The sequence below is a fragment of the Cibotium barometz genome, chromosome 27, assembly GCF_041138505.1.
Source record: "Cibotium barometz isolate CiBa-2024 chromosome 27, ASM4113850v1, whole genome shotgun sequence".
In the NCBI taxonomy this organism is placed as follows: domain Eukaryota; kingdom Viridiplantae; phylum Streptophyta; class Polypodiopsida; order Cyatheales; family Cibotiaceae; genus Cibotium; species Cibotium barometz.
In genome coordinates, this window is record NC_141072.1 from 26,153,424 (window position 1) to 26,441,781 (window position 288,358).

General features: G+C 41.2%; 4 protein-coding genes and 1 pseudogene across 6 annotated transcripts; 4 read left to right on the plus strand and 1 right to left on the minus strand.

Moving 5' to 3' along the window:
- The first annotated feature begins 11,384 nt into the window (after window positions 1–11,384).
- LOC147623224 (uncharacterized) lies at window positions 11,385–11,911 on the plus strand (annotated as a pseudogene).
- Window positions 11,912–18,746: 6,835 nt separating this feature from the next.
- LOC147623225 (uncharacterized) lies at window positions 18,747–21,184 on the plus strand. The gene is made up of 5 exons (XM_086821301.1): window positions 18,747–19,432; window positions 19,876–19,957; window positions 20,051–20,127; window positions 20,209–20,268; window positions 20,597–21,184. The coding sequence occupies exons 1-5, from the start codon at window positions 19,325–19,327 to the stop codon at window positions 20,945–20,947; spliced, it is 678 nt and encodes a 225-aa protein (XP_086677427.1). The 5' UTR covers window positions 18,747–19,324; the 3' UTR covers window positions 20,948–21,184.
- Window positions 21,185–23,477: 2,293 nt separating this feature from the next.
- Window positions 23,478–148,864, plus strand: LOC147623226 (uncharacterized). Of its 3 annotated transcripts, XM_086821304.1 has the most exons (5): window positions 146,352–147,149; window positions 147,223–147,299; window positions 147,477–147,591; window positions 147,805–147,855; window positions 148,324–148,857. In XM_086821304.1, the coding sequence occupies exons 1-5, from the start codon at window positions 147,099–147,101 to the stop codon at window positions 148,369–148,371; spliced, it is 342 nt and encodes a 113-aa protein (XP_086677430.1). In that variant the 5' UTR covers window positions 146,352–147,098; the 3' UTR covers window positions 148,372–148,857. The 3 variants fall into 3 exon arrangements, 2 of the variants coding, with proteins under 2 accessions (XP_086677430.1, XP_086677428.1); XM_086821302.1 differs by having other exon boundaries at window positions 146,352–147,299; window positions 147,805–148,815; XR_015269347.1 differs by lacking the exons at window positions 146,352–147,149; window positions 147,223–147,299; window positions 147,477–147,591 and adding an exon at window positions 23,478–23,773 and having other exon boundaries at window positions 147,805–148,864.
- Window positions 148,865–150,549: 1,685 nt separating this feature from the next.
- On the minus strand, window positions 150,550–206,807 carry LOC147623227 (Glycosyl hydrolase superfamily protein). Its single transcript, XM_086821305.1, has 8 exons — window positions 206,416–206,807; window positions 196,747–196,820; window positions 196,560–196,640; window positions 196,120–196,201; window positions 195,718–195,818; window positions 195,463–195,550; window positions 151,175–151,547; window positions 150,550–150,882 (listed from the first exon to the last, which is right to left on the minus strand). Exons 1-8 carry the CDS (start codon window positions 206,701–206,703, stop codon window positions 150,641–150,643), a joined length of 1,329 nt encoding a protein of 442 aa, XP_086677431.1. The 5' UTR covers window positions 206,704–206,807; the 3' UTR covers window positions 150,550–150,640.
- Window positions 206,808–249,147: 42,340 nt separating this feature from the next.
- LOC147623228 (uncharacterized) lies at window positions 249,148–251,013 on the plus strand. The gene is made up of 2 exons (XM_086821306.1): window positions 249,148–249,746; window positions 250,680–251,013. Exon 1 carries the CDS (start codon window positions 249,314–249,316, stop codon window positions 249,743–249,745), a length of 432 nt encoding a protein of 143 aa, XP_086677432.1. The 5' UTR covers window positions 249,148–249,313; the 3' UTR covers window position 249,746; window positions 250,680–251,013.
- The last annotated feature ends 37,345 nt before the right edge of the window (window positions 251,014–288,358 follow it).

The following is a 288,358-nucleotide window of genomic DNA, read 5'->3' on the forward strand; positions in this document are numbered from 1 at the left end:
AAATATAGAACCTTGTTCCATGTAATATTATAATTCATTTTCATTATCTTAACATATGCGTAAACATCCTTATCTTAACTGCATTTGTATGTTCTTCTTCACCAAAAAATGTATTTTCAATTCATGGTATCAAGTTAAAGACTTGAACCTTGGAGAAAAACTTAATGTGGAGTTTGATATTATTCATGACATGTACGTATTTAGTTTTTACAATATTTATTGAGTCACCAGAGTTACTCCTAAAGATTGGGTCAAAGGAAAGGGCTCTACTTGGAGAGGTGGTTGCCAAAGAGGCCATAAGTTATGCAAGTATATTATTTCTTTATTCAACATGACCGAGGATACTGTTGTGGATTTGTTCTCTAAAACTGGGACACTTGGTCTGTAGCAACATAAATGGATTGTAATGTGATATTGCTAGAGAAGGATGAGCATATTTATGAGCACTTATTGGCACCCTACTCTGCCACCAATGGCATAACTACTTCCAAGTATAAAACTTGATTATTCCTAATTATGTTCATTGAGATATATTTTCCTTTAACTAATATATATATATATATATATATCACTATGTAACATATGCTAGAGTCTACATCTATAGATGGCCACCATGTTGACTTCACTTGAAAAATTTACACAATAGTAGGATAGGGTTACAACACAAGGTGGGAGCCATGCCCTTTCTACAAGAGGTGCTCAAAGATTCCTTCATGGGAAGTATCTTTGTTTTCTTTCTTGTCATCTTTAATCATCAAATTTTTAACCTCAACTCTCTTCTTATGGTAGCAGTCTTTAGCCATCTGCCCCACTTTCCCATAATGATGGCATCTAAGCCATATGCCCCACTTTCCCATAATGATGGCATCTAAGCATTATCTTTGGTCCTTTATGGAACAAGGCTTTCTCCTCATCTGATGTAGTTGTTGTAGCCTTGCTTCTGATTCGTTGATTCTCTTCCATGAGTGCCCCCTCTATACCTGTAAATGTTGGTTTCAAAAAGTTATTGAGTGTAGTGGTCCAAACTCTTCTATGGACATGCTCTTTAGTATGATGGCTATGGTATCCTCCTCTTCTACCAGTGCTCCAACACATGCCAATTGTTTGCATTACGGTTTTCATTTAGTTCACATGTGTGGGAAATGACATTTATCTTTCATTTCAAACCAAAAAAATGGATTTTGAGACTAATTTTTGAGTTCTTTCCCTTGGCCTCAAAAAGCTTCTCTAGCTCCATCCCAAGCCTCTTTTGGTGTACCTTTGTCAACATTGTGATGAATGAAAACATTTCCCAAACCTAATGCAAGAATAGCTAATTTATTTTCATCTCTACTAAACCACAATTCTTCCCATCATGTTCAGGGACACTTCTCCCTTCCACTTACAATCCCCCATAAATCCTTCATCAGATTTTCACATGACGTGTGTGAAAATCTTCTCCATTAAGCTTCTCAATGGGGAATGAAGTAGACATGCTAATTCAATGAAAGGGAGTCTTAACAGTTGATTATTCTCAAGGCCGGTGTTACAACAAGATTTGATGCATGACCTTAAATAATCACTCAAACTCAACAACCCCAAAAAATGAGTTGTACGTTGGATGGACTTGCTTTGAGCCTCCTTAGATCCACATTTGTAACATGGTATCAGAGCTTAGGTTGTTTGTTTAGAAGATAATTAGAGCCACTACTACAACAGGTCCCTAACTCTAGTAGTTAGAATAGTGATTAAGCCATCATCGAGTTGTAGAGCAAGGTCATGAATAGAGGCTATAGAACCAAGACCTAGTTCAAGAAGGCACTATGAAGGCTTAGAGAGGAGAGCTCATTGTTGCCATCATTTCTTGTAAAAGCCACCACACACAACAACAACAGAAGGCGGCGCTCATATCCAAGCAACAAAGTCTACCTAAGGGTAGCCACTTGAAGGCGCTGGAGAAGGCACAAGCAACAGCACGGCACCAGCTCAACAGAGGTCTGCATTGAACAAGTCCAGGTCCTGTGCGTAGGCGGCAGCTATCAAAGCCCAAAAGAAGCAAATCGCGGAGCTGCAGTTATATCAAGAACTACAAGAGAGAAGAGGTCGTGGGCGAGAAGAGGTCATGGGCATTGAAAGAAGACATAATCAGAGCTACAAAGAGAAGTTAACGAGGATCCATCGTGTGCTATTGGCTGCTCTCGATGAAAAGATAAGAAACCGTTCGTTTTTGTGTGGCTCTTTAAAAAATGAGGGAAAATTTTGGCTTTTTTTTTTAGTGAAAAATGACTTTCCTAAGACCTTGTTCACATGCATTTCAAACGGACAGTTCATATGGCCGTGATGTTGAGTATTACATTAAAAACTCATGTTGTTATACATATAGCATTTACTCTCACACACACACATATATATATAAGAGGCGTCAAACATATGTGTGGTGTAACAATAATGATCTCACTTTTTTGTAATCTCTACAATATTATTCTCACTATTCTTGCCCTTGCTACAGTATTCACCCACGTGTCACTATGTGACCATCTCATTTTACCACGTGTAAGAAGAGAGACTTAAAGAGTGAAAGACAAGCTTTATTCAAATTCAATTTTTAGTGTAAAGAGGGGGACAATGTAGGGAGGTCACTTATCTTATGAAAACATATCTCCTTTTCTCTCTATCATTGTTTAAAAATAGAACACCCCATCATTATATGTAAGGTGCATCTATTTAAGGGGACATCGTTATAGGGAGGTCACTTATATGATGAAAACATCTCTTTTTCTCTCTATCATTGTTTAAAAATAGAGCACCCCATCATTATATGTGAGGTGCATCTATTTGAGGATATAATAAGAATAAGTGAGCACACCTCACCACACATCTCCACCAAGAAAAAAAAAGTAAAAGCAATAACCATTTTTATTTTTGAAAAATATTTTTTCTTAATAACAAAAATTCTACATATATGTACACATACACATACACACGTGTACCCGCACACACAAACCCTGATGCACACACACTCTCATGCACGCACGCACGCACGCACGTGCACACACACACTCACTCATGCACACTCACATACACACACATGCATAGACATGCAAGCATACACACACAGTCATACGATTGCATGCGCACATGCACGCACACACACGACTATGCATACACACAAAGTGTCACACACTCACATGCATGCACACAGAATCAACACACACCCAATCACTCGCACATACACATGCATACACACACACCCACACACATGTACATGATACACATTCACATACTTGCACGTTTGTACACACAGACACACAGATGTACACACACTTGGCACGTACATGCACGCACACACACTCGCACAAACTCATATATGTTGAAATTTGAGCATTGTGATGAGCTACGGTGGATCAAACACTAGAATCAACATCATTAACAAAGTGATTAATAAATAATTAAGACGTAATTAGTGGGTAATTAGCAAATAGATTAATGTAAGCATGGATACTCAAAAACCAGCAAATTCTCATTAGGGCTATGCCTCAATTTATAGAGTTTACATCAAGCATCAAATCCCACTGATTTCTCCATAATTCACTCCATCTCTTTTCCTTGATTCTCTCCACCTCTTCACTTTTCCCAGAATATCTCCACACTTCCCAGAATATCTCCACACTTCCTAAATCTTCTCATGCTACCCTTTATTCTCTCCCAGTAGATTCTTCTCACCTTTTCATAGGTTCTTTCACATTTACTCATTCTCTTTTACAGCCTCTAACCAAGGGCTTGTTCCCGCACACACCCTATTCACTTGTATTTTCAACACCTCCCCTCAAGTGAATACTCCTAGTACACCTAGACCCTATACCAAGTTTGCCTCCCCTTACTTGATAGCCCGCAACTAGTGTCTATTCCTCCCCTCAAGTTATCTTAGCACACCTGGACCCTGTATCAAGTTTCTCTCTTACTTGACAGTCTGCGACCAGTGCCTCAAGTCCCTAAACTCCGTAGTCCTTGACACTCTCTCTCTCTATGTGACCAAGGCTACTATAAGTGCCCGCGACCTTGACTAAAGTGCTCACACATACATCTATCTACCACGTGGCCTACATCATCGGTGGCTCAGAGGTGGTTTTACTTTGTTGGGGCAGGTTACATTGGGTTGTGGGGTCTCTCTCTCTCTCTCTCTCTCTCTCTCTCTCTCTCTCTCTCTCTCTCTCTCAGAGATTTTCACATGGCTCCTCACTCTTTGGAGTCTCACATCTTCTCTTGTCTTCAGTCTTCTTGTCGTGGCAGCTTCTCTCCATGCGTCCGTCTCTTCTTTCAGTCTTCTTGGGGCAGCTTCTCTTCTCTTGGCAGCTTCTCTTCTCGTGTCCATGTCTTCCTTCAATTCTTCCTTTAGATCTTCTTGGTGTGGATCCTGTTCTTGGAAAGAGATATTCTTCTTCTTTCATGGCTGGGGCCATGAGCTTGTCCGTCAGGTCTTTTTGCTCCATGTAAGCAACATGTTTCAATATTTTGCTGACAGTTCCTTTGGGTTTTTGATGTTTATCTTGTGTCATTATGCAATGCAAACCGAAATTTATACGAGAGGTCTTACCTCTTGCCTTATTCTGGACAAGGGCAGTGTCTGATCCCATATTTACACTGATGCAATGTGCCCAATACATAATGCGTATAGCATTCATTCTCATGCACATTCCAAATGCAACTCTGGCTGTGAATAATCTTTGGGGAGTCCAGATCTGGTGCCTTACACTTCAAATGAGCTCAAATGCTTTCAAAGGCATCAATAGCAATGAGTCTAGTAGAGGATTAAGCCAAGAAACACAAGATTTGACCAAATATTGAAAGCTTAATCTTTGTTTTACCAAAGTCACCTGCAGATTTGATGAAGAGCTTGGATCTCACTGTAGACTTGATGAAATTGAATTCTGTCTTCACCAGCTTGTAGAGCATGCTTGAATACACCTTGGGCTAAGAGGAATTAGAGGCATAAGAAGAAATCTCCAATCTCCTTCAGAAAAACGGCACCCCTTAATCTACAAAAATCTGCGCTTCTACGTGGCGGTTTGCTGCGTTTTTTGCATAGGCTGGAGGAGCATAGGGTTGGCTAGCTTGTGTTAGAAGGGCTTGACCTAATTGTGAGTGTGCAAGGTGAATGAGATCCTCCACTGGCTGGGGGTGAAGGGGTGAAGTGAAAAATAACTAAAATTTTGATTATTTTCTAATTATCTACTAATCCTAATTAATTAGATAATGGGCTCATAAATCTGATAGATTCTAGGCATGGCTCTGATACCATGTTGAAATTTGAGCATTGTGATGAGCTACGGTGGATCAAACACTAGAATCAACATCATTAACAAAGTGATTAGCAAATAATTAAGCCGTAATTAGTGGGTAATTAGCAAATAATTAAGACATAATTAGTGGGTAATTAGCAAATAGATTAATGTAGGCATGGATACTCAAAAACCAGCAAATTCTCATTAGGGCTATGCCTCAATTTATAGAGTTTACATCAAGCATCAAATCCCACTGATTTCTCCATGATTCACTCCACCTCTTTTCCCTGATTCTCTCCATCTCTTCACTTTTCCCAGAATATCTCCCAGAATATCTCCACACTTCCCAAAATATCTCCACACTTCCTAAATCTTCTCATGCTACCCTTTATTCTCTCTCCCAGTAGATTCTTCTCACCTTTTCATAGGTTCTTTCACATTTACTCATTCTCTTTTACAGCCTCTAACCAAGGGTTTGTTCCCGCACACACCCTATTCACTTGTATTTTCAACAATATACACATACATGCATACACATGCAATCATGCACGCACATAGTCGTACACTTGCACATAACTATGCATGCACACAAAGTCACACACACTCACATATGTGCACACAAAATCGACACATACCCAATCACCCACATACACGTGCATGCACACACACCCACACATGTGCACATGATGCACACAAAGTCACACACACACATATGTGCACACAGAATCGACACATACCCAATCACCCACATACACGTGCATGCACACACACCCACACATGTGCACATGATGCACACACACACACTTGCACCCTCGCGCACACACTTGCACCCACACTTGCACACTTGCATACACACTTACACACACACGCATAACACACACACATACATGCACATACAAATACATGCGCACAACACACACACACATACATGCACATACAAATACACGTGCATGTACATACACACATACTCACATGCACACATAAGCACACGTGTACACACATGTATACATGCACGTACATACATGCATGCATCTACACACACAGGAAAATAGATATGCATGTGTACACACACGTACACATGCACACACACATGTACATACATACACATATGCATCCTCACGCACAAGCACATAGATGCGCACACACACTCTCTTACGTGCATGCACACAGAGACACATAGTACATTCACACACTCTCTTGCGTACGTGCACATAGAGACACATATACTTGCATATACATAAGTGCGTGTACACACAAGCACACATGGTGCATGTGCATATACGATTGTCGGCACACACAATCATACACACATAGTCAACATGCATAGTCTCAACGGGAGGGTAACATTGTTATGCATTTGGTAGAGTAGCACAATGCCTCTATATAGCTTAACCCAGTACCATGCTCACATCACCAACACCCACAACACTAGTAGCAAACAAAGCACCACTGATACAATTTTTCAAGAAAACCTCGGGCACCAAATACAACATCCAACAAGATAACACCATAAGACCAAACTATGGTATTAAGTGAAATAAAGGGGTCACTCTTATTAAAATAGTGTATTGTGATTAGATTATTACAGTGATAAAGATTTAGAAAATAGCCTCCTCCTCACACAATTCTATATGGTAAACTTCTTCAAGCAATGTGATTGATTTGCAGTGAGTCAAGAACTTGCAGTATGATGAACCATTCATAATCAGTTTGAAAACATAGAATCATGGAACAAGGGAATCCAAGCACTCCACTTGAGTTATCTCAATACCCAATACCAATGATAAAATCATGGTCAAATAGAAACTGTGACACAAATGCTTCCAAAGAGAAACTCTCAGCTTATATAAAAGAGAGTCTCCAGTTCTTCTAACAACACAACCAACAAAACCAAAACATGGCCAACTTCTTCAACACCCACTGGGTGGTGTCAAAACACACTCAAAAAAAGTTCTTTGTTGCATACCCTTCTCTTCTACATACTCTTTGCTGCAAAGTAATCCCTCAGCTTGTTTTGCTCACAAAAAAGATGCCAAAATTAGAAGCAAACCACCCTCCTAGTAGTCCATCCCCACATGCTAGGTAGCCTTCACTACTAGCCATTGGGTGCACAGCGACGCCGGTAGCGACTCTTTTTCGTCGCTTACGCGACGCTATTTAGAGTCGCTACTACTGGCGTCACTGCGGTACGTCGTTTATACGACGCTGTTAGTGAATATTGTAGCAACTCTTTACGTCGCATAAGCATCAATTTTAAAAAAAATTTCTAAGCCGTCGCATAAGCAACGAAAAGGTCGCATAAACGACGACGATTCATCACATAAGCGATGCGTCGCTTATGCGACACCCGCGCAACGGGAAAAAACAGATTTATACCGATGGGAATATATATATACATACTCTTATAAGCGCCTCTCTCTCTCTTTCTCTAGCTCTATCTAGTATTGCTCTCTCTCTTTGCCGCTTGCTTCCTTGCAATTGTGATTGTACTCGATGCTATCATTGTTTTTGCAGAGATTAGACAGACCGGGCATAAACGAACATGAATTATGGTAAATAGCGCTATCTAGCTCTCTTTTATTGTTAATTTTTGAAATTGAAACTTGAAATTAAATGAAAATTAGACTCTATATACCTGTCACTCACACTCTCTCCCCGACACACATATGGACATATTTTATATATATATATATATATATCATACACACATGCACAGTGCACACTCTCTCTCTTCGTTATTAGGAGCTCGTGAGGGGAGGGACCCCCTTGGAAATTTTGAAGGTAGCCTACCATGAACTCCAGAGTCTGTTGCCTATTCAAATAGCCTCTAGTTCTCATGAAGCCCTTCTAGACTCAAGCAGTACTATTTCCTGTTAGAGTTACAGTCCTGGGCACTGCCCATTGTACCACATACGCACACACTTTTTCCCTATCACATTTTTCCTCTCCACACGACTGTCTGGCTGGTCGGCCTGCATGCATGCTTTGCTGTATATAAGGAGGGCCATTAAACTCCATAGCTATAGCTGCTAGGTGATAGCCGGTAGGTACAACTTGAAGCCCGTGGGTATCAACAAGGAGAGAGGGTTAGATTTGGTACTTAGTACTTGGTACTTGGTACTTGATTTGGTATCATGTTGAAACCTCGTACTTGCAATTGGTACATGGTACATGGTACATGGTACATGGTACATAAATTGGTACACGGTACATGGTATTGTAATCGTAATAGCTTATGTTGAGCTTGATACTTTGAAATCACGTGCTTTGAAACTTCATAGTTCGGATCTTTAAGCTTGAAAGTTAGCTTGAGTTGATACGTAGCGTAGAATCTGGGACCTGTGTAAAAATTATGAAAATCAAAAGCTTGTTAATATTAGAGCCTAACATAGAAAAACAGTTCTCACTGGAACTGCGATAAAGATTCTGATTTGTCTCTATCTAGCTTTCCAAGTGCTTTTGAGAAATTGTTGATGCTTGCCAATCTTTTGCTACTTTTGATGTGTTACAACGTGGCCTCGCCTCTTTCTTGTTTAGGGTTTGTTTTTTTTTAAACGTAAAGATAAATAAATAACGTTCTCGCAAATACTTAGGCTAATTAACTTACCGACAAATAATTAATTGTTTGACAATAGACAAATTCAGTGATGCAACGAACATACATCAATATATATCATCAACAAATATATGTACATGTGTCTAGAGTGTGTGGTGATCAATCCTCACATATACAAAACAGATCCCTAAGTATGATCACTACATGAGCCATCACTATACGAGTCGCTAGTATCGGACTCGTGATCACCATCACCACTGCCACCACCCATGTCCCCACCCGCAACACCACCATCACTAGTGCCACCACCCGTGCCCCCACCCGCGATCACGCCGCCGCTCCTCTCAGCCTCTTGGCGTCACCCCTCGGCCTCCTGTTGAGCCACCTCTGTCATGTCGTCCTCGCCATATTGCTCCTGCATTAGTTAGTGAAATCAAATAAGAACATATTACAGTTAACATGAAAATAAACTACAAAACAAAACAGTGATACCCACGAGTGGATTTGGCCTGTCAGCAAGTGTCACCTGCAAAGCGTGGTAGCCGTAGTATGGTGGCGTACTCCATCTCCTGCGTCGTAGGTGCACGACCATAGTCTTTGGTCTGCATTAAGACAGAACCAAAGACTTATTGATTTCTTCATTTAATAATATTACCTTTGAAAGTTAAAATTTGAATGGTCTATACTCACAAATGTGGCCACAAATCCATCTCGTCCCATCCGGCCTAGTCTATAGATGTGTGACCAGCTTGCAGTCTCTTTCGTGCTGTCGTCTATGTAAATTTGATTAAACAAAATAACATAGATTAGAGAATAGTTAGAATCAATCTAGCAAAGTTCATATTAATTCTAATATACGTTAGCAAAGGCACACACCTTCTGCTGAGGAAAAGTGTGCTCTAGCTCAAAGTCCTTCGATATGGTATACTTTGGAATATTGGAAGGATTTGAGGATATGTCATCTTCTTAATCCTATGCACATATTCAAGAACCTACGAGCCTACCCCATGGGTGCTCAAGACAGAAGAGCTGGAGACTATCAACAAGAAGATTCAGTCGATTTGGAGCATCTTGTCGAAACATGTTCACTCTAGATGACAAGAGCTTGTCTGGTTTAAAAACACATGATTGGCACAATTTTGTGAAGGTAAATCTATCCAGATCTTTGTAAGTATTTATTTTCTTGCATGTTTTGTTGATCGGATTAATCATGTATTTATTTTCTTGCATGTTTTGTAAGTATTTATTTTCTTGCATGTTTTGTTGATCGGATTAATCATGTATACATCATGTTCTACCCCTTGTTATTGATGGATGTACTACAAGAGGAGTCCGAGATGTAATATATCGCCTTGGATCGCTTGCAAGGTATTTGTCGGTTTTTAATTTTTAGTATAAAATTTTATTTGATATCTTCTTAATTCACAAAAAATATCTCTAATATCTTCTTTCTTTTACTGATAGATGGATTACATCTAAAGAGATTGCCAAAGGGTCAATTCCACAAAAGAAGCGTGAATGTATAGAGATTCTTTGTTTAATGGAAAAGGAATTTCCAACCTCCTTTTTTGATATCCAGGTTCATCTTCTAATCCATCTAGTGAACGAGATAGAGCTCGCTGGTGTTGTGAGCACTCGATGGATGTTTTGGGTCGAGAGATTTATGGGAGTATTGAAAGGTTATGTACGTCAAAAAGCAAGACCAGAGGGTTCTATTGCGGAGGGATGGATGCTTGAAGAATGCATGTATTACGTTTGTGAATACCTTGAGAAAACCGATTCTGAAGCTCCACGTGTATGGACAAATGAGTCGTCTTCTACCATGTTAGACGAGGTATTGTCTGGTAAGGGGGTCCCTTTTCGACTTAAGGTCCAAGATAAATTAGATATTTCTACTTTCATTGTCTATAATAGCGAATGCATGCAACAATTCGTTGATGAGGTACGAGAAGGAACTTCGAAGCAAACGAGTTGGCAGACGTAAAAAGAGGAGATCCAGATGTCAAACCAATGTAAATAATGACAGGGATGTACCTACTTTCATGAATTGGTTATACACCCGTATGTAACGGGCGGTTAGTGATCATGAGCCAATCTCAACGGAACAAAGAGAGTTTATGATCGGGTGTGAGAAAGACATGTAACTTGTTGGGTTTTGAAAACTCTGAACTAAACAAATGAATCTCATTTTTTTAATAATTTATTTATTGGTCTAGGCTTGAATGTATACCAACATGTGGGCTTATGGACAACATCTTCGGATAAAATCTATTGACGACTTACGTCTAACTCAAGATTCTTGCGTTGTTGCCTCTTTCAAGCAATTATCACGTGCAAGTTCAAGAGACATAAATCTTATCGACAGTGAACTTGGTTACGTGGGAACCACGGCATTTATGAAGTATCGTATCGTATCTTCAAGCAGGTAAATGACATCTCTCTTCATGCAACAATGACGTAGATTTCTTGAAGCTATACATAATTCTAAAGTTTTGATTCGTGTATTTTGATAGGTGGTTTTGAAGGTGGATTGGTTTCGTGCCGAGTATAAAGGCAATAATGCCACAATGAAAAGAGAACCGTCTGGATTTTGGTCCATTAGCTCCTCGAAGTTATTGCGTGCAACAAAAGAGCCTTACATTCTGCCAACTCATGTTGAGCAAGTGTTCTTTTACAAGAATACAGATGCTCATCCATGGTGGCAAGTTGTGCATGTCCAACCTAGAGGTCGACACTTGTTTGATAGCGTTGACTCTGAGAAAGCGGATCAGGATGAATTGATTACGTCCTCGAATCTAGACACATCGACGTCAGAGAGGTGTAGAATTCTTCTTTCCGATCATGATGACATTGTAGATGATGAGAACGACAACGATCCAGACTCTGACACTACAGACATTGAAGAGGAAGAAACAATGGATGTCGAGCCTACGGAGGAAATGAACGTCAACACAGATTTAACGATGGAGGAGTTCGAAGAAGTCAACAAGGATAATGAAGATGAAATTTTAATGACGGTTAATCTCAGAGATGACGATGAGGACTATGTCTTACGTGTCAACTCACGGATCAACCTATGTTCGGTAAGATTTAAGCTCAAAATAATTCATTGTGAAGTCATGATTTTTATTCTTTTGAAAACTTACTAACAAGGGTGGGTGGTGGGGAGTCTCGTGTGGTGATAGCCTCATATGGCTAGTGTCAGGGTTCGATTCCCCTCAGATTCGATTTTCTTGCTCTAGCTGTGTACAAGAGCTGTGTACGGGTAATTTCAGCTTCAAGTTCACTAAAAGAAAGTTCGTATCGGGATTCGATTCCCCTCCTCTATCAAGGCTTCTATCTCGTGTTTCAACCCCAGTATCAGCATCTCAACCTTCAGTACACCCGCAATTAAGCATTGTTCCCTGGATCGACTTGGCCTAGCAGTAGACCATCGAGGACAGCCCTACGAGGACAGCCCTAAGGCAAGAATAAGGCCATTTTCAGGAGGTTACAGCCTTCATAGGGCTGTAGGGCAAGTATGGGGCAGCCCATATAGGCTGCCCAGCCCATGGATTGTGGGCAAAGACTATGCCCCGCCTTCTAGAAGCAAGCGCCAGCCTCCCCAGCTTGCTAGGGAATTTACGCAGCATTTATTAGGATTTTTGGAGCATTTTATGTTGATTTTGCTTAGTCGTGGGAATATGCTGCTGGCCGCCTGCTCTTATGCTGGCCGACTCCCCCTGAAGGGTAGTATAAATAGTAGAGGTCTACAATCCCATCATTCATCTCATTTTTCACCAAGTGCTCAAGGAAACCAAGGGGCCAAGACAGCCAAGGGCTTGCTAACGCAAAGGGGTGAAGGATTCAGGTCAAGGGCAGGATTTTCCAACCAAGAAAGGTCAAGTTTTCTGTATTTGTTTTCAGATTTACATCATTCTAATAAAGCAAATACACCATCCGTGGTGGGGGCCCTACAGAGGGTAATTGGGACCCACCAATACTGTGTCCTCTCTATCTCCCCCTTCTCTCTCTATTTTCTGCACATCTCCTTTCAGTTTGTGCGTTAATTTCCGTCGCGAAGATTTCTGAGTTTTGAAGTACCTTCTTCGAAGCTTCCGCATACTACAGTGGTATCAGAGCCTAATTCAAGGACAAAGATTCAGCAAAGAAAACCAGAAAATTTTTCTCGCTCGTGTGGTTGGTTTTTAGACGCCGGTGGACTACCCCTTTCGGAGTGACTCCTGTCCCTCAAAGGACGGTTGGTTTTTAGCCTCCGGAAGTCTCCCACACAGATAGTGGATGGTCAGATTGAGTTCCGAAAAGGAATTGCATTTTCCTGCTATGGCGAGCTTCGGTGACGAGAGAGAACCAGAACCATGGGACCAGAGTGCACCAGGCAGTCCAGCTAGGGCACCCGGCTTGAGTGTCACAGACATGTTCCAGCAGATGATGCAAGCACTCGCAGAACAGACAGCCAAGTTGGATGAGCAGAAGGTGCGGATCTTGGCTCTCGAGGAGCGTTCCCGCTCTCCAGTGTCGCGTTTTCCACCCACAGACAGATGGCCAGACAGAGATATACAACCAGTTGGCCTTTGATGTGCTGAAGTGTTATGTCCACGATCAGCAAGGTAAGTGGGAATCGTTTTTGCCTTTAGTTCAAGCTGTTTTGAATGACTCTTTTTCTTCAGCTATTGGCAAGACTCCATATGAGGCAACGTTTGGAAGACCTTTCCAGTCGTTGTGAACCAGGACTTCGTCTTCAGTACCAGAGACGAACAGAGTGACAGAGTCTTACTAGGAGATCCTAGAGTCAGTAAAAGACAGATTGGCTAAAGCACAAGAGGCCTACACTCGACAGGCCAATAAAGACCGAAGGGATATGACATTTTCAGAAGGAGATTGGGTGTATCTTCGGATTATGAAGCAAAGATTGAAGCAGGTGGGCAAGCGATGCCCAAAGTTGTCTTTCAGGAGCTTCAGACCATTTCCCATCCGGAAAAAGATTAATGAGGTGTCTATGCAGTTAAAGCTACCTCCGGACTATGCACGATGTATTTCATGTCAGTTGGTTAAAGCCATGTGCAGGTCCACCCCCTTCAGAGGTCAAAGACGAAGCGGAACCAGACATTGTGGATGAAGCAGAAGTAATGGTTCCAGAACAGATCCTTCTGCACTGTTTCAAGCATGGCTCAGGCCGAAGACTACGCCAATTCCTCATCACGAAGTTTCAGGACCGAGGAACCCATGAAGCAGTATGTCTTGACATAGAATTTTTTGAAGACTATCCGGCGTTATTGACGGATTATCTGGAGGCTATGCAGCTCCCGTCAAGTTAAGTAGAAGGGGATGTCACGTGCATCCCACACTTGGATTCCACGTAGACATTTCTGTATAGAAGGTGCAGGACCTGGGATGGTGAACAACCCAGTCCGGGACGAGTCAGACATGGATCCATCTCAGCCGTCCGAGGTCAGGTGTGCATTGTCCTGCACATGAGTCCAAGGTCAGATGTGCACTGTCCTGCACATGAAACAGTGCCAGTCCGCGCTGTGAGTCTCCCTCTAGAATGATGTCAGTGGTTCTGTGTATCAGGTATGGTACCGGATGCCAGATCACTGATTAGAGTATGGTTAGGACAAGGGGCCAGTCCATAGGGCTACCTCGGAGCTTAGTATGGGCATGGGAATGGTGTGAAACCATCCCCATGTGGGCCAGTAAGGCCTAGGCTGGGACCCACCAGCCATGGAAGGGCTGTGGGACAGCCCTAAGGCAAGAATAAGGCCATTTTCAGGAGGTTACAGCCTTCATAGGGCTGTAGGGCAAGTATAAGGCAGCCCATACAGGCTGCCCAGCCTTCTAGAAGCAAGCGCCAACCTCCCCAGCTTGCTAGGGAATTTACACAGCATTTATTAGGATTTTTGGAGCATTTTATGCTGATTTTGCTCAGTCGTGGGAATATGCTGCTGGCCGCCTGCTCTTATGCTGGCCAACTCCCCCTGAAGGGTAGTATAAATAGTAGAGGTCCACAATCCCATCATTCATCTCATTTTTCACCAAGTGCTCAAGCAAACCAAGGGGCCAAGACAACCAAGGGCTTGCTAACGCAAAGGGGTGAAGGATTCAAGTCAAGGGCAGATTAAAGCCCTCTTTCGAGGGGATGTTGTCAAGCTAGAAGATACACCTCGAACCTATGACCTCTTGGTTAGGGTGGGTCATTATGAGCTGAGCCACTCTTTGAGTGAAATGTACATCAAATTTTATAAACCTTCAAACAATGAATAAGGAGAGTATAACCTTAAGCATATAGAAAGTGACAATCAAACTTAAAGATACTCAGCAAACTATTTTAAAACCTACAAGAGTATTACAATATACGAAATCCTTAAATATGTCTAGATTGTACGTGCTCCAAAATGCAGAAAATGAAGGAGAGATCAACCGAACACAACCTTTGAATCGACACCCTAGACTCATATGATGTAGAGAAAAAATGTCTTGCAAATATATGTAGCTCCTAAGTTATTTAAGACTTCAATTGACCAAGATGGAATGAAAATGATGTCCAAACAAAACACAAATTGTAACCTTGTCAAGTCTACCTGCCTTGTAGTAGCTGCCTTGTTAGTCCAAGAGACCTCTGTCTGCGTGCACTGTGAAAATAAACAAATCTCTATCCCGCGGCTGGGTCGGGGATATAAATTTTTTAGCCGTCGTTTAAGCGACGCATATCAGTATGCAAACGTCGCTAAAACAGTCGTTTTAGATATTCGCTTAAACGACGGCCCCAAAAAACGTCGTATTAGCGATGGATTTTTTTTTAAATTTTTAGACATCGCGTAAGCGACAATACGTCGCTTAAGCGACGTATTCGACATCGTTTAAGCGATGCTAGATAATTTAAACCCCCTCGCTAGACCCCCCAATGGCTTGTAGTGCTTCAACAAGAACAACAATACAACAAAAAACTCGGAGATGGCCGTTCTTTTGCAGAGAACCGGCTTACCAATCATAAGCTAATTAGCCATTAACAAAACACCAAAAGAACCCAGAATCGGTATCTTCTATGTGGAGTTGGCTTCAATGCAGAGATTATCAAGCTCTTACAGAGATCAACTGGGAGTAGTTGGCCCTTGATATTGACAACTTCAAAGTTTAACAAGCCAATCACCAACTGGAAAAAAAATGAACTAGAAAACTGGTCGCCCTTCTTACTCGATCGGCTCTCACGGAGCCTGGGTAGCCATCAATAATACGTTCAGCGCTAGAATGCTAGGACACTCAGCATCAACCAAACAAAACAAGAACCGCCCTTGAATACTCACTGGAATACTCTGCCGTCTTCTCTGTTTACGTAGGCTTTTATATCATCTTTGTCCTGCAGCGCTCATCTTCCACCACACCTTTCCTCATTCATTGCATCACCACGCAATTGTGGTTACTTTCCTTTTTCTTCGTGCTTTCCTAGGATAGGCAATTGTAGCTGGTGAGTGGCTAGGCCACCACTTCTTTTTCCCAACTATACCATGCGACCTATTCTTTTAATTGATGGCAGCCAGTTACACCTCTCCTCCACCATCCTTTTCCATGTTCTCACAATCATGCTTTTAGCAACAACTGGCTACAGTTCATGGTCGCCAGCTTCTTCTTTCTAGTCTGTATCATGCGATCAAAATAGCCTCTCCTTTGAGTTGATGGTGGTCATTGCCTTTTCTTCCCCATCGTCCTTTTTCTCTTTAATGCACAGCCATACCTTCAATCGTTGGATGCGCTAAAAATTGGTGCGCCAAAATTACTTTGCTTTACCATTTAAAAAATCTTTTTCCCTTTTGTTTTTTTAAAGGTTAAAACTTCCAAGCTTCAAAACCCTTGAAATTCATAAGTATTCACACCATATTTTTCCATGCTTTCAATAGGTTTAGAAGGAAATGAACCACCATCCTTCTTAACATACCACCATGGTATTGCCATCGAATTATTATACTTTAACCTTCCCCACACATGGGTCAAGAGCAATATCACTTTGTACCCTTATTCCTCTAAACAATGGAGTCACAAGATGCTATATTTACAAGAATGATGAGCACATAACTAAAAATATGCATCCCAACTACACCCCCCTAGCCAGCTGAGTTTCTCTATACAAAAACCTGGTGTTTTCTTTATTTTATGACTTCCTACATTCAACCCTAGCATTAGTTTGTGCATTGGTAGAGTTCATAAAAACTGCTTGACAACGTGAGCCACCTTCATTAAGGCTTTAATAGATGGGGGTGCACTCACACAAACATGTGCGCATACACACTATTGACACATAAAGGCACACACATTAGCACACACGTGTGCACACACAGAGTTACCGCACACACACGTGCACACATATACACACATACACTTCCACTCATGTGCACGCACATAAACACACATGCACACATATACACACATAAACTTCCACTCGTGTGTGCACACACATAAACACATAGAATCAACACATACATGCACACACCCACACACGTGTGTACACACATGCACATGATGCACAAACACATAAAGGCATGCACACATCTACACACACTCTTGCATGCTTGCATGCACACACTTGCACACACACACACACACACACACACACAACACACATGCACACACACACACACACACACACACATGCACACACACACACACACAACACACACACACACAACACACACATACATACACATGCACACACACGTGCATGCACACTCGAGCGTGCACATATACACACACGTGCACGTATGCACACATGCACTTGCACACACAAGCACACGTGCATACGTACACATGTACACACGTACACACACACATGCACGTACATACACACACACTCGAGTGTGCACACACACACACACACACACACACACACACACACTTGAACACACATGCACAACACACAGACATACACATGCACATGCACATGATGCACACACTCGAGTGTGCAAACACACACACGTGTGTATGCACACACACATGCACATACACGTGTATGCACACACGCGAGCGTGCAAACACACACACTCAAGCACATAGATGCACACCCACACACACGCACGCAGAGACATATACATGCATACACATTGGCGAATGCACACATACACACACATGGGGCGACACACACAATCGCACGCATATGTGCACATGGTTGACACACACAGTCACACACATAGTCGACACACACACAGTCTAAGCGTGAGGGTAGCATGAGCCACCTTCATTAAGGCTTTACTACATGATAGTGCACTCACACAAACATGTGTGTGCACACACTATCGACACATAAAGGTACACACTCGTATGCACATACACACACAAAGTTGGTGAGCGCACAGTTGACACACACACACACATGTACACTGTCTAAGCACAAGGTTTTATTCCTATGAGGATGCACGTACGGGTGCGTTGTGTGTGTGTGTGTGAGAGAGAGAGAGAGAGAGAGAGAGAGAGAGAGAGAGGGAGGAGCGTGAGTGTGTATGTGGAGAGAGAGGTGAACCTACACACATGAAGAGAGAGAGAGAGAGAGAGAGAGAGAGAGATGTGGGCAGGAGTGTAGTACCAAGAGTGGCGCAGCAAAGTACTAGTAGAAATTGAAAAAGTTGAATTCGATTGGGGAATTGATTAATTAATTCAGAAATTGATCTCTCCACGTGATTGACGTGGCAGCCCAGGTATGACGCCGGACTTCCCGGACGCCGTGGGAAATCTTGGTAGGTCCCACATACTTCGGCCTTCTGGAAGCGTCCAGCCGGTAGCATCCGCGTACGCGACCGGCTGTCGGCGGTGGCGCCTCAAACTCGAAATTATCTAAACATCGAACAGTTGAAATTGGCCACGTGGACGGCGTTGCCGTGCTAACGTACCAATCATAATACGTTTAAGAAGGCTAAATTGTGATTGGTGTTAATCGAAAGCGTAATTTTGATGGGATTAGTTGCTAATAAGGAGCGAGATTCCAGAAAGCAGAGGGAATTCTAATTGCGGGGAAGCTAAAAAATAGAAAGACTGGTCCTCGCCTACTTCGAATCCGTGTTTTTCTGCGTGAGGACACAGAGAGTCCTCACCTCATCGCCAAAGCCATTGCCGAAGAACCCGATTTTCCCTCTCTCATCAGCTACATCTCTGCTTTCTGCGATATTCTTTTGCTCAATTTGTCGACAATCTCGATACTTCTTCCCAATTTAGTTGCAGAGGCGTCTCTGCCTTAAATCTCATCAAGATTTCCCTGTTTCTCTGCACGGGCTTCTCACCAAGAAGCCCTAACCCTAAAATTCCCTGTACATGTGTGTCGATTTTCATTGCCTCAACAATCGCAGAGCATAAATTTTCCCTGTACCTCTTTCAGGTTTTGTCGTCCAGGCTAATCGCAGGAGAGGAACACTGACCTTTGCATTCCCTGCATCGATCGGAGATACGTAGCGGAGATGAGTCGAAGCTCCTGCCCCGGCAACGGTCGCTAAAGGTTTAAGCTTCCTAGAAGCTTCTTTTCCCCGCCATGTCTTCGGGTGAAGAGCAGCTGCTGAAGCGCTACTACTCTGTTTTAGGGCTGAGCAACAACGCCTCAGCCTGTGAAATTCGCAGCGCCTACAGGAAACTTGCCATGGTATGCCCTTAATTTCATGTGAATTTTGCTAAATCGTGATCTAGAGCAGGATTAATGTCAACAATGTGGTGCTGTAGGGCTGGGGTAAACCTGTGATTTAAACAGGCGAGTTAGGTTTAATGTATGGTTTGGTTGGGCAAACTAGGGTGCTTTAAGTGGGCGAATTAGAGTAATGCTGTGCTGTGATTGGGTGAATCAGGGTAAACCTGTACTTTTATTGGGCTCTGGGACTGTGTTTAGAGGTAATTAAGTGAGGTGATTAGGGGAGCACGTGGTGCCGTTTGCTCTCTAGTCAGGAAGCTAGTATTAGAGGGTCACGCTAGGTAAACATGTGCTTAATTGGATATGGAGCCCAGAAGCTTGCAGGAGGTACTGTCAGGCTTGATATGTACATCCATCATGTTGTCAATCACTCACATCCTTCATGTTACCAATCATCACAGAAATGGCACCCCGACAAATGCAGTGGCCAGGACCAGGCAGAAGCCAAGGTGAAATTTCAAGAAATTCAGGAAGCCTATGCAGGTTTGGGTTCTGTATCATGCCAGCAGGCCTTGCAGTTTGGGTCTTTTTTTATATTTCATAGCTGGCTTGCTGATTGTAGAGAATCTATTGCAGTGTTATCTGATGAGAGAAAGAAAATGCTGTACGACAATGGGCTTTACAATGTAGATGATGATGACGACGACATAGAGGTATGGGTCAATGCATAGCCATATATGTACACAGCTTGCATAGCATAAAGTACCTTTCCCTTATGGACACATGCATTGCAGGGCTTGAGCGACTTCATCAATGAGATGTCTGGTATGATGACTGACGTGCAGGCATCAGAGGTGAGACTCTGTTTGTGTGTTGTGTATGGTGTCTCAATATATTAGCATTTACAAACATATCTCCCACCCATTTGACGGTAGGGGATATCCCTCACCCAGTTGAGGATCAGGCAAGAGTCATGTCCACTGAGGACCCTCAGCATACGGCTACATTTAGCTTTTTTGGGTCCTTGGATCATGGTAGATTAAAGTTTTAATCTGCCATTAATTAATCTCTGGTCACTGTGTGAACACATCATTTATGAGCTTAATTTTTGCTATAAATCTTGTGTTGTTGGGAATTCCATGGGCTGCTGTCATGATGTGCTGTTTCTCTATGGACTAACAGGAAGCCGGGAAGGGGAGCAGCTTTGAGGAACTGCAGCAGCTGTTTGTAAGCATGTTCAGTGCTGACTTAGCTGCCTTCAACAATCCCAGCCCTCCCTCTCCAACCTCCATCAACTTTGACCAGAAGCAAGGTTGGGGAGGAGGTTTGTACGACGTATCCCCCTTCTTCGAGTCATGCTTTGTGGAGAACAGCTTCTCTTCACCCCAAACTCACTTCTTCTTCAACGATTCCTTCCACCATGGCAGCAGTGTACATCCAAGTGCCTCCAAGAGGACAAAGAGCTCACTGCACGGGAATCCGGTAACCAGTGGGTCATGTGCAAAGCAGTGTGATCATGGGTTTAATAATTGAGCACAAGGCATTTAGCTGTAGGATAGGACTGGATATTCATACATTCTGAAGCACTTGTGTGGCTCTGGGCTGCCCTCTGTCAAAGTCCTCAATTGTTGAGGATGATGATGCTCTTTTGCATTGTTTTATTATCAAGGGATCATTGTAGTGGCAAATTGATTAGTGTTCACGTATGTTGTGAACTTACCAAACACTATTTATATTGCTTTCTTTCTTGCAAAGGTGTGGATTGTTTTTGAATGACTGGTGTGGGTGTTCTTTCACCCAGTTAGCCAATATAAATGTGCAACTCTGAATGATGTTTAGGGCAGTTACTATGGACCTTCACAGATGCGCCCCTTAATGTAAAATGCGGGCTGTGGGGTTGCAAGGAAAGGGGACGGGGGGGAGCTGCCTTGGAGTCTCAGACACCTTCCCCTCAAGGGGAAAGTCAATGAAAAGTCTGTTCGATGAAGATGATCCCTGTACTAGCCAGTTTATTTATATCTTGTGAGGTTAGCCAGCCACACACAGTCTGCAAGGGGTGGTTGGCCATAGTAGTACAGATTAGTGTCGGAGGGTGACTGGTTACAAGAGTACAGAGGACCGTGGGGAATGGCCTGTTAGCCCTAAAGTGGGGCAGCATATCCACTTTAGGGGAAAGCCATCTTGATCTGTTTTACACTCTTTTCACAGTTAAGAAAAAAATAGAGTGAAGAAAAGCAAATCACCAAAGAGAGCATTTATTCTTCCCAGAATCATGTTCTCAAATTTGTCTAAGTATCCTTCCACTAGACTGGATGGCTATCCACACCTCATAGTTGCAAAAGAATATGTACTTTTTCCCATGGTGATTCAACTTCTAGTGCTCTACTCCATAAGTCCAAGTTGCATGGTACTTTACATAACAATATGTACTTTTCCTTGTGGTAGTTCGACTCCTAATGCTGTACTCCATCAAGTCCAAGGGTTCACTAACTTGGCTCAAACGGTACACCAAAATGTAGAGTTGTTGAACTGTTATGGCCACTAATGCTCTACTCCAGCAAGTCCAAGGGTTCACTAACTTCAAACGGTACCCCAAAATGTAGAGTTGTTGAACTATTATGGCCACTAGACTTGTGTAGGCCCTTCTTTTGGGGTAGTAGTAACATGGTGCACCTTACCTCCCACAAACATTAATAGTTAATCTTGTCCCTAGTAACATGAACATTTTGGGTCAAGCACTATGTAGGGGACATGCTCCTCAAAAGAAGATGATCCACATGGTTGCCTATGAGTATGAGATAGTAAGATAGCACTTTATGTGAAACATCCACCACCTTGAGAGGTTGTGGTAGCTGTTGGTATCAACCTTGCCATCCTTTTTGCTGCTTACCACTCATTTGTGGAAAAGGTCACCCCACTTGCCTCCATGCGCGTGAGGCATCCCATGCACATCTAAATCTTTGTAATATCCTCATTCTCTCTCATGAGTGTAATGCCATTTCCCTACTCATGTAGATACTCTTCTTTTCAAGGTAGGCTACAAGCAATGAATCCCTTCTCTTGATTGTAGTCTTTCCCTTTGCACTCCTCACCTCTCAATGGTGACCCACTCTTCAAGGGAGCAAGAAGGGATTTCTAAGGCCAAGACGATTTGATGGCACTTTTGGAAGATTGCACAAGGCAACTATCCTTATAAGAGGGTGTGTCTAGGATGAAGCAGCTCTCTAGGGTCCTCCCATGGAGTTGAAGCACCCTACATTGAATGCCATGTAATACTGCAAAAACCCATAAGAGGAGAATCCCTAGTCCACGTGGCACTAGCTCAGACTAGCTTTGTCTACAATCTAGCCTAGGAGAACTAGTGTAGCTTTCGAAAGAGGCATTTCATCTCCAAGATGAAGAGCTTGTTGATTAGCATTGGTTGGATGGATGTGAAGGCTTTGAAAGCAACATGAAAATCTTATGGAGCTTACAGAGGTATGACAACACTTTACAGAGAAGGTGAAGAGTAAGAAGGTCCTACAGTCATCTTCGGAGGAGCATAGATATCGAGCCCTAGCTCGGTCATATGCTTTTGCACCAAGGTCGTTTTTTGCAATTGAAAGCGAAAGAGACCTTGCTGGGTCGTTGCAGTTGAAGGTGAAATAGGCTATAGTGCCAAGGAGGACTTGTTGTGTACTTGCTTCTAGGCCATTTTTGCACGCAGAGCTTCCATGTTTATGTTTGTCATTAGCTATGGAGTCTTGTTGAGTTGCTCGCTTGCATGTGTGAGTGCCTAAGTGTGTGTGTGTGTGTGGGGGCTTGAGGTAAGTTAGCTTGATTTTTTCTTGTGAGTAGACGTTTAGCAATGGAGAGAGAGAGAGAGAGAGAGAGAGAGAGAGATGGAGTGAGAAGAAAGGAAGCTTGCTAGCTTCTCTCTCATGAGTGATTAGATTTTACCATTGGATTGATAGAGCTTGAGGGTTTGACACCCCTTGAGGCTTCTGTTCCCGAAATCAATGCGCATTTACGCTCTAGACGAGTTGTACTCCTTGGTGTAGACAATGCTTGTTGTGAATCCTAAACAAGAGGCGTCATTGCGTGGCCGGGGAATAGAACTAGCGTAGGGTGGAATAGAAGTATTCGATCAATCCATTGTTTGTTTTAGTTTGCACATAAGTTGCAAAACGTGTGGTCGTAGATTGATTGAGTATTGAGTTGGAGTGTTTAGTGTGTTGGAAGCGTGATTAGAGTAGGAGTTTTGTGTGGTTTTTGCTAGCTTTAACCAGCTTCTTTTCTTTTGTTCTCTTGATCAATGGATGATGGAAGAAGGAAGGACAACCTCCAAGTGCTTAGGTTGAATTACCACGACCTTCCTAGGTACCAATTTTATCATCAATTGCTTCAATTTTATCCAATTTTCATTTAATTATGCTAATTAGAAACTTTCAATTCTTGCAAAAATTCTTGATTTTTTGGTGTTTGATGCTTATTGATGGCATTGTGCTATCAAGTAGAGCTTTAATCCATTCTATAAGTGGTCTAGGCGATAAATTAGGCCCAAAAGGAAGGATAGAGGCAAGACTTTGTAGGAAAAAAAATGAAAAAATTGCGTTATGGAAAGTCCAATTGTCGGCATGTCATTGGGCCCAGGGTCTAATCGCCAAGGTCCAATCACTTAGGATTGAGCAAGCATGGACTGAAAAGTCCAATCGCTGGTAATTTATGGTCTACATAACTATAAATGATAAAAGAATCAACTAAATGGGAAGCTATGCGAGTTATTGACTGAATCTGACAGAGAATAGTGAGGGGATGTGTTGAAAACATGAAAATCTAGAAAATCTGTTAGATTGGCAGTCGGTGGAAAATAATAAGGTGACATATCCATTGAATGATTGAAAGATGATTTCTAAATAGTGGTTTGAAAGAAGATAAGTTGAATAAAGCCACAATGAGGATGAATGGGGAGAATCCCAGTGATGATGTTAGTAACTGGATGAGAATGGATGAAGGATGATGGGAATACATATGACTGGATATGGAATACATAGACTGGATGTGGAATAAGCAATGTGAATTGATGTAGAAGAATGTGAAATAACGAGAAATGATGTGGAACAATGTGGAAAGAAGAGAGTTTGTTAGAAACTGTATTTATGAAACTTATTTTTAGATGACTGTTTTATGTCAAGAATGCTGGGGAAGCATTTTGACCATCTTGTGATCCTAAGTGATAAAGCTGACGAAGAGTCCGGTACGTTGGATGAGGGACCAAGAAACGGCCTATGAGTGAAGCGTTAGGTGACCTGTGAAGGAGCCTAGACGGTGCTGACCATACGGTGCTTAGGCTCTCGGTCACACCGAAGATACCCACACGTGCGTCGGGGAAGAAAATGGAACAAGGAGTTAGAGTTGTTTTCTGAACTCGGGCATGGATCTAGTTGATTGGCCTTGCTGGTCCTCAACGGATGAGTCCATGGCTCTTTTATATGGAACTGTTGGTGGTTGATCTTGCTGATCTTCAATGGAGAGTCCATCTGGATTTTTCTTATGTGATTATATTTTCGGGTACTATGAGCTAGGAGCTATTGAAAAGGCCCCTAAGTGAACAAGTGGTGAGCGTTCTAGTTGCCAATGATGCCATACGTACACCGATGAAGGAATGATTGGAAATCAGAATTAAATCTAGATATTTTGGAGGATTATGATCAGTGATACTATGGTTTCATTAAAAGATTGTTTTAAAGATAGCTGAATCTGTGAAACAAGCAATTTCATATTGGGTGTGTAAGTGTTGTGACTATCTTGAAGTTTTCTTGAAGCACTGGCTAGGGGGCCTGGGAACTCTTTTCCTTTGGTACCCGGTGCAAAACATAACCAAATTCTAAATGGATCCTATTAAAATAGTGGTTGGGTGGTTGGTTAACCCATGCGATTGGATGGGGTTAGGCTGGACTAATGGATCCCTAAAATAAGACTTCGTTCTGATATGTTACGATAGTTGAAGTAAAATCACGGATAATGCTTGTTCTATGGAAAAGATTCAACAGCTGTCCCTCTTGATGAGGAAAAAAGCGTTGGTCTCTATGATCCAAGTGCAAGTTCCTCCCTTGTCCCGGCCATCTGTGGGTTTGGTCGGAATGTCAATGGGTAAATTTAAGGCTCTTGATTACATTAGAATAAATTTTCCTGGAGGAATCACCCGTGCTTTCTAGACGAGGGAAGTTTTTTTCGGGTTCGGTTTTGGAGGAATCAATGGATTAGTCTCTCGTCCGGATATTTGTGGGCGAGGCCCCGAGTGAGAGGCTCTACCTTGCGCAAGAGGTGCTACTTTCGCTGTTGCTAGCACCCCTGAATTCGATGCGCGGTGGGGGCAGGGATTGTTCAGCTGGTATCAGAGCGAATTGGCTAAAGTTGATCAACTGAGAAGTAAGAAATGTCAAAAATTTATGAGTCCCCAGTAAAAGATTGTAAAAGATTGTAATTGTGTGATGAAATTTATACAAATTGATATTAAGAATGAAGATTCATAAATTGGAAATTGGATCTTCAAAAGGAAGTACCGCAATTGTGTGGAATCATTGACTTGCTTGAGGCCTAGATATGATGGTATTTACCTTATAGTTCCAACAAGGATTGTGATTACCCGTATATACTGTGGGCATAACTGCAGCTCTTTACTGGCAATATATACGAGTAAATCTAAGACCTTGAAATTATAAGCAAAAATGCTATCCAGATGATGAATTCGAATCCTGGTTGATATGATTTTAGAATTCTGGTTAAGAATTAATGAATTGATCTTTATCCCAGGATTCTGTGGGGGGACTGACCAAACTATAAAGAACCCCAGAATCAGTTGGATCTAAAGTCAGACTTGAAATATAAATAAAGTGGTCTTTTCACCTAAACGTCTTGGTTAATTTGGAAAAAAGGGACTTAACAAGAATTTTTATATTGATAGGATCATGGATCGAGGTTGTCGTGGTGGGAATGTTATTCCCCAACTCGATGAGGAAGAGATCGGCCCGGATGTTCGTAAAACTCTTCATAGATCGCAGCCTAGACCTTTCAAGGGTGAAGGGAAAAACTTGGGTGAGACTGTGGAGAAGTGAATCGAAGCAATGGAAGAATACTTCGATGTCACTGGGTACAACGAGAAGAGTAAAATGGCTCTTGCAAGGCTGAAGATAGTAGAAACAGCTAGAGTGGCATGGAGAAACCACTGCGAGACAAACCGTCTAGATAAGAACACCCAGACATGGAATGATCTCAAGATTTACCTAAGGAAGAGATTATGTCCTCCCGGATTTTTGGAAACCAAGATGAATGAATTCTTAAAGTTAACCCAAGGGAGCATAACTATTGAAGTGTATCACCAAGCATTCACTCTCCTCCTCAAGTACTCGGCCACCGCTGAATCAAGAACAGCTGATGGCCAAGTTCATTTGGGGGAATGAACGAACCCTTGAATACCCTGGTGAAGAATGCGAAGCCAGTTTCTATGGCTGAAGTCGTACGTATGACGAAGGATTTCACCAAGGCCTTTGTTGTCAAGGTCCCGCCGAAGCTAGTCCCATCATTTTTCAAAATATTTCTAGCTCCAGAAGGTGATTCCACCTTTCCACCGCCTAAGAGACAACAAGGTCAATCTTAGGATATGGGAAGTTCCAGAATGGAAGAAAGGTCTTTTTCCCGGAACTTGATCCCCTGGAATTCAACTTCAGAAGATCTACCCATGAACAAAGAAGTTAAATGCTATAACTGCCATAAGGATTTGGACATCGCAGTATGGATTGCCCAACTCCTTTTTGGATCAAGGTTTTCGGGGGGGCAGGGAAGTCAGGGACCAAGATTCCAGACTCCAGCTCCTTCCTTCCAGAGAAATCAGGTTCCTTTTCGTCAAAATCACGGAAATCCCAGAGGAAGACTCGCTAACCAACCCTCAGCTTCAATGCAAAGGAATGCAAGACCTCTGTCTCATAATAGGGGAAGTCAAAGAGAGATGTTCCTAGATCGGCAGTCCACTTCCAAGGCAGTAACGCTGGAAGTGATTGAAGAAGAAGAAGAAGAAGAAGAAGAAGAAGAAGAAAGAGATTATCCTCCAGTTATTACGAGATGAGGACATCTCGCGTTTTTTCAGTGGGGTAGAATGTAAGATTCCTCTCTTGTGCTTTTGAGATGTAAAGGTGTAAGAACCTTCCCTTCTATTCTTGTAATCATCCCCTCTTTGAAATAGAAGAAAGATATTGTTTTACCTTGTTTTGGCCTAGAGAGAGATAATTCAAAATTGAGATATCTTTGGATACAAAAATTCTCCTAGTGTCTAAAATGGATTCCCACGAAACAGAAGTTCAAAATGAACTTTCCAATGTGCATTAGGAATTAATTCAAAATGGTAGAAGGGACCTTAGCCTAAGGGTCTACATTTTTAGAAATTTTTAGATTATGGTCCAATTCAGGTTCCAATGGGCCAATTGGATTAATCCAAGTGTTGGGATGAGATAAATCCAAAGAATAAAAGAAAATACCTAAAAATGAGTAAATGCTCACATAAGATGAAGAGTTGACTGAGTACAAGATTTATTAGTTAAAAATTAAGAGATATTACTAGAAAAAATTGAGATATTTTGGAGAAATGATGCATTTTTGACACCTTGGTGGAGAGGGTCCTATCAGTATTATCGAGAGTAGAGAAACTGTACTAAAAGTGGATGTGATAAGATGTGATGTAGATCCGAATAGATGTAGATGGATGTGATGTGGATCTGAATGAATGTAAATGGATGTGATGGAATGTAAATGGATGCGATGTGATGAGATGAGATGTGAATATGATGTGATAAGAGGTGAATGTGATGTGGATCTGAATGAATGTAAATGGATGCGATGTGATGTAAATGGATGCGATGTGATGAGATGAGATGTGAATATGATGTGATAAGAGGTGAATGTGATGTGATGAGATGTGAGTGGATGTGATGAGATGCGGATGAGATGTGATGTGATGTGATAGATGTGAATGTGAATGAATGGATGGATGTGGATGAATGTGATGGATTATGGATGTGATGTGATATAGATAGATGTGGATGTGATGTAATGTGGATGGAATGAAGGTGATGTGATGTGGATAGATGTGGATGTGATGTGATGTAATGTGGATGGAATGAATGTGATGTGATGTGGATGGAATGAATGTGATGTGATGTGGATGGATGTGAACGAGATGTGATAAGATGAGGATGGATGTGATGAGATGTGAATGAATGTGATGTGATGTAAATGGATGTGGATGTGAATGTGATGAGATGTGATGATATGTCAATGGATGTGATGTGATGTAAATGGATGAGAATGAGATGTGATGATATCTAAATGGATGTGGTGAGATGTGAATGTGATGTGATGAGATGTGATGTGGATCTGGTTAGATATGAATGGATGAGATATGATGTGGATAGATGAGATGTGATGTGATGTGGATCTGGGTAGATGTGAATGGATGTGAAGTGATGATGTAAATAGATGTGAACGTGATGTGATGATATGTGGATCTGAATGAATGTAGATTGAGTGATGTGATATGAATGGATGAGATGTGATGTGGATGGATGAGATGTGATGTGGATCTGGATAGATGTGAATGGATGAGATGTGATGTGGATGGATGTGACGTGATGTGATGTGGATGGATGTGACGTGATGTGATGAGGATAGATGTGGATAGATATGATGAGATGTAATATGATGTGATTGGATGAGAATGGATGAAGGTAGGACGATGGGAATACATATGACTGCATGTGGAATAAGCAATGTGAATTGATGTAGAAGAATGTGGAATAACGAGAAATGACATGGAACAATGTGGAAAGATGAGAGTTTGTTAGAAACTGTATTTATGAAACCTGTTTTTAAATGACTGTTTTATGTCAAGAATGATGGGGAATCATTTTGACCATCTTGTGGTGAAGGAAGTCGTGGAGACCTAAAGTATAAAGTTGCAACAGCTGACGGAGAGTCAATGGAGGACATCTCGAGTAGCAAGGTCGACCGAGGTCTTGACCAGCCTCGGTTCGATTTAAATGGTGAGCTTTCGGTACGATGGATGAGGGACCAAGAAGTGGCCTATGAGTGAAGCGCTAGGTTACCTGCTGCGAACGAAGGAGCCTAGAGGGTGTGCTGACCATACGGTGCTCGGGCTTTGGGTCGAAGATACCCACGCGTGCGTCGGGGAAGAAAATGGAACAAGGAGTTAGAGTTGTTTTCTGAACTCAGGCATGGATCTAGTTGATTGGCCTTGCTGGTCCTCAATAGATGAGTCCATGGCTCTTTTATATGGAACTGTTGGTTGATCTTGCTGATCTTCACGGAGAGTCCATCTGGAATCTTCTTATGTGATTATATTTTCCGGTACTATGAGGTAGGAACTATTGAGAAGGCCCCTAAGTGAACAAGTGGAGAGCGTTCTGGTTGCCAATGATGCCATAGGTACACCGATAAAGGAATGATTAGAAATTAGAATTCAAGCTAGATATTTTGGAGAATTATGATCAGTGAAACTATGGTTTCATTAAAAGATTGTTTTAAAGACAACTGAATCTGTGAAACAAGCAATTTCATATTGGGTGTGTAGTGGTGTGACTATCTTGAAGTTTGCTTGAAGCGCCGGCTAGGGGGCCTGGAAACTCTTTTCCCTAGTACCCGAGGAAAAACATAACCAAATTTCTAAATGGATCCTATCGAAACAGTGGTTGGGTGGTTGGCTAACCCATGGGATTGGATGGGGTTAGGCTGGACTGGTGGATCCCTAAAATAAGACTCTGTTCTGTTATGTTACGATAGTTGAAGTAAAATCACGGATAATCCTTGTTCTATGGAAAAGAATCAACAGCTGTGCCTCTTGATGAGGAAAAAAGCGTTGGTCTCTATGATCCAAGTGCAAGTTCCTCCCTTGTCCTGGCCATGTGACCTGTGGGTTTGGTCGGAATGTCAATGGGTAAATTTAAGGGTCTTGACTACGTTCGAATAAATTTTCCTAGAGAAATCGCCCGTGCTTCTGGGCGAGGGAAGTTTTTTCCAGGTTCGATTTTGGAGGAACCGAGGGATTAGTCTCTTGTTCGGATATCTGTGGGGGCGAGGCCCCGAGTGAGAGGCTCTACCGTGCGCAAGAAGTGCTACTTTCGCTACTGCTAGCACCCCTTAATTCGATGCGTGGTGGGGAAAGGGATCGTTTAGCTGGTATCAGAGCAAATTGGCTAAAGTTGATCAATCGAGAAGCAAAAAATGTCAAAAATTTATGAGTCACCAGTAAAAGATTGTAATTGTGTGATGAAATTCATACAAATTGATATTCAGAATGAAGATTCATAAATTGGAAATTGGATCTTCAAAAGGAAGTACCGCAATCGTGTGGAATCCTTGACTTGCTTGAGGCCTAGATATGATGGTATTCACCTTATAGTTCCAAGGACCGTGATTACCCGTATATACCATGGATATAACTACAGCTCTTTACTAGCAATATATACGAGTAAATCTAAGACCTTGAAATTATAAGCAAAAATGCTATCCAGATGATGAATTCACATGCTCGTTGATATGATTTTAGAATTTTGGTTAAGAATTAATGAATTGATTTGGATTCCGATTGAAAGATGATGATTTCTGAATACTAGTTGAAAGAAGATAAGTTGAATAAAGCCACAATGAGGATGAATGGGGAGAATCCCAGTGATGATGTTGGTAACTGGAAGACGATTATGACTTTCAGCAGATCACTATGAGATTAGTGGATTGTGCTGAGACAGATTGTTGCTGTTTGACCTTTGACCCAGTGGATCTAGTGAAGGAATGACAAATTGAGAACCTGCATAATTGAAATTCCCGTGGGGAATGTTTAGATGGAATTTCCAGGCTGATGGACCATTATTGTGTTAAGAATATGAATGAATTATTCTCTCGTAATGAGTTCTGTATGTTCTTCTTATAGAAGGGATCTTTATCCCAGGATTCTGTGGGGGGACTGACCAAATTATAAAGAACCCCAGAATCAGTTGGATCTAAAGTCAGACTTGAATTATAAATAAAGTGGTATTTTCACCTGAGCGTCTTGGTTAATTTGGAAAAAAGGGACTTAACAAGAATTTTCATATGGATAGGATCATGGATCGAGGTCATGGTGGTGGGAATGTTAACCCCCAACTCGATGAGGAAGAGCTCGACCCGGATAATTGTAAAACTCTTTCATAGATCGCAGCTTAGACCTTTCAAGGGTGAAGGGGAAAACTTGGGTGAGGCTGTGGAGAAGTGGATCGAAGCAATGGAAGAATACTTCGATGTCACTGGGTACAACGACAAGAGTAAAATGGCTCTTGCACGGCTGAACATAGTAGAAACAGCTAGAGTGGCATGGAGAAACCACTGCGAGACAAACCGTCTAGATCGCAACACCCAGACATGGAATGATCTCAAGATTTACCTAAGGAAGAGATTCTGTCCTCCGCTTTTTGGAAACCAAGATGAATGAATTCTTAGATATAACCCAAGGGAGCATAACTATTAAAGTATATCACCAAGCGTTCACTCTCCTCCTCAAGTACTCACCACCGCTGAATGAAGAACAGCTGATGGCCAGGATCATTCGGGGGAATGACTGAACCCTTGAATACCCTGTGAAGAATGCCAAGCCAGTTTCTATGGCTGAAGCTGTACGTATGATGAAGGACTTCGCCAAGGCCTTTGTTTTCAAGGTCCCTCAGTCCCATCATCTTTCAAAAGATTTCTAGCTCCGGAAGGTGATTCCAACTTTCCACCGCCTAAGAGACAACAAGGTCAATCTCAGGATATGGGAAGTTCCAAAATGGAAGAAAGGTCTTTTCCCGAAACTCGATCCCCTGGAATTCAACTTCAAAAGTTCTACTCATGAACAAAGAAGTTAAACGCTATAACTATCACGGATTTGGACATCATAGTATGGATTGCCCAAACACCTTTTGGATTAAGGTTTTCGGGGGGATAGGGAAGTCAAGGACCAAGATTCCACTCCAGCTCCTTCCTTCCAGAGTAATTAGGTTCCTTTCCATTAAAATCAGGGAAATCCCAGAGGAAGACCCGCTAACCAACCCTCAGCTTCAATGCAAAGTAATGCAAGACCTCCGCCTCAGAAAAGGGGAAGTCAAAGAGAGATGTTCCTAGATCGGCCGTCTACTTCCAAGGCAGTAACGCTGGAAGTGATTGAAGAAGAAGAAGAAGAAAGAGATTATCCTCCAGCGAGATGAGGACATCTCGCATTTTTTAAGTGGGATAGAATGTAAGATTCCTCCCTCCAACTTTTGAGTTGTAAAGGTGTAAGAACCTCCCCTTCTGTTCTTGTAATCATCCCCTCTTTGAAATAGAAGAAAGATCTTGTTTTACCTTGTTTAAGCCTAGACTTTCGAGAGAAAATGTCTAGAGAGAGGTAATTCAAAATTGAGATATCTTTGGATACAAAAATTCTCCTACTGTCTAAAATGGATTCCCTTGAAACATAAGTTCAAAATACACTTAACAATGTGCATTAGGAATTAATTGAAAATGGTATAAGGGACCTTAGCATAAGGGTCTTTATGTTCAAAAAAATTTGGATTATGGTCCAATTAAGGTTCCAATGGGCCAATTGGATTAATCCAAGTGTTGGGATGCGATAAATCCAAAGAATAAAAGAAAATACCCAAAAATGAGTAAATGCTCACATAAGATGAAGAGTTGACTGAGTACAAGGTTTATTAGTTAAAAATTAAGAGATATTACTTTAAAAAAAGAGATATTTTGGAGAAATGATGCATTTTTGACACCTTGGTAAGGAGAAGGAGACCTTTGAGGTAGGTGCCTTTTTCACATGTATGGTTGGGTTTTTTATTTCAAAAAAATGAGATATTCTTATCTCTCCTCTCTCCTAGATCAAACTAAATCAAAAAGGGAGCCAAACCAGTCCAAATCTTGTCCAAATTGAGTCAAACTGAAAGTGGAAAATTCTAGAACCCAGTTGGACTTGGTTAGTGACCTCCCTTACTTATGAATAGACCCTCATTCCTTTGTATTTTCATATTGGAACTATACCATGCCAGTATTATCTTAAAATAATCATATTTCTATATCCCTTAAATTTTCCTCTCTTGGGAGCTTGGAGCTTCTCTCTCTCTATCTCTCTCTCCAATAACTCTTGAAAGTTCTCTTCTCCTCTTGGTGGACCAATTGATTGGCTTCACTAAAGAATCAAGCCAAACTTGGAGGTAAATTTGATTTATATGGTTTTTTCAAATTATCTCAATGACCTTCTTCTTCTCAACCCCTCTCAAGCTTGAGAAGCTTTCAAAATGCTAGTTTTTATTCAAATCAAGCTTTCCCTAAGTTTCTTAATGCTTAATTAGCATTAAGTTAATCTTTATGCTTAATTGTAATGCTTTCTTAATTGTAATGCTTTCTTTATGCTTAATTGTAATGCTTTCTTTAAGTAAATCTCTCTCTCTCTAAAAGAGTAGCCATCTTTATGGCTAAATCTCTTGGAAAAGGATGCTTCTAAATGATGGTCTCTTAATTCAAATCTAAAATCTAGGCTCGATGAGCTAGAGGATAAGAATTAACATTTTCATGATTTTGGATTAGTGAAAATAATGGTTAGTCATTTTTAGATATATTATAGTAAATAAAGATTAATTTAATTCATTCTAAATGAGAAAAGGATTATCCTAGTAAATTGGGAAAAGAGGAATGTCTAAATTAACTTAATCTAGTGGAATAATCAATAATTATGTTTATAGTTATGGTTAAAATTATGATTTGAATACATAGTTTGATTTTAAGAATAAAAGAAGAACTTTTATCATATTTTCATTACAAGCTTTTATTCTTTTAGGAAAATTTGAGAATAATCAGTAATAGCACAACGAATCTATGGTAAATTTTTGAGAAAATAATACATATCTTATTTTTATGCATAATGCTAAAAGGGGACTTCCAACCATATGCTAGGATTAGACATCCTATGCAAAAAGAATTATTTTCATCATATTCATGGAAAATAAACTTTTTTAATATTTATGCATAAATATTTATATAAGAGAAAAGGAGAATTTTTGGTAAATTTATCTTTATGCAAAAAGAGGAATTCCCATGATATTCGAGATCCAACTAATTAAATGTTAAAAGATGAATTTTTGGTAAATTCATTTTTATGCAAAAAGAGGAATTCCCATGATATTCGAGATCCAAATAATTAAATGTTAAAAGAGGAATTTTTGGTAAATTCATTTTTATGCAAAAAGAGGAATTCCCATGATATTTGAGATCCAAACAATTAAATGTTAAAAGAAAAATTTTTGGTAAATTTATTTTTATGCAAAAAGAGGAATTCCCATGATATTCGAGATCCAAACAAGTAAATGTTAAAAGAGAAATTTTTGGTATGATTCAAATTATGAGTATTTATCAAAAGTGGAATTTTGAGCATTATTATTTTTATTGAGAAATATGGGTAGAATTGATTTTTGTAAATCCCATGAATCTTTTATTCAAAAAGAATAATATTGAATATATCTTAATTGAGAAATTTGGGAAAGAATGTGAAAATATCCATCGAGAAAACTTGGATAATTCTTATTCAAAAAAGGGAATCTGGAATCCCTGGGAGGATCGAGGATCCAATGAGTAAATGGAAGTTAAGAATTAGTTCTCATTAATGAAGCTTAAGGAATGAAAATACAATACGTAAATCCTCTTTTTGAGTTTTTACTATTCAATTCTGATAAGGTTTATTTTCTCTTTTTAGACCTTCAACAACACTCTGATACTTAGATTTAATGGGATCGAGAAAAAGTACCTTTAACTAGGTCAAGCAATTGGCAGAAACTTAGAAAAGTCCTATCAGTATCGAGAGTAGAGAAACTGTACTAAAAGTGGATGTGATAAGATGTGATGTGGATCTGAATAGATGTAGATGGTGGATGTGATGGGGTGGATGTAAATGGATGCGATGTGATAAGATGAGATGTGATAAGATGTGAATGTGATGTGATGAGATGTGAGTGGATGTGATGATATGTGATGAGATGTGAGTGGATGTGATGATATGTGGATGAGATGTGATAAGATGTGAATGTGATGTGATGAGATGTGATAGATGTGAATGTGAATGAATGGATGGATGTGGATGAATGTGATGAGATGTGAATGGATGTGATGTGATATGGATAGATGTGGATGTGATGTAATGTGGATGGAATGAATGTGATGTGATGTGGATAGATGTGGATGTGATGTGATGTAATGTGGATGCAATGAATGTGATGGGATGTGGATGGAATGAATGTGATGTGATGTGGATGGATGTGAACGAGATGTGATAAGGTGAGGATGGATGTGACGAGATGTGAATGAATGTGATGTGATGTAAATGGATGTGGATGTGAATGTGATGAGATTTGATGATATGTGAATGGGTGTGATGAGATGTAAATGAGATGTGATAATATGTGAATGGATGTGATGTGATGTAAATGGATGAGAATGAGATGTGATGATATCTAAAAGGATGTGGTGAGATGTGGCGAGATGTGAATGTGATGTGATGAGATGTGAATGGATGAGATGTGATGTGGATCTGGTTAGATATGAATGGATGAGATATGATGTGGATAGATGAGATGTGATGTGATGTGGATCTGGAAAAATGTGAATGGATGTGAAGTGATGTAAATAGATGTGAACGTGATGTGATGATATTTGGATGCTGCGATGTGGATCTGAATGTATGTAGATTGAGTGATGTGATATGAATGGATGAGATGTGATGTGGAATGTTGTGAGGTGGATAGATGTGATGTGGACCTGGATAGATGTGAATGGATGAGATGTGATGTGGATGGATGTGACGTGATGTGATGAGGATAGATGTGGATAGATGTGATGAGATGTAATATGATGTGATTGGATGAGAATGGATGAAGGACGATGGGAATACATATGACTGGATGTGGAATAAGCAATGTGAATTGATGTAGAAGAATGTGGAATAGCAAGAAATGATGTGGAACAATGTGGAAAGATGAGAGTTTGTTAGAAACTGTATTTATGAAACCTGTTTTTAAATGACTGTTTTATGTCAAGAATGCTGGGGAAGCATTTTGACCATCTTGTGAATGAGGTCGTGGGTGGAGACCTAAGTGATAAAGTTGCAACAGCTGACGGAGAGTCAATGGAGGACATCTCGCATAGCAAGGTCGGCCGAGGTCTTGACCAACCTCGGTTCGATTTAAATGGTGAGCTTCCAGTACGGTGGATGAGGGACCAAGAAGCGGCCTATGAGTGAGGTGCTAGAGGTGACTTGCGAAGGAGCCTAGAGGGTGCTGACCATACGGTGCTCGGGATCTGGGTCGAAGATACCCACACGTGCATCAGGGAAGAAAATGGAACAAGGAGTTAGAGTTTTTTTCTGAACTCAGGCATGGATCTGGTTGATTAGCCTGCTGGTCCTCAACGGATGAGTCCATGGCTCTTTTATATGGAACTGTTGAAAGGAGAGATTACAAGCAATGGGGGCAGTATCCTTAGATTTCACTGCTGGGATCCCTTCACCTAGCTCAATTATGTATGTTGCATGCTTATACCTGAGTGCAAGATCTGGCACACTAGAGAACCAGTAGACAAAGCAAGCTTTAAATAAGATAGGTATGCTACCATCATTGGGGCATGGACCTACAATGTTGCAACGCCATCACCACCTACAACCAAAAAGCAAAATGTGTGGCAATCACCTCTTTTGGGAATGAAGCACAAAAGCACATTATTAAGATCACACTAGACTTAATCCAGCAAGCTCTTAATCTGCCAACATTAAATAGGACTGGGATAAAAAGATCAGCACTCTGGATGAAAAGAGTGAGTGCTTCAAGACCACTCAATAGAAGCCCTACTGGAGTGAGATCTATGGATATTTGTCATTCTGCAAACCATACAGAACAACTCAAGATGATGTGAGCATATTGACTACATTTAACAAAGCTATGAAATGCCAGAATCTTGATCAGGCAAGGAAAACTTTGCAGGGTTCATTCATCTATGAGATGGTGAATTGAAGAACCCCAAAGAGCTATATGTTGGAATTGCATCTTTGTTAACCAGAATTCTCTATCACAACATGAAGACTACAAAGATATTTCCCCCTCCCCATTGCAAAGGCTAACCACCTCAACTTGAAAGGAAGAACAAAAGCTATGAAATGCCAGAATCTTGATCAGCCAAAGGAAAACTTTGCAAGGTTCTTTCACCTATGAGATGGTGAGCTGAAGAACCCCAAAGAGCCATATCTTGGAATTGCACCTTTGTTAACCAGAATTCTCTATCACAGCATGAAGACCATAAAGATATTTCCCCCTCCCCATTGCAAAGGCTAACCGCCTCAACTCTAAAGGAACAACAAAATCCTCTGCATCTCCCATTGATGAGTAGAAGCTTAGCCAAAGGGAAAACATGAAGGCTAGCAAAAAAGAGAGGAGAAAATTGTTTGTCACTATCTATGAACATGGCCAAGTGTTAGAACAATGGAGCTTAGAGATAGACTCAAACACAAAAGAGCCCAAAGCAGACAAGAAGGGGGAGGACACAAAGAAAGAGGAAGCTAAACTGTAATCCTCAGATAAACCAAATACCCAAGAGGCTTAGGCGCAGAAGTAAGAAGATGCCCAAGAAGCGGATAGGGCTATAATCCCTTCTCAATGATTCGGCCAATTTAAAAAGCTTTCCAAAGAGGCAAAGAAATTCCTTTGATAAACCACATACCCAAGAGGTCAAGGAGCAGAAGCAAAAAGATGCCCAAGCAGTGGACAGGGATATAATCCCATCTCAATGGTCAAGCCAACTTAAGAGGCTCTCCAAAGAGGCAAATAAAGTCTTAACAGAGGAGGCAGAGGAAGCCACAAAGCCCCCTCCAATTCAAAGCCAAAAGTTGCCAAGGCTTATGCAAAATTAATAATCTTTAGCACTCTCAACTTGTTGTGCCCACACCTCCAAAGCTGAGCAGTATATAAGGTAAAGCCCAAGGCTACAATAAGTAAGCTACAAATGGATAATCAACAAATTCAAGGCTCGAAGGACTTTCTAGAGGCAAAATATGAACATCTGTTGAACTCTTACACCCAACAATAGTCCAAAACACACAAAGCGACACCTTATAGAGCCACCTAGACAAATAAAAGGAGGAGACCAATCAAAAGCTTAACATAGAGCTGAATAAGTCGAAGGGTGCCATGGCAAGGCTAAACATTTAATTGGAAATTGTGCAAAAGGCTCTTGAGACAACACAAATGTGAGTATGAAGGCTAATTTAGATGCAAAGGATGAATGAATTAGAAGGCTAGAGGCGAAGGTGGTGGCGGTTGAAAGCATGGTGGCGGTTGAAAGCATAGAGAAGTAGGAAGCCCCCCAACACCCTCCTCTCCATCCTCAGAGTAAGATGACGATAAAGAGATAGTTTTAAGACAAATTTCCACAGAGCTCTGAGAGCTCATTTACCAAAAGTAGTGCCCAACAAAATAGCCATAGAGCTCCCAGAGCTCATTCACCAAAACCACTACCCAGCAAAATATCTAAAGCTAGTAAGGTGTGGCCCTAAAGTTGGTAAGGCATACACTTGGCCTCAATGGCCCTATATCATAATAAATCACTGGAAGTGCCTCTTGCATTGCTCAGCTTGGTAATCATGAACAAGAAAGTGTGTCGATGTTGATGAATAGTTATATCACAATGCTGGTGTTTCAAGGGTCCATTTCACTTACATAAGATCCCATGGACATCTACACCTTTAACCAACACCTAATCATAACTGCCTACGTAGTTTGGCTTTGTCTTTTTGATAATGCAATCAAAGAGAAGCTAGATCAAGAGTAGAGAATAGAGCTAGAATCAGAGGTCTATAGATAAAGGGCACTCTTCCAAGCATAACAATGCAATAAAGACATTGCTGGTGTTTCAAGGGTCCATTTCACTTACATAAGATCCCATGGACATCTACACCTTTAACCAACACCCGATCATAACTGCCTACGTAGTTTGGCTTTGTCTTTTTGATAATGCAATCAAAGAGAAGCTAGATCAAGAGTAGAGAATAGAGCTAGAATCAGAGGTCTATAGATAAAGGGCACTCTTCCAAGCATAACAATGCAATAAAGACATTGAATGGCTGGCAGACAGGGGGAAAAAGGATGACAATCATAGGTTATCAAAAGCTAAATATACTTAAGTACCTAACCTACTCCCCTGAAGTGTTCCTCGCATTGTATCTAAGTATTTGAAAGCAAATGGAAATGCAGAGGAAACAAAATTCTTACTTATTTGACACAAAACACATTGCCTACCTAGACTATCTACAGCTTGATGTGAGCATAATGATCTTGATGACCTACTACGGAAATTGAAAACGTGCCAACGCCAAAGAAGGATAAGGATTTAGAGGGGTGTGATAAGAAGAAGAGCTCGGAGAAGCCAAAGCAAGAAGTACAAAGAGTACAACTCAAAGAAAGATGACCTTTCTAGAACTACATGCTGATACCTCTTTGCCGCCAAACCCATCGGGCATTGGATCCAAACTATAGATAGCTAAACCCAATGAGGACCCATGGCGGTTGGAGCTAACACATTAGAACCTCCCTCCCACTGAATGGAATCAAAGTGATGATCTGAGGAGGATGTTTATGATCTCCCACTAAATGATGTCAATTTACTAAGGCAGAACATCACCAAATATAACAAGTTAATATATGCAATAGATGTCCACCACAAGCTAGCAAAGGCAACCCCATATATATATCGCATGCACTTGTCCATATTGAAATCTTATATGAAGGCCCGATGGAAAGATTGGCAAGAGAATCATACAAAAAACTTGAGAGGTAGATTCACATGATCCATTAAGGATAACTTTTGCACTTAGGGCACGATATAGAATCAACCAAGGTGGCGGCTTGCATGGTTATCGAGATATAAACAGACATGGCCCACTACACAAATAATAGATCCTCAGTACATGCCAATTCCAAGGATCTACAGTTGGAATATGTACTCAAAAAAGCTACAGTACAATGAATACCATCAACCAACTTCTAGAACTATCTTTAAGGTCTCTAGGTCAGTTCCCTAATTGGGATCATTGTTGTTCCTTGGAAAAGAAATGGAATGGCTTCAATAAAGGTCAATTGACATGTATAAATGGTTTGGGGAAGTTGAAAAGTCCAATTGAAATAGCGATACCCAAAAAAGGAGAATTATGAAGGTTTTTCCCTTGTTGAAAGATCCCTACCCCCTCCACACAACGAAATCTGGGGTGCTAGCAGCGGAAGTAGCACTTATTACGCAGGGCAGATATTTTATTCTAACATAGTCAAGGTCATCACTAACCAAACTGATCCGTCCAAACCCGTAAGTCTCATGGTCAGATCAAGAAAGAGACTTGCACTTGGATCATAGAGTCCACCAACGCTTTTTTCCTCATCAAGAGGCACAGCCGTTGATTCTTTTCCATCCTATGGCATCATTGGTAACCAGAACGCTCACCACCTATTCACTCAGGGGACTTTTCAATAGTTCCTAGCTCATAGTACCTGGAAATATAATCACATAAGAAAAATCCGGAACCGTTGAAGATCAGCAAGATCAACCAACAGATCCATATAAAAGAACCATGGACTCATCCGTTTGAGGACCAGCAAGGCCAATAAACAAATCCACACCCGAGTTCAGAAAACAACTCTAACTCCTTATTCCATTTTCTTCCCCGATGCACGCGTGGGTATCTTCGACGACCCAGAGCCCAAGCATCGTATGGTCAGCACTCTCTAGGCTCCTTTGGAGGTCACCTAGCGCTTCACTCATAGGCCGCTTCCTTGGTCCCTCATCCATTGTACCGGAAGCTCACCATTGAAATCCAACGGAGGCTGGTCAAGACCTCAGTCGACCTTGCTACGCGAGACATCCTCGTTGACTCTCCGTCAGCTGTTGCAACTTTATCACTTAGGTCTCCACCACGACCTCATTCACAAGATGGTCAAAATGCTTCTCCAGCATTCTTGACATAAAACAGTCATTTAAAAACAGGTCATAAATACAGTTTCTAATGAACTCTCATCTTTCCACATTGTTCCACATCGTTTCTCGTTATTCCACATTCTCTTAAATCAATTCACTTTGCTTATTCGACATCCAGTTATATCTATTCCCATCATCCTTCATCCATTCTCATCACATCATATTACATCTCATCACATCTATCCACATCACATCACATTCATCCACATCACATCTCATCACATCCATTTACATCACATCCATTTACATCTATCCAGATCCTCATCACATCTCATCACATCCATTTACATCTATCCAGATCCTCATCACATCACGTCACATCCATCCTCATCTCATCACATCCATTCACATCTATCCAGATCCTCATCACATCACGTCACATCCATCCTCATCACATCACATCCATTCACATCTACCATATCCACATCACATCACATCCATTCACATCACATCTCATCCATTCACATCTACCCGGATCCACATCACATCACATCACATCCATTCACATCACATCTCATCCATTCACATCTACCTAGATCCACATCACATCACATCACATCCATTCACATCACATCTCATCACATCACATCTATCCACATCACATCTCATCCATTCACATCTATCCAGGTCCACATCTCATCACATTCATCCACCTTACATCTCATCCATCCATTCACATTACATCGCATCCATTTATATTCATTCAGATCCATATCTCATCACATCACATTCATCCACGTCACATCACCTCCATTCACATCTTATCACATCACATTCACATCCATTTACATCTCATCATATCACATTCACATCACATCACATCCATTCACATCTACCCAGATTCACATCACATCCATTCACATCACATCACATCCATTTTCATCTCATTACGTCACATTCACATCTCACCGCATCTCACCACATCTCACCACATCCATTCAGATATCATCACATCACATTCACATCCATTCACATCTCATCACATCCATTCACATCTCATCACATCCACTCACATCTCATCACATCCATTTCATATCTCATCACACCCATTCACATCCATCACATCCATTCACATCCATCATATTCATTGCATCCACATCACATCACATACATTCTCTCCAAATCTATCCATATCACATCACATTCATTCCATCCACATGACATTCATCCACATCTACCCATTCATTCACATTCATATGTATCCACATCCATCCATTCATTCACATACACAACTATCACTTCACAACTCATTCTCATCCATTTACATCACATCACTCCCATTCACATATCATAACATCTCTTCACTTTCACATCGACATCACATCACTCCCATTCACATATCATAACATCTCTTCACTTTCACATCGACATCTATTTACATCCACTCACATCTTATTCACATCCACTCACATCCTTTCACATTGCCTTCACATCTATCCAATTACATTCATTTACATTCATTCAGGTCCACATCACATCTTATCACATCCACTTTTTGTACCATTTTCTACTTTCGATACCGATAGGACTTTTCTAAGTTTCTGCCAATTGCTTAGCCTAGTTAAAGGTACTTTTTCTCGATCCCATCCATTGAATCTACGTATCAGAGTGTTGTTGAAGGTTTAAAAAGGGAAAATAAATCTTATCAGAATTGAATAGTAAAAACTTAGAAAGAGCATTTAAGTATTGTATTTTCATTCCTTAAGCTTCATTAATGAGAATTAATTCTAAACTTCTCTTTACTCAATGGAGCCTTGATTCTCCTAGGGATTCTAGATTCTCTTTTCTGAATAAGAATTATCCAAGTTTTCTTGATGGATATTTTTATATTCTTTCCCAAATTTCTAGTAAAATATATTCAATATTCTTCTTTTCGAGTAAAAGATTCACGGGATTTACAAAAATCGATTCTACCCATATTTCCCAATAAAATTAATAATGCTCAAAATTTTATTTTTGATAAATACTCATAATTTGAATTATGCCAAAAATTCATCTTTTACCATTTAATTACTTGGATCTCAAATATCATGGGAATTCCTCTTTTTGCATAAAAATAAATTTACCAAAAATTACTCTTTTCTCATAATCAATTAGTCATGCATAATTACAAAAAAAATATTTCTCATGAATATGATGAAAATCAGTCTTTTTGCATAGGATGTCCAGTCCCAGAATATGGTAGGAAGTCCTCTTTTAGCATTATGCATAAAAATAAGATATGTATTATTTTCTAAAAATTTTACCATAGTTTTGCTGCTATTACTGATAATTCTTAATTTTTTTTTCTAAAAGAATAAAAGCTTGTAATGAAAATATGATAGTAGTTCAAACTATGAATTTAAAACATAATTTTAACCATAAAATTAAATATAACTATGATTATCCCACTAGATTAAGCTAATTTCATCATTCCTCTTTTCCTAAATTGTTAGGATAATCCATTTCTCATTGAGAATGAATTAGAGTAGTTTTTAACTACTCATAAATAATCTAAAAGAATTTATCATTATTTTAATAGCACAAAATCATGAAAATATCATTTTCTTAATCTCTAGCTCATCAAGCCTAGAGTTTAGCTTTGAATTAAGAGACTATCATTGAGAAGCATCCTTTTTCAAGGGATTTAGCCATAAAGATGGCTATTCTTTTAGAGAGAGAGAGATTTACTTAAAGAAAGCATTACAAATAAGCATAAAGATTAACTTTCTCTTAATTAAACATTAAGACTTTAAGAGAAAGCTTGATTTGAATTAAAACAATCATTTAGAAAGCTTCTCAAGCTTGAGAAGGTTTGAGAAGAAGAAAGTTATTGAGAAAATTGGAAAAAACCATAAAATTTGATTTTACCTCCAAGTTTGGCTTGATTCTCTAATTGCAGTGAAGCCCCCGCGACCAATCAATTGGTCCACCAAGAGGAGAAGAGGAACTCCAAGAGTTGTTAAAGAGAGAGAGAGCTCCAAGCTCCCAAGAGAGGAAAATTTAAGGGATAATAGAAAATATGATTATTTTAATATAATACTAGCTTGGTATAGCTCCAATATGTAATTACAAATGAATGAGGGTCTATTTATAGGTGAGGGACGCCACTAACCAATTCCAACTGGGTTCTAGAATTTTCTAGATTCAGTTCGACTCAATTTGGATAAGATTTGGACCAGTTTGGCTCACTTTTTTATTTGGTTTGATCCAGGAGAGAGGAGAGATAAAAATATCACAACATTTTTGAATTAAAAACCCTTCCACACATGTGAAAAAGGTGCCTATCTCAAGAGTCCCCCTTTCCTTACCAAGGTGTCAAAAATGCATCATTATTTCAAAATATCTCATTTGTTTACTAATATCTCTTAATGTTTAACTAATAAACCTTGTACTTAGTCAACTCTTCATCTTATGTGAGCATTTACTCATTTTTGGATATTTTCTTTTTATCATTTTGGATTTATCTCATCCCAACACTTGGATTAATCCAATTGGCCCATTGGAACCTTAATTGGACCATAAAATGTAGACCCTTAGGCTAAGGTCCCTTATACCATTTTCAATTAATTCCTAATGCACATTGGAAAGTTCATTTTGAGCTTCTGTTTCAGGGGAATCCATTTTAGACACTAGGAGGACTTTTATATCTAAAGATATCTCAATTTTGGATTATCTCTCTCTAGATATTTTCTCTCTCTCTAGGCCAAAACAGGGTAAAACAAGATTTTTCTTCTATTTCAAAGAGGGAAATATTTATAAGAACAAAAGGGGAGGTTCTTATACCTTTACTCCTCAAAAGATGGAGGGAGGAATCTTACATCCTACCCCACTTAAAAAACGCGAGATGTCCTCATCTTGCAGCTGGAGGATAAACTCTTTCACCTTAAGATCCAACTGATTCTGGAGTTCCTTATAGTCTGGTCAACCCACACAGAATCCTAGGATAAAGATCCCTTCTACAAGAAGAACATATAGAACATTCATATCCTTAACACAATAATGGTCCATCAGACCGAAAATTCCATTTGAACATTCCCCACGGAATTTCACTTATGCAAGTTCTCAATTTATCATTCCTTAATTAGATCCACTGGATCAAAGGTCAGACAACATCACAAAACAGTATCACTCTGGACTCTCCATTGAGACCAGCGAGTCAACAACGAGATCATGTGATAGATTACAATAACATTGGTCTGTCATACAATATCTTCCTCGACATACGCATGGGTGTCCTCGGCACTGCGAGCCCGTACATCGCCTGGTCAGAACCCTCCAGGATCCTCCTTAGGTGTCCTGGCACTTCACTCAGGGACCGCTTCGTCGGCCCTCGCCCATCGTACCGGAAGCGCACCATTTTAACCGTACCGAGGCTAGTCAAGACCTCGGCAGGCTTTGCCACGTGAGCTGTCCCTCGAACACTCCACCCCAGTTGTTGCAACCGAACTTCCCTTAGATACATACTTCAATGCATGAAAATCAAATATGATAAAAGTAACACTTTTATATTAAAAAATAATCTTTTATGCATACTTCTATGCATGAAATTCAAATATGATAAAAGTAACACTTTTATAATAAAAAATAATCTTTTATGCATACTTCTATGCATGAAAATCAAATATGATAAAAGTAACACTTTTATAATAAAAAATAATCTTTTATGCATACTTCTACGCATGAAATTCAAATATGATAAAAGTAATAATTTTATAATAAAAAATAATCTTTTATGCATACTTCTATGCATGAAAATCAAATATGATAGAAGTAACACTTTTATAATAAAAAATAATCTTTTATGCATACTTCTATGCATGAAATTCAAATATGATAAAAGTAACACTTTTATAATAAAAAAATAATCTTTTATGCATACTTCTATGCATGAAATTCAAATATGATAAAAGTAACACTTTTATAATAAAAAATAATCTTTTATGCATACTTCTATGCATGAAATTCAAATATGATAAAAGTAACACTTTTATAATTTAAAAAAAATCTTTATGCATACTTCTATGCATGAAAATCAAATATGATAAAAGTAACACTTTTATAATAAAAAATAATCTTTTATGCATACTTCTATGCATGAAATTCAAATATGATAAAAGTAACACTTTTATAATAAAAAATAATCTTTTATGCATACTTTTATGCATAAAAATTAAATATGATAAAATTACCACTTTTATAATAAAAAATAATCTTTTATGCATACTTTATGCATAAAAATCAAATATGATAGAAATAATCTTTTATGCCTAAAAATCTATTTTGATGAAAGTAACACTTTCATAATAAAAGAAAATTATTCCTTTATGCATGAAAATCTATTTTGATGAAAGTAACACTTTCATAATAAAAGAAAATTATTCCTTTATACATGAAAATCTATTTTGATGAAAGTAACACTTTCATAATAAAAGAAAATTATTTCTTTATGCATAAAAATAAAAATAATAATCAATATGCATCTTCTATGCAAGAAAATGACACTTTTAGAGTATATAATTGATAGGAATTACTCTTTTAGCATAATAAAAGATAATTCTTATTTCCAAAAATTTTGCCATAACCTCCTTTGTATGGCTGACCATTTTTCAAATTTTCCTACTTAATTTTGTCTTAAAAATTAACTCTAATTGATTTAAAGTAATCTATACTAATCAAATTTCACTTATAAAAGAGAAAACATTATAAAAAGTTTAATTCCAACAATTTTCACTTAACTAGGATAAAGAAGGGTTGATTCTAAGAAGAGAGAGGGAAAAAGCCTTTCGATCAAGGCATAACATCCATTTATCACTTCAAACAATCATAAACATTAAAAAAACATAGAATCAATAAAGAAAATTACAAGAATCTCTACTTACATAATTTCTTGGAGCTTTCCTTTGGCTTGATGGTTTGAGGGTTCAACTCTTGTTTGTAACAAGAGTGGCCACCAATCTTTGGAAGAGGGAAATGTCAAAAACTAGTGAATTATTAATAAATTCACAGTTCTTGACTTGGGAGGAGCAGAGTAACAGTGCATAAAACACTATTAAGTTTCAACAAAGGGGAGGGCTTCTATTTATAGAAAAAAGTGAGCCTCTAACCAAGCAAACTGATTCTAGAATTTTCCAGATCAGTTTGGTCAATTTTTGACCATTTTTAGGTCAGTTTTGTTCACTTTTTGGATCTAGTTGAAACAGGATAGAGGAGAGATAAAAATATCTCATTATTTGGGAGTTTAAAACTCATTCAAGCATGTGAAATAGGCGCCCTCTTCATGAGGGGAATTCCCCCATGCAGAGGTGTCAAAAATGCATCATTACTTCTAAATATCTCCCTTTTTTAACTATTAACCTTGTCCTTAGTCAACTCTTCATCTTATGTGAGTATTTACTCATTTTTGGGGGATTTTTCTTTTATTTCTTCATTTATCTCCTCCCTACATTTGGATGAATCTTATCGGTCCATAGGAACCTTAATTTAAAATTTCGAAAAAATCTTCACCCCCAAGATAATGCCTTAATTTCTAATGCACCTTTTGAAAATCTTTTTGAACTTCTGTTTCAGGAGAACTTATTTTAATAAGATGAGGTATTTTTCTATCCAAAAATATTTAAAATCTGAATAACCACTCTCTAGAAGATTTTCTCTCTCTAGGTCAAAACTGATAGAAACAAGATCTTTTATATTTCTGAAGAGGAAATTGATTACAGGGGAAGATACTGGACATCATGAGGTCCTGGTGGAGGAATCTTACATTCTACCCCACTTAAAAAATGGGAGATGTCCTCATCTCACAGGTGGAGTATGATTTGTTTCATCTTCTTATTCTTCTTCAATAACTTCCAGTGTTACTGCCTTGGAAGTGGACGGCTGATTTGGGAACAACTCTCTTTGACTTCCCCTATTCTGAGGTGGAGGTCTTGCATTACTTTGGATTGAAACTGCAGGTTGGAGATAGAGGGTCTACCTCTGGGATTTCCCTGATTTTGTGGCGGATAGAACCCTGATTACTCTGGAGGGAAGGGGCCGGAGTCTGGAAGGAAGGGGCTGGAGTCTGGAATCTTGACCCTTGAATTCCTTGCCCTGAAAACCTTGATCCAAAAGGAGTTGGGCAATCCATACTGCGATGTCTAAATCCTTGGTAGTTATAACATTTCACTCTCTTGTTCAAGGGTGGAACTTTTGAAGTTGAAATCCAGGGAATTGAGTCTCGGGAAAAGGACATTTCTTCCATTCTGGAACTTCCCATATCCTGGGTTTGACCCTGATATCTCTTAGGTGGAGGAAGATTGGAATCACCTTCTGGGAATAAAAACCTTTTGAAAGGTGATGGTGCTGGCTTTGGCGGGACTTTGACATCAAAGGCTTTGGCGAAATCCTTCGCCATCCGAACTGCTTCGGCCATTGAGATAGGTTTTGCATTCTTGACTAAAGTATCCAATGGCTCATTCATTCCTCGAATGAACCTGGCCATCAGCTGCTCTTCATCCAATTGAGGGGAATATTTAAGGAGAAGGGCAAAAGCCTGATGGTACTCTTTAATTGTCCAGTTTTCCTGCTTTAGTTCCAGGAACTCATTCATCTTAGTTTCAAGAAAGCCTAGGGGACAAAACCTCTTTCTGAGGTCAGCCTTGAGATCCGTCCAGGTTTGGGTATTTCGGTCGAGACGGTTTGTCTTGCAGTGATTCCTCCACGCAACCCTGGCCGTTTCCACAATCTTTAACCTGGCCGTTTCCACAATCTTTAACCTGGCGAGAGCCATTTTACTTCTCTCATTGTAGCCAGTTACATCAAAATATTCCTCCATGGCTTTAATCCACTTTTCTACAATTTCACCTAATTGTTCCCCTTCACCCTTGAAGGGACCAGGCTGTGAACTATGAAGAGTTTTACGAACATCCAGGTCGAGCTCTTCTTCATCGAGTTGGGGGTTAACATTTCTACCACAACGACCTCGATCCATGTTCCTATCATCAATATGAAAATTCTTGTTAAGTCTCTTTATTTATGATTCAATTCGATTTTTGATTCAACTGATTCTGGGGTTCCCTAAATAGGTCGTCTCCCCACAGAATCAAGGGATAAAGATACTCATATAGAACGCATTATCAGTTAACAATTCATTCAGAATATCTCATTCATATCTTTAACACAATAATGATCCATCAGACTGAATTTTTCTATCTGAACAGTTCTCCATGGGGATTTCAATTTTTCAGATTTTTAATTTATCAACCTTTAACTTGATCCACTGGACAAAAGTTAATAGTAGCAACCTGCCTGCACAATCCACTAATCTCATAGTGAGTGGCTGAAGTCATTAACATCATTCCAGTTAAGAACATCATCACAGGGACTCGTCCCATTCATCCTCATTGTGGTTTCGCTCAGCTTATTATATTTCAACCAAATTTCAGGGATCATCATTTTTCAATCAGAATCCAAATCAACTCATCAGTTCTCAACCAGAATTTAAAAATCATATCAATCACATTCGAATTCATCAATTGGATAGCATTAATGCTTATAATTTCAAGTCTTAGATTTACTCGTATATACTGCCAGTAAACAGCTACAGTTATACCCTCGGTATATACGGGTAGTCATGGTTCTTGGAACTATAAGGTAAATACCATCATGTCTAGGCCTCAAGCAAGTCAGGGATTCCATATAATTGTGGTACTTCTATCTGAAGACCCAATTACCAATTTACGAATTTCAGTTTGAATATCAAATTGTATGAATTTTTATCACACAATTACAACATTTTAGTGCTTCTTGATAAAATTTTGACATTTTTGGCTTCTCGGTTGATCCTCATTAACCAAATTGCTATGATACCAACTGTAAGATCCCTGTCCCCACCGCGCAACGGATTCGGGGTGCTAGCAGTGGAAGTAGCACATCTTGCGTAGGGCAGGGGTCCCACACTCGGGGCCTCGCCCACGGATATCCGGACAGGTGACTAATTCCTCGATTCTTCCAAACCGAACTCGGAAAACTTCTCTTGCCCGGAAAGCACAGGCAATTCCACCAGGATAACTTTTCCCTAACGTAGTCAAAAGCCTTACTTAACTGAACTGATCTGACCGAACTCGTAAGTTCCATAGTCAGACCAAGGGACAGATTGCACTTGGATCATAGAGACCAACGCTTTTTTCCTCATTGAGAGGCACAGCCGTTGATCCTTTTTCCATAGAACAATTTTTGTCCGGGATTTACTTCATCTATCGAACTAAACAGAAATTAAGTCTCGATTTACGGATCCATCAGTCTAGCCTAACCCCATCCACCCAGTCCCATGGGTTAGCCAACCGCCCAACCACTGTAGTGATGGGATCCAATGGTACCAGCAGGGAAAAGAGTTCCCAGGTCCCCTAGCCGGAATTTCAAGCAAATTTAACGCCAGTCACACCACTTACACGCCCAATATGAAATTGCCTTTTTCTCAGCATCAGCTATCTTTAAAACAATTCTTTAATGAAACCATTGTGTCACTGATCATAATCCTCAAAATCTGTGGTTGAATCCTTATTTCCAATCATTCCTTCATCATCGACGTACTTATGGCATCATTGGCAACTAGAATGCTCACCACCTGTTCACTCAGGGGTCTTTTCAATAGTTCCTAGCTCATAGTACCCGGTAATATGATCACTTATAAAAGTCAAGATAGAATCTTCGTTGAAGATCTGCAAGATCAACCAATAGATCCATATAAAAGAGCCATGGACTCATCCGTTGGACCAGCAAGGTCAATCAACCAGATCCATGCCCGGTTTAAGAAAACAACTCTTACTCCTTGACCCAGATCCCGAGCACCGTATGGTCAGCACCCTCTAGGATCCTTCACAGGTCACTTAGCGCTTCACTCATAGGCCGCTTCCTTGGTCCCTCATCCATTGTACCGGAAGCTCACCATTTAAATCGAACCGAGGCTGGTCAAGACCTCGGCCGACCTTGCTACGTGAGACGTCCTCCGTTGACTCTGGCACCAGATTAAACACTAAACTTAAAACACTAGGCAAAAAGCCTGCACCTTTTCTCTTTTCTTTACATAGTCCTTCCATAGTCCGCAGCTTTATCAGGTAGGTCTCCACGACCACATACTTAAGACAGTCAAAATGCTTCCCCAGCATCTTTGACATAAAACAGTCATTTGCAAACAGTTCACAAATACAGTTTCAATAATGAATTCACATCTTTCCAGATTGTTCCACATCAATCCATATTACTTAATCCAAATCCAAATCATATGTGTATCCATTCTTGACCAGATACATCATTTTCCATCCCATCACATCAGATTCATTCACTTCGCATAACATCCATTCCTATCTTTCTTAATTTACATTACGTCTCATCACTTCCATTTCTCATTACATCTCATTCGTTCAGATCTTATATTATTCATTCACATTCTGATTCACATGACATCTCATCTCATCCATTCTCTCATATCGACTTCATATCCATTCACATTCATATTTGCATTCATTATTCCACATACACATCCACATTCGTACATCTACATCCATACATCCATTTTCACATCCACATTCATACATCCACATCCACATCCACATCCACATCCACATTCATACATCCACATCCACATCTACATTCATACATCCACATTCACATTCACATCCATACATCCATATCCACATTCCACATTCATACAACTATATCCACATTCCACATTCATACATCCATATCCACATTCCATATCTACATCCATATCCACATTCACACATCCACATTCACATTCACATATATCTATATCCACATCCATATCCACATTCACACATCCACATTCACGTTCATACATCCACATCCACATTCCATATCTACATCCATATCCACATTCACACATCCACATTCACATTCACATACATCCACATCCACATCCACATACATCAACATCCACATTCCATATCTACATCCATACATCCATATCCACATACATCTTTCCTTTCTCATACATCCTTCACATACATACATCTACATCATTTCTTTCACATACATATAACTACGTCCATTCTTTCACATACATACATCTCCATCTATTCCTCGTTCATTTTCATCTATCTGATTCGTTTCACATCCTCGTATCTATTTATAGAATACAAGAGAATTCTTATTTTTGATATAAGGTTTCTTTACGCATCTATTTATGCATAAATTTTATTTTAAGGAGAATAACACTTTCGAAATAAAAATCAATCTTTTATGCATCTTCCTATGCATAAATTCATTTTAAATAAGAATGACACTTTTGGATTAAAATAAATTCTTTATGCATCTTTCCATGCATAAATCCAATTTAGTAGGAATTACACTTTTGGAATAAAAGAATTTCTCTTATGCATTTAATTTATGCATTAAATCCATTTATGATGAAAATCACACTTTTAATATAAAAAATATCTTTTATGCATATGTTTATGCATACAATCATTTATGATGAAAATCACTCTTTTAATATAAAAGAATTTCTTTTATGCATCTAATTTATGCATAAAATTATTTATGATAAAAGTAACACTTTTATAAATAAAAAATAATCTTTAATGCATACTTCTATGCATGAAAATCAAATATGATAAAAGTAACACTTTTATAATAAAAAAATAATCTTTTATGCATACTTCTATGCATGAAATTCAAATATGTTAAAAGTAACACTTTTATAATAAAAAATAATCTTTTATGCATACTTCTATGCATGAAAATCAAATATGATAAAAGTAACACTTTTATAATAAAAAAATAATCTTTTATGCATACTTCTATGCATGAAATTCAAATATGATAAAAGTAACACTTTTATAATAAAAAATAATCTTTTATGCATACTTCTATGCATGAAAATCAAATATGATAAAAGTAACACTTTTATAATAAAAAATAATCTTTTATGCATACTTCTATGCATGAAATTCAAATATGATAAAAGTAACACTTTTATAATAAAAAAATAATCTTTTATGCATACTTCTATGCATAAAAATCAAATATGATAAAAGTAACACTTTTATAATAAAAAATAATCTTTTATGCATACTTCTATGCATGAAATTCAAATATGATAAAAGTAACACTTTTATAATAAAAAAATAATCTTTTATGCATAAAAATCAAATATGATAAAAGTAACACTTTTATAATAAAAAATAATCTTTTATGCATACTTTTATGCATAAAAATCAAATATGATAGAAATAATCTTTTATGCCTAAAAATCTATTTTGATGAAAGTAACACTTTCATAATAAAAGAAAATTATTCCTTTATGCATGAAAATCTATTTTGATGAAAGTAACACTTTCATAATAAAAGAAAATTATTCCTTTATACATGAAAATTTATTTTGATGAAAGTAACACTTTCATAATAAAAGAAAATTATTCCTTTATGCATAAAAATAAAAATAATCAATATGCATCTTCTGTGTAGGAAAATGACACTTTTAGAGTATAGAATTGATAGGAATTACTCTTTTAGCATAATAAAAGATAATTCTTATTTTCAAAAATTTTGCCATAACCTCCTTTGTATGGCTGACCATTTTTCAAATTTTTCTACTTAATTTTGTCTTAAAAATTAACTCTAATTGATTTAAAGTAATCTATACTAATCAAATTTCACTTATAAAGAGAAAACATTATAAAAAGTTTAATTCCAACAATTTTCACTTAACTTGGATAAAGAAGGGTTGATTTTAAGAAGAGAGAGGGGAAAAGCCTTTCGATCAAGGCATAACATCCATTTATCACTTCAAACAATCATAAATATTAGAAAAACATAGAATCAATAAAGAAAATTACAAGAATCTCTACTTACATAATTTCTTGGATCTTTCCTTTGGCTTGATGGTTTGAGGGTTCAACTCTTGTTTGTAACAAGAGTGGCCACCAATCTTTGGAAGAGGAAAATGTCAAAAACTAGTGAATTATTAATAAATTCATAGTTCTTGACTTGGGAGGAGCATAGTAACAGTGCATACAACACTATTAAGTTTCAACAAAAGGGAGGGCTTCTATTTATAGGAAAAAGTGAGCCTCTAACCAAGCAAACTGATTCTAGAATTTTCCAGATCAGTTTGGTCAATTTTTGACCATTTTTAGGTCAGTTTTGTTCACTTTTTGGATCTAGTTGAAACAGGAGAGAGGAGAGATAAAAATATCTCATTATTTGGGAGTTTAAAACTCATTCAAGCATGTGAAATAGATGCCCTCTTCATGAGGGAAATTTCCCCATGCAGAGGTGTCAAAAATGCATCATTACTTCTAAATATCTCCCTTTTTTAACTATTAACCTTGTCCTTAGTCAACTCTTCATCTTATGTGAGTATTTACTCATTTTTGGAAGATTTTTCTTTTATTTCTTCATTTATCTCCTCCCTACATTTGGATGAATCTTATTGGTCCATAGGAACCTTAATTTAAAATTTCAAAAAAATCTTCACCTCCAGGATAATGCCTCTGAACAGATTATACTTAATTTCTAATGCACCTTCTGAAAATCTTTTTGAACTTCTGTTTCAGGGGAACTTATTTTAATAAGATGAGGTATTTTTCTATCAAAAAATATTTAAAATTTGAATAACCACTCTCTAGAAGATTTTCTCTCTCTAGGCCAAAACTGATAGAAACAAGATCTTTTATATTTCTGAAGAGGAAATTGATTACAGGGGAAGATACTGGACATCATGAGGGCCTGGGGGAGGAATCTTACAGTCTTTGGTTCAGGCCAATCTATGACTGCTTGGATTTTTGTTGCGGAATCTGGAGAAATTCTATCTTTGGATACCAGAAAGCCCAAGTATTCAACATGGTCGGCAGAGAAAGTGCATTTTCTCTTTTTTGCAAAGAGTTGGTGCTTCCTTAGAATCTCAAGAACTTTTCTGACATGAGTCTCATGGTCAGCTGCATTCTTTGAGTAAATCAGAATGTCATCAAAGAAAACTAGAACAAAATCATCCAACTATTCTCTGAGGATGTCCTGCATTAGGCGATTGAATGTAGCTGGGGCATTTGTCAATCCAAACGGCATGACAGTAAATTCATAATGCCCATAGCGAGTAGTGATGGCTGTTTTTGGTATATCTTGATCATTGATCCTGATCTAGTAATACCCGGATTTGAGATCTATCTTTGTGAAGATCTGGGCTCCATTTAGCCTGTCCAGAAGCTCATCAATTCTTGGGATAGGATACTTATTCATAACTGTCAGCTGATTCAGACCTCTGTAGTCCACACAGAGTCTAAGCGTTCCATCTTTCTTTTTCTGAAAGAGAACTGGCGCACCCCAAGGTGAAACACTGGGTCTTACAAACCCTTGTTCTAACAGCTGTCTAAGCTGTTCCTTGAGTTTGATGGTTTCAGGAACTGGCATTTTGTACGTGCGTAGGTCTACTGGCTGAGCTCCGGGGGTTAATTCTATCACATGATCTACTTCTCGAATTGGAGGCATCTCTGTTAGCTCTGCTGGGAGTAGATCATCAAATTCACTTAACCATTCTGGTTCTTTAGCCTTAAGTTTTGAGTCTACTGGGTTCATTTTGACAACATAAATTTGCTGCTTCTTTCTAAGTCCTTTCAGCAACCTGGAAGCTTTTACTAACTGAAGGTCTGGGGATCCGGAAACTCCAGTTCCTTGAACTTTGTTCCCGTGAAGGTCATGGAAGGAAATGGTTCCATTGTGACAATGTATGTCAGCTTGATTTTTGTGGAGCCAATCCATTCCAAGGATCTCGTCAAAAACTCCCAGAGGTAAGACTTTAAACTGACAGTCGGTTACATTACCATCTAGATTGAACTGACAGTCGGTTACATTACCATCTAGATTGAACTGACAGTCGGTTACATTATCATCTAGATTGAATTGGATAAGATCTGTCTCAGGTGAGTGAAAAGAGTCTTCCCACTGGCCAATTCCACTTGCATAGGTTTCCCTGATTTCTGTTCTAAGACTAGCCTACGCAAGCATCCAGGGGAAATGAATGAATGAGAACTGCCTGAATCAATCAAAAGTTTAAAAGGCTTACCCTGATACTCTGTTGGAGTATGGATGACTGAGGACTGATGGTTAGGCCCTTGATTTTCAATTGCAGCATAGATCTGCCCTCTTTCCTCTTCTACTACATCTGAAATTGTGACTGCTCTAGCTACTGCAATTTGAGGTGGAACTCTTTCTTTTTGGTTTCCCCAGTTCTGGGAAGGAGTTCTGAGGTTGCTCTGGACAAAGGCAGATGGGTGGGCTGGAGTTCTTCTAGGGTTTCCTTGGCTTGGGCGAGACGGACCTTGATTAGACTGATATGAAGGAGTTGGTGTCTAAACTCGGGGTCCTTGACTTCCCTGTCCCCTTGACATGGCAGGAGTCGGACAGTCTTTTAGTTGGTGACCAAAACCCTGGCATCCAAAACATCAGTTTTCAGTTCTGAGCTCATCCCTCTGATTTCTTGAAAGAGGTGGGGCTCCTGAGAAAGTATTCTGGGGGGAAGGGTCTTCCTTCACTTCGGAATCTTCTTGCATCCTGATTCTGATTCGGGCCTTGCTACCTCTTTGGGGCTGGAAAGTTTGAAAAGTACTTCCCTGGGCTTGGAATCTTTTAAAGTTAGAGGGTGCAGGAGACCTTTACTACAAAGGCTTTGGCAAAATCTTTTGCCATTCTTACTGCTTGAGCCATGGACACTGGCTTGGCATTTTTGACCAGTGTGTCCAAGGGTTCGTTCATTCCCCGAATGAACCTGGCCATGAGTTGCTCTCAAGAGGTGGTGAATATTTGACTAAAAGAGCAAAGGCCTGGTGATATTCCTCTATGGTTTTGCTCTCCTGCTTTAGTTCTAAAAATTCGTTCATTTTGGTTTCCAAAAATCCAGGGGGACAAAATCTCTTTCTTAGATAGGTTTTTAGGTCGTTCCAGGACTGAGTATTTCTGTCCAGACGGTTGGTGTCACAGTGGTTCCTCCATGCTACCCTGGCTGTTTCCACTATTTTCAGCCGGGCAAGAGCCATTTTGCTCCGTTCATTGTAGCCTGTGACGTCAAAATATTCTTCCATGGCTTCCACCCATTTCTCCACAGCCTCGCCCAGGTTCTCCCCTTCTCCTTTGAAGGGTCCTCGCTGAGTCCTATGAAGAGCCTTGCGAACATCAGGGTCAAGCTCATCGTCTTCAGAGAGAGGGTCTGGCTGACGGCCACGGTTTCCTCGTCTCATAATTCTGCCAAAAATTGATATATTATTAAATTTTTATTTTGATATCATCCACGAGATCCTAAGACTTAAGAGGTTCGGAAAACAATTTCTTAAACAAGACAATGATCTTATTGGAGATCTATGACATATGTCCGATAATAGATTTTTCTTTATAATCACTTATACAACAGGGATTTTTTTTCTCCAGAAAACATTTCTATAAAAGTTGCAATATGTACATAGAGCAGCTCGGCTCCATAATCACCGCCTCAGTCGTAATCGCATAAAGAAGCGAAACTAAGAAGAAGACATACCATGGTACACACGATTCATTACACAAAGAGGTGCTGTAATTCTATTCCTAGGGATAAAGCGGCTAAGAAGTCTAAAAAATTGGCATGAAGTTCTGAAGTTCTTGGATGAATGATCAAAGAGTTGAACATGCTGAACAAGCCCTAGTCTTATCAGAATCATGGCCAAGGAAATATTTTGCCTGAGCCTCCGACGCTGATTGGTACTGACATTAATGCACCGTCTCTGAACCACATATACCGATGTCACTCAAGAGGATCAGGAAAGTAAAGACTCTCAAAATGGCGAGCAAGTCTCACTCTGCTCATTCAGTTTATAGCAGAGTTTGTGAGGTGATCAAACGAAAAAGCTATCATATCCTCACTCTGAGAGAGTCCAAGAATTCCAGATAGGTTTGGGGTGTCCATCTATAAATTTCCAATTCAATTTATAAGTTTTCAATTTTTGAAGTTCATACAGATAGTATTAACAAGTGAAAAACATTTCTGTCCCAGTTTTCTATTAAAAAAAATTTAGGCAATTTCTGCTCTGATACCAACTGTGAGATCCCTCTGCCCCCTCCGTGCACCGGCGGACTACAAGCGGAAGCAGCCCCCTCATACACGGGGCAGGGTCTCTCACTCGGGGCCTCGCCCACGAATGTCCAGGCACGAGACTAGGCTGGTGGTCACTCCGAAAACCGAAACCGAGAAAATTTCCCATGCCCAGAAAGCGGGGACGATTCCACCTTTTTGATTTTTCTTAACGAATTTTTCTAACGAGATCAATTCTAAACTATCCTTCACCTGAATAAATCAAATAGAAGGAAACTATCAATGATATAATTTGATCATTCTGAGTGATTTCAATGCTTTTTTCCTAATCAAGATCAGGCACAGCCGTTGATCCACTCAATTGAGAAATTTATCAGGGAATTAACTGGCTACTCGAATCCTAGCCTAATTCTAATATTTTTCAGTTTGATTATTAAAACTCCACTGATTCCAGCCTAACCCCATATGGCCCATGGGTTAGCCACCACCCTGCCCCACTGGAATCGGTAGATCTAAACAAGTACTCACCCACCCATAATTGAAATGCCTTTCTTAACTTTAGCTTTAGAAAACAGATACGCACACACTCCTCTTTAAAACTTTAATATATATAAAAAAATCCATTGACAAACAATTTATTGGTTACACATGTCATACTTCAAAATTTCCATTGAGTCTTTGTTTCTCACAAAACAATATCACTTTGGACTCTCCGTTGAGACCAGCGAGTCAACAACGAGATCCAGTGATAGATTACAATAACATTGGTCTGTCATACAATATCTTCCTCGACATACGCATGGGTGTCCTCGGCACTGCAAGCCCGTGCATCGCCTGGTCAGGACCCTCCAGGATCCTCCTTAGGTGTCTTGGCACTTCTCTCAGGGACCGCTTTGTCGGCCCTCACCCATCGTACCGGAAGCGCACCATTTTAACCATACCGAGGCTGGTCAAGACCTCGGCAGGCTTTGTCGCGTGAGCTGTCCCTCGAACACTCCCCGCTAGCTGTTGTTTGCAACCGAACTTCCCTTAGATAAACATATATGCCCAATGCTCCTTCCAGCATTCTGGCGTAAGACAGTCCTTTAAGAAAACATGGTTTCTATGCAAGTTTACAGTTTTGATTTTTGTTTGAAAACCATGAATAATCTTAAATCCATATCTCAATACTTCTAGATCTAGGTCTGAATTCTAAACAGAATTCCTCGAATTCTGTTAGCTTGATCTTCAGATCAAAATCAAAAGTCTTAACTTAGTTTCAGATTCGGTGGGTGTTTTCAGTGTATTTTTCCTGAACTGAGCACATCGTCATTGACGAAGGAATTAGGTCTTGGTTAGTAGTCAGAATCAGAGTTTGGGTATGGAAAGGTTCTTCCTAAACTATCTTTCTCTCGAAAGGTACTATTTCAATTTCTCTTTTTCTAAATTTCATTCGACAAATATTTGCTTACAGATTTCTAAAACATGAATTTCTTATGAGGAATAAAATAATCATTTATCTCAATCTCCGACTTCGATAGTTTAATTGAATTTTCTCATTACCATCTTAGTGAATATGAAACGGTAGCATTTCTTCTCACAGATTATCTACTTATTCATTTTTCTAATTTTTACTTAAATAGAAGATTAAAGAGAACCCTTATTTAATTTATAAAGATTCTATATGCATCTAATTATGCATAAAATCTAATTTTGATGAAAGTCACACTTTTATCATCATAAAAATCATTTATGATGGAAATCACTCTTTTAACATGAAAGAATTTCTTTTATGCGTATATTTATGCATACAAATCATTTATGATGAAAATCACACTTTTAATATAAAAAAAAATCTTCTATGCATATGTTTATGCATAAAAATCTTTTATGATGAAAATCACACTTTTAATATAAAAAAATATCTTCTATGCATATGTTTATGCATAAAAATCTTTTATGATGAAAATCACACTTTTAATAAAAAAAATATCTTCTATGCATATGTTTATGCATAAAAATCTTTTATGATGAAAATCACACTTTTAATATTAAAAAAATCTTCTATGCATATGTTTATGCATAAAAATCTTTTATGATGAAAATCACACTTTTAATATTTAAAAAAATATCTTCTATGCATATGTTTATGCATAAAAATCTTTTATGATGAAAATCACATTTTTAATAAAAAAATATCTTCTATGCATATGTTTATGCATAAAAATCTTTTATGATGAAAATCACACTTTTAATATAAAAAAATATCTTCTCTACATATGTTTATGCATAAAAATCTTTTATGATGAAAATCACACTTTTAATATAAAAATTTATCTTTTATGCATCCATTTATGCATAAAAATCATTTATGATAAAAGTAACACTTTTATAATAAAAAAATAATTTTTTATGCATACTTTTATGCATGAAAATCAAATATGATTAAAAACACTTTTATAATTAAAAATAATAATCTTTTATGCATAAAAATCAATATGATAAAAGTAACACTTTTACAATTAAAAAAAAATCTTTTATGCATACTTTTATGCATAAAAATATACATCCATTTCCACATCCACATCCATACATCCATTTCCACATCCACATTCATACATTCACATCCACATTCACATTCATACATCCACATCTACATCCACATTCATACATTCACATCCCCATTCACATTCATACATCTACATCCATATCCATACATCCATTTCCACATCCACATCCATACATCTAATTCCACATCCACATTCATACATTCACATCCACATTCATACATTCACATCCATTTCCACATTCACATTCATACATTCACATCCATTTCCACATTCACATTCATACATCCACATCTACATCCACATTCATACATTCACATCCCCATTCACATTCATACATCTACATCCACATCCATACATACATTTTTCCTTTCACACACATCCTTCACATACATATAACTACATGTAACCGACTGTCAGTTCAATCTAGATGGTAATGTAACCGACTGTCAGTTCAATCTAGATGGTAATGTAACCGACTGTTTGTTAAAAGTCTTACCTCTGGGAGTTTTTGACGGGATCCTTGGAATGGATTGGCTCCACAAAAATCAAGCTGACATACATTGTCACAATGGAACCATTTCCTTCCATGACCTTCACACGGGAACAAAGTTCAAGGAACTGGAGTTTCCGGATCCCCAGACCTTCGGTTATTAAAAGCTTCCAGGTTGCTGAAAGGACTTAGAAAGAAGCAGCAAATTTATGTTGTCAAAATGAACCTAGTAGACTCAAAACTTAAGGCTAAAGAACCAGAATGGTTAAGTGAATTTGATGATCTATTCCCAGTAGAGCTAACAGAGATGCCTCCAATTCGGGAAGTAGATCATGTGATAAAATTAACCCTCGGAGCTCAGCCAGTAGCCCTACGCACGTACAAAATGCCAGTTCCTGAAGCCATCGAACTCAAGGAACAGCTTAGACAGCTGTTAGAACAAGGGTTTGTAAGACCCAGTGTTTCACCTTGGGGTGCGCCAGTTCTCTTTCAGAAAAAGAAAGATGGAACGCTTAGACTCTGTGTGGACTACAGAGGTCTGAATCAGCTGACAGTTAAGAATAAGTATCCTATCCCAAGAATTGATGAGCTTCTTGACAGTCTAAATGGAGCCCAGATCTTCACAAAGATAGATCTCAAATCCGGGTATTACTAGATCAGGATCAATGATCAAGATATACCAAAAACAGCCATCAATACTCGCTATGGGCATTATGAATTTACTGTCATGCCGTTTTGATTGACAAATGTCCCAGCTACATTCAATCGCCTAATGAAGGACATCCTCAGAGAATACTTGGATGATTTTGTTCTAGTTTTCTTTGATGACATTCTGATTTACTCAAAGAATGCAGCTGACCATGAGACTCATGTCAGAAAAGTTCTTGAGATTCTAAGGAAGCACCAACTCTTTGCAAAAAAGAGAAAATGCACTTTCTCTACCGACCATGTTGAATACTTGGGCTTTCTGGTATCCAAAGATAGAATTTCTCCAGATTCTGCAAAAATCCAAGCAGTCATAGATTGGCCTGAACCAAAGACTGTAAGATTCCTCCCCCAGGCCCTCATGATGTCCAGTATCTTCCCCTGTAGTCAATTTCCTCTTCAGAAATATAAAAGATCTTGTTTCTATCAGTTTTGGCCTAGAGAGAGAAAATCTTCTAGAGAGTGGTTATTCAGATTTTAAATATTTTTTGATAGAAAAATACCTCATCTTATTAAAATAAGTTCTCCTAAAATAGAAGTTCAAAAAGATTTTCAGAAGGTGCATTAGAAATTAAGTATAATCTGTTCAAGAGGAATTATCCTGGGGGTGAAGATTTTTTCGAAATTTTAAATTAAGGTTCCTATGGACCAATAAGATTCATCCAAATGTAGGGAGGAGATAAATGAAGAAATAAAAGAAAAATCTCCCAAAAATGAGTAAATACTCACATAAGATGAAGAGTTGACTAAGGACAAGGTTAATAGTTAAAAAAGAGAGATATTTAGGTGAAATAATGCATTTTTGACACCTCTGCATGGGGGAATTCTCCTCATGAAGGAGGCGCCTATTTCACATGCTTGAATGAGTTTTAAACTCCCAAATAATGAGATATTTTATCTCTCCTCTCTCCTGTTTCAACTAGATCCAAAAAGTGAGCAAAACTGACCTAAAAATGGTCAAAAATTGACCAAACTGATCTAGAAATTTCTAGAATCCGTTGGCTTGGTTAGAAGCTCACTTTCTCCTATAAATAGAAGCCTTCCCCTTTGTTGAAACTCAATAGTGTTTTGCACTGTTACCCTGTCTCTCCCAAGTGCCAAAAAGAGTGAATTTTACTCATAATTCATTAGTTTTTGACCTTCCCTCTTCCAAAAGATTGGTGGCCACTTTTATCTCAAACAAGAGTTGAACCCTCAAACCATCAAGCCAAAGGAAAGCTCTCAAATTATCTATGTAAGTTGGAGATTCTTCTCTTTTCAATGTATTTTATGGTTTTTATGGTTTTTTATGCTTTTTGTCTTCTCAAAAATTGCAAATGATGTTATGCCTCATTGCAAAAAGGCATTCCCCTCTCTTCTCTAGTAAATCCAACCATTCTTTATCCTAGGTGAATGATTAATGAATAAAATCAAGTTTTTCATAATGTTTCTCTTAAATAAGTAGAAAAATGTTACTTTAGAATGATTTAAATACTCTTGATGCATTTCTAATTAATTTGAGAGACTTAAAATTGAAAAATGGTCAGCCATACAAAGGAGGTTATGGCAAAAATTTTCAAAAATTTGGAAATAAGTATTATCTTTCATTATTCTAAAAGAGTAATCCTTATGATTTCTACATTCTAAAGTGTCATTTTCATGCATAGAAGATGCAGTTTGATTATTTGTATAAAAGAAATTTAGTTTTATTATAAAAGTATTACTTTCATTATTATTGATTTTTATGCATAAAAGTATACAAAAAAGAATATTTTTTTATTATAAAAGTGTTACTTTTATCATATTTGATTTTCATGCATAAAAGTATGTATAAAAGATTATTTTTTTATTATAAAAGTGTTACTTTTATCATATTTGATTTTTATGCATCAAAGTATGCATAAAAGATTATTTTTTAATTATAAAAGTGTTACTTTGGGGTGTCCATCTATAAATTTCCAATTCAATTTATAAGTTTTCAATTTTTGAAGTTCATACATATAGTATTAACAAGTGAAAAACATTTCTTTCCCAGTTTTCTATTAAAAAAAATTTAGGCAATTTTTGCTTTGATACCAACTGTGAGATCCCTCTGCCCCCTCCGCGCACCGCGGACTCCCGGTTAGCTGACAGCGGAAGCAGCCCCCTCATACACGGGGTAGGGTCTCTCACTCGGGGCCTCGCCCACGAATGTCCAGGCACGAGACTAGGCTGGTTGGTCACTCCGAAAACCGAAACCGAGAAAATTTCCCATGCCCAGAAAGCGGGGACAATTCCACCTTTTTTATTTTTCTTAACGAAATTTTCTAACGAGATCAATTCTAAACTATCCTTCACCTGAATAAATCAGATAGAAGGAAACTATCAATGATATAATTTGATCATTCTGAGTGATTTCAATGCTTTTTTCCTAATCAAGATCAGGCACAGCCGTTGTTCCACTCAATTGAGAAATTTATCAAGGAATTAACTGGCTACTCGAATCCTAGCCTAATTCTAAGATTTTTCAGTTTGATTATTAAAACTCCACTGATTCTAGCCTAACCCCATCCGGCCCATGGGTTAGACACCACCCTGCCACTACTGGAATCGGTAGATCCAAACAAGTACTCACCCACCCATAATTGAAATGCCTTTCTTAACTTTAGCTCTAGAAAACAGATACGCACACACTCCTCTTTAAAACTTTAATATATATAAAAAAATCCATTGACAAACAATTTATTGGTTACACATGTCATACTTCAAAATTTTCATTGAGTATCACTCTGGACTCTCTGTTGAGACCAGCGAGTTAACAACGAGATTCACTGATAGATTACAATAACATTGGTCTGTCATACAATATCTTCCTCGACATACGCATGGGTGTCCTCGGCACCGCGAGCCCGTGCATCGCCTAGTCAGAACCCTCCAGGATCCTCCTTAGGTGTCCTGGCACTTCACTCAGGGACCGCTTCGTCGGCCCTCGCCCATTGTAAGATTCCTCCCCAGCCTCTCAAAATGTCCAGCATATTCCCCTGTAATCAATTTCCTCTTCAGAAATATAAGAGATCTTGTCTCTGCCTGTTTTGGCATAGAGAGAGAGAAAATATTCTAGAGAGAGAATATTCAGATTTTGAATATTTTTGGATAGAAAAATATCTCATCTTATTAAAATGAATTCCCCTGAAACAGAAATTCAGAAAGAATTTTTCAATGTGCAATTGGAATTAATTGGAAATGGGATTTCGTGAAAGAAGATTGCGTAATACGCTTATCACGGAATACAAGATAAAAGAAGATACCCAAAAATGAGTAAATGCTCACATAAGATGAAGAGTTGACTATGTACAAGGTTTATTAGTAAGAAACTATGAGTAATATCAAAAATATGAGATATTTTGGGTATCCAAAAATGAGTAAATGCTCACATAAGATGAAGAGTTGAAAATGTACAAGGTTTATTAGTAAAAAACTATGAGCAATATAAAAAATATGAGATATTTTGGGTATCCAAAAATGAGTAAATGCTCACATAAGATGAAGAGTTGAAAATGTACAAGGTTTATTAGTAAAAAACTATGAGCAATATTAAAAATATGAGATATTTTGGGTATAATAATTCCATTTTGACACATATGTAAGGAAGGGGAGTCCATTAAAGGAGGTGCATATTTCACATGCTTGAATGAGTTTTAAACTCAAAATTAATGTGATATTTTTATCTCTGCTCTCTCTTGAATCAAACCAAATCAAAATGGAACCAAACCGAATCAAAAAGGAACCAAACTAGATCCAAATCTAGTCCAAATTCAACCAAACTGAATTTGGAAAATTCTAGAATTCAGTTAGCTTTGGTTAGAGCTTCCCTCTCTTATAAATAGAACATGAGTCCTTTGAAAAAAATAGAAGAATTTTACTATACTAAAGTTATGCTGAAATAATGTTAATTTTTACTATTCTCTAAAATTCTCTCCAAATTGAAGAAATTGGAGCTTCCCTCTTTCTTCAATCCCCATTGGTGGCTCCATCAACATACTTAACCAATTGATTGGTTGGGGGCCTCTACCGTGAACAAAGAATCAAGCAATTTGTAAGGTAATTAGTGAATTTTGATCATTTTCTATAATTTCTCAATGTTTCTCTCTTCTCAACCCCTCTCAAGCTTGAGAAGCTTAATTGGAATGGTTTTTGAATGCTATTAAAGTTAATTGATGAATGGTAGTGAAGAGTTACATAATTTGATGAATTCTATTGAAGTTAATTGATTAATGATAGTTAAGAATTACATAAATTTCCATTTATGCTTAATTCTAATGGTTTTTATGTAATTTCTCTCTCTCACTCAAGAAATGGTCATATTCATGACCCATTCTCAATCCAAATGAAGCTTTTCGTAAAGCTTTTCCTTAATCCAAGATTAATCTATGCTTGAGGTCAAATTAATGGCTTTTTTCTATGCTTTTAGTTTATGTATTTCATGAATATTGATGATTCAACCCATTATTGGGTTAATGATCCAATTAGGGATCATTCTAATCATTTTCTTAATGATAAGCTTTATCCTTCAAAATAAATTGAGATTTATCAATCATAGTAGCGGAGCTATGGCAAATTTTTTATAAAAATTACACATAAAATAATTTTATTCAAAGCATGAAAAGAGAACTTCCTACCATATTCTAGAAATTATCATCCTAGATTAATTGAAAGAATTTTATTGTAATCATGGAGAAATTATTTTTTATGTTATGCATAATTGATGATTATTTTATTATAAAAGTGTTACTTTTATCATAATTGGATTTCATGCATAGAGGTATGCATAAAAGTTGATTATTTTATTATAAAAGTGTGACTTTTATCATATTGGATTTCATGCATAGAGGTATGCATAAAAGTTGATTATTAATTATAAAAGTGTGACTTTTATCATATTTGGATTTCATGCATAGAGGTATGCATAAAAGTTGATTATTTTATTATAAAAGTGTGACTTTTATCATATTGGATTTCATGCATAGAGGTATGCATAAAAGTTGATTATTTTATTATAAAAGTGTGACTTTTATCATATTTGGATTTCATGCATAGAGGTATGCATAAAAGTTGATTATTTTATTCTAAAAGTGTGACTTTTATCATATTTGGATTTCATGCATAGAGGTATGCATAAAAGTTGATTATTTTATTCTAAAAGTGTGACTTTTATCATATTTAGATTTCATGCATAGAGGTATGCATAAAAGTTGATTATTTTATTATAAAAGTGTGACTTTTATCATATTTGGATTTCATGCATAGAGGTATGCATAAAAGTTGATTATTTTATTCTAAAAGTGTGACTTTTATCATATTTGGATTTCATGCATAGAGGTATGCATAAAAGTTGATTATTTTATGCTAAAAGTATGACTTTTATCATATTTGGATTTCATGCATAGAGGTATGCATAAAAGTTGATTATTTTATTGTAAAAGTGTGACTTTTATCATATTGGATTTCATGTATAGAGGTATGTATAAAAGATATTCTTTTTATACTAAAAGTGTGATTTTTATCATAAATGGATTTTATGCATAACTTAGATGCATAAGAGAAATTCTTTTATTCTAAAAGTGTAATTCCTACCAAATTGAATTTATGCATAAGAAGATGCATAAAAGATTGATTTTTAAATTCAAAGTGTCATTCTCATCTAAATTGAATTTATGCATAGGAAGATGCATAAAAGAATGATATTTCAATTCAAAAGTGTTATTCTCATCCAAATTGAATTTATGCATAGGAAGATACATAAGAGATGAATTTTTAATTCAAAAGTGTCAATTCTCATCTAAATTGAGTTTATGCATAGGAAGATGCATAAGAGATGGAATTTTAATTCAAAAGTGTCATTTTTATTTAAAATGAATTTATGCATAGGAAGATGCATAAATGATTGATTTTTAAATGAGATGTGATAAGATGTGATAAGATGCATATGGGAAGTGATAGGATGTGATAAGAGGTGTATGAGATGTGAAAAGATGTGATAAGATGCGTATGGGAAGTGATAGGATGTGATAAGAGGTGTATGAGATGTGATAAGATGTGTATGAGATGTGATAGGATATGATAAGAGGTGTATGAGATGTGATAGAATGTGTTAAGATGAGTTAGGATGTGTTAAGATGTGTATGGGATGAGGTAGAGAGTGTATCTGATGGGATAAGATGTATATGAGATGTGTTAGGACGAGAATGGATGTAGTATGGATGTATGGATGTAGATACGGATGTATGTATGTATGTGGATGTGGATGTATGTAGATGTGGATGTATGGATGTGAATGTGAATGAAGATGTGGATGTGGATGTATGGATGTAGATTCGGATGTAGATGTATGTATGTGAATGTGGATGTATGAATGAGGATGTGAAAATAGATGTATGCATGTAGATGCGTATGTATGAATGTGAAATTGGATGTATGTATAATGTGGATGTATGAATGAGGATGTGAAAATAGATGTATGCATGTAGATGTGTATGTATGAATGTGAAATTGGATGTATGTTGTGGACATACGAACATGGATATGTATGTAGAATAATGAATGTGAATGTGTATGTGAAATAATGTGTAGTCTATATGAGTGAATGGATGAGAATGAGTACATATTGAATGGAATAGGGAATAAGTAATGTGGTCCGAGAGTGGATAATGTGGAAAGACGAGAGTTCGTTATAGAAACTGTATTTTGTGACTGTTTGTAAATGACTGTTTTATGTCAAGAATGCTGGGGAAGCATTTTGACCGTCTTGAGGATTAAGGTCATGAAGACCGAACTGATAAAGTTGCAACTGCTGACGGAGAGTCAATGGAGGACGTCTCGCGTAGCAAGGTCGATCGAGGTCTTGACCAGCCTCGGTTCGATTTAAATGGTGAGCTTCCGGTACGGTGGATGAGGGACCAAGGAAGCGGCCTATGAGTGAAGCGCTAGGTCACCTGCGAAGGATCCTAGAGGGTGCTGACCATACGGTGCTCGGGCTCTGGGTCGCCGAAGATACCCACACGTGCGTCGTGGAAGATATTGGAACAAGGAGTAAGAGTTGTTTTCTGAAACCGGGCATGGATCTGGTTGATTGACCTTGCTGGTCCTCAACGGATGAGTCCATGGCTCTTTTATATGGATCTGTGGGTTGATCTTGCTGATCTTCCACGGGGATTCCATTCTATTATATGAATATATTGCCGGTTACTATGAGCTAGGAACTATGGAAAAGGCCCCTGAGTGAACAGGTGGTGAGCGTTCTGGTTGCCAATGATGCCATAAGTACACCGATGAATGAATGACGGGAAATAAGGATTCAACCAGAGACTTTGAGGATTGTCATCAGTGACATAATGGTTTCATTAAAGGATTGTTTGAAAGTTAATTGATGCTGAGAAAAAGGCAATTTCATATTGGGTGTGTAAGTGGTGTGACTAGTTTTATGTTTGTATGAACTTCCGACTAGGGGGCCTAGGAACTCTTTTCCATGGTACCCGGGACAAAACCTAACCAAATTCCTAATTGGATCCCATCACTACAGTGGTTGGGAGGTTGGCTAACCCATGGGACTGGATGGGGTTAGGCTGGACTGATGGATCCGTAAATCAAGACTCAATTTCTGTTATTACGATAGATGAAGTAAATCCCGGATAGTAATTGTTCTATGGATAGGAATCAACGGCTGTGCCTCTTGATGGGGAAAAAAGCGTTGATCCCAATGATCCAAGTGCAAGTTTCGTCCTTGATTGACCAAGTACCTTTAAAGGTGCAGTCGGATCAGTTTGATCAGTAATGGTCTTGACTACGTTAGAGTAAAAAGTTATCCTGGTGGAATCGCCCGTGCTTTCCGGATAAAGGAAGTTTTTTCGGGTTCGGTTTTGAAAAAACCGACGGATTAGTCTTTTGTCCGGATATCCGTGGGTGGACGAGGCCCCGAGTGTGGGACCCTGGCCCGTGCAAGAAAGGCTACTTCCGCTGCTAGCACCCCGAATCCATTGCGCGGTCGAAATTGGGATCTCACAGTTGGTATTAGAGCGAATTGGCTAATAAAGATCAACTGAAAAGCCAAATATGTCAACAATTTATCAAGTAGCACAAAAAGGTTATAATTGTGTGATATAATTCATACAAATTGATATTCAAACTAATTTCGTAAATTAGTAATTGGGTCTTCAAATAAAAGTACCGCAATTATATGGAACCCTGACTTGCTTGAGGCTTAGACATGATAGTATTTACCTTATAATTCCAAGTATCATGACTAACCGTATATACCGAGGGTATAACTGCAGCTCTTTACCGACAGTATATACGAGTAAATCTAAGACTTGAAATTATAAACATTAATGCTATCTAGTTGATGAATTCGAATGTGGTTGATATGATTTTTAATTCTGTTTGGGAACTGATGAATTGATTTGGATTCTGATTGAAAAATGATGATCCCTGAAAATGGGTTGAAATGTAATAAGCTGAGCGAAACCACAATGTGGATGATTGGGACAAGTCCCTGTAATGATAAATGATGAAAATGATTTCAGCAAATCACTATGAGATTAGTGGATTGTGCTGTCAAATTGCTACTGTTAATACTTGAGACGGTAGATCAAGTTAAGGGATGACAACTTGAGAACTTGCTTAACTAAAATTCCCGTGGAGGAATGTTTAGGAGAAAATTTTTCGGTCTAATGGACCATTATCGTGTTAAAGATATAAATGATATGATCTGAATGAATTGTTATTTAATGATGAGTTCTATATAAGGGATATTTATCCCCATATTCTGTTGGGTTGACCGGAATATAAGAAACTCCAGAATAAATTGGATCTTAAGCAAAAGAGTTGTCCTCTACTTGCGAGATGAGGACATCTTGCACTTTTTAAGTGGGGTAGAATGTAAGATTCCTTCCCCAGCCTTAGAGGTATACAGGAGTAAGAATCTCCTTTTCTGATCTAATAATTATTCCTTCTCTAAATAAAAGAAAAATTCTGTTTAAAAAGGGAAGACACTTTCCCAGAATACCTTCTCAGGAGCCCACCTGTTTTAAGGATTCAGAACGATGAGTTCAGAAGTGAGAACCGGTATTTTGGATGCCAAGGTTTTGGTCATCAGTTAAAAGACTGCCCGACTCCTACCATGATAAGGGCACAGGGAAGTCTAGAACCCAAATTCAGAGACCAATTCCTGACTTTCACGTCTTAGACTCTCACGTCTGCTAATTCACGTCTTAGACTTTCACATCTGATAATTCACGTCTACTCACTCACATCTTGGACATTCACGTCATATGTTTCACGTCTTAGTCTGTCACGTCTTAGACTTTCACGTCTTAGACTTTCACGTCCTAGACTTTCACGTCCTAGACTTTCACGTCTTGTACTTTCACGTCATTTTCACGTCTAGTAACTCACTAACATACTATACACTCACAGATTAACATACTAACACTAAATTACTAAAAAAATAAAAAATAAAAAATTATAATTGCTCATTTAGGAGCATTTAGGCACTCCGACATGGCCACAATCACACAAGGACTAAACCCAATGTGGCTAACATCTTCGAGCCATTGAGACCCATACCACAAATTCACTTCCCAATGCCATTGGCCATGCCTATAACAAGCATGTCATCGGGTTTTACACCCCCTATGACTTCGATACCACCAAGCTTTGGCCCCTTGCCTCAAAGTCCTATAAGTACCACCCCTTTCCTAGATGCCCACATCTTGGACATACTGACTAATCTAGGAAGGGGGGTGGCCCAAGGACTCTCAATGAGTATCTTCCAAACAAGAGCACTCACATACGACCTCAATGATTCATACTGAAATATGACTGTACAAATTTCTAAGATTTTGGGCAAATATCTCTTTTCGGAATAATAGATCCTGTTCAATTCATTTAAATGTCTGAACAGAGATGTGAAGCCTTTGGAAATCCCAACTGCCCCACTAAGGTACATGCATTGAACTTATGCTTAGAGGGAAAAGCTAGTCAATGGTTCATCGCATTAATGCCGACAATCGAGACCAACTTCAAAACCTTGAAATCAACCTTTATACATGGCTTTTCCAGACAAGGTGATCGGTGGAGTGCAACAACAGAACTCTATTCAATTGAGCATCAACCAAATGAATCCATTAGAGATTTTATCCTTCAGATAAAACTCTTGGACTCACGTTGTGAGTCACGGGAAAAATTGAACGATGTTCAATTGAGGAGATGTTTCATGTTGGACTTAAAGATAACAGCTTACACAACTTGATTATTGTATCCAATCCGGAAACATTTGATCAATGTTGCAAAGAAGCAATATGTTTAGATGACAACATGCTAGAAGATGATCATGCTATGAGACGTTCCTCATCTAAACCAAGTGAAGCAATGGGTGGCAAAAGAAAGATTGATCTCAGAATTGACATTTCTGGAATTTTATGTAGCCTTGCTTAAAACCTTCTCTAAGAGAGGATGAAAACCTTCAACACCAAACATCCTTAATGTCTATAAAAGTGACGAGCAAAATGCCTTGTGTTGAATGCAATCACTACGATCATCCCAATCCTCATTGTGCATACAAGGCACTTATTTTTCTATAATGCATGTATTGTTAAATCTTTGATCATGATACTAAAAAGTATCCCACTACTTTATCCACAATGGACTCAAAACCTCCATCTCCCGTGCACAAAACAGAAACAGTCCAAAGGGTAGAAACTGCTCAAGAAGCAGTTAATCGGACACTTCAGTATTTCTATTGTCATGGACCTCACAAGGTGGCAGACTGCACAGTTTGGAATACTTCCATGCCCATAGTCACTAACACCTTGCGACCAATGTGTGAACGATGTGGCATTGATCACATGTTCCAAGATTGCCCAAGACGAGTTGCTTCAATGCAACTTGTCTCATAAAATACAACTCTTAACATCTTAAGTGTACAAAACGGGCAATTGTCCACAGTGCCATTGAATGTGCTTACACGTTTACAAGCCAAGGCATAACAAAAAAGACAACACCTCAACATGGGTAGAAGAACATGCTTTAAAACAGAACCCAAAAGAGAAAACAAAACCTTCTAAACCCAAGAAAGACAAGGGACAAAAAAATATGGAAACCAAGGTCGAAGTAAAAGACAGAAAAGGAGTATGTAGAGGGCATATACCCAAAAGGGGACATAAACACAAAAGAGCCAAAAGCTATACATGATGCAGATGCATCCACCTCAAAGACCACCACACACAAACCTCAACACACATTTGTGCGACATAGGATACAAAAACCTAAAAGAAAATTCGATCTCGTCGCATGGGTAAACATAGTGAAAAATTGACAAACCAAAGAAAGTCAGAGAAGGAAACAAGTTCTAGTACATCACTAAGTGAGGATGAGACAAGTTCTTACTCTTTGCTCAGTGCACCACATAGACCAATCAAGAAAATAGAACCCACCCAACCACCCCAAATGGATAATAATGATCACATGACATATGCAGAATGCAAAAAACGAGCTCAAGAGTGCATTCTTAGTATGGTTAAATGTCTTATAGGGTCATCGATTGTGAGATTGAGCCTCATAATGCCAAATCTACACTAGCAACCAAGATATGAAGCCTAGAGGAGTAGCGCTTTCCCTTTTAAGAGGAAGACATACTCTCTACAAAAGAGTCATTTGAGATAGATTGTACGAACTATAGGCTTGAGAAAGCATGTAAGGAATTCGATAATTCCCTTACAAGATTAAAACAGTCTCTTAAAACCTCATTCGAAGGAATGCTCTTCTCTCATGATAAAGCCAACATCATATCAACACTTGCACCTTTAATGGCTCAACCTGAGTTATACAAGGACATAACAAACTACATAAACCAGGAATGTTAGGATTCGCAAGTTTCCAAACAGTCCTCATTAAGAATTGTCAGAGGGCCAAGTGTGCCATTGTACGCATTGGTGGGTACTCTTGAAAATGCTGAGACCTAAACAGAGGATGAAAGTGAATGGGAATATGAAACAGACACAAGATCTGAAGCTGAAACAATAACCGAAACACCCATGGTTCCTTTGGAAGATTCTATTATGGTATGGTTAGATTTCCCTACAGGAAATGATGTTCAACACAAACGCACATTGATTAGCCCTCGTGCAAGTCATAACATCATGACAACCTAAACTCAGCCGCCCAACAAGCAATAGTCTTGCAAAAGGAACCAATGAACAAAACATTGAAGTTCCAGGCTACTTTAAATACACTACTCGAACAATCGATGCGATATGGAATTTACATTTCATGTCACCCTAGATTCCCTTGAGTATGATGTCATCCTTGGCGGACCTTGGATAAGTGAATCATTATATTCACTAGTTGAATCCATGCAAACAATCACCTTGAACACTCCTGCATGCAATGTACAATTGCTATTTATTACGGGAGGAAGAAGCCTTGCAGGAGCTGGAACTTCCAACATATCTTACTGAAAAGACCCCTAGGATTTTGGTTGGATTAGAAATTGTAAATAAAATCACCACAGCTCAAGCACAACTTTATCCAACATGAGAACATAATCTCATGACTCTTGAGCTATGGGATTTGTTAGGTCAACCAACACTCACGGCACATCCTAAAAGGATTACCTTTACACAAGACTTGAACATGCCATGTTTGGGGTACTTTGAACATACAATGTATGTTGAAACTAACCCCCTGACTTGCAAGTTTTTTTGTATGTTGAGTATGTGTTGGAAGCAGATTTGATCTTGGGGCATAAATGGACTAAGGTGTCTTTATTACCAACAAAAGTATTTATATGTACAAGATGCGGGTGCCCAGAGAGTACACACTCATCTAGTCGACACCATTTTTATCCACCTGTGAAAAACATAGGTAAACACATTACCTACAACTCCTCGATTACCAACCACTCCTATTACAACACCCTCGGTCACCAACCAAGGTTGAGCGATCACCAACTGCTCCTGTAGAAATAGCCTCAGTCACCAACCAGGGTAGAGTGATCACCAACCACTCCTATGCTTTGATAGAGCGGTCACCAACTCTCTAACAAAGTGCTGTCCCAAACCTGCAAAACAGTAACCAGCCATGGTTTTGGCTCACTGGCCACCCACAGGTTCCACCAGATCAGATCCCCAGGCCTAGTACTTGTTAGGGACATGTTTGCTCAAGTTTTGTCTCGCGAGAAACCTCTTGCAAACCTATAAAAATAGCCAATAATGGCCCTTATAACAGTCGGCCAGCTCCTGTTGAGGCTCTGTTCACTCCGTCCAAGCCTATACATAACAGAGTAGCACAAAAATAGTCCCAACAACCATGCGCTAGCAGCTTTTGGAAACCAATTTAACAGCCTATAGCCCTGTAGATGCAGTCGGCTAGCCCTGTAGAGAGAAAGAGAGAGAAATTGCAGCCAGCCAACCTTGGGACTCTTTCTCTTGGCATGTACTCCACCTGTAGCTCATGCAAATGAGTAAACTTGCTATTTTTCCTGTCCAAACAGCAAGTTTTTCTTGTCCAAACAGCTCCTAACAGCCCACGTTTTTCAGATGAGTGCTCTACAAGTTAGGGCTTGCCCACTTTGGCCCTCCCACACCCATAATAGCGACTCGTGGAGCTATTTGGGAGTGCCCGAGTGCCCATCTCTCATAATTGGCCTTGGTTCATTAGAAATATTCCAGCCTGATGTGAACTCACTTATAAAATTATAAGTGTGTTTGCCCACACTTTAAGTGAATGTGAACCCTGCACCCAATAAACCTTAATAACATGAAATAATGAATAAATTGGGTTAAGTGTGCACACTTACCACCTGCAAAACACATAAGGAAACCATATGAGTCCCAAACAGGTGTGGACACACGTATCCACGGGTTGTCCAGGCATCCCGGGTGCTTGTGGACATTCACAGGCAAAATACCAAGCAATGTCCAGGCATAAAAAATAAGTCATCAAAATAATGAATAAATTGGGTTAAGTGTGCACACTTACCACCTGCAAAACACATAAGGAAACCATATGAGTCCCAAACAGGTGTGGACACACATATCCACGAGTTGTCCAGGCATCCCGGGTGCTCGTGGACATTCACAGGCAAAATACCAAGCAATGTCCAGGCATCCAGGGTGCTCGTGGACATTCACAGGCAAAATACCAAGCAATGTCCAAGCAATGTTGAGGCATCAAAAACAAGTCATCCATGCATGTGCAATGCACATACATATGCTGGTGCACAAACATAGTGGATGAAATCTCCCAACTTACATCTCTTACATCCAACTAGCAAGCCAAGAAAAATTCACTCTTCTTGCCATTAATGTAGAGCTTATGGCGACAAAGCTCTTCAAACACTATGGCCAAATGCTCCTTATGCTGCTCTTCATCTCTAGAGAACACAATGATGTCATGAAAGAAAGTACCAGCAGTGAACTTTATGTGTGCTCTGAAGATACGATCCATCATACGATTAAAGGTGGCAGGAGCATTGGTAAGTCCAAACGGGACCACCAAGAACTCATAAAGAAAAGTAGTTTTATGAATATCCTGAGGGGCCACCCGTATCTGATTATATCCACTCTGAAGATCGATGTGGCTAAAACATGCTGCACCCTCCAACCTATCCAAAATATCATTGATACATGGTATCGGAAACATGTTCTTTATCGTCATCTTGTTAAGGGCACGATAATCCACACACATCTTGTATGTCTCGTCTTTCTTTTGCACCAGCAACACAGGTGAGCAATAAGGAGATGAACTAGGGTGTATCAACCATTTCTTAAGCAAGTCATTAACTTGCGCCATAATCTCTTCTTGTTGACTTGCACTCAACCTATAAGGAGGTCTATTCGGGGGTGTACTCCCAGGTATCACATCAATACGATGATCCTCAGGACGCTCAGGTGTGTGGCAACTCTCCTTGTAATGCATCCCTGAAACAATCACCATAACCACGTAAAAAGTCTATGCGCTCTCTGGTTAGATGATCTACATTTACATTCTCATGTTCAGATTGTTCTCGTACAAAAACCAAGTAAGAACAAGCTGACTTCTTCATTATTTTGGAAACCTGAACATGACTTACAATAGGTATGGTACTACCTGGAGTAGCAGCTTCTATAACAAGCTCTCTACCTCTATGAGAACAAAGCTGATTTTCTTGGACTTATAGTCCTTCTTGGGCTCCATCCGAGCATGCCAAGGCATCCCAAACAAAACATCACATCCTGTGAGAGGACCAACTAAGAAACTCTCATGATCAAGATATCCCTGTATATGAATTCGGAGTTTGCCAATGATTGGCATTACATTAACTCCTTTACCCTCAAAGGCGGCATCTGCATTCATTTGAGTCCCAAAATCTGATACATCCAAGCCTATGGCATTATCCATCTGTTCCGAAATGAAATTATCTGTGGGTGTTTCCCCTACAGATTGAGCACAACATTCACCTGAGGCTTTTTTGCATTAGAATTTGCATTCTTGGGGTTATGCAGGCATTTAGTAAATATGTGATCCTTACTGCCACAACCAAAACATTTCCCATCATGTACATAATCAAGCTTCTGCTATTTTGACAGCCCAAAATCATTGCATTTACCCCCCGGCTTCTAAGATGAGTTTCCCTTTGTATCTGAGGCATCTTTCTGCTCACTTTTATAGGGCTGTCCACCCTTTTTCTGGTCATAACCAGCCCGTCTCTTGCCCTTAAATGAATCTGAATTTGACTTGTTTTTAACCCACTTCATATGCAAATTTTCATTAGTGCCAAGTTTATCAACTGCTAAAGAGTTTGATTTGGGTACACGTGTAAGCTCTCTTGAATGATGGGGTGCAAACCTGATTCAAATTTCCGTTTCTTCTCCCCATTAGAAACTTTCAATAGTAGTACCTTCCAGTACTTAGCTATGTATGTCTGCATTGTCTCCCCTTTAGTACTTAGCTATGTATGTCTGCATTGTCTCCCCTTTATCCTGCTTCAACCAATCCCACTCTTTGCATACATTCTTGGCAAAGTTTGGAGGCAAGAATTGAGCATAAACTGAATTTTAAAGTCATCCAATGTGCGGGTAGCACTTGCATCCAAAAGCTTGTCCATCCACCAATCACTAGTAGCTGTCTCTTTGAGATGCATACCCACATGCTTGAGTTTAGACTTCTCAGAGAAATCTTCAGTGCAAAAAATAATTTCAAACTGTCTCACAAAAGCAAGCACCTTCGAAGTATCATCTTGCCATAGAAGGTCTCAAACTTCACATCTTTGTCTCCTGACTTGAACTCTCGGTTTTTCTTTTTAGAATGAGACCTGTCTCTAGCCTCATGTCTAGGCTGTAAGATTCCTCCCCAGCCTCTCAAGATGTCCAACATCTTCCCCTATAATCAAATCCCTCTTCAAAAATATAAAAGATCTTGTTTCTACCAGTTTTGGCCTAAAGAGAGAAAATCTTCTAGACAGTGGTAATTCAGTTTTTAAATATTTTTGGATAGAAAAATATCTCATCTTATTAAATTAAGTTCCCCTAAAATAGAAGTTCAAAAAGATTTTCAGAAGGTTCATTAGAAATTAAGTATAATCTGTTCAAGAGGCATTATCGTGGGAGTGAAGATTTTTTCGAAATTTTAAATTAAGGTTCCTATGGACCAATAAGATTCATCCAAATGTAGGGAGGAGATAAATGAAGAAATAAAAGAAAAATCTCCCAAAAATGAGTAAATACTCACATAAGATGAAGAGTTGACTAAGGACAAGGTTAATAGTTAAAAAAGAGAGATATTTAGGTGAAATAATGCATTTTTGACACCTCTGCATGGGGGAATTCCCCTCATGAAGGAGGCGCCTATTTCACATGCTTGAATGAGTTTTAAACTCCCAAATAATGAGATGTTTTATCTCTCCTCTCTCCTGTTTCAACTAGATCCAAAAAGTGAGCAAAACTGACCTAAAAATGGTCAAAAATTGACCAAATTGATCTGGAAATTTCTAAAATCAGTTGGCTTGGTTAGAAGCTCACTTTTTCCTATAAATAGAAGCCTTCCCCTTTGTTGAAACTCAATAGTGTTTTGCACTGTTACCCTGTCTCTCCCAAGTGCCAAAAAGAGTGAATTTTACTCATAATTCATTAGTTTTTGACCTTCCCTCTTCCAAAAGATTGGTGGCCACTCTTGTCTCAAACAAGAGTTGAACCCTCAAACCATCAAGCCAAAGGAAAGCTCTCAAATTATCTATGTAAGTTGGAGATTCTTCTCTTTTCAATTTATTTTATGGTTTTTATGATTTTTTATGCTTTTTGTCTTCTCAAAAATTGCAAATGATGTTATGCCTCATTGCAAAAAGGCATTCCCCTCTCTTCTCTAGTAAATCCAACCATTCTTTATCCTAGGTGAATGATTAATGAATAAAATCAAGTTTTTCATAATGTTTCTCTTAAATAAGTAGAAAAATGTTACTTTAGAATGATTTAAATACTCTTGATGCATTTCTAATTAATTTTAGAGACTTAAAATTGAAAAATGGTTAGCCATACAAAGGAGGTTATGGCAAAAATTTTCAAAAATTTGGAAATAAGTATTATCTTTCATTATTCTAAAAGAGTAATCCTTATGATTTCTATATTCTAAAGTGTCATTTTCATGCATAGAAGATGCATTTTGATTATTTGTATAAAAGAAATTTAGTTTTATTATAAAAGTATTACTTTCATTATTATTGATTTTTATGCATAAAAGTATGTAAAAAAAGATTTTTTTTTATTATAAAAGTGTTACTTTTATCATATTTGATTTTCATGCATAAAAGTATGCATAAAAGATTATTTTTTTATTATAAAAGTTATACTTTTATCATATTTGATTTTTATGCATCAAAGTATGCATAAAAGATTATTTTTTAATTATAAAAGTGTTACTTTCATCATATTTGATTTTTATGCATAAAAGATTATTTTTTTAATTATAAAAGTGTTACTTTTTTCATATTGATTTTTATGCATAAAAGATTATTTTTTTAATTATAAAAGTGTTTTTTTATCATATTTGATTTTCATGCATAAAAGTATGCATAAAAATTTATTTTTTTATTATAAAAGTCTTTCTTTTATCATAAATGATTTTTATGTATAAATGGGTGCATAAAAGATAATTTTTTATATTAAAAGTGTGATTTTCATCATAAAATTTTTTTAAGCATAAACATATGCAGAGAAGATATTTTTTTATATTAAAAGTGTGATTTTCATCATAAAAGATTTTTATGCATAAACATATGCATAGAAGATTTTTTAATATTAAAAGTGTGATTTTCATCATAAAAGATTTTTATGCATAAACATATGCATAGAAGATTTTTTTAATATTAAAAGTGTGATTTTCATCATAAAAGATTTTTATGCATAAACATATGCATAGAAGATTTTTTTAATATTAAAAGTGTGATTTTCATCATAAAAGTTTTTTATGCATAAACATATGCATAGAAGATTTTTTTTTATATTAAAAGTGTGATTTTCATCATAAAAGATTTTTATGCATAAACATATGCATAGAAGATATTTTTTTATATTAGAAGTGTGATTTTCATCATAAATGATTTGTATGCATAAATATATGTATAAAAGAAATTCTTGCATGTTAAAAGAGTGATTTCCATCATAAATGATTTTTATGATGATAAAAGTGTGACTTTCATTAAAATTGGATTTTATGCATAATTAGATGCATATAGAATCTTTATAAATTAAATAAGGATTCTCTTTAATCTTCTATTTAAGTAAAAATTAGAAAAATGAATAAGTAGATAATCTGTGAGAAGAAATGCTACCGTTTCATATTCACTAAGATGGTAATGAGAAAATTCAATTAAACTATCGAAGTCGGAGATTGAGATAAATGATTATTTTATTCCTCACTCATAAGAAATTCATGTTTTAGAAATCTGTAAGCAAATATTCGTCGAATGAAATTTAGAAAAAGAGAAATTGAAATAGTACCTTTCAAGAAAGATAGTTTAGGAAGAACCTTTCCAGACCCAAACTCTGATTCTGACTACTGACCAAGACCTAATTCCTTCGTCAATGACGATGTGCTCAGTTCAGGAAAAATACATTGAAAACACCCACCGAATCTGAAACTAAGTTAAGACTTTTGATTTTGATCTGAGGATCAAGCTAACAAAATTCGAGAAATTCTGTTTAGAATTCAGACCTGGATCTAGAAGTACTGAGATATGGATTTAAGATTATTCATGGTTTTCAAACAAAAATCAAAACTGTAAACTTGCATAGAAACCATGTTTTCTTAAAGGACTGTCTTACGCCAGAATGCTGGAGGGAGCATTGGGCATATATGTTTATCTAAGGGAAGTTCGGTTGCAAACAACAGCTGGCGGGGAGTGTTCGAGGGACAGCTCACACGGCAAAGCCTGCCGAGGTCTTGACCAGCCTCGGTATGGTTAAAATGGTGCGCTTCCGGTACGATGGGTGTGAGATCCCAATTTCCACCGCGCAATGGATTCGGGGTGCTAGCAGCGGAAGTAGCCTTTCTTGCACGGGCCAGGGTCCCACACTCGGGGCCTCGTCCCACGGATATCCGGACAAAAGACTAATCCGTCGGTTTTTCCAAAACCGAACCCGGAAAAACTTCCTTTATCCGGAAAGCACGGGCGATTCCACCAGGATAACTTTTTACTCTAACGTAGTCAAGACCATTACTGATCAAACTGATCCGACTGCACCTTTAAAGGTACTTGGTCAATCAAGGACGAAACTTGCACTTGGATCATTGGGATCAACGCTTTTTTCCCCATCAAGAGGCACAGCCGTTGATTCCTATCCATAGAACAATTACTATCCGGGATTTACTTCATCTATCGTAATAACAGAAATTGAGTCTTGATTTACGGATCCATCAGTCCAGCCTAACCCCATCCAGTCCCATGGGTAAGCCAACCTCCCAACCACTGTAGTGATGGGATCCAATTAGGAATTTGGTTAGGTTTTGTCCCGGGTACCATGGAAAAGAGTTCCTAGGCCCCCTAGCCGGAAGTTCATACAAACATAAAAGTAGTCACACCCCCACTTACACACCCAATATGAAATTGCCTTTTTCTCAGCATCAATTAACTCTCAAACAATCCTTTAATGAAACCATTATGTCACTGATGACAATCCTCAAAGTCTTTGGTTGAATCCTTATTTCCCGTCATTCATTCATCGGTGTACTTATGGCATCATTGGCAACCAGAACGCTCACCACCTGTTCACTCATTCAGGGGCCTTTTCCATAGTTCCTAGCTCATAGTAACCGGCAATATATTCATATAATAGAATGGAATCCCCGTGGAAGATCAGCAAGATCAACCCACAGATCCATATAAAAGAGCCATGGACTCATCCGTTGAGGACCAGCAAGGTCAATCAACCAGATCCATGCCCGGTTTCAGAAAACAACTCTTACTCCTTGTTCCAATATCTTCCACAACGCACGTGTGGGTATCTTCGGCGACCCAGAGCCCGAGCACCGTATGGTCAGCACCCTCTAGGATCCTTTGCAGGTGACCTAGCGCTTCACTCATAGGCCGCTTCCTTGGTCCCTCATCCACCGTACCGGAAGCTCACCATTTAAATCGAACCGAGGCTGGTCAAGACCTCGATCGACCTTGCTACGCGAGACGTCATCCATTGACTCTCCGTCAGCAGTTGCAACTTTATCAGTTCGGTCTTCATGACCTTAATCCTCAAGACGGTCAAAATGCTTCCCCAGCATTCTTGACATAAAACAGTCATTTACAAACAGTCCACAAAATACAGTTTTTATAACGAACTCTCGTCTTTCCACATTATCCACTCTCGGACCACATTACTTATTCCCTATTCCATTCAATATGTACTCATTTTCATCCATTCACTCATATAGACTACACATTATTTCACATACACATTCACATTCATTATTCTACATACATATCCACGTTCGTACGTCCACAACATACATCCAATTTCACATTCATACATACGCATCTACATGCATACATCTATTTTCACATCCTCATTCATACATCCACATTATACATACATCGAATTTCACATTCATACATACGCATCTACATGCATACATCTATTTTCACATCCTCATTCATACATCCACATTCACATACATACATCTACATCCGAATCTACATCCATACATCCACATCCACATCTTCATTCACATTCACATCCATACATCCACATCTACATACATACATCCATTTTCACATCCTCATTCATACATCCACATCCACATACATACATACATCCGTATCTACATCCATACATCCATTCTCGTCCTAACACATCCCATATACATCTTATCGCATCAGATACACTCTCTACCTCGTCCCATACACATCTTAACACATCCTAACTCATCTTAACACATTCTATCACATCTCATACACCTCTTATCATATCCTATCACATCTCATACACATCTTATCACATCTTTTCACATCTCATACACTTCTTATCACATCCTATCACTTCCCATACGCATCTTATCACATCTTTTCACATCTCATACACCTCTTATCACATCCTATCACTTCCCATACGCATCTTATCACATCTTATCACATCTCATACACCTCTTATCACATCCTATCACTTCCCATACGCATCTTATCACATCTTATCACATCTCATTTAAAAATCAATCATTTATGCATCTTCCTATGCATAAATTCATTTTAAATAAAAATGACACTTTTGAATTGAAATTCCATCTCTTATGCATCTTCCTATGCATAAACTCAATTTAGATGAGAATTGACACTTTTGAATTAAAAATTCATCTTTTATGCATCTTCCTATGCATAAATTCAATTTGGATGAGAATAACACTTTTGAATTGAAATTCCATTCTTTTATGCATCTTCCTATGCATAAATTCAATTTAGATGAGAATGACACTTTGAATTTAAAAATCAATCTTTTATGCATCTTCTTATGCATAAATTCAATTTGGTAGGAATTACACTTTTAGAATAAAAGAATTTCTCTTATGCATCTAAGTTATGCATAAAATCCATTTATGATGAAAATCACACTTTTAGTATAAAAAGAATATCTTTTATGCATACCTCTATATATGAAATCCAATATGATAAAAGTCACACTTTTACAATAAAATAATCAACTTTTATGCATACCTCTATGCATGAAATCCAAATATGATAAAAGTCACACTTTTACAATAAAATAATCAACTTTTATGCATACCTCTATGCATGAAATCCAAATATGATAAAAGTCACACTTTTAGAATAAAATAATCAACTTTTATGCATACCTCTATGCATGAAATCCAAATATGATAAAAGTCACACTTTTAGAATAAAATAATCAACTTTTATGCATACCTCTATGCATGAAATCCAAATATGATAAAAGTCACACTTTTATAATAAAATAATCAACTTTTATGCATACCTCTATGCATGAAATCCAAATATGATAAAAGTCACACATTTATAATAAAATAATCAACTTTTATGCATACCTCTATGCATGAAATCCAATTATGATAAAAGTAACACTTTTATAATAAAATAATCATCAATTATGCATAACATAAAAAATAATTTCTCCATGATTACAATAAAATTCTTTCAATTAATCTAGGATGATAATTTCTAGAATATGGTAGGAAGTTCTCTTTTCATGCTTTGAATAAAATTATTTTATGTGTAATTTTTATAAAAATTTTGCCATAGCTCCGCTACTATGACTGATAAATCTCAATTTATTTTGAAGGATAAAGCTTATCATTAAGAAAATGATTAGAATGATCCCTAATTGAATCATTAACCCAGTAATGGATTGAATCATCAATATTCATGAAATACATAAACTAAAAGCATAGAAAAAAGCCATTAATTTGACCTCAAGCGTAGATTAATCTTGGATTAAGGAAAAGCTTCTTTTGGATTGAGAATGGGTCATGAATATGACCATTTCTTGAGTGAGAGAGAGAAATTACATAAAAACCATTAGAATTAAGCATAAATGGAAATTTATGTAATTCTTAACTATCATTAATCAATTAACTTCAATAGTAATTATCAAATTATGTAACTCTTCACTACCATTCATCAATTAACTTCAATAGCATTCAAAAACCATTCCAATTAAGCTTCTCAAGCTTGAGAGGGGTTGAGAAGAGAGAAACATTGAGAAATTATAGAAAATGATCAAAATTCACTAATTACCTTACAAATTGCTTGATTCTTTGTTCACGGTAGAGGCCCCCAACCAATCAATTGGTTAAGTATGTTGATGGAGCCACCAATGGGGATTGAAGAAAGAGGGAAGCTCCAATTTTTTCAATTTGGAGAGAATTTTAGAGAATAGTAGAAATTAGCATTATTTCAGCATAACTTTAGTATAGTAAAATTCTTCTATTTTTTTCAAAGGACTCATGTTCTATTTATAGGAGAGGGAAGCTCTAACCAAAGCTAACTGAATTCTAGAATTTTCCAAATTCAGTTTGGTTGAATTTGGACTAGATTTGGATCTAGTTTGGTTCCTTTTTTATTCGGTTTGGTTCCATTTTGATTTGGTTTGATTCAAGAGAGAGGAGAGATAAAAATATCACATTAATTTTGAGTTTAAAACTCATTCAAGCATGTGAAATATGCACCTCCTTTAATGGACTCCCCTTCCTTACATATATGTCAAAATGGAATTATTATACCCAAAATATCTCATATTTTTAATATTGCTCATAGTTTTTTACTAATAAACCTTGTACATTTTCAACTCTTCATCTTATGTGAGCATTTACTCATTTTTAGATACCCAAAATATCTCATATTTTTTATATTGCTCATAGTTTTTTACTAATAAACCTTGTACATTTTCAACTCTTCATCTTATGTGAGCATTTACTCATTTTTGGATACCCAAAATATCTCATATTTTTTATATTACTCATAGTTTCTTACTAATAAACCTTGTACATAGTCAACTCTTCATCTTATGTGAGCATTTACTCATTTTTGGGTATCTTCTTTTACAAATTGGATTTATCTCCTCCCTACACATGGATTGATGCTATTGGCCCAAAGGAACCTTAATTGGACCATAATCTAAAATTTCTGAAAATCTAGACCCTTAGGCTAAGGTCCTTTATACCCATTTCCAATTAATTCCAATTGCACATTGAAAAGTTCTTTCTGAATTTCTGTTTCAGGGGAATTCATTTTAATAAGATGAGATATTTTTCTATCCAAAAATATTCAAAATCTGAATATTCTCTCTCTAGAATATTTTCTCTCTCTATGCCAAAACAGGCAGAGACAAGATCTCTTATATTTCTGAAGAGGAAATTGATTACAGGGGAATATGCTGGACATTTTGAGAGGCTGGGGAGGAATCTTACATTCTCTCCCACTTGAAAAACGCGAGATGTCCTCATCTCGCAAACTTGGGATAATTTTGCAAGATGCACGAAGATGAGACTTAGAGAAAAATTTAATTAAGATTAACCACCAAAAAAAAAACTCAAAGAGAGCAAGATTCAAGACAAGAACAAGATTTCAACTTTATTCATTCTTGAAACATATACAGTAAAGATAGAAGAACTCTTTACACTTCCATAAGCCCGTCCATCATATGATCACAAAAGCAGCACTCACAAGCTGCGCACGTATAAGGTAACTCATCTATGGGAATAATTCTGCTGGTTATTGCCACACCTATCTCAGTGGTATGAGGTGATCTAACAAAAGGACCTCTGAGAGGCAAGCCAAAAACGGGGTAAAGGCATATCTTCTGATGAGGAAGAAAACATGCCAGTAAGAAGACCCGCTCAGAAAACCCAATATGCCTTGATCTCATGACGCAGTAGTATCGGGGACCCAAACCCAAAGCTTCAATAACCATGGCCAAGCGGACATTGTTACGAAAGTGCTGCTGACCCCACGGTGTTACCCTAGTTATGTCTTGATAGGTCCGCCATTTGGTTTGAGTTACAGACGTTCCCAAGTGAGGAAAAAGTGAGCGCTCATACTGTTCTATAAAATCCTTCTTCACAGACTCGCTTGCGTCTTGAAGGTGAGAAATCATCATGGATAAAACTAATTCCTGTTGCCAAGCCATGAAGGAGATTAAGAAGAAGGGAGATCGATGGAAGTAAGATTATTGTGAGCGATAAGTAAAAGTTACGACTTATATAAAGGAAGGAGCTAGCGTAACCTAGAAGCCAACGGTATCTTGCCACTGAAGTTTTACCATCTTTCCATGATTTGGGTTTGGCACATATTTCTATAGAAGGTATTAAGAACTTTGAGATGAGGAGATAAAAGAAGTTCGTAGGCTAAGTCACTTACTTTCTTTGGTCCACAATATCTGGGGGATAACTACTTATACTCCCCAAGAGATAAAGAACTTCTTTTGGTCCGTACTCAATGAAGACCATATCTGCTTCTTTGAATTCTCTGACTGTCCTCTTCTTATCTGTATATTGTTTAAGTCGATCCTGGGCAGCATTTATATCTTTATGAATTGCCTGCATTTGTTGCTCTATGTCGCTAAGCATTTGTGAAAGTCTAAGACGTGAATTAGTAGACGTGAAGGACTAAGACGCGAAACATATGACGTGAATGTCCAAGACGTGAGTGAGCAGACGTGAAAGTCTAAGATGTGAAAGTCTAAGACGTGGAAGTCTAAGATGTGAATTAGCAGACGTGAGAGCCTAAGACGTGAAAGTCTAAGATGTGAGTGAGCAGACATGAATTATCAGACGTGAAAGTCTAAGACGTGAATTAGCAGACGTGAGAGTCTAGACGTGCAAGTCTAAGACGTGAAAATCTAAGATGTGAATTAGCAGACGTGAGAGTCTAAGACGTGAAAGTCCATGATGTGAATTAGCCGACGTGAATTATCAGACATGAAAGTCTAAGACGTGAAAGTCGAGGACGTGAATTAGCAGACGTGAAAAATTAGCAGACGTTTTTTTTAAGTCTAGTGGGAAATATGAATTTCCTTTTTTGGGGGGAATATTTTTTGAATTTAGAATGAAAGAGATATGGGCATTTTCACAAAAAAGGTAAGTGGAATCAAAAAAGTCAACCTTTTCATGACACACCTTACATCGTTCATAAATGACTCCCAAAATGGACAAATTGACAATTCATGAGCATCTTCTCATTGAATGCTCATTAGCCTTAATGAGTTATGTATGTAAAAAGTGATTAAGGATTAGTACAAGATTAATCCTTTCACTAATCTTTTCCTCTTTTACACTAATCAAGGACTCTAATTAACTACTAATCTCTAATTAATTCATACAATTGAGCACACCATTGGATAGAGTAAGGAAAAACTAATCTTTGTGCATCAACAATTGTGTAAATTAATTTAAATTAGGAGTTTAATTAGACTCTTAATTATAGTCTCCTCTTTAAGACAAAATTAAGCAAAGAAAGTCAAATTTCTCTAATTGATTAAAAAATTGATGTGATTAGATGTTTTGATGTATCTAGATGCCTTAAAAACACTCAAAAACTCCAATTTCGACTACTCATATGATCAATTTAGACCCCAATTAATACATTTTCTAAATTTTTAGCCTCTTGATCAAGATTAATCACCCTTAATGACAAAAACCAAATGACAAAAACCAAATGACAAAAACCAATCCATTAAGAGAAATTAGTCAAATATTCAAGGGTTGTTTTGATGGTTTTAAATTTTTTTTTGAAAGATTAATCTACTCCTAATACTTGCTAACACTCTAATCCAAACAATTTCAACAAAAAATCACACAATTAAACTAGAATTAATGATCTTAGATCTATGTTTAAACTAAAGAGAGCTAACATTCACTAAGAAATGCATTCTCTTGCATTGTTTGATGCAATGGATGCAAACTAAGCCTAGTACAAACTATTTGTAAGCCCTAAAAATATGAAAAACCATAAAAACAATAACAAAACAGCAAATTAAGCAAAAAACATTCTTTCAAAAATAAAAAAGAGAGCTATTCTACACCAAATCTCACACAAATCCTATCAAATCCATATCTTTTTCATGGAAAACCATTAATTAAGATAATGGGCAATGGGTTATGCGTAGATTAGAGGAAAATCGATGAAAAAAGCCAAGGGATGGCTCCCCAACAGCGGTGCCAAAAATGTTAAGGCTCACCCCCCTAACCCTCCTTGAAACACATCCAAAAAGAGATTACCTGGTGAACCGCAACTGTCGTGAGGATCTTTCCAATGGCCAAGCTCGTAACCCTTGAGGTCTCCAAGCTTTACAACTCTTTGAGAAGCAATTTCACCGCGTCTCCCCCTGCGAGCATTGTCACACCGCCGCGTTGCACTACGGGTCCTCGTCCCTCCTCTCACCTCACTTCACTCACACACACTCACTAGCATGCATTAGGGAGAGAGATTAGCAAGAGCAAGACTCAATTGCACGTTGGGAGAGTATGTTGTATTGTGAGACCCCTCTGTCCCCTCCGCGCACCGGATTTCCGGTTGCTAGCAGAGCGGAAGTAGCTTCCTCTTGCGTGGGGCAGGGTTTCCCACTCGAGGCCTCGCCCTCGAATGTCCGGACACGAGACTAATCTAGTGGTCATTCCGAAACCGAAATCAAGAAAATTTTCCTTGCCCGAAAGCGGGGACGATTCCACCTTTTTTATTTTCTTAACAAATTTTCTAACGAGGTCAAGAGACTAAACTATCCTTCACCTAATTAAACCAGATAGAAGGAAAACTATCATTGACTTAATTTGAAGAAATCAACGCTTTTTTCCTAACCCAAATCAAGCACAGCCGTTGATCTAATCATTTGAGAAAATCAACACTTTTTTCCTAACCGAAGTCAGGCACAGCCATTGAACTACTCATTTGAGAAATTCTTCAGGTTTTTTATTTAACTACTCGAATTCTAAGCGTATTCCTATTATTTCAATTTAATTATTAAAACTCCACTGATTCCAGCCTAACCCCATGGGTTAGCGACCACCCAACCCACTGGAATCGATAGAACCAGACAATTACTTACCCACCCATAATTGAATGCCTTTCTTAACTTTTGCTTTTGAATACAGATACGCATACACTCCTCTTTAAAACTTTAACATATAAAATAATCCATTGACAAACAGCTATTGGTTACAGATGTCATAACTAAAAAATTCCATCCAGACCCTTGTTTCTCAAAAAATAATATCACTCTGGACTCTCCGTTGAGACCAACTAGTCAGCAAACGGTAATAGATTACAATAATCATTTCGTCCATCATACATATCTTCCACGACATACGCATGGGTGTCATAGGCACCGCGAGCCCATGCATCTCCTGGGTCAGAACCCTCCAGGATCCTTCTTAGGTGTCCTGGCACTTCACTCAGGGACCGCTTTGTCGGCCCTCGTCCATCGTATCGGAAGCGCATCATTTTTCAACCATACCGAGGCTGGTCAAGACCTGGGCAAGCTTTTCCGCATGAGCCGTCCTTTGAACACTCCCCGCCAGCTGTTGCAATCAAACTTCCCTTAGAAAAACATATACCAAATGCTCCCTCCAAGCATTCTAGCGTAAGGCAATCCTTTAAGAAAACAGGGTTTCTAAGCAAGTTTTCAGTTTGATTTTCTTTTGAATACAAGGAGTATTTCTTGAATCAGTATCTCCAAAACTTCTTGATTGAAATTCTGAAATTCAAACCAGAATTCCTTAAATTCTATAACCTTGATCCACAGATCAATTCGAAGGGTCTTAAACTTAGTTTCAGATTTGGCGAGAGTTTTGAGTGTATTTTTCTAAACCGATCACACCTTCTTTCCTCAAAACTGACGAAAGAGTTTGGTCTTGGTCATAGTCTGATTCAAGGTTCGAGTCGGATAAGATTTTTCTTGAACTATCTTTCTCGAAAAGGTTTGGTAATTCAATTACTATTTTACTGAATTTTTTTCTTTGAATATTCACTTAACTGATTTCTAAATTAGTTACGAATTCTAATGAGGAATAATTTAATCATTTATCTTAATATTTCAATCTTAATAGATTTCATGAATTTTCTTTTTACAATCCGTGAATATAAAATGATAAAAATTTCTCTCTTAGAGTATTTAATTATTCATTTATCAAATACTCATAGAATTTAAGAGAATTCTAATTTTGATATAAAAATTCTTTATGCATCTATTTATGCATAAAATCAACTTCAATGGGAATAAAACTTAAAAAAAATCCTTTTATGCATCTATTTATGCATAAAATCAAATTTAATAGGAATAACACTTTTAAAATAAAAAGAATTTATTTATGCATCTATCTATGCATAAAAATTAATTTTTATAAGAATAACGCTTTTATAATTAAAAAAATCCTTTATGCATCTTTCTATGCATAGAAATCAAATTTAATAAGAATAACACTTTTATAATTAAAAAATTCCTTTTATGCATCTTTCTATGCATAGAAATCAAATTTAATAAGAATAACACTTTTATAATAATAAAAAATTTCTTTATGCATCTTTCTTTGCATAGAAATCAAATTTAATAAGAATAACACTTTTGTAATAAAAAAATTCCTTTATGCATCTTTCTATGCATAAAAATCAAATTTAATAAGAATAACACTTTTGTAATAAAAAAATTCCTTTATGCATCTTTCTATGCATAGAACTCAAATTTAATAAGAATAACACTTTTATAATAAAAAAAAATTTCCTTTTATGCATCTTTCTATGCATAGAAATCAATTTTAATAAGAATAACACTTTGTAATAAAAAAAATCCTTTATGCATCTTTCTATGCATAGAAATCAAATTTAATAATTAATATCAGTGATATCCATGCATATTCATAGGTGAATATGTACATGGAGTAATTAGAATATTTCTTTTAGATGCAAAAAATGGTGGGAATTACTCTTTTGGATTAACTTAAAAACAAGCTTTCTTTTTTCACAAAATTCTGGAAAAATTTACCATAACCGTCTTTGTATGGTTGATCATTTCTCATTTTTATCTTTCTTTACTTAACTTAATTAATCTAATTTAGAATTATAGAACTCTAATCTACATAATTTTCTAAATTCAAGAGAGTAAACAATAAAAAGAGTTTAATTAATCACTTAGTTAATCTTTCTAGGATTAAAAAAGGTTGGAATGTAAAGAAGAGAAGGGGATGGCCTTTTCATCAAAGGCATAGCATTTGAATTTAATTCAATCATTTGCAAAACATAAAAATCAAAAAAACCATAGATTTTTCATTAAAATTCGTAAACAAAGTAAGCGCATAGAAAGATGCATATTGAAAATAAGTTTTTTTTATTATAAAAGTGTTACTTTCACCAATATTGATTTTTATGCATAAAAGAATTTTTTTTAATAAAAGTGTTACTTTCATCAAAATTGATTTTTATGCATAAAATGAAACATAAAAGATTTTTTTATTATTATAAAAGTGGTACTTTCATCAAAATTGATTTTTATGTATAAATAGATGCATAAAAGAATTTTTTTAAGTATAAAAGTGCTACTTTCATCAATATTGATTTTCATGCATAAAATGATGCATAAAAGATTTTTTTTTAATTATAAAAGTGTTACTTTCATCAATATTGATTTTCATGCATAAAATGATTTTTTATTATTATAAAAGTGTTTTTTTCATCAAAATTGATTTTTTTACATAAATAGATGCTGAGGAATCACTGCGAGACTAACCATCTCGACCGGAATACCCAGACCTGGACTGATCTTAAAGCTTACCTCAGAAAGAGGTTTTGTCCTCCTAGCTTCCTTGAAACTAAAATGAATGAGTTCTTGGAACTAAAGCAGGATAGCCGGACAATTGAAGAGTACCATCAAGCTTTTGCCCTTCTCCTCAAATATTCCCTGCAATTGGATGAAGAGCAGCTGATGGCTAGATTCATTCGAGGAATGAACGAGCCATTGGACACCTTAGTGAAGAATGCCAAACCTGTCTCAATGGCCGAAGCTGTAAGAATGGCAAAGGACTTTGCCAAAGCCTTTGTTATTAAGGTCCCGCCGAAACTTGCACGCTCTAACTTTAAAAGATTCCAAACCCCGGGAAGTACTTCAAGCTTTCCTCCCCCAAAGAGGTAGCAAGTCCCAAATCAGAATCAGAATACTGGGAGATTCAGAAGTGAAGGAAGACCCTTCCCACAAAACACTTTCTTAGGAGCCCCACCTCTTTCAAGGATTCAGAGGGATGAGCTCAGAAGTGAGAACCGGTGTTTTGGATGTTAGGGTTTTGGTCACCAGCTAAAAGACTGCCCGACTCCTACCATGTCAAGGGGACAGGGAAGTCAAGGACCGAGAGTGCCGAGACCAGCCCCTTCCTATCAATCACCATCTCGTCAAAATCAGGGTAATCCCAGGAGAACTCCAGCTTAGCCATCTGCCTCTGTCCAGAGTAGCCTCAGAACTCCTTTCCAAAACTGGGGCAACCAAAGAGAAAGAGTTCCGTCTCAGACTGCAGCAGCCACCAGAGCAGTCACAATAGCAGAAGTAGTGGAAGAGAAAAGAGGATAGATTTATGCAGCAATTGAAAACCAAGGGCCAAATCGCCAATTCTCCGTCATTCATACTCCAGCTGAGTATCAGGATAAGCCTTTTAAGCTTTTGATTGATTCAGGCAGTACTCATTCTTTCATTTCCCCAGGATGCTTGCGTAAGCTAGTCTTAGAATAGAAATAAGGAAAACCTATGCAAGTTGAATTGGCTAGTGGAAAGATTCTTTTCACTCACCTTGAGATAGATCGTATTCAGTTCAATCTAGATGGGAATTTAACTAACTGTCAGTTCAGAGTTATACCTTTGGGAGTTTTTGACGGGATCCTTGGAATGGATTGGCTCCACAAAAATCAAGCTGACATTCACTGTCATAATGGAACCATTTCCTTCCGTGACCTTCACGAAAATAAAGTTCAAGGAACCGAAATTTCACGATCCCCAAGTCTGCAATTAGTAAAGGCTTCTAAGTTACTAAAAGGACTTAGAAAGAAGCAGCTCATTTATGTTGTCAAAATGAATCTAGTAGACACTAAAGAACCTGAATGGTTAAGTGATTATGATGATTTATTCCCAGCAGAATTAACAGAGATGCCTCCAATTCGAGAAGTAGATCATGTGATAGAATTAACCCCCAGAGCTCAGCCAGTAGCCCTGTGCACGTACAAAATGCCTGTTCTTGAAGCCATCGAACACAAGGAACAGCTTAGACAGCTGTTAGAACAAGGGTTTGTAAGACCCGGTGTTTCACCTTGGGGTGCGCCAGTTCTCTTTTAGAAAAGAAAGATGGAACGTTAAGACTCTGTGTGGACTACTGAGGCCTCAATCAGCTACAGTTAAGAATAAGTATCCTATCCCCAGAATTGATGAGCTTCTGGACAGGCTAAGTAGAGCCCAGATCTTCACAAAGATAGATCTCAAATCAGGGTATTATCAGATCAGGATTAATGAGCAAGATATCCCGAAGACAGCCATCAATGCTCAGTATGGGCATTATGAATTCACTGTCATGCCGTTTGGCTTGACAAATGCCCTAGCTACATTCAATTGCTTAATGCAAGACATTCTCACAGAATACTTCGATGATTTTGTTCTTGTTTTCTTTGATGATATTCTGATTTACTCAAAGAACGCAGCTAACCATGAAACTCATGTTAGAAAAGTTCTTGAGATTCTAAGGAAGCAAAAAAGAGCAAATGCACTTTCTCTGCCGACCATGTTGAATACTTGGGTTTTCTGGTATCCAAAGATGGAATCTCTCTAGATTTCGCTTAAGTCCAAGCAGTCATAGATTGGCCTGAACCAAAAACAATGAAAGAAGCCAGGGGATTCTTGGAATTGACTGGTTGGTATAGAATTTTTATACCAAAGTATGCTCTCATAGCTTCCCCCCTAACTAATCTTCTCAAGAAGAATATTCCGTTTCAATGGTCTGCCGCCAGGTGCCAGAGTGCTTTTGATAAGCTGAAGACCGCCTTGGTAACCAATCCCGTTCTGAAGCTGCCGGATTTCTCTCCACTCTTTGAGGTAATAGCTGATGCCAGTGGTTTTGCCCTAGGAGGTGCACTCATGTAGGAAGGTCATGCAGTGGTCTATGAATCTCGAAAGCTCAGAATGCATGAGAGAAATTATGTTGTCCACGACCTGGAACTACTTTCAGTAGTATATGTCCTGAAGTTGTGGAGACATTACCTACTGGGTTAAAGATTCACTTTGATGATAGATCGTTAGAGCTTAAAGTGGATCTTCACTCAGAAGGATCTCAACATGCGCCAAAGAAGGTGGATGCAGACCCTGCAAGAATTTGATTTTGAAATCCAGTACCGCCCAGGCAAAGAAAATGTGGTACCAGATGCCCTCAGCAGAAAAGCCTCCTTGGTTGCAGTGTCAAATCCTTTGATTATTAAAGCAAGAAAGAAGATCATGCAGGATAGATTCTTTGGCCCTATTGCTACCCTACTTATGCAGGAAAGCAAAACTCCACAGGAGTTGAACTGAGTTCAAGGGTATAGCCTGGATGATGGAATTATGTATTATAATCGCACGCTATGCATTCCCAATGATGAGGGAACTAAGGGTCAAATTCTGAATGAAGCCCATGATAGCCTTGCAGGACATCCTGGTTTCATCAAAACCTACATGTCTGTGAAGAAAAGCTTCTTTTAGCCTGGTCTAAAAAAGAATGTGCTTAATCATGTACGTCAATGTGTCTGACCTATCAAAAAGTCAAGGCCGAGAAAGCAAAAATGTCTGGGAAGTTACATCCATTAGACATCCCCCAGATGAAGTGGAAATGTATCGGTATGGATTTTATTACTGGATTACCTTCAGTGCAATCAGGTTACAACTCCATCTTCGTAGTAGTTGATAGACTAACCAAAGTTGCCCATCTGATTCCAGTAAAGAAACCTACACTACAATGGATGTGGCCAGAGTGTTCCTCAAGGAAATCTTCAGATTGCATGGCCTACCAGGAGAATAGTAAGTGATCGAGATCCCAAGTTCACGTCAAGATTCTGGACTGCATTTTTTGAAGTAGTAGGAACTTTCTTGGATCTCAGCACAGCTTACCACCCCAAGACCGATGGTCAATCAGAAAGGGTAAACCAAGTAATCGAAGATACACTTCGGTCATGTTGTGGCAGGAAACCCAAGAAGTGGCTAAGTTATCTGCACCTAGTCGAGTTCGCCTACAATGCTTCTTATCACCGAAGTATTGGGATGAGCCCTTTCAAAGCTCTGTATGGACAAGATTGTTTAACTCCAGTAACTTGGTCCAACCCATTGATTAGAGTCGAGATATCCAGACAGATACTTGACGACATGGAGCAGCAGATGTAGTCAATTCACAAAGATATTAAAGCTGCCTAGGATAGACAGAAGCAGTATGCAAATAAGAAGAGGTCAGGCAGAAAATTTGAAGAAGCAAATATGGTCTTCATTCCAGTACGCCTCAAAAGAAGTTCTCTATCTCTTGGGAAGTACAAGAAGTTATCCCCCAGATATTGTGGGCCATATTTGATTATAAAGAAAGAAGGTAACTTAGCCTACAAGCTTCTTCTGCCTCCTCATCTCAAAGTACATAATGTATTTCATGTCAGCCTTCTGAAAAAGTATATACCAAGCCCGAATCATGTGCTTGATGATGAAATCTTAACTTCTTCAACCCAAGGGCAAATGGAACTCCAACCTGAAGAAATCCTTGGTGTTCGAGAAAAGGTTCTTAGGAATAGAATTCTAAGAGAATTATTGGTTAAATGGAAGTTCTATCCTTTTGAAGATGCCACCTGGGAGAAAGAAGCCGAACTGTACCCCCAGTTTGCGAGATAAGGACATCTCGCGTTTTTCAAGTGTGGGAGAGAATGTAAGATTCCTCCCCATTCCCTCAAGATGTCCAATATCTTCCCCCTGTAATCAATTCCCTCTTCAGAATAATAAAAGATCTTGTTTCTACCTATTTTGGCTTAGAGAGAGAAAATATTCTAGAGAGAGGTTATTCAGATTTTAGATATTTTTGGATGAAAAAATATCTATTCTTATTAAAATAAATTCCCCCGAAACAGAAGTTCAAAAGATTTTCAGAAGGTGCATTAGAAATAAATTATAATCTATTCAAAAGGCCTTATCCTAAGGGTCCAGATTTTTTGAAAAATTTTAAATTAAGGTTCTGAGGGGCCAATTAGATTCATCCAAATGTATGGAAGAGATCAATTAAATAAATAGAGAAAATCTTCCCAAAAATGAGTAAATACTCACATAAGATGAAGAGTGGACTAAAAACCAAAGAAAATACTAAAAAAATAAATTTTTGACACCTCAAGAGTGAGGATTCTCCCTCATGAAGGAGGCGCCTATTTCACATGTGTGGTGGAGTTTTAAATTCTCAAATATTGAGATATTTCATCTCTCCTCTCTCCTAATTCAAGTCTAGTTCCAAAAAGGAAGCTAAACTGATCCAAAAATGGTCAAAAATTAACCAAACTGATCTGGAAAATTCTAGAATCAGTTTGCTTGGTTAGAAGCTCACTTTTTCCTATAAATAGAAGCCTTCCCCTTTGTAGAAGCTTAATAGTGTTTTATGCACTGTTACTCTACTCCACCCCCCAGAGCCAAAAATGGTGAATTTATTGATAATTCATTAGTTTTTTATCTTTTCCTCTTCAAAAGAATTGGTGGCCACTCTTGTTGCAAACAAGAGTAGATCCCTCAAACCATCAAGCCAAAGGAAAGCTCACAAAAATTCAAGTAAGCTAGAAATCCTGCTTTTTCTTTATTCCTTTTAATGGTTTTCTAATTTTTGTTTTCTTTTAAATGAAAAAATGATGTTATGCCTTGTTGGAAAGGCTTTCCCCCTCTCTTCATTCTTAAATTCAGCCTTTCTTTATCCTAGATAAGTAATCAAATTATCAGAATTAAACTTTTCATATTGTTTCTCTTTTAAAAGTGGAATTTGATTAGTTTAGAGTGCTTTAGACCATTTGGGATAATTTTTACGTAATTTGAGGATAGAAAAATTTTAAAAATGGTCAGCCATGGCAAAATTTTCTTAAATTTTATGAAATAAGTTTTATCTTTTATTATTCAAACAGAGTAATCCCCACCATTTGTGTATTCTAAAAGTGTTATTTTCATTCTAGGCATAGAAAAATGCATAGTAAAAATATTTTTATTATAAAAGTGTTATTTAAATTCTATGCATAGAAAGATGCATATTGGATATTTTTTTATTTATAAAAGTGTGATTTTCATTAGAATTAAATTCTATGCATAGAAAGATGCATATTGGAAATAAGTTTTTTTATTATAAAAGTGTTACTTTTACCAATATTGATTTTTATGCATAAAATGATGCATAAAAGAATTTTTATATATAAAATAGTTACTTTCAACAAAATTAAATTTTATGCATAAAAGAATTTTTTTTATTATAAAAGTGTTACTTTCATCAAAATTGATTTTTATGTATAAATAGATGCATAAAAGAATTTTTTTATTATAAAAGTGTTACTTTCATCAATATTGATTTTCATGCATAAAATGATGCATAAAAGAATTTGTTTTTCATATAAAAGTGTTACTTTCATCAATATTGATTTTCATGCATAAAAGAATTTTTGTATTATTATAAAAGTGTTACTTTCATCAAAATTGATTTTTTTACATAAATAGATGCATAAAAGGATTTTCTTTTATATAAAAGTGTTATTTCCAAAGAAGTTGGATTTTATGCATAAATAGATACATAAAAGTGTTATTTCCAAAGAAGTTGGATTTTGTGCATAAATAGATGCACACATAATTTTTATATCAAAATAAGAGTCCTCTTTAAAATAAGAGTCCTCTTTAATCCTATGTTTAAATCCCATGTATAATTTTTATATCAAAATAAGAGTCCTCTTTAATCCTATGTTTAAATACCATGTATATTGGTAAATGAATAAGTAAATACTCTGTGAGAGAAAATTCTACCGTTTCATATTCTCTAGGATAGTAATGAGAAAATTCAGAAAAACTATCGAAGTCAGAATTTTAGACAAATGATTAATTTATTCCTAATAGGAATTCATGATTAGTTTTAAATTCAGTTAAGCAAAATACTCAATGAATAAAATTCAGTAAAGTAGTAATTGAAATATTACCCTTCGAGAAAGATAGTTCAAGAGAACCTTTCTAGACTCAAACCGTGAATCATACTATGACCAAGACATAACTCCTTCGTCAGTTTCAAGAAAAGATGATGTGACCAGTTTAAAAAAATTCACTCAAATCACCCACCGAATCTGAAATCAAGTTAAGACCCTTGATTCTGATCTGAGGATCAAGGTTACAGAATTCAAGAAATTCTGTTAGAACTTTAGACCTGTGATCTAGAAGTATTGGGATACGGATTTAAGATATATCCATTGTATTCAAAAGAAAATCAAAATTAAAAACTTGCATAGAAACCCTGTTTTCTTAAAGGATTGTCTTACGCTAGAATGCTGGAGGGAGCATTGGTATGTGTGTTTTTCTAAGGGAAGTTCGGTTGCAACAGCTAGCTGAGAGTGTTCAAAGGACGGCTCACGCGGCAAAAACCTGCCGAGATCTTGACCAGCCTGGGTATGGTGAAAAATGGTGTGTTTTCGGTACGATGGGCGAGGGACGACGAAGCCGTCCCTGAGTGAAGTGCCAGGACACCTAAGGAGGATCTTGGAGGGTTTTGACCACACGATGCATAGGCTCGCGGTGCTTAGGACACCCATGCGTATGTCGTGGAAGATATATATATGTATGATGACGAGAAAATTATTATAATCTGTTATACTGGATCTCGTTGATGACCTGCTGGTCTCAACGGAGAGTCCAGAGTGATACTGTTTTGTGAGAAACAAGGATTGAATGGAAATTTTGAGCTATGACATCTGTAACCAATAACTGTTTATCAATGGATTGTTTTTAAAAGTTAAAGTTTAAAGAGGAGTGTGTGCGTATCTGTATTCTAAAGTTTAAAGAGGAGTGTGTGCGTATCTGTATTCTAAAGAAAAAGTTAAGAAAGGCATTCAATTATGGGTGGGTGAGTACTTGTCTGGTTCTACTAATTCCAGTGGTTGGGCGGTGGCTAACCCATGGGCCGGATGAGGTTAGGCTGGAATCAGTAGAGTTTTAATAATAAAATTGATTAATAGGAATACACTTAGAACTCGAGTAGTTAAATAAAAGCCTGAAGACTTCTCTAATGAATAGATCAACGGCTGTGCCTGATTCAATTAAGAAAAAGGCGTTGATTCCTTCAAGATAAGTCTATAATAGTTTTCCTTCTATCTGGTTTAATAAGATGAAAGTTAGTTTAGTATCTTGACCTCGTTAGAAAAATTCGTTAAGAAATTCAAAATGGTAGAATCATCCCCGTTTTCTGGGCATGGAAAATTTCCCCAGTTTCGGTTTTCGGAATGACCACCAGCTTAGTCTCGTGCCCAGACATTCAAGAGCAAGGTCCCAAGTGGGAAACCTTGCCCCGCACATGAGGGAGCTACTTCCGCTCTGCCAGCTATACTGGGAATCCGGTGTGCGGAGGAGGCAATGGGATCTCACAGTTGGTATCAGAGCGCTGTTGTAAATTTACATAATAGCAGCAGAAATTGCTTAAAATTTTAAAGTAAATCTGGAAAATAATATTTTCACTTGTTAATATTATGTTGAATGAACTTCAAAAATTGAAAACTCATAAATTGAATTAGAAATTTATAGATGGATACCCCGAATCTATCTGGCATTCTTGAACTCTCTCGAGGTCAGGATATGATAGCCTTTGCATTCGAGCACCTCATCAACTCTGCTACGACCTGAGTAGGAAGAGTGAGACTCGCACGACATTTTGCGAGTCTTTACTTTCCTGATCCTATTGAGCGACGTTGGTATATGTGGTTCTTTGGAAGACGATGTATTAATGTCAGTACCAGTCAGCATCAAAGGCTCAGGTAAAATATTTCCTTAGCCATGATTCTGATAAGGCTAGGGCTTGTTCAGCATGTACAACTCTTTGATCATTCACCCACAAACTTTAGAATTTCATGCCGAGTTTTTAGGCTTCTTAGCCGCTTTATCCCTTGAAATAGAATTACAGCACCTCTTTCTGTAATGAATCGTGTGTACCATGGTATGTCTCCTTCGCAGTTTCTCTTCTTTATGTGTACGCGATTGAGGCCGTGATTTTGGGAGCCATGATGCTCTATGTATATATCGATAACTTTTGATAATAAACGATGTTTTGCAAAAAAATTCCAAATTGTTTTCATGATTGTGAATATGGTTAATAAAATTATCAAAGTAAATCTTGTTTCATGAAGTATGATGAAATAATTATCTATTTAAAGAATAAATCGCAAAAATTAAATAATCATAAATCTGTTGTCAAAGTTAAGTTGACGAAAATCTCGGTTTGTCAGAATCGTGAGGCGCACGGCCCGTGCAAGGCAACCGAATCCTCTAACTGATGACAAAGAGTTAGATCCGGATGTTCGAAAAGCCCTACACAGATCCCAACTTGCTCCCCTTCAAGGGTGAAGGGGAGCAGTTAGGTGAAGTAGTGGAGAAGTGGATTGAGGCTATGGAAGAATACTTTGATGATGTAACTGGCTTCAATGAGATAAGCAAGATGGCTCTCGCCACGTTAAAGATTGTGGAAACTGTTGAAAGAACGGTAGAGGGGGAGGAGAGACACACACAGGAGCAAACCCTAATGTATATTGCAAACCCTAACCATAGAGGGAAGCCATCTCCACTCTCACACAAAGCATAATGCACTAATCCATAATCCACACAACACACAATGAGTTGTGTCCACACTCTACTAACCCTAGCTAATGTCCACACACTATGACCAGCTGGACACGCGGTCATTTATGTCTCACACATGTTCCTACCTAATCTGCCAGCACATAGCATAGCTGGCTCACACTGACATCAAGCTTGAATCTCAACAGCCCCTCTCAAGCTCATGATGTACTGCCGATGAAGATGTAGATGAGCTTGGGATATCAAGACTCTCAACACTCCCCCTCAAGCTCATCCCATGTACTCCCGACATAGTCCGGAAGTACTCAAACTTCTCCCTGCTAAGTGGCTTCGTAAAGATGTCTGCCACCTGCTCATCAGTCTTCACATATTGAAGATCAATTGTACCATCCAGCACCTTTTCTCTGACAAAGTGATAATGGACCTCTATGTGTTTGGTCCTCGCATGAAACACTGGATTCTTTGCCAACTGTATACTGCTCATGTTGTCACAATGAATGACAACTTTGCCTTCAAGAGGCTCACACAAATCTGTCAAGAGACTCTTTAACCATATAGCCTCACAAGTAGCAATGGCTGCACCCCTGTACTCAGCCTCTGTACTGGATAAAGCAACTGTAGGTTGCTTCTTGCTACTCCAACTCACCACGGCACTTCCAAGTGTAAAAGCATAACCACTAGTAGACCTCCTGTCATATGAACTACCTGCCCAATCAGCATCTGTGTAGCTATGTATGTCCAAGCTTTTACCACTCTCATAAAGTAGACCATAATGTGTTGTGGTCTTCACATATCTCATGATGCGTCTCACTGCATCCAAATGTGGTTTCCTGGGGCTCTGCATAAACTGACTGACTAGCCCCACAGCATAACTCAAATCCGGGCATGTGATAGTCATGTATATGAGACTACCAACCATCTTCCTGTACATAGAAGGATCATCCAATTCCTCGCCATAATCAGCCCGCAACTTCACATTTTGCTCCAATGGTGTACTCATAGGCTTACACCCTGTCATGCCATACTTTGCCAACATATCCAATGCATATTGGCATTGTACTAACCAAGTACCTGCATGATCTTTCACCACTTCAATACCAAGGAAGTATCTCAACTCACCAAGATCTTTCATGTCAAATTGCCCACTCAAAGCTTTCTTGACATGCATCACATCTGCACCATGATCACCTGTGTGATAATCAAATCATCCACATAGATGACGAGTAAAACAATCCCATGCTCTGTCTTCTTCACACAGAGTGAAGAATCTGCTGTAGAAATCTGAAAACCAAGTGAGATAAGATATCTGCTCATCTTATCACTCCAAGCACGTGGTGCTTGCTTCAAACCATACAATGCCTTTTTCAATTTGCATACGTGAGTGGGATATCTTGGGTGTACATACCCTTCTGGCTGTGCCATGTACACTTCCTCTTGTAGATCTCCATTTAGAAATGCATTTTTGACATCCATTTGATGCATTTCCCAGCCATTAGCTGCAGCCATAGCAATGACTGCTCTCACTGTGCCCATCTTAGCCACTGGACTAAAGGTTTCATCATAGTCCAAACCTTGGGTCTGTGCATAACCCTTTGCTACCAATCTTGCTTTATGTCTTTCAATAGAACCATCAGATTTGCACTTCACTTTGTAAACCCATTTACATCCAATAACATTCTTGTCCTTTGGTAATGCAACCAAATCCCATGTATCATTATGGACCAATGCGTCCATCTCAACATCCATTGCTTTCTCCCATACATGCTCTCCAATAGCCTCTGTATAGTATGTAGGTTCCACATGCTTCACCATAGATGTCATATATGCATAGTGCATAGCAAAATCTCTATATGTCAACCTGTCAACAAGATATCTGACTCTCTGGGATCTCCGCAATGCATGAGGGTCACTCTGTACACCTGTAACTCTAGCATGTGGTGGCACATATCTGTCCTGCCTAGCACCAGGTGTGCGTAAAACAGGTATGCCAAGCTCCTCATCCAAACTCTCTGAACTAGATGACTCATAACCTATGATTCCAATTCCTTCGACTTTCTTCTTTCCTTTATCCATAGCACTACTCCCAGTGCTCACACTCTCATGCCTCAAACGTCCTGACCATGGACGTACACTGCTACTTTCAGCTTCTGCTGCTGCTGGCCCAGACATAGTAGTAGAACTAGAACTTGCTTGTGGTGGCAAGTTCACAGGCACATCAGCCTCAAGTGACTCAATGACTCCCTCATCTTTTGCTTTGTACCAACTAGCAAGCTCATCAAACACCACATCTCGTGAGATGACTACTTGTCTAGTTTGAGGATTATAACATTTATATGCCTTTCGATCCTGTGCATATCCAACAAATACACATTTCTCTGCCTTAGGATCCAACTTCCTTCTTCTTTCATCAGGCACATGTACATAAGCTATGCATCCAAAAAATTTGAGATGTCCAATGTCTGGCCTGTAACCTGTAAGCCGCATCTCTGGCGTGCTTCCATGAATGGCTGCTGTAGGTGTTTTGTTCAGTATATACACTGCAGTAGCACATGCTTCTGCCCAATAGTAATCTGGCATGCTCTTTTCATTAAGCATCGCCCTAGCCACTTCACATATGACTCTATTCTTCCTCTCAGCCACACCATTCTGCTGAGGTGTATACCTGCAAGTCAACTGTCTTCTTATTCCATGCTTCCTCAAGAAATGCTCAAAAGCTTTTGAGGTGTATTCACCACCTCCATCTGTCCTCAGACATTTAATCCAACAGCCATATTGCTTTTCTGCAAAAGCTTTGAAATCCATGAACTTTTCCAATACTTCACTCTTCTCTTTGAGAAAGTATATCCATGTCATCCTGCTGAAATCATCTATGAATGTCACATAGTATAAACTGCCTTTGATAGATGGGTTTTGTGCAGGACCCCATACATCACTATGTACGATCTCAAGTGGCCTGCTACTCATATTTCCTTCTCTAGGAAACCTCAATCTTGCCTGCTTTCCAAACTGACAGGCTTCACAAACATGCATATGTCCATCATATTTGAACCTAGGCAATCCACTGACAATGCCTCTTGTTTGCATGTTCTTTAATCTCTGTATATTGACATGTCCAATCCTCTTATGCCACATATCAATGTCCTGTACCACATTCCTGCTCTTTGAGAACATGGCTGATTTTAGCTCAGGAATTCCAGCATCTAGCTTAAACAATCTGCCTTCTTTCTTTCCTTTAGCAATGACTCTACATCCATGTTTAAAGTCCTCAACGAAGCAACCATGCTCGTTGAAACGAACCTGTAATCCCTGTTCCACCATTTGACCAACTAAGGCCAAGCTCTTTGTGATAGAAGGCACGTACAATACATCAGACATAGACTTTGTTTGACCATTGTGCATGACCAATGGTACACTTCCAACATGTGTAATGACATGCTGGGTATCATCACCTGTTTCCACATAGCCTTTTACATCCATAGGCTTCATATGCTCAAACCATTCACCATGACATGTCATATGGTTTGATGCTCCAGAATCCATATACCAAGTATCATCATTCTCAGCATTTGTCGTCATAGAACCCACAACATGCTTCATGGCAAACAAATGATTTGCTGTGCCATCATTACTGCTTGATGCATAGTTTCCACCATGTTGTGCATAATTTCCACCATAATGACCACCACGTTGTGCTCTACCCCCTCTCAAATCATTCTGTTTACGGAAACAATCTCTCGCCATATGACCATATTTGCCACAATAATGGCATTCAACATCTTGCATAGAATTTTGTTGGCCTTGCCAACGTCCTCGACCACGGGGGTTACCTCTGTCTCTCTGAGGTGCATATCCACGACCACCTCGAGCACCATATGAAGGCTGAAAATTCTGTTGTGGAGGCCTGTCCTGCCATCCACGACCATTACCACCACGTCCACGTGATGCGAATCTCCCCCTGCCTCTAAAGCCTCTCTGCGAGTAGAAAGCCTGATTTCTGCCATCATCATGGCTAGTAGATGCATCCAGAAATGAATCACTGAGCTTGATTTCCTCAACTAACAAGAGTGAAACCAACTCATCAAAGTCGGGTAGACCTGTACTCCTCACTGAGATAGATGTATCAAAAGATTTGTATTCCTTGCCAAGACCACGCAAGGTAATATCCACCAAATCATCATCAGGCATGGGGGCATTTATTGTGGCCAATGCATCTGCAAACTTCTTGATTTCTTGCACATAATCATGTATGCTCCTTTTATTCCTTTTCACATTATGTATCTGTTGTCACAACTGAGACTTGCAAGCACTCGTATCTGTATCAAACATCTTGACCAAAGTATCCCATGCATCTTTGGGATTCTCAGCATCCTGTATGTGTATGAGCATAGCATCAGAAATACATATAGACAAATAATGCAGCACTTTGAATGCTCTCTCTGACCATTGCTTATGAGCAATAAGCTACTGCTGTGTAGGTTGTCGAGGTAGCTCAGGCTCTGGCTCAGCACCTGTAATGAGATTCCAAAATCCTTTTCCTTTCAAGAAACTCTTTATCCTGTACTTCCATGCCTGGAAGTTCTTCCTATCCAGCTTCTCACCAACTATCTGAACTCGATTATCTGACATGTTTGCTCAATGTGTACCTTTTGAACTCGTCCAAATCTGTAACCGAGCCTTCCTCAGCTCAACCACACTCCAATGAGTGTTCTAGATACTCCAAGGTAGCCAACAAACTCCAAATTAGATGTAGAAAATTAACCTGTATGCATCCAAGATGAACTGTCTCACGCAGTCCGAGATAGCCTGTTTCGATGCGCTTCCACAGCTCCAAATCACAATGTAATGGTGCAATCAAGTATGGGCAACTTGCATTGACACCTAATGAACCTCAATGTTGAGTATCAACACCATCTGACATGTGTACATATCAATTTTTGAAAACCCCTTTCTCTGTTTTGGGAAAAACCAGAAAAACCAGTAGGAAAAATGGCTCTAATTTCTTAAATATTTGTCCAAATTGAGCAACCAGGCATTCATTAGCTTAGCAATAGTGTCCATCAACTTCATGTAAGAGGAATTTGTCCAATTGTAAAAGACCAAAGATTAATTGCTCAATTAAAATGCTCTGTTTCGCTGCAACCAGTGGGCAGCCTGTTTTAATCAGCTCATTCCTAGCTCAATTAGGCATAACTGACCAAACAAATCACATAGCCCTCTTCTCCAAAGTGTAAAGCATTCAATTGCTAAAGAAATTGTGGAAGATATCAAGCACCCAATGAGAAATCGATCTCCTCGTAGGCAAAATGATCAAAAATTGCTCTGTTTTCACTGTTCTGGCTGCGCTGCCTGCTGTAGGGGGGTTTAGGAGAGTTTGTGATGCTAATTGATGATGACTATAGGTGCCCAACACACCTAGGTACATGTGCAATCCACCAATGGTTGGATTTTAGCCAAAATCACACTCCAAATGCTTCAATTTTGGGCTTCCTTCTCTCTGTTTTGTGAGAGCTCAAAAACCAGAGATTTTCACACTTTGAAATGTATTCAAATTGCTCCAAAATTTGTTCAAGGCTTGCATATGGGTTGCCAATACATCCCTCTTTGTCAAATACATATGTCTTTTGCCAGATTTACATGTATTTCCACCATACATCAATGTTCCCAAGCTTTAATGGAAAGCTTCCAACAACCAAAATTTTTCTTTGCTTTGATTTGCTCTATTTTGCTTTGCTTTTGCCTGTATCACCTGCAATCCGCTCAAGGATGTTTAGAAGACCTTACCCGGTAGGCCAAGCTTTCAGATCTGATAGTATTTGGTGTGTTCCAAGCTTCACAGCTCCAATGGCAAGCTTCACAGCTTCTTTTCACAGCTTCTTTTCCCTCTTCACTTCACTAACCCTAATAAACAGCACAAGGCTCTGATACCATGTTGAAAGAACGGTAGAGGGGGAGGAGAGACACACACAGGAGCAAACCCTAATGTATATTGCAAACCCTAACCATAGAGGGAAGCCATCTCCACTCTCACACAAAGCATAATGCACTAATCCATAATCCACACAACACACAATGAGTTGTGTCCACACTCTACTAACCCTAGCTAATGTCCACACACTATGACCAGCTGGACACGCGGTCATTTATGTCTCACACATGTTCCTACCTAATCTGCCAGCACATAGCATAGCTGGCTCACACTGACATCGAGCTTGAATCTCAACAGAACCGGCCAGGGTCGCTTGGAGGAATCACTGCGAAACTAACCGTCTCGACCGGAATACCCAGACCTGGACTGATCTTAAAGCTTACCTCAGAAAGAGGTTTTGTCCTCCGGGTTTCCTTGAAACTAAAATGAATGAGTTCTTGGAACTAAAGCAGGATACCCAGACAATTGAAGAGTACCATCAAGCTTTTGCCCTTCTCCTCAAATATTCCCTGCAATTGGATGAAGAGCAGTTGATGGCCAGATTCATTCGAGGAATGAACGAGCCATTGGACACCTTAGTGAAGAATGCCAAACCTGTCTCAATGTTGGCCGAAGCTGTAAGAATGGCAAAGGACTTTGCCAAAGCCTTTGTTGTTAAGGTCCCGCCGAAACTTGCACGCTCTAACTTTAAAAGATTCCAAACCCCGGGAAATACTTCAAACTTTCCTCCCCCAAAGAGGCAGCAAGTCCCAAATCAGAATCAGGATACTGGGAGATTCAGAAGTGAAGAAAGACCCTTCCCACACAACACTTTCTCAGGAGCCCCACCTCTTTCAAGGATTCAGAGGGATGAGCTCAGAAGTGAGAACCGGTGTTTTGGATGTCAGGGTTTTAGTCACCACAGCTGAAAGACTGCCCGACTCCTACCATGTCAAGGGGATAGAGAAGTCAAGGACCGAGAGAGTGCAGAGACCAGCCCCTTCCTACTATCAGTCAGATCAAGGTCCATCTCGTCAAAATCAGGGTAATCCCAGGAGAACTCTAGCTTAGCCATCTGCCTCTATCCAGAGTAGCCCCTTCCCAAAGCAGGGGCAACCAAAGAGAAAGAGTTCCGTCTGAGAGAGACTGCAGGTCACAATAGCAGAAGTAATGGAAGAGGAAAGAGGACAGATTTATGCAGCAATTGAAAACCAAGGGCCAAATCGCCAATTCTCCGTCATTCATACTCCAGCTGAGTATCAGGGTAAGCCTTTTAAGCTTTTGATTGATTCAGGCAGACTCATTCTTTCATTTCCCCAGGATGCTTGCATAAGCTAGTCTTAGAACAGAAATCAAGGAAACCTATGCAAGTTGAATTGGCCAGTGGAAAGATTCTTTTCACTCACCTTGAGACAGATCGTATTCAATTCAATCTAGATGGGAATTTAACTGACTGTCAGTTCAGAGGTATACCTTTGGGAGTTTTTAACGGGATCCTTGGAATGGATTGGCTCCACAAAAATCAAGCTGACATTCACCATGACCTTCACGAAAATAAAGTTCAAGGAACCAAAATTTCACGATCCCCAAGTCTGCAGTTAGTAAAGGCTTCTACTTACTAAAAGGACTTAAAAAAAGCAGCTCATTTATGTTGTCAAAATGAATCCAGTAGACACATAGTTAAAAGCTAAAATGGTTAAGTGATTATGATGATTTATTCCCAGCAAAATTAACAGAGATACCTCCAATTCGGGAAGTAGATCATGTGATAGAATTGACCCCCGGCGGAGCTCAGCCAATAGCCCTGCGCACGTACAAAATGCCAGTTCGTGAAGCCATCGAACTCAAGGAACAGCTTAGGCAGCTCTTAGAACAAGGGTTTGTAAGACCCGGTGTTTCACTTTGGGATGCGCCAGTTCTCTTTAAGAAAAAGAAAGATAGAACGCTAAGACTCTGTGTGGACTACATAGGCCTCAATCAGCTAACACTTAAGAATAAGTATCCTATTCCCAGAATTGATGAGCTTCTAGACAGGCTAAGTGGAGCCCAGATCTTCACAAAGATAGATCTCAAATCAGGGTATTATCAGGTCAGGATTAATGAGCACGATATCTCGAAGAAGACAGCCATCAATACTCGTCAGTATGGGCATTATGAATTCACTGTCATGCCGTTTGGCTTGACAAATGCCCTACCTACATTCATCAATCGCTTAATGTAGGACATTCTCAGAGACATTCTCAGAGAATACTTCGATGATTTTGTTCTTGTTTTCTTTGATGATATTCTGATTTACTCAAAGAACGCATCTGACCATGAAACTCATGTTCTTGAGATTCTAAGGAAGTACCAACTCTTTGCAAAAAAGAGCAAATGCACTTTCTCTGCCTACCATGTTGAATACTTGGGCTTTCTGGTATCCAAAGATGCAATCTCTCCAGATTCCGCTGCTAAAGTCCAAGCAATCATAGATTGACTTGAACCAAAAACAGTGAAAGAAGTCAGCGAATTCTTGCGAGCGATTGACTGGTTGGTATAGAATTTTTATACCAAAGTATACTCTCATAGCTTCCCCCCTGACTAATCTTCTCAAGAAGAATATTTCGTTTCAATGGTCTGCCAGGTGCCAGAGTGCTTTTGATAAGCTGAAGACCGCCTTGGTAACCAATCCCGTTCTGAAGGCTGCCGAATTTCTCTCAACCCTTTGAGGTAGTAGCTGATGCCAGTGGTTTTGCTCTAGGAGGTGCACTCATGCAGGAAGGTCATGCAATGACTTATGAATCCCAAAAACTCTGAACGCATGAGAGAAATTATGTTGTCCATGACCTGGAACTACTTTCAGTAGTATATGTCCTGAAGTTGTGGAGACATTACCTACTGGGTCAAAGATTCACTTTGATGACAGATCATCAGAGCTTAAAGTGGATCTTCACTCAGAAGGATCTCAACATGCGCCAAAGAAGGTGGATGCAGACCGTGCAGGAATTTGATTTTGAAATCAAGTACCACCCAAGCAAAGAAAATGTGGTGGCAGATGCCCTCAACAGAAAAGCCTCCTTACTTGCAATTACTGTAGTGTCAAATTCTTTTATTATTGAAGGCAAGAGAGAAGATCATGCAAGATAGATTCTTTGGCCCTATTGCTATCCTACTTATGCAGGAAAGCAAAACTCCACAGGAGTTGAACCGAGTTCAAGGGTGCAGCAGCCTGGATGATGGAATTATGTATTATAATCGCAGGCTATGCATTCCCAATGATGAGGGAACTAAGGGTCAAATTCTGAATGAAGTCCATGACAGCTTTATTGCAGGACATCCAGGTTTCATCAAAACCTACATGTCTGTGAAGAAAAGATTCTTTTGGCCTGGTCTAAAAAAGGATGTGCTTAAACATGTACATCAATGTCTGACCTCTCAGAAAGTCAAGGCCGAGAGAGTAAAAATATCTGGGAAGTTACATCCATTGAAGTGAAAATGTATCAGTATGGATTTTATTACTGGATTACCTTCAGTGCAATCAGGTTACAACTCCATCTTCGTGGTAGTTGATAGACTAACCAAAGTTGCCCATCTGATTCCAGTAAAGAAACCTACACTGCAGTGGATGTGGCCAAAGTGTTCCTCAAGGAAATTTTCAGATTACATGGCCTACCTAGGAGAATAGTAAGCGATCGAGATCCCAAGTTCACGTCAAGATTCTGGACTGCATTTTTCTAAGCAGTAGGAACTTTCTTGGATCTCAGCACAGCTTACCACCCCGAGACCGATGGTCAATCAGAAAGGGTAAACCAAGTAATCGAAGATATACTTCGGTAATGCTGTGGTGGCAGAGAACCTAAGAAGTGGCTAAGTTATCTGCACCTAGTCGAGTTTGCCTACAATGCTTCTTATCACCGAAGTATTGGGATGAGCCCTTTCAAAGCTCTGTATGGACAAGATTGTTTAACTCCATTAACTTGGTCCGACCCATTGATTAGGGTCAAGATGTCCGGATAGATGCTTGACGACATGGAGCAGCAGATGCAGTCAATTCGCAAAGATATAAAAGCTACCTAAGATAGACAGAAGCAGTATGCAGATAAGAAGAGATCAGAGAGAAAATTCGAAGAAGCAGATATGGTCTTCATTCGAGTACGCCCCAAAAGAAGTTCTCTATCTCTTGGGAAGTACAGGAAGTTATCCCCCAGATATTGTGGGCCATATCTGATTACAAAGAAAGTAGGTAACTTAGCCTACGAGCTTCTTCTGCCTCCTCATCTTAAAGTACATAATGTATTTCATGTCAGCCTTCTTAGAAAGTATATACCAAGCCCGAATCATGTGCTTGATGATGAAATCTTAACTTGATGATGTACACAATGTATTTTATGTCAGCCTTCTTAGAAAGTATATACCAAGCCCGAATCATGTGCTTGATGATGAAATCTTAACTTCTTCAACCCAAGGGCAAATGGAACTCCAACCTGAAGAAATCCTTCATGTTCGAGAAAAGGTTCTCAGGAAAAGAATTCTGAGAGAATTATTGGTTAAATGGAAGTTCTATCCTTTTGAAGATGCCACCTGGGAGAAAGAAGCCGAACTGTTGCGGGATTACCCCCAGTTTGCGAGATGAGGACATCTCGCGTTTTTCAAGTGTGGGAGAGAATGTAAGATTCCTCCCCATTCTCTCAAGATGTCCAGTATCTTCCCCCTGTAATCAATTTCCTCTTCAGAATAATAAAAGATCTTGTTTCTACCTATTTTGGCTTAGAGAGAGAAAATATTCTAGAGAGAGGTTATTCAGATTTTAGATATTTTTGGATAGAAAAATATCTCTTCTTATTAAAATAAATTTTCCCGAAACAGAAGTTCAAAAAGATTTTCAGAAGGTGCATTAGAAATAAATTATAATCTATTCAAAAGGCCTTATCCTAAGGGTCCAGATTTTCTGAAATTTTTAAATTAAGGTTCTGAGGGACCAATCAGATTCATCCAAATGTATGGAGGAGATAAATTAAAGAAATAAAAAAATCCCCCCAAAAATGAGTAAATACTCACATAAGATTAAGAGTGGACTAAAAACCAAAGAAAATACTTAAAAATGAATTTTTGACACCTCAATAGTAGGGATTCCCCCTCATGAAGGAGGCGCCTATTTCACATTTGTGGTGGAGTTTTAAATTCTCAAATATTGAGATATTTCATCTCTCCTCTCTCCTAATTCAAGTCTAGTTTCAAAAAGTAAGCTAAACTGACTCAAAAATGGTCAAAAATTGACCAAACTGATTTGAAAATTTCTAGAATCAGTTTGCTTGGTTAGAAGCAAACTTTTTCCTATAAATAGAAGCCTCCCCCCTTTGTAGAAGCTTATTAGTGTTTTATGCACTGTTACTCTACTCCACCCTAGAGCGAAAAACAGTGAATTTATTGATAATTCATTAGTTTTTGACCTTTCCCTCTTCAAAAGAATTGGTGGCCACTCTTGTTGCAAACAAGAGTAGATCCCTCAAACCATCAAGCCAAAGGAAAGCTCACAGAAATTCAGATAAGCTAGAAATCCTACTTTTTCTTTATTCCTTTTAATGGTTTTCTAATTTTTGTTTTCTTTAAAATGAAAAAATGATGTTATGCCTTGTTGGAAAGGCTTTCTCCCTCTCTTCATTCTTAAATTCAGCCTTTCTTTATCTTAGATAAGTAATCAAATTATTAGAATTAAACTTTTCATATTGTTTCTCTTTTAAAAGTGGAATTTGATTAGTTTAGAATGCTTTAGACCATTTGGGATAATTTTTACATAATTTGAGGATAGAAATTTTTTTACGTAATTTGAGAATAGAAAAAATTTGAAAAATGGTCAGGAGATTACTCTGTTTGAATAATAAAAGATAAAACTTATTTCACAAAATTTAAGAAAATTTCGTCATAACCTCCTTTGTATGGCACCATTTGTGTATTCTAAAAGTGTTATTTTCATTCTAGGCATAGAAAAATGCATAGTAGACATATTTTTATTATAAAAGTGTTATTTCCATTAAAATTTAAATTCTATGCATAGAAAGATGCATATTGGTTTATTATAAAAGAGTGATTTTTATTAGATTTAAATTCTATGCATAGAAAGATGCATATTGGATATTTTTTCATTATAAAAGTGTGATTTTCATTAGAATTAAATTCTATGCATAGAAAGATGCATATTGGAAATAAGTTTTTTTATTATAAAAGTGTTACTTTCACCAATATTGATTTTTATGCATAAAATGATGCATAAAAGATTTTTTTTTAAAGTATAACTTTCATCAAAATTAATTTTTATGCATAAAATGATGCGTAAAAGAATTTTTTTTATTATAAAAGTGTTACTTTCATCAAAATTGATTTTTATGTATAAATAGATGCATAAAAGATTTTTTTTTATAAAAGTGTTACTTTCATCAATATTGATTTTCATGCATTAAATGATGCATAAAAGAATTTTTTTTAATTATAAAAGTGTTACTTTCATCAAAATTGATTTTTTTTACGTAACTAGCCCGACCAGCAGCATAAACTCATATATAAGACAACGCAGCATTCATTCAGTATCTCATTTCATACCAGGCCTCCTCTTAGTGTTTCCTTCCTAGGAAGCAAGGGGAGTCAACAGTTCAGCATATTCAGCATTCAACATCATCAGCAGCATAATCATCAGCATACATTCAACAATTCAGTCATCAGCTCTTGTCTCCTACTACGTAGAGGAAAGCCAGCATCTTAAGAGTGGACCTCAGCATTGGAGAAGGGAACATTCATCATCATCATCATCATCCATTTAATATACGTGCATTGCATTGCATTGGCACCATTGTCTATCTCTTAAGTATCATTAAATGAAGTTTAGTAAGCCTAAGGTTGTTTTACTACGATCAATTCCTCGCATGTCACATTGGTATCACAGCATTACGGGGTAAGTAGCCTTAGTTCATGTTCATTCCAAAGGTCATTCAGTAAACCAACATGTTAGTCGCTTCCACTCAGTTAAATCCAGTCCTCAAGATCTTGCAGGCCATCCCTAGTGTTTTCCCTTAGGCATGCATCAATAACCCATCCATCTCCATTCTTGCATAGCATATAGGGTTGCACATGGCTTGCATCAGTATAGTAGTCATCCTAGCAGTCAATCTAGCATCTCGCATCTGCAAGGCATACAGGTTTTACCCATGAGTTTTTCGGCGGGGAAGAATGACATCCATCATCAAAGGAGTAAATGGAGTTTTGGGCTTCAATTGGTAGCAGGGGATTCTCTTCCACATTAGAAGACGGAAGTTTTCTCCAACATCGCCTCAGGAGGTTCAAAGGTTCAAGAACGACAGAGATGGTGTGTGAAAGGATTCCACAGAGAGGTTAGTCGTTTCCAAGCAGTTTTAACAGGATTTGCCATGTAGTTTCCATAGTAGAGAAGTCTTTGGCTCAAAGGATTCAACGCCTACAGTCGACCTCAGTCCCGGAAGAAGAAGTCAGAAGGAGGCAGTGGTTTCAGTGGAGGAGGACCAACAGAGGAGTCAAAAGGTTGCGAGGTGTACCACCCAGCAACAATTTAGCAAAGGGGAATGTCACGTGCACACCCATTAGGTGTTCAAGTGACATGGCATTCTTAGCATCCATAAGCATTAATTAGATAGCATTCATGATCATCAAGTATTATCTAGGGCATTTACAACATATATATCATCATGTGCAGCATGTGTATGGGACTGTTTCAACACCAACATCAGCACATAAGTCATCAAGAGCATTTAGGGCAAGTAAGCATCAGGATTCAGGTTGTGGAGTGTGGTCAGCATGCTATCAGGGCCTGGTCAGCAAAACTGACAGCATTATTAGGGCATTTAATGAAGTCGTGAGGTCCCAGACACCTGGCCGACAGCAGTAACCAGCTCGACCAGCAACATAAAGTCATATATAAAGCAACACATAATTCATTCAGTATCTCATCTCATATCAGGCCTCCTTTCAGCGTTTCCTTTCTAGGGAGCAAGGGGAGTCAACAATTCAGCATATTCAGCATTCAGCATTCAGCATCATCAGTAGCATAATCATCAGCATACATTCAACAATTCAATCATCAACTCCTGCCTCCTACATAGATGAAAGCCAAAATCTCAAGGGTGGACCTCAATTTGGCTTCATGGTTGCGTTGACACTCCTCCATAAGGGCCTTATCTTCTTCAAGCTTTCTTATTTCCTCCTTCGCATTCAAATATTTTCCAACACCCTTGGGGGTCGCTGGTCTTTCTTTTGCGGTTCCTAGTGCCTGCTTATCCGGTCTTGGCAATAGATTGTCTCCTTCCTCTGACTAGGTGGAGCCGGTGTCCATGGTATCTTCCTCGGATCCATCTTGAATTATGACCAAGGTGTCACCCTTGCCCACCTTTTTCACTCTTCTCCTTATCCTAGCCTTAGAAGTTGTAATACCTTCTAGGTTTCTCCTTTTGTCCACCTGTTTGGCTTGTGCACACGTCAGGACATTTACTAGCATGATATTTATAGACTGCATACTTATAGTCCTAATGGTGGCATGGTTAGATGTATAAGCATTACCATTGGTGCGAGGGTAGTTCTTGATCAGATGATCAACACCACACTTGACACCATTGTCTATCTCTTTAAGTGAAGTTTAGTTAAGCCTAAGGTTGTTTTACTACGATCAATCCCTCGCATGTTATAGATACTCTGATGCTGATTGGGTAGGTGATTAGGATACTCGACGCTCCACTTTTGGTTATTGCTTCACTCTTGGTTGTGGTCTTATTTCCTGGAGATCCAAGAAGTAGAATACAGTTTCATTTTCTTCTACTGAGGCTGAGTACCATGCTTAGCTAGATACTTGTTGTTAGTTGTTATGGTTGTTCTAAATGTTGAGCAATCTTGATGTGCTCTCTTGAGCAATCTTGATGTGCTCTCGAATTCTCCGATCCTTATTCTTACAGACAGTCATAGTGCCTTGGTGTTGGCTCAAACTTCATCCTTTCATGGCAGGACCAAACATATTGAGGTCCACTTTCACTTCGTTCGTGAGCTGGTCGCCGACGGCATTATTACACTGGAGTATTGTCCTTCTTAGGACAACCTTGCTGACCTCTTCACCAAACCTCTTCCTCGAGATACTATTGATCAGCTCCTTACCCGTATGGGAGTCAGACCCCCATGTTGGATCTCGGAGTCCTTTTTATCGCTTGGTGCTGACCCCGTGACTCATAGTGGGGTTGGTACCAAGCGATATAAAGGAGACAGGATCCAGGAGGCCTTTGCTTTGCTTGGTACTGACCCCGTGACTCACGGTGGGGCCGGTACCAAGTGATATAAAGGAGACATGATCCCGGAGGCCTTTGTTTGGCTTGGTACTGACCCCGTGACTCACAGTGGGGTCGGTACCAAGTGATATAAAGGAGACATGATCCCAGAGTCCTTTGTTTTGCTTGGTACTGACCCCGTGACTCACAATGTGTCGGTACCAAGCGATATAAAGGAGACACGATCCCCGAGTCCTTTGTTTCGCTTGGTACTGTCCCCATGACTCACAGTGGGGTTGGCACCAAGCGATATAAAGGAGACGAGATCCCGGAGGCCTTTGTTTCGCTTAGTACTGACCCCGTGACTCACAATGGGGTCGGTACCTCTAGCGATATAAAGGAGACAGGATCTCGAAGTCCTTTGTTTCGCTTGGTACTGACCCCATGATAGGTATGAGGCGATTTTGTTAGTACCAACTAACATTGACTCTCTATCGGGGATCAAGGAGTCCGTCGCCTACCAATGGATACCGAAGCCCAAGAAGAAGGCTTTCATCATCTACTACCAGTCATCTACTACCAGTGGATACCAAACACAAGGAAATATTTGCCGACAAGTCACAACCAGTTCAAGAAGGGAACAGTGTTGGGTTAGGCTTAACCCTAACGTGCGAGAAATGGGGACACAAAATGTAGAACACTTGCGCCTGTGAGAATATGTGAATATGAAGCAAAAGCAAATAGAGATCACACAAGAAAGAGTAGACAGCCAAGAGAGATCTAACACTTGAGCCAAAAACTGAAAGTATTGAATGAATATGCAATGGCAATGCTTATATACATCTCATGGAGAGCGATTGGCAGTAGCAAAAGGCACATGACTAAAAATAAGCTATAAAGTAGTGGAAAAATGCCAATGAGGTGATAGCTCAAGTGGTGAAGGTGTTTGCCTAGGACAAAGAGGTCCTAGGTTCAAAACCCCCCTTGGTGCATCCTTGGCAGCATCGCCACGGGTGGATAAATAAGAGCCTATGGGTGGCTGTCTAGGGATGGTGAAATTTCGTAACTATGGGAGGATCTTGGGCCAAAGGCCAGTTGAAAAAAAAAATAGTGAAAAAATATGGGAAAATTCCCTAATGAAATAAGATAAATATCTGGATAAAAAGGGCCATGAAATGGAGTAAAAGAGAGATGGAGATGACATGTCCAACACTACCTCTTATGTACATGTCAAGGGTGTGACTATGAAATCATGTACGAAACCTTCCTCTTGGATCACTAACTCAGCACTACGTGCTACTGATTCAACTCTATGACGCATGCATGTGCCAAAATCAACTATGGCCGTGTCTACTGAAGTCAACTCTAAGTGAGTTTGCTAGGCAACTTGCTCAGAGATAACATCCTGGATCGTGAACAACCGCTGAAGCAATAGAGGCTTGCCCTGTCGGCTTGGCACTAGTGGTGCTGAAGGACTGGAAGGAGGTCTATGAGGACCCGTGCCCCTGGGTCTTATTATCTTCCCCCCATGATGTTTATTTCTCCCATTGGGAGTGGACTTGGGGTTGGCAGATTGGACTTGCCATGGTTGTACGGCACCTCCATGTTCTGGGCGACTTGCACGACAACTGCCTGTGTCGGATGAAAAAGACACTTGATGTCCCATTGGATCCGTTGGTCTAACTCAATCTATCCTTATCCGACTTCTGCAATTAAAGCTTTAACTGGGTGACTCGATCCTCATAGGTGAGGATGGGTTGTGAGTTTTGCCACGTGGTCGCCGCCGAAACTCATTCTGAAGACGCTTTTAAGTATTGTGGATGCAAGAAATGAGCCTTGGGATCCTCCACAAAACCTAGGCCACTACAAGACATGACACCGGTCAAAGGATTGGTATGTTGACACAACCAATCATCATGCCACATATGCTAGCTTCCCGCGTGTGGTGCATAGGGCTAGCAAGATGCTCTCTTGGTTGGAGCTCTTAACAATGAGAAAATATGCAATGAATTGATGAAGCGAATAATGTACAACATTTATCATCATACTTTCTAAATTGGATCTTTTTTGGAAGTGCAGGTGAACTTTATGTTAATGGTGCGCTTCAAACTCTTGTTGTCATTGAACCGGCACGGCATTAAGTTGGTGGTCCCACTCTTGGCGATGCCAGCCGGGCTGAGCAAAGCGTGGTGAACAGGTGTGGGCAAAGCCGGACAGAGAGCGCGGGTGGATGCAGCTGTGGACTGGATGTATGCCAGGCAGGGAGGTGGCGAACTGGAAAGAGGAGAGGCGCACGACACTTGTGCAGCTCTGATGCCACTGTTGGCCCCGATGAGAGAGGGCAAGTGCACAACTGATGGGAGAGAGAGAGAGTGATGGTGACAAGCAAGATAATCAGCACATTAAGCAAAGGATTAATTGAGGATTAAAAGGAAGTACACAAGCTTCGTGGAAGAGACCCCTCTTTACAAAGGTGAAGCATATGCTGCCACCACATGCCATATGCCAAACATGATGCCAAGTGTCCCTCATAGGTGTCACTTTGCCACACATCATTGCTTACATAATATCTTTCTAAGAGGTTGTTTCCTCACAAATGAACTCACACACACTAGCGGTTGATCACACACATTAGAATTGCTTTATTGAAAGCCTTAGCTTACACATAATATAGTGTTAGTTTACACCACCACCACCTAGCACCTAGTTATTCCCACATTAATATTTAACAATAGTAACCTATGGGGAACACATAGCTTGCTTTTCAATGTGTACATATTCTATTTAGCAACCATAATCATAATATTGAACTTGCAACATTAGTTTGTCTTGTATTGGAAGAGGAAGCAATCATAGGCAGATGATAGGATGCTAGTATTTAATACTTCAATGTGCAAGGACAAATAATGGCAGAATTGCATCTGACAATTGGTCACAGATTTGTTGCAATGTCTCTAGATTGAAGGCAAAACTAACCCAAGCTATCGCTAATTCACCATGATAAATTCCTTTCTAAAGGATTAGTCATGATCAAATCTCTTTTTCAATTTAGCTTTTTGTCTCTGGTTGTTTTTTTTGCCACAAATTGGATGATTGGCAAAAGGTATAACTGATTTCCTAAAACTTTGTGCGATTAAATTGTGAGTATTTGATGTAAATTTTTATCAATTCCCCAATCGATTATTCTTTAGGTAAGAGGTGCACCCACCGCTGCATGAAGATTTTACGAGGTAGGAGTCACACTTTCTGGTCTCCATCCTTAGGCCCCTTAGGAATGTAGGGAGGAGTTTGTATTTCTGTCAGTGATGAGCAACTTTTACCAACAGTGAGAGGCTCAGGAGTCATAGTTCCTGGGCGAGCACAGTGGGTTACCATTTTGATTGGAAAGATTGCGTGGGCTTCCTCAATGTTTATGCCCCGAACACCGCTATAGGTAGAGCCATCTTTCGGAGCACAGTCCGGCAGGCCCTTCCTTAGGCTGACTTTTGGTGCATGGGTGAAGACTTTAACATGATTGAGGCAACAGAGGATAGACTTGGAGGAGGCATGGCCACAGTCTCAGGAGCAGAGTACTCTACCTGGGAGGAGATGATACTGGCACTCAGGGGGGATAGGACGCTTGGCATCTTCCATAGTTTGGGTGCATCCCTGGGAGCCTTAGCTTCTTGCGGTCGGATAGGAGGAGCACCGGCCCCAACCTCTCTAGACTTGACAGGTTTTATGTTGATGAGTGGGCTTGTGGCCGTGGGTGCATGATCGGTATCTTGGCGGCCACTACTTTTTGAGATCACACTCCAGTTATGCTGTCCTTAGAGGACCCCTGGAGGCAGGACAAGCATGTGAGCTCTAGGATTTCGGACAGCCTCATTCAGGACCCCGAGGTCTGCACAGCAGGATAGAGAAAATATGGGCAGAACTGGATTTTATTTCAGGCTCTGTTGTGTGCACATTGGTGGATGTGGGATTGGGGGAGATCAGGAGCTTCTTACAGGAGGCAGCCTAGAGCAGATTGGAGGGATTTTGGGAGGAGGAGAAGAGTCTGAGGAGGGATCTGGCTTCTCTACAGTGGCTTCGGGAGAGTTCCCCAGATAGCGCTTGGATTGAGAGTCATTTGTTGTCACCCGCACAGAGATAGATCCATAGAGGAGAGGAGGGTGGAGTACAGGCACCATACCAAAGCTTCCTTATGGACCCAAGCCAGCGACAGAGTCAAGGGGATTTCTTTGAGATAGTCAGCCCCCACAGGAGGAGAGATGGCATTCGCAGGTTGTGTGGCCAAGATGGAGCTATTGTTTCTGTTCCCCCGATGTGAGAGCCATCGCCACGGATTTTTTCCGATGTCTTCTCACTGGTGCCCCATTATCCCCATAGGTGATAGACACGCGCAAGAGGGTCTGGCGGCACACGAGAGAGGTGGTTCCCCCCGTTCTTTGGTCCTTCTTATTAACTCCATTCTCTACTGAGAAGCTGGCGGAGGCAGTGATGGCACTTCCTAGAAGAAAATGCCCAGGGGCAGATGGGCTTCCAGTCTCTTTCTTTCTTCGTCTCACTGGTACCTCATGGAAGGCGGCCTTCGAGTTGCCTTCAATGAGATTATGATCACAGGTGCCATGCTAGAGAGGCTTTCAAAGGGTTTAATACACTTGATTCCTAAGGAGGGTGGTGACAAATTGGAGATTCGGCAGTGGAGACCCATTACCCTTCTTAGGACCGCCTACAAGATTTTGGCCAAGGCCCTCAATAAGGTCCTGCACGTCACATCTCTCCAATTGCCATCCATCCTGTACAGAAAAAAAGACCGGTACATCATCCTCCCTAGGCAAAGGGAGACCCATAACCTGAAGAGGAACACCTATCCCAGAAAAAACCCCAAACCAAGAATGATGACAGTCTTCCAAGAAAGATCCAGTAATCCAATGGTTGGAAATGGCTACATCAATCTGTGCAATCCTCCGACTAGAGCCTCCGAATGGTTGGAAATGGCTGCATCAATCTGTGCAATCCTCCGACTAGAGCCTCTCAAATGCTGCGTGAGATCCAATCTCTGTACCTCGGTGAGGCTCTGAAACCTCTTCCAAGCCAACACTGTAGGACAAAGGGTCTCCCAGCACAGCCAGCCCCCCAAAGAATATGCATAGCTGCCCCAAGAGGCCTACCATGCACATCTAAGAACAAATCATTCCACAGAATGGGCTGCCGGTTAACTTCCTCCACTGAACACGGGGGATGTGTACCAAAAAACTCCTCAAGTAGTCCCAGGCCTGTAGGAGGGACCTAACCAGGGGGGATGAAGGGGAGCGGTGAATTGCATCCGAAAAAATAAAGCATGAGCTGAGAGTCCAGTCACCTCCGTGAACAGGGACACACTTCGTGATCTGCTACATGAGAAAGTCCTTCCACAGCTCAGTGCCTGGAAGAAAGCCCCTAACAACCAGCTTACACAGCAAAGCCTTACATTGTACCTCAGGGTCAATGATATTCAATCCCCCTTCCTGCTTAGGCCTGATAATGGTTTCCCAAGCAACTCTAGCCCTGGTGTGTGCAATTTCCATCAAGTCGCCTTGACCAAAGAAAGTTTCGAATAAGGTGACAAAGCTGGCCAATGCAGCCCTTATGAAAAATCCAACACGAAGCGATAAACCAAGTTGTGGCTAGCAAAACTTGGTTAACCACCAAAGCTCTAGAGGCCAAGTCGAGCTTCCTCCTACTCCAGTGAGATGAAGTTTGCTTTTAATGCTTAAGAGCACTAATGCAAACTGTTGTGCAGGGGAGATGTCAACGCCCACCTGACAACCAAGGTATCTGGCAGAGCATCCTCTCTCAATCCAAGTAAAACCAACATCTATACCCCAATCTGCAAGAGGAGAATCACTGATCCAAAAACCAACTGACTTATGCCAATTGATAGTAGCTCCTGCTTCTGCCAAACAAAAGGCCTCCAAGGCTGTCCGGAAAGCACATAAACAAGCATGTGAAGCCTCAAGGAACAACGCCGTATCATCTGCTAACTCAGAGTCCAAAAACTCTTCCTCCGTACATAAAGGCACCCTGAGATCCACAACACCAGGGGCAGCCCAAAGAAACCTACTCATAGCCTCAGCTACAATGAGGTACAGTAAAGGGGTGAGGGGACAGCCCTGCCTCACTGAACGGGAAATCAGAAAACGCTCACCTCTGATCTAGTTTTGGGAAAACCCCATGTGTGCCATAGTGCCCTCCAAAAAATCCCAGTCCACTCTATCATAAGCTTTTTCAAAATCAAGCAAAAGAATGGCAAGAGGCTGCTGACTAGACTTTGCCCACTCGACAGCTTCCCAGAAGGAAAAGATGTTATCAAATATACTCCTTCCTTGGAGGAACCCATTCTGGGTATCATGGATAGTCCTTTGGAGAATCGACTGCAACCTTATACTCAAGGCTTTAGCTAAGATTTTATATGCAGATCCAAGGAGGGTGATGGGCCTCCATTGCTTGATGTCAATATTGTCCCCACTCTTGGGGATAAGGTGAATCAATCCCTCCATGAGGTATGGAGGCATCATGAAAAGATGCAGGGGGGAAGAGAGCTTGAGCTCTTACAAGCACACACACACACTCACAAAACCCTAATAGAGAACACACAAGGTGAGAGGCTGAAATCTTCTTCTTCTTCACTCAACACAACACACCATATACAAGATAAGAGTACACATAATATGAAAGGTACTCAACCAATACATACACGGGTTCTCTATAGTGTGAACCCGACTAAATGAGCTGGCACTATAACTATGCCAGTCTCTAGAATGGCTGTCATACAGCCTGTCATCCCACTGGCCGCATATCACCCAAGATCTCACCAACCATGCCAGTGGTGTAAGTGTGGGGCCTATCCCCCAGGTGGGTCATCAGTGTCCACCGCCTCACTAGACGTGCTCGATATCTCAACACTCCCCCTCGAGCTCAACTCCATCTCATGTACACCAAGCGAAGCCCTGAATCTATGGAGCTTCTCTGTACCCAATGCTTTGGTGAAGATGTCAGGTACCTAATCCTCTGTGCTGACATAAACAAGGTCAAGGTCTCCTACCAAGACCACCTCTCTGACGAAATGGTAGTGAACCTCTATGTGCTTCGTACGAGCATGAAAGACTGGGTTCCTGGCCAACTGTATACTGCTAATGTTGTCACAGAAAATGACAACTTGTCTATCCACTGATAGACCCAAATCTGCAAGTAGCTTTCTCAACCAAGCTACCTCACATGCTGCCATAGCAGCTCCTCTGTACTCGGCCTCTGTACTCGATAGAGCAACCGTAGGCTGCTTCTTGCTGCTCCAAGTCATAGCAGCATTCCCCAAAGAAAACATGAATCCACTGGTAGATCTTCTATCTGAGATACTACCAACCCAATCAGCATCTGTGTACCCATGTACACCTATCTCTGTCCCAGTCTCATAGAATAGTCCACAATGCAAAGTAGACCTCACATACCTCAGTATGTGTCTCACTGCATCCAAATATGGTTTCCGTGGAACCTGCATAAACTGACTCACCAATCCAACAGCATAGCTCAAATCTGGTCTGGTGATCGTCATGTAGATCAAGCTTCCTACTATGCGCCTATACATAGTAGGATCCTCCAAGATCTCTCCTGAATCTGCACTCAACTTGCCATTCTGATCCAATGGCACGGAAATAGGCTTACAGCCTGTCATACCATAATTGGACAACATGTCCAAGCCATACTGTCTCTGCAGTAATCCAATACCATGTGGTGACCTAATCACCTCAATGCCCAAGAAATATCTGAGCTCTCCCAGATCCTTCATCTCGAACTTCTGTCTAAGCAAGATCTTTACATCAAAGATCTCTGCATCATGATCCCCCGTAATGATCAAGTCATCTACATAGATGACAACAAGCACAACCCCTCTATCACCATGTCTCACATACAGCGAGAAATCTGCATTGGCTACATGAAAGCCAATAGTGACAAGATATTCATCAGACCATGCTCTTGGTGCTTGTTTTAAGCCATACAAGGCTTTCTTCAACCTGCAAACATGCTTGGGGTGGCTCACATCCTCATAACTAGGTGGCTGCAACATAAACACCTCTTCTTGCAAATCCCCATGCAAGAATGCATTCTTTACATCCATCTGATGTAAAGACCATTGCTTTGACGCAGCCACTGCTATCACAACTCTCACTGTTGCCATCTTGGCAACTGGGCTGAAAGTTTCCTCATAATCAATGCCATATGTCTGCGCATATCCTTTGGCTACCAATCTAGCCTTGTACCTGTTTATGCTTCCATCACTGTTATATTTTACTTTGTACACCCACTTGCATCCAATGGCTTTCTTGCCTTCAGGCAATTGCACTAAATCCCAAGTCTCATTTCCATATAGTGCATCCATCTCCTCATCCATAGCTTTCTCCCAACACACATTTCCAACAGCCTCATCAATGCATGTGGGCTCAACAACCTGCACAACCTTTGCCATATATGCATAGTGATGTGCCACATAACCATCATAGGTAAATCTCTGCACAGGATTTTTCACTCTCCCAGATCTTCGCAGCTTTTCATTCATGGCTTCCATAGCCTTCTTTACACCAGGTGTTCTCATAGCTGGGATCCCAAGCTCCTCATCAATGCTCATATCTGAGCCACTAGACTCTCCATCAACATGAGAATGCCCTGCAGAAATGTCAGGCATACCAAGGGGCTCAACCGCTTTCTCTTTCCCTTTATGTGATGTACTAATCACATTTGCAGGACTGGTATTATGATGCAGCCTGCCACTCCATGGTCTATCAATAGACCCACTAGATGAGGACTCTCCTGGTCCACTCAAAGACTGTGATTGCTGACCTGCATTCTGTGCAACCACACTTCCACTCACATCAGCCCCAACAGCTTCTTTTTCAGCAGCATACCAGCTACTCATCTCATCAAAGACAACATCCCTGCTTACCCTCAACTCACGTGTAGTAGGGTTATAACACCTGTATCCCTTTTACTCAAGGGAATATCCAATAAACACACATTTTTCAGCTTTCGGATCCAGCTTAGTTCTCAGCTCATCTGGCACATGCACATATGCAATGCATCCAAAGACTTTCAGATGAGACAAATCTGGTTTTCTGCCAGTAAACCTCTCCTCTGGAGTTACATCATGTATGGTTGCAGATACTGCTGTAGAAACAGCCTCAGCCCAATAGCTATGCGGCATATTCTTCTCTTCCATCAATGCTCGCGCAATCTCAGCAATGTGCCTGTTTTTCCGCTCAACAACTCCATTTTGCTGCGGAGTGTATCTGCATGTAAACTGTCTCCGAATACCATTCTTCTTCAAAAATTCAGAGAACTCATTGGAGAAGTACTCTCCCCCTCCATCTGACCTTAGGCACTTTACATATTTCCCTGTTTGCTTTTCAACCAAAACTCTGAAATTCTGAAAGTGAGTGAACACCTCACTCTTCTCCTTCATGAAATATACCCACACCTTGTGTGGTCATCAATGAAAGTCACATAATACCTACAGCCTCCCATAGATATGGTCTTCGTAGGACCCCATACATCTGAATGCACAACATCTAGTGCATTTCTGCTCACATATCTGTTACGTGGAAACACATGCTTTGTTTGCTTCCCAAATTGGCATGCTTCACATATTTTCTGCATACCTTCCACTTTAAATTTTGGCAGCCCTGTCACAATTCCTTTAGTCTGCATAGACTTCAATCTCTGCACATTCACATGTCCAATCCTTTTATGCCAAATGTCTGTGTCTGCAACAATTCTTGAACCATTTGCAAACATCGCAGCACTCATCTCAGGCATGTCTACATTCAACGTAAACATTCTGCCCACTCTGTTGCCTTTTGCAACCAACCTGCACTTATCTTTAAAGTCTTCAACATAACAACCATCAGGGTTAAACCGAACCTGCAAACCCTGCTCAATCATCTGGCCAAGTGAAACCAGATTTTTTGTTATGTTCGGAACGTGAAGTACATCTGCAAGATACTTCACTTTGCCATCCTGCATAGACAATGGCACATCTCCAACATGGGCAATTGGATGAGCAGTGTCATCCCCTGTTTCCACAAAACCTGGTCTTTCCGGGTTTTTCATCTCCTTGAACCACTCCCCATGACTTGTCATGTGGTTCGAAGCACCTGAATCCACATACCATACATCATCTTTTTGTGCTGCATTAACATTTTCAGACATGGCATTCACAACATGGCATTCACAACATTTTCAGACATGGCATTCACAACATGCTGCATAACAAACAACCTTTCATTATCCTCATTATTTATACTTGAGGATGCATAGTTGTTTTGCTGCACTTTCCCATTTTGCATGTCAGCCTGCTTCTTATAACATTCTGCCTGCACATGTCCAGGCTTACCACAATAATAGTATTCACGTGCATCATTATACTGCCTTTGCCAATTTCCACGGCCACTTTGACTCCCCCTGCCTCTGAATTTGCCTCTTCCACCTGCATGTTGTTGTTGTTGTTGTTGATTCTGGGACTGTTGTTGTTGCTGCTGCTGCTGCTGGCCATAATTCTGATTACCTGTTTGGCCACCTCCTTGACCGCGTCCACGGCCTCCTCTACCTCGTCCTCTTCCTGAACTCGTGTACAAGGCCTGTTGCTCTGAAAGAACTGTTCTTGCTTTGTGAAGACTGTTGGTCATCACCCAAGCTCTTCTCTTCGATAATCAGCATAGACACCAAATCTATAAAGTTGGGAATGTTCTTCCGAGTCTGAATAGACGTCTTGAACGCCTTGTATTGTAGCCCGAGACCACGTAGACAGACCTCCACCTTATCATCATCATCTATCGACACACCAATAGATGCAAGGGATTCCACAATACCCTTTATCTTCAACGCATAGTCATTCACAGACATGCTCTTTTTTTCCACAGTATGAAGTTCATTCTTCAACTGTATCTTACGTGCCTTGGTATTTGTTTCATAAAGCTTTACCAAAGTGTCCCACCCCTCCTTGGGGGACTTGGCATCCTGAATGTGCCCAATCACGGTGTCCTGTATACTAATGGAGAGCCAATACATAACCTTCCTGGCTCCCAGGTTCCAGTCTTTAAACTCTTTAACATCTGCAGCAGTCGGATTTATGTCCGATATCTCTGGTGCCTCTTCATGCTCACCTTCTATGTAGTCCCAATAGCCCTTTCTTATCAGGAAATTTGTCAACCTGAACCTCCAAGCATGGAAGTTATTCTTATCAAGCTTCTCAGCCACAATCTAGGTTATCCCATCATTTGACATTTTGCCAAACACACAATTTTACCAAAAACAGCACTTTGGTTTGTCCTGCACAAACTCCTGTATTTTTTGCAGCGGTACTGTAGTACTCTCAAATGTCACAAACCAGTGACTTTACTGTGCATACATACACCCAATGGCACTTGTTGACCTCTTTGCAGCACACACAGTGTCTGCACAGTCAATCTGTCTTCCTGCAGTTCTTAAAACAGAGTTCTGTAGAGAATCGATGACTTACCCGCAGTGCTCGAAATCGCCTGCTTTCTGAAAAACGGAGGTCCAGACGCGCCCGAAACGCGTTTTCGGCCCAGAAAATTTTATCCAATAGGACTGTATAGTAGCCCTATAGCTTTACTCCCGCAAAGAAAGCTCCTCAATCAGAGATCGTTGCCGGTGCCTCCCGTAGAGCTCCCGACAAGGGTGTAGTCACCAAGACAAATAGGAAAGAGTAGTTGAATCTCTTACCCTCGTACCGCTTCTTGTGGTTCTCTTGCTTACAGCTCAGCCGTTAGCACGAACCAGGCTCTGATAGCATGAAAAGATGCAGGGGGAAAGAGAGCTTGAGCTCTTGCAAGCACACACACACACTCACAAAACCCTAATAGAGAACACACAAGGTGAGAGGCTGAAATCTTCTTCTTCTTCACTCAACACAACACACCATATACAAGATAAGAGTACACATAATATGAAAGATACTCAACCAATACGTACACGGGTTCTCTATAGTGTGAACCCGACTAAATGAGCTGGCGCTATAACTATGCCAGTCTCTAGAATGGGTGTCATACAGCCTGTCATCCCACTGGCCGCATATCACCCAAGATCTCACCAACCATGCCAATGGTGTAAGTGTGGGGCCTATCCCCCAGGCGGGTCATCAGTGTCCAGCGCCTCACTAGACGAGCTCGATATCTCAACACATCATACCCGACAACCACATTTCCTGAAGGGCAATAGTGATAGCATCTCCAATATGATCCCAAAAAAGAATAAAGGCGAGAGAAAGACCATCATCCCCTGGGCATGAACCAAGGGAAAGAGCATGCAGTGCGTGAAGGAATTCATCCTTCGAGAAAGGGGCATCATAGCATCTGTAATGAGCCTGGGCATGCACTCCCAAACTTTCTGCAGTGCCACATCTCTCTGAGGGGAGGGCACCTCTGCAGTCAACAAAGACCGATAAAATTATGAAGCAATACCCCTCACCTTATCAGGCTCAATGTGAACCTCACCCTGTGAATCCTGTAAGTACCTCACAGAATCCCTGCTATGGGAAGGCCTGTGTGCTGAAAAAAACTCTTTGTTGCATCTGCCACCCATCTGAGTCCAAAAGGCCTCGTTCGCATGAAAGGCGAACTCAGCCCTCCTGTCCATGGCCAACTGCAGCTCTGCTCTAGGTCTAATCCAAGTCGCATGTGGATGCTTTTCATGTTCCCTCTGAAGAGCAGTAATCCTACATCTAATAGCTCTCTCCTTGTCCAGAGTCTCCTTCTTAGACAAGGCAATGCTATGATAATGATAGCTGGTCCTCTCAAGAGCTAGCGCAATATTATGACGAGGATCAGGACCGTCTCACAAGATCTCCATATCTCTCTTATCTCAAGGGAAATGTCAGCATCTAGATAAAGAGAGTCAGGGATACGGATACGGGAGAGGCCAAGCGAGCCCCAGGCTCCCTGAGACACAAAACGACGGGGCAATGATCGGATTTGGTGGTGCCAGGCATAATAGCAATGGTGCCTCCTGTGTCCAAGGACCAATCATCCACATAGAACCTGTCCAGACGTGCAAAGATGCTCTCATCCTCGTTCCTGCGGTTGTGCCAAGAGAAAGATAAGGAATTTGGCCTTCTCTGGAAGTCATCCTCAGTCCAGCAATCCCTGCCAAAAAAGGAAAGAGTGAACCTCTCCCATGAGGCTTGCTCCAAAGGGTGTAAACCCCCTTCGCGTCCACCCTTCTTGTCAAAAGGTTGCTCAACCATATTAAAATCTCCTCCCACTATCCAATGATCAACTTGGGGAATGACATTTGTAATGGTGTCCCAAAAGGCCACCCTTTCACCTCTCACGTTAGGTGCATAGATATTCAAGATTCCCAATTTCTGACCCTCATGCATGATCAAGATCCACTACGCTCTAGCAGGGATGATAACACCGTGCCCAATAACATGAGGTATAATAGATGCTGCCACTGAAATACAAACACCCCCTCTAGTCCCAACTGCCGAGGACCAGAAGGTGTGGCCAGCATCTTACCAGTTTTTCCACACTAAGATCTATCCAATTTGTGTTCCTACAACAAAAGCACATCCATAGACCCTCCTGTAACAGCAGGGTGAAGCTAGTCCTTCAGAAGGCGCTTCCTACCCCACGGGTGGGAAGCCCTCCAAGGCCCTGAACATTCCATGAGACGATTCTCATGGAAGACAAGAGGGTTTGACCCCCGATCGAAGAAGACGATGGGCAGCCTCAGGACGCCTCTCATAATGATGGAGGACGGGAAAATCCACGGGGCAAAGTCCACTGACATGCCCTTGTCCGAGGCCCTGCACCGTGCCTGCATATGTACGAGAAACCTGTTTGCCCTATGGGGTATCAAGGGCAATGGCATCATGCTGAAAATCCTGCAGTACATGATCCTCACTGTGCTGAACATCCTGCATATCGCCCCCTCCAAGTAGAGAGGACTCCACAAAGTCATCTTGATCTGAGATATCATCTCTCTGCAAAGATGCATCAGGTGACACACCCCTTTGACCAGAAACATCATCGATCTGTACATGATCCAAGGAAGCCTTCCCATCAATCGCACCAGGGGAGCGGGCGTGAGAGACAACTCGCCACACCTGGTGGACAGAAGGACGGGAAGGAACCAAGGGAGGTGGGGCCTGAGAGGCACACTTACGAGGCCTCCTATGACCTCCAGCCCGAGGACAACCTCGAGCAAAGTGACCCTGTTGGTGACAAACCCGGCACTGATCGGGTTTACCTGCAATCTCCATACGTTGCTTCAAAGGGCCACAAGGGCCCGGAAGCAAAACATAGTCCTCAAAGAGCTCAATGTCACGGGCAAGAACCATGACCCTGGGGACAGCATCCGCTGAGGCAGTGACCACCTGGGATGTCGGCAAGGCGTGAAGGGGGGGCACTTGAAGAACAAGCCCAAAGGCAGACCCGATGGCCTCTAACATAGGCCAATATGCGCGAGGAAGACCTGGGAATCTGAGAGTAATCGGGAAACGGTTCCGGTCTTCCTCAACAGGGTTAAAATAGCTGGAGTAGGGAAGAAAGAATATCTTCCTCGGGCCCAATGGCAAAGGGCTGCCCTTCAAAACCTCTGAGGCTGCGTCCTCAGGATCAAAATCCACTTGGAAGAAACCTCTTCCAAGCAACCTGACATCTCGAAAGTGTAGAGCGAGGTTGGAGGGCAGAGCTGCCAGGACCCAATCCCGAGCCTAGAGACGGGATGGGTGAGATCCAAAGATTCTGGCAACAAGGGTCGTTTTGGAGTCTTTCTCTATTTCGGCGTGGAGGACCCGCGAGCTCGGCTTCGGAAAATACAATGGTTCGCGCGGCCGAGGGAGAATGATTAGCCATGATGATAATCGAGGAAAAAGGCCGACTTGAAACCGGATGAGGAGCAATCCAAACCAAGGGGAAGAGGAAGGCGTTGAGGTGGAGGAAAGGAAAGGAGGGGGGAGGAAAAGGGAAAAGCAAAAAGGAAAGGGAAGCAAGGGGAAAAGGCTAGACACAAAGGTGAAGAGGGGCGGGGGAAGGGCAGCACAACAGGGCTGCGCAGAGGGAAGAGAAGGCCGGGCAGGGGTAGGAGCAAACAGAGGGGAAGGAAAGGCGAAGGAGGGGAGGCGGAGGAGGATGGGGGGCGAAACAGGAAGAGAAGCGGATGGGCACAGCGAAGGAGGAAGGAGGGGGCAGCGAAGGAGGAAGGAAGCGATGGCAGAGGAACAAAGGCGGAGGCGAAAGGGAGCGATTTAGGTAGCGAAGGAGGAAAGAGACGAAGGAGGAAGGAGGGGCGCAGCGATGGAGGAAGGAAGCGAAGGCAGAGGAATAGAGGCGGAGGAAGGATCAGAGGCAGAGGGGAGCGAATCAGGGTTCAGGGAGCTCGCGGCGGTGATCAGCACTCGTAGCCAAGATCAAATCCAAGCCACACAAGTTTTGGCTTGAGGCCATCTTATCCGCAGCTCATGTACTAAACAGATGCCCCACGAAAGCCTTGAAGACCATCACACCGTTTGTGGCTTGGTATAAGCGGAAGCCCAAAGTTGATTACTTTTGTGTGTTTGGTAGTTTGGCATATGCACATGTACCCCAAGAGAAAAGGACCAAGCTGGACGATAAGGTTGTGAGAATTGCATTTTCGTGGGATACAATCATAAGAGTAAGAGTTATAGACTTTATGATCTCTCTACTCACAAGATTATCATAAGTAGAGATGTCATATTTGCTCAGCCTCATGCCTCTTTACATAGCAAGATTTTGGTGACCCAGATGACTTGTTTCGTCATCATGTGGCATTCCCACATTATGAAATCATTATGTGTGGGAGAGGCTTCATGTAGGTGATATTAGCCTTATCTATTGTCCATCACAGGACAACCTGGCAGATTTCTTCACCAAGGCACTTCCTCGCGAGAAGTTCGAAGCTTTTCGCAAAGCTTCAGACTTGATTCCTTTCGGGTTGATCTACTATGTACATATACATTTCCACTACAGGGCGGATTTGTAGGAGATATGCACATTTGTAGTCGAATGGTATGTAGGAGTTGGGAGGTATTAGTGCAAGGCACACTAGGACAATGTCTAATGCTTCACAATTTTGGCTCAAATTACTTTGTCGGTAAAGAATAAAACCCAAGTGTTAAACTAAGTAATTATGATCACTTAAAGTAATCCCCACAAGAAAGTTAATGACCCATATCTTCTTTCATATCTTGTGTCCCATACAAATGAAAGTTTGATCCAAGGTAAAGACCGAAACCCATTTTAACACCTTCTTTATAATACTAAGGTTTCTTTGGATTCCACAATTTTCTAGAAGCTCTATTAATTTTTCTTTGAATGGGTAGTTTCTCTCTCCTAGAGGTGCTTGGTGGAGTAGGCGTAGAGGTTACTTCTTGTGAAGATTTGGAGGGTTGGTTGACTGAAGATTATGAGTTTTCACTCTCAAAAGGTAGAATGTTAATGATTTCAACCACACTCTTGCTACTAGTGGACATAGTTATAAGTCATGAAGTAAGAAAGAGTTATGTGCTAGGTTGTTGTAGTTTACTGGTTAGAAGGTGAGTTCGGAATCAGCATCACAGGTTAGAGCATCACAACCGAACTGTTCGGGAATGAACATCACAGTCACAATCAGCTTGACTGTTGGTGTTGTGCTCTCTACACCATAGTCACAAGAAACGTTTCGAGGTTTTTCGGGTTTTGTTTCGAAAGGTTTCGTCCCTCGGCTAAGAAACCGTGAGGTTTCGAAAAATCAATAATTTCATAAAGTATAAATACTTAAAGAACCTATAGTAGCCATCTAAAAACTATAATGATGAAAAAATGGTGTCTTCTCACCCATCTCGAGGAGCCATCCTGATTTTGGTGATGCATTATGGCAATTTTGCTTGCTTAGATGCCACAAGTGGTTCAATCAAGGACTCTTAAGAAATTAAAGAAGAGAAGATAGAAATTGGAAAAGATTTAAGACATTGAAGGATGGTGTATGAAGAAAAAGGGGAAAGAAGAGAGGAGAAGAGAAAAGGAGTAGAAGAGCAAGGGAGAAGAACAGAGAAAGGAAGAAGAAAAGGAGAGAAGAAGAGAATGAAGGAAGGAGGATTAGAGGTGAAAGAAGTAGTAGAAGATGGAAAAGGGAAGGAGGGAGGCAAGAGAAGAAGAGGTACGGAAGGTTTTGTTTCGAAAGGTTTCGTCCCTCGGCTAAGAAACCGCGAGGTTTCGAAAAATCAATAATTTCATAAAGTATAAATACTTAAAGAACCTATAGTAGCCATCTAAAAACTATAATGATGAAAAAATGGTGTCTTCTCACCCATCTCGGGGAGCCATCCTGATTTTGGTGGCAATTTTGCTTGCTTAGATGCCACAAGTGGTTCAATCAAGGACTCTTAAGAAATTAAAGAAGAGAAGATAGAAATTGGAAAAGATTTAAGACATTGAAGGATGGTGTATGAAGAAAAAGGGGAAAGAAGAGAGGAGAAGAGAAAAGGAGTAGAAGAGCAAGGGAGAAGAACAGAGAAAGGAAGAAGAAAAGGAGAGAAGAAGAGAATGAAGGAAGGAGGATTAGAGGTGAAAGAAGTAGTAGAAGATGGAAAAGGGAAGGAGGGAGGCAAGAGAAGAAGAGGTAAGGAAGGTGATGGGAGGAGATGGAAGAAAAATAAAAATAAAAAATAGAGGGGGGGAGAGGGACGAAACCTGAAATTTAGGCGAGATTGCCGTACTAGAGAGGTTTCGAGGTTTTTAAAAACCGTTTCGAAGTTTCAAGGTTTCAAGGTTTCGAAAGCTAGAAACAGGTTTTTTTTGTTACTATGCTCTACACCCACCTCGTTACACCTATCCATGTCTCTTCATAAGCTTAGCCAAGCTTAAGCTAAGCAACTGTTGCCAACCAGTAACCAGCCAGGATCAGGCAGTGCCTATCAGTGAGAGCAGCAACAAAAATGATGACACATTTGCACACACTTCGAAAAGGGGATAGTATCCTTGAATCATCAGACAAAAAATCACATCACGAAAGGTACAGAAAAATCAATTTACGGTTTTTTCATTTTTTATGCAAATCTTACTTAATCAGAAGATTAAACCCTAATTTATCAACATTTTTCAAAATTGAGGGTGCATTACAAGCATTAGAGTGTTGCTATAGCTGATATCATCATATAGTGGTATATAGGAAGACTCTCCTGATGGTGCAAACCTGGAGTGGGCTAGGGGAAAGTAGTATACCACCACATATAGCTCGCGGAGCCCCCCTCTGCATATTCTCGGACCCACATGTACCTCGCATCTGCATCTCTATGTACCACATGTATTTTGTCACGAAGCTCCTCCTTGTAAAGTATTGCCACTCCTCTAGATCCTCTGGTACCTCCCACTGTGCGTGGCTGAGGGCGGAAAACTGATTCCCATCTATAACCTCGTACGTCAGGAAGCCTTTTGTTTGTGCACCGTATACATAACAATATCACACTGTCTGAAAGTATCCTCAAAGTATCCTGCATCTGTTCTAAGGGCTCCGTTGCAATTCCACACCGTAAATCGCAAGGTCTCATAGGCCGCACACCGTCAAGCGGCCTCCTCTCTGTAATGATGACTCGGCCATCTCTGTATACCGCACATTTCCCCTCTTTCCTTGCCTCAAGCACACGCGGCATGTGTTCCTTCCGGTGTGCTATCTGTGCCGGTGTAAGGTCCTCATCCAAATAAATCTTTTCCCCCTTAAGGGCCATCCTTTTGGAGAGGAAGGCCTTCTTCTTCTCCAAGTCACCAAACCTGATGATCAATATCTTCGCCCTGGTTTCATCTCTGCCTACTCGCCATGCTCCGGTAATGGGTACATCAGTGGCTCCAATTTTTGTTGCAAGAGCTTTTGCATCCTCTTGGGGATTTCCCTTATCTTCCCACCCAACTACACGTACATGTAAGGCACGTGCCCGTCTCTCGGTTTCCTCTTCCAATGTAGCATTCATCACCTCTACTTTATTGATTGGTGTATCCTTCTGTTTTTTTACTACTTCAATCCATGGGTTGACTTCCTCAATTTGTTTCTTTGTGGCACTGGCAATTTCAGCCCATGAATGCATTTCCTTCTCACCTGCAGCCACTTTTGCCTTACATGATTCCAAAGTGTTTTGCATTTTTGTGATGTCTTTTTTCGCAGTCAGCCATACATGTCTTCAAAGTGCCTTCGTACGATGCAACTGTTGTGCCAATCTCTTGGAGCATGTCATCCTTCCATTTCTGCATCTCTTTTTTCATTTCCATGTGCATCAAGGCTTGGTCTAATTCCATCTCAACCCGTACTTGGGCTTGCATTTCTCCCTTCAATTGGACATATATCTCTTCCTTCAGCGTTTCGTATATCACTTTCCTTTGGGCATGCATTTGCTCGGTCCATTCCTTTTCAAGCTCCTGTCGCATGGTGTTCATCTCGTCGGGCCATCTTCGTAATCCTTCGTGAGCCAGGGGACATGATTCCTTCCCTCAGTCTTCTACGGTAGGCATTTGGTGCCTTCGTGAGGGTGTGAAAGGTTGTCTCACCATCCTGTTTCCCCTCCAAGGGTTGAGACATGTTTTCCCCTACTAGTTGCTGCCTTGGGGGGTGGGAAAACGAGCAAGGGTGGGTGGGACAAGGGAAGGCGACCTGTGCACAGGGCACTGAGGCAGCCTACAGCGGCGGGCACAATAGAGCAACGAGGTGGCCTGCGCATAGGGCAGCGAGGCAGCCTACAGAGGTGTGCACAGAGGCGGGCAGAGGCGTGTAGGTGGGTGGAGCAAAGAGGCAGGAAGGCGACTGCGCACAGGGCACCGAGGCAGCCTATAGCGGCATGCAGAGCAGAGCAGCGAGGTGGCCTGCGCACAGGGTAGCGAGGCAGCCTACAGAGGTGCACATAGAGGCGGGCAGAGGCGTGCAGGCGGGCAGAGCAGAGAGGCGGGCAGAGCAGAGCACCAAGGTGGCCTGCGCATAGAGCAGAGGCGCATAGGTCATCTCAGCAGGCGCACTTCTCAGCGAGCACACAGGTCATCTCAACAGGTGAGCGCGGGGAGAGAGAGAGAGAGAGAGAGAGAGAGAGAGAGAGAGAGAGAGAGAGAGAGAACACAATAGAGAGGGAGAGTGAAAGTACACGAGTCAATGATGTGACACTAGCTTGATTAATTTTCAATGAAGGACATGTACCTTTTATAAGCCTTGCTTCCGACAAAGCCCCCTCAAGGGCTATATCTCCTGTTATTGCAAGGATAAATCAAGACCCGTAGTTCTGTTTCACATGCCTGCAGTGATGCACCTTGGGTAGAGCTAGCAACCACGAAGAAGGACCAACCAGATCACACACAATCCACATGGCCTACATCATAAGGTGACCAGAGGTGCTTAGAACCATGATAAACACTTGATCTAGAACACAAAACACAACTTGGTCTAACATACAAAACACAAACACATATCTTGACATAGAAAAGACACAGAACTTTGACACACATAGGGAAACACACATTTGTGCTCTCTGGCAGCACATTTATTATCATCCCCCCTTGATACCAACTTGGCCTACTCATTTGGTGGCTCAGAGGTTGAACCATTACATAAAGCAGATTTTTCATCTCATCCCCTGGGAAAAATTAGGGTTCTCCAAAAGTTAGGGCATTTTGGGAGATTTTAATGCACGTACAGGCACAAAACAGACAGAGCTATATGATACTCAAGAGGCTATGTACCAGGAGATCACGGTAGAGGATGTAGGGTTGCAGAGATCAGCACAAGATGAGGGGGAGATTACAGATTATGGCTAGCATTTTCTCACTCGGGAGTGCACATGGGTTATACAATGGCTTATCGAGATGGCAAGGATCAGATGCTCTCACACACTGGAACTCTAAAGGGGGAGCGAGCACAGTGGACTACTTGATGGGATCTCCTTCATTGATACCTGATGTGCGGGGCTTCACGATTTCCAGTAGGCCCATTGGCATAGCAGTCGATCATGCATACCTAAGTTTCACACTAGTAGGTAGATCCCTGAGAGATGGGCCAACCACTCATCTACCTAGGTACCCGAGATATCAGTTTACACGTGAGATAGTTGGGATTTACCGAGATGAAGTATCTGATGGCTTGTTCGCTTTAGACCCGCTCTGGACGAGATCACGAGAGGATTGGCAGGTGTACTACATGCATCCGCCTCATATGCATTTCCCTGCACTATGATCCCTTCTACCCACCCCCGCAGCACTGCCCCACAGAACAGTTGGTATGATGATGAGTGTCGTGAGACACGAGCACAGCTACAGCATGAGATTTCCATTGGGTCTCCCACACATAGACAGGCCAGGATGATCTTTCGACGCCTTGTGCGGAGGAAGAAACGAGCCTATCTGGCTAAGCTAGAGGAGGAGATCTACCAACTCTTGCTGGGGAAGGACAACAAGAGGGCATGGAAGATGTTTCAAGAGAGAGACAGCCTGGAACTCCGATTACTGCACTTGAGGCATGGCATACTTATGCTAGAGAGCTATATGATGCACCAGGACAGCCCCCCACCCCCCCTCTATTGGGAGCTAGACCAGCAAGCAGCACCTTTTTTACTATGCGGATGGTGCTAGATGCGATAGACAGGTTACAGAATGGAAAGGCACAGGATCATGATGGGCTAGTTGGAGAGCACTTCTCATATGTACGAGACACTTTGGCTCCGCTCATCGTACATGTGTTTAATCGTGCCATTTGTGAGGGTTTCCTGACAAGCTGGACAAAGCATATCATTGTACCACTCTTTAAGAGTGGGGACTCCATGGTACCAGGTAACTACAGGACGATCATGATTGGTCATTACTTGGCCAAACTATATGGCTCTATATTGGAGTCGGAGCTGAGCCAATGGGCACAGAGGCATGGTCATCGAACACATGGACAGGCTAGCTTCAGGAGAGGGATTTACTACCTTGGATCACATACTGACACTTCGGCTCCTACCGGGAAGCATCTTCCCGCAGTTTTGTGTGCTGCCCACTGTGAGGTGATGCTCCTGGATCATGAGAGCATCAACAGTTTTCCCCATGAGGGCCTTGTGGAGCTCTGTCTTGACGATTGGCTTGCATCTTTTGCAAAAGGCGCCTCCGACCCTGCAAATGTTCCATGAGACAAACTTTATGGCTGAAAGGCAAGTGTCGTGCTATGGTAGAAAGGCTAGTGTCGTGCTTTATTATCTTTGAAGAAAATGAATGTATGACTGACTTGGGACTGTAGATAAGCCAAACACAAGACCTTTGAAAGCCCAAGAGTCGGGCTAAACTATACCCGGCTGTAGAAACACCAATGATGACCGATCTCAATGCTAATGCACTCTTCCAATGGAATGTAGGAAGGCTACAAACTGAGGCTAAGAGAAGGGCTGCTTTGGGACTGTTCTAGGCTGAGTTTATGCACTATGAATGAATGTATATGCTGCGTTTTACCTTCACTGAAGTGGATGTAGCAAAACGATGATGTGAATGAGTGCTGAATTCTGTAACCGCAAGATTCTGAAGCACCTTCCTTGGCTGAATGCTGGAGATGATGTGTTTTGTTGATGAGTGCCTATGTGCTCCAAGCAATGATGCTCCCAGGGCTGAGGGATTGAATCGCTTAGCTGAAATGATGATGATGAGATGAATGATGCAAAGCAATGCTATTTATATGCTCTATGTGTTGATCAACTAGCTGTGAAACTGGCCAACTGTAGCATAATATACTACATAACTTGCATATGATGAAAATAATGGTAATAATGTTGCAATAATGTGGAAGAAATGCTATAAAATATGATAAATATACTGGATAATATTCCAAGGCTTCTGCAATGGCCTATGTGGTCTATGTGCATATGGGATGAATGATATGCAATATGCAACCATAATCTGATGCAAACCGTAAGGCTTCTACTGACTCTATATACATGAATGATTCTCTCCAAGTGGGTTAAGGGACTTGAGTGACTGACTGACTCGCTAAGGCTGAGGAATGACCTATGTAGCTCGTGCCTGACATATCCTGGACTGAGGATTACAATGAGGTCACGGCATAGGACAATATCAAATCCTAAAGGGTTCTACTATACAATGGAGCACTGATGAGATGAGCCATCTTGTCACCATGCACTACAGTGCAAAGTGCATGTGACACTTGTGGACATCTTGGTCACATCAAGGTGGAGTTAATCACCAGAAGGATTAATTAATTTTACTGGCATTCGCCCAATTTTCACTAATTTCTACAGTCCGCCTCTTTGCGCCATTCTTTGTTTGTACGCCGAATTGGACCAACCCCTTTTGTGAGCACTTTGTGCATGCGTTAAGGAGCCTACAACTCGAAGCTCATCACTTTTGATCAATCACACGTGCCACAGCAAGCAAAAGCGCAGTCACCGGATTGCAACCTCCTAGTGCAGTTTTTGGAAGAAATTGAGGTATCATCTCCTAATAGCCTACTCCTCTCATCAAGGCCATCCAATGTGTGTGAAAAGCCCCATCAAGAAGTGCTCCTACAAGTGCAATTGAAGACTCCAAGCTCATAGCTTGTTAATCATAGTTTTTTGGATACTAATCTTATCATTAAGATATAATTGGAATTAATTGAAGGTAGAATTGAAAAATTGGAACTAAACTTTGCATCAAGAAGTGGTCACTTGCACTCAAATCTTCTTTGTATTGAGATTAGACACTAATCTTGAGTAGTACTCAAGTGTTAAGTCCTTCTCAAACCCTAAAAATGATTACTTCATTCATTCTTGATAAGTTCAAAGAGGAGTCCTTCCACACATTGCAAGTTAAAGTCAAATTCATTTTAATGAAGGATGGGATGTGAGGCATTGTAAATGGAAGAAAAAAATGTGTGGAGGGTGAAGGGAATGAAAAGAACAAATGATTAAGTCGGAATGAAAAGGGATTAGCTATCATTGCATTAGGATTGGGAGATGGATTTATCCATCACATTGCATCACAAGATACATCTAAGGGTGCTTGGGATGAGATAGAGAAATTGTTTGAAGCAAAGCAAAAGAATTCAAAAATAAGCTAGAAAATACAATTCTTTGGCTTGGACATTAAGAACAGTGAATCACTTTCAATACACCTTAACAAAATGAAGAGTATAACTTAACAATTGGCTGGCATTGGGGCACCAGTAGAAGAAGAGGATGCCATAGCCATATTGTTAAAACGCATGACACTTAAGGAGTATAGGCCTTTATTGGCTACCTTGAAGAACCTCCCAGATCCAACCATTGCAAGAGTTGATGCAACACTCGTAGAAGAAGAGAAGCAGATTCGAGAGAATAGTTCAAGCTACATCAAGTGAGGAGAAAGCACTCTTCTCAAGAGGACCAGGACCGAGGACTAGAGGAGGACTAAGGACAAAGATAACCTGTCATCATTGTGGCGAAATTGGTCACATAGAAAAGGATTACTGGCATAAAAAGAGAGCTGAAGAAGCTAATGTAATGTCAAAGAAGGAAGATAGTGATGATGAGGCCTCACAGGATGGAGGCAACACCAATCATCTCTTCTAGATGACATGAAAAGCATGGCTCCTAACCCCTGGTTGTAATCCCACTCTCTCGATGTGTAAAGTGTCAAGACAAAGCCAACATTGTAGCTTATAGAGCAATGTAGACGGAACCATAGAAGTATGGAGTGTAGGTAAGGTCAATACATGTTAGGTGTTAGACCCTCATCATATTGAGAGGAGATGTTGAGAAATGCAATGTGTGAGGGTGTAACATGAGTAGAGCAAGGGGAGAAGCATGTACATTAGAAAAGGATAAACTAAGGATACATTGGCGAAGGTTGATTTGTATGGTCATTTGTAAAAGGTAAAGTCAAAGATCAAAAAGGTAGCACATCGAAAGTGCAAGGGAGCACATATAGTGTGAGCATTTATGGACACATGGTTGGCATAAGGGTGCACACATCTTGTGAGATGAGAGATCCATGAGAGCTATAAAAGGATGTCCTTGGATCAACTCTAATGCAATGAGATTATGTGGGTTTGTGATTAATCACTTGTCATTATCTTGTTATTAGCTCAATCACATTTTGTATTATCTTAATCAATATGCTTAATCATGTTTCTCATATGCTTTGATCCACCTTGAGCTTAATCAAGCTTGATTTCTCAACAGGATTGCCAGTGTCCTGCTGATATTGGAGTGCCCTCAACCTCTAGCATCTAAATCCTATAGCCTAGCCGTACAGTATATGCGAAAAAGGGAGTGCTAGGCATCTCCTCATTGTCCTCTAGATCGTTCCAGGTCCACTCTTCTTGGTCCCATTGGAGATGCGTGAGGGAGTCGATGTGCCACTCATGTGCATGAAAACCAATCACCCTCACCCTTTGCTAGGTGCATCCCTAGAGATCCTCCAAGGGGGTCTCCGCTCTCTCCGGTCTACCATGAGGTCCAATAGAGAAGGTGAGTAAGGCGGAGCTCTCATCTGCACCATGAACTGCCAAGGAAATATCATGCCTAGTGAACACTTCCACCCATTGCGGGGGAGGAGGGTCTGGTATCAGGGCTGACCACTCTGGAGGGTTAGCGGAGTCGATGTCGAGGCTGTGTCTGTCCTTGCCCCGATCCTAGTAAGGCTCCTCTCCTGGGCCTTTGGAGGCAGCTGTTTGAATGTGAGCCTAGCCATCACTTAAGCCCTGTTGGCAACCGCTTGTGGGCCTGGGCAGCAGTTGGCCAGCCCAGACACACAGTCAGCCAAGCCAGACTGTGGTTGGCCAGGCTATACAGCCAGTCAGCCAGCAACCGACTAGAAGACAGGCATTAAATGCCATTATGCACCGAGTCGTGGGATTTTCCTACATGCCAACAGCTTCATGAGGCAGCCAACAAGCATGCTGGAGCATATAAAAAGGTATGCCATGTTCAGTCCCATAAATCAGCAGGTAAAAACCAGAGATTATCAAGAAAAGTCAAGCATGTATGCCTAGGCTCCTGCATGTGTATACCTTCAGCCACTCTTGTGCTTTCAGCACACCAACCCTCAGCCTCGGGCCAGTGTATTCTCTTGAAGATAGCTTCACAGTCACCTACAGCTTATGCATAGTTCTACCTAGCGTTTGGTCGCTTTGCCCTTGTGTTTGGTGGTCAGTCAGTCAGTTTGTCCACTCAGTCTTGTGGACACAATTCAGCTTGTATACAATTCTCTAGAAGAACAAATAAAGCAAATACTCCTGCTTGCAACAAGGGGGCCCCTTCTGTGGGTAATTCAGGACCCCATCTGGTGTCGTCTCTACTACATCTCTTTCAGATTTATGTATGTTGTTTTAAAGGATTACTAAAGGCTCACTAAACTCAGGTTTAAAAAAAGGCTTCGTTGTTTCACATGGTCCTAGCTCGGCACATGCTACAGACGCAAAGGGGGCTTGGGCATCATAGACCTCTCCATTCAGAGCCGTGCCCTTTTGGGAAAGTTGATTGTTCGAGGTCTTCTTCCGGGTGGTGAGCCTTGGCTAGGATCTCTCCCTGCACCCCGATCCTGGAAGGCCCTTGGCCTCAAAGCACGAGATGGATTTTCATAGAGATGCGGGGCACGTGGCTTTAGCCCAACATTCAAGGACAGATTTGCTGTGAGTTTCTTGCGTGCTTGGGATCATCTCAGGCCGGCCCTTCAGCAGTTAGCTCTAGTAGCCTTCGAGGAGCGTCTCTGACAACCTTTGATTAGGAACCCCATGGTCTGTCTGCCTAGCGGTCACATGCTCGGGGCTCGCCCGCACGTATCATGGGGAGCTTTGAACATGGGCCCCGCTAGGTAACTTATGCAATGCAACTAAATCCTTCTACTGCATACTACTATTATGGCTGACCTACCTACATGATGAACACTTGCTGATTTCTCCACAGTGGGTTAAGAGGACTGACCTAACACTGATCTCTATGGCTGGGAGACTGACCTACGTAGCTCGTGCCTGACATGTCCCAGACTGGAGCTTGCAAAGGGGTCACGGCATACAACAAAACATCCTAAAAAGGTACTACTTCTGTAGATGATTCTTGCACTATTGATGAGCCAGTTTGTCATCGTGTACCACAGTGCATGGGCGCACATGACAACGTCACAGTTGAATGATCACTCTCCAAGCCACCTTGGCCTGGGCAGGCCTCCCGTCGCTACCAGCCCATAGAAAGTTGCAGATCAAATTCTGAACTTGACCAATATAGGCCGGGAGAGAGACCAGCAGGAGGTGATGTACCACGTGGTGGCAAGGATAACCTGGTTCGCCACCACAACCCGGCCAGCTAAAGAAAGCCTAGCAGAACTCTAGTATAGTAGCTTCTTCTGAATACTCAAAAGAAGAGGGGCTAGCTACTGCTCAAGGGGGATATCAATGCCAACTTGGCATCCTAGATAACGAATTGGAATGCCCCTCGGGACTCACTAAAAAGCCTCAATTGGGTGCCAAGTCGGGGTGGGCAATGAGCCAACCCAAAAACCACAACTTTTGCAAGTTGATCTGCGCTCTGGAAGCGCGACAAAAGATCTCAATCGCCTCAACAAATCTCTAGAGGTTCCCCTCATCCCCCGCTAGGTATGTTGTCGTGTCATCGATGAACTCTGAATCAAGCAGCTGCTCCTACACGCGGATGGGAAGACGCAGTCCCTAGAGCCCAGTCTCCTGGGCCCCTTAGACCACGTCTCCAGCATGGCTCCCGTAACTATTATCTCGTTGAAGGCAGCTCTTACCTCCCTGGGTCCTCTAGGGAGAGAATAACCGGTGCATGATCGGAGAAAGAAGTGCCTTCCAAAATACCAATCATGCCACCATGACCACAAGCCCACTCATCTACATAGAACAGATCTAATGTGGAGACTATAGCCATGCCAGCTCTGAGTCTGTCCTCTGCCAACTCTAGCATGTCCCTCTGAAAGATGGTGATCGTGAATGAAGAGAATGTCAATGGGTCCACCAAGTGTTGCTCTATGGAGCTCCTCTCTAAGGACACCACGCTCTAAAAGCATTGTGGGCCCCCCAAACCGTGGATGGTTCTTGGAGACAATCCGCGAAACTATTTGCACTACCCTCTAGTCAAAGAATCTTGGGCATGGTTTTTCAATGGAGAGTAATCACTATCGGTCTTGGGGCGAAGCTATGCCAAATGGGCACGAGTCTTGGCCTCTATGTGGAGCCACTCTGTTCGAATCCTAGAGTATGCATACTCTGGACTCTACCTGTCACGATGCAGGTATCTATTGGAGGGAGGAAGGGGTACTGCGACTAAAACATCAAGAAATACAAAAAGCAGCACCTCTAGTATGGAGGACACCATCTCCCCTATCTGATTTTTAAGGCCACAGCCACTCAACTCCATCCAAGCCAAGTGCCGAAGATGGGTGAGCACATCATCAGTGATGTGCAAGAGGGCCAGAGCCACCCAACGCCAAAAGCCAAGGGCCCGCCGAACGTTCTGGAGGGTCAGAGAGTCGCTCGGAAAACTGAAAGCTTGGAGAGGGGTCTCGACAAGGTAACGGGGACAAGCTCTAACGAGTTGTCCCATCTGTCGGGGTCTCGACAAGGTAACGGGGACAAGCTCTAACGAGTTGTCCCATCTCTCGGCAAATGAAACATTGGCCTGGGAGGCCAGAGTACTCAACTCTCTGCAAAATAGGATCCTCCCGAAGGCTATGAAGCGATATGGCATGAGGTACCGACTCCAAAGAGGTGATGCACATACGAAGGGATGGAATCCCGGTCATCCGAGCAAGAATCGAAGCAATAGTGGAATCCCCCCCCCCCCCCCCCCCCATGGCACCACCAATCACCGAGAGGAGAGGAAGGTATTCCTTCCTGAGACCAGGTAAGCAGAATGTCACGGGAAAGCCTAAGACGCCAGGCAAAGGGTCGGATGCAAGGTCGAAGCTGTGCTGCCACCTCGCAAAGCCTGGGCGATGGGGCTCAACTACATGACTCTGTCTAAAGTTGTAGGAAAATCGAACTCACCCTGATAGTAGCCACACCTCAAGGGATGAATATCAAGGATCTTTCCAGGTGCGCCCAAAAGGCTTGCCTGTACCTGGTCCTTGAGCCTGGTCCCTGAGCTATCTGCGCGTAGGGGGCTACTCACAATCTTACATACTAGGGTGGAAGCTTCCAAAGATGTGATTGTTGAAGCAAGGAGCTATAGGTCTGCTTCTGAAAAAGATAAGCAAGGGAGGGCGGCCTTGGTCGGGGATGACGGAGTAGCTGCCATGGAGTCCTCCCGGAGGTTCAAAGACCAGAAGAGGCCAAAACTTACCAAGAAGGAAAACTACCCAAAAGCTGAAAAGCTGCCTTGAAGTAGCACTAAAGGGGGGGCAGCACACGAGCAGCAGGAAGGTAAGGGGAGGCTCAAACAAAGGAAAAGGAGCAGAGTAGGAGAGGCCTGCGAGAGGAACGAAGAGGCAAGGGAGCAGAGGAGCAGGGGCAGAAAGCAGGAAAAAAACACCAAAACAGGGGCAGCGCATAGGCAAGGAGGAGAGAGGAGGCGACGTTGGGCAGAGGGGGGGAGAGGTGCAGCGCAAAGAAGGAAGGGTGCAGGTACAGGGAGTCGTGGGTTCTTAGCCCAGGAAGTACCCCAAAATTTGAGTAGGATCTTCACAGCACAAAACTTTAAAACTCAAATTGCACAATAACAGAGGAAAGAAATGTGTGCAACGACTCTCTCTCTCTCATGTGTGTTATCACATCTCTCTCCCTCTATCTCTTTCTCTTCCACCCATCCATGTCTATGCACCCAAGGGCCCCGGGGCCAGAATGACCAAATGCAGTACAACCTTGGATGAGGTGTTGGTAGTGGGAGATGCTACAGATCAAATTACTTTTCAGCAAACTATGTACCAAGAAACCAAAGGTGACAAAACTGAGCTCACTGCTCAATGGAGTTTGCACTGACAGCAAGCAAACTATGTACCAAGAAACCAAAGGTGACAAAACTGAGCTCACTGCTCAATGGGGTTTGCACTGGTGCTGTCAGTCTGTGTGGGAACAACTTTGTTTCAAGGTAACTGAGAATCCATAGACCTTTCTAATAGGTTCCCCCCACCCCCTATTTTCTTTGAAAGGTACCAAAATCTGCTTTTGGAAATTGTGGGGTGTCAATTTTAAGTTTTGTATGATTATCTCAAAAAGCTGGTGTTAATGCTGAAGATCACTGAATCAAAAGGCCATCACTTTGCAGGGAGGATTTCGAAATCTATCAGAAAGACATTGAACAGGCCAGGTACAGAAACGATAAGGTCAAGCTTGCAAGCATCCATAAGAAAGTCAGGAAGGTGTACCACCTTTGTCGCAAGGTATCAGTATTGATATTGTGGTAGCTCTCATGCCGGAGACACCGGAACCAGTAACTTTGTGTTTTTCTTGGACTTCAGGAATGCATTATTTAGTTATCATTTATATGTATATTTTGAGAATGTGGCAGTAAGAAGTTGCTATACTCAGTGTTTGTAGCAGATTCTTGCTTTAGTCTAGTATGCTGACACAAAGTTTATTGTGATTTGGTGCAGAGGTATAAGCGTATGAGGCATACATTTAAGGTTCTACACAAGGAACTGCATGTAATTAAGCCCCCCTCCCTCCCCTCAACCACACGTGCCTGCATCCGTCCATGTCTGTAAGCCCTACGCGTGCACCCACACACTCACTTTTCTCCCCAAAGCTCTATCATTTTCTTGTTAATGCCACACCTACACACACCCACATCCATGCGCCCACCCACCCAACGCGCACACACATTTCAGGAATAGAATGCCCCACCCCACCCCACACGCACACGCACTTTTACCTCTTCCCTCTCCCCCTCTTTCCTTTTCTTCTCTTTTCTGTGACACAGCACTACCATGATCTTGTTACTGGTCACACACGTATGCACGTGCACTCTCCAATTACCATTTTTTTGCTCTCTGCATATTTTTAGCTATCATATGCTACACTGTAGAGATCAACTGCTTTTTCTTAATTGGTGTGTGCAAAGAACATGATTTGGTTTGATGCGTGACTTATGATGTCTGTTTTCTCCAAACAAGGCCATCAAGCAACACTGTAAAGATTATGCACAACAGTCTGGATGTTGAATAATGAAGATTTTAATGCAGCATGATCCAAAGAGCCTATGTGCATATGAAGGGCAAGTGCTGGGTGATCTTTTCTAATAATTTATTATGGGATTTACAGGTGAGCCAAATGTGAAAATACATTTGGCCAGTTGAGTGTAAAGTGTTCCCACATTCTTTTCCACCCTAATTGTATTTCTACATGAAAATTTAGAAGTTAGAATAGGATAACTTACAATGGCACATATTTGTAACTCTCTTTTTCTTCAAAAAGAGTTGCTGTTAAGCTCCTCGGTCTCTTTCTTGTACAGAGGCAATTTTAACACAAGCATATCATTTCTTCAACATGCGTTCAGAAAAAGCTGTACCTCAATTTTTAATGTGGAAGTAGGGTGGCATAATTGCTTTTAGTGGACCCTAAATCACTTATTGGAGCTCATTAAGGCTACCCATGTTCAGCAAGCCCCCATCCATTGTCAAATTATCACCAATGATGGGCAAGGCACTACAGTAAATCAAGTAGAAGTTGATTTTATTTTTATTTTTTTTTCCCGTAATAGAAGATATATTACCAAAAATATTTTTTATCAACAAGTGAATCAACTTCTACCATTTGTCAAGTAATTTTTAGTAGAAGTTGATTTTAATGGTTGGTATAGTTTTTAATATTCTCTACTTTTGAAGGTGTCTCTATAACTTGTAGGTTTTTCTGACATTCAATTGTAAGAGGCAAGCATGACAATGGCACATTGAACGCCATTATGACGAGATAATGCAAGAAAAAATGTGTAGATGTGTGGAGGTAGGAATCTTCACCATTCTCTAGAGTGTTGATGCACTAAATTTCTCTCTTCAATAGTAACTTGCAAATTGATAAATAAGTCTATAAGTAACATTCTCATTTGGAATTGGTTCCCATATCATACATGGATAGAAAACTTCATGGAGAGAGGTAGATGGCCTTCTCATTATTTAGTGCAATACGTGATAGTTCAATTGTTGATGTCTAGTACATCTTTGGGAGAACCTAACTTGTACAAGATGTTTCCTGATAGACGATCGCATGTGATTTAAAGGTAGTGTTATGAAGATTCTATAATTTGGTTATAAAGACGATTCTAGAATTTGGTTTAAAAGTAGGATTGGAATAGATGCCTGGATATTAAATGAAAGCTGAATTATTGTATAGTTGAGAAGATCCTAGAATTTGCTTGAAGAGTAGATGCATGGATATTAAAAGAAAGCTGAATGATTGTGTAGATATGAAGAAGATTCTAGAATTTGCTTGAAGAGTAGATGCATGGATATTAAAAGAAAGCTGAATGATTGTGTAGATATGAAGAAGATTCTAGAATTCGGTTATGAAGAAAATTCTAGAATTCGGTTGAAAAGTAGTATTGGAATAGATGCACGGATATCAAAAGAATAGATGCATGGATATCAAAAGAAAACTGAATTATTGTATATCAGCATTATAAACTGGGCCCACCTATCAAGAAAACTGTGTGTGGTCTGTACACGTGGGATGCCCGACCTTAAATGAAGAAAAAGAGACTATCAGTGAAAGAAAGATGGACAAGCTACAATGCTTTTGCCCATTCGCCCATCAAAATGGTATCGTTGCGTAAATGCCTTTATTATATGTGCTAAAGAAAGATGCACAAGCAATGCTTGCCCATTCGCCCATCAAAACGGTCCACCTTCTTCCCAACACCACACAAAAAAGAAATAAAAAACTCATTGATGTCAGTGACCTTGGGCAACTTAGTTACTTCTCTTCCCCTTGAACTAATTAGTTTTACACGATAAAAGAACTTCACGTGTACAAGTGGAAGCTGCTGTTCTTGTCATCTTGTATATAATGGGACCTTTGTCAATACCTATCTTTAACAATATCAATGGCATTGTCACATAACTCTTGACATTTTAATGATCGCTATCAATCAACTGAGCCAACAGCGGAAAGTTACACCAGTTCTCCATGCTAAAATACAATGCCCTACAATTAAACATCTCTGGTAGCTTAACGTACATATGCACACACATGCTGTAAAGATGGATTTGCTAAAAATATAAGCTGCCACACAAATCAAGGATTGGATGACAAAGCAGCCTTGGTGGAGCTGAATTCCTCATGTCAACATCGTTGGGATACGTTGAGAACACTGTTGGAATCCATCGGTTGGCAAACAGGATGCAAACATGGGAATGTCGTTGACTTGGCATGTCAGAGCAGTGTTGGGACCCCAAAAACGGGGTCTCAAAGGGATACATACCACCCAATGGTTACTTACAGCAGATCAAAAAAAAACTCCAAACCTTGCCCAATCTCCCATATTGAGATGCCGGTTCTCCATTTGTTTGCCAGTTCTAACCTCAAAGCCAAAGATTTCAGTGATGGGTAGTACACTAAATGCTTCTTTCCATCCAGGTACTCAAAATAATGCTCCTTGGCTTTCTCATCCCACGACAGTTTGGGTTTATGCTTTTTCAAAAGTGAAACATATTCGTGGCCGATGATCGATCCCCCACCTGAAAAAAGTGGACATAGTATGAACTCATACGCAGAAACTTCAAAAAATACGCTGCCATGCACTCATAATTAATCAATAGAGGGCTTTACACATGTTGCCCAAACAAAACAAAAGGAGGGGGGGAGGGGGGGGGTGTGGGGGCGGGCAGGGGGGTTTGGGTTGGTGTCTCACCCAACCATCCCTCATGGATGGGGTATCTCCCCAATCCAATCATCCAACCCCTGCCACCAGTCAGGAAAAGAGGGGAGGTGTGAAAAGTCAAGTAATTTACACGTTTCTGGATGACTTACCTTTCGGAAGTATGAAGTCATTCCCATAGAAACTAAGACCCATGAGAACCTTCGACGCAAAATCATTTTCATCCGGATCACCTACACGAGTTGCATCCTGATGATTGCTTCCAAGCAGCAAATGCAAGCAGGCCTGTAACCACGGAAACGGTGCACTTGGACCTGGGCGATATGGATTTGAATAGTCATATGTCATCAGAGAAAACCCATCCACGAAATTGCCTAGCATTGCCATGTCGGCAGCCGTAAAGTGTCTGGCATCTTCCTTATTTGAAGGAGGTGGTATCACAAAGATGAGCTGCATGTTACGATTAGGTCGTGGTAGTTTCATACTGTGGAGAGTAAAGCCCAGTTCGCGCACAAAAAGTAGAGCCTGTACACAAATCCGATTATGAATGCGAATGCATACACACATTACACATACACACACACACGCACAATATATGCATACATGTACTGATGCATGCATGGATGCGCGCGCGCACACTCTCTCACCTTTTTTTTAGTGAAACCACTCTCATTAGAAAAATCCATGTACATTCATAGTTTGTCCCAGAGTGGAGCAGCTACTAAAGTTCAGAAACAGTGGGAAAACACTTCTAGTTGCTGAAAAGAAATCCTGTCCCAGAGTGGGGCAGCTACTAAACTTCAGAAACAGTGGGAAAACACTTCTAGTTGCTAAAAGGAAATCCCTCCGATTTCATGAGAATCTCGGGGGGGATTGTAAAAGGGCTCTCAGGAAGTAAGCGAAGAGCCAGAGAGAGACAGCTGATTTTGAGCATGGTCAATAGTCCACAATGCCCAGAATCTAGTCCAATCAAGGAAGTCTATATAATCATGATTGTACATCTATAGCATGCTAGACAGTGACTGCATAGTGAGCTGCATATAACTAGGATTAGCTTTTCATTTCAGTTTTTCTTTCCATGATACTCAGGACATGGACTTGTTGTACACAGATTTGTCTCATAGGCCAATCTGGCCTTCCTTAGACGTTAATATATCTTTTCTTTTCTTTCTTTTTCTTTCTCAAAAGATTCAAGTTTATGTGCAAGAGAGGAGAGAGACGAACAATGAATCTATTATCATTTGAATTGCACAATTACATTGCTATTGACGAAGTAGTTGAAGATTCACGTGAACATACATGTCCTTTAGTATCACATACCACTCGTGTACATTTGTACCCCTTTAAATCATAAATGCTTCACACCCACTACATCATGTAACACCTTAGTCTTTTAACCCTTCACACTTTAAAATCTTTCTCAAAGGCCTAGCAAAGTTGAACATTACACATTTAAACACTTACTTTTCACAGCACATTCCTTTCTAATCTGGACTAGATATGGGCTTTATGGACAATTTGGCATGCAAGAAATCAGCTGGTTTTTCATTCCGTGAGGATTGAACGCTATCCCTACTTTTGTCAATCCTTGCGTCAGTCTTTGTTTGATTCCATCCACCTGGATCAAATAGACGATGCTTTGTTTTTTCAGTGCTTTTAGCTTCTATGATTGAAGTTTGCCTCTTCTTTGAGGACTTCTTTCTTTGTACAGTGAAGCAATAGAACATAGCCTTTTACAAAAAAAAAAGGTATGTGCGTGCGTGCGTGGTCATGCATTTATGCGTGCACATGGCGTGATGTATGCATGTGCATGGTACACAATTTTTGTACATGCATGAACACTTGTATGTCTGTCTGTGTATGCATGCATGTGTGTGCGTGTGTGTGTGTGTGTGTGTGAGAAAGGTGCTTGCGAGCTGTCTGTTGCCCTCCGCTGCTTCTGCACCTGCCCTCTTTGCTGCTTCTGCAACGCTGGCTACCCTCCGCCCTTTGCAGCCTCTGTAGGGCTCCTGCTGTAACGGGAGGCGGACGCGTGTATTGGAATCGTATAAATGTGAACAAGATTCTGAGCACTTAACACTTGAGTATTACAACCACAAAGCTGAAAATGACAGTACACCACATAAAGGGGCCGATGATAGGCTGACCCCCCCCCCTTTAGGTTATATTACCAAAAGAGTCTGCAAAGTACAAGATTACGGGTGCCTGGGGATTCACCACCAGCCTGCACAGCTGATTCTTCCAAATACATCATGAATGAATACATCCGCCCTACACACAGGTACATCCGCCCTACACACAGGTACATCCGCCCTGCACAAGAGTACCACAATCCTCACAAGTACTCCGCCCTGCACAGGATGTAAATGGATCTTTAGGCCCTGTTTCCACGCGAGAAATTGATCCAGAAACCTGTGTTCTCCGCGAGCAAGTGTCCCCAATGCTTGCCCTAAGCACCTGTTACACCAAGAATCCTTGAGACACATCCATGCTCACATATTCCATTGCTGTCCGGCCTGTTTTGTGCAATAACCAGTCCAAAACAGCAACTTTCTATCGCGAGAAATCCACTTGTAAAGGGTCCTACAACCCTGTGGAGGTCCCTAGAGCTGTCCTGTACTGTCCAAGTTGACTTTGGACACCTGTAACCAGCCCAAAACTTGCAATAACCAGAAATTGCAGGTCTGAAATTTACCAACCAGCCCTTTAGAAGAGTGTGGGGATCATTATCCAAGCTTGTGTGAGTCCGGGAAGCAAGCAACCAGCCCTGTAGCAACTCCCAAAACTCCAACCAGCTCTCCAATGTGTTGAGTAATGAATAAAACAGCCCAAAAGGCCTCTTGAAGGAGGCGCCTTTCTCCAGTGCCACCTAAGGGGCTTGGTGGGTACACATACAGGCTGACAAGTGTCCCCATAAGGTGTCCAGGTAGGTGTCCAGCCCATAGTGCTCCATTTGTCCTGTTTGTATAAGTTTAGGTCCAACCAAATGGGAAATGGCCATAAGCTGTCCGGGCTTCATTAATTTTGGTCCAACCAAATGCGAACGCATTATAAGTTGTCCGGCCACTTATTAATGAGTGTGTATCTGCAAACCAATAAACTTTAGTAGTAAATGAAATAAGCTGTAAATTGAGTGTGGACGCACTTACCACCTGCAAAACCCATAAGCCCACAGTTGTAGGCCCAAACAGGAGTGCACACACGCGCCCACAAGGTGCCCGGGCGTCCTCGGTCCCTCGGACTTCACAAGCCAAAATAACAAGCATTGTCTAGGCAGCAAGACAATGTCACACAAAGTAAAATAAAGTTATGGCATGCATCATTTATGCATTGTGCACATGTAAACTTGGAGAACCACCTATCATCATTCTTGTACTTGAAAATATTCCGCCTGCCATCTGTTGGGGTAAAGGCATAATGCCCACCCTTATAGTGTGTACAAGCCCATAAGTTATAGTACATAGTACACTTAGTACTTTTAATGTACTAAGTGCACTATGTGTACTAGTGCAATATACATGTGTGATAGGGGAGTCACACACTCATGCCTCATGAGTTGACTTATCCCCACAACTCTCTCTCTCTCTCTCCCTTACTTCTCTGTGTATGTCTCCCACATGAATGAACTCTAACCCTAATTCAGTTTCTCCCATCAACTGGTATCAGAGCTTTGGTCACCAGGTTCTCCTACCTCTTCTGCTCTGCTGGCCGCCCCCCCCTTTTGATTCCTGGTCGCCCTGCTGATTCCTGGTCGCCCTGCTCCTTGCAGCACAAAAGGGGCTGGCCAACCAACTGCCCACGCAGCTAGCCCACGTGGCTGCCCAGGCTGCCCAACCATCAACTGGTCGTATGTAGCGCTGCTACTCGGTGAAGAGGCCAGAGGCGAAGGCAGCAGCCACAGGCGAACATACGCTAAGCGAGCAAAGCGCTGGATCCAACGTGGCGAAGGCGCATCGTAGCGAACCCGGCGTCAACAAACGAAAACACGTCAGCGTTTTTTTTTAAAGTTGGGCGCCGTGCGTCCGTACGAAGGAGGGTTATTGCCTTTGCAACAAATTCCTTGTCTAAGGTTGAGTCACAGAGAATGCTGCGCAGTCCATTGACAAATCCATTATCAATCACTAGCTTCTTGTCATTCAGCAGCAGCAACATCAGCAAGAATTGCCCCCCTCTCCTGCAACAGCATCTGCAATCAAAAATCAGCACTCAAATCAGAATTGCCCCTCAAATTCAGCCCAAATTAGAGGTATTTTGCTTCAATTTCGAGAATTTTTATGTCCATTATTTGCAATTGAGCAGGTACAGGTGCCAAATTGCTCAAATTTTGAGCAAAATTGGCAAAATTGGGTGACATTGGTCACAATCACGATCAATTTGCAGGACATTGGTCACAATCAGGATCAATTTGCAGGAAATTGAATGTCAAAATTTGGGGCTTTTGATGTAATTGTGCAATTAAGCACTCATACATGCTGTATGATGTGAAAAATCGCACATTTGGGCAAAATTGCAGCAAATTGCAGTGCAAATCAAGGGGCTTTTGTGCCGATTTGGTTGATTTGCATGCAAGCAATCGCATTTGATGCTGTGGATAATGTGTTGATGCCTTACAAGCACTCAATGTGCCTGTAAATCAAGGGGCTTTCATGTATTTGATGTATATGTGGCCAGGGGAAAGCATCGTGAACACTCTGGATGCCTTCATGTGCGTCAATGTACCATGAATGATCAGAAATTGATCTGTAAATCAAGGGGCTTTTCAAGTTTTTATGCTTGTTGAGCTTGGCAAAGCAGCAGGCAAGACATTTATGCCTTGAATCCTCAAAAATCAGCTTGCAGTCAAGGGGCTTTTGCCCAATTTCTGTTCGGGACTGTTGTATGCAGTATACAGGACTGTTGTATGCAGTATACAGGACTGTAAAAGTCTGATTTTCACTCATTTGGACAGCCAAGAGAGCATTTATTGCTATTGTACCTGCTGGTACAGATTTGGCACAGCTTTGTGCATGTTTTGGCATGGCTGTACACTGTTTTGAGTGACCAAAAGGTTCAATTTCAGCTGCTGTACTTGCCGGTACAGGTTTGGTACATCATTGGTGAGCACTTGGTACTGCTGTACAGTACTTTGGAAGGGCAAAAGAGCACATTTAAGGTGCTGTCCAAAATCTGCAGCAACCAGATTTTGGTGATTTCATCACATAAAGTGGGAGAAAAGTTGCATTCTTGCTTCCGCAGTGGGAGATAAAGCTTGGGAGAAAAACTGTGAGCACTTTGTGTGCTTTTGGTGCAGTGTTTGCACATTTTTGCAGGGAGTCAGGCATTAACAGGTTGCATTTTGCTATGGCAACCACAGGTGAGAGCTCTTCATTGCTTCACATCAAGAAGCTTGAAGGCTCGCATAATTATGATATTTGGCAAACCCAGTGCTACAATGTGTTGCTCCAGAAAAAGCAGCACAAGCCTATCAAAGAAAGGGGTGTAATGCCCGCTTCTCTTACTGCTGAAGAGTGGGAAGATATGGATGAGCTGGCAAGATCTACTATCATGTTGTCTGTGTCAGACTCATTACTTTTCAGCATTCGTGAAGAGAAGACAGCTTGGGGAATGTGGCAGAGATTGCAGGACTTGTATGCCCAACAAAGTGCCTCAAGCAAAGTGTATTGGTTGAAGAAACTCATAGGTCTTCAGATGAAGGAAGGGGCGTCTATGACAGCCCATTTAAATGAGTTTAATGGTATTGTCAGCCAGGTCATTAATCAAAAGTTGGCAATGGACGATGAGTTCAAAGCCACTTTTCTGTTATGCACTTTGCCAGAGAGTTGGGACACATTCAGGACAGCCACTAGCAATTCGCATGCTATGCTGTCATATGCAGATGTTGAGGGTGCTCTTCTTCAAGAGGAGATGAACAGGAAAAACAACTCTGTTGGAAAGTCCAATGCAATGAATGCACGTGGGAGATCCCAGCAAAGGGGTAAAAGCCAAGAAGGGGGAAGGAGCAAGTCTCGCTCCAAAAAGGATTTGGAATGCCATTATTGTGGCAAGAAGGGACACATTAAAAAGCAATGCTACAAATGGAAAAATGATCAAAAAGAAAAGGGAAAAGGCAAAGACAAAGAGAAAGATGAAGCCAAAGATGTAAAGCCAAAGGGCAAAAGTGGAGTCAAGATCGAAGAAATCAATGTGTCACATGCAGGTGGCAGTGAGGATGAGGTCCTATTTACTTCTTCACTTGATGCCCATTCACTTCTTACAGGTGGTCATGGTATGCACTCATGGATCATTGATCTCCTTTCATGTCACAGGTTGCAGAGACTTGTTTGTCAGGTATACTGCTGGCAATGAAGGAGTGGTTTATTTGGGTGATAACCATGCATGCAAGATTCTTGGTAGAGGTGATGTGAGGCTTGTGTTTTCAGATGGCTCACAGCTTATGCTCCATGATGTCAGGCATGTGCCTGAGATCAAGAAGAACCTGCTTTCTACTGGACAGCTTGATGATGCTGATTATGTTACCACATTTGGTAGTGGAAAGTGGAAAATTAGTAAGGGCTCACTGGTTGTTGCCAGAGGCTCTAAGGTGGACACGCTTTACTTTATGCATGCAGGTGTTTGTCACCATGCTAATGTAAATGCAACCGAGCTGCCGGAAATCTCTATGTGGCATAGCCGGTTGGGACACATGAGTGTCAAAGGAATGGAGCAATTGTCTCGTTTGGGTTACTTGCCTTCTCTAAAGTTTTCAAGTTTTCAGTTTTGTGAGCATTGTATATATGGTAGGCAACTACAGTGCCCCCACAAGAAAGCTCTTGGACAGAAAGATGCTCAGTTAGAGCTTGTGCATACAGATGTATGTGAGATGCCTCAGCTTTCTTTGGGAGGGGCAAAATACTTTGTGTCTTTTATTGATGATGCCACACGCAAGGTGTGGGTCTATCCTCTTCGTTTGAAGAGTGATACATTCTCAGTGTTTCAGAAGTTTGTTGCTCATGTTGAGAATCAAACTGACAAAACACTGAAGGCTTTGCGTTCCGACAATGGTGGAGAGTATATGTCCAAACAGTTTCAGGACTTTTGTGATGCTAAAGGCATCAAGAGGGAGCTCTCTACTCCTTATGATCCTCCACAAAACGGGACAGCAGAGAGGATGAACAGGACCATTCAGGAGAAGGTCCGTTCTATGTTGTCACATGCTGCATTACCTCATGGTTTTTGGGCTGAAGCTGTTATGACAGCCGTTCACCTTATAAATAGGTCACCTAACACGAGGCTTGGTGGGAAAGTGCCAGAAGAAGTATGGACAGGGAAGCCTCCGTCATACAAGCACTTGAGAGTGTTTGGTTGCGTTGCGTACGTGCACATACGCAGGGAAATGCGCACCAAACTTGATCCTAAGTCTCACAAATGCATATTCCTAGGATATGGTGACAGAGGTGAAATGGGGTATAGACTTTGGGATCCCATGAATAGAAAGATCATACGCAGCAATGATGTCATTTTTGATGAAACATGCATGTATAAGGAGCCTGCAAGGCAACATGAGCCTGGCAAAGTCATCTTTGATGATGATGGACATCATGGACAACAACAAAGGGCTGTAAATCAGCCATTACAGCAGGAAAACCAGCCCTTAAATGGTGCTGAAAATGGTCTAAATGGACAGCCAGAGATGGCAGAAGATATCCCTATGGATATACCACAATTGGAGGACATACCGGGCATTATATTTCAGCCTTATGGCATGGAACAGGAGCCACCAATGGGTGATATGCAGGCTGGACAGCAACCTGCAAATGATGGTCATTGGGTACGGAGGTCCACAAGACCCTCCAGAGCCCCTGACAGGTTTGTTCCAGGGGTTGACTACTTGATGCTCACTGACTGTGGGGAGCCCTCATGTTATAAAGAGGCTTTACAGAGGGCAGACAAGGCTCTATGGGAGCGTGCCATGAAGTCAGAGATGGATTCTCTGCATAAAAATGGAACTTGGAAGTTGGTGCATTTGCCTGCAGGCAAGAAGGTTTTGCCATGCAAGTGGGTTTACAGGCTCAAAGTTGCACCAGATGCAAAGCCAAGATACAAAGCCAGGTTAGTGGCTAAGGGCTTCAAGCAGGAATATGGTGTGGACTTTGATGAGATCTTCTCTCCAGTGGTCAAAATGACCACACTTAGAGCTGTGTTGGCTTTGGTTGCGCATGATGATCTGGACTTGATTCAGATGGATGTGAAGACTGCTTTTCTTCACGGTGATCTCCATGAGGAGATATATATGCAGCAGCCAGAGGGTTATGCAGTGAGTGGAAAGGAGAAGCTTGTATGCAAGCTGAAAAAGAGTCTTTATGGGCTCAAACAGGCACCAAGGGAATGGTATCATAAATTTGATACATTCATGAAATCTCAGAAATTCAAGAGAAGTGACATAGATCACTGCTTGTACACCAAGAAAGCTTTGGATGGCAGTCTATTGATCCTCATCTTGTATGTTGATGATATGTTGATTGCCGGGAAATCTCGTAAAGAGATGGATGCCTTGAAACAGAGGCTACATGAGACCTTTGATATGAAGGATTTGGGTGATGCAAATCACATCTTGGGTATGCGGATACTTCGGGACAGAAATCAGCATGTGTTGTATTTGTCTCAGAAGGAATACATTGGCAAAGTTTTGCAAAGGTTCAATATGGACGGGGGGAAGAAGACTAGTACTCCTTTGCCTCCATATGTGAAACTCAGTGCTATGGACAGCCCACAGTCAGATAGAGACAGGGCTGATATGGCCAAGATTCCGTATGCTTCAGCTTGTGGCAGTCTCATGTATGCCATGGTTGCTACTAGGCCGGACATTGCATTAGCAGTGGGAGTGGTTTCTAGATACATGGCCAACCCTGGCAAGAAGCATTGGGAAGCAGTGAAAGGTGTCATGAGATACCTGAAGGGCACACAGGATTTGTGCATTTGCTTTGGCAAACAGGATGCATTAGTGCATGGTTACACGGATTCGGATTATGCCGGTCATCCAGATAACCAGAAATCTACTACCGGTTATGTTTTTACATTCACAGGAGGTGCTGTGTCATGGATATCCAGGATGCAGAAGTGCACAGCCTTATCTACTACAGAGGCCGAGTATATTGCAGCCACAGAGGCTTGCAAGGAGGCATTATGGCTATCTTGGTTAGTGGTTGATTTGGGTTATACAGGGGATATACCATTGTTGCATTGTGACAGTCAGAGTGCCATCCAGTTGGCAAAGAACCCTGTCTTTCATGCAAAGACGAAGCATGTGGATGTGAAGTATCACTTCATCAGAGAGGTGATAGAGAACAAGCAAATTCAGCTTGTTAAGATTCATACGAATGACAACCCGGCTGATCTGTTGACGAAGAGTTTGCTTCCAGAGCGATTTGCTCATTGCAGACACTTGATGGGCATTGGATGAGGCCAGTTTCAGCCTTGATATGGCCTTGTATATTATCATGTACATGCTGATTTTTTTTTCTTTTCCTTTACTTAAGGGCACTTTGCCTTTAAGTGGGAGGTTGTTGGGGTAAAGGCATAATGCCTACCCTTATAGTGTGTACAAGCCCATAAGTTATAGTACATAGTACACTTAGTACTTTTAATGTACTAAGTGCACTATGTGTACTAGTGCAATATACATGTGTGATAGGGGAGTCACACACTCATGCCTCATGAGTTGACTTATCCCCACAACTCTCTCTCTCTCTCCCCCTTACTTCTCTGTGTATGTCTCCCACATGAATGAACTCTAACCCTAATTCAGTTTCTCCCATCACCATCATAACACACCATGTGTGCATGGCCGGAATCCACACGGGCACCGCCCGAAAGTCCACAAATGTCCTGCCATGTCCTTGGACTCATATGCATCCACTCATATGATCCATACACATGCCCAGGTATAATACATACATGCATCCGCATGTTTCTAGGCCTGACACGCATCCGCATGTCCCTAGAATATAGGGATTTGTGACATCCCCCCGGCTTCTAATCAGTTGACCGCAACTGAAAAGCCTCCAGATAGGCCTTCAAAAGATCTGGGTAATCCTCGAAGTAGGCCTCATCCATCCATTTCGCATCCAAAGCTGAATAATTCTTGAACTTCACAAGGTACCTACGAACAAGTTTGCCTCCCGCAAGCTTTCGTTCCTTGTGAAAAACAATCTGTTCAGGTTGAAGAATTTCTTCTAGCTCATCCACCTCGGGGGTGGGTCTTCCAAAACCGGCTCAAACGGTGTCGGTCCCACATAAGGCCTCAATAGGCTCACATGAAAAGCATTATGCATGTTCCAATGATCTGGGAGTACAAGCCGAAATGCAACATCATTGATCTTCTCCAAGATCTGAAAAGGTCCATAGTACCTGTTGGAAAGTTTAGGATACTTTCCCTCTTTTCCTGGCCTCTTTCGAAGGCGTGCCTTTTCAAATTTCAGCAAGACCCAATCACCTTGTTTGAATTGTACATCCCTTCTATGCTTATCAGCTGCCTTTTTAATCTTGGTTTGAGACCTCTCTATGGCTGTCCGTACCTGTGCAAATGCAGTATCCAAGTCTCTGACATACTCATCTGCTGCAAAAATCTCATCCTTTGTACGAAGGATGGGTGGTAGTACCACCTTGCCATAGATAATCTCAAAGGGCGCCTTGCCCGTAGAAGTATGTACCGTATTGTTGTAGGCAAATTCCACAAGTGGTAAATACTTCTCCCAATCCGATTTGCGGTCGGATACATAAGATTTCAGCAAGTCGAGGACGGTTGAATTTGCTATTTCACTTTGCCCATCTGTCTGTGGATGGTAAGCTGATGAGAAGTTCAGCTTTGTACCCATATTGTCAAACAATGCGCGCCAAAATAAGCTTGTGGTTCTAGGATCTCTATCCCCCACAATAGATTTAGGCATGCCATGGTGTTTGAATATCTGTGCCAAAAACATCCTAGCCATATGATCTGGCTTTATTGTCTTGCGCATGGGAATGAAATGTGCCTGCTTGCTAAACCTGTCAATAATGGTCCAAATAGCATCATTTCCCTGTGGCGTCCTTGGCAAATCCATAATGAAATCCATAGCAATGCTTTCCCATGGTTCATTTGGTATAGGCAAAGACTGAAGCAATCCAAGTGCTTTATGTCGGTCAAACTTGACCTTTTGACATACCATACATTCACGTACATATGCTTCAATATCCTTGCGAATATGTGGCCAAAAGAAATACCTCTCCAAAGCTTGTGCTGTGGCCAAAATGCCTCTATGACCTGCATATGGAGGAGCATGGCACTCATCCATAACCTTATGGCGAAGGTTCTTTACCACACACATACGATTTTGCATCATGAGATATCCATCTCTTATGACATAAGATGGGACAGCAATACCCTCTTGCAAATCAGCCCATACATGTGCAAAATCCTCATCCAGATGATAAGTAATACGCATATCCGATAAGTCCTCATGGTATGCAACTGTAATAGCATGAACCTGTGGTCGTCTAGATAAGGCATCCGCCACCACATTCTTTTTCCCTGGAGTGTGTAAAATCTGAAAATGAAACATTGAGAGGAAATTTGCCCATCTCATATGCTTCTCTGAGAGCTTACTTTGAGTCAAAAAGTATCTCAAACTTTGATGATCAGTTTTGACCATAAAATCAGCCCCTAAAAGATAGTGTTTCCAAATAGTAAGGGCATGAATTACAGCCAACAACTCCTTCTCATAAACCTGTAAGTGAAGCTCTGCATGTTGCAAGCGTCTGCTCTCGTAGGCAATGGCATGTCCTTCTTGGTTCAAAACAGCCCCTATGCAGTCCCCACTTGCATCACATTCCACCACAAAAGGTTTGTGCAAATCCGGAATAATGAGTACTGGTCCCGAGATGATTGCACTCTTCAACTTTTGAAAGGCATCTCTCTCTTCTTGTGTCCATTTAAAGATTGCTTTCTTCTTCGTTAAGTCATGTAACGGAGCGGCAATGAAAGCGAAATGCTTGACGAACCTCCTGTAGTAAGGACATAAACCAAGGAAGCTCCTCACTTCATGGACTGATTTCAGCTCTGGCCATTCTTGCATGGCTTGTATCTTTGTGGGATCCATGCGCACACCATCTTTTGATACAATGTGACCAAGATAGTGAATCTCTGGGAGGAAGAATTCACTCTTTTTTGCATTTATGTAGAGCTGATTTTCCTTAAGCTCTTTAAACACAATAGCCAAGTGCTCACGATGTTGGGCTTCATTCTTTGAGAATACAATAATGTCATCAAAGAATATACCTGTGAACTTTCTATGCTTTCTGAACACCCTGTCCATCATCCTGTTGAAGGTAGCGGGTGCATTTGTAAGACCAAAAGGCACCACCAAAAACTCATAAAGACCAAAGGCTGTCCTGAATGCAGTCTTATGTACATCTTGAGGTGCCACTCTCACTTGATGATACCCACTCTTGAGGTCTATTCGGCTGAAACATGCCGAACCTTCAAGCTTGTCCAAGATGTCATCAATGCGCGGAATGGGAAACCGATTCTTGATGGTTATCTTATTGAGGACACGGTAATCAACACACATCCTGTAAGTACCATCCTTCTTTTGAACAAGAAGTACCGGCGAGCAATATGGCGAGGAACTAGGCCGAATCAAACCCTTTTCCAAAAGTTCATTCACCTGTGCCATAATCTCTTCTTGTTGGCTAGCACTCACCCTGTATGGTGGCCTATTAGGTGGAGAGCTACCGCGAATTAGATCTATGCAATGATCTTCCGGCCTCTCTGGTGGCAACCTTGCTGGTAAAGCATTCGCAAAACAATCTTTGAACTCATTCAAAAAGTTAAGCTTGTCTTGATCTAATGTACTAACATCAACACTAGAATGTTCAATGGTATCACGTACAAAAACCAAGTAAGAACAAGCTGATTTCTTTATTGCCTTATTAATTTGTACATGGCTTACAAGAGGTATGGTACTTCCAGTAGTACCAGCATCTATAGAGTGCTCACGGCCTCTATGTACAAAGCTGATTTTCTTCTCTTTGTAAGCCTTAACAGGCTCTAAACGGTGATGCCAGGGCATCCCCAACAAAACATCACAACCTGTAAGAGGAGCCACTAGAAAGCTCTGAGGTAGTCCTGTATTTGTACACGGAGTTTACCAATGACCGGAGTTACATTAACCTGTTTGCCTTCAAAGGCGGCATCTGCATTTATTTGCATTCCCATGTCTTCCACATTGAGACCTATGGCGGCAGCCATCTGTACGGATATAAAGTTATCTGTGGAAGCATCATCAAAAAGAAACAAAGCGGGCTGATCTTTCAATTTGCCCCAAGCCTTGCATATGACTCTACTCTTGGGCTCATGCCCTGTATTACCCTGCACATCGGGTACAACATTCACAAGAGGCTTTTCCACATTAGGCTCAGCATTCTTAGGATTCTGTGGGCATTTAGGATATATATGATCTTTACTGCCACACTTAAAGCATTTTCCAGCCTTTCTGTACTCTTCCAATTGCTGTTTTGAGAGCCCAAAGTTGTGGCGTTTACCCCCCGGCTTCTTTTCGGAGTCATCCTTTGCATCTCGGCCATCTTTGGGAGCATTCTTAGGTGGCTGTCCACCCTTTTTCTGGTCATAACCAGCCCTGAATTTGCTCTTGTTTTGACCTGCAAATGGCTTATTTGTGGGTGCTTTTATGTGCAAGTTCTCCGCAATCATGGCTGAGTGTATAAGCTCTTGTATGGTCTTATTTGGGTACACTCCCAAGCTTTGTTGGATGATGTGATGGAGCCCCGATTCAAACTTTCTCTTCTTCTCGTCCTCTCCAATCTTCATGAAGGGAGTAACCTTGAGAAGGACTTTCCAAAACTTTGCTATGTATGAAGCAACGGACTCTCCCTCATCTTGGGACAGCCAATCCCACTCCTTGCGTACATCCTTTGCAAAGTTTGGTGGTAAGACTTGATCATAAAACTGAATTTTGAAAGAAGACCAAGTTGGGGCAGCACTTCCATCAAGTATTTTTGCAAGCCACCAATCACTTGCCGTATCCTTGAGATGCATTCCCACATGCCTGAGCATAGACTTTTCCGAAAAGTCTTCATTGCAAAAAGCTATCTCAAACTGTCTAATGAAAGCAAGTGCTTTGGTAGAGTCCATCCGTCCCTGAAAGTTTTCAAACTTTACATCCTTGTCACCGGACTTGAATTCTCGAGGCTTCTTCCTTCTATAAGCATCCCTATGTACATCCTGTTCATCTGCATGATGATGATGCCGCGATGAAGATTCCCGATCCCTCTTCGTTCTCTCTTGAGTCACACTCTCCAAATGAGTGGAAAGCTCAACACGAGAACGTATATGTCTTCTTGGAGCAAAGCGGGAATGAGTAGAGGATCCCTCATCCTTACTCTTCTCTTGACCTGCATCAAGCCTAGCACCAGGGACTCTTGTCCTTTCAGCATTTGACACTTGTTGTACTCTTTCTGCTTGTTGTGCATCATGTGCATCACCACGGGCAGCCATGAGGGGTGGCTTCTTGAAAGCCAAACTACCATCTGCTTCGGTATATACATCACCCTTAACCATTAGGTATGCAAGTGCGAGCTCTCGGGGTTTCTCAACATCCATTTCCTTTGCAATTGCTTCAAAAGTGACTTCATGGACCGAAGCTTTTGCCTTCGCAGCCAGCACCCTTTGTACATCCGGGTCATTTTTCAATGACCTAAGCTCTTCGGTTTCAGCCCTATAGCGTCGCACTTGACGCCTCAAAGATTCCAAATCAGAATGCATAGTGTCATGAGTACCTGCATCTCCATAGACATCATTGCCTGCAGCATCTCTTGCATCCCTTGTACCATGAAGTTCACGGTCCTGTGTGTTCTCCACACTGTCAGAAATGTGGCTGTCCATGATACTCAAATCAGGTCACCACTTATGATTCCAAGCCTCAGACCGTTTTCCAATGAGGGAAAAAACTGAGCTCTGATACCAATGTAACGGGAGGCGGACGCGTGTATTGGAATCGTATAAATGTGAACAAGATTCTGAGCACTTAACACTTGAGTATTACAACCACAAAGCTGAAAATGACAGTACACCACATAAAGGGGCCGATGATAGGCTGACCCCCCCCCCTTTAGGTTATATTACCAAAAGAGTCTGCAAAGTACAAGATTACGGGTGCCTGGGGATTCACCACCAGCCTGCACCTGATTCTTCCAAATACATCATGAATGAATACATTTCAAACAAGAGAATCTGTAGGTACATCCGCCCTACACACAGGTACATCCGCCCTGCACAAGCCTCTTCACAGGTACATCCGCCCTGCACAAGAGTACCACAATCCTCACAGGTACTCCGCCCTGCACAGGATGTAAATGGATCTTTAGGCCCTGTTTCCACGCGAGAAACTGATCCAGAAACCTGTGTTCTCCGCGAGCAAGTGTCCCCAATGCTTGCCCTAAGCACCTGTTACACCAAGAATCCTTGAGACACATCCATGCTCACATATTCCATTGCTGTCCGGCCTGTTTTGTGCAATAACCAGTCCAAAACAGCAACTTTCTATCGCGAGAAATCCACTTGTAAAGGGTCCTACAGCCCTGTGGAGGTCCCTAGAGCTGTCCTGTACTGTCCAAGTTGACTTTGGACACCTGTAACCAGCCCAAAACTTGCAATAACCAGAAATTGCAGGTCTGAAATTTACCAACCAGCCCTTTAGAAGAGTGTGGGGATCATTATCCAAGCTTGTGTGAGTCCGGGAAGCAAGCAACCAGCCCTGTAGCAACTCCCAAAACTCCAACCAGCTCTCCAATGTGTTGAGTAATGAATAAAACAGCCCAAAAGGCCTCTTGAAGGAGGCGCCTTTCTCCAGTGCCACCTAAGGGGCTTGGTGGGTACACATACAGGCTGACAAGTGTCCCCATAAGGTGTCCAGGTAGGTGTCCAGCCCATAGTGCTCCATTTGTCCTGTTTGTATAAGTTTAGGTCCAACCAAATGGGAAATGGCCATAAGCTGTCCGGGCTTCATTAATTTTGGTCCAACCAAATGCGAACGCATTATAAGTTGTCCGGCCACTTATTAATGAGTGTGTACCTGCAAACCAATAAACTTTAGTAGTAAATGAAATAAGCTGTAAATTGAGTGTGGACGCACTTACCACCTGCAAAACCCATAAGCCCACAGTTTTAGGCCCAAACAGGAGTGCACACACGCGTCCACAAGGTGCCCGGGCGTCCCCGGTCCCTCGGACTTCACAAGCCAAAATAACAAGCATTGTCCAGGCAGCAAGACAATGTCACACAAAGTAAAATAAAGTTATGGCATGCATCATTTATGCATTGTGCACATGTAAACTTGGAGAACCACCTATCATCATTCTTGTACTTGAAAATATTCCGCCTGCCATCATAACACACCATGTGTGCATGGCCGGAATCCACACGGGCACCGCCCGAAAGTCCACAAATGTCCTGCCATGTCCTTGGACTCATATGCATCCACTCATATGATCCATACACATGCCCAGGTATAATACATACATGCATCCGCATGTTTCTAGGCCTGACACGCATCCGCATGTCCCTAGAACATAGGGATTTGTGACACCTGCTGGTCGCCCTTCGCTACCTTTGCAGCGCTGGCTTCTTATTGCTTCCTCTGCAGCGCCACTTGCGTACAACTGACAACCTGTTCCCGCTCCAGCTTCTCGCCTTCCTTTGCTGTTTATAGTTCCTCCCGTTATTTCTACTGTGCTGCATCTTTTTTCTCTCAGGTGCGACTGTGTGTGTGTGTGAGTGTGTGTGCGTCTGTGTGTGTGTGAGAGTACAAGCTGCAGCGCCTGCGTGCGTGCATAGCTCCGTCTGTGTGTGTGTGTGTGTGAGAGTACAAGCTGCAGCGCCTGCGTGCGTGCATAGCTCCGTCTGTGTGTGTGTCAGCCTGTTTCCTTTTCACAGCCTTTCTCTTTCCGTGGTTCTATCAATGGCTTCAGCTTTAGATGTTTGTACATATGCCCGAAAAGAAAGATCTACAGATGCTAAGCGACGCCTATCAGAGCCGGCTTTACAAGATGATGCATTTACGTTGGAAGCTCAGTATGTGTTTGATACCCTTAAGGATGACTTTCAACAGTCACGACAAGAATGGGGCAAACCGATTCCAGAGGTCACCTACAAATTGAAGTTGCCGTCCCTGGTAAACCCTCTCAGAAAGTTGTCTCAAACTGCGGTTATAATATTCTTTCCAGGAAAAATCCCTGCGGCCAGCGATGTCGCGCAGTGGATTAAGTCCATCCTTGGAGGATGCTTTGTAGAGGGAGTGTATTTTGCTTCCAGAGGCTTTTATGAGGTGCATTTATCAGATGCTTCATGCAAGCAGAGGCTTCTTGAGTTCTCTCCCCTGTTTTATGGGAGGCAAATGGTACATGCTATGCCTTGGTCCCCAAACAAGGACTATCAAAGTCTTATACGGCATCACTGCCCTGTATGGGTTGAGGTTGCAAACTTCCCGGACTATATGCGTGAAGAGTTGCCTGGCCTGGCTGCTTCCTTGGGACAGGTCATTTGTCCACCACGCCCCATGGGAAACCGTAATAACAGGTTCTGCATTCTCTGGGACACTGACATACCTACCCCTCCTTCTATTGCGGTGGAAGTTGAGGGAGTGCAATTGGGCTAAAAGTATTTTGAATTGAAGTGGGGTGTGTTTGCAGGTGCTTGTTTTGCCTGTCACAAGTTTGGGCATCTAGCCTCTGAATGCCCAATGGTCCTGCATCAGCCCCCCCCAAATGCTTTGCCACCCCAGACACGGGAAAAGAATGATAATTTGCAAGTCAAGACAGCAAATACAAATGGAGTAAAGAATGCAAAATCAGTCAATCAGGTGCCCGCACTTGCAGGAAAAGAAAAAGATAAAGGGAAAGAGAAGATGAAGGAAAGTGTGGGAATTGATCAAGACGGTTTTAAACAACCCAGGAAGGTGGTTGTATTGAAGCAACGCCCCCTTCAATCTCGTCAATGGGATGCTTCTTCTCCCTCACCAGGACAAACTTCTACTTCAGCCTCTGCTCCTATCCTTCAAAATTGGGTGGGCGTACTGAAGAAGGGCATCCCCATATGTGATTCAGAAGAAGAGGAAAATGCTATGTCTTTCATGGGCAATGAAGGCATGTAGCCTATGCAGGCAGAGGCCTAGCCTCTCTGATGTCTGGTTTTTATTCTCACACTCTGCTGTACATACCTTTTCATGTTTCAAACACTTAAGTGCTTTACATACAATGTACAGAGCCTCTGCAATGTCTCAAAGTGGAGGCTTTTATGGATATATGTACATAAAATGCAGCCAGATATTGTTTGTTTGCAAGAGCATAATCAACACTCCATGGCTGGACAACATGGTTTTTTGCACGGCTATGATATATATTATGCTGGTACTGCTACCTATTCAGGCATATGCATGCTGGTTAGACACGAGTTGCAGCCTCAGTTGGCCTTCAATGACAATAGTGGCAGATGGATAGTAATACAATGCAATGTTAATGGTGATATTTTTGAGTTTGCATCAGTCTATGCCTCCCAGACCTCTGCCATGAGGGCTTCTTTGTGGGATTCTTTATGCAAATATCCATGGAGATCCAATGCATTCATCTGTGGGGATTTTAATAATTCCCCTCTCCCTAGAGATAATACCACTTCACGATCTCATATGCTATCATTGGAAAGGCACAAATGGGATGACATGCTTCTTTCTGTGCAGGCTGAAGATTTATGGGTACTTCTCCAAGGGTCAGTCCCTGGATATACTTTTCATGATAATGCACTTACTACGTATTGGGCAAGGCTTGACAGATGGTATTTGTTTTATCCACAACAATTTGCAGATTTTAGCCCTCATCTCTTTATAGATTTCTCATTGGGCTTGTCAGATCATGCTCCGTTGTGGATGAATTTGCAGCTTGGCATGCCTCTTGATGATTTGCCATTTCTCTCCAGTAGATTATTGCATGTTAATCGGGCTTATTTCCAACATCACAACTTTCAGCAAATGATCAGATTTGCCATTCATCCTTTGCCAGTTCATGCCCAGGAGGACATGAATTATGCTTGGGACAGCTTCGTCTCTCGTATTCAGAATGTCATTAGGGAGTATGGCAAATGGCACATGACAAAATGGAGGAATGAGGTTAAATGGGCAAAAAGGACAGCACAACATTTGACTGAATTTTCTCGGTCGAGGCCACTCTCTGATTCAGAAAAGGATTCCATTTCACATGCACAATTTAAACTTACTGTTAATGATCAGAGGAAATTGCACAAATGGCAGATTAGGGCAAGAATGAAGCCCCTCATGGATAAGGGCTACTCTTCAAAATCCTTTTTCCAGGGCTTGCATGCTACTCGAAATAAAAATTCATGTCTAAGGGTTAGGAAACTGGATGGCTCTTGGACTCACTCTTTCTCTGATCTCCAAGACGAATGCCACAATTATTTCCAGAAATTGTTTTCTGCTCCTGGTTCCCCATCAAATCAAGTGACTGATGCCAGGACTGAATTTCTTCAATATGTTTCTGGAATAGTTGAAATGGATGATGCTCTTACCTTGGAGAGGCCTTTTACTGACACAGAACTTGATAATGCGTTGTTCCACCTCAGCAAATACAAGTCCCCTGGCTGGGATGGCCTTACAGTGGAATTTTATATTTCTTTTTGGGATGATTTGAAAGAGGTCCTTTTGCGAATGATCAATGTGGCCTCGCAAGAAAATCAGTTGCCGCACTCTTGGAAACATGGTATAGTCAAGCTTGTCCCCGAAAAACATCTGTGTGATCATATATCAGATTGGAGGCCTATTACTTTGATGCCTGTACTGTTGGGGTAAAGGCGTTATGCCCACCCTTATAGTGTGTACAAGCCCATAAGTTATAGTACATAGTACACTTAGTACTTTTAATGTACTAAGTGCACTATGTGTACTAGTGCAATATACATGTGTGATAGGGGAGTCACACACTCAGCCTTATGAGTTGACTTATCCCCACAACTCTCTCTCTCTCTCCCTTGTTTCTCTGTGTATGTCTCCCACATTAACCTAACCCTAATTCTGTTTCTCCCACACAACTGGTATCAGAGCAATAGTACTCGAGCCTATCAGTGATCTGTGACTCGTGAGTGTTGGGCGCTGTGACCCATCTGAGGTCTCTCTGCTTCGCACTACCGACAGGAGTCTCACCACCACACCGACCACTCAGGACGCATGAGTCCTCACGGGACAGTCTGAACGGAGGACAGAGAGCAGTGGCTGCAAAGCGCATTAGCACTGGACAAGTAAGCGAAGGAGCCAGCGCTAGGCAAAACTGAAACGAGCAGCGATGAGCATCAGGTACTCAATGGTGCGGTGAGCGTGGAAGGTCGCAGGCAGGCGTGTAACGAAGGAGTGTCAGCGCTGAACGTTAGACGGTGTAGAGCTACCGGTCGGAGGCGCCGTCAACGAGCGAACACGTACGGGCGGACCTTTACGCGTGGTCGTTTAAACTCTGCCGTGGCCGTTTTTCGCCACACTGTCATCAAGCTTTTCGAGGTAATTCCGAAAGAAACGCAGAGAAGGGTCCTACAAGACCGCTGGGCTGGAGTCGCAGAGCTGAATGAAAGCCTTCAGCTGCGCGATCTTGCCTGCATCCATCTTTAGGTCAGAGGAAGAGTAGCAGCAGTTCCTTAGGCAGCAGCAGCAGCACCTACTCGTCTGGAAACATAATAAAAAGCAATAGCTTTCTGCAGCAGCTAGGCCGGCACAGAAGTGCCCCCTCACCTGCACAGAACAGAAGCAGCAATCATCAACCCCTCTTTTCCTGCAACAGCCTGCAAATTGAAGAAAAATCAGAAATTACAAGGTATTTTCCTCAATTTTTTTTTGGGATTTGCAATTGAGCAAGTACAATCAACAATTGAGCAGATACAGGTGTCGAATTGCTCAATTTTGAGCAAAATTGGCAAAATTGGGTGACATTGGTCACAATCAGGATCAATTTTCACGAAATTGGTCACAATCAGGATCAATTTGCAGGAAATTGGATGTCGAAATTTGGGGCTTTTGATGTAATTGTGCAATTAAGCACTCATACATGCTGTATGGTGTGAAAAATCGCACATTTGGGCAAAATTGCAGCAAATTGCAGTGCAAATCAAGGGGCTTTTGTGCCGATTTGGTTGATTTGCATGTAGGCAATCGCTTTTTTTTTCTTTTCCGAAAGATCCTTTCATTAGTTATATAAAAACGCCCGAAGGGCTACAAAAGATCTCTCCTGCTCCTAAGAGAGAGAAGAGCAGTGAATACATCATGGCAGCCCGGGAGACTCTCCCTAGGTGCAGCAAAATACAAGCATCAGTATAAAAAACTGAGCGGCTGATCATACAATAGGGGGGGGGAAGAGCCAAACAGGTGGCCTGTAGTGCCAACGGGGGCATCCCGTGTGTAGGGTGTAGAACGAGCCACAGCGCCAAGTGGTGTGAAAGGCCTGGCGCCGTAAGATCGCCTCATCCGAGTCTCCTCGGATGCGGTCGTACTGTCCTCGCAGGGTGTGGATCAACTCCTGCCAAATCCCCCGAACAGTCTCTGCTGGTGGCTCTAATCTCCCCTCAAAGGCCGTAAAGCACCGGGCCCTCCAGGTGAACCAGATGGTGAGGCTGCTGAGGAGCTCCCATCGTAAATCCCTCTCCTGTGTCCAGCTGGCGGACGAGAAATCCGGTGCCGGAACCAGGCGAGGCTGGCCCCTAATAAATCTGATGGCCTGACTGCCCTGCTCCATCTCATAGCCCATAGCAGGCCTTGACGAAGTCGACCAAGCAGCGGCACCCCACGTAAACATACCCTCTGGAGAGAGGGGGGCCAGAATACGCAGTATCCGCAGCCAAATCTGCTGTGCCTGAGGGCAGTCCCAAAGGCAATGTCTCTGTGTCTCCATAGGGTGGCCGCATCGGACGCAGGCCGCCGGAAGACCGCTGTAAACAAGCCAAGTGCCAACTGCTGAGCCCCTGTGGGCGACCAGCCACTGAAAAGCCGAGATCCTACGGGCCTGCCGACTAGCCCAGAGCCGAGCCCAGAAATCCTCCAGACGCCAATGCCCCGCTGCCGCCGCTGGAGAAACCGTCCTCCTCGCCGTCAAAATATGCCATCCCAGCCGAACAGTATACTGGAAAAAGGTGATCTCTGTGGCCTCAAGGGATGCATAAGGATCATGCCACTCGTACTCCCCGGGGTCCCACTGTAGCCGGGCCAAGGGGCGCGCTGCATATGCCCATATGCGCCAATCCGGGAGCACATCAGCAGGGTCGGGGTCAATATGCCACTTCCGAGAAGCGGTAGCCACTACCCGAATCCTCTGGAAGGTGCACTCTGCAACCAAAGGCGACTCCACCTCCGCTCTCTGTAGTCTGCCCTCATCCTGAATCTCATAGTAGAGGCATCTGCCATCCTCAGTGCTAGCTCTGACAGCAATCAGGATCTCCAACTGCGTAAAGGCTCCCATCCACCGTGGGGCCACTGGCTCGAGAGGTGTGAACCACTCCTCTGTAAGTGCCTCCTGAATATCATCCCTCATAATCAACCCCCCTCTGAAGTGACTCAGCCTCTCCACCTGGATCTCCTCTGGTAGACTGCAGAAAGCCTGCCAGTCTCCAAAACTACGAGCTGGGCCTGCCGCTAAAGGTCCCCAGGCTAGACGAGGCCGAGAACCCAGCATATGACCCTGCTCCGTACGAACCGCTGGGCTCCAGATGAGCGGCTGCCTGGCCCGCTCCTCAACACAAGAAGGAGGCCGCTGAGAGAGCCCCGGTCTCAGCAGCTCCCAAGCTCTCAGGATACTCAAAGCAAATCTGTCCTCCCATCCTCTACTGAGGCCTGTCCTCCTCATCTCTATGAAGATCCAGCAAATCTCTGGTGCCCAAGTACCCCCTGCAGGGGGCGCCCGAGCGTGCAGTCGCTGCAAGAGGAGCTCTTTCCAAGGCTCAGCGCCTGGAAGCAACCCCCGAACAATAAGCTTCCCCAATAAGGCTCTACTCTGATCGACTGGATCTAAATACCCAAACCGCCCTGAGCCAGCGGAAGTGTAATAACTGCCCATGCAACCTTTGCCCGAGCTGGCTGACCGTCCCGCCCAGACCACAGAAAGTTCCTGATCAGCCTCTGTACCTGGCTGATGCAAGAGCTCGAAAAAATCCAGCAAGACGTAATGTACCACATGGTCGCTAACAGCACCTAATTTGCCACCACCACCCTCCCAGCCAAGGATAGTCGAGCTGTACTCCAATACAATAGCTTCTTCCGAATGCTCAGAAGAAGCGGGGCAATCTGCTGCTCAGGTGACAAATCGAGGCCAATCTGGCATCCCAAATACCGCACTGCTATGCCTGGAGGAATCCATCTAAAACCGGGGTCCGGGCTCCATGCCGGAGTGGGAGCACTACTGATCCAAAAGGCCACTGTCTTATGCCAATTGATCAATGCTCCCGAAGCTGCACTAAAAACCTGGAGCGACTGCTCAGCCCGCATAAGATTGGCCTCTTGGCCATGCAAAAATAAGCCCGTGTCGTCTGCAAACTCAGCATCAAGCAAATCCTCCCCCCGGACTGGGAGCTGAAGTCCTCTCAAACCAACCTCCTCTGCCGTCAAATACATACTCATAGCCTCCGCAAAGAAGAGAAAAAGGAAAGGGGCGAGAGGACACCCCTAACGGACTGATCTGGTCAGCTCAAAACTCGGCCCCCGTCCTCCTGCAATCAGCACCTGGCTGCGAGCTGTGGAATACAAAGCTGCCACCCCTCTGATCCATCCTGGCTCAAAGCCCAAGCGAAGCATAGTGCCCTCTAAGAATCCCCAATCAACTCTATCGTATGCCTTCTCAAAATCGAGAAGCATCACGACCAAGTCCTCGCCAAGAAATCTAGCTCGGGCCGTCGCCTCCCAGAAAGTAAAGATGTTGTCAAGGATACTGCGCTCCTTGACAAATCCTGTCTGAGTAGCATGAATCAACTCCCCCAGGAAGGGCTGGATCCTCAAACTCAAGGCCTTTGCTAAGACCTTGTAGACAGTATTGAGGATCGTAATAGGCCTCCAATGCCGAATGTCATTTGATACTCCCTCCCCCTTGGGGATAAGATAGATCAAGCCCTCTGAAAAGCTCTGCGGCATCACCCCAGTGTCCAAAACATGCTGAAAGCCCCTGCGGAGGCCTGGCCCCAAAAGGTCCCAATAGCGCATAAAAAAGGCCGGCGTCAGTCCGTCCTCCCCTGGGCAACTATGTCGCGGCAGGACCCTCAAGGCCTCAGTAAGCTCAATCTCTGACAGAGGCGCACCTAGAACTGTACGCATATGGTCTGTGACCCTCCTCTGCACATGGGCCCACACAGTCTGTCTGCAAACATCTCGATCCTCAGTGACTGGATCCGCTGAAAGCAGGTCACTATAAAAAGCAGTGGCAATGGCTCTGATCTCCCCAAGCTCAGTAGCTACCGATCCATCCGGTCTACCAAGCTGGCGGACTCCTGCTCGCGCATGACGGGGTCCAGTGATCTCAAAAAACTCCCCAGTCACTCTATCACCAAGCTGCGTCCACTGAGAAGCCTGACGACGATAGTAAAACTCATGTCTCTGCTCCTCTACCTCTCTAACCTCCTGGCGTGCCTGGCTCAACTGGGACGCCACCCACTCACATGCAGGCTGCTGCTCCTGAAGGCGCTGTAGCGAAGCAAGGCTGCGTCTCAGCCGTTGCTCCCGCTCGCGAATCTCTCCCAGACGTGTCAAAGCTGCAGCGTGCAGAAAAGAGCTAAGATCAATGAGTCCCTGGGCACACTGGCCCGCTGCATCCTGGTCAGAGCACTGACTATCATGCCAGATCCTCTCAATATCCTCAGCGAGACTGGGATCTGCAAGTACCCTCTCTGGGATCCTCAACTGCAAGCTGGGCTCCCGTGTCCCCTCCTCCAATGTCAATATAACTGGCACATGATCTGAAAATGAGGTGCCAGCGAGAATGCCGACGGAGCCCCCTCGCTCCCCTAACCAATCGCCCACATAAAAGCGATCAATCCGTGATAGATTAGTCCCTCCCTGCCGGCGATCCGACCGAGAGAAACTAAGACTGTCCTGAGACCGGGAGAAAGCCCCATGCTGCCATGCATCAGTGATCCTCAGTGACATGCAAAACCAGTCCCAAGCTGCAAGCTCCGTGCCGTGCACTGTAACATGACTGCCTCCCACCCTATCTGCCGGGTCCTCAAGCATGTTGAAGTCTCCCCCAACACACCAATGTGCGGCCTCTGGCAATGCATCTGTAACCTGAGTCCAGAATGCTCTGGCACTAGCATGATTGGGCGCATAGATGTTGAGCACACCCAATAGCTCATCATGCATCCTCAGAATGACATACTGTGCTCTACCAGGCACAATGATCCCTCGATCCACAATGGCCTGCCGCCATACATCTGCAATAACCATGCATACTCCTCCCTGTCCACCCAAAGGACCAAACCCTGCAGACCAAAAAGTGTCCCATCTACCAGGCATCACCGAACCGTATCTCCGGATCCTGCTCTCACCCAAGTGGTGCTCCTGCATCATCAAAATGTCAATGCTGCCACCAACCAGGCATCTCTGAAGCTCCTGCCTCAAGCAACCTCGATAGCGTATAAAGTGTGCTCCGCCAAGGCCCTGTACATTCCATGAGATGATCCTCATGGATGCCCTGCTAAGGTGGATGCTGTCTCAGCCGTGCGGCGGGCCTTCGCAAGCGGCTTGGATGGAGAGTAGTCCCCATCCGAACGGCTGCGAATCTGCCCACCCGGTGTACTGCAAGAATCCCGGATCAGGCGCCAGTGGCTGTGGCCCATGGCGACTGCCTCCTGCTCTGACAGAGAAACCTCGTGTATACTCACATATCCAGGGTCGCGTGCCAAGTCTGCCACTATGCGCACGACCAGATGCCGAATCCCTGAGATATCCACACTCCCGGGATCCAAGAAAAAATGAGCCAACTCCCAAAGTCGGCCTATCACATCTGTCACCTCCAGATCGCTCATGTGGTGAGAAAACTCAACTGCCTGAGTCTTCAAAGTGCTGAGAGCGAGCTCTAGAGTCCACTCCCGATCACAAGGTCCACATAGAGGGAACGAGAAGGCCACCGCTGAGTCTAGTGCCTCCTCCACGCGGGCCGGAGGTATCACTACATGGACTCAAATGGGTGCTGGCTCATGGGGGCCCTCTGCTCCAAAAAGCCGTGTAAAGGTATAATCAAAGGCCTCCGAGCGCTGTCTAATGCCAAGGCGACTCAGCCGACTGCGGATAGATGAAATCCGTGAGGCCCTAATCGGCATAGGTCTCCTCTGTGATGCTCGAGCGAGGTCAGTGCTCAGCGCTCTCCGGACTGCAGGTGAGCGCCAGGGAACTGCCAGGGTCTCCCGGGAAGGTGAGGCGGGCGGAGGGGGAGGAGGGGGAGGCGAAGGAGGTGGAGAGGGAGCCGCTGCCGAAACCGGAGCGGGGGCGGGAGGAGGCGAAGGTGGAAACGAGGCGGTGGGAGGGGACGGGGGTGGGGGGGGTGAAGGAGGGGGAGCTGGCATCTCCTGGTCCTCGGTCGCTGCAGGGGTCTCCTCCTGAAGGGGAGCAAAGCTGTTCCTCACGGGAACCCAGTGAGGCTGAGACTGTGGTTGCTGCTGCAGCGGTCTCTGGGCGTGCTGCTGTGGCTATCTCCCTCGGTGGCGCCCCTGTCCAGGCTGCAACTCCGAGGTCTCTGTGGCCTGAGCAGGTGTCCCTAAGGCAGCCTGCCGAGCCGAATCTGTGGGCGGGCCATCAGTAGCCTGCTGCTGTGGTGAGGGTCGAGGTCTCCTGCGAGGGCAGGCCTTGGCCAGATGACCGACCTGCCTGCAAATGAAGCACTGGTTCGGGAGCCCCGAGAACTCCACTCTCTGATCTATCCACCCCCCCCCCTATCCTAGGTAGCTGAATGACCTTAGGAAGGGAGGAGATGTCAGACACCAACACTCTGACCGAAGGTAGCCCAGCTGCTCTGGCCACCACTGAAGCTGGTGAGGGGCCCGTCTCTAGTACCGAGCCCACCAATGCTCCGAGCCTGGAGAGGAGCGGAAGATACTCCCGGCGGAGCCCAGGGAAACAAACTGTAATATGGAAGAGGCGCTCTCCCTGCTCCGCCGCTGCTGGGTCAAATCCATGCTGCCAAGGTCTGAAGAAAGCCCGAGCACCCCTGATGTCCAGAGGACTCATGGCAAGGACCTTGGCAACGCTCTGGGCGGCCTCAAACTCGATCTGATAATGGCCCCGGCCCAGGAGCTGTACATCCAGGATCTTGCCCACATCTGCAAGAAGGCGAGCCTGAAGAAGATCCCTGATCTCCCCTCTGCTGGGGCGAGTGCCGACTATACGGCAGATGGTGGAATGAGCCTGGAGGCGTTCCACCTCTGCGGTGAGGCTCGCTTCCTCTTCCGGCGAAAGAGAAAGGTAGGCAATCGCATTTGATGCTGTGGATAATGTGTTGATGCCTTACAAGCACTCAATGTGCCTGTAAATCAAGGGGCTTTCATGTATTTGATGTATATGTGGCCAGGGGGAAGCATCGTGAACACTCTGGATGCCTTCATGTGCGTCAATGTAGCATGTATGATCAGAAATTGATCTTAAATCAAGGGGCTTTTCAAGTTTGTATGCTTGTTGAGCTTGGCAAAGCAGCAGGCAAGACATTTATGCCTTGAATCCTAAAAAATCAGCTTGCAGTCAAGGGGCTTTTGCCCAATTTCTGTTCGGAACTGTTGTATGCAGTGTACAGGACTGTAAAAGTCTGATTTTCACTCATTTGGACAGCCAGGAGAGCATTTATTGCTATTGTACCTGCTGGTACAGATTTGGCACAGCTTTGTGCAAGTTTTGGCATGGCTGTACACTGTTTTGAGTGACCAAAAGGTTCAATTTCAGCTGCTGTACTTGCCGGTACAGGTTTGGTACATCATTGGTGAGCACTTGGTACTGCTGTACAGTACTTTGGAAGGGCAAAAGAGCACATTTAAGGTGCTGTCCAAAATCTGCAGCAACCAGATTTTGTTGATTTCATCACATAAAGTGGGAGAAAAGTTGCATTCTTGCTTCCGCAGTGGGAGATAAAGCTTGGGAGAAAAACTGTGAGCACTTTGTGTGCTTTTGGTGCAGTGTTTGCACATTTTGCAGGGAGTCAGGCATTGACAGGTTGCATTTTGCTATGCCACAGGTGAGAGCTCTTCATTGCTTCACATCAAGAAGCTTGAAGGCTCGCATAATTATGATATTTGGCAAACCCAGTGCTACAATGTGTTGCTCCAGAAAAAGCAGCACAAGCCTATCAAAGAAAGGGGTGTGATGCCCGCTTCTCTTACTGCTGAAGAGTGGGAAGATATGGATGAGCTGGCAAGATCTACTATCATTTTGTCTGTGTCAGACTCATTACTTTTCAGCATTCGTGAAGAGAAGACAACTTGGGGAATGTGGCAGAGATTGTAGGACTTGTATGCCCAACAAAGTGCCTCAAGCAAAGTGTATTGGTTGAAGAAACTCATAGGTCTTCAGATGAAGGAAGGGGCTTCTATGACAGCCCATCTAAATGAGTTTAATGGTATTGTCAGCCAGGTCATTAATCAAAAGTTGGCAATGGACGATGAGTTCAAAGCCACTTTTCTGTTATGCACTTTGCCAGAGAGTGAGTTCAAAGCCACTTTTCTGTTATGCACTTTGCCAGAGAGTTGGGATACATTCAGGACAGCCACTAGCAATTCGCATGCTATGCTGTCATATGCAGATGTTGAGGGTGCTCTTCTTCAAGAAGAGATGAACAGGAAAAACAACTCTGTTGGAAAGTCCAATGCAATGAATGCACGTGGGAGATCCCAACAAAGGGGAAAAAGCCAAGAACGGGGAAGGAGCAAGTCTCGCTCCAAAAAGGATTTGGAATGCCATTATTGTGGCAAAAAGGGACACATTAAAAAGCAATGCTACAAATGGAAAAATGATCAAAAGGAAAAGGGAAAAGGCAAAGACAAAGAGAAAGATGAAGCCAAAGATGTAAAGCCAAAGGGCAAAAGTGGAGTCAAGATTGAAGAAATCAATGTGTCACATGCAGGTGGCAGTGAGGATGAGGTCCTCTTTACGTCTTCACTTGATGCCCATTCACTTCTTACAGGTGGTCATGGTATGCACTCATGGATCATTGATTCAGGTGCCTCCTTTCATGTCACAGGTTACAGAGACTTGTTTGTCAGGTACACTGCTGGCAATGAAGGAGTGGTTTATTTGGGTGATAACCATGCATGCAAGATTCTTGGCAGAGGTGATGTGAGGCTTGTGTTTTCAGATGGCTCACAGCTTATGCTCCATGATGTCAGGCATGTGCCTGAGATCAAGAAGAATCTGCTTTCTACTGGACAGCTTGATGATGCTGATTATGTTACCACATTTGGTAGTGGAAAGTGGAAAATTAGTAAGGGCTCACTGGTTGTTGCCAGAGGCTCTAAAGTGGACACTCTTTACTTTATGCATGCAGGTGTTTGTCACCATGCTAATGTAAATGCAACCGAGCTGCCGGAAATCTCTATGTGGCATAGCCGGTTGGGACACATGAGTGTCAAAGGAATGGAGCAATTGTCTCATTTGGGTTACTTGCCTTCTCTAAAGTTTTCAAGTTTTCAGTTTTGTGAGCATTGTATATATGGTAGGCAACTACAGTGCCCCCACAAGAAAACTCTTGGACAGAAAGATGCTCAGTTAGAGCTTGTGCATACAGATGTATGTGAGATGCCTCAGCTTTCTTTGGGAGGGGCAAAATACTTTGTGTCTTTTATTGATGATGCCACACGCAAGGTGTGGGTTTATCCTCTTCGTTTGAAGAGTGATACATTCTCAGTGTTTCAGAAGTTTGTTGCTCTTGTTGAGAATCAAACTGGCAAAACACTGAAAGCTTTGCGTTCCGACAATGGTGGAGAGTACATGTCCAAACAGTTTCAGGACTTTTGTGATGCTAAAGGCATCAAGAGGGAGCTCTCTACTCCTTATGATCCTCCACAAAACGGGATAGCAGAGAGGATGAACAGGACCATACAGGAGAAGGTCCGTTCTATGTTGTCACATGCTGCATTACCTCATGGTTTTTGGGCTGAAGCTGTTATGACAGCTGTTCACCTTATAAACAGGTCACCTAACACGAGGCTTGGTGGAAAAGTGCCAGAAGAAGTATGGATAGGGAAGCCTCCGTCATACAAGCACTTGAGAGTGTTTGGTTGCGTTGCGTACGTGCACATACGCAGGGAAATGCGCACCAAACTTGATCCTAAGTCTCACAAATGCATATTCCTAGGATATGGTGACAGAGGTGAAATGGGGTATAGACTTTGGGATCCCATGAATAGAAAGATTATACGCAGTAATGATGTCATTTTTGATGAAACATGCATGTATAAGGAGCTTGCAAGGCAACAAGAGCCTGGCAGAGTCATCTTTGATGACGATGGACATCATGGACAACAACAAAGGGCTGTAAATCAACCATTACAGCAAGAAAACCAGCCCTTAAATGGTGCTGAAAATGGACAGCCAGAGATGGCAGAAGATATCCCTATGGATATACCACAGTTTGAGGAGATACCGGGCATGATTTTTCAGCCTTATGGCATGGAACAAGAGCCACCAATGGGTGATATGCAGGCTGGACAGCAACCTGCAAATGATGGTCATTGTGGGTACGGAGGTCCACTAGACCCTCCAGAGTCCCTGACAGGTTTGTTCCAGGGGTTGACTACTTGATGCTTACTGACTGTGGAGAGCCCTCATGTTATAAAGAGGCTTTACAGAGGGCAGACAAAGCTCTATGGAGCGTGCCATGAAGTCAGAGATGGATTCTCTGCACAAAAATGGAACATGGAAGTTGGTGCCTTTGCCTGCAAGGCAAGAAGGTTTTGCCATGCAAATGGGTATACAGGCTCAAAGTTGCACCAGATGCAAAGCCAAGATACAAAGCCAGGTTAGTGGCTAAGGGCTTCAAGCAGGAATATGGTGTGGACTTTGATGAGATCTTCTCTCCAGTGGTCAAAATGACCACACTTAGAGCTGTGTTAGCTTTGGTTGCGCATGATGATCTGGACTTGATTTAGATGGATGTGAAGACTGCTTTTCTTCACGGTGATCTCCATGAGGAGATATATATGTAGCAGCCAGAGGGTTATGCAGTAAGTGGAAAGGAGAAGCTTGTATGCAAGCTGAAAAAGAGTCTTTATGGGCTCAAACAGGCACCAAGAGAATGGTATCATAAATTTGATACATTCATGAAATCTCAGAAATTCAGGAGAAGTGACATAGATCACTGCTTGTACACCAAGAAAGCTTTGGATGGCAGTCTATTGATTCTCATTTTGTATGTTGATGATATGTTGATTGCCGGGAAATCTCGTAAAGAGATGGATGCCTTGAAGAAGAGGCTGCATGAAACCTTTGATATGAAGGATTTGGGTGATGCAAATCACATCTTGGGTATGCGGATACTTCGGGACAGAAATCAGCATGTGTTGTATTTGTCTCAGAAGGAATACATTGGCAAAGTCTTGCAGAGGTTCAATATGGACGGGGGGAAGAAGACTAGTACTCCTTTGCCTCCATATGTGAAACTCAGTGCTATGGACAGCCCACAGTCGGATAGTGACAGGGCTGATATGGCCAAGATTCCGTATGCTTCAGCTTGTGGCAGTCTCATGTATGCCATGGTTGCTACTAGGCCGGACATTGCATTTGCAGTGGGAGTGGTTTCTAGATACATGGCCAACCCTGGCAAGAAGCATTGGGAAGCAGTGAAAGGTGTCATGAGATACCTGAAGGGCACACAGGATTTGTGCATTTGCTTTGGCAAACAGGATGCATTAGTGCATGGTTACACGGATTCGGATTATGCCGGTCATCCAGATAACCGGAAGTCTACTACCGGTTATGTGTTTACATTCACAGGAGGTGCTGTGTCATGGATATCCAGGATGCAGAAGTGCACTGCCTTATCTACTACAGAGGCCGAGTATATTGCAGCCACAGAGGCTTGCAAGGAGGCATTATGGCTATCTCGGTTAGTGGTTGATTTGGGTTATACAGGGGATATTCCATTGTTGCATTGTGACAGTCAGAGAGCCATCCAGTTGGCAAAGAACCCTGTTTTTCATGCAAAGACGAAGCATGTGGATGTGAAGTATCACTTCATCAGAGAGGTGATAGAGAACAAGCAAATTCAGCTTGTTAAGGTTCATACGGATGACAACCCGGCTGATCTGTTGACGAAGAGTTTGCCTCCGGAGCGGTTTGCTCATTGCAGACACTTGATGGGCATTGGATGAGGCCAGTTTCAGCCTTGATATGGCCTTGTATATTATCATGTACATGCTGATTTTTCTTTTCCTTCATTTAAGGGCACTTTGCCTTTAAGCGGGAGGTTGTTGGGGTAAAGGCGTTATGCCCACCCTTATAGTGTGTACAAGCCCATAAGTTATAGTACATAGTACACTTAGTACTTTTAATGTACTAAGTGCACTATGTGTACTAGTGCAATATACATGTGTGATAGGGGAGTCACACACTCAGCCTTATGAGTTGACTTATCCCCACAACTCTCTCTCTCTCTCCCTTGTTTCTCTGTGTATGTCTCCCACATTAACCTAACCCTAATTCTGTTTCTCCCACACATGTACTTTATAAACTTATTGCCAAAATGATTGTACATAGGCTTCACAGGATACTGCATGCAGGACTTCATCCTCATCAGTATGGTTTTGTGCCGCGAAGACAAATCCATGACAATATATCCAATGCCTTGACTGCAATTGAATATGCTAAGTATTCGCATCAAGATGTGCTTATATTGCAGGTGGATATTGCTAAGGCATTTGACAATGTTCAATGGGATTTTATCTCTCAGATCATGACAAAGTTGGGCTTTGGTCCCAAGATGGCAAATGCTGTTTATTGGCTTTATTCTGGCTCTACTGCTCAATGCATTCTTGGGCGCCATCTGTCTCGGTCATGGATATTGGGTCGATCAGTTAGACAGGGCTGGCCCTCTTCTATGCCATTGCGACCCATCCTCTTTTGATGTATCTTGATCATCTTACAAGCACAGGACAGATGACTGGTCTCAAAATCCCAGGGGCTACATCTTTTTTGGCACAAGCATATGCTGATGATTCCTTCTTCATGCCACAGAATTCTCCTCAGGAACTTCGCATGCTTATGGCCACTCTTTCTTTATATGGGTTAGCAGTGGGATTGCATGTCAATTTTGAAAAATCTAAATTACTCCCCCTGAAACAATGTGACTGGCATTCTATTCTTTGGCGGGGTCAGGTGGTGCATTCCAGAGATATTGTCAGGCATTTGGGATATCCCATAGGATGGCATATCACCAAAAAGCAGCAGTTAAAATGGATTTTCCAGAGACTTCAACATAAACTGGAATACTGGAAGATTTCTACTTGGCCTCTTCATGTCAGGCTCAGAATAGTACAATCCATTGTGATGTCCTATGTCCAGTTCTATTTGCCCTTGCTGCATTGGTCCTCCAGGGATATTTCAGCTTTTATGTCTCAAGCTATGGAGATTATGGAAGACAAAAACTGCTGTAAAAGCATTGAGACTGATGAAGATGGAAATGGTGTGCTCCCCAAGGATGCATGGTGGACTTAATGTCCTCAATATAAAATATCATGTACTTGCAAGGAAGCCTACAATGTTGCATACTTTCTTCCGTCGACAGCAGCCATGGACTTGTATGTTAGCATCCATGTGTGTCAACATGAGGACTTGTGCTTATGGTCATTGGATTACGGATCATTGGGAGGTTGTGATTGGGAGATTTGTAGGGAGGATACCTGATTGTCCCTTCTCTACTGCCCTCATACTTGATTGGAAACAAGTTCTCTCTAAGGTCAAATGGGCTCCTGATAATTGCTTGGAAACAAACTCGATGAGGAAAGAAAGTATTCATTGGAGTGCCATCTTTGACACTCCACTTGCTTTACAGGAACCTGTTCGGGCATACAATCTTATGAAATTGGGAATTAGGTACATACATGATGTGGTAGATGATCGGGGATATGTCTTATCCTTTCCCCGGGCCACTGCTACCTATGCATTGGGAATGCATCATAGGTTGATATGGAAGAAAATTGCTGATTTATTGCATCCTTTTTTACCTATTCCACCCGTGGATGACACAAACAGGCTTATGGATTGGCAATTGCAACCATCTACTACATGCATTCATCCTATTCCCCTTCCTGCCTTAACCTCCATCAAAGCCTACAGGCTTCTTCAGCCTGCCCCATGGATTCATCAACATGCTAATTCTCTGTGGCATATAAGGAAGCCCCTCTCATGGTGGCGGAAGAATCTCCGGATGTTGTGGAAGTGTAAAATGCCATTGAAACAAAGACTTTTTCTTTGGAGATGTTTGACAGGCACATTGTCAGTGGGGGTCATACTTGCTAAACGTCACATTGCACCTTCCACATGTCTAAGATGTCAGGCTCCCTCAGAGACTGTTCTTCATCTGCTTTGGCACTGCCCTTGTTCCAGGATCCTCCTCAGGAGAATTTCAGATTTTCTTCGGCTCCGTTTCCCTAGTCACATATTTGGGAAACATTTCTGGCTTTTTGGAAGATATATGCGGTCCTTGTCCCAATACTCACTATTTCTCTCTTGGGTGAGATATTGGGCTCTTTGGACAATTTGGAGTGAGCATAATTTGGCATACTTGGGTCGGCAGAATCACCAGTCATATGAATCCTTCAGAGCCTCATTGCGGCAATCCTTATATGATGCCTGCCATGAGGGTGATATGGATGCTTCTTGTTTAGAGCTTTTCTTTTTATGTTTCTGACATTTGGGATACTCTCCGCTTCGGAGACTTCCCATCTTGTAAATTTATGAGCATATAAATATACTACACTGGATATTACCAAAAAAAAAAAGTGTGTGTGTGTGTGTGTATGCTCTGCTTCCAGGGAGACAGTCATTCATATTTTTTGGAGCTATCCTTCTTCTCGTCAGTTTTTTCTTCCTCTCATCCAGCTTCTGCGGGCTAGATTTCCAAATATGATATTTGGAAAGTTTTTCTGGCTATTTGGTCTTCATTTGCCCAGACCAGAGTTCACTCTTTTCTTCTCATGGGTGCCCTACTGGGCTTTATGGACACTATGGAAAGTTCGCAACCATGGAGTTTTCGGTGATGCGGTTTTTTCTGCATTTTCTTTTTTTCGGTACTCCCTGCATCAATCTTTCTTCGATTGCATGCAGGTTGACCAAATAGATCATGATGTATATTTGTCTTATATTGACATCTTCAGTTGATGTACTTTGGGACTATCTACTTTGGATAGTCATCTTGTAAATCTAATATACTTATGATTCCACAAAAAAAAAAAAGTGTGTGTGTGTGTGTGTGTGTGTGTGGTCTTTTCATGGTAGATGGTACACAGTTTGTGGCACAGGCATATGCCGATGACTTTCTTTTTTCCCAAGAATACGGAGGCTGATGTAAGGGCTCTCATGAAAGCACTCCCTCTCTACGGTTTAGCTAGAGGATTGTATGTGAATTTTGAAAAATCCAAGTTGCTTCCCTTGAAAAGTTATGACTGGCATCAAATTTTGTGGCCGGGCTAGATCTTTCCAACTAATGAGATAGTCAGGCATCTAGGTTATCCCTTTGGCTGGGAGTTGTCCTTGAAAGACGAGACTCAATGGGTGATGGACAAATTGCACTGTAAAATTGAATATTGGAAATGATCTACGTGGCCTCTACATGTGCGATTGCGGATAGTGCAGCCAATTATAATAGCATATTTGCAGTTTTATCTTTCGTTATTACCTTGCTCGCATAGAAAAATTGACAATTTCATGTCTAAAGCAATGGAATGTCTATGGAAAACCAAAGCGGATAGAAAAGGGCTACATTTATTGAGGCAAGAGCTTGTATGTTCGCCCATATTCATTATCATTTAGAGCAGGTGAAGCCATGTGCACGTATGTTGGGAGCTATGTGCACTAACATGCATACATATGCATATGCACACTGGATTATCAATTGTGATGATATAGTCTTTGGGCATTTCACTGACCATATTCTGGGCTCTCCATATGTGACTGCTCTTATTCAAGATTGGCAAGCTATCCTATGCCATCTACAATGGTCCAGTAGGTCTTCGAATCGGGGTGACTCAATGTTGCTGCAGAGTATTCATTGGAGCAGGGTATTTGATAGACCACTTGTTTGGTCTCATCCAAGAAGGCCTACAATTTGTCTACATTGGATATTCGTCACGTATGTGACATCGTGGATGAAAATGGTTATGTTTTCACTTCTCCACAAGCCATTAGGCAATGTAATTCGGGGATGCATCACAGGCCAATCTGGAGAGTCATTTCGGAAATGATGCAACCTTTTCAGCCATTCCCAATGCTTGAGGAGGTAGGGAGATTTCGAGATTGGCGTTTTGATAGGCAACGTCCAGGATATACTCTTGTGCCTTTTTACCAATTGTCTGCAGCCAAGGCTTCTTACCATCTCCATGGATTGAGGATCATGCAAATTGCCTCTAGCGTATGTTGAAATCTCTTGCTTGGTGGAAAGCTGCATTGAAAAGAATTCGGAAGAGCGGATTGCCCCTCAAGCAATGTGTTACATGCAGAAGCTATGGGAGTCTTCTTTCAGTCCTAAACACATCCTGGAACAAGTTGATGCAAAAACGCAAACAGAAGAGAGAGAGGAGAGAGAGAGAGAGAGAAAGCTGAGAATTCAATATATCATATAGTACAAAAAAAAGTACAAGTGTCCTATGGCTGCCTTCTGGAAAAGGTAGAATACCTAATCAAATCCTAGTCTATGACTAATCCTATGATTCAGCCAAACAAGGGGAGACCTACATTGAGTCACCCCCTCTGTCATCTTTCCTACTTTGGCAACCTTTTCACTGAACATCCGGCCCGATCTCCAAATCCACTCTAACTCTGATGAAGATCTATGCATATGTTCCATCTAGTCCCCATTGTGTTCCTGCCCTGTCCTTGAACACTGTCTTTGGTCTTCTTTCCTGAGAAATGAGCCTAGCACTCTCACTCCACCCCTTAGAGGATCAACCTCCCCTGGAACCGTTGCCTGAGAGCCTTCCTGGTGTGCCCCAAGCGGCACCCGACTCACAGGATTGCCATCCCCTTGGGCTTTGTGGAACACCACCAACCAACCTCCTAGGAGTTCTTCCCTGTCTTGTGTTCCTTGCCTTGGGTTTCATACCTATGCACTTTCCTGTGCCTTGGACCTGTGCACCCTCATCTAGGACTGAATCAGTGTTTAGGGTGTGCCTGTGCATGTCTTGCACATGACACGATGATTGTTTCTATGGAGATGTGTGGTTGAGGTATTCCTAGTGGGAACTCTTTTGGCACGGAGGCATATTGCCGCTGCATCTTGTAGGCGGTGCTCCCATCCTGGGGAGACAGTGCGTCACCTTCTTTGGTATTGCTTGCACTCTCGGGGTTTTCTTGATGACTTGTGCAGACACCCTCGGGCTCATTTTCTTTGGAGGCGTTTCGGTCGAATGTTTTTGCTTTTTGGTTGTCTTTCTCCTCCACTACTAGCTAGGTGGTATACTACTAATTCCACCCAGTGGAGATGGTGGGGTGTAGTACATCATACATGGGGCATGGGGCGAGGAAGACTCACATTTGTTGTGCCCTAGTGTAGCCTTTGGACTCTCCTCCATATCTCTGCGGTATCGTGCCTGGATATGGGCAGGACTGGGCCTGATGGAGTAGTGGTGGTCTGCGCCTGGGTAGTCGCGGTCTCCTGGCAGCTCTAATCTCCGAGGCTCTCTGTAGTGTGAGCCCTCGTCGGGAGGTAGATGATACAAGGGGAGGGGGATGTGGCTTGCTGATAGGCCTGAAGAAGCTGGTGATCTCTGGCTGGGATCTCTCGCTCTGCACCTGTAGAAGCCTCTCTCTATGTCGGTGTAGCTCAAGGAGGAAAAGGCCTAAGCATCTCTGATCAGGATACTCCATCACCCAGCTAAGTGGGCCAAAACCCTCTCTGAACAAGCAGTGGTATCTCCCTCTAGTCTCATAATATACAGGGCATCTGCATATGTAATGCTCCTCTGTCTCTACCTCTCTGTGGCATAATCTGTATACTCAGTCCTCTCTAGGGGTCCATGCTGCTCTCCCTGCCTCAATCTCCAAAGTGTGAGAGGAAACTCTAATCTGACCAATAGTCACCCTCATAGCGTGAGACATGTGTACATCCATATAGCCTGGGTGTCTGACAAATCCATCCTCTGTGAATCAAAGGATCTCTGTAGTACTGCATCTTGGTGGGAAGGGGACCTGACCAAGTCTCCCTGGTGTGCATCTGGATCAAATCATGTCTCAGAACTCTATTCCTCTCCTCTCGGGAGAGTGTAAAGTATGGGGAGTCATCATCAATACCGGAAGGGCGGTAATGTATCCATGTTGAGCCCATGTGCTGAGAACCACTCATCTACTGCAGCATACCATGATGGGTGATGGCCCTCTATGGCAATACTCTGTTAGGACTCCATGGCCAAGCGGGGTAGTCTCTCTGGACCCATGCCTCTGATGCATATGATGTAGGCTATGGTCTGAAATAGAGCCTCTACCATCATGGGGGGCACTGCAAGCTCTGCTCTGACGATCTCATATGGTACTGATGGTTTGCTGCAAATCATCCTAGAGATCATCACCCGACGCCAATCATATGTGGAGAGGTTAGGGGCCCATACCGGTGCTGCATACATCATATGTCATGTGCATCATAGATGCCATGGACATTCTCAGGGCTAGATCCAGAAAAGGCAACCAGATAAAGAGTATGAACCCAGTAGAAGAACTAGGATGATGGAGCACAGAGCACAGAGCACTGATGGCAGTGTAAACTGGAGCAGGACTTGGAGCAAGGATTTGAGAAGGACCAAAAGGATGCTCACAGAACCAGGCGGCTGAAACGCATCATAAGATGGTAAAAGCATCAGTCGGCTGCAGGCGCTAGAGTGTGTGGACTGGAGTCCAGTCGGGCAGCAGCATGCGCATCAGGAGCCAGGAGTAGATCTGGTCGGATTTGCTAAAAAGAGCATTAAAGGAAATTCTGAACTGGCCGACCAGCAGTCGGCCAGCTCCTACATTGTCCAAGACCCATATAAAAGGGCTCAAGTGCTCATCAGTTATCTCATTCTCTCCCACTAGGGGATTGGATCATTAGAGGTCCCATAGGGGACAGATTTTAGGGTTAACCACCTTTTTATGAAGGCAGCCAAGGGCTGCAAGATATGTACCCTTTTTGTACCATAGTACATACTGAATTTCCAGCACTTCTCTCTCTCTCTCTACTCTCTCTCTACCTGTGTTTTTGCATCAGATGGTGCGTTTTTGCATCAGAAGGTTTCCAAGAGTGTTTAGGGCTGAAAGAAGACTACCCAGAGCTTCCGCGCGTTACATTGGTATCAGAGCATCAGGCCCAGCCAGGCTAAACGCTGATTCAGTCCCACATGATGGTGTACAGGTCCAAGGTGCAGGAAAGTACACGGATTCGAAGCCCACGGCAAGAACACAGAACGGGAAGAACTCCCAGGAGGTTTGTTGGTGGTGTTCCACAGTGCCAGATGGGGATGGCAGTTCCGTGAGCCAGATAGGTTCTCAGGTAACGGTCCCAAGGGAGGTTGATCCTCCAAGGGTGATGTGAGAGTGCCAGACTCAGTTCCAGGAATGAAGACCAAGACGGTGTTCAGAGTCGGGGCAGGAATGGATTGTGGACTAGAGGAAGACCAGATGCATAGATCTTCATCAGAGACAGAGTGGTTTGGAGAACAGACCGGATTTTCAAAGAAAAGGGTTTGCCAGGGATGGATGATGACAGAGGGACTTCGGGACAGGATTGGGATGATGACAGTCACCCAAGAGCAAGTTGGATTCCCGTCATCAAGTTTAGCAGAGGGGGATGTCATGTGCATCATAGATGCAATGGACATTCTCAGGGCTAGATCTAGAAAAGGCAACCAGATAAAGAGTATGAACCCAGTAGAAGAACTAGGATGATGGAGCACAGAGCACAGAGCACTGATGGCAGTGTAAACTAGAGCAGGACTTGGAGCAGGATTTGAGAAGGACCAAAAGGATGCTCACAGAACCAGGCGACTGAAACGCATCATAAGATGGACATCAGTCGGCTGCAGGCGCTAGAGTGTGTGGACTGGAGTCTAGTCGGGCAGCAGTATGCGCATCAGGAGCCAGGAGTAGATCTGGTCGGATTTGCTAAAAAGAGCATTAAAGGAAATTCTAAACTGGCCGACCAGCAGTCGGCCAGCTCCTACATTGTCCAAGACCCATATAAAAGGGCTCAAGTGCTCATCAGTTATCTCATTCTCTCCCACTAGGGGATTGGATCATTAGAGGTCCCATAGGGAACAGATTTTAGGGTTAACCACCTTTTTATGAAGGCAGCCAAGGGCTGCAAGATATGTACCCTTTTTGTACCATAGTATATACTGAATTTCCAGCACTTCTCACTCTCTCTCTCTACTCTCTCTCTACCTGCGTTTTTGCATCAGATGGTGCGTTTTTGCATCAGAAGGTTTCCAAGAGTGTTTAGGGCTGAAAGAAGACTACCCAGAGCTTCCGCGCGTTACATCATAGCTGGGGTGCTTTGATGCGAGGCTCCTGGAAGTGAGCCTGATAACACTCGCTCCATCAATGCAAGGGCAGCATAACCTCGGGTGATCGTGTCCTGTGATGCCTGTCTCATGGAGAAACGGCTCCCATTACTAGTGAAGGTAATACCCAAGTATACATATGATTTTGTCACCTCCACCTGATTGCCTCTATATGTGATCATTGTATCTTTCGTAACCCGTCTGGAAGTGTGAAAGATCGTAACCTTGGTTTTCCCAAGGTTCACTGAAAGGACTCTCTGTGTACCCTGAGCGTGATGCACCACTCTCAAGCCAAAGAGTGTCGGGGAGAGTGGGCAGCCTTGCTTCACCCCCATAGTGCTGTGTATCTCCCATGATAGACCACCTTGGCATCTGGCTTGCCCCGTCCCCTCTCATATAAAGCAATGATCCCCCAGATCATATCTGAAGGCACCCCAAGAGTCTACAATCTCTGTAGGAGCCAGTCCTGTGGCACTGTGTCGAATGCTTTGCAGAAATCAACAAAGCAACAATAGAGTCTCTACTCTCGTGACTTCGCCTGCTCAATCAAGCTCCTCAAGGTGAAGATATGATCCAGTGTGCAGAAGTTACAACGGAACCCAGCCTATCCTGGAGCACGGAGACCCTCCCTCTCAGCTAGAGAGCTAAGTGTTGTTTCAAGAACTGATCCATATATCTTGGCCATAATATGGCCAACCATGAGAGTCCTGTAGTTTTCGGGGTCCATCAGGTCACCTGATTTGTGAATGGGGGTAATGATATTCATGCTCCATGTGTGTGGGAAGCCCTCTGCAAGTGCCTTGTTGAAGAGGTGTGCAAGGAAAGGAGCTATGGTGGTAGAGGCATAAGAGAAGTGCTCACTCTGTATCCCTGTATGATCTACAGATCTCCCATGATGTAGCCTCTTAAGAGCTTTCTCTACCATACTCAAAGTGAAAAAAGTAGAGGTGGTGGGTCGAGGATCAGGTGGAGAGGGTAACAGGGGCTGATCTGGTACATGGTAGAGGGGACTTTGTATAATCATGCCAGGTGGTCAGATCAGTGATGTGTGTGGGTGGTCGTGGCTCACGAAACCGCCTCCAATCCTCTTTCGAGTTAATGCACAGGAATAGTTGGTACAACTCCCAGTATTGTTCGATTTCATGTTTCCTCCTCTTCCGATGAGTCGGAGCTCGGTTTAATCTTTGAGCTTCACGCTCAAAGATCTCCCCTAGTTCTTTCTGTCGTTTGAGGCGAGCATGAGTCTCACGACACTCGTCGCCATACCAACCATTCTACGGCATCATCCCTACTTTAGCTTTAGAGGGGGGTATGGGTGGTATGAGGGAAGGTGGCAAAGGCAGAGGAGTGGAGTAGATCAGTCAACTGTGATAGAGTATCTCCAGAGGTGCCGCGGGATCCATGTCAAGTAGACCATGGTAAAGGGTATCGTGATATACGTGATCACAATCATGAGTGAAGTGGACAATGGTGTGATGAGTGGAGGTGGCTGCTGAGGCGAGGGGAGGGGGGGTGGCTATCATGGTGAAAGATAAGCATGTGTGATCAGCTCCGATGGGTATGAGGCGTATTGAGAAATCATGTATGAGTTGAGATGTCTCCCAGGAGCCTAGGATGTAATCCACTGTGCTACTTCCACCTCCATGTGGAAAGCATGTAAGTCCTCCTGACTACGGCCATCTCTCCATCCCGTTATAGATGAGGAGACGGTAGCGTGATCCTAGCTCCAAAAGCTCCCATCCATAGTATTTGACTGGCTTAGTATCTGCAGAAACCCTCTGTGATCCGGAGTCCTCGTCCTCTATAGTAGGTAGCTGTATGGGATCTCCCTCGAAATCATATGCAGTGCACTGTCTGCTCCTCGTCCTAGCATTGAAGTCTCCCATTCCTAGTCTGAGGTACTTTGTAATCTCATCTGAGAGCGCACTGTATGGTGATGTAGCTCCTCCAGTCTCCTCCCTCTCCTCCACCTCCTCTATCTCCTCTCCATCCTCTATCTCCTCTTTATTCGTGGCATAATGTGAGGTGTCTGGTGGAAAGTAACACAGCCAAAAAAATCTAGAGAAGGAATACCCCAGAAATCTGAGTCGAAGAAAATGTGAAATTTGGCAAAGGAAACTTTTGGTCTGCGGACAATACCAAAGAAGATTATCACTGTTTCCTTTATGCAAGGGCAAGAAGGACATTTCGGTGCAGCAATGTGTCTTTTTTCAAGAAGTTCTCCAACTGGGAGCACTCCCAACAAGCATTGCCATAAAAACAACCTACATTTGAGTGACAAATTACTATGCCAAATTTTCTTTAGATTTTGTTTCCACCAACAAGCTATCTTAGTGAGGAGCCAAATCTTATTAACTCGATCGACAAACCAAGGCGCAAGAATAATCACCTGTAAATCAAAGCAACCGAAGCTTGAGGAAAAGAGACTCTAGGATAAGGTCTAGGATCTACCCTATGGAAAATCCAATCCTTCGTTCTTTCACCATCCGGAACAACCATAAGAAGTAAAAGGCTGCAATTATTCCTGTAACATGTGTCATAAAGGTCTATAGTGCATACCCAACCGCCAATGGCTTTGAGCTGGAGGGAAAGGACAAACAGTTCCTTTAACATCAACATCTTGACAAACCCGAATGCCTTTTATAGAAAGAAAGTAAGCTTGCCAAGGGGAATGGAGAGCCAAAGGAGTAGAGAATGCACGGCTCCAAAAGGTATTTTCTTGTCTCAAAGTATTGCCAATCTCGGGAGGTCTACCCGACCACTTAATATATTGTAGAACAAGCTTCCAGTCTAGTCTGCAAGGAGACGAGAGACATAAGGGCATCAAGTATTCCTACCCTCCATATAACCAAATAAAAGTTCCCAATAAGTTTGCTACCATTTGCCAAATGCATCTGTATTTGCATCAAAGCAAAGAGCTGCAATCATAAGCGTCCAGGGTAGTTGTTGCTGCACAATAAAAGTCGCAAGCAGAGTGGCTTTGCATGCCAAAACATGATAATGGATATTCAGAATATTAAGCCCTCTATGCATTTTCGGCGAGCATATGAACTCATACTCAAGGAGTCACAAGGCCTTCTTATATTGAGAATTTTGCCAAAAGGGCTCAATGCTATTTGTCATAAAACCAAAGATCATGGTTTTTAGACCATGCTATTTATCTGGCATGGTTTTTAGACCATGCCAGAAGAGGGAGAAAAAACTGAATATATGCCATCAAAATCAATTGAATCTGACATGAAGTGGCAAAACAGAAAGTTTCCAATATTCCAATTTAATCATGAGTTTTTGCAGCACCCAATTTGTAGCATCACGAAGTGAAAGATTCCACCCCACGGGATATCCCAAATGTCTAACATGTTGTGTAACACACACGCACATACATGCATGCATGCATGCATTACATACATAATCATAAGCACATACATGCATGCATGCAAGCATTACATACACACATCACACTCATACATTACATACATAAATACACACATTGTGCACGCATGCACAAACACGCATATTTACGCATACATACAAACATGCATACATAAATACATGCATCCATCCATCCATTCATCCATTAGTACCTGTGCATATACATACAGCTTAAATGTGCAACCTTGAAAGGCAGCATCATCAAAGAAAATACAGGTTAGCCAAATGAGTTATGGAAACCTTTTGACGGAGAATCGGATTATCTAGAATGCCATTTACAGCCCATGCATTCCATGCTTCCAATACAACACCATCATACTGCATAGTCCTGTATTTCAATAAAAAAATAAGTCAGTTCAGGATATGATGCTTTGTGCACCATGACAATTTGCTCCATGGTTCATTATGCCATGATAAATCAAAGTACCATCACATACTTTTTGACATTATCCAGAACCATGACAATCAGTGCATGCAGTGGTTAAGGCTTCATACTTGCATTCAGAGGATATGATGTTCATGGCATGCTTTGTTTCATCTTTTTGTGTAAGTAGTGTGTCCATTTGCCACCCTTCCAATGTGACACGAGGAAGAATCTGCACAGCACATTTGCCCATTACCATGCTTAAAAAAAGTGTACTTCGGCTAAATGCATTTCACAAATACAGCCACCCACTACTAGGAAGGAACCTGGAGGTGAGAGTACAATGCTTTTACAGACAGGCTTGACATCTGCCACACAGCCTAGGGGGTGGGTCGGTAGTTGACATGGGATGTGCATAACTTACAAGACATGCAAGTGCCTTTCCTTGAAATTTACAGGTATTTTTACAGCAGGAGTCTATATTTATTGAAAAATTAATGGTGTGAGGAAAAAAAAAAGAAAGGGAGGTTTACCAGGGGGCACCCTTTGATGCGCACACTTTCAATCCACTGTTGGTCAGCGTCGTGTCTTCCATGCAGCTCCAGTATTTCCCCACTGAGAAGTACCAATGCAGAACAATCTAGTCATCAGAGTGCTGATATAACTTAGCAACCACGAATCAATACTCAGTATGGAAATCTCATTTCATTGCTGCTTGTTAGAATGCCTTGTATTTACAGGTGTCAGGATTTCCCTAATTATGCATCAGCCTTAAGGGAATCCTGTAGATAAAGGATGTGTCACATGGGATTTCCAATGGATGTAGCAGTCCACCTACTTTAAGGCCTTCTGCCTTCATCGCTTGACATTTCTGGCACTTTATTTAAAACATAATTTAGGTCATCCTTATTCATACCTAGCTACAAAAACTCTTCCAAAGTGCATAAGCCTGTAGAAATCTTCAAAAACCCACCATTTCAGCTGATACCAAACAGGTGACACGTGGGTGAGCTTGTGGCGGAACAGTTTAGCCATGTCATAACCTTTGGAGTTCCTGCATAAAGAGTCACCAGATCTTCAAACCCTAAATTTTGACAATCTGAGAAAAAGAAGAGAGACAATAAGGAAAAGAAAAGATTGCTTGAGGTGAGGGGATAAACCATGGAGTCACATAGGCTAGAATTGAATTATTGAAATGTCTCTTTGTTTTGTCTATGTGTGGGCTACCAAAATCCTGTTTGGACAAGCTCACCATTAGTCAAAGATGGCAAAAGCTACTACAAAACCCTAGAAAAAATAATTGCCACACAAACTTAGTTGATGTTACTTAACCCTAGAAAAATAAGAATCAACAAAAAACTAGAAAACCCTACAAAAATAAATCTCCTCTACGAGTGACCTGTTCGCAGTCATCTCCTATCTATACACTATGTCAGGGCCTCTGTTGTGGGTGTGCCCGCCCGTTTTAGTGTCTTCCCATTTTTCCTCACTCTCCGTATATTTTTCCTATTTTTCTAGAGGAGTGGATGGGCTGTTGGCTGCCCCCAGTTGCTAGCTGACTGTGTTTCTTTGCTGCCCGACTGTACTGGTGCTACCCGACCACTCCTTGAGTGCTGGCCGACTTGGTTTATACTGGCCGACTGTCATTTTTCTGGTCGTGGGCAGCCAGGACTGCTGTCGGCTGATTATGGGCTGGCCAACCAGCAGCCAGGGGCCATATAAAATGGCCCCTTGCCCCCACACTCCATCTTGTATATTTCCAGCATTTTATTGGTGTATATAGCAAAGTTACACAGCTTCTCTCTCTCTCTTTCATATGTGTATTGCTCCAAGCCGGGAAAGAGATATCGTCAGAGGATATGACCATCACGTTGTTGTCACACTTGCCCTCTCAGTACTCAGCATTTTACTCCTCTTTGATTACCAGTGGCATGCTCAGCACCATCACATGGGAGGAGCTTGTGCCAATGGTCTTGGACCAGGAGGAGCGATTTACGAACCCTCCACAGGGCGGAGGTTCTGAGGCCTTGACTAGCCAACCGTCGAAAGGCCGTAACAACAACAACAAGAGCAAAAGTCTTCATCGGAGAAGTCTTCTGAGAAGAAGCCCAATTCGGACCGTGAGAAACTGAAGGCCAAGAGGACTTGTCATGATTGTGGCGAGAAAGGCCACTATTGGAGAAAGTGTCCCAGCGACCTGGGAAGAGTGCTGATTCTTCAGCTTCAGCTGTAAAGACTCTAGCCTTTGTGCACTTGGAGATGTTGGCACCGATGCTTCATCTTCTTCGAGCGAGGAGGTAGTTGGCTTCACCGCCAAGGATACTCGGGAATGGATTCTTAATAGTGGTGCTTCCAGGCACATGACTCCTTCCCGTGACTTCTTTCACGATCTTAAACGGCAGTCAGGTCGCATTTTCATTGGCAACAATTCCACCATACCGATTCACAGTGAGGGCCAGATGGAGATCATTCCCGATGGTAGAGGGGGGAAGAAGCATTCATCTCGTGTCCTTTACGTCCCCGCACTTGGTTTTCATCTGTTGTCAGTGCATGAGGTTTGCAAGACTGGCTTCCGGGTGGAGTTTGAGGAGCATTCTGTTGCTCTACAAGACCGCGAGACTCGCCAGGTTGTTGTTTGGGAAGGCGAAGTGGAGAGTGGTATATACAAACTCTCGGCACTCTCCTCATTGACAGGTTCTCAGATTGGTGATTTGTGGCACTTTCGGTTTGGCCACTTGAATGTGGATGCGCTACGGCGAGCTATCCAGGACTACATGGTGGTTGGCTTGCCAGATGTTGGCAGCAGGCAGGGACGCTGTAGTTCTTGCATTCATGGTAAGCAGCAATCTTTTCCGAAGCGGGCTTCAAAACCTTTGGAGTTGGTACACACTGACTTGTGTGGACCTATGCAGACGCCATCCTTGGGAGGCTCTTTGTATTTCATGCTGCTGCTTGATGATTGTAGCAGATTCACTTGGGTTTATTTTCTTTCACAGAAGGACCAAGCTTTTGCTCGGTTCAAGGAGTGGCATGTGATGGTGGAGAAAGAGTCTGGCTTGCAGATAAAGACTCTTAGGACTGACAAAGGAGGAGAGTTTTCTTCCAATGCATTCGTGTGGTTTTGTGCGGAACATGGCATCAAGCGGGAGCCGGCCAATACAGGTTTGCCTTCTGAGAATAGAGTAGTTGAGCGAAAGAACAAGACTGTGGTGGAGATGGCAAGGACGATGCTGGAGCATCGTGATCTTCCTCGTCCACTTTGGGGAGAGGCTGTAGCTACGGCTGTCCACATCCTCAACCGTTCTCCGATGACTTCAGTACTAAACATGACTCCCTTTGAGACGTATTTTGGCAGGAAACCAGATGTCTCCCATTTTCGTGTGTTTGGGAGTGATGCATATGTTCACATTCCAAAGAAGCAGAAGAGGAGGAAGCTTGACTCAAAGCCCCAAAAGCTTGTTTTTGTGGGATATAACTCTCTTTCCAAGGGATACAGGTTGTATGATCCAAAGAAGAACGAGGTCGTCGTCAACAGAGATGTGGTTTTGATGAGCATGTTCCAGTTTCCACGGTTGATGAGCCGCCACTTCTTGGAGACCCAGATGATTCTGATGATGATTCCCAGTTGTTTGTTCCAGCGGGACAGCCTCAATCAGTTGAGGAGGTTGAGCCCGCAGCTGGAGATGAGCCCCCGCAGCAACAGGAGGCTCCGCGTTCTATTCGAGTACCCAGGTGGTTGTTAGACTCCCTTCGAGAGTCAAGTGTTACGGAGCTTCCCTCCGAATGGACCACGAAGGACGAACCTCGAAGATCACATAGAGTTCAAGACAAAAGTCATTCAGCGGAGCTCTTATTACAGGTAAACTATGCTTTGATGTCTTGTATCATGCGGGACAAAGAGCCCACTTCCGTCAAGGAAACCCTTGCACAAGATACTTGGAGGAAAGCCATGCAGGTGGAACTGGATGCCATAGAGAAGAATAAAACTTGGGAGTTGGTTCCGAGGCCGTCAAAATGGTCTGTCATTGGTGTCAAGTGGGTCTTTAAGACCAAGTATACGTCAAATGGGTCGGTGGTCAAACACAAAGCAGACTTGTGGCTAAGGGTTATGCTCAGCGGCCTGGCATCGACTATGAGGATACCTTTGCACCAACAACGAGGATGACCACGATTCAGACCGTTCTTGCCCTTGCTTCTTCTCCGCGATGGCCCGTGTTTCAGATGGATGTGAAATCTGTGTTCCTTAATGGTGACTTGCAGGAGGAGGTGTATGTTGAGCAGCCTCCAGGCTTTGAGGTTCCAAGATCAAAAGGGATGGTTTACAAGTTGCGGAAGGCCTTGTATGGTCTTAGGCAAGCTCCCAAGGCTTGAAATCAGAAGATTGATTCCTTCTTTCTACGAACTAGATTTCAGAGATCGGGTCTCATTGGGACGCAGGATTGCGGATCTTGCAGTATCTGCAGGGTACGAAGGATCTTGGACTCTTCTACACCACTTGAGGCTAGAGTGACTCAGATTGGGGAGGAGATCCAGACACGAGGAGATCTACATCAAGCTACAGTTTTATCCTCGGCTCAAGAGCTATTTCATGGAGCAGCAAGAGGCAGCCAACTATTGCCTTGTCGTCTACAGAGACAAAGTACCGGGCTGCTTGTCGTACTACTTGTGAGGTTGTGTAGCTGCGGAGGTTGCTTGGCGAGATTGGGTTTCCACAAAAGGAGCCCACGGTCATCCAGTGCGATAACCAGAGCTATTGCTCAGAACTCGGTCTTCCATGCCCGGACCAAGCACATAGAGATACAATAGCACTTTGTTCGTGAGAAGATCTTGACTGGTGACATCTTGCTTCTTTATTGTTCGACGGAGGACAATGCGGCGGACCTCTTCACGAAGTCTCTACCTCACACTATGCTCCGGCAGCACTCCAGCTCATTGGGGTTGGTTCCACATCCAAGAGCTGAGAGGAGGTGTTAACAATCATCTCCTCTCTGTACACTATGTCAGGGCCTTTGTTGTGGGTGTGCTCGCCCTATTTAGTGTCTTCTCGTTTTTCCTCACTCTCCGTATATTTTTCCTATTTTTCTGGAGAAGTGGATGGGATGTCGGCTACCCCCAGTTGCTGGCCGACTATGTTTCTTTGCTGCCCGACTGAGAGAGTGTACATAAAAACCTCCTACTGAGGGAAAAAGTACCCCGGCGGTCCTAAGTGTATTCACACATATCACTACCATATAATGCTACAAATCCCCCCTAGAGTGATGATGTGAACATGTGCAGGGTATGGCCGATCAATCCTGAAAAGGCAGTAAGCCCAAAGCTTTACGAAAAGCTTCAAACTTTTCGCGAGGAAGAACCTTCGTGAATAAATCTGCCATGTTGTCATGTGTAGACACATAGATCAAGCTGATCTCTGCTAAGAGTCTCTTTCCCTGACATAGTGATAATGCACCTCAATGTGCTTAGTGCGAGCATGAAACACTGGGTTCCTCACAACTGCTAATGCGCTCTGGCTGTCAGTGAAAATGGTAGTGCTAGACGACTATCCAACACCTAAATCAGCCATAAGACGTCTGAGCCACACACACTCAACTGTAGCTGTAAAAGTTGCCCTGTACTCAGCTTCACAGTTGGAAGTGGCCACTCTAGGCTGCTTCTTGCTGAGCCATGATATACATGAATCACCAAGGCGAAAGCAAAACCCACTAGTGGACACTCATGTGTCATAACATCCAGCCCAATCTGAATCACTAAAAGCATGCAGTTGTGACTCACCCCCTGAATGCCCTGCAAATAGCGGAAAACCCGCTTGGCAGCCTGCCAATGCTTCGTACCTGGGCTATGCATAAATCTGCTCAACTGTAAGACCGCATACTGTATATCTGGCCTCGTGTTGCATACATAAAGAAGGGATCCAACAGCTTGCTGATACAAACTAGCATCAAAAGAGTCTCCTGCATCTTGAAGACTAAGTCGAGTACCTGTCTCCATAGGTGTGGCCACAGGTTTACAGTCTTTAAGATTAAACCTCTTCAATAGTTTCTGTATATATTTAGACTGCAGTATAACAATACGATCATTGCTTTGCATAAACTGAATCCCCAAATAATAATGCAAGGGTCCCAAATCTAGACACCTAATGGTAGTCATACGAGATGTGGGTACAAAGGTCTCATCATAATCAATACCCTTTTGCTGGGCATACCCCTTTGCAACAAGTCTAGCCTTGTAGCGATCAATGCTACCATTTGCTTTGCGTTTTAACTTGTAAACCCACTTAGTACCAATGGCCTTCTTGCTATGAGGTAGATCTGTCAAATACCAGGTGTCATTCTTGAGTATAGAGTTATACTCATCATGTATAGCATGCATCCAATGATCATCATCATGTGCTTCCTCAAAGGAAACAAGTTCCTCCTCATTACATAAAGTAGAAATGAGAACATGATCCACATGAGAATAATCTGCATGATGAGAACCTGCATGAGTTCTGCTAGGTAAAGGAGCTGCCAACTTGCTATCCCTCAATGTCTGCACAAGCCATTTTGGCATACGCCTAGATTCTTCTATGGCTGCTCTCTCCTCATCCACTACATACTCAATAATTGCCTCATCAAAAGGCTGATTTTGCACCTGCAAAGGCTGAATTCCTGAAAACAATTCCATGCAGTCTTTTCTCATGAAGGCTAAGATTATCCATGACTAGTTACTGGCTATGGGTGTTGCTTTGTCCTCTTCTCAGCTGGCTGCTCTTATCCTCACCAAGCTTCCTCCAGACTTTGATGTGATTTCTCGATCTTTATCCACTCAGTTGGACTTTGATGATCTTAGCTCCCCACTTTTGGAGGAGGAGTCCGTTCTCGTCTCACAGGATAAATTGAAGGTGTCAATCAACAGTTTTAACCATGCACTTGCTGCTATACTTGTGGAAAAAGAGGCCATTTGTCCAAAGATTGTTTGTCCAAGAAGAAGGACAAGACCAACGGCAAGGCTTCATCTCAGAGAAAAGGCAAAGACACGACACAAGATAGTGATACAAATTCTAGTACCACTTCTAGGGCTCCCAAGGCACTTCCGGCTCAGGAGGGCACTTCCAGCTCAGGAGACCCCAGATGGTGTGCTTCTCTAGTACACATACAGTTTCCCCCCATGTGTTTCCAGCCAAAAGAGGCTTGTGGGCAGGAGAGGGGACTGATTACAGCTCCGCCTGCTGGTGCATGGGGACCGTGATTCGGAGTTCCAAGCATTAGACATCTGGCAGGACATGGTTATCTTTGACACAACAAAGATTATGAACTGAATCTATTCCAAGTTCATTGTTCGAGGCTTTTGGGACGTGATGTGTTCCGTCCACTGTTGGGGATTATGGGCGCGGTGTGTCCAGCAGAAGCTAGATGGACAGAGTTAATTCAAGATTTTGATTTTGAAATACGCTATCAGAAGGGGTCCATGAATAGTGCAGCAAATATGCTTAGTCGGATGAGAGAGGTAAATACTTTGTCATTCACCGAGATTTCCACTGACTTATTTCAGTCATTGAGAGGGCTTTGCAAGACTGATAGTTATTTTGGTCCATATTGGCAAAGGATCCAGAACGGGAGCTTATTGATTGACCAAGACTCAGTGACTGAGCAACCTACCATTCAAGGTGCAGGAGGCTAGTGGATGGTTCCGTAATGACGAAATTTATGTACCACAGGTCCCAGACATTAGGTCCAAGATTTTTAAGAAGTGTCACGACGCCCCTTCTGCTGGACACCCCAAGGTACACAAGACATTAGCTTTAGTGAGACACTTTCTATTGGCCAAAGATGAAAGGATATGTAGAAGATTATGTCCTCAAGTGTCAAATTTATCAAGCGACTAAAGCTGAACGCTTTAGATAGGCTGGGATGTTGCATCCTTTGCAATCTTAAGTAATAAGTGAGAAAGTATTTCCATGGATTTTATTACCGGGTTGCCAAGAACACGTCAAGGCCATGATTCTATTTGGGTTGTGGTGGACCGCTTAACAAAGACGGCTAGATTTTTACCTACACGGGAAGACTGTTACAATTACGCAATTAGCAAGGCAGTTTATCGAGCAATTGTTTAGACTGTACGGTTTACCACAGGACATAGTCAATGATAGAGACTCTAAGTTTACAAGTGGCTTTTGGAGGCTTGTTTTTGAGAAGTTGGAAACAAATTTGAATCTATGTTCGTCATATCATCCTCAATCTGATGGCCAAACTGAAAGGGTGAATCAGACTTTGACAAGGTGATTCCAAACGTAGTAAACAATACGTTTAGTACGATTGGAAAACGTGCTGAAAAGATTCCAAACATAGTGAACGTTGCCCCCGATATATATGTATACAAAATTTTTAGTTTACTTATAAACTTTTGAAATATGAAGTTTGAAGATTCATCAATGAACATTCAAGCACTTACTAATACTATACAAACTTTAATTTCAATTTTGCACAACTTACAACTTACAAGTCAGCCAAGTCAGCGAATAAAATTGCAATCTCTGTATACGGATCCAAGGAGGTGCGGCAGAGAGAGCCTTGTGGGGGGGAGAGAGAGAGAGAGAGAGAGAGAGAGAGAGAGTTGCGGGAGAGAGAGAGAGGGAGAGTTCAACAGCCAGCCACGAGCGTGTGCGGGGGGGGAGAGAGAGAGAGTGTGACTTGGGGCCTTGGGCAATGAGCGCAGGCTGCAACACGACCAGAGAAGACCAGCACATCGGCATGACCAGCCCACGAGTGCCCGCCGCCAAACAGAGAGAGCCGCACGCACGTAAGAACAGGAAAAAAAAACTTGATGTTGACATGCGTGGGTTTTTTTAACCTACATTAATCAAAATCCCAAGGACCCACGTTCGTGGGTTTCAAATTTCAATCGTTCTAAACGTTTGAATCAAATACAAACGACGTTTGGATGCAACCTTGGACTTTGGAGGACATGCTTCGTGCATATGTCTCCACAAGATAGGATTCATGGGAAAATTATCTTCCTATGTTAGAATTTGCATACAGCAGTACTAAGCATACGAGTACAGGTTTGAGTCCTTTTATGCTTATGTACGGATTTCAACCTAAATCACTTGTTACCGTGGGATTTTCAGGACTTCAACATGATACAGCGCATACTTTTTTGCAAGACATGCAAGAAATGTTACAAGTTGCCAAGGAATCTATTAGAAGCGCTCAAGACAGAGATAGATTTTATTCTAATAGACATCGTTCACCAAGAGAGTTCTATGAAGGAACGATGGTGTATTTACAAGTTCCGAAAGATTCTGAGACTTTACGAACAGGTCGATCTCCGAAACTATCCCCTAGATGCTCCGGACCATTTCAGGTTAGACGCCGAATTGATTCAGTTGCATATGAATTGGACTTGCCTTCTCATGTGAAAGTTCATCCCGTATTTCATGTCAATAGATTTAAGAAAGTATTGGGTGAAACAGACCAATTAATTACTCCTCAAGAAATCATAGATGTGGAGGACATGACATTTGTGCCACACGAATCTTGGATTTCGTGAAAGACGATTGCGGCATATGCTACTACTCACAGAATACAAGATCAAGTGGAAGGATCGTGTTGAGGAGGACGCTACATGGGAGCATTGACTACCCTTTAGAGAGATTACTCTCAGTTTTTACAGAGCTCAGGATGTCAGAATATGCAGCGGAAATGATAACCAAACTTGGGTAGACAAGAGCAAGTAGAATGCAGAAAATAGACAGCACAAGAAACACAGAGAGATAGGTGTGTAAACTCTTCTCTATACACAAGATCCCGCAGAAAACTAAATGAGAAAGTGGTGGGGGCATGGGGCCTATTTATATGCCCCATGCATGCAGTCGGCCCGCTGAAAAAAACACTCCACGACTGCATCAGCAGTCGGCCAGCAGTACAGAAGTCCACGACTACCTACAGCAAGTCGGCCAGCAGTAAAATACTCCACGAATGCTGTTTGGGCAGTCGGCTAGCCACACGACTGCAGAATGGGCAGTCGGCCAGCCACCAGAGTCTTCTGCCAACATCTGGCATCCCTCCACACCATTGAAAAATGGGAAAAAATACGGGTGTTCACACTCACAAGGATAGCTTGATTGTTTGGTTTGCACATATCATATTGGATCAAAAAATACCCGATGCACCACCCTGCAAGTTTCCATCATGTTGAGCTAGACGATGGAGGAGAACTGGGATAAGCAACTAGAGGTGCTGTTCTAGAGTGGTTTCATTCAGCCTAATCAATCTTCCTTTGCTGGCCTAATTCTGTTTGTCGAGAAGAAAGGCAAGTCAATAATCAACAAGTTTTCTCTGAAAATGCTGGACATTCACTTTATCTTGATTGGCAGATACCTTTTCCAAGATCAACCTCAAAAGTGAATACCACTACGCGCCGACGTAGCCGTTTGAGCTCTCACATCATCATCATGTGTTCGTGCATTACTTAAAACAAAAGGCACCACTCTAAAATACTAGTGCTCTTCCTTTCTGGCAGTAAAATGTTGTTTTGTGGATGTCTTTTGAACCTAATCCAAATGGACCTCCCCACCAGCCATGGCACATGCATCCTTGTCTGTGGATGATGCATAACCTTAAGGCTAGCTATAATAGCAGCTATAATTATATTACGCTCTCAAGAATATGTATATGGGTGGGCTATGCAAAATTCTGGGTGCTTTCAGTACTTATGCAACTAGAGAGATGAGCTGCAATGGTAGTCCTTAAACCAGAGGGTTAACTACTACAAATTCCTAAACAGAAACCCTAAAAAATCTTTAAAGAACTCTCAGAAAGGCTTCAAGTAAACCATAAAAAGCGACTTACAGAGAGAACTGCTTTGTAAGAGAGGCCGGAGGTGACAAGCCCTCTGTTGTAGACGGACCAGTCATGCGCAGCATCAGATGAGGAAGAGGAAGAAGAAGAAGAAGAAAGGTAGTGCCTGCTGATGTAGAAATAGGACGCTACCAAGGAGAAAGCAAAGAAAAGGAGGGCAGGTAGAGCGTGACGCCGGAGAGAGGAAGTGGTGGCACTATGCTTGGGGGGCCTTGTGGGCTTGAATTTCGGCCTGCCATCGCTGTTGTAATGTCGACGTTGAGAAGCTCTGGACGCCATGGCCAAAGGCTTGGCATTCCCGGTCGTCCCCTCCCCAGAAAACAACCCTGGTCACCTTCTTGATGTTGGCTAACTATGGTAGCCTCTCACAAAGGTAAGAATGTAATGGTCGCTTTGTACATTTAAAATTTACAAATACTAAAGAGAGACACAAATTTGAGAGAGTGTTGTGTTAATTGAGCAATGACTTAGCTAACTTAGTTAATAAAATCACATTTATTATGTTTTAAAATTGTGTAGGCCTTTTTAATCAATCTATATCCATAGGGCACTACAATTTCATAATTCATTCTCAGTTTTACTATATATTATTAATAAGACAACTTTATGGAATAACCTAAGACTATAATAAGAGAAACTGATTATAATTTTACTAGTCAACATGACACTCTTGCAGTGGGGTGAGGATTCTTGGCTTTTCATGATCACCAGAGATCAACCCTCCTCCTGCCAAGGTGGCTTGCAATAGTTCCTGGAGCCTATGGCTTTGTGAGAGCCATCCTCTTACTCATGTGGGATCTAGGCGAGTGGAAGTGGCAAGACCCCTTCAGCCTATAAAGCCCAACCACCCCCTTTTTTCATTACATAGCAAGGATGGGTCGCAGGATCCTCATTCATGAGATTGATATCACCTCGATACGTGAGAGAGAGAGAGAGAGAGAGAGAGAGAGAGAGAGAGAGAGAGAGAGAGAGAGATGGTATAGTGAGAGAATCTCACTACGATCCAGATTCATTAGATTAATGGCACCTCGACATCCTTCTATGTAATAATACAATAGAATGTGTGTGTGTGTGTGTGTGTGTGTGTGTGAGAGAGAGAGAGAGAGAGAGAGAGAGATGGTATAATGAGAGAGAGAGAGATGGCACCTCGACATCCTTCTATGTAATAATACAATAGAATGTGTGTGTGTGAGAGAGAGAGAGAGAGATGGTATAATGAGAGAATGTTACAAGGGAGTGTGGTATCAAACTCCAAAAAAATATGAGTTATGAAATGAAGATATTACAATCTATAAGGTCTAAAGAGACCCCAACCAATGTTTGAGCATAATGACAAGCGGTGGAAATTACACAAAACGTAGTCAATTGCCAAACATTAAAGTGAGCGTGGTGGAGTGAGGTGGAGTGTTATTATGATTTAGGGTGTCCATGGTAGAATTAATATGGCCAAAAAGGTATGGATGGTCAAGTGCCATTATGGTTTAGGGTGTCCATGGGTTAATATGGCCAAAAGGTATGGTGGGATGGTGCAAGGTTGAGAAGCTAGTGTAATTCATGCTGCATGTAGTAGGTGAGAATGATATCATTACCAAAGAACTTATTTTTGGAAATGGATTGCTTTACTAGGAAGTTAGTAACATCTTGAGGTGCTAGAAGGTTGTTGGCAAAGCGGTTGTAGTAGCAAAAGCCAATCTCCCCAACATGTAGAAGGGGAGTTGTTATGATAGATGGTAATAGAAGTGTTCCTATTTAGAAGATTAAGAGTAATTCTATCACACAATCCTTGCACAACATGTTAACCAACATTAAGTTAATTGTTTTTTTATACAAGAGCACTTCTTCTTCAGTGCATATGTTTATGAGTGAGATTAACAAAAAAATAAAAAAGACCATACATAAGGTATAGCATACATAATACCATACGTAATGTATAGCATGTAAAAAATAAAAAAGGCCATACATAAGGTAAAGCATATAAAAAATCAAGCAATGATGGGTACTAAGGTTGAGGGGGAGTATGTACCTTTTGAAAAATAATGAAGCAAAGGTCTATGGTAATCACCAAGCAGTAGAATATTAGGAAGCAATGCAAAAGTATAAAGAGGCATTCACTAGCATGGTAGATCTCATGAAGAAGTCGCCTAGATTAGTGAGAGAATCGAGGAAAAGAAATCTCATTCATCCGACCACAAATGATGGCATTGGTAGGAGCAAGTTACGGGATTGATTAGCTAAAGGATTAGGCATTAATGAAAGTGTTAATGATGTACTTGAGCCTATTTAAAGGCCCTCCATCTAAAGGAAAAGTGTTGTGTTGAATCAAACCTCTTATCGTCATTAACATTGCTCACATTTGCTCTACTTGAATTATGCCAAAACATTGAGCCTTATCCACTTCTATCCACCCTAAACCAAGCTCCCAACTTGAAATTCAAGTTGGAACCACCATCTCATTACTATCCATGCATTTTAGGTTGCCTAATTAGTTAATGAGATTAAGCCCTAATCAACCTACTATTACGATCCATGCATTTTAGGTTGCCCAATTAGTTAATGATATTAAGTTCTAATCAACCTACTAATCTAGCCTTTATGCCCTTCTCTTAATTATTTCATAACTAGAGATTTAGGGTTTAATATTATAAACCAACCTTCTCTCATCACATCACTTCATCAAAGGCGATGGGGCCAAATCAGTAGAAAAGGCGGCACTAGTTAAATTAGCATAAAAAGGTGGCATGAGTGAAATTAATAAAAAAAGGTGGCACTAATTAAATTTACAAATTAGACCAGATCTGCCTTTTTGAGTTGTTATACTTCAAGTTAAGGCATCACACACCTTTCTCCGCCTCTTGTAGTCAAGCACATAAGCCTCACTAGTTGATTTTCAACAAAAACAACTTCAAATCTAGCTTGGGAGCAAGATTTGTGCTTTCTGCAAATAGGGTTGAAATCCCTATTTTTGAGTGATTGAGCTAAAATCAAATCTATGAACACTCAATGGAGTTCAAATCTTTAGGTGTAATTCCAATTACTTTCATTACAGTCTCATCAAACTACTTTGTGTTGTTGGATTGTCAATAATCTAGACATTAGCACTAATCAAGCTTGTTAATTTGAGCAATTGAAGTTGTTAAATCTTAATTGGGGAGTTTTCTCTATCATTGAAAATCATCATTTCATTGTGACCAAAACACTACTCCAATCCAAGGTATATTTTTGCACATAACAAAATTTAGGGTTTCTTAGGCGATTAATTTAGTATAATTGCATTAATCATTGCATTTGTTTGTTGTTGAACTAATCCTATTTAGCATCTCTTCTCCACATATGAGATATTGCTTACAATAAGTGTCATGAACACTATAAAACATTGTATCATGAGAAAAGCTCACCAATGATTAAGCTTATAATAAGTTTTTAGGCACCCAAGTGTGAAAAAAGGAGGGAATATGTATACAAGTGAATTTTTCTCATAATCTAAGACCCAATTTCCCTTTGTGCCGATTGAGTCTTACTTATATACTTGCTCTCTTGTGTTCTAGTCTTGTGTGAGAGAGAGAGATTTGAGAGTAGAGTGTATGATTCATGGTGCATGTGCCTCTTGTTTATTGAGTGAGCAAGAGGAGTCCTCGTGGGTGTGTACAGATCTCCTTGCACTGACAACAAGGAGAGGGATTCAAAGGAGAAAAAACTAGCACACACTAGTGAAGCTTGGAGTCTTCAAGAGATATGAGCTCGAGAATCGACAAGTTAAGGTAAGCGTAGCTTAGTGTTTGAGCAATCCTACAAAGGGTTATACAAGTCATAACATTTTTGGCACCTGTCGGGGAAGCAACCGGTTCTTTTTCTACTCCTTTTTTATGTTAGTATGCCCACCTCTTAGCATGTATCTCGCATCTATGTTTGGTACATATTTGTAAAGGCCCCCATTATGAGGAGAAGCCATTGGTGCACATGTCTTTGGTGGGAACCCCCGCTTAGACGCGATGGGGTTTTTATTATGACCATTGATGGTTAGGAGATGGTCAAGGGTGCAAGCATCTCAGCTGGGGGGGTCTCAGGGGGGTGGAGAATATTCTTAAAATATTTCCTAGGATATCTAAGTTTATTATCAGCGAGAGATGGGCATCATTCTTAATACATAGGCAATGACAACGTCCATATCGTGTAACTGTTTGTGTTGTATACATGTGTACCACACCCTCCATTACACTATATATGGACATAGTTATCACAAGCTAAGGTATCCAATGCTTGTGAGTATCCACACCCTCTACACTTTGTACTTCCTCCATCCAGAGTCTGTCTAGATTGCCATCTAAGCTCTACTTCAGAGCATATGGGTGGACAACACCATCATATTATACCTATCTCATAATTTTAAATTCTCTATCTATTGCACTTTTTTTTTCCATCCATCTTTTCACTATGCTATATTCTTATATGGTATCAGAACTTAGGTGCTTTTAGCAAATAAAGTCTAGTCTTTCTTTACATAGAATACTAGGAGTGGTGACTTCTTTCTTTGCTACTACTGTAGCACTAGTCCTGCATATTTGTCACCAGCCTTCATAGAAGACAAGCTTAATGAGATAAACTACACTGGAAAGTCAAAATCAATGCCATTCTAGACTCTTATAAGCTTCTAGAAACTATTATAAGAATGGATGCAGAACCAGTGGGAACCCTTGACCCTAATAATAGTGGGAACACACTTCCACCAAATGCTATGCTTCTTTGGACATGAAAGAGGTGCAATGCTAATGCACTTTGTGCAATCATCACCAACGTAAGTGATTATGTTCTTACTTTGATTCAACACACAACTAAGGCATCAGAGGCTTGGACCATACTAAGGAATTAGTATGGGACTCGAAATTAGACCAAGATTTAAAACCTAAAAAATTAGCTTACCATTGAGAAGTTTGTTGAAGGAGAACCTGTTGAAGCATTTATCACGTGGATAAAAAATCTATAAGATCAAATGGCTGATGTTGGGATTACAAGGACCAGTGAGGAACTAGTTCAGAGGTGCATCTGAATTCTTTCGCAGCAGACGTACGATAGCTTGGTCATGGCACTGAACACTCAGGTTAGAGTGCCACATGAAAAGGTAATGGTAGCTAATTTACCTGCATTTTTAGAATTACAGGAACCATGTGAGGCTTGCATGATGGGCAAGTAAAAACATAAGGCATTCCCACCGGAAAGCAGCAATAGGGCAAAGACTCCTTTAGAGCTGGTACATGCTGATCTCTATGGTAAGATGTCAACTACTACATTGGGGTGCTCTTCTTACTTTATGATGTTAGTCAATGATTACAATAGGAAGATGTGGGTTGATTTCCTTCGAGATAAGGCTGAAGCTTTTGGCAAGTTTAAACAATGGCATAAGCTTGTGAAGAGAATAAGATATGAAAGAAGGTGAAAAGTTCCGTACATATATCAAGGAGGTGAATTCCTTTTAATAGAATTTGATAGCTACTGCAAGGAGAATGGCATCAAGCATCAACTCACAACTACTCAGACACCTCAACAAAATAACGTTTGTAATCGGGACTGCCATGGAGATGGCTTGATGCATGCTAAAAGGGAAAGGGTTACAAGACACTTTCTAGGCTGAAGTAGTAAGCACAATAGTTTACATTCTCAATCGGACCTCCATAACGGCGCTCAAGGGTATCACACCACACAAGGCCTACTCTAGTAAGAAACCTTTTAGTGTCTCATTTCAGAACATTTGGATGTGAATGTTTTGTGCATATACCAAATGCATATAGGAAGAAGCTTGACGCCAAAAGAAAGAAGTATATCTTTCTTGGATACAATCAAGAGGCAAAGTCTTATTATTGACTCTATGATTGAGAGGTGAAGGAGACCACCAGCTAAGATGTGGGGTTTGTGGAGTAGCCACACTCAGTGGAGGAGACAAGTTCATCCACTCTTTGATTAGCCAGAGAAATAATCCACCATGATCCCAACCCACTAGCCAAATTTCCTCTCAAGGAGGAGGAGTTTTAAGAGGACGAAGACTCTCTCACACAACATTACACAAGCCTACTACTCCTACACCACACGAAAAGCTACTTTCAAAGTGGGCACAACAACTCTTTGATGGACACAACCCAATACACGGAAAGCATTTGATCTCATTGTCAACATGGCCTTGATGGTTGAGATAATGGGAACATTCAAGGAGCTAGCCACCTTGAACGAAGCCTTAGCACATCTAAAGTGGAAAGTCGACTCTCTCACACAACATTACACAAGCCTACTACTCCTACACCACACGAAAAGCTACTTTCAAAGTGGGCACAACAACTCTTTGATGAACACAACCCAATACACGGAAAGCATTTGATCTCATTGTCTCAACAGGCCTTGATGGTTGAGATAATGGGAACATTCAAGGAGCTAGCCACCTTGAACGAAGCCTTAGCACATCTAAAGTGGAAAGTCGATATGCTGTCTGAGTAAAAATAGGCCCCAAGGCCATGGTATCATAAGATAGAGTAATTTTTCAAAAAGATTGGGTTTACTAGAAGTGTTTCTTATGCTAACTTATATGTTCTAAAAAGGCATGGCAATATTTCTTTGGTTGTCTTTTATGTAGATAACATAAGCATCACAACTGATAATAAAGAAAAGTCATGGCAAGATTGCTTTGGTTGTCCTGTATGTAGATAACATAAGCATCACAATGACAATAAAGAAATGATAAAAACAATGGATATGCTGAGCCCTAAGTGAGAGGCCACCATGGCCCATGGCGAATTGCTAGGCCTAATGAAGCCCCTGGCGAGGTAGTTAGCAAGCTGATGCTCTACCTCAATGGCTTTATTAATGCTAAGATTATACGGAGGCTTGTAGACTGGTTTAGCATCCTTGAGTACTTCAATGGCATGCTGAACATTGCGCTTAGGGCAAGTCACTCGGAAACACATCATGAAATTCAAGCAAAAGACTTTGCAAAGAATTATAAATTTGTTGGAGTGAGCTTAGGAAAATTTTGAGTTTGTTCATTATTATGCATAGCACTAACATGTTGTTCACATATGACCGAATTGAGAGATTTAAAACTCAAACTGGAATTAAAATCACCACCACTAACATCATCATGAGACAAAATTGAAGGAGACATGTAACATAAAAAGATATTTTCTATTTCATGAGCATGTATAAGGCGGTCCACTACTTCAGCAGAACAAATGAGTGGAGATGGGGGGCACATCGCGCTCACCTTGCAAACAAACTTATTTATCATTGACCTCAAAATTAAAAGTATTATCTAGATAACTACGAGAAAGAGATGGTCCTAAATGAAACAACCATTCACAACCCAAAATAACATCAGCTCTAGTAATATGCATAACCTGAAAATCTAAGTGCATTTCATGTCCATGAATACTAAGTGGTACTTACTTAACCATCGCATCCCATACATGCTTATCATGCCTATTAGTAAGAGATACCATGTATTTGTGATCACTAGGGCTTTGTGGCAATTTTAATTTTTTAACCAAATGATAATTCAGAATGTTATGTGTAACCCCATTGTCAATCATGACACAAACTCTTTGTTTGTTGATGTGTCCATGCATCTGAACCAAATCATAAGGCCCAAAAGAGGGTACCCACATCATAGAGGTTACACAACACTCCTACATGGCATCAATATGGCATACTTGAACAACAAAAAACTTTTGAGAAGCTTCAAGTGGCAAGACTTGCACCATGTGCACCACCTTACTATCGCCCTTATCGACATCTTTGCCAAGGTTCTTTGGACAATTATGTTTATCATGATCAGCAGCCATGCAAATAAAACATATTTTTCCCTTTTTAGCTTGCTTATAATCTTGCGGAGAAAAGGGACCCCTTGTCCCATTAGCCTTCTTAAAAATGTCACTACCTTGTTTGGCCCCCTTCCGTTTGTTCCTCTTAGAACTATGGAAGTCGGATGCTCTAACCCAAGGTGTCTTGGCCGTGCGTTTCTTCTCAATATTATCATGGAAGATTTGTGCACTTTTTATGGCCTCTTCTAAAGTTTTAGGATATTGAGTTTTAATGTTAATTTTATATTTATTATCTAGACCACGTAAAAAACCTCGTACTTTATGAAAATCATATAAATCCTCAAGCTTGAGAATGATCTCGTGATACTTTAAAATATATTGGTTCAACGTAAGACCTTCCATCATACAGTTCTCTTAAGCATTCCAATTGCAATCCTTCTCGTTCTCAGGTAAGAATTCTTTCTGAAAAAAGTACCTCAAAAGCAGCCATGTCGCAGGCTAATCCACCACTTGTAGGCCTTGCCCTCAAGTGTGAGACTTGCCTCGAGAGCGTGAACAGAATCAAGAGAATGCTTTAAAAGGTGCAAGTCTGTCCACTTTTGTAAAAAAGTGTTCATTGCATCTTTATTACGCTCCTTCTCTTCCTCGAGGAACACATGAGGCTTCATGCTCTTGAGTGTAGCGGCCACTTCCTGATTCTCGAGCGTTTTGGTGTCTTGAATTGACCACCCCCCAAGAGTAGATTCCCCTGAGTATCACCGGGACACTCTGAAACCCTAAATTAGCGACCAACTTCTTAAGAGTCTCTTGCATGGTCTGTAAACTTTGAGAAAGAGCAAGTAAATTTTGTTCAATACGTTGTGTGCATAATTCTAATAAAGTATGTGTATGTAAATCCACAAATCCGTGATCACCCACATCTAGATCAGCCATATTGGTATCCAAAGATGGATGACCGTGCCATGTTGCTGACCCTCGAGGGTTCTCGTAAACTTGCGAGGTCATGGTAACAAATCAAATTTGTATGTAAGATGAAGACTAATACCTGACCAAAACTAGCTCATCTTGCTCTCATCGGTTGTATGTCTTGTCTTGCTCTCATTGGTTGTATGTTGTCTGGTGGCCTTGCTCTGTCGACACCACTCTTGTCCCCTTGTTGTGTGCAGACTATAGAGAAATAAAAAGAAAAAGATTCCTCAAAAGTGAGAGAGAAAACCTCCTCTTTGACTTAGTTGCGCGTGAATTGGCGGTCTGCTGTTACGTGTCCCTTCCCCTGCAAACATAAGAGAAAGAGAGAGAAAAAGCTATATGTTCTCCTCGACCATGTTGTGTTGAGTATGTGGCCGCTGTTTTGCAAAAAAAGCAAAGTTGGAGGTTGCACTAATTGCCTCACCGATACAAGGAAGAGAGAGAGAGAGAAAGGTATTGCTTCTATCCTCTGTGCTACTGTTGACGTCATTGGCTGACGTCAACAGTAGAGAAAGGTATTGCTTCTATCCTCTGTGCTACTGTTGACGTCATTGGCTGACTACTACCTTTTTTTAATATATATATCCTATGTGGTTATGATGGCCAGCTGCTCTGCACCATTGTGGCTTATGTGCGATGGGACTGGTTGCTGTGCAACAACCATACAATTGCTATGCAATGGTTGACGTGTTGCGTGCATTGGGCTTTTGGGTTGTGGTTGCCTATAGAGATGCGCATGAAGAGAAAGAGAGAGAGAGATTACTCTCTTACGTGGTTGTGCGTAACTTCTTCCATGGCTTCAACGCATAACTTCTTCTCCCATGGGTTGATGCAAACAAGGCGTGTGGTGTTGTTGGTTATAAGAGCTTCCTACGCAAAGGAAAGCAAAGAATGGATGAACTAGCTCTGATACTAGCAGCAGCGAGAGGCCACCTTGAGACCTCCATGAAACCTACTAGAAGAGAATAAGGAAACTCTCCACCCAATCGCCAGATGTAGGGACCCTAGCTGGCTAACTCTAGCCCTGGCTATCCACACTAGTTTGGACTCCCTTGAACCGCCCCACTCCCCCTAGCCTTACCCTTATCCTGACATTGAGTTTGAGATGACAAACTTGGGTCTTATGCATTTTTGTTTGGGGATTGAGGTATGACATGAGTCAGGAAAGATTTTCATCATACCAAAAGTATGCTTGGGAGATTCTCATAGCATTTAGGATGATAGATTGCGACCTTCAATGCCTATGGAGGTGAATGTGAAGCTTTCTATGCAAAAGATTCTTCACCATAGTAGATAGCAGCAAGTATAGCAAGCTAGTGGGGAGTTTAATTTTTCTCACTAACACTAGACTTAGCTTCACAGTTGGTGACAATCCATGAGAGAGTCATTGGAAGCAAGGAATGTGATTCCTTAGGTACATCACAGGTACTCTTGAGTATGGTATCATTTACAATGCCTCTTGAGTATGGCATCATTTACAATGCATCAGGGGACACTCTTATGGGTTATTGTGATCTAGACTGGGTAAGAGATTGTGATTCCAAGAAATTGATTTTTGGATATTATTTTTCGCTTGGTTTTAGTGATTTCTCTTAGAGTAGAAAGAAGCAGCCTCTACATTGGCACTTTCTTCTATAGAAGCTGAGTACAAGGCAGCTTGTTTTGCTACTTGTGAAGCAGTATGGTTGAGGAGGATTCTAGTGGATATGGGAGTTCAAATTAGTGGGGCTACAACATTGTAATGTGACAACCAAAGTTGCATGGCTATAGCCAAGAACCTTGTATTTTATGCTCAAACAAAGCACAATGAGATTTAGTATCATTATGTGCGAGAGCTGATTGAGAGCTGATTGAGAATGAGATAATGGAGCTAGACTATTGTTCTATAGACAAAAATTAAACCGACATCTTCTCCAGGGCTCTTGGGAAGGATCAGCTCACTTGGCATCTTCATTGACTTGGCGTTGGGCCAAGAACATAATTTGTCTTTGGGCAGACATCATGAGAGGTGTTAGTATACACTCGATCCCTGCCTCTGAGCATGTATGTCACATCTATGTTTGGTGCACATTTGTAAAGATTCCCATTATGAGGAGAAGCCATTGGTGCACATGTCTTTGGTGGGAACCCATGCCTAGATCCCAATGGGGTGATTATTGTGATCATTGATTGGTGAGGAGATGGTCAGGGGAACAAGCGTCCTAGCTGAGGGGGCTCAGGGGGGCAACAAGGGGGGTTGCCTCGACAATATGGAGAATATTATGGGAATATTCTCTAGGATACCTAAGTATATTATTAGTGGTGGTGGGGAATGGATGGTTGGCCGCATTCTTGATACATGGGCGATGAGACCACATCCATATTGCATAACCATCCGTGTTATATACATATCTACCACACCATGTGCAGCACTATATATGAACATAAATATCATAAGCTAAGGTATCATATGGACATAGATATCATAAGCTAAGGTATCCAATGCTTGTGAGTATCCATAATCTTTGCACTTTATACTTCCTCTATCTAGATTTCGTATAGATTGCCATCTAAGCTCTACTTGTTTGAGAGCGCATGGGTGGATAGCACCATACATTGTATGTCAGAGTTTTAAATTCTCTATCTTTATTGCATTGTCTATGGCACTTTGTTTTCCTATCTATCTTTCCGTTATGCTATATTCTTATATTTGATTCCCCCAACCTTTAGTGCCTTGAAACATGACTTCTTGAAGCAATGTGTGTAGTAGAGAAGAGAATAAGGTTGGAAAATAGAAGATATAAAATCAAAGTCTACATAATTACGCCTAAGATCCCTCTAGAGAATCATGTCTGTGATCCTTGATCATGGCCAAGATTTTTGTGAAAAATCATGGTGTGTCAGAGTTGACCCAAGGATTACTTTTGGATTTCCTGACACAATCAACCAATCAAGTGATAGTGTTATCTTATCCTAATCATGCCATGATCATAAGACGTGTTCATGTCACATGATCTCGGTTGATTGCCAATCACGTCGGTCTGAAATCATGCCAAATGTTGTAATCAAAAAACACAATCTTATCATATTGTCATGTTGTGATTGCTAACAATAATGATGTCTCAGAAATCATCTTAAATAGTAATAACAAGGACCAATAGTTGGAAACGTTAATTTTGAGCGCTCAAACATATCACCAAACTAAAAATACAAACCATGATTATTACTTTGCATAATCACGGTGGATACAAAGAGTATAAAAAGGAAATTCAAGCCTTCAATTGTGGTGGTAATTACTTTAAGATTGTTATGAGTCAAAACACCCCAAGGTGTGGAGGACCAAAGGCTTTGATAGAGCTTAGTCTGTGTGCAATGTGAGCCTTTGCCTATAACATAATTACATGCACTTGAGATCAGGGCAAGTGGTTGGTGGACAATATTTTCCTAGACGACAATGCAAAGATTACCAAAGGATCGTCTTGTCAATTTAGTTTCAGGTCTATCGGATTATCCACCATCACTTATTTGAGTGTGTACGATTTGAGGAGACAGAGAGATATCAAGGAGCAAGGATTCCATGGAGGCCCCATGGAAGCTCTTTCTTAACCCATTTCTAGGGTAACAAGAGCTACTGCCATTATCTTACATTGATTTTTTAAGGTAGATACACCAAAAGGCTATACATTCAAGATATGAAGCAATGGTGTCTAAATCTATAACTTGGACAGGTGCCTATAATGGTCTGATATAATACTTATGGCAATTTCCGCTTTAGAGCGCGAAGGTAGCAAGTTAAGATGAAGTCCTAAGTGATTTACTTCATGGATATATTATGAGAGGAGTCATTATAATAGCATTAGTCCTCTTATGAGCCTAAAGTGCCCAGCCAGCCATAGTTTCAGTGATTGTGAACACTTATAGCCATGGATATAAGTGAAAATCTCTCAAAAAACAAAGAACTCTCCCATTGTACAATAGAGTCTTGATTTTTAATCCTCTTGCTAATCTCTCTCTAATCCACGCTAGTGAGTGTGTGTGAGTGAAGTAGGGTGAGAGAAGGGATGAGTACACGTAGTGCAACGTGGCGGTGTGACAACGCTCGTGGGAGGGGCAGTGGAATTGCTTCTCAAGGAGTTGTGGAGCTTGGAGACCTCAAGGGCTATGAGCTCAGTCACATTGGAAAGATCCCTACAATAGTTTACAGCTCGCCAAGTAATCTTCTTGTTGGATGTGTTTCAACGAGGGTTTGGGTGAGCCATAACATTTTTGGCTGCTGTTGGGGAATCATCCCTTGGTTTTTTTCATTGTATTTCTCTAATCTACACATTTCCCATTGCCCATTATCTTTAGTAATGGTTTTCCATATAAGAGATGTGGTTTTGATGGGTGATTTGTGTGTGATTTAGTGAAGAATAGCTCTCTCTTTTTGTTTTGTAAAGAATAGCTCTCTCTTTTTGTTTTGTAAAGAATGCTTTTAATTTTTAGCTTAAATCGTTGTTTTTATTATTGTTAATTTAGTTTTTAATGTTCCTAGGGCTTGCACATAGAGTGTATTAGACTTTGTTTAGTTCCATTATATTAAAAAATATAATAGAATGTATTTTTTGTGAGTTTAGCTCGCTTTTTAAGTTTAACATAGAGTGAGAATCATGAATTTTTGCTTGATTTGTGTGTTTTTTGTTTGATTTGTATGCATTAGAGTGTTAGCAAGTATAATGGGTAGCTTAATCATTTGAAAAATTTCACAAAAACTTTTTAAAACTCTTGAAATTGACTAATCTTCCTTAATTGATTGGTTTTTGTCATTAAGGGGTGATTAATCTAGTTCAAGAGGTAAAAAAACCAAAAAATGTGTTTTTTGGGATCAAAATCGACCATGTAGGGTGTCATAATTAATATTTTTGGGTGTTCTGGGAGCATTTAGATGCATTAAAATATCTAAATTGCATCAATTTCTTCACCAATTAGAGAATGTTTGCTCCCTTTGGCCTAATTTACATAAAGAAAAGAGCCAAAATTAAGGGCTTAGTTAATTTACACTTTAGATTAATTAGCAATCCAAGGATCTATCTAATTATGTGCTTAATGGTGTGGATTCATGAATGATTAAGGGTTAATTAGGGACTCTTGATTAATTCAAAAGAGGAAAAGATTAGTGAAAGCATTAATTCGATTAATTTCTAATCACACTTTTACACAATTCATTAGTGGCTAATGAGCATTTAATGTAAAGATACTAATGAGTTGTCAACTTGTCCATTTTGGGGGTCATTTATGAAGGGTGTAAAGGGGTGTCATAAAAGTGTTGACTTTTTTTATTCACTTACCTTTTTGGGAAAATGCCCATATCTCCCCAATTTAAAATTAAAAAAATATTTCCTCCACATAAGAAAACTCGAATTTCTCTCTCGACTCCCAAAAAAAAATCGTGTGAGATCCATTTCATGTATGAGATGCATTTCACGGTGTCAGATCCTCTGCATTTCACAACGTGAAAATGTTTCGTAAAAAAATCCATGAAATACCCCATTTCATGGCATGAAAAGGGTCCACGTAAAAAAATAATAATTGTGAAATGGGTCCTCGCATTTCATGTCGTGAAAAGGGTCCGCGCGAAAATAAAAAATAAAAAATTTGTGAAATACCTCATTTCATGGCGTAAAAAGATCCTTGCATTTCATGGCGTAAAAAGATCCTTGCATTTCATGGTGTGAAAAGGGTCCACGCAAAAACAATTTCGTGAAATACCCCATTTCACGGTGTGAAAAGGTCCTTGCATTTCATGGCATGAAAAGGGTCTACGCGAAAAAATCCGTGAAATACCCTATTTCATGGCATGAAAAGGATTCGTATATTTATTTTTGAGATCCATTTTACACGTGAGATGCATTTCATAGCGTGAATAGGGGACTACCCCTGAAACCACAAAACCCACATGATACAAAAGCCCAAAAGAAAGTCCGTTCTCATTGCATGGGCAAACATAATGAAAACCTAACGATCCAAGGAAAGTCAGAAGATGAAATAAGTTCTAGTATGTCACTTAGTGCGGTCGAAGCAAGTTCTGACTCGTCACTCATCAGTGCACCTCACAATCCAATCAAGAAACTAGACTTGCCCAACTAGCCCCAATGAAAAATCATGGTCACATGACATACGAGGAATGCAAAAAGCAAGCATAGGAGAGCATGCTTAGCATTTATAAGTGTCATGCATGATCACCGGTTGTGATTAAACCTCATAATGTTAAACCTAAAAAAGCAACTAAAATACAAAAACTAGAGGAGTATTGTTTCCCCTTTCAAGAGGAAGATGTACTCTCTACAGAAATGAACTCATTAAACTAAGAAGAGTCATTAGAGGAAGATTGCACGAATAATGCAGTTGAAAAAGCACATGAGGACTTTGATGAATTCCTTGTTACAAAATTTAAGGAGTCTCTCAAATCCTCATTTTGAGGCATGCTCTTCTCTCATGGTGAGACTAGCATAGCTTCAGCCTTTGCACCTTTTCAAGCCAACTATGAGTTGTGCCAAGATCTGAAAAGCTACATAGAAAGGTACTATAAGAATTTAAAAGTTTCCAAATAGACCTCGGTCAAAGGACTGAGTGTGCCATTGTACACATTGGGCACTCCTGAAAAAGTTGAGGGCCAAGAAGAGGATGAAAGTGAATGGGAATATGGAACTGAAATGGGAATTGAAGCTGAAAAAAAAATTGAGACTTCCATGGTTCCGCTTGAGGATTCTATCATGGTATGGTTAGATTTCCCTCTGGGAAATAACGTTAACAGCAAACGCATATTGATTAGTCCCCTCGAGCAAGCCATAACCTTGTGACAATAGACACTTAGGTATCATTGGGCCAACCTGTAATCATCCCTAAAGGAAATTCTTTTGCGATAGGTGCCAATGGAGAAAACATTGATGTTCCAGGTTGCTTTAGCTATGCTAATCATACAATTGGTAAATTTGTGGAATTTGACTTCCATGCAACCCCAGATTCCCTTGAATATGATGTCATCCTTGGTGGAACTTGGGTATGTGACTTGTGGTATTCAATTGATGAATCCATGCAAACAGTCACCTTGAACACTCCTGCATGCATTGTGAAATTGCTCTTATAGGAGGAAGAGACCTTGGAGGAGCTGGAACTCACAACATATCTTACTCATTATATCCCAAGGGTTTAGTTGGATTTGAACTTTACAAAATCACCACAATCCAAGCACAGCTTTATCCACAATGAGAACACAATATCATGACCCTCGAGTTATGGGATTTGTTAGGTCAACCAACACTCAAGGCTCATCTTGAAAGAATTCCATTTACACAAAACATGAGCATGCCATGTTTGGGGGTACTTTGAACAAATAATGTATATAGAATCTAACCCCCTTACAAGTTTTTTGTCGTTGAGAATGTGTTGGAAGTAGATTTGATCTTGGGGCATAAATTGAATGTTGCTATCTAAGCACCATTGTGCTTTGCAAAGCGATAGGGTCATCATGATAATCAATGGCACAAAGTAAACAATACCATATTGTAAGGAAGATGATCCAACCCTAAGGGATTTCTATGATGCTGAATGCAAAAAGTTACAAGACTCTTCCTTAGAAGCCCCTCTACATAAAGACCTACCATCTGCATCAATGAACAACTCCGATAAAGCATCTAACTCTTCAACTCCATCCTCACCAAACAAAGTCCAATGCCAAAACTTCACAATCTACAACTATTCCTGAAGAAGTCCCCCAAGCACAACCATCTATCTCTAAAAAGGACCTCAAAGGAAAAGCCTTGGAGCCAACAACTCCTTATCGACCAACCTCACCAAGGGAGAAAGCTGCATGATTAAAAGTCTCAATATCAGCAGACTCCAGAAGAGACTCAAGTCTCATCGTCAACAACCCCGCCCATGTGTCTCAAACTTGTAGCCTCAGTGCCAACCAAGGAAGATAACAAGTCTTCCAGTTCATCCAAAAAGAAAACTCCACCATGATAGCCAAGATCAAGGTATCTTAATGGTATAAAATTGTGGGTGGAAAAGTAGCTACTTGTAGCTCAAGGCTACTACGAAGGTGCCAATCCAATTTGGGTGCCTCAACAATCAAACTCTCTTCCTCAATGCAAAATTACAAGGCCAAGGAAGAATAAAAGTACTCCGCAACATCGTCCACAAAAGCCTATGCGAGTTCCTCAAAGAACTCCAGCCACTCAACAAGTGTGGGTACCAAAAAGATTACTACAAGCTCAACAAGGGTACTACCAAGGTAATACCAAAGCTTGGATTCCCAAGTGCATCAAAAAGTCACTGAAGCTTGCACAAAGAAAGAAACCTCAGCACCAAAAGCATCAGCCGCATCAATTCATAATGTTCATCAAAGATGGGTGCCTGGGCACGCAAGAACAAGGATATTATGATGGAAATCCCATCATATGGTTGCTAAGATCAAACAAAGTGAAGAAAGCCTCACCACCGTCTTTAATTCCAAGAACTTCACGTAAAGTTTGACAAGAATGTAGGCCCAAGCAACACCAAGCAAGCCACTCAACATCTCTCATGCATACAACACATACATAAGAGCTTGCGTGTTCAGTCCAACACCAATGGAAACTAACCAGAAGCTGTACCTACCGCCTCGACAACACTTGAGCCACAACTTCAAGAATCAATCTCCATGTTTGCAATAGAGACTTATGAGTGCATCAAGGACAAACTCGTAATGCTCTTTTCACCCCTCTAAATGAGAAGTATAAGTGAAGAAGCTACACGTCGTACATAAGAACCTATTCTCTAAAAAAGGAGAGTAGCCAAAAGAACCTATTGCTCACAAGGTGGTAACAAAAAAGAAGAAGAAAAAAGATAAAAACAAAAGGGAGTCACACAAATGGCCTACCAAAAAATGGTATAATATCACAAGAAACTCCCAACGATCTTCAAATAGCCAATATATTTTTGTTAAGCTTATAGCTTATTATTCTTTTGGCTAAGTTAATGTAGTAGTTGCTCCATGAGTCAATATCCATACTCATGCATTGGAGGACATTTGCACCAAAGCCTCATCATTGACAACTATCTAGGTACATCACTGGATGGGGGGGAGGCATGGTGGGCGAAAGCTCGGTCAATGGTACAATCCATAGCCTAGAATTTTCCTTCAAAAAATCTCTCCAAAAATGAAAACTTAAGCCTTCACAACACATTGATCTTTAATCCTTAATGAAGATGTCTATATAGCTCGCAAGTCGATGCAATTCTTTCATGCCTCACCAATAAGTGGTTACTTCAACAAGTACCTGCTCAATAAGAGTCTATTTGACTCATGTAATGTACTTCATGTTTATCTGCTTCATAGAGTACTTAAATATACATAAAAGCATAAAAAGCACATGGCAAGAAGCATGCGGGAACAAGTCCTACTCAACAATATTTTGACAAGGATTCTGCCACAAAAAAGACATCGTCAAAGGCCAAATTCTTCAAGTGATGATTGTCACTTCAATGAATCACATGAGGAAATTGGAATCACAATCTAGTTCTGATGATTTTGTCTACGTTCCTTTGGATCCTTCCTTCTCTTCTCCCCCATTAACATCTCTTAGATTCCCCCACTAACACCAATACATGTAACTCTGTTTGTGATTGCCAAAAACAAAGTGAGAAAAAAATATACCCATAAAAAAAAGCTCACAAAAATAAAAAAATGTAATAAATCACAAACCCCCCACCCTGTTAGAAATTCCTGCTCATTTCTAACCTTTTAATTTACTAACTAGCCTTTCTTATTCCTTTTAGAGGAACAAGTACCATTGAATGTCACTCAACATCAAAAACCATCAACCAAGCTTGTCGATTCTCCTCACACAAAGGTCTTCAACGCGATCACGAGAACGTGATTGGCATCAGGAAGGGAGGAATGTTAACCCATTTCTAGGGTTAGCAAGAGCTACTGCCATTATCTTACATCAAGGAGTCAAGGTAGATACACCAAAAGGTCATAAATTCAAGATATGAAGCAACGATGTCCAAATCTACAAATTGGACGGGCGCCCGTAATGGTCTGACGGAATACTTATGGTGATTTTCACTTCAAGAGTGTGTGGTAGCAAGTTAGGATGAACCCCAGTAATGTACTTCATGGATATATTATGAGAGCAGTAATTATAATATCATTCAGCCTCTTATGAGCCTAAAGTGCATGGCCAACTGTATATAAGTGAAAATCTCTCATAATACAAAGAACTCTCCCATTGTGCAATAGATTCTTTCTCTTGCTAATCTCTCTCTAATCAATGATAGTGAGCATGTGTGAGTGAAGTGAGGTGAGAGGAGGGACGAGTACACGTAGTACAATGCGACACTGTGATAATGCTTGCGGGAGTACAATGCGACATTGTGATAATGCTTGTGGAAGGCATGGTAGAATTGCTTCACAAGGAGTTGCAGAGCTTGGAAACCTCAAGGATTACGAGCTGGCCACCATCAGAAAGATCCCTATGACAATTGTGGTTTGCCAGGTAATCTTCTTGTTGGATTTGTTTCAACGAGGGTTTGGGTCAGCCATAACACTCTTCTCTAGTCTAGATCTAGCAACTTCTTTGATATAGCCTGAGGTATGCTTGGATTTCTAATTGAATTACACACAGATGCAAGTTCAATGGACATAGGTTAAGCAATGGGCATCGAGAGAGAAACATTAGAGGCTAGTGTCTAACTAGAACATCTTGTCATTGCAAGTGCTTAGAATGAAAAGAAGATGTTCTTCCCTACCACAAAAGAGATGAACTTGGAGAATAAATTGCAAGAGGCCCAATTACATCTATAGGCCCTTGAGAGAGAGAGAGAGAGAGAGAGAGAGAGAGAGAGAGAGGTTACAATTGGATCTCAAGAGAGAATTGGTTAAGGAGAGAGCTTAGGTGCTGATGGGATCATTATTGTGACCATTAGAGATGGTTAAAAGTTTGAGCATTAGGCTACTTGGACCCGGTATATTTCCCCGATTGGAGGGTCCTACAAGGGGGGCCCCCTTAGGGTGGGGTAGTTCCCCAACTAGAGGGTCCCACCAAGGGCCTCCCCTTAGTGGGGGTTTAAGGGCAGGAGCCCCTAGCTTTTGATGGTATGGGTTCATTGTTTAGTGGGCACAGTGGGTGTCACTCAAGTGGTGAGTCTTGTCACAAAGACGGTACCAATACCTTGACCCATCTCGATTGGACATGGGTGTGCTCCCAACATGGTGGGTGTGATGGATAAGGGGTAGCTCTGGTTGTACTAGGCAGGGCAAGTCTGGGGAGTAGACATGCATGCTAGTTTCCTGACTGAGTGTTGGAGTGTTCTTGCCTTGTGGAATGGTTATCAGAAGTGACATCTTCGATTTTTGGCATGATTGTCGCATTTAGATGTGAGAATTATGGACTCCTCTAGTTCAACATAGTGGTCCTAGAGAGTGTTTGGGCTCAGTTAGTGCATACCTTCCTAGTTTGAGGAGCACATCGTGGTGTGCAAAGATATTCCTATTATTTTATTGTAGGACCACCTATCCTCAAAATTCTCAAATCTAAAATAATAATATTCTATTTGATCTAAAAACTTGATCATCTAAGATGTGACACTCTTAAATGCCCACTTGACTTTTCAGCTTCTAAATCCTTCCAAATAGATTACATTTATGTATTTCAAAATGTGAAAAGGTTAAAAACGGAATAACTTGATTTAGACATCACATTTTGGAATTTCTTTTTACCCTCGCCTACCTCTATGCTCTAAGAGTGTGACTATTAATTTTTGTCATTTTTCATTAAGTATACAGGGGTTTATGAATTTTTTCTTCATTTAGAGACTTCTCTAGATTTTTAGAATAAGAAAAGTAGGGTTTTCAGTTTAGGGCAATTTTAGTTTGCTTTGATGAGATATTGCTTTAGGTTTTTCACTTTCCCTCCTTTGTACAAAGAAAATTCAAATCTATGTTTGTTTTCTTTAGTAGGCTATGCTCAAGAGCTTTCATTCCCTCCTAAACCACATTAATGAGTTTACATATTCTCAACATGGGGTGTCTTCTCTTCTATAGCAGAGAAATTGAAGGGTAGGTTGATTATTTGGTGCCATTTAGTTGGAACCACATATTCCTCTTCCCCTTCAATCATCTTTCTGTTCATCAATCTCTGCAAAAGAATCAAAGAACAAGAGAGCAATGGAGGTATGTCCATCTTGTTATCTGTTATGTTGTTTTGTTATGGTTTAATTTTGTTTGAGTTATTATGTTTTCTTTTCTATTAATGTTAATCTTATTGTTCTAAATGTGATTTAGTCATGTGTGAAATAGAAGATAATAGTTGAGTTTAATGATGTTATTTCTGTGCTATTTGGATTGTTTTATTATGGCTTAATATTTTTTGAGTTATTTTATTTTATTTTTTATTTTGACCATCTTATTATTCTAAATGTGATTTAGTCATGTGTAAAATAGAAGATAATAGTTGAGTTTAAGGATGCTATTTCTGTGTTGTTTAGATTGTTTATTAGTGATTTTCTGAGTGAAAGAAGTGTGTGAAATATAATTAATAGTTATGATTTAGTTTTAGGATATATTGAAGTCTATATGTTATGTTCAATAATGTTATTTCTCATTTATGATGTTATTTTTTTGTTATTTAGGTGAAATAAGTGTGTTATTTTGATTATAAGTTATGATTTAGTTCTAAACTATATTGAAGTTATATCTGGTTAAAGTTGTGTTCAATAATGTTATTTCTGGTTATATTTTTGAGTTGTACAAATGTATAAAAGCTACTTTTTTGTTAATAGTTATATTTTGTTCAGAGCTAATTTTTGGTTAATAGTAGCTATGTTTTGTCCAACTGCTAATTTTAGGATGCAGGCCAGAACAAGAAGAGAGACATTCACTTCCAATTGGAGGCCGAGTATGCACTACTAGTAGACAAGAGAATGACAACAAGTAGAAAGTAACGAGAGATAATGTAATAAGAAAGAAATGCAAGAAAAAAACATGTCGATCTTTGGGTTAAGGGGTGTATTTATCCACCCGATCCAATTACCCAAACACCTCCACAATTTAGTGGGCTTACATTATTTATTAAGTGTGTGTGTGAAGGTAATGAAGGGTTATTGGGATACACTAGGAGGCTAGCAATGCTTCCTCATAGTGTTTACACATCTGTTCAGCGCACCGTGATGGGCATGGATGCAAGGATTAAGAAGCTCACAAAATCACTAGTGAAAAGGAGAGAGAGAATCAGAGTCTACAAGATGCGATGCATGTTATGGAAAATGCAGTGCATGTTGTTGAGGTAGACAATGCAGAACTGCATTGCAAAATGCAGGGTTTGGAGAAGGACAACAAAAAGATGGCAGCAATGCTTTCAAAGACTGTTGTTGCTGGACCCTCAATGAAAACCAAACAAGCACGTGAGCGTGTGAGGTTGCTTAGAACTTCATGAGTTGACCAGAGGGAGTGGGCAATATAATCGATAAGTCTATGCACAATGTGCAAACATGAAGAATATGTTTTTCAACCCAAGTGAAGAGGTTGATGATACAATTACAAAGGTCTAAGCAAAGGTATGGTGAAGTATGCATTAGAAAGCCCCAAATTTAAAACCATTGGTGATGATGTTGCAAGAGTACACTTAAAGGAGGTAAGCAATACTTTCATAGCTACAGATGCTCAAGGCATACGTGACAAGGTAGGGATTAGCTCCGAATCCTATGCTATGATTTATAAGCCATTGGATGCAAGGTTTAAGGCTGTTCTTAACAAGAGACGGGTGGTGCCCATCCCTAAACCGTTCCATGTAAAGCAGGCATGAAAAGATCTTAATGCAAAAGTCTTAGACACGATTGGTGAGCCAATGCATTTGGAACATACGCAAATGCTTAAGTTTGGATCAAAGGAAGTGCCCTTCAAATTGCATGTAGACAATAACTTTGTGTTGAATGTATGCAAGCTACAAGCAGCAATGGTAAAGTTCTACAACATGTCTATTGAAGAGTGCAGAGGTAAGCTTCAATTTGTTTTGAAGCTTGATGAGAGTGAAGTCATTAAGGGCCAAAAGCTTGAACGTGTTAGCTTGGCACTAATGAATAGGGCGTTGAACGTGTTTTGCATGTCGATGGATTTGGTGAATACAAGGTAGAATGACATCTTGCTGGTGATTTGAAAACATTAAAATGTATGTTTGGTGTTTCAAATTTAGCATCAGCTGAGTTCCTTGCTTGGATTGCATGAAATCCAAGAAGAAAGACAATGATGGGAAGAAATAATGGATTGCAAGGACATGACAACGTGGTGCTCCAACATGTGACCGGTGTGTTCAAAGGAATGGAATGTTGGTGCCATTACATCCTAAGTGGGATCCTATTTTAGAAATACCCTTAACAAGGCTCCACTTTTGCACCTTGCATTGCATAGTAAAGATAATAGAGAAGTTGGTGTTTGAGTACGTGTGTTTTGCCTACAAGATGTAGCCTGCTTTAGATGCTGATGCATCATGCAAGAAGGTAGAACAAGTCTTGTCTGATGTTGGATTGCATTAGGGCCAAGTAGAAATAAAAAAGAAAAAGAAAAAGTCAAGAGAAAGAATGAAAATTTGCCATACAAACCATGTTTTGTGGGAGCGAAGGCTAGGAAATTCTTATCTCCACCATGAGATGAAGATGGTAAGTTGCTTGTAAAACAACCACAGAAGTACGAAGCATGGAGAAAACTACACATGGATGTCCCTGATCGGAGCAATGGGGGATAGACGGCAAATAACAAAGGCAAATGTGTGGATTGCACTTGATAAATTGGGACCACTTTTACAAAAGATGACATTCCATTCTGATGATGCCAATGCATTTAAAGAGGCGGTTGTAAACTTTCATAACTCAATGGAAGAGGCATGGACTTCAAATTGCATTACACATTATAGGTCAGAGTGGTCTTCATTTCATTTTTACAAATTAAATTGTGAATGTAATATTTTGAGTTTAATTGCGGATCCTATGTTTTTGAATGCAGCACATACTTGAGGATCCTATGTTTTTGAATGCAGCACATACTTGAGGCTTATGGTCCATACTTTGCTTAACAAGAAAGTTTGGCGATATAGTCCACACAAGCCATGGAGCGATCTCATGGCAAGCACGATGCGGATTCCAAAAAGCAATGGCACATGGAGGTGGAATCAATGATTCCAATCCTATGAGGCAGCTACTCCAATGGTGGTATAGGAGAATAGAGATAAGATATGAGGATAAATTAATAAAGTCCAAATCCAATGATACAAAAGCTGTTCACAGGGCAATACATGAAGTGAGGAAAGCAAGATATGAAAATAGCATAGCCAAAGAACTTCATGCAGAATGGTTGACAACCCAAGAGATAGTCGGTAGCAAATGGAAATATCGATAGAATTGTAATTATGAAATAACATTTTATGTTTATGAGAGTATTGGAGCAATCTAATATTTTGAAGAAATAGGTGTTTGCTAAAGTCAACATGGACAACTTTTTCAAAATAAGTGTTTACTAAAGTCAACATGGATAACTTTTTGATAGTGTTGATATTTGTTAAAAGTAAGTGTCAATAACTTATAGTAAGTTCCATTTATAAATAAAGGCACTTCTTTCATTTCTCTCCATTCCTCCATTTCTCTCCATTCCTTCTAGCTTGTGAGTATGGCGCGTGCTAAGCAAAGAGCAAACAAGATGCCTTCCAAGACACCAATTTATTCATCCGGATCAAGTGAACGTACTGACAGTGACAATGATGTAGCCCAAGCTCCTCCCACTGCTCCACCTAAGAAAGCTACTCCCGCTCTAGCTGGAAATGCTCATCCACCTACGTATAAGCAGAGAAGATGGAGACCAGGCACCGCCACTCTTCGTGAAATTAGGAGGTTCTAGAAGAGTCTTGAGTTGATTATACCCAAGGCGTCTTTCTCGAGGTTGGTGCGATAAATACTGTAAGATCTACAAAGGGGAAAGCACTATAGGTACTTTTCAAGAGATCAAGCATATAATGTGGAGTGATGGTCAGCCCCCAAGCGTTGCTTGCTCTTCAAGAGGTGGCTGAAAGTTACTTGGTGGATCTCATGCATGATGGTCAGCTGTTAGCCATCCATGCCAGCCCGGCGCATCACACTCAAGCCCTCACATCTCACTCTTGTTCGTAGGATTCGTAACAATAGTGATGCATTCAACCTTAACCATGACATGGTTTGAAGAGCTGTGTAAATGCTCGTGTATCATTTTGTGTTTTCACGTTTTCCTTCAGTTCTACTCATCTAGTTGTACTTTATGCGATGTACCGGATTTGGATATTTTAAGTTTCCTTGTTTCCAATGTTGTGTACTGGACTTGCCCATTGATTTGAATATTTTGAGTTTTCTTCATTTCTAATTCAGTGTATATTTTTATATTTTCCTAGAAAAAAATTTGCAAGTGCATGTGCATGTGTAGGAAAAATTGACTCATGGTGTGCATAGATCATAATGGGTTGAAATTTCTTCTGTGCATAGATCATGTGGCTTACATCATGAGCATGCATGTGCATGTGCAAGCAAGTCCATGTGCATGTGCAAGCAAGTCCATGTGCATGTGCAAGTGCTATTTTTAACGATAATATTTTTTTCTCAGAAAAATTTGATGCATGGTGTGCAGTGGATCAGAATGGGTTGAAATTTATTTTTTGCATAGATCATATAGTTTACATGTCTTAGATAAAATATCACCCCTATCAAACGTTTGTAGGGCCCTTGTCCGAAGGCTCGCGTAGAGGCCTTCTTTTTTTAATACCAGGTCTATACACTGCGAGCCTTCGGACAAGGGCCCTACAGACCTATGATGGGGTTGATATTTTATCTAGGAGGTGTTCCATGATACTTATATGTACACATAAAATTAGAACTCATTCTGATAAGGAAAACTATTTTTAAAAATTCAAAAGTATCAAATTTATGTACTGAGCTAATTTAGAAAATATATAAAATTTCATCTATAATTATGGAAGTAACCCTCATTTCACCTCATTTCTCATCTTTCATTTCTCTCTCTCACCTCCAAGAGCATGGCTCGCACCAAGCAAACTGCTAGGAGAGATTGGCCCCCCAAGGTGGGACGTGGAGTACCGCCCGCCCAACCACCACAGCAGCAACAACATCGCAAGCGTAGGTGGAAGCCTGGCACTATGGCTCTCCGTGAGATTAGAAAATACCAAAATATGGTGAGCCTGCTCATACCGCAGCTCTCCTTCCAATTTGTGGTGCGAGAGATCATGTAGGATCTCTAATGCCGTCATGTGATAGGAGGTTCTAGGCTCACGTAGCATCAAGCCCACTGGTGGACAACCCGAGTTTTGGAGGCACTTTAGGAGGTTGTAGACGCATACATAGTGGACATTTTTGGTGACACGTTTGCATCTATCCATGTGAAGAGGGTCACCATCATTGAAAAGATTGCAGTTGGTGGACGCATGCGACGCTGGGGAGAGATCCTTCGAGCTAGGATCTTTAGTTTTATTTTTGTATATCTCGCATGATTGTAATTCTCAAAATCTATGTAAAGCTCGATGTATATATATATTTTTAAAAATTCTCTTATCTTGTGTTGCAAATAAGTCTCTTTTAATTTGAGTTTATATAATTTGTTGATTTATATGCGTCTTCGAATGGATACAATTTTTATTTGAGTTACGTGTGTAATTTTAATTTATTTGCTTGAGTCAACTAATAAAATACATTACAAGACACATATCAAACAAAAAACTCTGTAACCCAAATTTTCATTAATAATATAAAAAATTACATGGTCATCAAAACATAGTCATCAAAGTTACATAATCATCATAGCTATATCCTAGGCTTCTTACTACTAGGCTCTCCAGACTCTAAAGCCGCCTTGATGGCTGGAATCAAAACATGGAATCCTTCAAGCTCTACCTTGATGACGGTGGGATCCTATACCCCCGCAACAATGCCACGGGCCACCACAGAAAAAAGGCCCTGACCTTTGAGTCGAGAATAAGTAAAGTAACTTTGAGCGTCGAAGTAGAATAACTTTTTCCAAACTTGATTTAGTCGGAATAAATTTGAATGCAGTGCTTTAATCTTCAAAAAGTTCTCTACATACCCTAGAGAGCAAGTCTTGTGGAAGACTATCACATCATTGGCAAGTTTGCCAATGTACTCCTTGAGTGTAGAGTCCTAAACCCTTCCTTGGCCCCCAGATCTTCCACTCTGCCTCAATGCAAATTCATCAAGATACACAATTTCCTCCAAAATAAAATTGATGTTAGCATTGATCGAATAGCCCCAAATTTGATATTTAGGGCCTCTAGGGCATGCAGACCCCACACGTATGATCCCATGACTATCAGAGGTTGGAAAGTGCACTATTCAGAGGCTGGGAAGTGCACTGTTCAAAGGCTGGCGTGGGAAGCCCTGATTTTTGTAGATTCAGGGCTTCCCACGTGAGCCTTCGGACAATACACTTCCCAGCCCTCTGATGGGCATGGGATCATACATGTGGGGTCTACATTCCCTAGAGGCCCTAAATATCAAATTTGGGTAGCAACTGGTAAAAGGAGATACCTTTTCTACTTCGTCTAGCTCCTTTTGCAAGGGTGCCTCCAGATCTGCACCTAGAATGGGTCTGCCATCATCCGCTGCTGCTGCTGGACCACAGGTGTCGCATGCTGTGGTCGAGGCCCGAAGTGTTCATTCTGCAAGTGCTTGAACTCTTCATCTATGATCTCATATTGAGGAGCTGCATCCTCAATCTGCTTCTGGATGGTAAATGATAGCAGAGATATCATCTACACTGCTTTCGTCATATCGCCCTATCTCATCAACCTGTGGGTAGGGCTTCTTGGTAATCAAAGTCGAGGAAATCATCAGCATCTCGCACAAGTATACTATATAGTTCCTCCTCCCTCAAGTCCAAGAGCTCCAACACATCTTGCATGAGGAGGTACTCCACCCCTTCGATCGTGATGGCACTCAATGAAGCTAGTGGTGGGTCATGACTTTGGGTTTCGGCAGGCTGGATGGATGCAAGCACCATCATGCAAGAGCTCCTTCAACCTCAATGACAAGGTCTAGAGTGTCTCCTCTGGCTATGTGTCTGTGTGTTCCACACTAGAGGGAGATCCTAGATGTCATCATCCTCTCCCCTAGCCTTGAGATTCTCTTTATTTACTTTCTTGTTTTCTTTTTATGTTGTTGAGCTAGCATATCTAGAGTCAAGGGGCTATAATACTTCTTTTGTTTTCTCCCATCTCCACCCCATCAATCAATGGCCTCAATATGTAATGACACCCCCTTGTTGAATCAATTCTATGACTCTAAATGGTCCTAGACCTCACAATTTTAGTTTTCTTCATTTGTTTGACCCAACTTTGTACATCAACACTAAATCCCCTTCCTTAAGTCCTTTATCTTAAGGTTTTGGTTAAACCATCAACACTAAATCCCCTTCCTTAAGCTCCTTCATCTTAAACCATCGCTTACGTATATACTTCTCAACCATCATACCATGCATGGCTAACATGCATGTTTTATCCAACTTTTCCAATTCTAGTATTCTTTTAGCCAATGTATTTTCACTCCATATCTCCCTCATTGCCACCCTAAGACTTGGCAGCACTAGATGCTCCACCATCACTACCTACACTCCATAAGCCAGTTGTGGCTACCTTGTATGAAGTTTGGTATACCCATAGAGCTACAATTAATTTGTGCTCCTAGAGTCAAGATTCAGATCTACCTTCATTACAATAGTGCACCCTTGTATGTACAAGACATCCTTCGTCTAGAGTTTGTCTAGATTGTCACATCAAAGCTCTTTACGCATAGCACACATGCGAACAACCATCAAAGCTCTTTACACAGAGCACACGGGGCCGACAGCCCATCAATTTATAATCAAAGTTTGCAATAATAATATTGTTTACTCTCCACTTGTTTCTGCAACTCAAGTTGTGAAGATTTTGCTTATGTTGTGTATTCCATTGCAATCAAAGTTTGCAACAGTAATTTGTTTACTCTCCACTTGTTTCTACAACTCAATGCTTTGTGTTATTATGAAGATTTTGCTTGTGTTGTGTATTCTTACAAATTCTCCAAGTTCTCAAAAGCATTATGCATATATATGTGTGACATGACCTTTCTTACAAGTTCACAAGTGTGTGAACTTGTGTGACATGACCTTTCTTACAAGTTCACAAGTGCACTATGTGTATATATGTGTGCCATGACCTTTCTTACAAGTTCTCCAAGTTCTCTAGTGCACTATGCATATATATATGCATGCCAAGAACTTTCTTTTTTATTTGTGTGAATTTTTTTACTGCTTTAATATTTTTGCTTGTTATTGTCCATGAGGCTGAGAAACTGGGCACCTTGTAGATGCGTGTGCGCACACATGTTTGGGCCTAAAGCGATTTCTTATTTTGTAGGTGGTAAGCACCTAGTAAAGTGAATTTATAGATTTTGTTATTTTATTACTGAGGTTTATGGATAATATGACTACACTTCGTTAAAAGAGGCTAGGCAACTTGTAAGGTGTTCACATCAACTTGACAAGTGCACACATGTTTGGACCTAAAGCAATTTCTTATTTTGTAGGTGGTAAGCACCTAGTAAAGTGAATTTATAGATTTTGTTATTTTATTACTGAGGTTTATGGTGGATAATATGACTACACTTCGTTTAAAAGAGGCTAGGCAACTTATAAGGTGTTCACATCAGCTTGACAAGTTTTTAAATCAAGTGGAAAAATTATCGCATGGGCATGGGCATGTGGATAATCTACATGAGGGTGCCTAGGCTTTTGTATGGAAAGCATCCAGGCACTCCAAATATGACCAAAATTTTATAATCTAATCTCTATTGTGACCTCTCTTTCTCATAGACACAACAAAGAGAAAAAAAACAAGTAGACTTGAGAATTTGTTAGCACAAAGGGAGATTATCTTCATTCATTATGAGATAATGTCTTATATATAACTAGCCCTTGTTCACACTTAGGCACCCAATATCATTGATTGTCAGCACACCATGACACACACATGTAATGTGTTTACATGAAATATATTTTGACCTTTACAAATTATGCTAGAGAAGATGCTCAGTGGATGCTTTGCACTGTAACCCTTAGGCTTAGCACCAAGAATTCCATGGGCATGATTGCTTTAGTTCCATATGGTTTTTTCTATTCTTGTCCAAACCTCATTTACTTGTATATTCAGACACATAATTGAGGTCAATTTTGCTAACTCAAGTAAAAGGGAATGTTAGATCTCATCTCTCTATGGTTATGTGAGGACGCCTGGGTGGGTGACCATTATACCATGTTGATGGGTTGGTATTGTGGTGGGTGATACCACTTAATACCGATAACTTAATGTTATTTCTATATGTAGTTGGAGCCATGCTAGTGTTATAATATTACGGGGCATCTCTATGTTTAAATACTGAGCTAGTGTATTATTGTGGTGTATGTGTTTACACCTATTTTATTTCATGTTGGGATTTATTGTGTGGATTCCAATTAATAATTGTAACAAACATTTATGAGATATGTTATGAGAATGATGGCACCATCTGTAATGAAGCAAAACTAATTCCCAAAACATGTAAATAATGGGCCATGGGCAAGGCTACTATAAATAGGGCCTTGGTGGGTTCATTGTAGGGATCTTTTGATCATTCTTATCTTGGACACTTACATGTACTCTTGGCTCCTTTCATGGAGATGGCCTTTAATGGTCTAGGGCTCATGGAAAGCTTGATAGCCATCCTTGTGGTGAGAGGTTAAATCACTTAGGCCTTATGCACATACCTTCTTTGCTACATGTGCATATGGATTTCTTCTCTTTTCATCATAATCACATGGATTTCTCATATGTGTTTGATGCTCATCAAATGGATGCTAGATCCATTTGGTGTTGATTTCTTTGATATTTGGTCTAGATCCATTTTAATTGGTATCAGAGCTTTGATTTTGATCCATTTTCTTGGATTTTTCTAAGAAATGGATGGTTGATGCTCATCAAATGGATGCTAGATGTTTACTTTATGTGTTGATTTCTTTGATATTTGGTCTAGATGTTTACTTTATGTGTTGATTTCTTTGATATTTGGTCTAGATCCATTTTAATTGGTATCAGAGCTTTGATTTTGATCTATTTTCTTCGATTTTTCTAAAAATTTCTGAGTTTTCTTGATTATCTTGTTCATGAAGATGGGAAAATGGGAAAACTGGATGGTTGAATATTTTAATCTTTGTTTTTTCTAACCTTTTTGGGGCCATGGGTTTGATTGGGATCAATTTTTGGGGTAGTCGCTGCAAAATTGGAAAAAATTTACACTAATCAAGATTAGTTTCACTAATCAAAACGTTTTCCTTTCTCCCCTCTTCTTGCTTGATCCTTGATGGCTATGGAGCTTCTCCCATGAGTCAAATTACTGGCCACAACCTCAAGATTAGCTTGGGAGATGTCTTGAGCTTCTTTATGCACCCTTTTGAGCATGGAATGCTGCGTATTTTGCTCGTGAGGATGCCATGAAAATTGCCACTGGTTTTTGTATAATGTGGAGCTTTGGAGTGTCAAAAGGGCATGATAATGCTTGGTTAGCCTAAGAACTTGCGGAGGCATGCCACATACCCTCAATGGAGCACCCATGGCACTCAATCGTGGCAATTTATCCACAGGAGGGGCTGCGAGCTATGTAATTTTTGCACCCTTTTGAAGATCTCCAACCCATGATTAAGGCCTCCCATTGCTACTAAACAAAGGTTAGTAAGGTTAATAAGAGTCTTATACAAGATCTTGGGGCATTTTATGGAGGTTATTTTGCACAATTTCAATGCTATGGGGTTGCACACATTTTCATGGATTTTGGGAGCCAAATCCTTCAAATTGACTTGCCAAAGATGATTGGGAGGTCCCTCCAATGTGTAAGCAAGTCCTCAACCTCATTAATTTCTTCAAAAAATTTCCCTCTCTTGCAAAATTAGGGTTCCATGAAGAATTAGGGTTCTTCACCAAAATTTTGAGAAATTCCTTCATCAATCTCTTTTTTATGCTCGGCTACTTCCATATGGGTGATCAATTGTTGCATGAATTAGAGATTTTATGGGAATTTTGACTTCTTTGCATTTTTAAAATTTCTTAAGAAAATTAGGGTTCGGGATCAGCTTTTTCATGAAATTCTTCCATTATGTTACTATCCCAACGTTTCTCTCCCAATACATGCATTCAATGGTTGATTTCACCCAAGATTTAGGGCTTCTTAGCTTGCATTTGTGTAGAAGGCTTGTTGCTCCAAACTTCCTTTGTTTGGTGAAGACTGGTCTTCATCCAAACTCTTTTCTTCAATGATCAGCATTGACACCAAATCTGTAAAGTTGGGAATGTTCTCCTGAGTCTGAATAGACGTCTTGAATGCCTTGTATTGTGGCCTGAGACCATGTAGACATACTTCCACCTTATCATCATCAACAACAGAAACACCAATGGATGTAAGGGATTCCACAATGCCCTTGATCTTCAAGGCATAATCATTCATAGACATATTTTTCTTCTCCACAGTATGAAGCTTATTCTTCAACTAAATATTTCGTGCCTTGGTTTAGTTTCATACAGCTTCACCAAGGTGTCCCATGCCTCCTTGGGTGACTTGGCATCTTGTATATGCCCAATCATAGTGTCCTGCATGCTAATAGAAAGCCAATACATGACTTTACTTGCTCCTTGATTCCAATCCTTGTATTCTTTTGCATCTATAGTAGTTGGATTAATCTCTGGTATCTCTAGTGCCTCCTCATGTTGTTCACCTTCAATGTAGTCCCAATAGCCTTTTCCCATCAGGAAATTTATTAATCTAAACCTCCAAGCATGGAAGTTGTTCTTGTCAAGCTTTTTTGTAACAATATGGTAAATTCCATCATTCATCTTGTCTACAATACAAAATCACCAAAAACAACACTCTTGTTTGACCTGCACAAACTATTGTAATCTTTGTAGAGCCGGTACTATGCTACTCCCAAACTGTCACAACCACTGACCTCAACTTGCATACATACACCTAGTAGCACCTGTAAGACCTCTTTGTAGTACACATAGTGTTTGCACAACTAATCACCCTTCTTGCAGTACCAAAAATAGATTTCTGCAGAGAATCGAAACTTACCCTGCAGCGCCCATGAACGCTCGCGAGCTAAAAAACGGAGGTCTAGACGCACCCGAAACACGTTTTGACTTGAATTTTTTTTTCCAAAGGACTCTGAAGGACAAAACAGTTGCCCTTAAGCTTTGCTCCTACGAAGAAAGCTCCTCAATTGGAGTTCATTTTTTGGTGCCTCCTGAAGAGCTCATGACAAGGGTGTAGTTACTATGGTGTCATATGGAGTATTATTTTGGTCGGCTGTATACCACCTTTAATGAATTATTCCACCCCTTTTGTATGGTTAGGGTGTTGATTTATAAGCTTACATGCTATAATCATTTATTTAATTAAAAAACCTTATATGCACAAACATATGGTTATTATTGTAAAGGGAAGCCCAATTTTGATAGGAAAGCTATTATTGGCTCCTTGGGCTAATTTTTGCAATACAATATTGAAATACCCACGTAAGAAGAGGGAGCTCTCATGTCAAGGGGAGGGGGGGGATTGCACCCAATGATTTGTCTTGTGTTATTTAATTTGCTTATATCAATTATTCAAGATATGGTTTTACAATCTTGTATGTGGTGAATTAATATCTCCTTCTCCAAGATCATGTCCAATGAAAACATGAAAAACATCCTATAATGTTATACATGATTATCGTAAGGTTTTTGAACACTTCATGACCTTTAACATTGATGGGAGAAGCGTAGTCCATTTGACAGCACAACGCTCAAAAGATGGGTCAGTAGGAATCTCATATAATGGACCGTCAAGAGGTGGACATTGTAGACCTTGGGGAGGATCCCAAACCAATGTACATTGCCACTCACCTAAATTTAAGGAAGAGGAGAAATTGATAGAGTTGTTGAAGGAATATAAGAATTGCTTTGGTTGGACCTATAAGGATATGAAAAGTGTGCTACCAGAAGGTCTGTGATAGTAGAGGATCACACTTTATTAATGAAGTTGTCAAACATCTTTTGACAGGTTTCTTAATACTCCACAAATCTTCACCATAATATCCGCAGAGGCCAATGTTCAAGAAAAGAGTGCCAACAAGAATTTGTGCTCCTCAAAGCGCGTTGGAGGAAGAGGGAAGGTGGCCATGGAATTGGTGTTGTTGTATACATAGCCTCTATACAAAGAAGGCCTCCATGCAATGTACGCTTTTCACCTTGAAATGTAGAAGATATAGTGGCAGCAAGCAATACTGCAGCAACAGATGCACCACAATAGGTTGCTAAGCTGGTCGTAATTGTCATGGCTTGCTGTCTTCCTCCTTTGTGGGAAGAATGTAAATGAATACCCAAAACATTTTTCTTGTGGTTACTCTAGCACATTGAAAATAAAGCCATTTTGCTTGTGGTTCTAGCATATTGAGATTCATACCTAGAATTCTTCTTAACCTTTGTTGGCATGCTATTGTATAAAATCCATTGGTGGTGTTGATGTGTATTAAACAAAATAATTAGCTATGATGTTTAGTACAAGGTATTGGCATGCTTCTTTCTTAAGCGAACTCAATGTTGTCTAATGAGCACAAGCACTAACTTTTCTACAATGCCTTTAAAATACTTTTGTTTTTTAAAATGTACCATATAATTTGAGTTATTTTTCTTTGTAAATCAAATTTCCAAGGACTGAAGTGAAGTAAAAAGTATAGTAGCATATTACACCACTACTTACGTAAGTAAAGCTACCCCAACTATCACGGTATTTAACAACCTTTGACACCACATTCAAAAAAGGTGTAGATGACTTTGGAAAAAGGGATTTTTGATGTTTTTTTAAAAAATGAAAAATTCTTAAGGGAAAAACTATGCTTAACACAATAGAAACCATGTTGAACATAATAACCATGTATAATAGGCTAAAAAAGCAAGGGGTTGAAGAAAGAAAACTGGGGACTTCATTGTTGGAATATGTTTGTTGACTAGATGGCATTAAATCAAATTATAATGGTACAAAAACTTGACGTTCCTCAAGTTTATTAGGTTGATATTTAATCTAAACAATCTTGCGTGATTGATATTTAGAAAACACATTGATACTCATTCACTTTTTCAAGTACAAAGACATAAAAAATGATATGCTAAAGCTTTTAAAGTTTCACTATAGGAGCAATACATTAACTTTTATAATTGATATCTAGAAAATATGATGGAATGAATTAAAGAGCTAACTACCTACTAACAACAAGAATGTAAATATATTGTTTAAATTTTTAAATGATTCTTAATGTGCATAGCCACTTAAGTGAGGTTAATGGAATTCATATCATACAATCTACCTACCTCCAAAATGTAATAAAGATTCCCAAATATCTTTGAAGTTGATATCTAGAAAGCACAAGATCAAAGTAAGAGTACCAAGATTTTCTATATTGACACATAAGATGCAAGTGATGTAGATGGTAGCGTCAAGCCCTCCCATGCATGCATGCACACTTTGGTTTAATCATGTTCCTTTGGATTTGATTGATGGGATTACCAATAAAATAGATAACAATGATGAAGTGGTGAAATAAAGTAAAATGATAAAGTGGTGAAATAAAGTATTGCACAAGTTACTTTTGATTAATTAAATAAGATAAGTGTTTTAATTTTCAAAGTCTTAGCATGCCTTTACTCATGAGACTCCTAGTGACCACATGTTCTTGCATACATTTGTTTTTTTGCACAAGCTTATAGTGTAATGCTCACTTGGATAAAGACATTGGTTTAAAGCCTAAATCAAACAATGTCATTTTTCATGGTCTTAAGTGAGATGGCATTTTTAACCTCATAGGTCAAACATGCTTGATGGCCATTTTTCTTAGTGGTGCAAGTTTTTCTCATGTTGTAATTGTGTGATAAAGCCTCATGGATGAGTAATGACCATATTTTGGTTTAATATTGGAAAAGGTAATAATATTAATTGGTGATGTGAGTTTCACTAATATTATAATTGTGTGATCGAGCCCTATAAATGAGTGGTAATTTCCATAACATGGTTTCATAGTGGAAACAACAATGAGATCACACAAGCATATACTGTGGGGCTTGGGTAGGATAAAGAGTGCCAACATTTGTTTTATCATCTTTTAGAGACAAGTAGGTGACCCACGCATTGTTTGCGAGCGACCAAGCCACAAAACAAAAAATACTTTCTTAAGCGTGAAAAATTATACCATCATTTTAAATTTTAAAAATCCAAAAAACCTCCTTTATCCTAGGCCATTTTCTCCCTCTCGTTTGGCCATGTGAAGAGGGAGTAAGTTGTGTTTAATAAAGAGTAGATGTGGGTCCCCTTCCCCTTTATAGTGTTGAAAGGAAAATAAAAAACAAGCGGGCCTATTGCCCTTTTTTTGGTCATCACATTTCCCACCAAAGTGTGGAAACTATTTGAGAATTCTTTAGTCTTTTGAACTCCCCAAATGTCAACCTTTTCATTATAAGCTTTCTTGATAAAAGCCACATTGTGAAATTTTAATACTATGTATGTCACATCATTGAGTCTCTCTTGAGTGATTTGTTACCTTTTTAAGTCACCCTTTTGTAGCTAAAGCATGGATTATGACTTTTAGTGATTTTTAACTTTATTCCATTGTCTCATTCCATATCTAAGAAAATACATTTATTCATTTACTTTTTGTTCAAAAAAACAAAAGCTTTTCTTCTTCTTCCCATTGTCTTTCTCCTAGTAGTTATAATGGGACATTTTATGGACAACAAGGTACAAAGCATTTTTTTTTCTTCCCATTGTCTTTCTCCTAGTAGTTATAATGGAGCATTTTATGCAAATGAAAGACAACAAGGTACAAATCATTTTTTTCTTCTTCCCGTTGTGTTTCTCCTAGTAGTTATAATGGGCATTATATACAAATGAAATATAGCAAGGTACATATAGCATTTTACTAGGAGCCTTGTGGTTAGGGTAGAGGAGGAAGAGGAAGAGGAAGGAGAGGAGTGTATGTGGATTTTTTGGATATATTATGAGGGCTATAGAATCCAAAGTAGATGAATTATTTACAATCAGAATACCAACTAGTCAAAGATTGGGCCCACCTTGTTGCACCCACCATTGAACTTAAAGTGTGATCAGCATTTGATAGATCACTAGATGATCGAGGTAAATAATTCCAATTACTTCCATCTTATTACAACACCAAGTGTAAAAAATGATGTAATAAGAATGGATATAACAAATACCTACATTCCTCACACCATGTATACCATGTGCTTGGTCTTGGGATATTTAATCTAATTCTATGTATTTAAACTTAGAGGAGAGTTTTAAGAAGTAACTTGCATATGGACCAATTAATTTTAAGCAATGGAATATTTATTTTAGAAGAAAAGCAATACTAAGAATACTAGTTTAATAATATAGGGTGAGGCAGGTAACATGAACAGTAGAGCACCACCCTTACTGGGTCCTTAAAAAAATCACATCCTTCATTCCACACTCCAATCCACTCCAACTTATTTCTTTTATTTTTTTACCATTTTAATTCACAACTTTAAGCTCTTTTAATATATAAGAATGCATATTATTACCCTTTCAAAGGGCCAATCCTTTCAACTTAGCATTAATCTACACCATCACTTTTTAAGAAGGCATGAGACTTCCAAAGTCACACAAAACCCTTATTATGATCTAGACACAAATTTAATTATCTACATTTTGGAGTAAGAAAGGGCTTAAAAATTCATGAAAAATCAAACTAAGCGTGAAAGTAAGTTTTTTGTATCGAAACAACTCATGTAGTTTACAATATGATATGGTTTATACTTAATGTTTCGATCTTCAACCGTATGGTTTTTGCATGAAGCACACACTTTAAGGCTTACTTGCCACAAATATCTACAAAGGAATAAATTTGTTTAATACTTCTTACATGACTAGAATTAGTGAAGAAGAACTTTAGTTCAGGAAGAAACACTCCATGGAGGTTGTGATGACTACACTTTATAGTAAGGAACACTATTTGCAACATGTGGTGCTAAATTACATGGATAACATACATAAAGATACTCTTTTTTTGCAAATTTCTAATCACTCTTGTTACCTTGGATAAACTTCTTAGTAGTAATATAGTGTTGCTATCACGAGAGTGAGATTTTTCAGAATATTTTATCATGGGAGTGAATGTAATAATTATGTGTGATACATGGTTCATGTGTGAAGCATGGTAGTGAATGTTTTCCATTTGTTAGAATTATTTTTATGAGTGATTCCAAAGTAATTATGATCTAACATTGTGGACTATGTTGATTATAGATCATGAGTTTGGAACAACCAAGGTGGACATTGGACGAGATTATCTAGCTGAGCACGTGTGCTAAATATTTGATTTTGTATGGTTTGGCCCATTGTACATATGTTGGGCAAGGTTTATTTTTTATGAGATGCTTTAAAAGCATTGGACTATGGTTCAATTTTGTAAAAGCCCAATTTTGGAAAAAGCTATGCTATTTATGGCTCCAAAGGCTAAATTTATGAATATGATCGCGTCGTGTGGGAGTGGAGCCACACACGTCTGGGGGGGAGATTGCAAACAATCTTGTGTTCTTTGATTTTCATGCTTTTGTTTTATGCGTTGGTGATGATGGTTTATTTCTTCTATTATTAAATTTGTGAAATATTCTAATCTCCATGTACCATGGTCTTGTAGTAGTTGTTGCAAGATCCACCTACTAATTTTTTAAATTCAAGTTTCTAAAACGATCCTATTGAGTAATGCATAAAAGTATAATCAATTACAAAATTCTATAAGTGAGAAGTGACATGTAGACACAAAAAAAGAGAGGAGAAAACTCAAGTGAAAAGTGATTAGTTGAGCATGCATTGAGCCAAAAGCTTAGGTGAAAAAATGATAAGCTAAGCATACTTTTAGCTAAAATCAAGTGAAAAGTGGTAAATCAAACATGTTTTGAGCCAAAGCTTTACAAAAAGTGGTAAATCAAACATGCTTTGAGCCAAAGCTTTACAAAACAGTGGTATTAAACATGATTTAAGCTAAAGCTTTAAAAAACAAGACAATTAAAAGCACAAAATCTTCTCATCACTAAATTAAACCTTTTAAAGTATACCAAAATTTATTTTTCTTGAAGTTGTATTAGCTTCTTGTAGCCTGATTAGTTTTGTCAGTCTTAAAAAATAATCTAGCTTGATGCAATTTAATCATTAATTTGTGAATCATTCTTTTTAACCACCATTGATTTGTAAATTGTTCTTTCTTTTAAGAAAAGTATTAATGACTTTGTAAACTTGTCCTTCCACTTAAGCATGCTATTATGAAAGCTTACATCTAGTGTTTGGGACTTAGAAAAATTTCTAAGTCCCAAAGCCAGATGACCGGCTACTGGGGTCAATGGGGTGCCACGTATACTCCGATCAAGTATATGGGGGGACCTCAATTTGCAACATAATATAGGCAAACAACCATGTAAAGGCCTCAATGCCAATGGCATACCAGCTCGTGAAATGTAAATTAAACTCTATATCCTTTACTAACTTGCTACTATTGCCATGGCACATGAAACCTCTAATTTCCATGAAGTTGTGTTTAAGGTTTTCTTTGTGGACAAGGGGTGTACCTCTAACCTATTTACTGAAATTCCACTCTTTTGAAATAAACATTTAGTGCATGCTTTACCTTGGGAAGCTTCCATGGATATCAATTAGAAAATTAGGAAACCTTGTCCACCAGTTTGAATCGATGAAGTTGTGGATTTAGCCCCCTACATATGGCCCTTCCTTGAGTAGTTGGTGGGTTCTTTTTGTATTCCCACTAACCACAGCCTTGCTAGAGGATCTAACAAGGTTTGCATTCCATGGAACACATAGATTCCTACTCTATAGAGGCTAGAAATTTAGATCTCAAGATTTGGGTAATTTTGCTATGGCCTTCTTGGTCAGTGGGATAAATTTGGCCAAGACATCAAAGATTTCCCCCTTAAAAAGGAGGAGATTACTAGGAAGGTGCAAGCCCTCACACTTGGCACGCATGTTTATGAATAGAAGATCCTAAAAACCTTGGACATAGTTCTCTTCTCTCTCACTTGCATATTGACCAAGAGAAACAAAAATATGCAAATGTCAAGGAGGTCCTTAAAAAACCTTGAAGAGAAAGGTCCTAAAGACCTCGAACATGGTACTCTTCTAATCTAACTTACATATCGACCAAGAGAAAGAAAAGTATGCGAGGAGTTCAGTAAAGATAGCCAAAAGATTTAACATGGTACTCTTCTAATCTAACTTACATATTGACCAATAGAAAGAAAAATATGCAAGGAGTTCAATAAGGATAGCCAAAAGATTTAAGAGAAAGTTAAACACCTAATACAACTTCTACAATGGGCTAAATCTCCATTTAGATACATGTTCATTTTGAGGAAGGTTTACAAACAGTAGATTCAAACTAGTAAGAGTGATATAATTTTTATAAATACTGGGAAGAAGTGTATAATGTGAATTAAATATAAATAACGCATGACACAACTTCAGATACTCTTGCCATTTGACAAGATGAGAGATACTGTTGCCATTTAACCTTAACATTTACTTGTGCTCACATTTATAAAAATTGTATCACTCTCAATAGTTTGAATCTACTATTTGTAAACCTTCCTCACAATGAGAAGAATTGTATAATGTGAATTAAATATAAATAACACATGACACAACTTCAGATACTCTTGCCATTTGACAAGATGAGAGGTACTGATGCCATTTAACCTTAACGTTTACTTGTGTTCACATAATGACTTCAAGAAGTTAGAAACAACATAATTAATCCTTTGACAAAATTACCCCTACCTAGAAGAAAGAAAGCATCCACCCACATTTATGGCCACCATTCTTGTGGCATGAATTCTCCTCTTTGCCATCCCTAATTTGTCACATCACGCGCATAGTGTCTATTCTACCCATATATATTTTATTGTAACAATACTGCAACAAAGCCACCGATGACGCTTGATGTGTTATGGCAAGAGGTTTGTTTGCCTTGCCATGATTTTTCTATGTAAGAATGTTAAACCAAGTTAGAAAGGGGAGAGATGATGCCCAAAACATGGAGGGTTTTTCAAGTAAGTACAGGGACTTAAAAGGGTAAAGGGTCGTGCCAAGAGGTTGCGAGGACTAGTCTAAGTCAAAGTAGAAAAATCACATCAATAGCATTGGACTTTAATTGAAGAGGTAATAAACTATGCAATGACATCAACTTTACATGATTGTGCATCCTTAAATAAGAATAAAGTTGAAATGCCAAGCATTATTAACGAAAGAGACAAAATGTGAGCAAACAAGAGTCACTAATGCGTTGGGCTTCAAGATGCCAACTTCCCATTTAGCGGCATCACTTATATGTAATAGATATGTGTTTCGCCAATAAGTGTATCCTAGTAAAGAGATATGTGTTTTTGTAGTAAGTGTGCCATAGTAAAGACATATATCAAAAGGTAATCTCTACAAAAATACACCCCCCAACACACACACACACACACACACACACACACACACACACACACACACACACATCCCCTAAACTTTAAACCTTGGTTTTCAATTTGATGCTTGAGCAAATGTATTAGGGGCCTCATGGTTACAACGTTTGGTAAATTTTCAAGCATTTTTTTTGAGTCCATATATAGGAAGCCTAAAATGGGCTTCAAATTTAAACAATGGGCTACTATCGCATAAGTATTTGCAATCTCACCTCTAACATAATAAGATGAGATCCCCCACTCAATCCATTAATGAAAGGCCACATGACCGAGCTGGGCAATGCAATCCCACACAAGGCACGATGGTAGGGCCAAACTCCATGGGCTAGCATGGCAACCATGTGTCACCCATCCACATGACACACCATCATTGGGTGTTTTTAAATCAAAATGCCACATGGCACTTAGCCAATAGTTGCTTTGAAATGTGCCCTCCTCAATATGAGAAGTATATGTTTACATAGGTGATTCTAATGTATTGTAGTAAACTAAGCCCATGGTGTAAAGGTTTGCTATTAATTAATTAGTTACAAAGGAGGAAAGTGATGGGACCTTAGTCAAAGGACCTTAGATAAAAGATTAAAAAAATTTGATGGGACCTTAGATAAAAGATCAAAAAAATTTGATGGGACCTTAGACAAAAGGACTCTTCTAGAGGATTCGCGTGAATGATTTTATTTTCTTTTTCTTTTGTTCTTCTTGGTCAACTAGACAGCTTGCGCGAACGGGGAGAGAGAGAAAAGAGGGGCCATTGGGAGGGGGGGGGGAAGCGAGGGAAGGTGTGCTGAGAGCGAGGGAGGGTGTAGGGCGAATCGGAGAGCGAGGGAGGGGGTGGGCCAAATCGGAGAGCGAGGGAGGGGGTGGGGCTAAGCAGAGAGCGAGGGAGAGTGTGGGGCAAAGTAGACGAAAACGCGGAGAGAGGGAGGGAGGGTGTGGAGTAGCGTAGAGAGAAACGGGGCAGCCTTAGTACTATTAAGGTTTAATCTCAATACTATCAATTAATTAGTGCCCCTCAAGGGGCACTAATTAATTGATATGTCCAGTAGATTAGACTGAATATGCACCCCAAATGTTTTTTTAATAGGAATAAATTATTGAAAAACTAGGAATAAATTATTGAAAAACTAAATGTCAAGGTCAAACAAGCCCAAATGTTTTTTCAAATAGGGGTAGTTTTGCAATAGGAATAAATTATTGAAAAACTAGGAATAAATTATTGAAAAACTAATTGTCAAGTTCTATTAAGGTCAAACATTCACTTGATAAGGACTCATTCAAGGGCCCCATTGTAAAAAGATTCTTGTGGATTACTAGGCAGCAAGAGAGGAAGGAGAGCTATGGGGTTCTGCCTGCAGAGAAGCTTTGAGGGTTTTTCTCAACAAGAAGAACAATCCTATTAGGATTAGGGTTTTTTTTTTCTGCACCCAGGTTTAGATCCTCTTTGCAATTAGGGTTCCCCTTCTGTGGATAAATATGGGCAACGTTTGCGTGATGATCTCTGAGCTCAGAGACAATCGCGTGCAGAGCAGAGAGTCCAGCGATTGCGAAGAAATCCCCACGTCCTCGCAGAGCGGCGGCAACAGCTGCAGCAGCTATGGGCGCTTGACAGCTCCGAAACGATGGATTAATCTCAGCGGCAAGAGGCTTGCGTCCATGAAGAAGACGAAGCATGCAGCAGGAAAGGATGGCCTCATAGTTATGGAGTCTTCTTTCTCTGCTGCAGAGAATGGCGTCCTGGATTCTCCTGTGTGGCAGCGCACCATACTCATGGGCGAGCGATGTGAGCCACCTTCCTTCTCAGGTCGCATCTTGTATGATGAGCATGGAAGCCCTGTGCAGGACTTCCCCTGCAAGTCGCCCAGGCCTCCTGCCCAAGCTGCCCTCCGCCTCACTACAGTAAATTGAGGTGAAAACAATTGCTCCTATACTTTCTCTCTCCAGGAATTTACGATTTCACAAGGTCCGCTAGGTCTAATCTGCTTGAAAATTAGGGTTTCCTATCATCTAATTAGGGTTTGGTATCTTTCCGCAAGGTCCTTCAGGGTTAATCTGCAGGAGATTTAGGTTTTACTATCACCTATTCATGCTTTCTTCCATCATACCATAGGCTATATGAGAAATTATCTGCTAACATTTTAGGGTTTGATATTAAATTGCAAGAAAGACGCTTCTTTCTTTAGGGTTTATCTGCAGAAACTTAGGGTTTATCCATCATAATAGGTTTGGTATCATGTACGTACTCTTACAATGGGTTCTCTGCATGAAATTAGGTGGGGTTTCCATAGGGATTGTGTGCAGACTTAGGGGTTTTCAGTGTAGAAATTTAAGGGTTTCTATAGATGTTTGCAGGGTTCTCATGTATAATCCAAGAGCTTGTGTGCAAAAGGTAAGGGTTTACAATGGTTTTTCTGCATGATAATTAGGGTCTAATGGTGGGTTTTATTGATAACTTCGAGGTTTTCATGGTGGCGATTTGTAAACCAAATTCAAGTCTTTGGAATCTATGGTGCAGTTTATGCAAATTTCAAGGCCTTTCATGTAGATCACAAGGGTTTGTATACATATTTTGAGGATTAGTATTGTAATTTTGAGGGGATTAGTATTACAATTTTGATGATTTGTAGGTTGGATTAGTGAAGTTGATTGCAGAATTACAGGCTTTTGTGCATGATTTATAAGGCTTTGTAGGAAGGCTTTCAAATGGATTTTATACATCATAATCATCTTTTGGTGGGCTTATTTGTCAGGGTTTAACTTGAATTGAGAAGTGAGGGGAAGTTTAAAACCTCTCAAATCATGCAATTTTTGGTTTACCATCCATCTTGTGTATCTTGTGTAGGTTATGGCAGCAAGCTTTCCTTGGACTTCAATTGTACTGTAAGAGGCTTTACTGGGTCAGGCAAAAAACCTGTGTATTATTATAGTTTATTTATAGAGGTTAATACCATATGATATGTGGTGGTCAAGAGAGTTAACAAGAACTAAAAATATATATATGCTCATTTGCTATATAAGGTGGGCTATAATTATAATAAAAGGTTATCCTTAAGATGATTGTTCAGATAATGGCTGTGTTTCCTTCTCATCTATTTGAATTGAGATGCTTGCCTTGTACTCTTGCTTTGCTCCCATTGTCCTTGTAACACCTAATACACAATTTGGGCTATACTTGTCACAGTGAATCTATTCAGCTACCATAAGTGTTTTCTCATCTTTCATTATCCTCTATTACATGTTTTTGTTTTGTTTTGTTTGAGCTGGGGCCAAGCAGGCACAAATGTGCCCCTTTAAACTTGAAAGGCCAAATGCTTTTGTCGCTAGTTTCGACAGATATATGTGCACTTGTCTACACTCTTCAAGTGAAGATTATGTTAGGCATAATGATGACCATTGTAAAGGCTTATTGACTTTGAATTAATTCTTGAAACTTTAAAGGGTTAACGCAAGCTTGAAAATTCTAAAACTTTGAAGGGTTAATGCAATTTTGAGCATTCTCCACCTGCATTAAAAAAGAGTATCGAATGATCCAGCAAGCATGTACAATCCTAATCTGTGTGATTAACCTCACATTAGGAAATGATGAACACATCCTATTCCTTACATGAGTAATAGCTTCACAATACTAAATGATAAACAACTCTGGAGTTTTAAATCTTTGTGCATTCTTTATGCTTATTAAATTGGAAATTAATAGGTTTCCTTTCCTTGTTTTCAAGTAAAAAGGTGCCACTCTTCCTATATAAATTAATGTAGGATAATAGCCACACAATGCTAAATGATTAATAGCTTTAGGTGTAAAAAAAATCTTGCTGTTTATGTACCTTTTGAATATCTTTTGTTTTACAAATAAAAAGGTGAGACTTTTTGTTTCGTTAAGTCAACAATGTAGAATAATACACTATTCCACAAGTATATTTGTATTGATCCACTCTCCTTAGGTTACAAAGAAAGTGAGTTAAAGGGAAAGTAGTAAACATCTGAATTGATTTGCTTCTTATGCTTTAGAAGTGCTAAAAAATGTAAAGACAAAAAGTTATAGAAAAAATTGTGCAGCATGCATATGGGTGTTTACAATAGTGGACAACCTTTTCTTCCAAGTAAGAGTTAACCCATTTAAGATTGTGCATATAGTATACACTTTTATTGCTCGTTAAAGGGAAATGTTTAATGATAAACAAAAATATTAGACCCTTATTATAATTGAAGTGGTTGTGAGTCAAGGAGAGGAATTAGATGTCATGTGGTCTATTAACCCGAAAAATCACACTTCAAGGATGGGTAACATGCTGCATGGGTGGTTATGTAACACCTTGTCAACAAAAGGAGATGTGCATGATGGTTGGATGAGTGCATTATGGTAGAAGTGTGATGAGTGTGCATGTATATTGTACTTATATGCCTACAATAATAAAGTATTAAGGTTCAATTCCTATCACCTACTTAAAGAAGTGACACATTCCATTATCAAATAGGTTTCCATGAGGCCCTCACGATGGTGCTCATGGTGCTCTATAAAGCAAATAAATAATTGTGGCTTCAACATCCAGCCCATTGCATGTCAACTCCCTTCATCACTGAATTTTTTATGGATACACATGTATATAGAGGTTAAGAAAGAGAAAATGAAAAAGAGGGGGAAAATTTCCAAATCTTTGATCACCTATGAAAAAATTCACCTACATTTCCAAGGTTTCCTTGATCCTCTTGGTGTGCTGTGTCACCAAAATGATCCATGCTCCTTCATTGACATTTGTCATGGTTTTTTTTTGCTCACATAATAAAGAGGCCTAGAGCTTTGTATACTTGCATTTGTTGCACCGAATATTTTTCAGTGGTTATTGGATGGCTATTTGTGTTATTTAGATGATGTCGTGGAGGTGGTGATATATAATAGACTAGATGGCTATTTGGATAAACTTGTAGTCCTTGAAGACTATTCTTCTCCGAGAAACTTTCTTTGAGGAGGTCAAAATTTTTTTTTTTTGAGCAAGCCAACTTTTTGATCATATGTAACAACTTAATTTCACCACATAGATATGTGCTATGAAAGTAGTGAAATTCATGGAGGTCATGATATATATGATAGACTAGATGGCTCTTTGGATGAGCTTGTACTCCTCAACAAGGACTATTATTCTCTGAGGATTTCTTTGAGGGGGTCAATTTTTTTCAAGCATATTTCACTACATCGATATGCAACAATTTAATTTTAACCACATAGATACTATTCTCTAAGGAAACTTCTTTAAGGGGGTCAATTTTTTTAGCATATGCAAAATAACTTAATTTGACTACATATGTGTCATCAAAATATACATTATAAGAATAATAGGCAATCTAATATACTTGTAAAAATCAGTTTTGCTACCTTTGACATCACCTTTTGTTAGTTTATAGGTGTGTGCACTTTATAATTTACAATAGATGTGTGTGAGCACATGCTAGACACACACACGCATGCAAATACACGTGCATGTGCATGCCCATGGGTGCGCGCGCGTGCGCACACACACACACACACACACACACACACACACACACACAAGCTTATATTCGAATGCACACAATACACTTCTTGAATCTCTTTCTCTAGCCTTTCGATATAATATGCTAAAGTAATTTTTTAAATACTCTATTTCAACATAACCTTATACTAAATATGCATTTTATAATAATCATTATGATAATTTGATCTTCCATAGGTCTTTCTTATTCAATATAATAACTGAAGTTCTTAAAATATCTCTAATATATGTTTAAATTATCTTTATGCGTTTAAATCTTATTTACATTATTTATCTTATCTAATGTTTTCTGAATACTAGTAGAAAGTTTATCTAAGTATTTATTTTTTGACGAACTCTTAGATCTTAAGTAGAAAGGTGTTTCTCAACACCACATATGCAAGAGAGGTATTCCACTAAATAATTAATAAAAAATGCAAATGATTTATGTGGTCTATTATCCACATTAAATCTTATTGTAATAAAGATAAATCTTTAGATGTTTTTCAACACCACTCATCTTAGAGGCTTTATCATATTTGAAGTAGTTCACATATGACTGTGAGACTTTTTTGTTTTTGATTTTGTTATTAATTTAAAGGTTTATTATTTCTAAAAGATCTTGCAACAAGAAGGATGTTTATGTAGATGTTATTATCGGTTAAAAAATGGGAATTAAGATTTTTCCAAAATTCATGAAATTATGTGGGATTGGGAATTGGGAAATTCCCACTTTTCTAATATATTGTTCCAATTATAATGCAAAAATGGTTAGCTCTTTCCACCCAAATTTATATGTGCGTTAACAAACTTGGTGAACTCCTACACCCAAATTTACATGTGCCTCTCAACACCCAATATATGTGCCTAAACCTTAGACACAGAAAATATGTGCCACACTTGGTCCCATGCCTCTTCATGTTAATGGCCAAGAATTGTAATGAAGCTTTACTGTTAGATCACCGTAGCACCACTACGGGCACTACCACAGCAGGGGACGGCGTCTGGCTCACCACCCACCAGCCACCACAGAGGAAGAATGAGGATTGCCCCTCATCCCCCAGGCTATATAGTGTGTGGCCTGTCGTCCACACTAGCCTGGCCGCCCATGACTCTGCATGGGCGTCCTCTCCCACTGAACCCCGGATGGCCACGTCCTCTCAGCACTCCGGCCAAGGCATTGACGCTAAAGCCTCGTCTGGCCATCCACCGGTCTGTCGATCACATGCATTACAGCAGCCTACGTGACATTACTCCCCCCCTTAAGAAGAGTTTTCGTCCTCAAAAACAAACTGGGGAAACCTCTTGGAAATTGCACTACGGTGTTTCCAAGTAGCTGCCTCCACATCCCTGTCTGTCCATTTAACAAGTACCTCCTGGTACACTTTATGTCGGGTTTGTCTGTCACGATACCCTAGAATCTTTTCAGGTTCATGTGGTATCTTTGGTGGCTCTATCAAGTCCACCAAAATCTCTGGAGAAACTGCGTTCTCTAACCCGTGAACTGATTTCTTCAGTTTACTGACATGGAAGACAAGATGGACTTGAGAACTCTCCGGTAACTCAAGTTTATATGCTACGTCCCCAATCTTCTTAAGGATTTTAAAAGGACCACAATATCTCGGAGAAAGTTTATCACACTTTCCCGTTTTCATGGTTTCTGTGACTGCGCACAGCAGGAACCTTGAGGAATACAAAGTCACCTTCTGCAAAGGTCACCTTTCTACGTCCTTTATCTGCATAAGTTTTAGCGCCTGAGTGCTATGAATGCTCTCACGTGCGGCTCTGAGCATATCATTCATATCTTCAAGGAAATCCTTGACAGATTGAATCTTCTCCTTTTCTAGGCCTACAGCCATCGGAGATCTCGGCTCGAATCCATACATTAACATGAATGATGGTGTAAATTCAGTCGCTAAGTGTTTGGAGTTGTTATAGGCAAACTCCAATAAGGGCAAGTACTCTTCTCAATTAGATTGCTTCTTACTAACATAAGAACGCAACGTATCCTCTAGAATTTGGTTAACTCTTTCAGTTTGGACTCTGGATGATCCGCCGTACTCATACTCAGAGTAGTATCCAACTTTTTTAAGACTTCCCTCCAAAAATGACTGTTGAACTTTCTATCTCTATCCGACACTATATCTGTGGGTAGGCCATATAGCTTGTAGAGATGTTCAATAAAGAGTTTTGCCAACTCTGGTGTTTTAACAGTTTTCTTCATGTGGCGATAAACTTTTCCATTTTAGCTGTCCACTACCACCCACAACGAGTCATTCCCTCGACTCGTCTTGGGTAAACCGATAATGAAATCCATGGAGATGCTTTTCCATTTCCCCTGAGGAATCTCCAGCGGCAGATGGAGTAGCCCTCCAACCTTAAGACGTTTGTGTTTATTGACCTGGCACTTATTGCATTTCAGCACATAAGTCTGGACGTCCTTAAACAAACTAGGCCAATAAAACTGTCTTTTTACTAGTGCATAGGTCTTCTGAATCCCGGGATGACCCGCACTTGGACTACCATGACTTTCTTTAAGAATTTGGGCCCGAAAGTCAGCAATAGTTGGTACACATACTCTACCCTTGTAGAGTAAGTGCCCGTCGTCTCGTCAATGGAGTAATTAGCATATTTCTCCCCCCGACAAAGTTTATCACCCCCCTTTGAAGCCATGGCAGTCAAAGGTGATGAAGGGCCCACGTTAGAGCTCTCCGACTCAAAACTATACCCAGAAAACATGGCTAGTCTCTCCAGACTAACTCTCGCTTCCCTTCCTATTGCACCTTCGGCCAGTCTCTCTGGACTAGCAATCCGTGCCAACGAGGGAGGTGGTCGCGTCTGTGAAGAAGTGCGTACGCGTAGTACAGCACGCCAAACCTCTATAAAAAAGATGGATCGTGCTCACATAAACCACGTAGTGACTCCAAGAAATCATTCTTGAAGACTATGAAACTAAGTTCATTAATCTGTGGCATGCGACTAAGTGCATCTGCCACCACGTTATACTTACCTTTCTGGTAACGTATCTGAAGGTCAAACTCCTGTAGAATCTCCGCCCATCGAGCTTTTCTATCCTTCAGTTCACTTTGACTTGAAAGCCATATAGACTTTCATGGTCCGTCCGGACCTCAAAAGAAGCACCATATAAATAGTGTCTTGACTTTTTCAGTGCATGAACTATCGCTAGTAACTCTCGCTCGTAAGCCAAGTAGTTACGCTATGCACGATCTAGCTTTTTACTCTCAAATGCAATTGGGCGTCCCCTTTGCATAAGTACGGCCCCAATGGCCTCATTACTAGCGTCTGTTTCCAAGACAAACGGCTCATTTGGATCGACAATAGTCAAAACAGGTGCAGCTGCTACTACGGTCACCTTGAGCTTATCAAAGCTCTTCTGTTGGGCTTCCTCTCCCAACTAATGTTTTTAGTTTTTGATCGTAAACTGGTCAGTCAACGGGATTGAGATCTTCGCGTAGTCCACATACTGGCGGTAGAACCCTAACATACCAAGAAAAATCTGCAGTTCCTTGAGATTCTTCGGCGCTGGCCATTTAAGAATAGCCTCTACTTTTTCTGGCTCCATCAGCATACCATCGGCGGATATAATATGGCCAAGGTAGTGAATTTCTATTTCAAAAAAATCACATTTGCTCTTCTTTGCAAATAGTTTGTGCTCTCGCAACAACAACTCAAACACTAGACGCAAATGCTCTATGTGTTCTTTCTGTGTCTTACTGTACACAAGAATATTATCTAAGAAAACTACTACGAAGTTTCCCAGATATGGACGTAAAATGCTGTCCATCAGTGTCATAAACGTCACTGGAGCATTGGTTAGCCCAAAAGGCATAACCAAAAACTCAAAATGCCCGAAACGGGTCCTAAATGCTGTCTTCGCAACATCTTCTACTTTAATTCTAACTTGATGATACCCTGATCTCAGGTCTACTTTTGTAAAGTATCTCGATCCATAGAGTTGATCAAACAACTCATCCATGCGTGGCATTAGATACTTGTTCTTAATTGTTATCTGATTAAGAGCCCTATAGTCTATGCACATCCCGCATAGATTCGTCTTTCTTCTTTACCAGAAGAATAGGCGATGCCCACTGACTTGAACTAGGCCGAATGAAGCCTTTGTTCAAATATTCCGTCAATTGTTTTTCCACCTCTCCTGTGCCTCGGAGTGGCTTAATCTATAAGCAGGTTTGCTTATAGGTTTTTATCTTGGCATAACTTCGATGTCATGGTCTACTTCTCTAGATGATGGTAAGCCATCTGACAAATCATCAAGAAAAACATCCTGAAATTTCTCTAATAAATTCATTAAAGTATCTATGTACTTTTTCTTTAATGTGTCTTTCACCTTGGATTTTTTCTTGTTTGAATCCCATGCATGCCAAATAGGGTTTTCAAACAGTGGGTCTCGTCCAAGGCTATTTTGTTTTCCTTGTTTGTCTATGTAAACATCATTTACAGTTTCATCTATGGAAACAGAATTTAAAAGAGGGTAACAAGCATATACCTCTACTATTTGGCCTTTGCGGACTGCTGTGCACAGCTTCATGGAGGAAATAAGTGGTGTGGCGGGATAGTGCGGTCGCCCTACAGGGTAATGACTCTACCTCCATGCTCAAAACATAGCGTATTATGTAGGTAACTCTGAGCTAGACTAGGGCCCAAGCCATATAGCCACTCCCTGCCTAGATATACGTCTGCTCTGGCTAAGTGCATGACCTGAAAGTCAAGCAGAGCCTCGTAGTCCTGCATAGATAATGGGACCCCTAATACTACGGTATTCCATACCGTTTTGTCATACCCATTGGCTAGGCCAACATTATACTCATGATCGCTCTGGGTCTCAGTCAACCCCAACTTCTTGACTAACGAGTAGTTCAAGAAGTTCTGGCTAGCTCCATCATCGATAAAAACTGTGACTCTATGGCCACCTATGGTGCCATACATGTGCACCATGTCATGCGGACCTACAGTAGGCTGCCACATCATCGCTGGTGTCACCGAACAAGCGTGATGCTCATCATAATGACACACTATCACCGAACAAGCGTGATGCTCATCATAATGACACACTATCACCTCTCTGAACTCTGTGGAACTGAGAGGGAGACTCTGCACTATATGCAACTGCCTAGAGGATTTACCATCTCTTTTGGGCTTGTTGCCGCTCGTGCTGGCTTTAAGCTTTGAACACTCAGCCTTCATGTGCCCTACATCGTTGCAATTAAAACAACGATTTTCCTTTTGCGCTATAATATACTCCTCTTTTTTTTGGACTTCGTTGTCTCTTTTCTTCCTGGATGGTCGCGATTTTTTAGACCAATGACCACCCTGTCCTCCCTGGTCCATCCTATCCCCCTGCTTATCACTGCGGAACCCTTTTCTTTTAAGGCATGACCTTCTCTTCTCACTACCCTCGGCCCTGCTTGAACCACCACGTGCACTACGGTGCTTGATGTCATCAAATATCTGCGCATACTTAATTGCCTCTGCTAAGTCTTTAGGTTGTAAGGGCTCTACCTAAGTCTTTAGGTTGTAAGGGCTCTACGTACTTAAGGTAATCATCTTTGAGGCCTCTTTTAAAGCCTCGCAATGTCTGGAATTCATCGATCCCCTTTAGCTTGAGTACTATCTCCCTTTAGCTTGAGTACTATCTCCCTATAGTCTGAGATGTACTAAGTTAGGGATTTGTTCTCCATCGAGCACTTGTCCCATAACTCCCAGCTTCTCTCCACCTCATTAACAAGCAAAACTCTTTTCGAAACATCGTTTCAAACTCCGTCCAAGTGGCAGGACGAGTTGTCAAACTCATCCACCACTTGTACGCTTTGTCGGTTAATGAGAGGCTAGCCTCTACGGGATGCACCCGGCTAGACTGTTGTCGCAGTGCATGCAAGTCTGACCACTTCGCTAGAAACATGTTGACCGAGTCCTTGTTTCTCTCCTTCTCCTCGCCACCAAAACTAGGCAGCTTCAAGTCTTTCAATAACGATGAAGCTGTCTCTACGGACGGCCCCACAGGCGCGTCGGCATGTACTCTTGCAACCACTGGCGAGGCTACGCTCACCCGTGCCGTAGGAGCTCGTCTATCATGAGGAGTCGGAGTACTAGCTGAGGCGGCTGTCAGTGCGTCTAACCGTGTGGAGATGCTCTGTAGCATCGTGACTAAGTCAGCTTGGACTTTACCCATATTGTTTAGTTTTGCATTAAGATATTTAAAAAGTCCACTAGAGAGCTCCGTCTCTGTCAGGATGTCGGGAGGGTCCAATAGGTCATAATCGTCATCGTCATATTCCAAGAGGTCCTCCTCGGTCCTCTCGGGAGTGAGGTCGGTGTTCATATCATCTGGCTCATCGTCCAGAAAGGGGTCATCTGCTACTACAACCGCTGCGGGCTCGCTGGGTCCTAAGGCGGGGTCAACAGACGAGGAGGACGTTGGCGGATCACGCGTGATCGACGAGCGCACTCCGGATCGGGGTATATGGCCTGACAATTCGGTCGGGCGTATATGGCCTGACAATTCGCAAACCCGCGATCGAGGACAAGAGACCTGAAAACCCTAGAGAAGTAGAAGGCGGTGGGAACACACTACGCCTAGCAGACATATTTTAATTCTTACAGAAAGAAAAATGCGAGAACTCAGAAATTACAAAAACGCTAATAAAATGAGCAATGGTGGAGAGAGAATAGTCACCCCCCTTATGGTTGCCTGCCGACTGTGGTCGACTGTCGATTTGTGTTGCGCTGCGAGCCTCTACAAGCGTCGCTACTTCGGGATGCTGCGATCCGAGAGAAAGGTGCCATGACATGCGGAGCTATACGGACACAGTAAACACCAAAGCCGCTGTAGAGTTTCAAGGGCGCATGTGCTTTGACAGTCTTGACCGCACAATCAAGCGGCCCACTGAAAGGGTACTTGCCCTCTGCATCAGGCCTGCATCTTCTGAATCTCTGTCTTCACATAGTCAAAAGGCAAGCTTTACTGAAAAAATAAAGGAGCATTAGCCAGAAACAACATCACCAAACATTTCAGGACAAAGTTGATAAAGCCAAACCCGCAACAAAAGTACGAAAACACAACAAAAAAAACTAACCTCTTGGTTCTCATCTGCTTCAAGCAAGGCATCTTGCCATAAATTAGTGCTCGAACTAGGAACGGTTTCCGCTGTCTTACTTGGCACATCCCTAAACCCTCCCATGTTGGTAATATTCAGTCTTTCCCTTGCTTCTTGTAGCTCTTCCTCTATGGCATCTTTTCCTTCATATTTAAAGGCATCAGCATAGATCATCTTTAGTGTTACTGCAGCAGATAGGAACTCGGTGTCTTTCACATGGCTATCCACTAGTAAGTACTTATCTATCCCATCATCATCTACAAAATTGTCATCGACCTCCAGATTTTGGGCTATGAAAGCTATGCAATGGTCCTCCCTTAAGTTAAATACATGTTGTATGTCTATCAGCAATATATGCTCTGAATCTCCTACTTGGTGTAGGAGGGGACTAATGGCATTGGAATGGGGGAGAAGTCATCTGATGATTCAATCACAAACTGACATACATGAGTGTTTTGTAATCTCACTGCCTCAATATCAACCGCCAAACTGAGCTTCCTCTCTTCTTCAACTTGAACTCCTCAATCACATGAGGAGTGTCCTCCTCTTCAGCAACATCCTCAACGGTGGGACTAGCCTGACGAGAAACCGTGTTTCACTTTCATTTGTTGCATGCGGCTCTGTACATTCTTCATCTGTTAATTGCACGTTCATGTGCAAGAAGCATAAGAAGGCATAAGAGTATTCCATCAAGCGGCATTTTCTTTTGTGAAAAGAGCATGGCAAAGCTCTCTTCTTATCACATGGTACCTTGTGCCAATCCCTGTTTAACCTCTGCTTCTTCTCCGGCGACACCTTGAGATTAAAATGAATGTGATTTTTCCCATCAATCATCACTGGATCTTCATTTGTGAGCTCATCAAACTCTTGCTTTGCCTCTTCCGGGATGGCTAGAAAATGTATCCTCCAAAGAAAAATCGCAATTGAACATCAACGAAATTGAAGGGTGCAAATCATGACGTCGACATTTGTAGAGGAAGTCATACAACAGAGTTGCAGGTGTTTCTCTTCGTCCAGAACTTGCACCATGGCTGAATTCAAGGGTGTAGATAAGACATGGAAAATATTAGTTCAAGCAATGAATCAAGAGACAGTCGGTCTTAAACACCAAATCTCTATGTGGTGAATGGATTCAACATAACACGAGAGGAGATGCCAGAGGAATCCAGGTATTACTCATGACTAGAAGTTAAAAACAAACATGAAACCAAAGGTAAAACTCCTGAACCCTATGCAAAAATTGTAGCTTTCACTTCAAGCATATTTACATCTATTGTAAACATTCTGCCCACTCTATTGCCTTTTGCAACCAACCTACACTTGTCTTTCAAGTCTTTGACATAACAACCATCAAGGTTAAGCAAACCTACAAACCCTGCTCAATCATTTGGCCAACAGAAACCAGATTCTTTATAATATTTGGAACGTGAAGTACATCTGTGCAAGGTACTTCACTTTACCATTCTACATAGACAATGGCACATATCCCCTGTTTTAATAAAACCTGGATTTTAAGGATTTTTCATATCCTTGAACCACTCGCCATGACTCGTAATGTGGTTTGAAGCACCTAAATCCACATACCATACATCATCATTACATGCGGATACATCATTTTTCGATACAACATTAAGCACATGTCGCATAACAAACAACCTTTCATTGTCCTCATTACTTCGTCGTCTAGAGGATGCATAATTATTTTGCTGCACTTTTCCACTTCTCATGTCATTTTGCTTCTTATAACAATCTGCCTACACATGCCCAGATTTGCCACACTAAAAAAACAGCCCCGTGTATCATTTTACTGCCTTTGTCAATTTCCACAACCTCTTTGACTCCCCTTGCCTCTAAACTGGCCTCTTCCACCTGTGTGTTATTGTTGTGATCCATGGGACTATTGTTTTTGCTGACCATAATTTTGCTTTCCTATTCAGCCCCGTGTATCATTTTACTGCCTTTGCCAATTTCCACAACCTCTTTGACTCCCCTTGCCTCTAAACTGGCCTCTTCCACCTCTGTGTTATTGTTGTGATCCATGGGACTATTGTTTTTGCTGACCATAATTTTGATTTCCTATTCAGCGACACCTCTTTGGCCATGGCCTCGGCCTCTACCTCGTCCTCTACTTGCACTTGTGTAGAAGGCATGTTGCTTTGAATTGCTTTATTTTGTGAAGATTGGTCTTCACCCAAACTCTTTTCTTCAATGATCAGCATTGACACCAAATCTGTAAACTTGGGAATGTTCTTTCGAGTATGAATGCCTTGTATTGTGGCCCGAGACCATGTAAACATACTTCCACCTTATCATCATCATCAACATCAACATAAACACCAATAGATGTGCAAGGGATTCCACAATGCCCTTGACCTTTAGGGCATAATCATTCACATACATGTTTTTCTTCTCTACAGTATGGAGCTCATTCTTCAACTGAATCTTTTGTGTCTTGGTGTTAGTCTCATATAGCTTCACCAAGGTGTCTCATGCCTCCTTGGGTGACTTGGCATCCTGTATATGCCCAATCATGGTGTCCTATATGCTAATAGAAAGCCAATATATGAGTTTCCTTGATCCTTGATTCCAGTCCTTGTATTCTTTTACATCTGCAATAGTTGGATTAATCTCCAGTATCTCTGATGCCTCCTCATGTTCACCTCCCAATAGCCTTTTTCCATCAGAAAATTTATCAATATAAACCTCCAAGCATAGAAGTTGTTCTTGTCAAGCTTCTCTATAACAATCTGGTTAATTCCATCATTCGACATCATGTCTGTTTTTGCTGCTGCAACACAAACTCACCAAAAACAACACTCTTGTTTTTCCTACACAAACTGTTGTATTATGTGCAGTGATACTATACTGCACCTAAACTATCACAACTAGTAACCTAAATTTGTAAAAATACACCCAATAGCACATGTACGACCTCTTTGCAGTATACACAGTGTCTGCACAACCAATCGCCCTTCTTGCAATACCAAAAATAGAGTTGTGTAGAGAATCGAAACTTACCCGCAGTGCACATGCAGTTTGGAGGTCTAGACGCACCCGAAATGCATTTTTGGCCTGAAAATTTTTGTCCAAAAGACCAAGGACAGTATAGTTTCTCTTAAGACTGTTCACAAGGAGGTCCTTCACAAGGAGGTCCTTCACAAGGAGGTCCTTCACAGTAATTCCACACATTCATGCATCTACGTTTGGGTAAATTTATGCAAAACAAATTGATGATATAAACTCTCCTAAAGCTCCCTCGCTCATAAGGCCAAACCCATTCAATATAGCTTGAGCCAAACGGTGCTAGTCTTTGACAGAACCAGTGAGAGCAAAAATCATCCCAGCAGCACAGGATGAGAAACTCCTAAACTTGAAACATGGAGAACTTGAAGCTCAGTGTATGGATAGACCACCTATCCAGGAGCAAGAACCTACCTCTCCTACACATTCACATAGAAGCCTTGCTTCAAGGCTCCACAACTTTATCGTGAGAAACACACAATTGGAAGAGCCACATCCCAGGGCAAAAGGTATGGAACACCAACAGGAAAGAGAGACCATGTGGCCTCTAGATCCTAGAGTAGAAATAGGGCAAAGCGAGAGCCATCAAACCTAGCCTCATCCGGCCAGTCTAGAGAGCCATTCCCATCTCAGAGGTGGCTGATTCATTTACATGGCCCAAAGACCCATACTAAACCCAGGGCCAGATCCATCTTCCTAAGGACCTGAAACGTGTACCATCAGAGAGAAAGGGCCTACCCGACCCCATCACATCAACTTGGGCCATTTGTATATCAATAATACCCACCACAGGGAGCTTACCCAAGGTACCACATGGGGCCACACGGAGGCACGACCCATTCCACCCATGAGACAAGGACCTCTGATAGTCTATTATCCACCTGGCCTAGCTCCTCCACCCATCATTCCCCAACCAGCACCCACTCTAGCCATGGCAAAGCTAACACAAAAAATATTGAGAATAGCCATGGAAATAGGGAGGGGGTGGCTGTGGCATCACGCCCCCAAAATTGGCATTAGGACCCAGACTAGAGTGGAACAAACTTGCAAACATCTCGAAGTTAATCACTAAGTTTGATGGGACTGGAGACCCCATCCCGCACTTAGGTATGTTTAACTAGATTTGTGAAGCCTTTGGACACATGGATGATCAAGTTAAGGTGAGTGCCTTTGGCCTCACCCTAGATGGTAAAGCTGGCCAATGGTTTAGGTCCTTGAAAAATGAGGACAAGGCCACCTTCGAAGCCTTGAAACAGGCCTTCAGGGAGATTTATGGAAGGTCTGGATGATGTACCCCCACACAATTCACAATTCCTTGTATGCCTTGGCGCATACCCCCTTCGAGCAATGTTGTAGGAGTGATATGGATCTCGAGGACAACTTCAGGGGAACTGTTCAAGAACCATTCCCGAGAACTCCATGAGGGTACATCATAAGCCTCATTCAAGACCACCAGCACAAGATCTAATGGAAAGATCAAGGACTCCACCTCTGGACAATAGGTTGAGTAGTTGGCCACCCGCTGCATTAATGTAGCAAATGACCCAACATTAGGGAACCCACCAAGGCCGGGATTGGGCTGGTCAACCCCATCTCTATCCAAAGAGGGATCTAGTATGGTGCCCGATTTGTCAAGCTAACCATACCAGCACAGAGTGTCCACATTTGCGACCCTGTTCCATCCTCTATTGCACATATTGCCGAAATGGGCAATCATGAAATCACAAATTGCTGTTAGCGAAGGGCTACTCAAGCCCACGTATTACCTCCAGCCCTGCCTACAAACCCAAGGCAACCGCTGGCTTTGCTAGCACTTGCCCTTCACAATGTACCTCAACCAAGCCAAGAAGTGGCCCAAAGAGGAATTCTTAGGGTACCTGAAATGCCCTTACCACCCTAGTTCTCCCAGCTCAACCCTCATTTCCACGAATCACACTTGTTTGTAGATAACCCCTGATTAAAAATTTTGAAGAAGGGGATGAGGGGGAAGTTCTTGAAGATCCTACCTACAAACCTCTGGAGCTAACCAGTCCATCCTCCCAAATTCTAAGCCACTACATGATGGAGGGAGACCAAATGTTCCCAATGTACTTAGCCAATACGTATGGAGGGTGACTCTATGATGGAGGGCAACCAAATGTTCCTAGGTCTTATAAAGAATGTCCCTGAACAAGCACCACTTGAACAAGCATGAGCAACTAGATGCTTGAGAAATAAAACCATTAAAATTGGCAAAGGGGATAGTCGGGTAGTTATGAAGAGTGGTTTGGAAGATGGCACAACCACACATGCAGACCTACCCATTAGTAAGGCCACCCTAGTTTTGATTGAGTGTCCAAATCTACCTCTAACATCGATTTCTAACAAGGCCCTAGTTTTAGCCAAAGGTCCAAATCAATGGGGCTAATCCAAATTTCTAACAAAGGCCAATTATATATGTATGTGTATCTATAGGTATGTAAGCATGTATATATAAATAGATTTATATGTGTATCGTGGAGCAGCCATACCTGCATGTGAGGCTATGTGGTTGAAGAAGTTGCTAGATGATGTCAGGTTACCGAATGATATGCGCGTTGTCATTCATTGTGACAACATGAGTAGTATTCAGCTTGCTAGCAACCCAGTTTATCATGCCAGGGCCAAACATATTGAGGTCCACTATCACTTCATCAGAGAGAAAGTGCTAGATGGGCATGTTGATTTGACATATGTGCAGACAGATGAGCAGGTTGCAGATATCTTTACCAAAGCACTTGGTAAGGATAAGTTCGAGTATTTCTGTACTAGATTGGGAGTCCTAGAGATGGACATGTCGAGCTTGAGGGGGAGTGTTGAAATGTCAAGCTCGTATACAGCTAGAGGATAGCACATGGGTGCTGACAGAGTGACTGACAGAGTGACAATATGGTAGATAGATATCGTGTGGTGTGTTTATGACCGCGTCCAACTGGTCATGTGTGGTGTGGACATTACATTAGGTTTACTTTGTAGTATGGACATAACACTATGTTGTGTTCTCCTTTGTGTGTGTGAGAGAGATGGTGACTATGGCTTCTCTCCTTCTTTATGATTGATGGATATGGATTGGGTTTGCTTCTCTTGTGTGTGTTTCATCCTGCTTCTGTTTTTTATCACTCAAAGTATTCCAAGATGGTCCGGGAAGAAATTGATAAACTCTTGACACCGGATTCATCTACAAAGTATAGCACATAGAATGGGTATCACCCATAGTGATAGTGCCCAAAAAGAATGGGAAGGTAAGAGTGTGCATGGACCCTAAAAAGGTCAATGCTGCCACCATACGGAATCATTATCCTTTACCCTTCAGGAGCACGTGCTTAAATGAGTCGTAAGAAAAGAAACCTACAGCTTGATGGATTCTCCGATTACAACCAGCCTTTGCCACATAATGGGGAACTTACACATACTGCGTTATACCTTTTGAGCTAACCAATGCCCCCAATACCCTCTTGTGACTAATGCACATGGCCTATAAAGAATATCTTTGGAAATTACTTGAGGTCTTTATGGATGGGAAGGCACACCTTGACTGTTTACATAAGGTGCTAGAAAGATGTAGGCTATACCACATTTCATTGCACCCACTCAAATGTCAATTTTGGGTGAGGCATGGAGTTATCCTGGGACACATTGTCTCTCAACAGGGGATCTCCATGGACAATAGCAAGGTGTGGCTCATCCTTGAGCTACCCTCACCCACCAATTTTAAAAGAGTCCAGCGTTTCATGGGACATGTTGGCTATTATCGGCATTTTATTTTTATGTATATGCTGATATAGCTTGACCAATTTACGGACTCTTGATCCTTTTCAAGTGGATGCAGGAATGTCAACATGCTTATACCACCCGAAAGAATTGGCTAGTGCTTCTATTCTTCTAAGGTCCCCCAACTAGGACATTATCTTTCATGTCCACATCGACATCTCCGCCTTTAGTGTTGGTGGATGTGGCTGGCCCGACCTGGTGAACACAAGATGGATTTTCCCATTAGCTTTGCCAGCCGTGTGGCCAACTAAATGAGGCCGAGAGAAATTATACCACGACTGAAAGGGAAGGGTTGGCCATGGTTTACACTGTTAAAAGAAGTTTTGCCATTATCTTCTAACAACTAAATTTATCTTCTTTGTAAACCATTAAGCTCTTCTATTCCTGGTAAAAAAGCCCTATACAATAGGAAGAATCACCAGGTGGCTACTGATATTTCTTGAGTTCGACTTCACTGTCACAATGCCAAAGGGCTCACAGCATGTCTTGGTAGACCACATGTCAAGAATCTCCAACGGCAAGATGCCCATGGGGGTTGATGACGCTGCCATGTTCCAGCACATGTACTCTTCTAAAAAAACAAAGATGGTATGCTTAGGGAGCATCGCTTTTAGAGGACTAAATTGGTTAACTATAAAAAATAATCACGCTATTTCTAGAATTGATTAGCTCTTCTACCGATTACATTGTCTCTAGATTTTTATAAAATTTGATCTAAAGTCAAGGTACTATCAGATCATAATTAAGGAGTAGGATGTTTTGAGAATAGATTTCAATACTCGATATGGGCATTATGAGTTCACAATTTTGTCATTCAGGTTAACAAATGCTCCTACTAGATTCAACCATCTCATGTGGAAGAAATTTTCAAAGATCACACTTGGATATTTATGCCCTTGTCTTCTTGCTTACAAGAGTGCTTGAACACAATGAACTCGATGATGAACAAAGGATGCCAAACTAGTCTATATATAGTGCTGAGATTCATCTCATTAACGTAGGGTGGCCATGCTGCCAGACAACCCATGACTTGGTTCAAAATGCCAATTGACCATATCATCCAAATGCGACCATATTAGTGACTATAACAAAGTCCTATAGAGGGATAATGCATAGCTCCAACGGCCATTTGATCCTCAAATAAGACTTTCTTTTTGCTATTAGCACCCATTAATGCAATCACATAGCCTGAGAATAGTGTCTCCTTGGTTTGTTATCCATCACCCAATAGTGTGGTTACATCGCTGGCACAAGTATGCATCCTACTTGGAAGAGTCTTAATTCTACATACGATGTCTCCCAACCATCCACCCCTATTTCTTTTCACCCTCCCCCCTTCTTGAAAATAAATCTCTCCTAGTAGCACATATGTGTGCATGTGCACCTAAAAGTGTGAATGTAAATCACCAAGGCACCAACTCTGATCTATAGTTACCAACCCTTAATGGAAAACCAAAGTGACCTTCGCCACAAATACTGCACAACATCAGCTACTCACCCACTCGTCATTGTCCCAACCTCACACCATCACCTAATTGGAATCGTCTCCATTTGGATAATTGGGCACTTATTTAGTACAAAACCCACAATGGGGTGCTGGCTACATAGTCCACGGATACAAAAGATGTTTGCAATGTGTCCTATAAAAAAAAATCTATTTTCCACGGCCGTGTTGAAATATACAAGTGAATAGGGTGTGTGCGAGAACAAGCCCTTAGAGTAAGAGGCTGTAAAAGAGAATTTGTAAATGAGAGAGAAGCTCTGAAAAGGTGAGAGGTATCTACTGGGAGAGAATAAAGGGTGGCATGAGAAGATTTAGGATGTGTGGAGATATTCTGGGAAGAGGTGGAGAGAATCAAGCAAAAGAGGTGGAGTGAATCAAGGAGAGATCAGTGGGATTAGATGCTTGGATGTAAACTCTATAAATTGAGGCATTGGCCTAATGAGAATTTGCTGGTTTTTGATTATCCATGCCTACATTAAGCTATCAGTTAATTGCTCACACGAATCGCATCTTAATCATCATCTAATCTCTTTGTTAATCATGTTGATTCTTGCATTTGATCCACCATAGCTCATCACATTGCTGCAAATTTAACAGGCCGTACCAAACTTTCCACGGCCGTACCATTCCCCTCTACCTTTGCCATGATATCAGGCTTAGCTTAGAATCCATTGAATTTATGAGCCCATTATCTTGCTAATCACCTAGTTAATTAGGATTATTAGATAGTCAATTTTTAAAGTCATTTTTCAACAAGCCTTCTGTACCCACAACTGGTGGAGCGGCTAGCAATAACCTCTTAGCCACACATAGCTACACTCCCTATGCTTCAACCCATCAAGACGAATCGCAAAACCGCCAAGAGAAGCTGCAGATTTTTGCATTTTTTCAAGCGCCGTTTTTTTGAAGCAAAACTGAGATCCCCTCTCCACCAGAAGTGGAATCAAGCTCTACATCAAATCTGTAGGTGACTTTGGTAAAATAGAGATTAAGCATTCAATGTTTGGTCAAATCTTGTGTTTCTTGGCTTAATCCTCTACTAGACTAACTGCTATTGATGGCTTTGAAAGTAGTTGAGCTCATTTGAACTCTAAGGCCCTAGATCTGGCCTCCCCGCATACTCTGTTTTCTGCACACAAAATAGAGGATTATTTTGCTAATCTTGTGTTTCTTAGCTTAATCCTCTACTAGACTAAATGCTATTGATGGCTTTAAAATTAGTTGAGCTCATTGAAACTCTAAGGCCCCAGATCTGGCCTCCCCGCATACTCTATTTTCTGCACACAAAATAGAGGATTATTTTGCTAATTAGTGATTAATCAATCCTAATCATTGTATTTTGGTGCAATTGAGGGTTCAAATTAACCATTAGGTATCTGATACAGGTCCTTATAACTTCAGATTGCAATTCGAAGATGGTTTGATACTCCAACCATTTAGTACAGATTTGTTACCCTTTGCTTTATGTAATTTCTGGTGAATTTATGCGTTGACAAATTTGTTGTAATCATCACCTAAACACCAGATTGAGTTGTAAAAGGGTAGACACTATCCTTGAATCTTGAAATTAGATCAAGAGGTAAGACCCCCTTCACAGCATCATGAGCACGGCACAAGAGATAGCCAAATTTAATGGGGAGTAGTTTTATACATGGCAAACAAAAACCACGTATTTTCTCATGAGGAAAAATCTGTGGGGGCTGTTGAGGGAAGAGATGAATCACCAGAGGTGAGTGGGAAAAATGAGTGGAAGATCAGGAATGAGAAAGCATTAGGACTCATGCACTTAGTTTAAAATGATGAAATCATTTATCACATCATAGGGATACAATGGGCAAAAGATGCATGGGATGAACTCAATAAATTATTGGCACTCAAGCAAAAAAATTCAAAGATAAATCTATTAATGCAATTCTACAAACTTGATATGAAGGAAAGCGAACCTTTAATCACACACTTGAACAAATACAAAAGCATTAAGCAACAACTAGCCATTGGCAAGAAGGTAGAAGATGATGAGGCACTAGCACTGCTTCTGAAGAGTGTGGACAAAGGTGAATATGAAAACATTGTAGCAACCTTAAAGAATGTACTTGAATTGAAGCTGCATGAGATAGAAGGAGCTCTACTAGAGCAAGAGATAGAATGTACCTGAATTGAAGCTGCACGAGATAGAAGGAGCTCTACTTGAGCAAGAGACCAAGGTCAAAGAGAAGAAATGGCTGGACTCAACAACTGGAGAGGAAAAAGCATTCTTCACCTGAGGAGGATTCTGAGGACGAGGAAGAGGCAGAGTAGGAGGAAGGACCTTCACTCGCCAAAACTATGGAAAGCCAGGACACATGGCAAGAGACTGCTCTACAGCAAACCCAATGGAGAAGGAACGACATCGGCAAACTTCATGGAAGCTCCTAAGGAAGTGGAGTCAGATTATCTTTTTTGAGAGAGAGAGAGAGAGAGAGAGAGAGAGAGAGAGAGAGAGAGAGAGAGAGAGAGAGAGAGAGAGAGAGAGAGAGAGAGAGAAACCCCACAACCCAATGTAACCTACCCCAATAGAGTAAAACCACCTCTGAGCCATCGATGATGTAGGCAATGTGGTAGATGTATGTGTGAGCACTTTAGTCAATGTCACAGGCACTTGTAGTAGCCTTGGACACATAGAGAGAGAGAGAGAGAGAGAGAGAGAGAGAGAGAGAGAGAGAGAGAGAGAGAGAGTTAAGGACTATGAGTTTAGGGACTTGAGGCACTGGTCACAAACTACCAAGTAAGAGGGAAACTTGGTATAGGGTCCATGTGTGCTAGGATTATTTACTTGAGGGGAGGTGTTGAAATATACAAGTGAATAGGGTGTGTGCAGGAACAAGCCCTTAGCAAGAGGCTATAAAAGAGAATCTATAAATGAGAGAGAAGCTGTGAAAAGGTGAGAGGTATCGATTGGGAGAGAATAAAGGGTAGCATGAGAAGATTTAGGATGTGTGGAGATATTCTAGAAAGAGGTGGAGAGAATCAAGCAAAAGAGGTGGAGTGAATCAAGGAGAGATCAGTGGGATTAGAGGCTTGGATGTAAACTCTATAAATTGAGGCATTGGCCTAATGAGAATTTGCTGGTTTTTGATTATCCATGCCTACATTAAGCTATCAGTTAATTGCTCACACGAATCGCATCTTAATCATCATCTAATCTCTTTGTTAATCATGTTGATTCTTGCATTTGATCCACCATAGCTCATCACATTGCTGCAAACCATCTCCTTGACTCCCCCCCCCAATCCTCTCCCCATTTACCACCGCCAAAGTGCCATCACCTGGACCCCAAAGGCAAAGAGCCCATTCCCCCCCCCCCAATCCAACCAAGGTACCACCACCAAAGAGTAGGAAGCTGAAGAATCAAAACACAAGGCCGCTGAGGAGGAGGCACAAAGGTAGGCCTTTTTGGAACAAAACCTTTTTGAAACCCCACCCCTAGGATCTTCTCCTTTCCCCCCTCATTACTCTAAAGCAGGCTCTTCCTCTCCTCAATCATCCCACTTCAATACCGTGGAAACCCTCTATTGGGCACATACTAGGAGCTTCAAATCGAGCAAAGCTTATGCAGAGAGCATCTGTGCATCACATGGGGAAGTACCAAACTTTGCCTAGGGCTTCTCACACATCGCCTACGAGCTCATAACACATAGCAAGAGATTGATTCATTGGTGCAGCAATTAATGTTTCTTGAGAGGGCTCAGGAGCGGCAAAATGCCAGGGACCTCTACACATCTACCCTAAACAACATTCATCTCCAAAAGGTCATTGACGAGAAGGAGCCACAGTTGATCAATGCCCTCTCATCCATTTACGAACTCTAGCACCATCTCCAAGTAGCACTGTGAGACCCCTGCCCCCTCTGCGCGGCCTCCTCCGGGGGATGCTGGCAGTGGAAGCAACTCTAGTATTGAAGATACATGAGCCATGGGTGATGAGGTCTAATATGGTTGATTGGTCATTTGGACCAAGTGAGTTGGCTGAAGTGGTTGAACTACATCCAACCATGGGTACTAATATATAAAGTGAGGCTGAAGTGGCTGGCCTACATCCACCAACCATGGGTACTAATATATAAAGTGAGTTGGCTAAAGGGGTTGGCCTATATCCAGCCATGGGCACTAATATAAAAAGTAGTTTGGCAACCTCTATTCACCATCGAGTTCATTATGTTTAAGCACTCTTGTAAGCAAGATATCCTTTGTCCAAAATCTATCTAAATCACCAAATCTCCTTACTCATCAGAGCACACAAGTGGACATACATCCATTAGTTTCTAATTAAAGTTAGTACATCCATTATTTTTAGAATCAGTAATATTGTTTACTCTCCACTGCTTTTTGCAATTCGATGCTTTGTATTATGAAGATCATGCTTCTGCTAGTGTGTTTTCTTACACATCCATCACCCACAGTGACAACATGAGGGGGGTGAAGCATTGAGCAAATTCTTTTCCAACACTTCACACTCCATCCCTCATCTTTACACCACCACCTCCATCTTTGGTTGACTTTTAGGATTTAACACTCATCTTCACCATCTTCATGACTCCATGTCTCTAGCGACCGTCATATCCTCCATTGTCATGTTGTGGCCTCCCTCTCCCTTGACTCCATCGACTATCAGTTCTCATGATGGCGTCATACCAAAATGAGATTAACAAGGAGAAAGTTGATCGACTGCTTCTTGAGTTTTCTCTACTACTGGTCGACTATTTACATTCTTGAAAAGCTGCTAACCAAGGCATTTAGAAGAGCATAAGTACTGGTCAAATTGTCTAGGAGAGATCCTATAACTATTTGGCTTGAGCCAAACCAAAAAGCTAAAAGACGCTTTCTTTAAAAGCAACTCTAAGGCCAAAAAGCAAGGTCTTAAAGCCAAAAAAGCAAAGCACCAAAAGCTACATAATATTTTATTAATAAAAGAAAAAAGAGCGAAAGTAAAGGCAAAAAAAAAAGCAAAGCATAAAAAGGCAAAGCATAAAAAGGCAAAGCAAAAGCATGAAGGCTTTTTGGCAAAAAGTAAGGTCTCTTACAAGTATAAAAAGGACTGGACTTCTCTTATAGTACCATGAACAAGATCATTGAAGATCGAAGGAGCTTCATCAAGAGCTTGAAGATCATCAAGGACAAGACATAAAGATCATTGAACAAGGCCTTGGAAAAGCAAAGTTATGATCATTCATTACATAAAGATCATTGAACAAGGCCTTGGAAGAGTGAAGTTATGATCATCATTAAGTTTGAGAGAAACCTCTCCAGCATCATCGAGTGGGTGTGGAGATCAATCATCGTCTTTGTCTCCCAAAGCGTGGGTATTCTTTCCTTCACCACCTTGGCTGAGCCATCTTTCCGTGCTACACCTGTGCGCCACTAGCTTTGCATGATTGTTTTTCCTACGCTAACAAAGCCACAGTCGCTTGTTGTTTGGCTACGACACACACTCGTGCGAAAACAACCCCTCTAGGCTAGTCGACTTGCTCTGTGAGCCAAGTGGAAGATGGAGATATAGGGCTATGCCAGGTTGATGTGGGAATACTGTGGGCTATCCATGGTTGTCCTGCATGTGCTCTAAGCCGGGAAAGCTCTCTTGTTTTGAGAAGGGACATCAAATTTAGCATACGTATTGCTTTTGTTTTCATCTTGTATTGGAAGAATCGGGTGCTAACAAGTGGAGAATCCCTGGGAACCCGCAAGGTTGTATCTGAAACATACTCCTTTTTAGTAATCTAACCATAAAGGGGGGTTCAGCCCAGCTTCTAGTGTATCGGGCAGAGTTGTTCGACTCGATCGTATGCCTTCTCAAAATCGAGAAGCATCACAACCAAGTCCTCACACCAAGAAATCTAGCTCGAGCCATCGCCTCCCAGAATGTGAAAATGTTGTCAAGGATACTACGCTCCTTGACGAATCTTGTCTAGGTAGCATGAATCAACTCCCCCAGGAATGGATCCTCAAACTCAAGGCCTTTGCTAAGACCTTGTAGACAGTGTTGAGGATTGTAATAGGTCTCCAATGCCGAATATCATCTGATACTCCCTCCCCCTTGGGGATAAGAAAGATCAAGCCCTCTGAAAAGCTCTGTGGCATCACCCTAGCCAAAACATATTGAAAGCCCCTACGGAGGCCTGGCCCCAAAAGGTCCCAATAGCGCATAAAAAAGGTAGGCGTCAGTCCGTCCTCCCCTGGGCAACTATGGTGTGGAAGGACCCTCAAGGCCTCAGCAAGCTCTACCTCTGAAAGAGGCCCACCCAGAACTGTACGCATACGATCTGTGACCCTCCTCTGCACATGGGCCCACAGAGTCTGTCTACAAGCATCCCGAGCTTCAGTGGCTGGCTCCTCTGAAAGCAGGTCCCTGTAGAACTTAGTGTGGTAATGGCTCTGATCTCCCCGAGCTCAGGGGCTACCGATCCATCCGACCTCCCAAGCTGACGGACTCCTGCTCGAGCATGGCAGGGTTAGAGACAAAGAGAGTTAGAGAGAGAGATAGTGAGTTAAAGAGAGTAAGAGAGATTAAGAGAGTTAAAGAGAGAGAGAGAATTGAAGAGAATTAGAGAGAGAACTAGAGAAATAGAGAGAGAGAGAGAGAGAGAGAGAGAGAGAGAGAGAGAGAGAGAGAGAGAGAGAGAGAGAGAGAGAGAGAGAGAGAGAGACAAAGTGAGAGTGAGAGTGAGAGATAGAGAGTATTGAGAGTTACTCTTCAGAGATAGAGAGAGTTATTGTACAAATGTATGCATTTGTTCAAAGAGAGAGACAAAGTGAGAGTGAGAGTGAGAGATAGAGAGTATTGAGAGTTACTCTTCAGAGATAGAGAGAGTTATTGTACAAATGTATGCATTTGTACAATTATCCTTTGCTCTCCTTTTGTTTCTTTTATATATGGTTTGGATTGGTAATGTGCATCCATTTGTACATGGTGATGTGTGATATGAGTTGACCAAGGCTTAGAATACGCTATATTTAGTTTTGGACACACCTTAAGCCATAGGAAAATATAAAGGTATGTGTGTGGGAAGGTATATTTTAACAAGGGAGGGAATGTAAGTGTAATAGTAATAGTATGTTACATGGCTCTTCAATCCATAGGTAAAGCTTGCAAATTGAAAGTGCAACATGGGTAGTAAGCCTTTTTGTAATGTCAACATCACCCTCTTATAGCTAGCTACCCCATGTCTTGTGAGTGTGTCAGCCCCCCTCACAACCCTTTCCAAAAACCTCCCTCCCTCCCTCCCTCCCTCCCCCTCTCTCTCTCTCTCAAGGTATAGTTTCTTGTAAATGAGGCACCTAGTACATTTTCAATATTTTTGTCAATTGAATTGAGAAATAAAGCATTAAGTTAATTTGTACCTCACATGAGTTTTGAAAGGGGCCTTTCATCTACGTGGTATTCTCAACCTAGATTCCCTTGTCAAGATGGTGTGTAGGCATCAACAAATGGGGTATATAGGAGGTTTGACCAAGATGACATGTGGCAAAGACAATAAGGTAGGCAATAGAATATTTTTTATTTTACATTATGTTTACTATTCAAAAGCGTGTTTTTTTATTTTACATCATGTTCAATAAGCATAGCCAAAAATTATGTTCAATGCTCAATAACATGTTCTTTAAAATTTTACATTACATTTAATGTTCAATAGCATGTTTCTTTAATTTTACATTACATTTAATGTTCAATAGCATGTTTCTTTAATTTTACATTACGTTCACTGTTCAATAAGCATAGTTAAAAATTAGAAATACTCAAAGTATTCAATTATAAGCTTAAGACACAGGGACATTTCATGCCTCACACTACCTTTAGAGCTTTATCCTCAAAACAAGAACAAAAAAACTAATGCTTTATAAGTGCTTTGTTTTTTGTAGATGAGTGGCCACAAGGTTCAAGCTCTTGCTTTATAAGTGCTCTTTGTTTTTTGTAGATGAGTGGCCACAAGGTTCAAGCTCTTGCTTTATAAGTGCTCTTTGTTTTTTTTTTTTGGCAGATGAGTTGAGCCACAAGGTTCAAGATCTTGTGGGGGTGATAAACATGCTTAGGCCTGCTACATTTACCACTTGTGATATACAAGATGGAGCTAGACTAGACTTGAATGCTGCTACATTTACCAAGTGTGATATACAAGATGGAGCTAGACTAGACTTGAATGCTGCTACTCAAAGTGGTGGGTGAAGAATGCTGACCTGGTGGCCTTGCTTCTTCTTAAGAGGTTTTTATCTAGTGGGAAGACTAAGCACTTCAAAGGGCATGTGGATGGCTAGAATGGATAGAGATGTGAAGCATGCACATAAAAGAAGAGAGATGTGAAGCATGCATAGAGGAGGAGAGTTCTAGTAGTTTATATAAGACCATTCTCAAGAAGAATGCTGAGAAGCTGAGAGTTCAAAGCTAACGGACGTAGGAGTCCAATGTCAAAAGAAAGCTAAATGACTAAGTAGAAGTAGCATGCAGTAGCAAGAGTAGTACCAACTGAAAACCTCTATTAAAAGTTGAGTGAAGAGATAGTGCAGATGTGAGCCTTGAATGTTGTGTAGAGCAAGATCTTACCCAGAACGAGCAGCAATGCTAATGAGATGAAGATTAACAGGAGTGGCAACAGAACAACAAAGCTCTGATACCAATGTTAGATGTGAAAGAAGATGTTCCGCATCATAGACTCACAAACAAAACACACACATAAGTTCAGAGAGCAATAGAGACAATGGCGATAGTTGGAATATACTCGAATGAGATAATGAGTGAGTAGAGTACAACTCTAGTAGCCCTAGCACTAGGGGTGACATGGCTACTAACACACTAAGGGTGTGTTCCCATGGGGAAAAAACCCTTGCCAGCATAGGGTAAAAAGTTCCCGTGATCAGCTCAATTCACATCTAAAATTCTCGGAGGCAAAAGGCTAACAGTAAGCTCTCACAGTTAGCCATACTCACACTTACACCACACTACGCATCACCACAGTTCACCACATAAAGAGAAGAGTGCCTCAAGATGCACAATCTGCATTACAATAAACTTATACAGTACCACATACCATTTTATTCACAACATAAAGAGGAGAGGGTTCCACCTACAAATTCCACCTATAAAGTGCATAGTACGCCATAGAACAATCTAGCCACCCACATGATTACAATACCCCATGACTTGAAAGCTTCATAATTTTGTTTCCCACATGATTACAATGCCCTAAGTCTTGAATTCTACTATAAACTTTTATCTCCTCTCCCTTTGGCAGATGCTACGTCAAAGTTCACAACTCATAGCCATCATCATTATTATAAGATTGATGTGCACTCTAGATCTAGAATATTAAGGAGGGAGAGGTTATGCCTCAAAGGATACCTCCCAACTCTTTGGAAAAGAGTGAAGCATTCATCACCATGAGAGTCATGCCCTAGCCAAGGGTAGCCATGCAGAATCATGTTAGTGATCTTCCAATCAAGGATATTAATAAGTGTCATCATGAAACGGCAATATAAAAGTTGTACATTATGACATATTGGCCACCCAAGGCCTAGTAAGTAAGTTTTGGGTGTCCAAGTGTGAATAAAGGCCAAATGTATATAAGGCATTTTCTCATAATGAAAAGACACAATCTCCTTATCCTGACACCTCTAACATTACGAAGTCTGCCAAAATTTTTGATCACGTGAAAGTTCAACAAAGCGTTCACGATATGAACCTTTTCTTGAAAATCTTCACGGCATGAAACCTTTTGAAATTCTTCACAGCGTGAACCCTTTTTTGTTCGACGTGAACTTTTTCTACAGACTCACGGGTTGGCCAAATCTAATGAATAGTCAAGCCAAGGCCACAAAGGTCGGTAAGGGAGGGCAGCCTATATCAAAGAGATGGGATCTGACCTGAAAGGCTACAAAAATCTTTGAGCACGTGAAAGTGTAGAATAACATTCATGCCGTGAACCTTTTTCTGACTTTTCACGCGGTAAATCATTATCTGCAGTTTCACGGCTTCAGAAATAGAGCGATAGAATCGGAAGCAAAATCAAATTGGATCGACAAGTAGCATATTGAATCGTACATACATGCACTTCAAATCTGGAAAACTCATCGGAGACACTTGACGATAGTGCATCAAATCACCCGGGATCTTCCTATCAAAGAAGTGTGGGATCAAGACATTCCGCAAGCACACACCTGAGTGTTTTAAGAAACCTAACCATCGTTAAAATTAGTAGCGAAGAGTCCATGGAAGAAGGGATGAGATACGGTGGGTTTGGGGAAGAGAAGAAACCACCCTCCCCAACCAGGTCCAATGGTATCATTGATATTATGCGGGTATTTTTTTGGTCTCCAAACCAGTCAACGAAGAAGTGCAATTTGCGGGCATGGGTCCATCAACCAGCGCTGGACTTGATCCACGACACGAAGTGCCCATCCAAACGTCGAATTCTAGGTTGTCGAATACCGGCACCCCTTGAATAAGATGGGACATAGAAAGTGCGGCAAGGATGGGTCAAATATTCTTCCCCACCGTCGAGGAAGTAGAGTTAGACCTCAAACGGAGCAAGGTGGAACGACAGCTACGAGAATTGAGCTTAAGGAAACAAGAGCTCAATACTTGAAGGGCAAGAACTGAGCAAAAGGAAACGGGAAGTTTTAACCCACTCCAACCACTAGGGAAGGAACCAAAATTAGTTATAGGACGAAGTGAGGAAGAAATTTTAAACTTGGAACCCATAAACGAGGAATCTAGAGCAGAGGAAGGGTTTACAACCATAGAAGAGGAGGATAACCTAACAAGAGTGGCAAGTGAAGTAGAGGATTGTCTGTACACCAAAAAGAATATTGAGCAGATGATCAATCACCCTATGTTCCTACAAGACATGGAACTTCTGATTCTACAAAGACGTACGGAGGCGACTAATGATGAGTCACTCCAAGGTACAGTAGCTAGACCGTCCCATGGACCAGAAATACCTAGAAGAGCCAATACAAGAAGGGGATGAGGTCTAGGAAGGGGGAGAGTAATTCCTCATAGGCCTAGGATAGATCCAACCATGGACCTTAATTCAGCCACAAGGACAGACCTGCTAAATATGGTGGTAGTAGAGATGGGCCGGGGGATGGTCACAAAACTAGACACTACTCTAGAATCCCGACCTTCCCAAATGAAACCACATATCATTTCGAAACTTGTCCAAAAATTCTTTGGGGCGAGGATCCTATCCAACATGTAGAGATTTTTGAATCCACATGTGAAACCTGCAGGCCAGTCAGTGATGTGACAATGATTCATGCCTTCTCACACTGACCTTGGAAGGAAAAGCTCATCAGTGGTTCCGAACCCTGAGGATAACTTCACAAGACTCAAGAATGTTTTTATGTCCAGTTTTACCCAAAGTGGTGACAAATGGAGTCTTGTGGCACAGTTACATAATATTAAACAAAAGGAAGTTGAGTCAATGATGAGAGACTATGTTTCTCGTCTTAAGCACTTAAATTCAAGGTGCAAACTTTGGGAGAGGTTAACTAATGATCAGTTATTGCCTTGCTTTCGGAGAGGGGTTAGAGACCACAAAATGCATGATTACCTGTGGTACTAGCATGACCTGCTACTTTTGATGCATGTTGCAAACTGGCAATCGAATATGAAGATAATATGTTAGAATTGCTACAACCGAAAGATGTCAAAACATCTTCAGCAAACTACGACTTTGCGTGTCTCGAGCCACCAAGAAATTGGAACTCGAAGCAAGCAAGTCAGAAACATGACGGTGGATGAGCTCAGTAATGCCATATTAGAGAAATTGAAAGTAAAAGAGGGAAGAGAAACATCTGGGCATGGACATAATCATCTTCACCCCCATAGGGAATTGGTGTGGTGCTCTATGTGCAGATTAAATCACACTACCACCAAGTGTCTACAATTAAGAGCAAGGTCATTACTCTATTGTGCCCATTGTGTAAAATTAGGAAATCATGACACTTCAATGTGCATATATCCAAGATTTCAAAATGTTGCATAGCTACCAGCACTTAGAGCCCCATTGGCTTTACCTGCGCCACCTGTACAGATCACTGCTACTACTGCTAGACAACCCAACTCTTCCTACTTATCTAGGGGGATGTTCTGGGTACAAGACGCTTCACCTTTGCCACCACCAGTTCTACCACCACAACCACCACAGGCTGAAATTAATCAATTATTGATTGAAGAGCCGTTAGAAGATGTTGATATAGTGCGAGAAGTAGAACTTAACAGAGAGTACTACGAAGAAATGGCAGAGATCATGCTAGAATATTGCATCCTACAGAATAACATGCCAGTACTTGTGTTTCAAACCATGGTACAATGGAAGGGCAAAGACATGAACTCAAACTTGAGAAGAGGACCACTACAATGCTTTGGTTGCGGGGGCGGAGGGCCACATCGAGTCACCGAGTGCCCAAACAAGAATATGGTTCATACACACTAACCCCAACAAGTGGCAGCTCCGTCCAATGACATGCCAATACTCACCTGTACTAATTGTGGGATTAATCATTTGATCAAGAATTGTCCATACCGCATAAGTGATTCGACTTTTTCTATGCCAATTAGGCCACCATCCAGACCATTAGTGTACAACCTAGGAATATCCACTCAACATCCTAACAAGAGCTCAAGCTCAATCAGGAGACAAGGGAAAGAACCGGGTGGATGCGATTGTTTCCAGAATTGGTCAAAGGAGAAGAGTGAAAAAAGTGGGTACAATCTAAGATGGATCCAAAGAAGATACAATCAACACCGGATCCACCCACCAATCGAAGGAAAAGGGGGATCAAAGGATCAATAACAAGGGGTCAGACCAAGAAGAGCAAAGAGAGAAACCAACAACTCCTAAGGGGGTCAGTGAATACCCCAATGCTACTGATGAGGAAATAAGAAAGCTCGAAGACGTCACGGCCTTAGTCGAAGAGTGCCAATGGCTTCATGAAGCCAAGCTAAGGGCCAACTAGGTCAGGGATACAGTTTATCCATGAAACGAGCCAGGGATAGGGAATTGGACGTGCCTACCCCAATTCTAGAAGAAACAGAAGAGGAGTCCCAAGCAAACACACTGTCCAAAATGTTTGAGGAAAATGGGTTGGGGGAGTCCATCCATTCCTTCCCTATTGGAGGAATACAAGACACATATATGGGAATAATCCTCTATCTCCAAAGAACCCAGAGACATAGGAAGTCTTGCGGCTGTGCTGTCCATGCTTGTACAAATCCCATTAGGGCAACTATTGTGTAATTTTCCAACCCTATGGACATACGTAAAAGAATGGGTAGAAGGCGGACTAAAGCCAGTTGATACTATAGATGAGGCTTTGCCACCTCTGTTAGAAAGAACCTTGAGATATACAAGGAAAACTCGAGTCGTTAATCTACCAGTTAATCAACTGGAACGCTACTACGAAAGCGACCACACAAATGCTACAATCCTGATTCATCATAATGGGTACCAGGAACTGGCTATCCTGGATGATGGGGTGGGGTTAGCATCATCACAAAACGTTGCTGGGAAAACTGGGGGAAACTTGATCTAAAAAAAGAAGATCTAATCGTTAAAATGGCTGGACGGAACGTCTTCGAGGCCCATTGGGTTTCTGGAGAATGTTAAATTCAAACTCTTTACGTTTCGCTACCATCATACATTTGTGGTCATGGACTTCCTATGCCAACCTGATTCATATGACAATATATTGGGGAGACCCTTCGTGGGGGAATCCAAATTGGTGCATGATTGGGCCTTAGATCACGTGTATGTACATAGGGATTCGCAAATCTTAAATATTGATCTGAGAACATGGAAAGCACACCCCATGGAAGGGCAATTGTTCGGTAACGATTCGGTCACAACGGAACAGATCACCTCTGTACAGATATGCCAGCCCTCAGTGGGAGATTCCAAGGATGAAGAGGAAATGGAAATGTATGTGTCACTTCCTCCTTCGGACTTGAGTGAAAACTGGATGCATGTGTTGGCCACCATTGATGTGATGCAATTCAGGGGGACCCAGTATGTGGAATCTGGAACCTTCCCCACAACCTCTATCTGTATGGTTAATTAGTAGACCATTTATGAAGAACCAAAAGAGGAGACATCGAGTACAGAAGGTACCCTAGCACAAAGCCGTACCAATGCTCAATGCCTCAGATGGTGGTGAAAGCAGAAAAAACGATATATAGCCCGACAAAATGCCCTATTATACAAAGAAAACCCATGGATGCCCAGTGGTTGAGATACCTTGAGGCCACTAAGGTACATGATGAATTCTCAAAGGATTGGGGTGAGGAGTTGAGTAAGATATCGCTGGAGGGAAGGCACAATGAGAAAGTTGTCCTTCAAGAGCTAGAAACACCCAAGCTTACAAAAGTTGGGCACCAAAAATGCAATAAAGCCTTGGTAGAAGCAGAACGTGAGGCTAGAAAGATCATGGCTAAAACCAAAAGTGAAAATGAGGACAAACCAGACTTGCTCTCAGTACCTGACCACTTCAAAACCTATAGTGTTGGCGAACGGAAAGTGGTCCGAATGAAAATAACAAGGGTGAATGAGGAGGGGTTGTCCACATCATACGATAGCCCGGAAGAAGTCAAGGAAGTGGATATTGCGGGACTAGGGGAGGAAGCTTGACCTATATACATTGCTAAGGACTTGACTTCGGCTGAAGAAGATGAGCTCATCACTCTCCTTAAGGAATTTAAGGATTGTTTTGCCTCGAATTACAAAGAGATGAAGGGGGTACCACTTGAGGTAGTACAGCATGCAATTCCAATCATGGAAGGGTCAAGACCAACCAGGCAAAAACCATACCAGATGAATCCTAAGTATGCAACAATTGTAAAGGAGGAAATAGACAAGCTCATTGTTGCAGATTTTATCTATGAAATCGAACATACAGATTGGTTGTCACTAATGGTTGTCACCAATCGTGATAGTGCCAAACAGAAATGGAAAACTTAGGGTATGTGTTGATCTTAAAAAGGTCAATGCATCCGCTAGGAAATACCATTATCCACTACCTTATACAGAACATGTTTTAGAAAGAGTGGCTGGGAGAGAAGATTACAACTTCTTGGATGGATTCTTCGATTACAATCAAGTATCCATAGCACCAGAGGTCCAGCACAAGAAAACTTTCAGGGGGACATTTGCATACAAGGTTATGTTGTTCGGCCTCACCAACGCCCCAGCAACCTTTCAATGGTTGATATGCATAGCTTTCAAGGTCTACTTACAAAAGTGATTGGAGGTATTCATTGATGATCTGTGTGTACACTCTCGATGGCCAGACCATCTGGCCTGCTTGAGGAAAGTGTTCGAGCGATGTCGATTATATCGTATATCCCTGAATCCCTTGAAGTGTCAATTTTGGGTCAAGCATGGCGTGATATTGGGACACATTGTCTCAAAGAATGGTATATCCATAGATGATAGCAAGGTCAAGTTGATATTGGAGCTGCCACCGCCTACCAACTACAAGGGTGTGCAAAGATTTATGGGCCATGTGGGGTATTATCGCCGCTTCATAATTTTCTATGCTGAAATAGCCAGACCCTTGTATAAACTCCTCATTGTTATTGAGTGGACTGAGGAGTGTCAGGAAGCATATGATCGTCTGAAGCAAGCGTTGGCTAGCATGCCAATTCTACGACCCCCCAATTAGGATCTCCTATTTCATGTGCATATTGATGCATCAAATTTTGCTATTGGTTGCCTACTAGCCTAGCCTGGTGAGTTCAAATTGGACTATCCAGTCTGTTTCGCTAGTCATCAGCTAAATGATGTAGAGGTGAACTACACCACACCAGAGAGAGGGAAGAATCGGCCATGGTTTACACCGTCAAGAAATATCGACATTACCTCTTGGCCAACAAATTCATATTTTTTAAGGACCATCATCAAGCCTTACTATACCTAGTGAATAAACCTTGCACCATGGGGAAAATCACACGATGGTTGCTATTGTTGTTGGAATTCAACTTTATAGTCACAGTAAGAAAGGGAACACAGCATTTGTTAGTCGATCACACATGTCAAGAATTCCAAAATGATGATCTCCCTGATGCTTGTTTATTCAAGTTAGACATGGTACCCAAATGGAGTGATGAAATCTCAAACTATCTAGCTTATGGTTTTGCACACAGGAAATACCTTTGAACAAAGATAAAATGGGATGGCTTATCAAGCTTGCTATACCTTATCATTTGATTGTGGGAGAACTATCAACTGATTGCGGGAGAACTATATAAGCTAGGAAAAGATAATGTGCTCAGAAGATGCGTTAGAGAAGATGAGTTCGTCACACCATATTGAAAGAAGCTCATTCAAGGATTGCAAGGCGGACATTTCGCTGGAGAAATCACAGCTCAAAAAGTGCTTCAAGTAGGACTATGATGGCCTATGTTATTCGGAGATGCCATAAAATTTATCAAAAGATGCAAACAATGTCAATGTTTCACTATTCCACAATAAAAGGACAAGATGCCGCTCACCCTTATTATTGTAAGACAACCGTTTGAGAAATGGGAGATAGATTTTGTGGGACCTATAGCGGCACATCCATCCCAAGCCGAGGATATGTGATCGTTGGCCAAGGACTATTTCACACAATGGGTAGAAGCTAGAGCCTTAAAGAGAGCTAATGCATGAACAATAGCAAAATTTTTATACGAGCAAATCATCTTGAGGTTCGGCTAGAATTGGTTAGTGATCGTGGCTCACATTTTATCAATGAGGTGATTGATCATTTACTTGTGGGATTCTTAGTGATCCATCAAAAAATCATCACCTTATTATCCATAGGCCAATGGTCAAGTAGATAGTACAAACAAGATTTTGTGTACTATCTTGACAAAAACCTTGGAAGCAAGACCGGGAACATAAGCTGACAGTAGCCCTATGGGCCTATCGAACATCATATATTTCTCCCCCCGATGAAGTTTATCACTCCCCTTTGAAGCCATGGCAGTCAAAGGTGATGAAGGGCCTACATCAGAGCTCTCCGGCTCCAAACTATACCCAGAAGACATGGCTAGTCTCTCCGGAGACTAACTCTCGCTTCCCTTCCTGTTGCACCTTCGGCCAGTCTCTCTCCGGACTAGCAATCCGTGCCAACGAAGGAGGTGGTCACGTCTGTGAAGAAGTGCGTACGTGTACCGCGCTCCAAACCTCTGTAAAAGATGGATCGTGCTCACATGAACCACGTAGTGACTCCAAGAAATCATTCTTGAAGACTGTGAAACTAAGTTCATTAATCTGTGGCATGCGACTAAGTGCATCTGCTACCACGTTATACTTACCTTTCTGGTAATGTATCTGAAGGTCAAACTCCTGTAAAATCTTCGCCCACCATCGAGCTTTTCTACCCTTCAGTTCACTTTGACTTGAAAGCCATTTCAGACTTTCATGGTCTGTCTGGACCTCAAAAGGAGCACCATATAAATAGTGTCTCCACTTTTTTAGTGCATGAACTATCGCTAGTAACTCTCGCTCGTAAGCCGAGTAGTTACGCTGCGCACGATCTAACTTTTTACTCTCAAATGCAATTGGGTGTACCCTTTGCATAAGTACGGCCCCAATGGCCTCATTACTAGCGTCTGTTTCCAAGAGAAACGGCTCATTTGGATCGACAATAGTCAAAACAGGTGCAACTGCTACATTGAGCTTATCAAACCTCTTCTATTGGGCTTCCCCCTAACTAATGTTTTTAGTTTTTGACCGTAACTGGTCAGTCAATAGGACTGCGATCTTCGCGTACTCCTTCACATACTATCGGTGTAGTAGAACCCCGACATGCTAAGAAAAAACTGCAGTTCCTCAAGATTCTTCGACGCTTGCCATTTAAGAATAGCCTCTACTGTTGCCATATATATAGGCAGTGATGTGTGTGAACACACTTAGGACCATCGGGACACTTTTTTCCTCCTTAGGAGGTATTTTCCCCCGACTTGTATATACGCCCATTATTCTAGGGCTAACTTATCTTTGTACATTGACACAATCCAATACACTGTGTGTTGTGTGCATTCTTGCTTCTTCTTCTTCTCCAAGCTTTGTGTGCTTTCCTGCAACCCTAATTCCAACAATTGGTATCAAAGCAGGCATCGGCTCCCAGGGCTACGCCGCTAGCACCCTCTGCCTCACATTCTCCAATTGAGGTGAGCTTTCACGAGTGCTTGCAGGTCCCTATACTCTACAGATAAACGCGTAGGGATTTGCGTTCTCAGAAATTGCATCTGAGGTTGTTTCGGGCTCCGTTTTTGCATTACAAGTTCTGTACGGGTCTTCGTCATTTTGTGTAGAAATTTTGACAGTGCAATTTTTTGCAAAACAGGCATACGTATTCTATTGTGGACCGTGCTACATAGCACGAGTTGTTTTCTGTTTAGTCATTGCTCCATTACAGGTAGCTTTTGCATCAGTTTCAGTCAGTGGTGGCCATGGCTGATAACAGCAATGATGTATTTCGCATGTCTGCTGATGATGACAAATTGGATGGAGACAGCAACTACCCACTTTGGGCATACATGATGCAGTATGTTTTGGTTGCAAAAGGAGTGTGGAACATTGTGCAAGGTATGGATGTACGTCTAGGTTCTGTCGATGTAGGATCTGTTGAGGATGTTGCAGGTTCTAGTAGCTCTACTATTGCTACTATTTTACCCATTGCTGAACAAGCTTGTTGGGATGGTAAAGATGCGCAGGCTCATGCTTGCCTTGATTGCACTTTCTGTCAAACGTAATATCACTCCACATATTCGTTCAGCTAAAACAGCAAAACAGGCTTGGGATATTCTAGCTGGTTTGTATGCAAGTCGTAACGAGGCAAAAATCTCTTACCTGCGTAAAGAGCTAGAATCAAAGATTATACAAGAAGATGATGTCATGAATGTTTTTCTTGCTAAGATTAAAGATCTCAAGGAGTAGTTGATTTCTGTAGGTGAGATTATTCCTGATCATTCTCTTGTGCAGACTGTTCTTGATGCTTTACCTGAGTCATATCAGACTTTTGTTTCCATGTGGAGACTTGTTATTACGGACAAACTTGATGTTGTCAAGTATGATACTTTAGTCAACAAGCTCTTGCAAGAAGTGCAATCTAGGCAAAATAGGGCTAGACATCATGCAGTTGATCAGGCATTTGTTGTTGCCCCCAGCAGATAAGAAGTGGTAAGGCAGTCCCTTCCACTGTTTCTTCTCCTATTAGTAGATCTACAACTTCTTCTCCTTCCACATGTAGCAACAATAGGTCTGAGAAGGCTCTTGATAAAGGCAAGAAAAAAATCAGGTGCAACTATTGTAAGGCAATTGATCATGTCATTAAGAATTTCCCTAAGTTAAAGGCTAAAGAGACAAAGAAGAAAGAGTCAAATGCAGCCATAATAGCGGATGCTTCTACAAATGCAGATTTTGCAAATGCTGTGCAGGATATAGAATGGGCGTTTAGCGTGTATTGCCAATATGACCCATCTGTACATGATGCATGTTTGGTAGTTTTTGTTGACTCCTCTGATGTATGGTATTTTGACAGTGGTGCTACAAGTG

Excerpts from the sequence above, each read along its gene's own strand:
- LOC147623225 (XM_086821301.1), top strand. The coding sequence starts at position 19,325 with ATGTCTTCGGGTGAAGAGCAGCTGCTGAAGCGCTACTACTCTGTTTTA. Across the intron at positions 19,433-19,875 it reads CCTACAGGAAACTTGCCATG|AAATGGCACCCCGACAAATG; the intron begins GTATGCCCTTAA and ends CAATCATCACAG. Across the intron at positions 19,958-20,050 it reads AATTCAGGAAGCCTATGCAG|TGTTATCTGATGAGAGAAAG; the intron begins GTTTGGGTTCTG and ends AATCTATTGCAG.
- LOC147623226 (XM_086821302.1), top strand. The coding sequence starts at position 147,175 with ATGGAGTTTGCACTGACAGCAAGCAAACTATGTACCAAGAAACCAAAG. Across the intron at positions 147,300-147,476 it reads GGGAACAACTTTGTTTCAAG|GGAGGATTTCGAAATCTATC; the intron begins GTAACTGAGAAT and ends ATCACTTTGCAG. Across the intron at positions 147,592-147,804 it reads TGTACCACCTTTGTCGCAAG|AGGTATAAGCGTATGAGGCA; the intron begins GTATCAGTATTG and ends GATTTGGTGCAG.
- LOC147623227 (XM_086821305.1), bottom strand. The coding sequence starts at position 206,703 with ATGGCGTCCAGAGCTTCTCAACGTCGACATTACAACAGCGATGGCAGG. Across the intron at positions 196,202-196,559 it reads GTTTGGTATCAGCTGAAATG|TGGGGAAATACTGGAGCTGC; the intron begins GTGGGTTTTTGA and ends GGTACTTCTCAG. Across the intron at positions 195,551-195,717 it reads ATCATATCCTCTGAATGCAA|GACTATGCAGTATGATGGTG; the intron begins GTATGAAGCCTT and ends ATTGAAATACAG.
- LOC147623228 (XM_086821306.1), top strand. The coding sequence starts at position 249,314 with ATGGGCAACGTTTGCGTGATGATCTCTGAGCTCAGAGACAATCGCGTG.